Source organism: Lutra lutra, chromosome 1 (assembly GCF_902655055.1).
Source record: "Lutra lutra chromosome 1, mLutLut1.2, whole genome shotgun sequence".
NCBI classification, from domain to species: domain Eukaryota; kingdom Metazoa; phylum Chordata; class Mammalia; order Carnivora; family Mustelidae; genus Lutra; species Lutra lutra.
In genome coordinates this window covers 34,533,643-34,822,000 of record NC_062278.1, presented here as the reverse complement: position 1 = coordinate 34,822,000, position 288,358 = coordinate 34,533,643, and the positions used below count along the sequence as shown (strand labels likewise).

General features: G+C 36.2%; 2 pseudogenes; one reads left to right on the top strand and one right to left on the bottom strand.

Annotated features, from left to right (window-relative positions):
* The first annotated feature begins 55,009 nt into the window (after positions 1 to 55,009).
* LOC125093990 (ubiquitin carboxyl-terminal hydrolase 46-like) lies at positions 55,010 to 191,683 on the top strand (annotated as a pseudogene).
* A 71,256-nt stretch (positions 191,684 to 262,939) lies between these two features.
* Positions 262,940 to 264,120, bottom strand: LOC125108318 (dnaJ homolog subfamily A member 1-like; annotated as a pseudogene).
* Between the last annotated feature and the right edge of the window lie 24,238 nt (positions 264,121 to 288,358).

Below are 288,358 nucleotides of genomic sequence, written 5' to 3'. Positions count from 1 at the left end.
CTAGCCAATAGGATTCAACAGTACATTAAAAGAATTATTCACCACGACCAAGTGGGATTTATTCCAGGGCTGCAAGGTTGGTTCAACATCCACAAATCAATCAATGTGATACAACACATTAATAAAAGAAAGAACAAGAACCATAGGATACTCTCCATAGATGCTGAAAAAGCATTTGACAAAGTACAGCATCCCTTCCTGATCAAAACTCTTCAAAGTGTACGGAGAGAGGGCACATACCTCAATATTATCAAAGCCATCTATGAAAAACCCACCGCAAATATCATTCTCAATGGAGAGAAACTGAAAGCTTTTCCGCTAAGGTCAGGAACATGGCAGGGATGTCCGTTATCACCACTGCTATTCAACATAGTACTAGAAGTCCTAGCCTCAGCAATCAGACAACAAAAGGAAATTAAAGGCATCCAAATCGGCAAAGAAGAAGTCAAACTATGACTCTTTGCAGATGATATGATACTATATGTGGATAACCCAAAAGACTCCACTCCAAAACTGCTAGAACTTGTACAGGAATTCAGTAAAGTGTCAGGATATAAAATCAGTGCACAGAAATCAGTTGCATTTCTCTACACCAACAACAAGACAGAAGAAAGAGAAATTAAGGAGTCCATCCCATTTACAATTGCACCCAAAACTATAAGATACCTAGGAATAAACCTAACCAAAGAGGCTAAGAATCTATACACAGAAAACGATAAAGTACTCTTGAAAGAAATTGAGGAAGACACAAAGAAATGGAAAAGTGTTCCATGCTCCTGGATTGGAAGAATAAATATTGTGAAAATGTCTATGCTACCTAAAGCAATCTACACATTTAATGCAATTCCTATCAAAGTACCATCCATTTTTCTCAAAGAAATGGAACAAATAATCCTAAAATTTATATGGAACCAGAAAAGACGTCAAATAGCCAAAGGAATATTGAAAAAGAAAGCCAAAGTTGGTGGCATCACAATTCCGGACTTCAAGCTCTATTACAAAGCTGTCATCATCAAGACAGCATGGTACTGGCACAAAAACAGACACATAGATCAATGGAACAGAATAGAGAGCCCAGAAATAGACCCTCAACTCTATGGTCAACTCATCTTTGACAAAGCAGGAAAGAATGTCCAATGGAAAAAAGACAGCCTCTTCAATAAATGGTGTTGGGAAAATTGGACTGCCACATGCAGAAAAATGAAATCGGACCATTTGCTTACAGCACACACGAAAATAGACTCAAAATGGATGAAGGACCTCAATGTGAGAAACGAATCCATCAAAATCCTTGAGGAGAACACAGGCAGCAACCTCTTCCACCTCAGCCGCAGCAACATCTTCCTAGGAACATCGCCAAAGGCAAGGGAAGCAAAGGCAAAAATGAACTATTGGGATTTTATCAAGATCAAAAGCTTTTGCACAGCAAAGGGAACAGTTAACAAAACCAAAACACAACTGACAGAACGGGAGAAGATATTTGCAAATGACATATCAGATAAAGGGCTAGTGTCCAAAATCTATAAAGAACTTAGCAAACTCAACACCCAAAGAACAAATAATCCAATTAAGAAATGGGCAGAAGACATGAACAGACATTTCTGCAAAGAAGACATCCAGATGGCCAACAGACACGTGAAAAAGTGCTCCACATCACTCGGCATCAGGGAAATACAAATCAAAACCACAATGAGATATCACCTCACACCAGTCAGAATGGCTAAAATGAACAAGTCAGGAAATGACAGATGCTGGCGAGGATGCGGAGAAAGGGGAACCCTCCTACACTGTTGGTGGGAAAGCAAGCTGGTGCAACCACTCTGGAAAACACCATGGAGGTTCCTCAAAATGTTGAAAGTAGAACTACCCTATGACCCAGCAATTGCGCTACTGGGTATTTATCCTAAAAATACAAACGTAGTGATTCGAAGGGGCACGTGCACCCGAATGTTTATAGCAGCAATGTCTACAATAGCCAAACTATGGAAAGAACCTAGATGTCCATCAACAGATGAATGGATAAAGAAGATGTGGTATATATACACAATGGAATACTATGCAGCCACCAAAAGAAATGAAATCTTGCCATTCGCAACGACGTGGATGGAACTAGAGGGTATCAGCTTAGCGAAATGAGTCAATCGGAGAAAGACAACTATCATATGATCTCCCTGATATGAGGGAGAGAAGATGCAACATGGGGGGTTAAGGGGGTAGGAGAAGAGTAAATGAAACAAGATGGGATTGGGAGGGAGACAAACCATAAGTGACTCTTAATCTCACAAAACAAACTGAGGGTTGATGGGGGGAGGGGGGTTGGGAGAGGGTGGGTGGGGTTATGGACATTGGGGAGGGTATGTGCTATGGTGAGTGCTGTGAAGTGTGTAAACCTTTGATTCACAGACCTGTACCCTGGGGATAAAATATATTATATGTTTATAAAAAATAAAATTTAATATTAAAAAAGAAGATGTGCACCAGTTAAAATAGTTATGCTTTTCATAACATTAACACGGCAAATAATGTTTTATATGCTTACATTGCTTAAGATATGGATTATTTTAATGGATATATTAGTGACTTTGATTATGGAATCATTTGATTAGACACAATCTTTGGAGAATTTAGGGAATATATACATATCTTTAAAAAAGTGTTGCTTATGAAAAATCCTATTGGAACAATTACAGTGGGATTTATCAGTCATTCCTAACACAGTTTGGAAATCATATGTCTTAAAACTACTCATCTGGGGCACCTGGGTGGCTCAAGTTGATTAAGTGTCTGCCTTCAGCTTAGGTTGTAATACCATTGTCTTTAGATTGAGTCTCTTATCAGGCTCCCTCCTTAGTAGGGAGCCTGCTTCTCCCTCTCCCACTACCCCCTGCTTGTGTCGTCTTTCTCTCTCTGTCAAATAAATAAAATCTTAAAAAAAAAACCAAAAAACTACTCATCTGACATAATTGTAAAATAAAATTTTCTAGGTTTCTCAACAGATGTTGGCAAGGATATGGAGAAAGGGGAACTATTTTAGACTGTTGGTGGGAATGCAAACTGGTGCAACTACTCTGAAAAACTCTGGAAGTTCTCAAAGAGTGAAAAATAGAACTACCCTACAACCCCATATTTGCACTACTAGGTATTTATCCAGAGGATACAAAAATACTGATTTGAAGGGAAACATGAACCCCAATGTCTATAGCAGTACTATCAACAATAACCAAGTTATGGAAAGAGCCAAATGTCCATTGACTGATGAATGGATAAAGAAATTATATATATGCAATGGAATATTACTTAGCCATCAAGAGAATGAAATCTTGCCATTTGTGACAACGTGGATGGAACTAGACTGTATTATGTTGAGCGAAATAAGAGAAAGGCAATATCATATGATTTCACACATAGGTGGAAATTAAGAAATAGAACAGATGAGCATCGGGGAGGAGAAGGAATAAGAAGATAAAAACAGAAATGGAGGCAAACCATAGAGACTTTTTTTTTTAAAGAGAGAGAAAGCACATGAATGTAAACACGGGGCTCAAGAGGGGCAAGGCAGAGGGAGATGAGATCTGAGATCTGAGCAGAAATCAAGAGTCCTGAGATCATGACCTGAGCTGAAATTAAGAGTCCACATCAACTGAGTCACCACGGCCCCCCAAGAGACACTTAAATATAGAGAACAAACTGAGGGTTGCTGGAGGGGTGATAGGTGGGGGATGGGCTAAATGGGTGATGGGTGTTAATGAGGACACTTATGAAGAGCACTGGGTGTTGTATGTGAGTGATGCATCACAAATTCGACTCCTGAAACCAATATTACACTATACATTAACTAACATTAACTAACTTGAATTTAAATAAAATCTTGGAAGAAAATAAAAAAAGTTTCTAGGTTTTTTTTTTAATGTAACAATGTTTGATTAAAAGTAGTTTTATGTTTTCCTAAAAAAGACTGATTTCTGCTAAGACTTAAAATTTATTAAATAAAATCATTCTTTGATTTTTTTTTTTTTTTTTTTTTTACAGTCACTGGAAACTTTAGCTTGAATATATCTTCACATATTAGAATTTCTGGCCACACAATTTTACTTATTATGATCCATAAATCTCTGTTAACCTGCAGATAAAAAGAAGAGTAAGTGAAAGATTTTGGCCTTTTCCCCTTTTCCTTTGTAATTTCATCTTACTTACTGCACTTGCTTTTGTCTTTTTGATACACACTCTTTAAATATTGTTTTGAACTTACTGACTCAAATTAAGATACAGGGGAGTAACATCAAACTGAAACAACAGACTACCTGCATTTTACAAGGATAACTGCAAATTGCTCTTAGGTTAGAAAGTCTAATTGAATTAAAAAAAAATGGTAGAAGTTATAGCTAAGGCACATGCAAAAAAGACTCAGGATTTTCAATTTGACTGTAGCTCAATATGAATCAAGTGTGATGTGCCTGCCTTGAAAAGCTAATGCCTTTGAAGACTCTATTAGCTTTGAAATGTGACTGAGGTTGGATGGAGGTTGGGTGGGGAGGGGAAAGGGGAAGAGCCATATATTAAGAACAGTAAAAAGAAACTAAGGTTATTTAGCTTGGAGGAGAGAAAACTCTAGGGGCAGGTATGATAGCTGTCTTAAAATAGTTGAAGAACTTCAATATGGAAGGATAAAACTGCAGCAGGAGGTTTAAGCTATTTTACATCTGAGGAAATTCCAGTTATGAGATTATATGATTTTCTGATCAATGGTAATGTCTTCAGGAAACAATGAAGATATTCACTAATAAATTATAATTAATATTTAATGACCTGCTTTTCAAGCATTCCCTCATCGGTGACCCCAAATGTTATCTGTGTTCACCAGCAGTGATGAAAACATCTGAAAGATGATGCTGAAGCAAAGAAATATAATTGGGCCTTGGGGATTTGGAAAGCTCAGTAGGGTTAGTCCTTTTTAGAAACTGTGCTAAGCATAAGCTGAGAATCCCCCAAATCTTGGAATATATATATATATTCTCTTCATGACTGTACCTGAGATCTAAAGGATGGTATCTTGGGCTTATATCATTCAGTTGAAGCCTCTGAAGGATGGATGACAGGCCCATTCTTAAGCCTATTAAGTGAAAATTATGGCACTGCAGACTACAGACTCTAAAAAACCTCAGTCCTCAGTAATTGCCACAGTGATTTAGGATCATCTCCAAATGCAACATGTGACTCTCATTGCTGTTGAAGCCAGCAACAGTGTAGCCTATAAACACAGAAGATACTTATACATCTGTATTTTTCCATTCATAATTTATAAATTGCATCATTGATCAGAATTGCCAGATTATGCCTATTATAAATATTGGCAATGGCCTTGCAATTTTCTTATCCTAGGTGTATTGGGAATATGTTTCCTTGGTGATAATGAAGCTAACCAAAGCTCATTACTGGTGGTGTATAGCATTAAGGTTTAACTGCTAAGGACAAAGTCCAGTTAAGAGTGAACAGCTTCCATTGATTTAGAATAGGATTCACAGAAGCGTAAATACATAGAGCAAAATAGTAATTTGAATTAAAAGGAGAATTTCTGACATAACGCTAAGATTACATAGAAGCAACAAAATTGTCTTTAAATAAACCACCTAGGTAACATCATTGATTCCACAGTCAAAGAAATTATGATCCTTGGGGACTGGGAGCAATAGATATAAATGCTGGTTTTCAGAGCATCAAAACTGTTTGCTTCAAAGAGGATAGCTTAAGGAGATGAAACAATTCTGAGACCTGTCAAAAGACCTTTTGGCCTCTTAAGAAGTCGATGGAATTTGACATGCACTGCAGGATTTGTAAAGTAGCTCCCTCGAGATATATTCAACAAGAGTTTTTGACTGATGGTAGTTGTTCTAAGCCATCCATTTCCTTAAGTCTTTAAGAAGCTTTCTATTTATTAAAGGAAAAGAGAAAGGAAAAGAAAGGCAGGAAAGGAAATACATGCCCTGGAAAAGGGTATTTATTTGATGACATATGGTACCAGTAGCCCTGCTGTTCTAGAAATGACTCAGATGAACAAACAAATCAAAGAAACCAGAGACAACTCGGATGCCGCGGTGACCACTGATTTTATTTGTGTATCTGGGGTCTTCTGGAGAGAGCTCCCTAAGAGCTAGAAAAAAAGAAGAGTGTTTATAATAAAGAGAAGTGATAATTGAAGGTCGACCTGTGGCTACATTCTGTTTCTAACATTCCTACCAGCTTTCCTCCTGTTGTTAATCAAGGAAAACTTACACTTGCCATTTAAATGGTGATCCAAAAATGAAAATCAATACCATTTTCCATTATTTTTTCCATTTAAAAAAGTCAGTTGACCTTACCGAGTTACTCCTCTAGGTAGAAGTAAATGGCTTATGACAGAGAAGGGTGTGCTTTTGTGTGCTTTTCACGATGTGGACAGTGGGGGCAGTAGACCCCTTCCTGGTGATCATAACAAATCGTACTGTCCTACTCTGTGTGTGTTCAATCCAGATACACCTAACGAGTGTTTCACAGATGAATCGAGCCCCAGTGAGATAACTGTGTGTGTGTGTGGGGGGCCTCTCCAGGAAGAAGGTTTAGTCAGCTTAAAAGAAGGAACATGTTTCTTTCACTTCAGGAAGTGCAAGGAGGGCAGTTTTTATGAACCAGTTTCTTTTTTTTTTTTTTTTTAAGATTTTTTATTTATTTGTCAGAGAGAGAGGGAGAGAGAGCGAGCACAGGCAGACAGAATGGCAGGCAGAGGCAGAGGGAGAAGCAGGCTCCCCGCAGAGCAAGGAGCCCGATGTGGGACTCGATCCCAGGACGCTGGGATCATGACCTGAGCCAAAGGCAGCTGCCCAACCAACTGAGCCACCCAGGCATCCCTATGAACCAGTTTCTAAGTTGTATTCTTTTCTGCCCTAGGATTTGTTAAAGTAAATAAATATTTATAGTATCAACAGACTTTAGTTTTATGCCTACTCTGTATAAAGCCAGGTGTTGGAATTCGAGAAAAAAAGGAAACAAGACATTGCCTGTATTTCAAAGAGGCAAGAGTCAAAGCTTAAACACTTCCCACTCCTCTGTCAGATTAAGTAGGAGCTGGTAGAGACAGAGAGTACCTTAGACATTTCTTAGAGAGCTGATTACTGCATATGCTATGGTGACCTCTAACCACTTATGGCTACTTAAATTTAAATTAATGAAGATTAAATACCATTAATGATTCAATTTTTAATCCAGTCACACTAACCACATTTCAGGTGCTCAGCAGCCACATGTGGCCTGTGGATTTTGTATGGGGTAGTGCAAAGATAGAATACTACTGTCATTACAGAAAGTTTTATTAAGCAGCATTGCAAGATATCCTAGAAAAACAATAGTAGTAGTAGTAGTAGTAGTAGTAGTAGTAGTAGTGAAGCACTGGCCATGGATTGAGTCAGGCTCATACTACTTTGTGTGACTTGAAACTTCTCCTTTTTTTTTTTTTCTTTTTTGAGATTTTATTTATTTATTTGACAGAGATCACAAGTAGGCAGAGGGTCAGGCGGCAGGGGGTGGAGGGAAGCAGGCTCCCCACCCAGCAGAGAGCCTGATGTGGGGCTCAATCCTAGGACCCTGGGATCATGACCCAAGCTGAAGGCAGAGGCTTAACCCACTGAGCCACCCAGGTGCTCCGAAACTTCTCCTTTCTTGAATTCAGTTTCTTTTCCAAATGAGGATGTTGTTTGGGAACCCACTAGGTGTGTTCAGCAGTGATGCACAAATACTGTAAGGTTCTTTTATGGAACAGAGGTAAGAATCATCCTGAAAGCACACTTCTTGTTTTGAAAGTTTCTGAATGAATAATTGCCTCTCAAACTGATATTTGACTTTGGTTTCTTTCAGGGGTCAGGCCTGTTTGGCTTCTAATAAGCAAATAAACAAAACTCTAAAGTGTCACTGCTGATAAGAGAGTACTGTCCCATACATAAAAATACAGTGCTAAAGGATTTTTCATAATCCGTATTATCAGCCAATCTACTAGCATCATTTGAATTGTAAATATTAAGCTTGTTTTGGTAGCCATGGCTGAAATGAAAGTCTAAAAGTATACCGTAGTTAAATTTGTGATTTTATTGAGAATTGTTTTCACTAGGGAACTCTCAGCCTGTCGGATTAAAATGGTAAAGAGACCTTTTACTGCAAGAGCTCTGACAGTTATCCCCTTAGCAAAGTTTGCTTTTGTGATAATTACACCTACTCTTGTTTACCAAATGAATCACTTTTCAGTGCTGCTTTTAACCTTGACTGGTTTCCCCTTATGATTATTTTTTGCTATGAAGAGATATTTAGAAATACAGTGCTCATTTTCTGCTGCTCTTTTTCAAGTGATATTTACTCTTGGTTTTCTATATAGCAGATTTCAAGGTTCATTTTAGGGTGCAGTTAAAGTGGGGGAAAATGTCAGCAGTATGTCTTTCATCAGCAAGAGTATGGGTGTGCAGTGGTTAGTCAGGAATAATTCTGTCCAATTTCCATGTCTCCCTTGGGCATGCAGTAGGGCACACAAGAGCCATCAAGCCCATGAGGCATTTTGGGAGGAAGAGTTAAAAGGATTTAGAGACCTAGAGAGGAGAATGAGACAAATGATTCTAGTAAGTAACTTAGGTTGGGTTTGGTGGGGTAGGTTTCTCCATAAAGCAGAAAAAACCCTAAGGTAGAAGAATGTTGAGATGCTGAAATCATGTACTAGAATTCAGGTTCATGTTTCGTATGCACTGCTGATTTTTAAATGTAACACTTGGTAATAATCAAATGTCCCAAATTCTAAACAGAAGGTCCTATAATAAATTCGGAATCTGTCTCCATTTGCAGGGGCACTAAGAGATTTTTCTTTATGATAGTCATACAGCAATAGAGAAGGCAGAAAAGGTATCAGAAAGTATCAAGAATGTCTGGAGGGGTGCCTGGGTGGCTCAGTGGCCAACTCTTGGTTTGGGCTTGGAGGCTCAGATGGAGATCTTAGGGTTGTGGGACTGGGCTGAGTGGGAGTCCACACTCAGTGTAGTGTGCTTGTGGCTCTCCCTCCCCCTCTGCCCCTCCTCCCATGCATGCACTCACTTTCTCTCTCTCTCTCTCTCTCTCTCAAATAAACAGATACTTAAAAAAAAAAAGAATTTTAGGAATGTTTGGAGATATTAGGTGTAGCAAGCCCCCCCTGCCCCCCAAGCCAAGAGACAACCTAGGACAGAAGCACAGAAGGAGCAGCCTCTGGGCAAATCCAAGTAGCCCTAAAGCACAGAAAATGGTTTCAGAGGCTGTTGAAACCTGGGACCATGATTTGAGGTAAAAAGAACCTGGGAAAGGAGAGGTGAAGTCCCAATAATTTGATATTGCTCCTCCAAGATGAAATGCGCTGAGGCAGCAAGGCAGGTGTAGACACATACACACATGCAAACACAAACAGAACTGCATCTCCAAAACTTTCCCTGTATTCCGTGTCCCTCACCCACCCATTGTCTTGTCTATATCTCCTTTTTCACCATCACGCTTATAAGTCCACCCTGGTTGCAAATTTTGGCTTGCCGTTCAATCCTGAGCCACTACATTGTGGCTTCTACCACACCCCTGCACTGAAAGTGACCTCATTAAAATCACCCATGCCCTGTGGAGACAGTGAAACTACACACAGTGGATTCCTCAAGTTCATACCTTTCTTGACCTCAGTGACCACTTTGCCCTTTGGAAACACACTTCACTCAGCTTTCATGGCACCATGCTCTTTTGGTTTTCCTACCTCCCATCTTTGCAAACTCCTGTCCTTGCAGTTACATTCTAACTATTGGGATCTTTGATGTGGGAAACAAAGGCAGAAGAAAAATTATTAAATTTCCTTACTGTCTGCAGCCCACTAACAAGTCCTTGAAACAGGCAAAGTGACATTCCTGTGGGTACTCAGCTGCCTCAATGTTAATACTTTGCTAAGCGCAAAAGGCAGTCTTAGCCCAGCTTCCAGGACCCTGTACATGTACTTTAACATATAAAAATTCCTTTGGAAACTTCTTTATCTCTACCCCCACCGCTCCAAATATATGTTGGCAATCATCCCCCAAGCGTATGACTCACTGATATACATCTGAAGGGTCTTATGACTGAGTTTTTTATGAAACAGTAATAAATGACCTTTCCCAAGAACAGCCAAACCCCTCAGGATCCTGGAAACCTTGTTTCCAAAATACCTGGGAGACTTAACACTATCCCTAGACCCCCTCCCAACTTGAAGGTATATAATGGGCCACTCCTCATGACCCCAGTGCAGCTCTTTCTGCCCAGGGGTCCTGTCCCTGTGCCTTAGTAAATCCACCTTTACGCACCAAAGATATCTCAAGAATTCTTCCTTGGCCATTGGCTTTGAACCCTGACATCCTTCCTACATCAGTCTCCACCTGGGGTGTCATCTTTTCTCACTCCATACACTTACTTTGGGCAGTTGCATCCACTCTCAAGATTCAAATGCCTCAAATATACTAGTGATACCTAAATGCACACTATTTTCTATTGACCTTCATAAGGAGCATACCCATGACTTGAATTCATCTTTTCACCGTCTATTTATTTCCTTTCCATTATTTCCCATTTCATTAAATTGCTTCATTCCCAGCAATTACTCAGACAGAAATACCTAAGGGTACTTGATTCCACCTTAGCCTTAAATCCCTGCCTTCTAACGATAATCAATTAATTGCCAAGGCCTATTATTCTACCATCTAAAAGCCTATTGATTCTACCATCTAAAAGGCCACCTTTTTTTTTTTTTTTTCTATTCCCTTTTCTACTGCCCTTGATCAGGCTGTTGTCTCTCCTTCTCTCTCTCTCTCTTTCTCTCTCTCTTTTTTTAAATTTATGCAGTAGCTTCTTAACTGTCTCCCATACTATAGTATTTTATATCTCCAATTTCCTTAGTGTAAAGCCTTAGAATGATCTCTTAGAAACACAAATCTGATTCACAAAATCCCATCCTTAAAATCCTTCAATAATTCCTATTGTCACCAGGATAAAGTTCCTTTAGATGGCTGGTAAAATTACCCACGAATTTGCTCTGTGTCTTCTTACCTCATCCCTAGGAATATTTCCCCTCAAACTCAAGGCTTCAAACTTTGATTTCTTTCAGTTCTCTTTTTTTCACATTTTCTTTTACCTCACCACCTTCACACAGGTTGTTTGTCTTTCACTAACACCCTATTCTTCTGATTACCTTTAATAAATGCTAATTGGAAGAAAGGCAGGGAGGGACAAAGCGCCATCTCCCTCCCCCTACCCCACAAGAAGAAACCACTCTTACTCCCTCTTTGGGAGCCTTGTAGGATCACTTTGCTATCGCTCAATAAGCTGTCACAACTCTCCATCTGGTCTACCTCTTGACTCTTCCAAGGGGCATGACCAAGAACCCCAGGCACCACAGGAAGAGAAATCCTGTAAGACCTCCTCACCTTTAAGATCTTATGGCAGACACCACTCTCTTCAGGAAAATTTTCCTGACCATTTAGACCAGGTTAGGCCTCCTCAACGGCAGCTTTCCAAGAGAACCCAAACAAGAAATGTATTTGACTTTTCATTTTCTGTCTTTCCTATAAGTTATAAGTTCTGTGAAAGCCTGAATTTTGTCAGTTTCACTCTGTTGTTTCCATTAAATGAATCAAAGAGTCTCTCATACAGAAAACATTGAAACCAATACAGAAGCTATAAATATGCATAGTTGTATGTACTACACATAATATACATCTACATTCATTAATTGGGTTAGCACATTTCAATATTATGTACTAGAGACTCCGGTACAGAGATAATTTCATGTACAATTTATACAGCATAAACAGGCATTTCTGCCATGCACAACAACATATGTGTTCTTGGATAATTTTTGTTCTGCAAAATTGTACACTGAAAATAACGGCTTATTGGAAAAACCAGAGTTGAGCAGAGATTCAAAACCAATGTAACTTTTTGAGTAAAGCATTAACTAAAATATTAATTGGTATCTGAGAATACAGCACAAATAGCAGAGGCAGGCAGCTCAGTGTGGCTGGTGTTAGCCTCAGGGAATAATTTTTTTAAAAAACCGCCAGAACAATGGATTGGAAATGCTGGCTTGTGGGCACTGAGATGATGCAGACTAACTTGCGCTCTGAGCTGGGGGAGGGGGAGTAGCTGGGGTTCTGCCATTTAGGGCTCATGGGAGGAAGAGAGACTGGCCACGAGCTGAAAGCTGTTCAAAGCTGGTGGCTAGCCTCTCTGGGAAAAGAGCCCCTTGTGTAGGTACTCAGTTTTACTTAAAGTACAGCTATGAGTATAGCAGCTGAGGTGAGGGCTTTTTCCTTTCCTGATGAAAATTCTAATTCTACTGTGGCTATTCTGGCTCCCTTTCTCTTGAAAAACCTGCATGTAAACTTCCTTTATTTCCCAAGTCCGGATCATGTATAAGGTAATCAGTGTAAATACACATGGGATCAAAACAGACTGTTTTTGCACACTTGGCAAGTGGTTTTGGATTGTGTTCTCATGACTGTGGATTTCTATAATCACATTCATAAGAAAAAAAAAAGCTAAAAAAGTTAACCCTTGCTTAAGATGGTGAAATAGTATGTACTTAGTAGAGGTGAACATAGAAGTGCTTTGGGAGTAAATGTGTGTGTGTGTGTGTGTGAGAGAGAGAGAGAGAGAGAGAAGGAGGGAGAGGAAGAGACAGATAAAGTGGGTCCGGGTTCAATAAAGGAGGCAGGATCACTATGAGTTTTGTGGAATATGAATTTTGTGATAAGAATAAGACCTTACCCAACAAGAGACCCATGGGAAGTAAGGGTCTTTTGAAAAGAGGAGTTGTGGGGCGCCTGGGTGGCTCAGTGGGTTAAGCCGCTGCCTTCAGCTCAGGTCATGATCTCGGGGTCCTGGGATCGAGTCCCACATCGGGCTCTCTGCTCGGCAGGAAGCCTGCTTCCCTCCCTCTCTCTCTCTCTCTCTCTGCCTGCCTCTCGTCTACTTGTGATCTCTCTCTGTCAAATAAATAAATAAAATCTTTAAAAAAAAAAAAAAGAAAAAAAAAGAAAAGAAAAGAGGAGTTGTGGAGAATTATAGAAAAATTAGTCCCCAAGACGTCTGAAGCACTGATGTGGCTGGACAGATAGAAACTTGCAAAGGTGTCTGGGAAGGCTGGTCTACCCAGCTGATGGAACAGGACAGGGGAGGAGAGCTCCTAAATTCTGTTGCCTCTGCACACAGCAGGGGTCCTGGGTCCCATCAGCAGAACTGGTTGTTAGGAAGAACAGCTGTATGTGGAACAGGGAGACTGAGGACAGGCTGGAACTTACCAGAAGTTCTATGCTTGTCACTTCTCATATCCTACTGCAGTGACTTTTGGAGAGGAATGGTATCTTTACTGTGCCTTCCGAATCATGCACAGATTTCTCTTGTGGGAAACTTAAATTGGAAGCATTCAAAAGAAGGGATTTCTTGGAAATAGAGTCCCAGCTAAGGCAAGTTGACATAGTAAAACACACTTTGATAAGTTCGTCTGCAGAGGGAGGCAAGTGCCAAATTTTGGAGAGCTTATAGGCCAGAACTTAGGACTCACATTGTGTTCTCAAGAGAGAGTGTTTTGCCACCATCTTTGCTTTTTAAGATAATTGTGGCAACAGTGGGATGAGCTGGATCGAATAGGCACTAGGGGTTTTGGAGTCCAGTGAACCCCTGAAATGGTGCTGGGTACTGTTATGAAGAACTGAACTAGAGCATGACATGAGAAGTAAAGAAAGGAGAAAATATTAAAAAAAAAATTAAAGGAAATTTAGTTCAAACCAATTATTTGGATTCTAAGAGGCACATGGTCCTAAATGATTCAGAAATTAGAGGAATTTCTGATAACACTGCTCCCATGTGGCTCAGGTATCTCTGGGCCTTTGTTCTCTCTTCCTCTCTTCCTGGAACAATTTTCTAGATACTTGCATTCTCATTCCACTCAAACCTGGGATCAAATGTTACATCCCCATGGAGTAAGTTAAAATAGTATGCCCATGTTCTCTTTCCTTAATTTCATATTTCTTTACAACGTTCATTACCACCTGTTGTTATAATATACTTATTTTATTTTCTAAAATTTTATTTTATTTTCTTCCTTCTCCACATGTGAGAATTCCATGAAGGAAGAGATGTATTCTGCTTTGTTTATTGCTGTATCTCTGACTCTTCAGTAAAGAATGAGTGGTCCATGTGACCTTGGTCATGAGTAGTGCTGGAATTTCAGCAACAGGCTTTAAAAAAAAAAAAAGTCAGGAAGTGCTGTGAGTAGAGGCACTGACCTGTCAATGGAAGCAGAGTTGTATCCTTCCTAAAGAGATGAGTTTTTGATATGGATACACTATAGAGCAACTTTGTTGGGATTCTGAGATGTGGTGATATTCATATGGGTGTTTCCATCTGGGTCAATAGATGCCCTCATCTAAACCCTAATCATGAGAAGGACAAGGCTCAGGAAAGTTCTAATTCCAATTGAATGCTTAGAAGGTCAAGAAACTCATCTAGTTCATAACTCAAATTGTTGGAGTGCTGAAGTTCAAACTCTACCACTATTGTGCATGGACTTCTAATTCCTTGCCAGGAATCTAATAGATTAGCTGTGGCTGATGGTTTTAATGGAAAATCTTCCACACCCACAGTTGGGCAGGATTGGAGCTTTTGAGAAATGACAGAATAGCATGAGGTGATTTCATGAAAAACTATTATTCAGTAATCATGCTGTACCTCAGTGCTGCGCATGAGCCAATCAGCACAACCCCTGCAGATCTGAGACAATGATTGCATGCTTCTGTGTGTCCTACATAGTTAGGCAATAGAGTCTGGCTTGAGGACGGGGGAGTCAAATTCTACTAAGGCACTGAATGGTAGTGTGGGAACAGTTAGTAAGCAGAACAAGGACATGGGACACAGTGGAACAAGACACTGGGAGCATCTCACAGAAACCTCAGAATTTTTGTTTGTGGTTGAACCTCAAAACAATATGAAATAAGTGTTATCTGTGTTTGCTCCCAGAGTAGGGGCTTGGGATGGGTTTGGGATCCTCTGAGTGGGAGATTGCCCTGGCATTGAAAGCCAGATGGACAAAGCAAAAATGTCTTGGCTAGAATGCTAAAAATAGACCTAATCAAATGCTAGCTTCAGTGCCTCCCGTTAAGAGTCACAAATCAGTGTTGGGCAGGGTTGATCAGAATGAAAACTGATTAAGTATGGTTTAGGGTGCCAGGGTGATTGCTGTGAGCAAAACTGGAGTATTGGTGGATGTTTTCACGTGCCGACAGGTGTTGGGTGTTTTTGAGTGCTTGTATTTGGGTGAAAGTTGAATTGTTTTAACACCAAAGACAATCCTGTAACTCTCTCATCTACTATGAATTCAGCTATGTTGCAGACCATGGCATTTCGTCTGCTATTTATCTTTCAGAAAATACAGCCTAGTGCTGCAGAAATGGGCCATCTATATTAAGGTACAATTACTTGATTCATCTCAAAGAATTGCATATGCATAAATGTATGGATGTGAGTGTGTGTGCACACGTGTGTGTACATGTATATATTCATAAGTGATGTGAATCTCAGAGAAGTCCAGTCCAGGCTGTGGAGAAGTCTCTACTGGTTCTAATATTCTCTGCTTCTCCCCTCCTGGTGAGGGTGCTCCATGTCACCAAGATAACTTTGAGGTTATCATGATCAGCTGCATTGGCTTTGTATTGGGTCATTTGTAAATGTCAGAATCAGGGCCCCAGGAATTATAATAAGCCAAGTTTCCAGACCAGATAACTCTGCTGGTATGTTCATTAGTCTTTTAGTGAATGGGTAAATTTTTTATGATCAAGATGTGTATCAGTGCCGCTGTCCTGTTTAATTATAGGGACAAGAAATAGGCAGACACACTGATGTGGCATTCAAGTGAGGGGGAAAAAAAGTAGAGGAATTATTACAGACGTCTGGATGGTGTCCTTAATTCCCCCTCCAGCTATTGAATCTCAGCTGTCTGCAATCAAGAACTGAGTCACAAAATGGCTTGCATTGTGTTGCTATTTCAGTTTGACAGGCAGACTTTCAGCATGGAAATTGTGAACAATTCACCAGGTTTTTAAATTTCTATAAGAAAAACATTTAAATGCTGTTAGAACTTCAGCTATAATGGCTCTAAGTATAACTCTACAAAAATATTTTAATAATTGTGTGAATATTCAGTAAAACCTTACCTTATTAAATTGAAAAGTAAGGTACAAACTCCCCTACCACAAGCAGATTTTAAATTAACTGTATTCAGATAAACCAATAATTTTATCAAAGGAAAGTAGGGCAATTATTTTGCATAATACACAATTTGGGGAAAAAAAGATGCTCAATTAATTGGCATTTCTGAAAAGAGCAGATATTTTGAACCACTTATTCTGCTGAAAAAGTTTTACTGAGTTGTCATTTTCCTAGCTGAGACAAATATTCAAATCTGCAAATATTTGTTTGCCGTGTACATGCATGCCTATCGTTTAAACTAGATATTTGTATATTTCTTCCATCTGCCTACACAGGTATGCATACGCAGGAAGGATGCAACACCCTTTGGCTTGGTGTGTGGGAATATTTATCCGGGGTGATTATTTTTGACAGATTTTAGAATGTTGCTGCCTCCCTCTTGGAGGAGTCGTTTTGGAGAAATGGATGAGGGGGACCTCAAGTGCTTGCAGCATATAGGCTCCTTATCATATCATCCAAATGCACCATTGTATTTATAAAAGTTTTTTTAAAATGCTATGAATGCTTATTTAAAAGGACACTCAGGTGGCATGCTGATTCCTCAGAAAGGTGGTAAGCTCTTGAGGCTGCCTGACCAGAAAAGGCAGGGAGAAAGAGTAATTTAATATCCTTCTAATCTGTTCCTAATGGACTTTGCAGTGCTTTTCTTCCTATTTCTTCCCATTGTTTTTCAACCTAATCACTAATAGGTGCCTGAAATGGAGCCTCTTAATTGTTTTTCACTTTTTACAAATTCCAAATGCACAGTTTGGAAATTGCAGTTCGTGCACTGGGGGCTTTTCCTCCTCCTGCTCACCCTGACTCCTGTTTTTTTTTTTTTTTTTTTCAAATTTTGGTTAGCAGTCTCTTTCATGTACCAAAGGGCAGTTGGAAATAACTGAAAAGTTGTCTCATTTGGGAATTATCTGAAGTAAATAAATAAATAAATAAATAAGCAAGACTAATAATTAGGCAACTCATTGACTAGGCTCTTGAACCAGGTAAAGTGGGAAAGAAATTATTCAAGTTCCAAACCTTTCTACTTGCAAATTAGCCAAAATCAATTGCATTTTAAGCGTTGCATCACCTTGATTGATTTTAAAATGGATAGCACTTCGCTGTTCACACTTACGGTGAGCTCTGAAGGACTTTGCAATGGGCATCTTTTCTACCATGTTCTGCATTAAACTTTTCAATAGTGCCTACTTTTTAATGTCGAACAAACTTTACTGCAGAGTGCGGTCTGGCTTTTTTTGAAATATAGTCTTCAGATTATATTTATTTCTTTATTTTATACAGCATTCTCCTGTTTCCTTAAAATCCCTAGCAGGTTCTAATTAATTCCTTTAAGTTAGAAGAAATATTTTTGAAATTTTAGGTTTAAAATAGACATCAGTAAGACAAAATGCCTTATGGGGAAATGAGTTAAAGCCTAAAATGTCTATGGTTCAATGAGAGTCAAAAGAAGGGAGGGGAAAATTACTGGTTTTTAAACCAAAAGACAGATTTTGAACGCTGGCCTGGAGAACATCTTTGTGACCTTGGACAATCTTTAGACCCCTCTATTCCCACCTCACATCTTTTTTTTTCCCCTCCCCCTCATCATACATTGTTTGAAAAATTAAATTAGAAAATGAGAATTTGTTTGACAGTATTAGGCACAAAAAGAGCAACCAGTAAATTCCGTTTTTCTTTCCTAAATGCAAACCAGGACACGTGATGAATTAAGTGAATGATTAATTATATGCCCAATGTCTCCTCCATTTTTCCTTTTCCTCTACTCTTTCTTACTTCTTTAGTACACTTCATTTCACCAGAAAGTGTGGAATTATCTCTAACTGTACTACCACAGAATTTTTCTTCTGTTATATTGCCAAGCTCATGCATTGGAAATGGAAAGTTAGGGATTATACATTACACTGGTGGTAATAAGTGGTAATTACTATGGTCGCAATCGATGGAAATGTCATGGTGATATAGGCTAAATAGGAGAACCCACATTTTATGTTTTTGGCACATATAAAATGCTTAAATACATGTTCATTTATCAGAGTTAGGGATGTTCCTAGAGTTAAGGACACCTGTGGCTACTTTGCTAAATTGTTTCATGAAGCATATACATTTTGTACAATGGGACGAAAGTTAGATGGGCCACAGTTTGAGCATGCAATATCATTTCTAATGAGTAATCATTTATAAATATTGATAATCCAGTTTATTTTAAAAGACACTCTCTTGGCTGAGCAAGGATTTTAATTTGTAAAAATTGGCTGGAAATAAACATTGGTAATTAGTTTCTAGTTTGCATAAGCCTTGCTTCGCAAATATTTGCTCTTCTAAGGAGTTATCAACGGGTGTTTGCATATATACAGGGATTTGTGGGCAGTAACAGTGAAACTTCATTATGACTTTGGTAGCTGCCATCATGTATTTTACATGGGCTTCATATTTGATAAAACCCACCTGCTTCTACTCATCTCCTAGTAATCCAAATTTGACATTTCGAGGAGCCAGTTAATTTTCTCTAAGAAGCTGTGTTCTCACCTGCACATCCACATTCCCAAGGAAGCTCTTTTTTGTTGCTGTCGTTGCCATCATAGCTTATAAAAAAAAAAAAAAAAAGAGGTCAGGCTACATTTGGAACCTTGAATAAAGATTTTTTCCCCCTTCCCATCCCCTTTTATTTGTTTATTAATAAAAATCACAGTAATTAAAAATGCTTTTAGTTTAAAGGCAGGGGTAGAACATTCTTTCTGAAGTTCAGGGATGAGGGCTCCAGCAACTTTAAAAATAAGCACTTCTGGTGTTTCTGACCAACTCAGGGGATCTCACTCTGACACAAATGAATATAGAGCAAGGTTGTCCAGAATGAGGCACATTTGCCATAGAAGGTCTGAACCAGGAGAAAAGATTAGAACTTATGTTGGCATATAGTTTTATGTGGTTATATATATTTATAATTATATATGATTTTATATACTACCTATATCTATAGATCTGTCTATATCTATAATTCTATGCACCAGACCTTGAGAGTACTTTCTGGTATCCCAGTACCCTGATAGCCTTCATGAAGGCATTTTCTAAACCCCTCCCCTTCCCTTCTTCAAAAGAGGGCAACTGTAAAAATAGTACAAAAGCACAGGTGTGTTGCAGTGAGATAGTTATTACCAGTAGAATTTGCATCTGAACATCCTATGCACATTGGCCCTTTTCTATTGACCTTGGTGTGTTTTGTCAAGTTCTCTGAGATTATATTTTTGTCTCATTGGCATCTAGTTGCCCTGGAAATTAGGGTTCACAATGTCAGAGAAACATGATGGGAAGCAAAGTACTTAAGTTTTTGATCGTTCATGTTTCTTTGTTCTATTTTAGCTAGTTTTGCTGTTTTAACTCAATTGGAGCTTCTACTATATGAGCACATATTGCTTTTTCAGCTTGGAATGTCCATACTTGGCATAGCTAAAATAGGTTTCCCTGAACCCACAAGAATGGGTGCATGTCACCTTTATGCAGCCACGGAATACTCTAAACTTACTTACGTAATATGTAATTTTTCCTTTTAATCATTTGGCTTTAAATTTTCTTTTTCATTTTATGTTTAGTATTTGGATTTTTGATGCATTTGAAATTTTTTGACAGCTTTAGTGAGGTATAATAGGTATATAATAAAATGCACACATTTGAAAAGAATAATTTGAGAAGTTTGACATATATATATATATGTATATATATATATATATCCATGAATCCATCACCACAATGAAGATAATGAACATATCTACCACTTTCAAATGGCCTATCCCTTTGTAACCCCTCTATCCTGCACCTTTCCTCTACCCTAGGCAACTGATGGTCTGTTTTCTGCCACTTTCATTTTAACTTTATAGAATTTTTTAGTAATGAGATCATAAAATATGCATTGATTTTCTGGCTTTTTTCACTTAGTGTCATTATCTTGAGATTTATTCAGTATTGTTATATGAATCGGTTGTTTATTTCTTTATATTTCAAAATAATATTTTATTATATGAACTATAACAGTTTGTATAGCCATTCATTTGATGGTTATTTGCAGATATTGGCTACTAAAAATAAAGCAGCTAGTAAATTCATCTGTGGATTTGAAAAATTATTTTATTGTGGTAAGAATGATTAACATTATAGCTACTCTTTGAAAAAATTTTTAAGTGTCCGATACAGTACTGTTGAGTATAGTGACAATATTGTATAGCTGATCTCTAGAACTTATGCCTGTTGCTTAATTGAGACTTTATGATATATATTTTTATTTAATTTGGATGGGTACCTAAGATTTAAATAATTGGATCATAGGGTAGTATGTATTTAACTTAAAAAAAATAAAGTCTTTTTTTTTTTTAAAGATTTTATTTATTTATTTGACAGACAGAGATCACAAGTAGGCAGAGAGGCAGGCAGAGAGAGAGAGAGGAGGAAGCAGGCTCTCTGCAGAGCAGAGAGCCCAATGTGGGGCTCGATCCCAGGACCCTGGGATCATGACCTGAGCCGAAGGCAGAGGCTTAACCCACTGAGCCACCCAGGTGCCCCAAAGTTGGTTGTTTTTGAAAGTGGTTTTAACATTTTTCTGGAGAGTGGGGAAGGAAGAAGGTCCATTTCCCCTGGGGAGGGTTGTAGCTGTCCGCCCACCTCTCACTGCCTCTCAATTAAATGATCTTAGACCGACCACACACACACACACACACACACACAGAGAGAGAGAGAAAATGGCCTTACCATTCTTTATTCCCACCATCAGTGTATGAGAATCTCAGTTGTTCCACATTTTCTTCTGGTCTAGTTATGGTCAGTCTTCTTGCCTTTAGATATTTGAATTGGGTGTGTGGAGATATCTCATTGAGATTTTAATTTGCATTAAATGTCTAATGACTAGACATGTTGAGTTATTTTTAAATATGCTTATTTATCAGTCCTACATCTTCTTTGATAAAGTATCTGTTAAACATTTTGTCCAATTTTTGTTTTATTTTGTTTTGTTATTGTTGACTTTTGAGAGTCATTTATATGTTCTGGATACACATCCTTTATTGTGTATAAGATTTGTGAATACTTTTAATCAGACTTAGGTTGCGACTTGTATTTTATCCTCTTAACAGTATTTTTTGAAGAACAGAAGTACTTAATTTTGTTGAAGTGCAATTAATCATTTTTAATGGATGGTAATTTGAGTGTTATGTTTAAAACTCTTTGCCTAATAAAAAATCACAGAAATTTCCTTCTAAGTTTTCTTCTAGGAAGTTTCATAATTTTCGATTATACATTTAAATCTGTGATCCATTTTGAGTTAATTTTTGGTATCTATCAATTTTCTCTTTTTTTCCTTCTCAGATATTCAGTTGTTCCAATACCACTTATTTAAAAGATCATCGTTTTCCACTGAATTTTATTTTTCCCTTTGTCAAAAAATCAATTGACCAGGGATGTCTAGGTGGCTCAGTCGGTTAAGCACCTGTCCTTTGCTCAGGTCATGATCTCAGGACCCTGAGATGGAGTCCTCCATCAGCTCCTTGCTCAGCGGGGAGTCTGCATCTCTTTCTGCCTGTTGCTCCCTTTCTTGTGCTCTCTCTCTCTCTGACAAAAACAAAAACAAAAGCAAAACACCTTAAAAACAATTGACCATACATGTGTGAGATTATTTCTGAATTCTCTATTTTGATCTGTAATCTCCTGAGAACAGAAAATGTATCTTTTTATCACTGTTTACCCATTACTTAGCATAATACTTGGTACATAAAGAAGCTCTGTTCATTATTGAATAAAGTAAGTAATTATGTGATCACATAAATGTATGTAACTATAAAAAGAAACCAACTTTCTCATAGTGTGATCTTGTTCCTATCTACTTCTCTGACTTTTCAAATTTGCTCTCAGGAATCATTGAGACTTCAGAGCAGTGCCTCAGGGGCCATGTGGATTTGGGTTGCGAGGCAAGGACAGAAAGAAATATGGACATGTTTCTAATCTTATTTGTTCCATGTTATTTATATATTACATTTCTATGTATGATTTAATCCAAGGAGCAATTGCAATGACCTATACAAAAAAGTATGAAAAATAACTGCTTTAATATCCTGCCTTTCCTAGTGTTACTTACATTTAACAGATTGTATTAGAGACCTTCCAAGGACTTAAAATACAGAACAATTAGTTGTGAAGTAGCTCAGTGTTTTACTGGTTATTTGGAAGGTTTGGGGGACAAGAGGGATCACTGGTGTCCTTTGAATTATACCACATAGGTAAATGCTTTCACTAGTAATGAAAACTCAAGTGTAGTCTTAAGAAGGGGAATAATACATGGATTTTCTGTGACTGACTATCGTTTTGATGAAAAGACAAAACTTCAACTTTGCTGATTCCCTCTTTTAAAATAATGATAAATGCCTGAAGAATTTGACAGTCTGTGTTCAATATGAAATTGCAGTGCCTAAGATAAACAAAGAATTCAAAAAGAAATGAAAAACCCATTATTAAATAGCTCTAACATGTCTTCTGTAAAAAGCTGGAAAATAGGAGAGAAAAACCATTTCTGAGGAAACAGTTTACATACAAGAAGAAAGATTATTCAAATTGTGTGATAAACCAGAACTAACACAAAATCACAGTTATCTTCTTGGTCATGTAAGTTGTGCCTGATGTCAGACATTGACTAGGATCCTGGTGTCAGTTTATTTGCTTTGTTTAGTTTTAACTCCTTATTTTGTATATTCTGCAGTGAAATGTATTAGAAAATATGATACTTCTGTCATTACTATTTGATAATATTTTATTTGCTAAAATAAAAGAATCTTTGAATGTCAGTAACTTATTTCAGAATTTCTTCAGAAAGACACTCAACTTGTGATGTTTGTTTTGTCCTGCTCAACATCAATGACCTACATAGGCCACTGGCCTCGGCTTAAGGAAAAAAAAAATGTTTTATCACAAAAGCCAATGATAGCTTTTGACATCTGTGCTAGATCCATTTCCTACCTGCTGTGCTTAATTTCAGAATTCAGTTCTATCATTAAAATAAAAACCTTGTTGGCTCTTCCATCGATGTGCCACATTACATCAATTTTCTCCAAGCATCATGTACAATTTCTAGGTACCAGTGCCCCCTGGACTTATTTGGAATTTCAGATCTTGCTACCCTGCTGTATGTATTGATCTCGTACATTGTGGGATGACATGTGACCCATGGAAGTACATTGTTTCTTGATTCTTTTCACCAACTCAAGTCCTGAAATGACCTATTTTTCCACATCTTTGCTGGATTGACTTATGATTCTTCTCTCATCCCATAAAGATTATCTTTCCACTGGAAAGAACTGGACGACATGGGTTTGGCCTAAGTATACATCTTCAGTGTCATCCTCCATCCTATGGTAGGTCTCTTGAATTTCAGTTTTAAACAGCAACTGGGAATATAAACTCAGAGCCATTATTTAGCAGTTGAATAACTAAAAGACTCTGTCAGAACTTTAGGAGTCTGTGGCTGGTAGATTTACTAATGCTAGGGTTTTGAAATTAATGAGAGGCACAGGACAGATACCTTTGGTTTTGGAGAAGGGAAATTGATAGATTTTGAGTTCTTTACAGAAGAGATGTACATTTCCTTTAAAGAGACAGAAGCAGTATTCCATCTTGTTGAGCTTGCTTTGTAGTTGTTCCTAATAAGTGTATTTCTGAGTACCTATTTACCAGTTTACTAGTTACAAAGAAAGCAGGTGCAATATATACTTTTCCATCTCTAATTCCCTCTTGGACAATGGTAGCTCCATCCATTCCTGTCCCTCGAGCAAGAAACATAGGTGTTGTGTGTCCTGCATTCACCAGAGGATTAAACTCTTGTTCCTTTTTATTTTGATAACTCTATCTTATATCTGTTTTGTCTTTTTCTATATACATAGCTACAGCTTCCTTTCAGAGAATTATCTGGAATGTCTGCAGTAGACTTCTTGATTTATGTCATTTCTCTCTCCCTCTACAATCTCTCTAGACAGATTTTTGTAAAAGGCAAATATTGTGCTACTTCCCTGTTTAAAAAGCTTTGAGGCTCCCTATCACATAGTACATAGCTTGGAAGTGGGAGAAGATAGGTAGAATGTGTGCATAGCTTGCTATGTGACTCAGACATATGCCTCCCTTCCCAGATTGAGACTCAATGACCTACAAGATAGTAATAGCTAAGTTATACTAGACAGTATTTTAAATGCTTTATATGTATTTGCCCATTTAATGTTCACAAATATCTGGATTCATTTTATAGATGAAGGAAGCAAGTTATAACAAAGATTAAGTAATTTGTCCAAAAATGACAGAACTCATTAGGAGCAGGAGCAAGAGGCAGAGTGGAGATATTCTAGATCTCAAGACTATGTTGCTAAGCTGTATGCTGTGCTTGTTCCCTCAATGGAGCTCTAGTTTCTTGCTTCTATTCTTGTGAATATTAGTGATTTGCATGGAATATCTGCTATGTTTTTAATCTCTAACCTTCCAGCCTTTAAAAACTCCTCTTGTGTCTTTGAAATTCTTTCATGCAGGGCTAATTTAGTTGAGAGATAAGCTAAAAATTTTTCATCCTAGAATGATTTACCAAAGCAGGTAGTGAAAATCCTGGTAAAACAACATTAAAATAAGATACTTTCTCACTTACCTAGGTACCTTAGATGTAAACCTGATTGAGGGGATCATAAAGGAACATGACAGTGTGAAACAGGATTTGGCAAAAGATACAAAAATTGTGTAACACATTTTCTAGGGAGGCATGTTGACTCAGATTTCTCTCTCTAGTAAAAGATGATTGAAACAGAGATTAAAATTAAAATCTTCCTTAAAAATTTTAAGAAAAACTTCCTAAACTCATTGACTGAAATTCTCTAAGAGGTAAATTACTGTTAATGAAGTAAGTTTGGGTTGCATGCAATAAATCAGAGAAGCAAGTCAGTGGAATATCTGAAAAAGAAAGATGAAAAAAGACTCAGGACACTTCACATCCTTGAAACTGCATTTCTGTGGTTGGCAAATGCAAAAAGGACAACTTTCAATGCTATGATATGACATAAAGGAACTTGTCATTCAGAAGGGATTGATAGTACCCTTTTAATCATTTTATTGGGCATGTGTCTATCTATTCAATGTTATGGTGACTTTATTCAAGCATCTGTGTTCTTAAATTTCGAGAAGTACAAACCACTAACTAGCCACTTGAGCTAGAACATTTAGAGGAAGAACCACACACAGAAAGATGCCTTTTTATATGTATATTACCTGAAGCAACACAAAACACATTTACAGGCTTGATGTAGAAAGCAGGAGAAACAAAATCCTAGAGGACAACATAGGCAGTAACCTCTTCAACATGGGCCACAGCAACCTCTTTCAAGACATGTCTCCAAAGACAAAGGAAACAAAGTGAAAATGAACTTTTGGGACTTCCTCAAGATCAAAACCTTCTGCACAGCAAAGGAAGCAGTCAACAAAACAAAGAGGCAAACCACGGAATGTGAGAAGTTATTCGCAAATGACACTACCGACAAAGGGTTGATATCCAAGATCTATAAAGAACTCCTCAAACTCAACACACACAAAACAGATAATCATGTCAAAAAATGAGCAGAAGACATGAACAGAAAATTCTCCAAAGAAGACATACAAATGGCTAACAGACACATGAAAAAATATTCATCATCATTAGCCATCAGGGAGATTCAAATCAAAACCACATTGACATACCACTTGACATCAGTTAGAATGGCCAAAATTAACATGACAGTATACAACAGGTGTTAGAGAGGACGTGGAGAAAGGGGAACCCTCTTACACTGTTGGTGGGAATGCAAGTTGGTGCAATCACTTTGGAAAACAGTGTGGAGATTCCTTAAGAAATTAAAAATAGAGCTTCCCTATGACTCTGCAATTGCACTACTGGGTATTTGCCCCAAAGATACAGATGTAGTGAAAAGAAGGTCCATCTGTACCCCAGTGTTCATAGTAGCAATGGCCACAGTGGCCAAACTGTGGAAAGAGCCAAGATGCCCTTCAGTGGATGAATGGATAAAGAAGATATGGTCTATATATACAATGGAGTATTATGCCTCCATCAGAAAGGATGAATATCCAACTTTTGTATCAACATGGATGGGACTGGGAAGAGATTATGCTGAGTGAAATAAGTTAAGCAGAGGGAGTCAAGTATCATATGGTTTCACTTACTTGTGGAGCATAAGGAATAATATGGAGGACATTAGGAGAAGGAAAGGAAAAGTGAATTGTGGGAAATTGGAGGGGGAGACATTCCATGAGAGACTCTGGACTCAGAAAAAAACTGAGGGTTTTGGAAGGGAGGGGCGTCAGGGGTAATGGGTATTAAGGAGGGCATGTATTGCATGGAGCACTGGGTATGGTGTATAAACAATGACACTTGAACACTGAGAAAATAAAATTAAATTTTAAAAAAAGCCGGAGGAAGAAATTTCTAGGAACTAGAGAGTGGTAAATACAAATTAATGGTAAACTACCCATAATAACTGCTTTAAAGAGGTTGCATAAAATGGCATCGATATTTTCTTTTATGCACACATGCAGCACACCTTTTCTTTTTGGCATGTTTCCCAATTGTTTATTAATTTAGAGTCCAAAACAGTACTAAGGGAATGCTTGCATTACAGTCACATTTGTCCTCCCCACTCTCCTTACCTGAATTAGGTGTAAAATTGTTCCACTTTGATTTCATCTATGATGAGATTTTTCAACAACATTGCTTCATGATTGGGGAAGAACAACTGTGTTGCCTTCTGCTGTAGAGTGGTTGGAATAAAGTGTGTTTGTTTTTATTTTTTTAAATTTTATTGAGATATAACCTTGTATACCCTAAGATTTGCCCGTTTTAAGTGTGTAGTTCAATGAATGTTCATATATTCATCATCCTCATAATCTAATTTTAGGAACAGTCACTCCCCATTTCTATCCACAGCCCTGGGTGACAGCTCATCCCACTTTCTATCTCAATATATTTCTGTCTCTCTGTGTTTGCTTTTTATGGATTCATATAATATGTACTCTTTGTAAGGCAGAGAGGGGTTGAGAAAGATTTTAGAAACTTTCTCTATTCTCTATAGAGGAATAGTACTCTATATTGTAGGAAGTGTTAGAGTTGTATACCATTTGTACTTTCTACTTTGTGACCTTGGGCAGGTTGTCTAATTTTTTTTCAGATTCTTCATCTGTAAAGGAAATAATAATATTACTTGTGTTATAGGGGTTCATGGGGATGGAATGCATATTTGCATAATATACATACATTTTTAGACTGGGGCCTGGCTAGTAATATTACATACTGTGTGTGTGTGTATGTGTGTGTGTGTGTATGTATGTGTGTGTGTGTGTATATATATATATATATATATATATATATATATATATATATAAAAGATTTTATTTATTTATTTGACAGAGAGAGGCACAGTGAGAGAGGGAAAACAAGCAGGAGGAATAGGAGAGGGAGAAGCAGGCCTCCTCCAAGCAGGGAGCCTGATGCAGTGCTTGATTCCAGGACCCTGGGATGATGATCTGAGCTGAAGGCAGATACTCAACGACTGAGTCACCCAGGCACCCCTACATGGAATTTTTAAATGTTATTGCTAGTTTGGTTATCATCATTATACTTACAGAACAGAAATATAGGTGGGCAGATTTTTGTCTTGGTGAATTGGTACTGTTATCCTTGAGGTGATCAGTGAATTGTAAATCTACCCATAGGGCAGGAAATTATAAACTAACTCTTCTCCTACAGGAATAAAATTGCCACATTAGTGAATGGCAGCTTCCTAAATCATGAAGGAAAACTATAGTGAAGAGTGAAGAGTACATAATTTTTTTCTGGGGACCAGCTAGCTGACTTTTCTTTACTTGGTGTGAATCACTTGAGTTTGGTTCCCTTCTTGGGAAGTTCCCTCTTGATAATAGAGGAAAAGAATCAAGTGGTTATGGCAAGATTGCAAAATTTTCCTACATTCTAACAACAAAACAGAAGAATGTCCTTTTAAAAAAGTCCTGTAGCAAGGCCAATTTCTGCAGCATACTTCAAAATAATCTCTATTCATCAACTACTCTGTCACTTCCAATAGACTTTTTCTTTTTCAAAGCTAAGTAGAATGGCTTATTTACTCCAGACTTGCCCTGTGAAATCTAAGCTGGCTGACCAATCTGTCTGTTTTACAACCTTAGCAGGTGGGAAAAACTTTGGGGGCAGCAGGTGTTACATTTCTCAAGTGGCTGCAGAATAGGAGTACCCTTGAAAGATGAACATTCTTTTTGCTTGTCTTTTTCTTGGAACAACTCTGACAGTCTGGTGTCTAACCTTGGTAAAACATCCTAATATCTTTCCCACTACTGAAATGGATAATAAGAGACATACATCCTTTCTAATGATCAGGTGCCACTTATTATAGAGTTGTATTTTCTGGAGGATACAAAGTGTGATTGTATTCTCTGTCACATAGAGTGAACCCCTCAGGGAACTTTTTGCAGCCTGCTGTGTTCAAGTCACTTACTTTAATAGCTGCTTCTGTTATGAAAATTTATTTAAAAAAATAAAAGGATATATTGGGAGATCTATTTTAAGTGAATTTTTCTATTGTCCCTTTGATTTCAATTAAAATCTTACACTTTTAAAAACCTAAAACTTTTGAGTTCTGTAGTCAATTGATTTCTCAAGGTGAGTCTGATCACATTTGTCTAATTTCTTTTACTTAATGCTGCCAATAATATACCTGTTATTAGAGGTGGTAGTAGCATAGTGGCTTTAGTAAAACATTTTCATGTATTTCATATATCTCTTCAGAGGTAATTCCAAAGTATGTCTCCAGGATAATTTTTATATCATGTGATCACTCTGTGCACTTAAAAAAAAGTACTAACATTATGGTTATCCAAATGATAGGGCCAAATATCTCATCTATTTGGATTTCTTTTATTTTAGTCAAATATTTCTGAAAAATCTCAATATTAAAGTCATTCCTTTCAGATTCTACATGGTGGGACACCAGTAAATGAGTTTCTTATTTTTGATATTTCTCATTCCTTTAAAATGTCTAATCTTCAAGAACCTGTAACTTGTAACTCATTCAAAATATGAAGTTGGGTGACCAAGAAACTTTCTGATGAGAAGCTATTTGATGAGAAGCTATTCTTTTCTAGTAGTCAGTAAAAAAATCTGTGTGGATGATCAAAGGGGAAGATCAGAAAAATCAGAATCAGACCCTAAAATATATAATAGTTATATAATTCATGAAAGTAGCATCTCCGATTAGTGGGCAAACAGTTAATTCAATGAACAATGTTGGGTCAAGTGATTCATGATTTAAGGGTGAAAATAAAATATCTACTTCAGGGACACCTAGGTGGCTTAGTTGGTTAAGCATTTGACTCCTGAATTCAGCTCAGGTCATGATCTCAGGATTGTGAGACTGAGCCCCACCTTGGCTCCATGCTATGTGTGGAGCCTACTTAAGATTCTCTGTCTCCCTCCCCTTCTGCCCCTCCATCCCTTAAAAAATGTACTTCACTTTATAGAAAATAATTTTCACATGGATTAATATTTCTTTTAATTTTATTTATTTATTTGACAGAGAGATCACAAGTAGCCAGAGAGGCAGACAGAGAGGGGGAAGCAGGCTTCCCACTGAGCAGAGAGCCCAATGTGGGGCTCAATCCCAGGACTCTGAGACCATGACCTGAGTTGAAGGCAGAGGTTTAACCCTCTGAGCCACCCAGGCGCCCTGGATTAATATTTTAAACATAAAAATAAAAACATGAAACCTTAGGGAAGGGATGAATATTTATCTAATCACTTTGTAGCGATGGCTTCCAAGCATGAAAAATAAAGCTCTATAAGTTATAAAAAAAGGGGATTGAGATATTTGACCATAAAACATGAAAATTTACACATGGTAAAAACACCTCAACCAAAATTAAGTACAAATGATGAAATGGGAAAGATGTAATACACATGGAAAAGTAATGACATTATTAAATATGAGGAAATACTGCAAATGAATGAATACCTTAATAATGGACAAAGTGTTAGCAATCTGCTCACCAAAATATGAAAGACCAATAAACATGACAGAATGTTCTAAATTACTTATTGATGAAATAAAATTAAAATATTATTGGAAAGCTACTTTTATCAATCTGGCAGATTTTTTTGTTTTAAAATGACACTTGGTTAATGTGAGGGTAAATGAGTATTACTACATATGGCAGTGAGTGTAAATTGGTATAACTTTGTAAAGGGTAAAACTGTAGTTGCAGAAAATTCTAGTTGTAAAAAATGTTCAAAATATTGGGGAAATAATTAAGCACGAGTCTAAGAATGAGTCTAAAGATTTAGTGATAAAGATATTCAAAGAAGTGGGACGCCTGGGTGGCTCAGTTGGATAAGCCACTGCCTTTGGCTCAGGTCATGATCCCAGGGTCCTGGGATTGAGTCCCACATCAGGCTTCTTCCTCCGTGGGGAGCCTGCTTCTCTCTCTGCCTCTGCCTGCCACTCTGCCTGCTTGTGTGCGTACTCTCTCTCTGACAAATAAATAAATCTTAAAAAAAAAAGATATTCATAGAAGTGCTTTAATAGCAAATAAATAAAATTGGAAATACTTCTAATACGTGATTTATTGGGTAAAATATGACTCACAGAAGGCAAAAGTATGCATGTCATGAATTATGTCATAGAAGTATTATTTAAATAGAAAAGTGCTTATTAGAAAAGTTGGTTACAAACAACATATACATCATCTAACACATGGAAAATGTATTCTCCAAAATATAGCACTTATTTGTAGTGAAATTATGGGTGGTTCTAATCTTCTTCTTTGGATTTTTGATTTCCGGTCTTTATTTATTTATTTATTTTTTAGAGATTTTATTTATTTATTTGACAGACAGAGATCACAAGTAGGCAGAGAGGCAGGCAGAGAGAGAGGGGGAAGCAGGCTCCCTGCTGAGCAGAGCCCAATGCGGGCTCCATCCCAGAATTCTGGGATCGCGACCTGAGCCGAAGGCAGAGGCTTTAACCCACTGAGCCACCCAGGCGCCCCGATTCCAGTTTTTAAAAACAACATATCATTATTTAAGAATAAACCAAACAAATGCTATGATATGCTTTGTGTTAGTAGTTTATATCATGGTAAAGCCCTCTCTAATCTTATTGTCTGGATTACAGTCCTGTCTTCACCACTTACTCACTGTATGTGACGTTGGGCAAACTGCTTATTTCATTTTGAGTTTTCACATTGTAAAATGGAGAAAACAAATTTAACTACCTCACAAAGTTAGTTTGAAACTTAATTGAAATCAGGCAAAGCCGTAATACTATGTCTGGCATTTATTGATTTTGCTTTCATTTTCAGCTGTTGTTATATAAGTAAAGGTTACATCATAGTCATAAAGTTCCATGTTGCCTGGAACAGATGATGAGGCTGATTCTCTAGCCTACTTGTTTTCATATCCACTGTAAGAACATTTTCAGGTGTTCAGGCACTGTTGTAAATTTGTGCACTGCACGGAGCACCAGGGACAGGGGTGAATAGAGCTAAAAGCAGACCTTGTTGTATTTCAGCAGCCATGAGCATTCCCAGTGGAAGGGCAGCCAATAGCTGGCAAAAACACTAATGTTTTTGTTCTTATGTAAAATCCACTGTCATCCTACAACAATAATAACTAATAATCTTCATCTGTTAAGTTTCGTGTTTTATGAGGTTAATTGTATCCTCCTTTCCACAAAGAAAAATAAGTGCTTTCTTCTATCTGTAAATACCTCAGAACTCTGAGAACTCTGCCAGTTAGTGAAATTCCATCAGGTCACCTGCTTTAGTAATGTTACCTTAACCTTAAAAAAAGTTTTAACTTTGCCACTATTTTCAATGGCCTAAATCATCTTCAAAATGTTTCGGGGGAAATGCTGAATTTTGCACAGTAGCCATTTCAAATAACAGAATAATATATCAAGCTGTACTGTGTTCTCTCCCGTATTTTGTGCTATTGAAATCTACCTGCTGTTTAAATTCCATAGCCTGGCACTCTGATATTAACCTGGAGCCCTAAACTCCACAGGATTTACCAAACATACAGACAATGTCCTATTAACTTACTCTCTGCCTTCCTTTCACTGTATCTCTTAGATATGAGCTTGTAATTTTCTGTGGTGGGGCACTTGTGTGTAATAGCTTGTGCCATCTAATTGAATGAGGGGTTTAAAGCACATTAAGCACTTAGAGGAAATTGTGCCAGAATATAATGCCCTTTCCTGGCTGTCATCTAGCTCTGGGTCCTAATCAATAGGCTGATCAACAGCTGTAGGAGAGAGGCAAGGGTGACAGAAAAACAGTACTCTAATGAGTAGGGAAACAGAGAGAAAACCAGATCCTTTTCAAGGGGGAATGGAAAGAAAATTAAAGAACTGAGATAAGAATAATTGATTCAGTGTTGTACAAACATTTTTGCAGTGCCTACTGTGTGCGTGGTGCTGGGTTACGTGTTAAGGAGAATGCAAAAATACACGACCTTCTTTGATACTGGCACATCCTGGGAACTGACTACTTCGGAATAGGACCGTTTATATCTAAAAGTTTGATGTTTTTTTTTGTTTTTAACCAGAACAGTATAAAAGCTACATGTCCTTTAGGGCCACTAAATGCATTTTTCTGTTTTCTCCTGATGAGAGTGAAGGTGAGCCAGAGTAGTTATTAATTAAAATAAAACTAGAGGAAAAAGCTGCTTTGCAAGACTGGTGAGGGAGGAGGGTTGTATAAGGACAGAGCCATTTTTCTCTGAACTCCATGTTGTCTCCTAAGGAAATCCATACCAATCTCTAGGGTGCAAATTAATTAATGATATTGTGACTAGTTTATTTATAATCCCATAACACATGCAATCTTGAAGTCTAAACCCTGGTTACTCACCCAAGCCTGCGGGGTGATTGTTCTCCTAGTAATGAAAGGGAGAAGGGAAAGAATGACGGAAAATATAAAATACTGACAAAGAAGCAGAGGAAATTTCAGTCCTTTCCACAAATGGTGAGGAAAATAAAAATACTTTTCTTCTCCTTATATATATATTTTTTATAACAGCCAAGCCTGCAGCATGTGTCAGGGGCAGATCAAATATTAAAAGCAAATTTTAATAAGTGAGACTCAAAAAGGGATTTATAAAGCTCAGGGGATTTGGAGAGGAGTGCTCAGTTCAGGGAATTCCATAGCTCCAGGGCAGATCAGGTGAATGCTCTGTTGCCCAAGGATGAGGGACCTGACAAGGGGGTTGATGAATTTGAGATTTATTATTAGAAAGTAGGGACTGAGGGCACGTATAAATGGAGGCCAATTCTGATAGGAGTGAAAGGGAAGTTCCACAGAGGTAATGAAAAACTCTGAGCCAAATTTTAAAGTCAATGTACTGACTGATAGTGAGTGAGTATAAATCTGCCATCCTGATTGAATTTATGGCCAGGAGTAAATGCATGGGTTGTGGGAGGCTGAACAATGGTGTGCTTTGTGAGTGTAGACTTCGGAGAGTTTCCATATTAACATAATCTAGAAGCCGTAACAGGACGCATTATAGCAGCCGAAGCAGCACAAGGACTTTAAAATATAATCTTGGGTTAACTGCTTAACATCCTCAGACTAGCTCAATGAGAGGGTTTTCCTCTGATAAAAGCTTTTAGAATAGTTAATGGCAAATGATTTGGAAAAACAAAGAGTAATGTGGAAATAAAAGTTTATAAAACGATAGCAGGACCTTCATAAGTGCCATTGAATGGGAGATTGGCAAATGTGGCAAGTAACCAGAGACACACATTAACTGGTCACAGAAGAAGGGGAATATGTGATGTTGGCACTCTACGATGCTAGAGAGGTAATTGTTTCTTATAATAAAGGCATGTTCTCAGTTCTGAACAAGGGCTGTTCTTCCAAATGGAAAACTGTGAAACACAGCACTGGGGTATTAGAGCTACCAAAATCCCTTCAGTTTGATCCGCTCTTCTGCCCGTGTACTTTCTTGGGACTAAAGTATTTACTGCCAATGGATTTTAAAAAAGGCTCAGTTCGCAGCATCAGTATCCCAACTCACAGTCTAAAGGCTGAGTAGAAGCACATTTAACCTCTTCCTTGCCTTTATGCTTTCTTTATGTCTTCTTTAATAATATTTGAAGACTGAATCTGTTTTATCAGGAAGTTTAGAAATCTTTGAGGGCTGGAACAGGTCTTTTGTGGTCTTCAGGGTCTAACACAGTGTCTTATACAAAGATTAGTAGTTTTTAAAAAACGTTTCTATGTATTAAGTTGGTTCTAGCATTTATGTTGATTATTTAAAGATACTTTCCAGTACTATTAAAATCACCTCCTGGTTTTGTTCATTTGCCCTGCTGTAACAGAATACCATGGAGTAGGGCCTTATCAACAACAGGAATTTATTTCTCTCGGTTCTGGGCACTGGGAAGTCCAAGATCAGGGTGCCAGCAAAGTTATGTCTGGGGAGAGCCTGCTTTCTGGCTTATAGACTGAATACCTATTTTTTTGAAAGGTTGAGAGAGCTCTCTGGATTTCTTTTGTAAGGACACCAGTCCCATTCATGAAGGTGTCACCCTCTTGACCTAATCATTTCCCAAAGACCCCCTCCTCCTAAAACCATCACTTTGGGGGTTTGGATTTCAACCTATGAATTTTGTGGAGATACACCCATTCAGTCCATAACATCTGTGAACATTGTTTTCATTGTTATCATCCATGGACCTAGTTAAAGAATATATATTGGGCATAGTAAATAGTGAGGAAAAAGATTCATAAATTCAGTAATTTGTTTTATTCTTCCGATTTATTCTACAAATATCATTAACCGTTTATTTTGTGCCTGGCACTCTTTTAAGTGCTTGAGATATCTTAAAGAATTAAAATGCCCTGCCTCTGTGTAAGCTTACATTTGGGTGGGTGTGGGGTGGGGTGGCAGACAATGAACAACCCCACATAAGTATAGTATGTATTATATTATAAGGTGGTGAATGCTATAGAGGAAAAAGATCTGGAGAAGGTAGAGGAGGACTGGCAATGTGGTGGGAATGCAGGGAAAGTGAAAATTTAAAATAAGCTTCTGGGATAGGTGAAGATTGAGTAAAGCTTTGAAGGAAGTAAAAAAGTGAGCCATGGGGATTTTGGGCCGGGGAGGAACCAAAACAGGGGACTGGCAATGATGTAACTGGAGGATAGGGGCAGAATGAATGAAGGAAAAGCAATACCGGCTGGTGGCAGATTTTCTGTGACCTTGTAGATCACATTGTAGTCATATAACAATCGCGTTAGCATTTATTTTGAGCGAATTGGGACATATGTCAAGTTTCAAATACAGGAATGACATGATCTAACTTCCTTATCTTTAAAATATACCTGTGTCGTGTTGGTGATAGAGTTTAGGGTGCACGGCTGGAATAAATATTTTTTGAAGTCTTATGGTGCTCTATTTTGTGCCTATTCATGTAGATAGGAAAATGTGATGATTTGAGGCTGAACAAAACATATTGGGAAGTACAAAACTAATAGCTTTTATGCTTTAAAATTAAACTGTTTGGTATCTTTTCTTATAAGAAACTGTAAGCCATACAGAGAAAAACAGTGATATATAATGGAGGTATGATATTAAATGATTATATGTGGCCTTAACTCAGTGATTCGAAGTCATGGAGATTTTAAAGCTGGAGGAGACCTTAGAAATTATCTCATAATTTGACACTTTCTTGTACACATAGAAGATCTGAAGCCCAGAGAGGAGTCAGGTGGGGAATTCCACTGACCCTCGTGCTCGGCCTGGATTTCACTACAGATGTTCAGATCCAAGTTTAATGGTTTCTCTCCAGTAGGACATTTTCTCTCTGTTTGTAGCAGTGTTAATGTCTGCTAAAGTCTTTGGAACATGAGGAACAGACATTCTCTAGGTAGAAATATTGACACAGTTCTTTCTTAAAAGAAGAGAAAAAAAAAAAACCTTTTAGAGCAACTCATCAGAGACATGACCTAATGCCCCCTTAGAACAGATAGACATTGGGATTTATTGTCCCCGATGAAAACTATTTTAAAAGTCTAATGGGAAAAAAATATCTTCGTGGATTGTGGGGAAGAGATCCAGAGTTCGGTCTTTGAAATGCCAAAAGCCAATGAACTTCACTAAAGGAGGGTAACAATAATATGCATAATCAAAGTCATTTTTCTTCAGCTGCCAAATACCAAAATATAACTTCAGGGAGCTCCAGGTTATTTTTTTAGGTTATTTTTTAAATAAAATGTTAAAATTAGTTTACTGGCAGCAGCATGGATGACACTGAAATAATATGTAAAAATATTACTGGTAACTATAATGGTTACTTTTCGTATAAACAAGAGCCCCAAATAGCAACAACAAAAAAGAACAACAAAGGAACAAATACACAAACAGCAAACAGCAGCTAAATAGGGAGAGTTTTGTTTCCTTCCTGTGGAACAGTCTGGCCAGTCTTTTGTGGTGTCACAACTCTTTTCTGTAAGCTCACTCAGAACCTTGGGTCCGGTCATTTGCATGCTCTGGAGCAAAGGTCAATGTATGTATATTTGGTGAAAAGTTTGATAGAAAATACTTTGGCATTGTGGCCATACTGTCTCCATTTCAGCAATTCAACTGTGCTGTTGTAGTGTGGAAACAGAGCAGCCCTAGACTTTATATAATGCTATAACTGAATGGGTGTGGTTGTGTTCCAATAAGACTTTGTCTAGAAACAGGCAATGGATCCTGAGATTTCAGGCAATGATTTCATGGTGGGAACTTCTTCTCAGGTTGCTGTCTGAGTTTGCATGGTTGAAGGTGGGTCACTGCGACATCAGCATATTAGCTTAAAACAAAGAGAAAAAGAAGCTAAAGAAATGTATGAGCCATGTCACAAGTCCCAAGTGGCACCTTTCACTTATACTGCCATTTCACTAGTCCAAAAGTGATGATGTCATACTTAGTTGCGTAATGGTAGTGATACTTAGCGATAATGGTAAATGCGCCAAACATAAACAAAAGAATAAGGAGATAAAGGACATGGGGAACAAAATCAGCACAATGCTTGATTTGCTTTATACTGAAGTCTTGCCATTGATTACCCACCCAACATATAATCAGTATGCTGATAATAGCCCTATATTACTTCATTTTATATGAAAAATTTCAAATATATTAAACAATGGGAATACTTTTATAATAAACACCCAAATACCCATTACTTAGGTTCTGCAACATATATTTTGCTACATTTGTTTTATTACGTATTCATCGGTGTATGCTTCTGTCCAACAATAAATCCATCTTTTTATGTTTTCAAAGCAAGTTGCAGACATCAGTATTTCTCAGTTCTGAGCACACACGTCTTCATCAATGTTATTAATTAGAGTTCAGTGTTTGACTACAATTTTTTAAGATAGAATTACACACAATAAAATGTATGCATCTGAAATGTGTCATCCAGTGAATATTTTAAAAATATAAATCTTTGTAACCCTATTTTATTTCAAGATGTAGAAATTTCAATCACTCCAGGAAGTTCCCTCATGTTTTTCCAGATCAATCTCCCCACTCTTCTTGTTCTTTTTTTTTTTTTAAAGATTTTATTTATTTATCTGACAGACAGAGATCACAAGCAGACAGAGAGGCAGGCAGAGAGAGAGAGGGAAGCAGGCTCCCTGCTGAGCAGAGAGCCCGATGTGGGACTCGATCCCAGGACCCTGAGATCATGACCTGAGCCGAAGGCAGTGGCTTAACCCACTGAGCCACCCAGGCACCCCTCTTCTTATTCTTACCATAGGGTAGTTTTGGCTGTTCTAGAACTTTATGTAAATGACATCACATAATATGCATTTTTTTGGTGAAATATTTCTTTCACTCAGCATAATGTGTTTTCATCTTGTTTTGTTTTCTCACATTTCATCCATGCTGTTGCATATATATCAGTAGTTCATTTGTATGAATATTCCATAGGGTGTTTATCTGTGCTACTGTTGATAGACTTCAGAATTTTTTTTTTAATCAGATTGGTTCTATTAACAATAAAGCTGCTATGAGTGTTCTTAGATAAGTTCTTTTGTTGCTATATATACATACATAGATACATGGATCATATACATATATATATACTCACATATGTGTGTATATATATTTACATGTATCTATATATCTGTCTGTCTATATATCTATCTATATCTATGCATAAATCTGTCTATCTCTCTCTGTATGTATCTACACGGGCTCCATCTCACACCCTGAGATCATGACCTGAGCCGGAAACCAAGAGTTGGATGCTTAACAGGCTGTGCCACCCAGGTGCCCCTATATTTAGTTTTATAAGAAAATCCTAAAATCTTTTTTCCATGTGATTGAACCATTTTATACTTTTATGATCAGTATACAAAAACTAGGTGCTCTACATGCTCACCAACATACAGGGTTGTTAGTCTTTTTAATTTTAGCTCTTTTGGTGCTTGAATCACGGACCTACATTTTTTCTGTGGAGGATTCTAACAGAAAGCAATGTATTATCTTTAAAGAATTACAATTAATTTATGTTAGAGATAAAATAATTTTCTCTCTGAGCTATTGACATAGAGGTCGCACCTCTAGATTCAGGGATAGCAGAGCTCTGCTGCATTGCTAAACCCCAGGGAGCAAACCTCATGGAGCAAAGTGGTAGTTTATGTACATGGGTCTAGATTTCAGTGGGAGTGGGAAGGAAGGTCATTTACATAGGTCACAATGTAAATATTACCCCCGATGATCATTCTGAATGATTAAAACTATTTAAAGAGATCTATCAGAAGAGTATCAAGAGAGCACTCAAAAATAACTCCATTTTTTCTTTTCTAAAGTTTACTAGTTAAAATAATTCCAATCAAGACAAATATGTGAAGCTTACTTACCGAAACAAAACAAAAAAGTGAAGTCTTACAAAAGTAAACATTGAGCTGAGCTTTATCTTTCTTTCTATAACTTTAGTCTAAGAATTTTGATAAGTATAAAAATAAAAATATAAAATATAAAAATCATAAAGAGAGGCAGAGAAATATGCCTTTATAAAAGCAAAGTTACAGGGACAGCTAAGAATAAAGGAGATGGGGTAATATGCCATTTTATGGTATGCGTTTTTTTCTTCTCTTTCTGTCAGTCTGTTGTGTTTAGGATAGAAATATGGGCATCTTCTAGCATTTAAAAGGAGATAACGGAGGAGAAACGCCAATGAAAAGGAACAACAATTAGAATGGCAACACTGTTTTTAAATTGACTTTTTAGATTTCAATTTTTGAAAACATTAATAAAGAACAAACTTTCATTCTTTTCTTTCTTTCCCTGCCTACCTTCTTTCCTCTTTTCTCCCTCCCTCCCTCCCCTCTTCCCTTCTTTCCTTCTCCTTTCTGTGGGGATAATTATTTTTTAAAAAGGTAAAATCACTTGCATACAGATATAAGTGAACCTAAGGCAAAAATTTTGTTTAATTCATTATTAACGAGTGAGTCAGGCACATGTTACAGTTGGTTTAAAGAGAAATCTAAAGAACAGACACATTTATAAATCAGAAATATTGAAATGAATGAGCAAATGACACAAAACTGGCTTTTTCCACTATAAGGGAGGAAAATCAATTGAACCTTTGCCTAACAGAATTTATTTGCCTGTCTGTAGACAAGAATTATTTTGCATTGCTATCAGTTATTTACAACTTACAGAGTTGTAAAATAGCTAAAAAGCAATGAAAGGTACAGAGCTCCCATAGAATCAGTCAGCAACCCAGGAGGGTATGTTTTAAACAATGTATAGTTTTTCATTGAAGTACAATATTTTCCTTAATCTATCAGTCATATATCTATGCCTACTGACTTACTCTATTTTTAAGAAATCCCCATGATAAATAGAGAAATTTGGCTTTTGATAACCTTCTACATCAAATCTGTATTGAAAAATGGATTATCAAAATGCGTGGCTGATGTAGACGTTCTCAGTCCTCTCTCAAAAATTATCTAACATCCAAGGAGTTAAATTATAGGGTCAATAACATAAATAGAGAATTAAAAGGTGCAAGACGATTCCCAAGCAACAAAATATTTTTGTTATTGACCAAATAATCTAAATCTTGCTTATACCTTCAATTGGTTACTGCTTATTATTTCCTTAATATTTTAATTAGTTAAGTAAGAAGAGTTCTCTAAATTCTTGCTAATATTCATGCACTAACTTGTAAAACCATTTTTTAAAGTCTGTACACTTTTTTAAAAAAAATATTTATTTATTTGACAGAGAGAGATCACAAGTAGGCAGAGAGGCAGGCAGAGAGAGAGAAAGAGAGAGAGAGAGAAGCAGGCTCCCTGCTGAGCAGAGAGCCTGATTCGGGGATCCATCCCAGGACCCGGAGATTATGACCTGAGCTGAAGGCAGAGACTTAACCCACTGAGCCACCCAGGTGCCCTTGAAAAACCATTTTTTTTTTTTTTTTTACATGAGAGTTGTTTTTAGGTGCTTTATCACATAGTATTTAAGAAGAAAATGCAAAATAAAAATAATTAATCTTGCCACTTATTTTGAGTAAATAAGAAACTGCCTGCGAGCTAATATGTAAGAGGGAGAAAACTGAGTAATGCAGTTATGATACGTGCATGCAGGTTATTTTCAAGAGACTACAAAGTCTGGACAGAATTTCTTGCAAATCTCTATGGTAAAGTACAGCTGGCCCTTGAACAATGTGGGAGTTAAGGGCACTAACCTTCACAGTCAAAAAATCCTTGTATAACTTATAACTCCCCAAAAGTTTAACAAATAGCTTACTATTTACCAGAGACCTTACTGATAAAATAAACAGCCTATAAACACATATTATATATGTTATATATATCATATACCATATTCTTAACAATGAAGTAAGCCAGAGAAAAGAAAATGCTATAAAGAAAATTTTAAGAGAAAATACATTTATAGTACTGTGATCTATTTATTGAAAAATATTTGCATACATGTGGACCCACACAGTTTAAACCCATGTTGTTTAAGGATTGACTATGGATAAAAATAAATAAGTAAATAAATTTCTCTTATTTCCTCAAAAGGCAAATGGATGCAACTTGTGATACTCTTAACAATGTCTTGCAATGTAATATAATGACCTTACATTGTAAAATTAAAAGGTTGGACTTTTTTTCTTTTCTTTTTTTTTTTTCAGGTTTGTTATATTTTCAAGAAGATACTGTAAGGAGTGGGAAGAAGTGAGCAGCAACCTTCTACTTTCTTGACAAAATTTTATTATTTTACCCTTATGTAGGATGTCACAAGATCAGGTTTTAGTTTAAACCACTTTGTATAAAAATCATCAAGGAGGGCGCCTGGGTGGCTCAGTGGATTAAGCCGCTGCCTTCGGCTCAGGTCATGATCTCAGAGTCCTGGGATCGAGCCCCGCATCAGGCTCTCTGTTCGGCAGGGAGCCTGCTTCCTCCTCTCTATCTGCCTGCCTCTCTGCCTACTTGTGATCTCTCTGTCAAATAAATAAATAAAATCTTAAAAAAAAAAGATTTATTTATTTTATTTTAAAGAGTGAAAGAAAATGGGGTCTGGGGAGGGATAGAGGGAGAGAGAAACTTTAGCAGACTCCATGCTCAGTACGGAGCCGGACATAGGGCTTGGCCCTACACATCCCTGAGATCATGACCTGAGCTGAAATGAAGAGTTGGATGAAAAATCATACCATTTTTAAGCATTTGTACCTAATGTAATTATTTTGTAAATTGAATATCTATTTCTAATTGACATTATTTATTATCTTCGTAAAGACCATAAAAGCTTCATATTCCTGTTTCATAAAAATGATTTCTTAATCACTTTTATCCTTCTCAGTTAATCAGTGGATATTGAGGGTGAAAAGAAGGAACATTTAAATTTTATTCTGAATTTTTCTTTTTTTTTTTTTTGCCATCAAAGAATCTTAATTTTTGGACTAAAATTATCAAAATGGTCATTTTTAACCTTATTATTTGATTCTCAGATGTTTATAGTTGACAGTTTTCTTTAAAATAAAATTAGTTTCTTTTTCCCATCAAATCTGCTGTCAGAAGCCTAATCAAAACATGATTTTGTAATAAGTTTTTAACTATGAACATTGTACATTGCAATGAACAATGAATTTAGATAAGCAGAAGATGCTGTGCTGGGTGAACGATATGATCCCTGAGATATTTCCATTTAAATGGTCACTATAGGAGACAGCTTGTGAAGTTGCCATTTACAGTAGAACACTGTGTAGATGTGATCCAGCAGAACGTCAATTAGATTTTCTACTCATGTTACTGAAATGTGAACTATAATGATCCTGTCCAGTTTCAGTCAATGTGAAATGATACTCCTTATGCAATGGAGAGGAGAGAGTTCATCGTGGCATGAAACGTCAAAGACTCTGTCATGATAAAATCAAATCTAACATTTACAAATTTTCTTAAGTGACCGAATAATTATTATAATTGTTTTTTTATAACCTTAGTGCTGAAGAAAGGTCCCTTTTAAAAAACCAGTTGCTGCACACAAGTTTTCTTTTTTAATACCTTGATAATATAATACCTTGGTAAAAGTATGAATGAAACCTTATTGTATTGTTATTGACAAATTCATGAAACCCTTGTATTTCATGATTAAAGTTCAAAATTAGAGGAATTAAGTTTAATTCAGAAGCCCAAGGAAAAATTAGGTATTAAAATTGTATATGTTATAACTAGTTTCCCACATTTATTAAAAATATATCTCTGTAATTTCAGCAGATCATTATCATTTTCACCATAATATAAATGACAATGTAATGTGCATATCTGAAATGAAAAACTTCATGTTAAATGTTTCTTAGGTGGATTTGCCATCAAATAATTTTCCACTTCCCCATAAAGAGAAGTGTCTTATTGTTTTCTAATTGGTTTGGAAAAAACCTCAAAGTTAATTTTCCCCAAGTGAGACAAAGCAACAAGAGATGATTAGTAAATTGTTGTTGTTTGTATACCATGTTTCACTTAGCACATTGTTAACGCTTTCTCATAAAAGTAAAAGATTTTTGAAAACATCATTTAAATCTTCATACTTATATCACTAAAATTGGACAATTTTCTTCTTATATCATTTCCAAATTTTTTCATATTTTATCATTATAGCAAATAACTTCCAAAAGAGATCTATAAACAAATCTCTGATTTTTTCCATAGAATATATTTCTAAGAAGTAGAATTACTTAGGCTCAAATAATGAATGTTTTAAAGACTTTTAACATATGGAACATTAGTTTTTGGTAATATTTATAATCCTAATATTCTCAATATAGTATTAAGTATTATCTCTTTAGTCTTTGCTATTTTTAATTAAAAAAATTTGTTACATATCTATTTCTTATATCGATACTGAAATAGACTACTTTGATATATTGATCAGGCATTTCTAATACTCATTCTATGAAAATACAATCTGATGTTGGGTCTACATTTTTCCTTTGATTTGTAAGCATTAGTAACATAAAACACTTTTCCTTAATATGCATTGCAAAATTATTTCCCAGTTAATAGTTGGTCTGTGAATTTTCAAGTACATCTTGTTTTTGGAGGAGGTCATCAAGAGGATATGACCAACTGTTGACCCTTGAGTTGTACTCTAAATTGGAGGCTCCTTACTCCCTACACTGTCCTCCAAGTATATATTCCAACCTCCATTCCCATATTCGGAGCTGTTCCAAAGATATAGCCTTGAGAGAGTAAAGTGTTGTTGAGATCATGACTGAACCCAATTAAGAACTCTCTACGAACTGCTAATATTCTGGTGGGCATGTGCAGAGATCTAAAATCAACATTTGCCCACATCCAACAGGTCACATATGTATTTTTAGTATTTCCCCACATAGGTTGAAACATTTTCTTGCTGTGGATGATTTTATCTGTGTTCTGCCTTTGCCAGTCCCCTGTTCCTCCCTCATCTTTTCTGTTTAATCTCTCCTAACTTTTGGCTCTAACAGATCTGAAGATGGCTCTCTTGGTTCGGATATTTATTTTTCCACTTACACATACTTCAAAGTTCAAGGACTTCTCTGTCTCCTAGCTTTACTGTAGGTGTGGGTGATGGGGAGTTTTATTTATTCTCCTTTTAAATCTGCATGAAACTATGGTCAACTAATCTTTGACAAGGCAGGAAAGAATGTCCAATAGAAAAAAGACAGCCTCTTCAACAAATGGTGTTGGGAAAATTGGACAGCCACATGCAGAAAAATGAAATTGGACCATTTCCTTACACCACACATGAAAATAGACTCAAAATGAAGGACCTCAGTGTGAGAAAGGAATCCATCAAAATCCTTGAGGAGAACACAGGCTGCAACCTCTTCGACCTCAGCCGCAGCAACATCTTCCTAGGAACATCACCAAAGGCAAGGGAAGCAAGGGCAAAAATGAACTATTGGGATTTCATCAAGATCAAAGCTTTTGCACAGCAAAGGAAGCTGTTAACAAAACCAAAAGACAACTAACAGATGGGAGAAGATATTTGCAAATGACATATCAGATAAAGGGCTAGTATCCAAAATCTTTAAAGAGCTTAGCAAACTCAACACCCAAAGAACAAATAATCCAATCAAGAAATGGGCAGAGGACATGAACAGACATTTCTGCAAAGTAGACATCCAGATGGCCAAAGACATATGAAAAAATGCTCCACATCACTCGGCATCAGGGAAATACAAATCAAAACCACAATGAGATATCACCTCACACCAGTCAGAATGGCTAAAATTAACAAGTCAGGAAATGACAGATGCTGGTGAGGATGCGGAGAAAGGGGAACCCTCCTACACTGTTGGTGGGAAAGCAAGCTGGTGCAACCACTCTGGAAAACAGCATGGAGGTTCCTCCAAAAGTTGAAAATAGAGCTACCCTATGACCCAGCAATTGCACTACTGGGTATTTCCCAAACGATACAAATGTAGTGATCCGAAGGGGCACATGCACCCAAGTGTTTATAGCAGCCATGTCCACAATAGCCAAACTATGGAAAGAACCTAGATGTCCATCAACAGATGAATGGATAAAGAAGAGGTGGCATATATACACAATGGAATACTATGCAGCCATCAAAAGAAATGAAATCTTGCCATTTGCGATGACGTGGATGGAACTAGAGAGTATTATGCTTAGCCAAATAAGTCAATCAGAGAAAGACAACTATCATATGATCTCCCTGGTATGAGGAAGTGGAGAGGCAATGTGGGGGGTTTGGGTGGTAGGAAAAGAATAAATGAAACAAGATGGGATCGGGAGGGAAACAAACCATAAGAGATTCTTTTTTTTTTTTTTTTTAAAGATTTTATTTATTTATTTGACAGCAATCACAAGTAGGTAGAGAGGCAGGCAGAGAGAGAGGGGGAAGCAGGCTCCCTGCTGAGTGGAGAGCCTGATGAGGGGCTCGATCCCAGGACCCTGAGATCATGACCTGAGCCGAAGGCAGAGACTTTAACCCACTGAGCCACCCAGGCATCCCCCATAAGAGACTCTCAATCTCACAAAACAAACTGAGGGTTGCTGGGGGGAGAGGGGTAGGGAGAGGGTGGTGGGGATCTGAACATTGGGGAGGGTATGTGCTATGGTGAGTTCTGTGAAGTGTGTAAACCTGGTGATTCACAGACCTGTACCCCTGGGACTAATGCATTATATGTTTATAAAAAATTAAAAAATTTTAAAAAATCTGCATGAAAGTTGTCTACAGAGATTCAGTAGTAGGAGGTTGCCATTATGCAAGGAAAATCTCACACATTTTTGAAGCAAATGATAAAACACCAAAGACAATTTTTAAGTGTTCAAGAATTCACTTAAATACTGAATATATCCTGTACCTTGAATAGCTTCATCTATTTACTGTTTTTCCCCCATCTATTCACTTTTTAACTTTAAAACTACAGTGTTAGAATTTGTTGTAGGGAATCTTGATGTTGACCATTGACAGAAGCAGATTTTGATTAAGATTTTTATTCTTTCTCATCTCTTGACTATATTTACTACTCAGAAAAAGAAATTAATGGTATTTTGGCATATTTTTGAAGCAACTCTGTCTAGAGTCAAAGGTAGCCAAATAGTTGATACATAATTATTTGCCACTATCTCTCAAATTTGAAACATTTGAACTACTTATATTCATGTAGTATCATATTCATATATCATATATTCATATCATATTGTATTCATACCTTTGAATATGGTATGTATTTTTAGGTGGTTTCTAAATACTCCCAATAAGGGGTGCCTGGGTGACTCAGTCGTTAAGTGTCTGCCTTCAGCTCAGGTCGTGATCCCAGGGTCCTGGTGTCAGGCCCTGCATTTGGCTCTGCTCAGTGGGAAGCCTGTTTCTCCCTCACCCATTCCCCCTACTTGTGCTCCTTTTCTTGCTCTCTCTCTCTCTCTCTGTCAAATAAATAAATGAAATCTTTAAAAAAGAATACTCCCAACAATTCTTGTTTTAGTCTCCTTTTGTGCACTAAAAAGTAATGTCTTCATAAATGTGGTGTTCTAATATATGAAAGGGTTTGCCACAAAAGAAAACACTTGATATTTTTTTCTCAGCAGCTAACAATTGTAAGACTTTTCTAATGTAGTAGAAATAAAGAATAAGGAAATTAATTAATTAGATGTGGAATCTGATTTTTGACAACATATTCTGCTTTGATCCAAAAATAGATACCTCGGAATAAGCTTCTGATGTCAACCTTATTATTGATAGGAAAATATTATTAATTATAAACATTTTTATGATTAAAAATTATTGAAGTATTTTTTAGGGTTACTAAAATTTGGAGGTCAGATATATGCAAAAAACACTCACTAAAAATGTTCCATAAATGCCCAGAGTTTGAAAACTGCTTATATAAAATGAAGATTCTGTTGGATTTCTTTGGAATATTTATCTCATTTTCAAACACCACTTCATGGTCAATTCATTTCTTCTAAATGGGCTCATGGATCATCATCACTTTTGAGTTCTTTATGTATTTTGATCTCTTTGCCTCCTACTATTTTTTACATTTTCTTTTTAGAATTTTTGTATGTGTACTAGTGCTACACTATTTAACTTATTATGGCTTTATTATAAATTTTACTACAGAAAAAGAGAAGTTTACTTCTCTTTTCCCTTGATCACTGTTTTAACTCAGCAGTCTCCACTCTTTCCAGCTTTGTTCAGGGACTGTCTCCTGGAACCTGCATTTGCCCTTTAAAATACATTTTGAGATGAAATATATTTCATCATCAAAAGCTTCCTCATGTGGCCTCTTCTGACTTGGCCTCAAAGGTCTTCAGGGAAAGTACAATTATTCTCCGTACTCGTAGACACTTTCTGCAGCCTTGTCCCAGGGAAGTTTTACAAAAACTCTTTGGCTAGCACAGCATGCTAGAAGGATATGTTTACTTATAGTCACTTGCCTCAAAAAGTTGACTTTTGTTTGTCTTCTGTCCCTCTCTTCCTTCCCTTCTTCCCTCTTTCATCTCCAATTTTTTCCTCCTATTCTCTCTTGAACCCATTAATCAAATTTAACCTTCATTATACCAATAATCTCTTTCTGTTAAAGTCACAGTGACCTCCAGCCCATTTAATCCAATGTTGTTTCCCAGTTCTTGTCTTATTTGAGCTAGCTGTTGTCTTTCCTTGAAGCACTTTCTTCTTTTGGCTTATCTGATACCTCACTTGCCTGATACTTAATTTGTTGGCCACCGATTTTCCTGGTTCTTTCTCATTCTCTGATGTCTCAATGTAAGAATGCCCTGATCTCTGCTCTTGGCTCTCTGTTATTTTTCTGACTCCTTCTCCTAATATTCTCTCCCTTATTCCTTCACTCAAGCTATGCTGGTGGCACCTTGCTCTTTCTAGAAATGGCAGACATGCTGTTGCCTCAAGACCTTTGCACTATTTCTTCTACCTGTCTGTAATACTCTTCCTTCATATGTTCACACGTTACATTCTGTCACTTCCTCCTGGGTTTCATTCAAAGGTCACCTTCTCAATGCAGACTTCTCTGACCAGTCTACTCACAAACACATACACCTTTTCTACCAGCTTCAATCCACATCCTCTTTTTCAGTTTATTTTTCCTTTTTAAAATGTAATACTTTCTTAAATAACACACACACACTCACCTTTATTGTCTCTTCCACTAAAATATAAAAGTTCCATGAATTAATGGTTTTTTTTTTATTTGACTCAGTACAGTATATCCAGAACCTGAAAGGAAGTTCATGGTTCCAACTGAGTACTCATATATTTGTTGAATAAATTAATGAATAATTTTCGCATTTGCTACATTGTTTACTTAAAAGATTTTATTTAATATTTATTTGAGAGAGAGAGAGAGAGCACAAACAGGCAGAGGGAGAGGGAAAAGCAGACTCCTCCCTGAGCAGGTAGCCCAATGGGGGGGCTCGGTTCCAGGACCCTAGGATCATGACCTGTGCTGAAGGCAGACGCTTAACCATCTGAGCCACCCAGAAGCTCCTAATGTTTACTTTTTAATTTTTTTGCCTCATATTTAAATATATGCTAGCAACTGTAGCTTCTATGCTTTATCTATCTTTAGTTTGTCTTTTTCAGTTTTAGTCTTTTAAGACGCACATTTCTGTGGGATTCATTCTGTATATTTTCTGGATCATTAATATATGAAATCATTTTTTGGTTTATCTGGAAACAGAATTTTGAGATTCACAAAATTTCCTCTTAAAACATTAATCTTGTCTCTTTTCCACTTAATCTTGCAGAAGAGAAGCAGGAGCTGGTCAGGTTTTCCTATGTTTAGACAGCATTTTTTTTTTCTAACAAGTTATTTGCATAATTTTTTAACTTTATTATTTTAGTTCTTGAACTTTACATGGCGTACTTAGATTTGTGTGTCATTCTCCTTTCATCAATATTACCTGGGACAGTTTGATTCTACTATGCAAAAAGAGTTACAGCTATTTTAAAAAATGTGTATCTCACTGTATTTTTCTTTCCTTTTAATGTTCTATTTTTTCACTGTAAACATCTTCAATTTTTAGTTTTTATCTTAACTTTGTATTTCATACCTGTAAGGTTTTACAGGCGAGATACACACGACACTAGGCGAGATAGGCGCAAGGCGAGGTTTATTAAAGGTGCCCTCAGTTGAGGTTCCACGACTCAGGAGAGGAGAGTCGGGGAAGTTGCACGTGGGAAGGGGTGGAGTGAGCTTTTATTGGGCCGAGGCAGGGCGGGGGCTCATAACCATATTGTTAGGGTCCGTAATCAAAGGAACGAGACTGATATAAAGCGAAAATCAAACAACGCTTTATTTCACGCCAAGCATCAAAAATCAAACTGACCGGTCAGGGCTGTCTCTTACGAAAAGATGATGATGATGATTCCGACAAGGTCACTCCCAAGAAGGCCGCTCCGGACGAGGCTGTTCCGCAGATGAGGCCACTCCCCGGTTGGAGCCGCTCCCAAGAAGAGGCCACTCCCAAGAAGGCTGCTGCTGATGAGGTCGCTCTCCGGGCAGGGCCACTCCCAAGAAGAGGCAATGACGACAGCGATGATGACAGGGAGGACAACACCAATGACACAGATTCTGCTCCCCATGACGCCACTCTGACAAGGCTGCTCTGGCGAGGCTGCTCCCCAGACAAGGCTGCTCTGGCAAGGCCGCTCTGGAGGAAGCCTCTTCCCTGACGATGCTGCTTCCACAGGGCCGTTCACCGAGGAGGCCTCTTCCCAGACGAAGCCGCTCCCTGGAATGACACAGCTCCAGCGAGGCAGCGGCTCAGGGTTCCTGGCCAGGTTGCTACCGTCTAGGCCGTTCCCCACGGCACCGCTGCCGAGGGTCGCAGTGTGTGGGCGGGGCCGCTGGCATCGGGGCCACCGGCATTGGGGCCACTGGTGTCTCAGTGCCGCAGGCATCTTGGGGCTGCAGGCATCGGGGCGCTGGTGTTGCGGGACCACTGGTGGCGCGGGACTGCTGGCATCTCGACCACTGGTGGCTGGGGCCGCAGGCGTCTCAGCTGCTAGTGGCTCCGCTGCTCCCCATGGCACCACTGCCGAAGCCCGCGGTGTGGGTGGGGCTCGGGACCGCTGGTGGCTCTTCTAGCTCTGACAAGAGCTATTACAGCTCTCTTTCTTCTGCTCCTGCCGACTCTCCTCCTTCTGCTCCTTCTTCCTCTGACAAGGAGAGAAGAAGCTCTCCTTCTTCTCCCCTTCACCAGCCTGGCAGACCAACCTTTATTGGGGTGGTTGAGCCCCGCCCCTACACAGGTAGCCAATTGAATCCTAATTCACCCAGTGGATATACCCATGCCACACCGATTGGACATTTCCACCCGGCCTGCCCCGCCCCTACTTCCGGGGTCCACAAGCTAGTTCCTCTGGGAGGTGCAGGCCCTTACACATATTTGGTAAAGTTAGAGGTTGGGGGTTGGAAAGTCCCAAAGTGGCTGGTTTCTGTTTCTCGCGTAAGTTTCAGTTTGCTCAAGGTGTTGTGTCCTTCACAGATGTCCTTCTGGCGGGAAAGTCCTGGGTAGGGGAAGATGGCGGCCTGGCGGCCATTTTATTGTTCCTCCTGCATTCCCAGGGCCGCCGAGCTAACAATACCTACTAGATTTCTCTTGCATTTTTATCATTTTATCTTTCAGGCACATATTCTAAATTTTTTATTCATTGACCAGTAAGTCTATTTTAATACTCATTTTTGGTTTTCAAGTCCAAAAGTGGTGGACTTTAATTTTACTGTTTAACTTTTTGCTTCCTGGCAATTTTCCCTTCTGTCACTCAGGATATTTAGCTTTTTCCCTCCCATTTATCTCTGATTATATCCTACTGTCTTTTATTTCAGCTGATTTTCTTCTTGTGGATTTCTGCACATATTTCATAGAATCCTTTTCTAATTGTATTATTTTGAGTGCAAATAATAACCATATTCAGGTTTTTTTTTTTTTTTCCTTTCATTCTGGGAATAAATAATTTTTAGCTTTTTTCCCCCCCTTCTCTGAGCCTACAAAATAGTGTTCACTTTACCTAGTATTGAAGTAGGTTTTTTTTTTAAGATTTTATTTATTTATTTGACACAGAGAGAGAGATCACAAGTAGGCAGAGAGTCAGGCAGAGAGAGAGGGGGAAGCAGGCTCCCCACTGAGCAAAGAGCCTGATGTAGGCTCGATCCCAGGACCCTGAGATCATGACCTGAGCTGAAGGCAGCAGCCTAATCCACTGAGCCACCCAGGCGCCCCGTAGTATTGAAGTAGTTTTATTCAGGACTCCATACTCTCTTTCCTTTATATTCATACTTCAAGAATGAGCAATTTATCAAATCCAAATCAGCATTTGACAGCAGACTTGCTTTGACATCATATTGATTTGAATATTGTGGAATCTTTTTTCTCAAATACACAACTGGAGAGCACATTCATGGTACCCATGTAGCCAGCATTATTTAGTAGAATTCATTAATGGTGATGGAAACTTATCATAAGCAATTGTCTTATATTCTGGAACTCTAAACTAACTTTATATAAAAGTTTATATAAATGCAAGTAAACTGTGTCTGCCAAAGAACAGTTCTCTGCCTAATTCATTAGAGTCAGCATTTCCCTGGCTGTAGAATTTCTGTAGAATGAAAGTTAACTGATTTTTAGTGAAAGGTTATAGTAGGCTTTTATAGTAAAAGCAGTTCTCATAAGTAGGAGGACTATTCTGTATCTTGAAACAAGATTCCTCTTTTTCTTCTTACCTAACCTTTGAGGCTAGACATTTTTCTCTATTTTAGTGTCATGGTGCATTCATTGGATCTCTCACACAAGTCCCATTTATACTTATTTTTATAATGTGGGTATTCTAACTTCTCATGATTGGTTGATGTTAGTATAAGGTTTTAGTGCTATTATGTGTAACTAGTATTTTCGGTGCTTTCCCTTTAATTTTTGTGGTGAGCTATTTGACACTCAACTAGGAATCCGTTACTAGATACCACTTTAACCATAAATCTTTGGCATGAGAAACTGAGAAATGTTTTCTCTTGTGTTATGAATATTGAAGATAATATCCATGCAGAGAATAGATAGTGCAGGACACCTGTTCAAAATAGTGGTGGAGATCCTTGAATATGTAAAGTTTGTACTAAATCCACCACAGTCTTCTATAGGGAAAATATTGACATAGAATAGAAAACAAATAAAACATATTTGACTGAAAAATTTTAAGTGACTTATTGAACTACAATTCACATAAAATAAATTGCATATACTTATACTGTACAATTTGGTAAGTTTCAACATGTATAGATACATATGTATATACACATATGTAAAAATATGTATGTGACCTGTAAAGCCATCATCATGATCATGATCATGAACATATATATGACAACCCCAGAATTTCCTTGTTCTTTTCTGTAGTCTTGTAGTCTCCCTATCTTTACTGTATCCCTGATCAGCATCAGGCTACAACTGATCTGCTTTTTGTCACTGCTGAATATCCCTATACCATTATCCACTATCACTACTGACTTTAACATTACTAGATTAGTTTGCATTTTCTAGAAGTGGAATCATACAGCATTTACACTTTTTTTGTCTTCAACTCAGTATTAATTTATTTTTATTGCTCAGCTGTTTGGATATACCATATTTTATTTACTTATACACATATTGATGGACACTTGAGTGGCTTCTAATTTTTGGTTATTACAAAAAGAGTGGCTAAGGATATTCATGTATAAATCTTTTATGGGAATATGATTTCTGCACAGTAAAAGGAGAAGATACACATTTAACTTTTAAGAAATAAGACAATTTAGTGGTGTCTGGGTGGCTCAATCAGTTGAGAGTCTGATTCTTCATTTCGGCTCAGATGGTGATGTCAGGGTCATGAGATCAAGCCCTGTGTTGGGCTCTGCGTTCATTGAGGAGTCTGTTGTACCTCTCTGTCCTCCCTACCCCTCCCCCTGCCCATGTGCTCTCTCTCTCAAATAAATAAATAAGTAAAATTTTTAAAAAAAGTAATTTATATGGAAGCTCATAGGGCATTATACAGTGCAACCTAAATATGTTATTATGTTTAGAAATACAGTTATTTTGCCTGGTAGTCTGGTTAAATATATCCTATTCAGATTTAATTAGAAGTAATTATTAAATCAAAGTGAGCATATCATAGTATATGACTCTCAAAAACTTTGGACAAGACCTAAGAGACTTAGATTTAAAAAAACGGGTCAGCACAGACTTGCACCCCTGGGGCTGTTAATACATTATATGTTAAAAAAAAAAAGTTATATGTCCCACTAAGAAGAACATTTTTATATAGTAAATGTCAACAAATTGTAAGTATGTGGATATCCATACAGTGATTAAACATAACTAGATAGTGTCATACATAGGAAGGATCATTTTGTTTATCATAAGGGAACATGGACTTCATTATCCTAAACTATTTCTCAGTCTCCCCAAGACACTACCTAAGGTGTATTATCTCAGCTAATCCTGTTTGAACCAGGAGAGCTAGTTTTAGTCCATTTTCTAATAACAGATAGAATTAAAGAAAGAAATTGAACTTCTTAGAAAAAGCAGGATTAAATAAAACAGATTTAACTATAAACATAGAGACAAGGTGGAAAAGCTTACAGAATCATATTGGGGACTGAGAGTGGGCTTGAGTGTATGTATACAATTACTTTTTTGCTTAGTTACTTGTGTTCTCCTTAGATTAGGTCCCAGTGGATCAGAGATTAGAAATATGATTATATTATGGCCTCCAGAAAGGAAACCACAAGGTGCGAGTTGAGAGGGAAAGGGAAAGACAGTGGAGGAGTCATCGAATCACTTGCAGTGTAGGAGAATTTAGAATAGCAGCAATAGCCCTGGATTCTTAAGCATCTTGCCTTCTTTAAAAATGACTATTTGCAGTAATGATAAGACACATTCAGGAATTTGTTAATTTTTTTTTAAACAGGTAGAGTAATTTGGTCCATAAATTTAATAAATTGTATTATAAAATTTAAAAAATTCTGAAGGGATAAAAGGCTTACACTATCTAAAAATTGATTTTTGGTGCTTAATTTTTGGTGATACCAGGTAAAGGAGTGATTAGGCTAACGTTTCAAAGCATATAAAAAATTATAAATCCAAATGAGATGAATAAGAGAAAACAAAGAACAGCAATAAAAAATAAAAAACAAGAGGTTATCATGCCCAACCTTGCCTTTAAGAGATTAATAATGAAGACTGGTGTGCTAGGTTAACTGCCTTAAGGCCATCGGTGTGTTAATAGCACTGATGAATGTACTGACAGAATTCTGTGCCCATTTATTCACACTTTGGTACCATTATCACCTGTATATCATCACATCAAATTATCATGAAAACCCTGTAGTACTTTTTAGATGATGAACGCTTTTAGATTTACCACCTGTTTTTTAGTTATTCAAATGTAATACTTTGAACCATCAGAGTTTCCATTCAGAAAGTTTGAAAAGTTCACCTCCTCTAATAACTCATTGTCCTGCCATAGATAAGAAGCTCGTTAGCTAAGGAACATGGCCTGGCTGGGATCAACAGAGATGGTTTTCTTAGCTCAATCCAAAATCATTGACAGACAATTTAACTCCTATGAAGCTCGATGCCTATTCATGGTTCTGGCTGTGCAGACAGGGTCAGTCTTAGACGGTTCCGTATCCGCTCTTCTGAGTTCCTGAGTGATGCAAGAGGTAGAATGAGTGGTGGTAGAAAGGAAGGGCCCTCTGTAGGAGACAGATCTCAGCTTGACTGCTGATTATTATCCTTCCTTGACATCTGATTCTGCGTATTTTTTTTTTAAGTTTATCTGTAGTATAGATTTCTTGTATGTATAATAGGGCTTGTCATACCTGTTCCCAGTATTATTTTGATAATACTCTATGATCTTGTACATGGTCTAATAGAAGATGCACAATAGAATAAATTCTTCTAGTTATATAGTTCCTTTTCCTTTTTGCTTCAGCTTAACCTCTGCTCTCATATTGAATTTCTACACTGAGCCAAATCAATGAGTTCCCTCCCCGTGCTCTGACTATCCTGATTTGAAAGCCCTATGTTTCTTTGAATTAGCTGGGTCTTTAGTATCAGTGTGTTCTTACTTCTTTTCACTTTTTATAAAATATACAGTTGTTTGAAAAGACTACCATTCTTAACACTCAACATGATGACATCTTTAAATACTTCAGTTTTATCTTTAATATGTTATAATAGTGCATGACTTCCTGGCAACTAAGAATGTTTTCGTGGTCTAGGAGTGAAAGAGCCTACTTCTGAGTAAGTGTGATTAAGACCGACTCTTGTAAATAAGGCAGAGGATCATAGGGAAAGAGAGGCAAAAATGAAGCAAGATGAAACCAGAGAGGGAGACAAACCATAAAAGACTCTTAATCATAGGAAACAAACTGAGGGTTGCTGGAGGGGAGTTGGGTCGGGGGATGGGGTAACAGGGTGATAGACATTGTGTTGTAATGAGCCCTGGGTTTATGTAAGACTGATGAATCACAGATCTGTACCCCTGAAACAATACATTCTATGTTAATTAATTGAATTTAAATTAAAAAAAAAGATTGACTCTTGTACTTTAAATATGTTAACATCATAGCAAATTTTTCCCTTTTGAAGTGTTGGAAATTTTTTTTCAATATTTCAGTTCTTATTCTGATGACAATTAAAAAAAAACTTTGTAAGTTTACAAAGATAGTACCATTTGGTTACATTTTCATATTATTTTAATTAGTCTTAACAATATATTTCCTTATAGGTTATTCATAATACTTTGCATTATCATAGTATTACAAGAAATAGAAACAGTAGAATGTTACATTTCCACATTATCTTAATAATGTAGGACAAATTATTTGATAAAGATTGAATAATATGGGGCGCCTGGGTGGCTCAGTGGATTAAAGCCTCTGCCTTCGGCTCAGGTCATGATCCCAGGGTCCTGGGATGGAGCCCCGCATCGGGCTCTTTGCTCGGCAGGGAGCCTGCTTCCTCCTCTCTCTCTCTCTGCCTGCCTCTCTGCCTACTTGTGATCTCTATCTGTCAAAAAAAAAAAAAAAAGATTGAATAATATGCAGTGTCTTCCATTTATTGGTGTTCTATTTTATACAGCGTCATCAGAATTCCATATTATCTGATTATGAAAATTTTCTTCATAATGTATTTTTCCAATGGAAAAATATTTTTAAACCCATTAACATCAACATATTAATAAGAAATTGATAAAGTAGAAGTTTGTTGTCATTTAACTACACTAAGACAAATACACATTTTTTTTTTAACCACCTTTTGCAGCAATAGTGTTAAAATGCAACCAAATAAACCTGTGGTATAAAATTTTTCCAAGTTTTTGCTGATTCATTTACAGTGACAAAATACTGCACCTCTGACTTCATACTGTATATATATATATATATATATATATATATATATATACATACTTCAGTAGCAATTTACTTTGTTAATAACCTTGAACTGAGATTAACGTCACAAGTATAAGATTTGGAGTGGAAAACTCTGAAAGATACTGAAACTTCCTCTAGCCTTGAGCAAATAATGGACCTTCTCTTCAATTTTGATCCTATGTTGGAAGAAATAACTACCCAGGTTAGTTGCTATTACTGTGTTCAGCTACCAAGGTTATCCTGTGTTAACAGGGAAATAATACATATGAAATGCAGGAGAGAGAGCAAGAAAGAGGTGAGACGTGGAGGAGGTGAGAGAGAGGTTTATTGTAAGACGTTGGCTTAGGTGATAGATATGCTGGTAGTCTGGAGACCTAGAGAAGAGTTGACATTGCAGCTCTGAGTCTGAAGACAGCCTGGAGGCAAAATTCTCTTTTCCCTGGTGGAACTCATGCTGTTTATTCTCAAGGCTTTAAAGTAATTGGATGAGATGCAACCACCTTATGGAGGGTAATCTGCTTTACTCAAAGTCTACAGATTGAAATGTTAATATCATCTAAGAAATACCTCCACAGCAACATCTAACAATGGTTTCACCAAAAATGTGGGTACTCTGGCCTAGCCAAGTTGACACATAAAATTAATCATCACCGAGGCCAGTCAAGAGTGCAATATTGAATAAATTCCCAAGGAGAGTACCTTTGGCTCGATCCCATGTGGTAGCTTTGAACACAGCATAGGTCTCATTTTAAGGGCCATCTGGATCAGGAGATGTGGAGCTGGTAAATATATATAAATATATAAATAAATAAATGCATATCTCCTTCCTCCTGCAATTACTGATCAAGGGCTACTCCTGAGAGGACTTAATTCTCCTGTACTTATATGAGTAGACAAAACAGTTCCAGTCCCCTGAGAGCATTTCTCTGACAAATGGCTCCAGGTGCTGGCTGTGGGACTAAAAACAGTTGGAGCCAGTGTGTCTCGCCGCAAAAATAAAGAGATTCAGTGGAGTATGTGTCGATCACCAACAACATTTGCATGTGCCTGAGGGATTGCGGAGGCAGATGGAGTTTAAGATGTGGTCCGGGACTACATTGTGAAGATTTGGGGGACATTCGAAGCATGTGGATTTAGTATAAAGGTAGGTTAGTGGTAGGCTCATCAGTGTCAGTCTTGCTGAAGAATTATTACTTGAAATGATTAATTATCATCACTGGAGCTTCTAATTAATGAGGTCTGAGTTGAGGCTCTGTAACCTGCTTTAGAATTGATGTTTCAGGCTTGGGCACCTTTGAAACATTGCGTAGCGGAGAGTGTGATCATATTTAACACTTTACAAAGAGCACACTTGTCTGAGGTTGAAGGAAGGCAAACCTGAAAGGAAAGGTAATGTTTTACTACTTTAAAGCTACAAGTGTGCTTCTGTGGGAGGAAGTTCAGGATATATTTAGGTGGCAAATTTGACAAACTGTCTAAAGTGGGATGAGGGAAAAAAACCAAAACAAGTTAGTCAATGATAATTTCTAAGTCACTGGGATGGGAGATGGAAGTAACAGTGTTGCTAGACCCCGAAATATGGGACATGGAAGCAGGATATGATGCGGGAAGTAGTGAAAGAGGCTTGAAGGGACAGGGAAACATCAGGAAGAGAAGAAGGTTGTTAGTGTCTTAGTCTGTTTAGGATCTATAACCACGTATCACAGAGTAAGTGGTGCTTTTAAACAACAGAAACTTTTTCTCACAGTTCTAGAGATGGGAATCTGAGGCCAGGCTGCCAGCATGGTTAGGGGATGGCCCTCCTTTGGGTTGCAGACTTCTCGTTTTATCCTTACTTGCTGGAAGGGGCAAGGGAGCTCCCTGGGGCCTCTTTTAATAAAAGCACTAATCTCATTCATGAGGGCTCTGCTCTCAGGACCTAATCCCCTTTCAAAGATTGGTTTTAACCTATGGATTTGGGGTGGGGGGCACAAACATTCAGACTGTAGCAGTCAGGTAGAAAGAAAGTGAAGAGAAGTTTCTAGAATACAGATAAATGTTTTAGTATAGATCAGGTATTGACAAACTATGGCCTTCTGACCAAATCCTTGCTACCAAGGGTTTATAAATACAATTTTACTGGAACATAGCCATACTCATTGGTTACATATTATCAGTGGCAGCTTTCACTCTACACAGAAGAATTGAATGCAAATAGCTTTGTTGTGACAGAGACCATATGGTTGGTGCAGCTAGAAATATTTCCTTTCTGGCACTTTTCATAAAAAATTTGTAGACTTCCGGTGTAGACAGATATTGGTTAAATTTTTGGATGTGGATAAATTGCCTAGGAAATACGTGTGTAAGAAGAGAAATTGCTGAGCATTAAGGAAGAAAAAAAGGAACAAAAGAAGAGGACTAAAAACTAGAGTCTTAATGAGAAGAAAAAAAGAGCAATCATCTTAAAATCTGTATCTCTGCATTATCCAGTCTAGGTTTTCTCCAGTCATCAAGTAAGCCGAAGAGGAAGAGCTAGAATGTTTCTTCTCATTTTCTTTCCTCCTTGGTTTTTTTCTTTTCTCTCTTCTACACCATGCTTTCAAGAAAGAAGGTATTTGGTGGAAGGAAAAAAAGAGGATTCTGGAAATAGTTCTAACCCTCTAAGAAGTAGTAGAATGAAATGAAATCTTCTCTGGGGCCCATTCAGTGTCTCAGCTAATGGCAAGTCTTGCCTGTGTATATCAAGCACATATTACGTTTTGCTCCCACATTTCATTTAACCTCTACCATTTCCTTTTTGTTTATATGGGCTTTTCCCCTAGAATAAAAACAAAGATCACAGCATTTTGCCTAGGAAATCATATTCTGCTTCCTTTGTTAGAAGCTGTGTACTTGCAACGGTAATATAATTGTGCTGCCCAGACTAGATTCCCACCAAACTTGTCACTTGTTTGAAAGGGAGCCCTTTCTCTGACAAGAACAGACAAGGGCCAAATGAGCCTGATTCTTTCCTATGCCAGCCAGCAATGCAATTACAAGAATGGGGGCTAAGGAAGGACAAAGCAGTCACTCACCCCTGCACACAGGTGCTGTGTCCTTGAAATAGTTGATTGTACTTGGGGCCCTTTCCTGGCCTGTTAAACAGACACTGTGACATGGGATTTCATAAATGACTGTAATTCATTGGTGATTTGTTGAAGCTTCTAAATACAATTTTTGAAAGGGATGATCCTTTTTTTTTTTTTTTTGGGTGTCCTCTGATAAAGGCATATGGTTTCTATATAATCTTCAGAATTCATAATCTTTAGGTAATGTACTTTATAGAACCAGCAGGAAAGTGAGGATTTGCAAACCTCCTTTTCTTTTACTGATGAGTTTAAAAATGCTGTCGTTTACTTCAACTGTTGAAAATGGAAATTTCCCCATATTTAAGCAGTGGTGTTCTCTTTTCACACTGAAAAGCAATGAATTGTCACAAACGGACATCTTGCTATGAATAAAGATGGCAAATGAGTAAGTGACTCAGAAATATGCTTGACAAGTGGGAAATGGTGTGAATATAAAGTTTATATAGTCTTCTACCATCAACTTGGGAGACCGAACAAGTCTGGTTGCAATGGGTAACCAACATGTATGTGGGCAGTAGCCCTCGGAGTGTTCTCATCCTCTTCAAATTGCCACAATAACCTTCTCAGAGGGCTCCTGTTTGTGAGAGTGTGATTTTTCTTTTCTTTTCTTTTCTTTTTTTTTTTTTTAAGGTATTTATTTAGTTGAGAGAGAGTGAGTGAGAGAGGAGAGAGAGAGCATGAGCAGGGGCAGAAGGAGAAGACGCAGACTCCTTGTTGAGCAGGGAGCCCCATGCCGGACTCTATCCCAGCACTCTGGGATCATGATCTGAGCCAAAGGCAGATGCCTAACCAGCTGAGCCCCCCCAGGCATCCCATGTGATTCATTTCTGTTAGCACGGGCATGATTTGATCCTGCTTCAATTTGACAAGGTCTCTGTAGCCGTCTACCATGAGGACCCTGATCTTAGGACACGGTTGGAGAGCATTCCTAAACAATTCTCCTATTTAGTACAGAAGTTTAGTGTCTGGTGTGTCTCACTAATAGGCTGTTCCAGAGACCCTGGCACCTAAAAGCTGATTTTGAGATCCAGGAAATGAAAGAAGTTAAGAGAGGAAGCCTCACAGGTTCCCTGTGCTCAGAAAGATCCCATGTTCTCTGAGGGAAGGGTCCTTGTTGGTAAACATTCTAGCCCTCACTTTCCTTGTCACTGAAAGTTGCTGAATGAATTAAATAATATGATGTGGAATTTCTGACAGCGTAAAAACTCCACAGTGCCTGTTATTACTGTAAATCAGAGTGCTAATATTTATAGCACATACAAAGTGCCTATTTTTCTACATAGTTAATGTGGTTGTGATTGTTGCCCTATACTTGATTTGTCTCTGGATTTTGTCATCTGCATCATTATTAGATCAGTATTCAGAAAATAGTTTCTTGCCTCATTCTCACTCATGTGCAATGCAGACATATTGCACTCTTTTTTCTCCATCCATCCTTGCCTCTTTCCTTATTAAAAATTTATTTATGAGTAAATTTAGAGAGGAAATGGAAGTCACTATAAAATCACATGCCCAAACACAGTGGTAATTTGGAATTGCTACATCAGTTAAGTGCAGGTCAGGGTAGCACTAATAGTCACTAACGAAGGGCTTTCACACAGATTGTGGGTTCTGAGTTTTCCCCATATGTGGCCATAAATCTTCTTTTTCTTTCATTTGAGGTGCTTGGAGGGATGGCTGGGTGGCTCAGTCGGTTAAGCATCTCCCTTTGGCTTAGGTCATGATCCTAGGATCTTGGGATCAAGTCCCAAATCAGGCTCCTTGCTTAGCCAGGAGCCTGCTTTTCCCTCTACCTGCTGCTCCCCCTGCTTGTGCACACACACACTCTCTCTCTCCCTCTGACAAATAAATAAATAAAATATTTTTTTAATTTTTTACTTTTAAAGATCTTATTTATTTATTTGAGAGAGCATAAGCAGGCAGGAGAGGCAGAGGGAGAGGGAAAAGCAGACTCCCCACTGAATAGGGAGCCCAATGTGGGACTTGATCCCAGGACCCAGGGGTCATGACCTGAGCCAAAGGCAGATGCTTAACTGACTGAGCCACCCAGGCACCCTTAAAATCTTTTATTTTTTTTTTAAAGGGGGCTTAGAAATGCAAGAGTATAAGAATGATGTTATCAAAGACTAAAGTTAGAACCCCTCTGTTTTATGGAAAAAGCAATTATTTGCGAATTTCTGCTACATTTGGTAGCCAGTGGCACAGGAAGGCACAGCTGCCTGGAGACCTAGAGCCTAGATGAGACAAATGAAGAGGAGACACCTCAGTACAGTGATGGCAGAAGTGTGTGCTGATTTGGGTAACACTCTTTCTCATATACTCTCTGTTTTTCTTCTGTCTGGGAACTAGAGCAGAAAATCTAAAAGAGGAAAACAAACTGGTCTTTCCTACTTATTTTTAGTTAACTAGTGCTTACATAAGTGTTAGTTTTCGACTGTTACAGAAATAGTTGGTTGGCAAGTCCTGTTATTTTTTATTCATTCATTCATTTATTCATGTAATGATAAAAATTTTCTGAAGGTTTTATTGTTGGGGGAGCTACAGAATTAACAGCTGCAGAATTGTATTAGGAAAGTTCTTGTTCCCTAAGAGTTTACAATCTTAACAGGTTTTACAAAAATTTGTCCACCCGCCTTATTCTAAACCAGTGGTTCTCAGTGGTGGTGGAGAGGCGAGAAGTTGCCTGCAAGAGATGTCGTCTCCCATGTATGGAAACGTTTTTATTAACTGGGGGAATGGGTGCTTTTGGTATGCAGTGAGTAGACGGCAGGGACCCTGCTAAATATCCTACAATGCACAGGAGAGACCCCGCAGAAACTGTAATCTGGCTCCAAATGAGAAATCCGGTTCTAAACTCTTGCTTTGACCAGAATTTATTCTTTACTTAGCACAATTCTACATATAGTGGAGGTATCTGCTACTTTATTTAGCAACTTAGCAGAGGTCCCTAACACATAATATGGTGTTTAAAAGATATTTGTCAAAAGGATTAATATATATCTATCTGGATTAAATTTAATGACATAATATAAAGAACCATGGCTTTGGGAGTAGAACTGAGTTTGAATCCTAGCTCCCAAATTAAATGTCTGTGTAATCTTGCTCAAGTTACTAACATTTAAGAGTCTTAGTTTTATACTAATATGGGACAGTAATACTTGCTACTTAGAATTTAATGAAATATCATGTATGTATGAAATATCATATAATAGTTCCTTATAATAGACTTACTTTCTTTCTCTTCTATGTGTAGAGCAATTTCCCAAGGGTGAAGGAATTAACTTTTTTGATAGTCTTATCATAGTTATTCTACAAAATATTAGTTATTTGATTTTGTTTTCATTTCCTTTGGAATGTCATCTTTTGTGAAATCAAGGTGATTCTGGCTATTTTCTCTTTTTCCTTTTTTTTTTTTTTTTTAAAGATTTTATTTATTTATTTGACAGACAGAGATCACAAGTAGGCAGAGAGGCAGACAGATAGAGAGAGAGGGGGAAGCAGGCTCCCCGCAGAACACAGAGCCCGATGTGGGGCTTGATCCCAGGACACTGGGACCATGACCCGAGCAGAAGGCAGAGGCTTTAACCCACTGAGCCACCCAGGTGCCCCTCTCTTTTTCCTTTTTAATGCTGTTTTAGCCTTATAGTGGAAGGATTGAGTCTGTATGTGGGTCTGTAGGCTGTTACCTGTTCTTTGTGTGCAAAAATGTAAGCACTAACTGCTCCAGATGGTACTGCAGATGCAGAAAGGTTAAGAGATGTAATCAATTGTCATACCAGGGAGGCACTCAATGTGATTTGGAGTTTATTGTGAGTCCCTACTGACTGAATTAGAATGTCATGTTCTGTGATGGGATAGTAATAGATTTGATGCTTTGTTCCTCTCTCCTCTCCTGGAAAAAAAAGGGGAAGTTCAATCGTGAGCTGCCTTATTCAGGGGCCAGGCCTGCCGTGGTGGTCGGGTAGGTACGCTCTGGTTCTTTATCCCCAAGTATTTGTGCTCATGCCTTCATATCTGTCCTGTGACCTCAGAAGATGATTTCTAATAGTTTCAGAATTTGCTGGAAAACGACACATGGGGGAAATGAAGAGAGGAAGAAGTCTCCAGCTCTGAAGGAGCAAGGTTTTTCTTGGAGCAGGAAAGCAGTACCTGAGGATGTGGCCATTTAATAATAGGGTTGTTCTTCCTTACATAAATTTGGAAATCCATAATTTGGGAGAGGTTATTTTTTTTTAAAGTTCTCTTCCACAGATAAGAAAGAATAACATGTATGTATATGAAATCTAATAAATCTGAAAGATTTATACCACCCAAAGCCTTTTGAAAATTATTAATTTTTAGCAAGTCTAGGTCACATAATTCCCTTCTTAATGGTATGCTTGTGACAGTATAATTTGGTAGACCTATCTCAGTCAGGTGGCTCAGCAATTCGGTGGTATTAGAAAAGGTGAAAAAAAAAGATAAAAATTCGAAAAATTAAAAAAGGGAGAAAATGTGAAAAAGTTTTGGAAGAGAGAGTCTATGATAAATTATTGTACTCACAAATACAAACAAGGTAATTCCACTTTAAAACTGGTTTTATAAAGTGTTTCACTTGACATCACACTGTGATAACTGAAAGTAAAAATTCTGGATTAGAACTATTGCCAGTCTTCAGTACAGCTCTCATGTGCTTCCATAACAATTGCTCTCGGCTAGGATGCTCAAATTTGATGAGCTCCTGCTAGTTTGCAACCCAACCTAACATTGTGATGTTACAGTTAAAAAATAAATTGATTACATACCCATGCCCTAGCTGATATTGTTTATTGATAATCTGTTAAATTTTCCCAGATAATTAAAGTATAAAGTAGCTTGGAAGATTATTTGTAATTATTGCATTAAGAAGTAGGTACACATATTGTTGTCCCCCCATCCCCCACAATTCCCTTAGAATACCATTGTTATTAAAATTTTAAAGAGCCTTGAAGTGAAAAAGCATGAAGACTTAATTGCCTTCCTTGGTTTTCTTGAGCTTATAGAATGTATTTTCATCTTTTAGTCATAGTTCTGTTTTTAAATAACTCTGTTCTGCTCCATGAGAGACATTTCAGTTCTAAATGTATGCAACCAAATTATCTTTTAACCCTCATTTTCAAACTGCAGTTCAATCAGTATACTCCAGATGGCACACAATGATGATAAAATTATGCATATGTTACATTGAGGGATTGAATATGCAAACAGAAGGAGCTGGTTAACTAAGGTTTTCAAATTGCCTTCAGGACTTTACCGTTCTCCTACATAACGACAAAAAAAATGCAGATACCATTTTGCTTGGTTTTAGGATTTGACATTTTTTAATATGGCAAATGAAATGCAATTATAATCCATAATAGTCCACATGAAACTTTGCCAATGTCATTATAAAAGCAAATGTTTTCCTCCACAAGTCAGTATGTAAGAATACATTTTTACCTTAGTTTATTACCAATGTTTTGCGGTAAAACCATGCTCATGAGATAATATATGGGGAGGAAACAGAATCAAAATGGATACTCCATACATTAATAAGCGTGGTTTCTTTGTTTATTCTAAGCATAGGATTAGGGAAGCTGGTCATCCATTTTTTTCATCATTTTGGGAGACCATAATAATATTGGAGGGAATAAATGGAAAGCTAAACAAAATAAACATAAGTGAATCTGCTCTGATTACCAAAGAGTTATCAACTCTTCTACTACTGAGTACTTCCTTTATAGCTCTATAGTTCTATAATGTGAAAGTTACTTAGCAGGATCCTTGTTTTTGGATATAAGCACAATTAAAGAAGTGATATATTTGTCAACTTAGCATTACGCTATTATTCTCAGCAAATCTTCTCAATTCCAATGGCAACAATTCTTTAGTAAAAAGTATGTTCATCTGTTTTAATATTTTTATGCAATTTATTTAAAATAAGAATTAAAAAAAAAAACTATTCTCCCATTTCACCAGGTATTCCACATATTTTAGGTGGCTGTTAGTTTTTAAAGATTCAAAAAAAAAAATAAAATTGATGATGGCTCAGTAGTAAAGTTTTCTATATGAGGGTTAACACACTATTTTGTACATGATTTTAGCTGAAAGGCTGAGCAAGAAGCAACAGCACACTATTTTATTAGCATTACTTATAAGACTAAAAACAGAGATATGTATTATTATCATATTTACATATTTCTCTACCTCTCAATATCCACCTGAATGTTATTATTTGAAAATGTTTAGTCCTACTGCCTAAGGAGGATTTGTATATATTGATGACACATTTTTTTTTCCCCCCAGGGGTCTAAATTGGGGAAGTCCTTTATTCATACTGGAAACTAGGTGTTTTTTTGGTTTTGTTTTTGTTTTTTCCTATAGTTTCATGCATTGATTTTGATGAACATTTCATGCTAAAGGAGTTTCCAAAGTAGAACAATTCAGAATCCATGAATAATAATTGAGCCCTTTAGTTCTGCTCTGAACTTAAAACCATTATTCTCCATTTAAAGCAGACAAATCATGTTGCTCTACAGAACACTGCTCTGTCATTTTAGTTTTTTTTTTTCTTTTTTTTTTTTCCCCCCGTGGTGGTTGTTTCCAGTGAGCTGGGCTGGAATATTAAGCTTTCTTTGCTTCCTATGCTCTCTCTTGCTGTGCTGGGCACATTTAGGTTCTGTCTGAAATGGGCAAAAGCAATTCTCTTGTTCATAAAGAATAACTTGTAAGCTGGTGTGGATGCCTGTACATTTTTATTTTGTGAAGAGAATGTGCAATTTGCCAGGCTTTGAATCTCTGGCAACTGGCTTGCTGAAACTCAGCTTAAATGTATTGTCGTGCATAAACAATCAAATGTAGAACATAATACGTCTCCTCTTCTGACTGCACCTCTCATACCAAACACATTGGCTCAATCCATTATTCTATGTATATGGAGTTGTATCTGTCAGAAGCTAATTTAAGTGTCATGTGAAAACACAAAGTTAATAGAAGTTTAACATGGTAAAATATTGTTTTTAATATTAAAAATGCACTTGTAGCATTTGAGAAAATACAGCTATTACAGTGCTTGCAGAGTGATGTAGCCAAATACCCCTGTGCTGAGAGCCCACTGTAGGGCAGGGCAGGCGGGGGCAGTCATTTCCTACCATCTGCTCTCACACTACAAAAGTGAATACATGTTTGGATTTTCGTGGTCTGTTCTGTTTGCCTGGTAGAGGAAAAGTTTAAACAGTTCTTAACAACAAATATGCTTCTTTATTGAAAAGAATAATTTGTACTAGAAACAATGTAGTAGAATGATTTTTAGATTTACCGTGGTATAAAATTTATTCATCCAAATTTTGTACACTACATTTTTGTCCTTTTGTATTTAAAATACTTTATGTCAGAACCATAAGAGACTCTTAATCTCACAAAAGAAACTGAGGGTTGCCAGGGGGAGGGGGGTAGGGAGAGGGTAGTGGGGTTATGGACATTGGGGAGGGTATGTGCTATTGTGAGTGCTGTGAAGTGTGTAAGCCTGGCGATTCACAGACCTGTACCCCTGGGGCTAATAATACATTATATGCTTATTAAAAAATTAAAAAAAATTATAAAAAAATAAAATAAAATACTTTGTCAGTACACATTAAACAAATAATGCATATTTTGGTGATCTGTTTTTCATTTCAAGACATTCCTATATAAATTAACATTTTATATCATCAGTGTGTATTCATCATCTTTATTGAATACTATTTGGAAAATAATGATAGCTCTGAATACTAGAGTTCTGAAAGCTTGTTTTTCTTTCCTCCCTCTCTCTCTCCCCTTCTTTGTTCATTCCTCTCTCTTTCCTTCTTTTCTTTCTTTCTATAAATGCCTTTTCCTAGGAATATGATATAAAGTAAAGTGATGTTTTTGGCAACAAGTTAAGTCTATTATGTAAATTAAATAAAAAACAATTTTTGATGACCATCAGGAGCCAGAGGCTATGATCTGTTTCTCATGCAACATGGCTCCAACATCAATCCTTCTACTTCATTTAATGCTCAACAATAGCATAATAGCATTGTCCTTTAATGCAGCAAGAAAAACAGGCCATAATGGATTTGCTGAGAGACTGTGTAAGAGCTTCTAACTGTGACATTCTAATAAATCTTGAAGGGTATTTTGACTGTTAAAGAATTCTGCCATAGTTTGTGGATATAGACCCTAACAACTCTAGTCACATGTGACTCCACAGTAGAAATAAAAGCGTGACAGATTTATCTGGTGATTTACATTGATGGCATAATATGGAAGTATAAAAAGGAAGTAAAAACTACACTGGGGACTTCTGCCATTTTGCATGAGTGAGGAAGATAATGGGAAAGAGGTTAAAAGCAATTGTTTTCTTCATGCAACAGATTCTTTGAATGAATTTGGGCTACATGAGAGGGGTGTCAGATAAAATACGGGACATCCAGTTAAATTTGAATTTCATCTAAAAAACCAAAAATTTTATTATAGATATGTCACAAATATTTTATATAGTACACTTGTGCTACAAAATTATTCATTGTTTATCTGAAATTCAAATGTGATTGGATGTTGTGCATTTTCCTTTATTAAAGCTGGCAGCTATAGTGTATGGACATCCTTGGGGTGAAAGGGGAAGGACGAGTGGATAAGGTCTGGACTGGTCCTCAGCCTCACCTGCATAACTTCTGTTCCTTGTTCCACACTCTGACATGAGAGAAGTGGAGTTAGGGCCAGGAGCCAACAGATTTAAGGAGGACAGGCTGACAATCCTTATATCCAGGAGCAACTATATAGAAGACTTTGGGAGATAAAGGTCAATAAGATGCAACATCAGCATGTGACTTATTGAATTACCAAGGCTGTTGAAATAATATGCAGGTTCCACCCTCAAAGAATTGTCCTATGCTAATCAGATAAGCACTTACTAAGAGGCAATATGGGCTGGATTATGAATAAAAACTGAATAAAACCAGAAGAAGCAGAGACTGTAACTCAACCACCTTTTTGTAGTACTCCCTATTCTCCTCTAAGACTTTTTTTTTTTTGAATGGAGGAAGAAGGGGTAGAAATTTCCAATTTGGCACATTTCCATTCCTCTTGGAGACTACATTCCAGTAAAAGTTCCATTACCATCTTTGTGCTAAGTTACATTGTATTTAAATCAAGTTAATTCTGTACTTAAAAAGTAACTCTTTGGAGTGCCAAGAATAAAGTGAGGAGCCTTGTAAATCCTCTAAAGGAGTTACCTTCATTTTCACATGGACAGCAAGGCATAGAAAGGTTCAAATATGTCCAGGGTCATAAATCTAGAGAAAGGAAGGAGCTGAGATTAGAATCCTGCTGTAATAAGAAGACTTTTACTGCTGTGTAACTGCATGAGGAAAAAAAAAAAATCAAAATTACCCCACCATAACTTGAACTATATGTGGTTAAAGTGTTTTTTTGGTCACTTTTGGTTACTCTCTGAAGTTACCCAAATATGAATCTTAGACTTTAGGTACAATAATTCTAGGGTTTAACCTAAAACAAGAACCTGGGATAAAGTTCTGGAACGACATTCCTGTTTAGTTGCTAAGTTTGCACACGATTTGCTATCAAAATTCATATTCTACTTATCAGTTAGTCTATTTAAACAATGCGGGTGGTAATGCTGACTACCCCACTGAGATATTTTAGGAATAACAATGCAAGCAAGAAACATGCCCCCAAATAATGCAAAGCTCCTTTTGTATGTATGAACTATGAGGAGCTATATGAAGATGAAATGCCAACAATAGCTCTCTGATAGACATAAATGTAGACGTTTCTATCCATTCACCCACTCTGCAGATAATTACCAGGAAAAACGTGGCTTTTATCCTCAGTGAGAGGGCATATAAATTCAAAACAGGCAGATGTGACTTTTTTCTAAAGAAAATTACTGAATTCATACATTTTTTAGCAACCGAGAAGTTAGATGAAGTTACTTTAAAAATTAGTTAAAATGCAAACCCTGGCCTGCCATACAATCAGTTTTTCAGAAAAGTATGAACAGGACTTTAGAATTTAAAGATTGTAATTCGAATGAATATTAATGCTCAAGTGTGTGGAGCACAGAGGTAACTGACCTCAGACCTCACGCGGTGTACAAAGTAGCTGCTTAGCTGGGAAAACCAATTTTTCACCTTTTTTTGTCAGAAATAGGAGACACTCCACTATAGGCTGGATTTTGTTCCTTGTAGAGGTCAAATCAGTGTCTGCTTGAAAAATTCATGATCCCGAAAAGGTAATTTTTAATGAATATTTATGAGCGATGTCCTTTCTTATCAGAGCTGTGCAAGTTTTCTGAAGCTTGCCACTAAGACTGGCTTGTGATTTTTAGCAAAAAACCTCTGAATCAAAATGAGGAAAATGGGCTTGATATATTGTCGTCTGACTCATTTTGGCTTCTTCTGTTATGCATCATCATTGCATATAAAACAACATTGTTCAAGGCTGTTCATATCACCACTGTTGCAGTATTTTTTCCCTACCTTTTAGGATCCAAACACCAACATAAAAGAACATTTAAAGGACATTATACTCTTTCTATATTTTTTAACCTTAAAAATATTTTGCCCATAAAGTTGCTGAAGACTCAGACCAAGTAATAATAGGAGTACGGAGTTTTCCTCTGTGGGCTGGGGCTCTCATGTTCGGTATGTGAAAATAAGAACTTCAGAATACCAAAAAGGCTTTATAGCCAAATCTTGATTTTTCTTGCACTTTCTCTTAAAATCAGTACAAGTAAAGAGATAAATCTCGAACAAAGTATCTGTTGAAATTTTCCAGAATTAGTATGTATTAATATTTGTAATGATATAGCTACATATTATTGTGTTAACATAGTTAATACATGTATTGACCATGTATAGACAAATATATATACATTCATCAAGAAAAATGTTAGATATTAATTTATAAGTATAAAATAACATGCTACATTTTCATTTGTTCAAAGAGTAGTGAATATAGTCAAAATACTTATGTTATTCTTAATCTCATAGGTTGTAGAAATGCAACCACATCATGGAACAATTCAACCTGCCTAGAAACTGGTAAAGGTTTCAGTGTTCGGCCTCTGCCATTTTGTAATATGAACTGTCTTTAGAGCATGAGAGTACTACTTACGGATTTTCCCCTCAAGGTAGCATGTAATAGACACATTATCATAGCATTAGTCTTCATATGGTTCCATGAAATGTTGCTCTGATGAGTTAGGATGACAATCTATTTATCATTATAAACATTAGAGGAAGACATGATGAAATATCATATCGTACCATACAGAATCAAAACTCTGTCCATGAGGATTATATCATTTGCTTTGGTGAAGATAAAAGTGTCTATTATAAATGCCTGAATACCAAATATAAGTAAATCATGTTTATTATTTTCTTTATCTGTTGCTTTTTAGTTTTCTGAAGCATTGGAATTCGAGGCCGACAAAATACCAAAAAAACAAATACATGAAGGGAAGCACCAACCAAGGCTGCATCCCTAACACTCCCTTGACTCCAGGCCTTTGCATCAGTCATAATGCTTTGCCTGGGATGCTCTTTTCTGCCTGTGCGTGACTCAGTCACACTCCAGACATAAGCTCTTTTAACTCCTACTCATTTTCTAGGTCCTTGACTAGATGATATTGTCTTTGGAGAGCCTACTTTTGGGGCTCCAGGTCATTGGAGCTCCTTATACTTGCTCCAGTGATAGTGCATTTGCCTGGTGGTTTTTACTCTGTGATTGTCTGGTAACATCATCATCTTCCACACTAACGTGTTGTTCCATGAAACCCAGGACTGAGGTTTGTTCACCACTGTGCTCTATGCACTCATTCATTTGGTCAGTCTTTATTTAATGAAGGCCTGCCAAGTGTCAGGCAGTGTTTGGGGTGCTGGAAAGCAAAACATTTATCAGACAGGTAACATACAAGATGTATAAGATAGGTTAACAAAAAAAAAAAAAAAGGAAAAAAAAAACCCATAAGTTCAGATTCATATGTTTTTCAAAACATATTTTCTGAATAAAGAACATGGACGTAATACAAGATGACTGGATGCAGGTGTGATGGTATATTTAGATCGATGGTGGTATTCCGTCAATGGGTAGTGATGAAGTAGGAATCAGTAAGGCCAGTGAGTGAAATGGCCCTTCTTCTGCCTCTTGATCTCTCAGGCTCTCCCAGTCTGAAATAGCTCTTTAGTGCTCTCCCGATTATCATCTTTTTGTCACCTCTAGCAGATAATCCACTGAGTGTAAAATTTTAAACTTACATTTCTATATGAGTAAACCCTTTCAACAGGTCTCTTAAGAGTTATAGAATACAGAGTTAGAAATAATTCATAAGCCAGAGTTTCTGATTTAAATACTCACTTGTTTTAAAGTAGACTAGTTCATTGGTAGAATCAAACATTTCTATGATATCCCAAATACCATGGTACCTGATAGGAAATTCTTACTGGAAGACACAGTGTTACTCTACTGGTGAATACTAATGACCTCATACTCATTTTGTCATTAAAACTCCTTTATCTCACTATTACTTATTGGTCATTTTTCTTATTTATGGACTATATTAGAATTTTCATTCAAGGGAACATATATAATAAATGGAGTCCTGGCTCAAATGTGTTAATGGATCTCTCCAGCAGTCCTTTTCTCAATCCCAAGTGCATAATTGAAATGGACATATTTGGTGGTTGGCAAAACCCCAACGTCATTTTCTTTGCCTACAGTATTAGGGCTGACGCAGTAAGGGAAGTCAAGTGGAAGTCTTTCAAATCGAGCCCACAGCTAATATAGTAAATTAAAAACAGTAATATATTAGTGACACTTTTAGAGGACTAAAGGCAGATATGGTGATTCCCATTTTACTTTCATTTAATTTAGTAGTCCAGCCACTACCCAGAACTGGCAGATCCTGAAGTATGACAGTGTGGGCTGTTGTAAACTCGGGTCAGTATTTGTCCCCACTGCAGCTGCTGTGCTGCACGTGATATCTTGGTTAGAGCAGATTAACGTGGACTCAGGTACTTGGTATGTGGCTATTGGTTCAATAAATGAATGATTTTCTATCCTTATGAGTAAGGAGGACTAGAAGTGGCTTTTATTTACATGTAGAAGAGAAGACGGTGCCTCTGTAGTAGGATACTACTAGAGTAGGGGATACTCTCCCTCATCCTGTCATAATGTAGTTTGGACCACAAGGACATTCTGCAGAACATTATATTGTTCTACTCGATTGATTATGTCATGCAATCAGATCAGATGAGCAAGATTTGCAAGTGTATCAAAGACTTTTTTTTTTTTTAAGATTTTATCTATTTATTTGAGAGAGACAGAGATAGTGACAGAGAGCACAGTCAGGGAGGAGAGGGAGAAGCAGGCTCCCTGCCTGCCAAGGAGGGAGCCCTAGGTGGGGCTTGATCCTAGGGCCCTGGGATAACGACCAAGCAGAAGGCAGACGCTTAGCCTATTGAGCCACCCAGGCGCCCCTATTAAGGACATTTTAAACCTGTGTACACTCTATAAGGTGGGAGATAAATCTGCAAAGAGTTAGGGGGCCCATCACATGTGCTTTGGAATATGCTAGGGGATGCCTTCCAAAGTTAAGAACAATTTATTTCATTTCACACTTCCCGTCACTAAGAAGAAAGCAAGTACTTTGTAGGTCTCTTTGGGTTTGATAGTGGCAGTTTCTACATTTAGAAATGCTGATCTAGTCCATTTACTGAGTAACATAGAAAGCTGCCAGGTTTGAGAAAGATCCAGAGAGGAGTCTTGCAGCAGGCCGGGCCCATGGCGCAGATGGTACTTTTGCCTGGGCTACAAATGAAAAATTTTTGCACTAGCACTCCAGTCAGGGAGGGCATTGATGACTGACTATAATGATAGATTCTCTCAAGGTACCTGGTGGCTGAGTTGGTTAAGTGTCTGGCTCTTGATTTCTGCTCAGGTCATGATCTCAAGGTCCTGGGATCAAGCCCCACATCGGGCTCTCTGCTCGAGGGGAGCCTGCTTCCCCCCCACCTGCCTGCCTCCCTGCTTACTTGTGATCTCTCTCTCTCTGTCAAATAAATAAACAAAATCTTAAAAAAAAAAAAAAAGATTCTCTTTCTCTCACGTTCTCCCTGTGCCCCCACCCCTGTTCACCCTTACTCTGACTCTTAAAAAAAAAAAAAAAAAGACTTTCTCAATGAATAGAGAGCTTTAAACTGTGTAGCTGATGATATACTTTGAATGGAAAGATAAGTTGTTTGAGATAAATATATACTAAATAGTGGGTCATGGTGACAAGTTTGTTCAAAGTCCTGGAAGAAAAAAAGCAGGGAATATCAAGGTCAGAGGAAGAGGCATGGAGTTGGGAGTGTATTAAGATTTTTGTATGATGTGGGGCGCCTGGGTGGCTCAGTGGGTTAAAGCCTCTGCTTTCAGCTCAGGTCATGATCCTAGGGTCCTGGGATCAAGCCCCGCATCGGGGGGGTCTCTGCTCAGCAGGGAGCCTGCTTCCCCCTCTCCCTCTGCCTGCTTCTCTGCCTGCTTGTGATCTCTGTCTGTCAAATAAATAAATAAATAAAAATCTTAAAAAAAAAAAAAAGATTTTTGTATGATGTATTAACTCACACCAGAGATTACTCACCGGGAAAGACACACAAACCAACTAGACAAAAATGACTCAATCAGTTGATGTCCAACAGCCTCTAACATACATTGACCAACTTAATTCTGGCAGAATGGGTACATGATATCAAGGATGCAAGTATGCATGGGCCCAACCGTTTGGGCTTCACACACCAAGGCTAATCTGGCATTGCTAACATCCGTGTTCTAGCAAAAGAGACCAAGGCTGACCCACTTATGGCACTATCCTTTGAGGCCAACTAGCCACTTGGTAGCAAATTAATTACATTGAACTCCTTACTCGCTAGAAAGGGCAGTGATTTGTTTTGCTTATAATCAACATGTGCTTTGTTATGGATTTATCATTCCTGCCTGCAGTCTGTGACTAATTTCCTGGGCATGAGACCTGTGTAGTCACAACAGGGCCCAAGCTCAGAAGGGTCCCATGCTTGGTTTAATGTTATTCTGTTGCCACTTTGGAATTCTTAATTTTCAAGCAAGGGACACCACATTTTCATTTTACATGGGCCTAACCAATTCTGTAGCTAGTCCTGCTGCAGTCTGGCCAGTCTCTCCATCTGAAGCCTTACAAAGTATTACTACATTAACATAGAAGGGATCTAGTGACCTGCTTCACAGCAAAGAAAGTGGCATCCACTGGTCCTGTCATCTACCACACCACTCAGAGGCTGCTGGTTTAACAGAACAGTGCAAGACTAAGGTTAGTACAGGAAATCGGGCACCAACTTTCAGTGTCCCACTGAAAGCTCTTCACCAGTACATACACACACACAAATTTAAATATCTATATATAAATTTTCACTTTTAAAAAAATATTCTATTCATTTATTTGAGAGAGAGAGAGAGAGACAAAGAGAGTGAGCGAGAGCTTGAGCAGGAAGGAGAGGAAAGAAGAAGATTCCCTGCTCAGCAACACTGGGCTTGATCCCAGAACCCTGGCATCATGACCTGAGCCAAAGGGAACATGAAATAAATGAAGATAAGCAAAGACACAGGCAGAGAAGGTGAGATTCCAAGAAAGGAGAAACCAAGGAAGACAGAGAGAGAGTGATCAGAGACAGAAGGTAGAGTTCTTAAATGTTAGGGATTGAGTAAATTCCACAGGGATAAGGATCTTCCCTTGGTTCATTTATATACCCCAAGCATAGAGAGTAGTGCCTTACATGTAATAGGCACCCAATATGAATTTATTAAATGGATGAATTTTAGGTTAAAGGTAAAGGTTTGAGCAGCTAATGACACAGTGAGTACATGCATGTTACATTTAGAGAGGAACAACCTACAATTATACTGTACTTTGCACCTCTTATGTAACTGGTCCCTGCTCAGTGCTAGTGACACCAGCTGTAGTAAAACATAACTCCTGCCCCACAGGGGATGGTGGTGAGTGAGAAGTTCATGCTGATGCCACTCAGAGAGGCCAGTTGACTTCACAAACATGTGTTTGACTTAAAGGCTGTACTTTCACGGGGATTGTTTTTGCTTCCGTGTCTGTTTTAGAAGTTTTGAAGTTTCCCAAAACAATTTTCTGTGAATTCATTTAAAACTGATGCTGTACAGGCTGGGACTGACTCACATTAATACAATGTGAGTATGTATGAAGGACCAATGAATGAATCAGGCTTATCTCATGTTGACCTGAGGATCTTTCCAATTCCCGGAATATGTGCCTCTAATACACTTATGTGTGCCCTCTTTAGTATCAGGGTTCTTTGGAACTGTTAAATAGATAAATCTGGAATCAAAACAAAATGGAGGTGGTAAGTATTAGGGAGGAATTTCTTGTCCATATAGGATAAAGTCTAGTGAAATATCCATGATCATAAAAAAATGCCTTTCAAATCATCTAAATGTTCAACTCCCCCAGTCTAATGAGTTTCTCCTACTTCGTGGAGAAGATAAGCACAGATACTACCTTGCTTACCTATTTCTCTAAGCTTCATTTTGATGACCTACTTCCTTAATTATCAGTCATATGTGAGTCCTGCTGTTTGACTATTCATAGGCTTGATTTTTATGTAGAACTCCCTGGTCACCGTGGCTAGGCTTGGGTTTCTTCCTGTCTCCTCAGCCATACATTTAACAATATTGCATTCAGTTATTTCTTCAGATTTGTTCCTGTTATAAATTCCCTAAGACTTGTAAAATTATCATTATTGCCTCGCTGAAGAAAAACCTGCTGTGATGGCCCCAGTTACACATCATCTAATATGTGATTTGGAAATTTATGAATTGATATTTACATATCAAAATTATGAAGAAACACTATCTCATATAGGGCAGAGATCATGTGAGCATTCTGCATCGTGCGGACTTGATAAATATCAAATGGCTACATGCAAATTAAAATAGCATTTTCTCACATCCTGGGTTTATATAGATAGGTGTGTTTTGTTCTTGCAGATGAGAGGTTGACTCATGATCATGAACTTTGACATCTTTCTGGCTGATTGAAAATAAATTGTGCATGTCAAATGAGTCCTTATGTAGGTATGAAATTTAACAATTTTCTGTCCCAGGCTACGGGGAAGAGTTTTATTGCTGTTGTTTTGGGCAATGTTTATCTAGTAACCCCTGGTGTTACTAGCAACTACTTACTAGTAAACTAACAATCTCCCAGAAACTTTTGCAGCTGGGGAAGGGGAAACAGTGGGGTAAACAAAGAAGTATAATTCACTTATCATTAAAGATATATCACTACACTGTATATTTAAATTATGGTTTTCTTTATTAAGGAGTGGAAGTAAAAATATAAATAAATAAATGGTGTTTAGACCCCAGAGATAATTCAGATCTTGGTGGGGAGCTAATGTAGAGATTGGCTAATTATCTACTTAGGCCTCTGAGCACCACATGAATAGGCCGTTAGGCTTTTGCAGTGATTGAAAGATGTCAGAAGAAAATATTTTTAGCATATAGAAGAACTCTGTATTAGGCCTACAGTCAGGAAAACTACCACATTTAACTTTATAGATACTATTAAAAAATCTCCCAAACTTGACTCAGAACACCTCCCAGTCTACAGGAAGTAATCCCATAATCACTGTATTTTTCCAGTATGTGAGATATTTGATATTTCAAGTTTAGTTTTCACTTAATTTATTAAACTTTTTCTCTCATGAAACTTATCTGTCTGTAGTTACTTAAATCATTTATACCTTCGTTTAACAAGATAAAGGATTAAAAAGGAAGCCTTATTTCCAAAGTCAGTGGCCTTGCAGGAATAACTTATCCATATTTCCCTCATTTAATGAAGATGACTTTCACTTTACTCAGTGATGTGTTGAATATGTTAATTCAGTTCCAAATAGCAAGTGATGTATAGTCAATTTGTTTACTGAGGGACAACAGTCCACCTGTCTTCAGCATGGTATCTATCAGAAGAGAAATCAGGATAAACCTGAGAATTTCTGAAAGCTGTACTAATTCCAAGGTGACTACTCTGATATTGAAAAACAACAACGAAAAACCCACAACAACTTTATAGGTAAATATCAATTTCAACAGAAGAAGCTTTACAAATCTTTGAAACAATCATCATGTCTTTGTTTAATAAAACAAAACTAAAAAAAAAAGTCAATGGAATCTGATTTCAAATACGGAAATGAAAAGTATCAATCCCAACTCCGTATGTACTAAATGATAAATTGAGATATTTATACATACGTTGATAAAAATATAAAAATCTTCCCAACACTTTCATAGTTCCTTATTTTACTGATATTGTAAAATTGAACTAATCAAACAATCAAGAGATAATTAAGAGAATACAAATACTGTGTGTATTGTGATAAATGGCCTTCCAAAAGTTCAGATCTTTTCAAAAAAGGCAGATGGTTTTTTGAATTTTGTATTAGAAAAAAATAAGCATATGTAAATAGTTTGTAATTGTGAGGGAAAATATTTTTCTGGAAAATAGTTTTAAAAATATTCACTAAACATTTCATGTATTTCAAATTCCCCAGAATCATCATTTCTATAACCTAAACATTATGACACTCCTAAGTATGCTGTTTTTCTTTTGTGACAACATATGAATTCCAAGTACAGGTGTGTGTCTGTGTTTGTTTACACATATATGAGCCCATATTCTCATGTTCTATAAGAAAATTACTTGCCAATTCTTTTCAGATTTTCTGCTCTTCCAAGTATTTCTTTCCGTTCATTTTTCTTTCTTTTTTTTTTTAAGGATTTTATTTATTTATTTGACAGATAGAGATCACAAGTAGGCGGAGAGACAGGCAGAAACAGGGAGGAGGAAGCAGGTGATGAGAGCAGAGAGCCCGATGCTGCAAGGCTCTATCCCAGGACCCTGGTAATCATGACCTGAGCTGAAGGCAGAGTCTTTAATCCACTGAGCCACCCAGGTGCCCCCACTTTTCTTTTTTTTTATGACATTTAATTTCCTCTTCACTTTTTTCTTTCATTAAAACCACTAAAAATTAGAAATAGCAACTAAATCATTTCTAAACTGTTAATATTTAAGAAACCTTGGAAAATGTAAAGCAGATATTAAAAATGATGTTCTCTCTCTCTTTTTCTCTAATGGGAAAGGCCATGAAAAATTGAGGCAGAAGTGAAACATCAATTCCCAGAAGAGTTAGTTTTCTCAAAATGCTGAAAGTCAATTCAACAAGTATTTATTGAGCTTCTACCCCTGCCCTTGGGGACGCTGTGATATAAAATCAAGAATTTTCCCCACAGGTAACACTTGATTCATTTTGATTTAAAACTGACAACTGAGAAAGTCTACTCAAGGTTGCATTTGCTCTTTATATATAAATATTTTTCTACAGTTTGAGTTTTTCCCAAGATCAGTGCTTGAGTTTTAGAACCCTTTGTCATTTTTTTCCCTAGATTACTCTATAAAAACTGAAACTTTGAAAATGGTAGGGATTAAAAAGTGATCTCTGTGAGAATCTGCTGATTCTTTGTAATTTAGAAAGAAAGATTTAAGTTTGAGAAAGGGTAGATTCTGTATCTATAAATACTTATTTTTTTCTTTTTTTAGAAGCTTAAAAATGTATTACTCTTTTGTTAATTAAATGACAGTTTTTGTTTTTATTTTATTTTTTGCTATGAAACATTTTGCCATGTCAATATAGTAATAATAAAGATAAGATAATAAATAATTATTTATTCAGTAAAAATTTAGAGAACACCTATACTTTTCCAGGCATTGTGCTGAATGCTGAAAATTTGCCAAATAAGAGTGAGCCCTTAACTGTAACCACGTAAGTGAATCTTAGCTACCAGGAGTGAGGACAAAATAGGAGTGATGAAGTTATGTTTTTTTCCTTCTTTCCTCTTCAAGGAGACAGGAAAGACAAGAAATAAGAGGACAGGTGTGTCTTCTTGTCTTCTTCTAGTAAAATCAATAAAGAGAATCAGGGAAGAAGAATAAAAAGGAAAAGGACTAAATGTATTTGAATAAAGCCTCAGATTAAAAACTAATTATTATCAAAAACAGAAATAAAAATAACATTTGGTATCTTTGGGAAACATCACCTTTCCTGCAGTGGGTTTAAAAAAAGAAGCTAATGTGGAAGATCTGGAGTTGTGGGTGAAGCAATGCGTAAGCGTCCAAAAGTGGAAGAGGAGACATTGAAATACAGGCCTCCCACCCACACTGATGAGCACAGATTCTGTAGTTTTAAGGACAGTGAGAAATTTGGGACATTCAGGGGAAAATTCAGAGGAAAATAATCCCTTCTAACTCTTAAGGTCCTTCATGATGCTTATCTTTACTTGCATCCAATGGTTTTATCATAATCTCAGGAAGTTTTATCCAATTTGAAAGCAAATTTTAGGATAAGATTGAGGTAAAGAGGGATACTGTTCATGTGGGGAGTTGATAAGAGATAAGTAGTGGTTCAAGATTCCAAAGAATGGGGTGGTCTATGGAAAAGTGAAAGCATCTAGAGGAACTTTAGAAACCAGGCAGAATTTACAGCACAAGGACTGGCAAACCACAAATGGACTGCGGAGGGACTGCTGCTTGGTAGAAGGAGCACAGACCCAAGGATACCAAATTTGAGGTGACACTAATTTCAGATTTACCCCACCCCTGCCCCAGCCCACCCCCATCTCATCTCCTGTGTCAAGGCTTGGCTGGGTCTCCAGACTTGATTAAGAAGGAAGCATGCAGGGCTCCTGGGGCTTAGTCGGTAGGTTAAGTGTCTGCCTTCAGTTCAGGTCATGATCCCAGGGTCCTGGGATCAAGTCCCTTGTCGGGCTCTGTGCTCAACAGGGAGTCTGCTTCTCTTTCCACCCTACCCCTTTTGTGATCTCTCTCTCTCTCTCTCTGTCTCATGTTCTCTCTCTCAAATAAATAAGTAAATCCTTAAAAGAAAAGAAAAGAAAAGAAAAGGAATCAAGCACCATGAAGCTGAGATAGTGAAATGGAAGAATGCATAGCATGTTCTCTGGAATCAGACTGCTTGGGTTTGAGTCCCTACTCCACTTATGACTTATATAATCTAGGTCAAGTTTCTCAACTCTCTAAGACTCAGTTTTCCAATATAGGATGGGAATAATAATAGTACCTACCCTCTAGGAATTTTGTGAGAATTAAATATATTTCATTCATTAAGATGTGGCACTGTGTCTGGCCCGTAGGACTGGCACTTTATAAGTGATAACTTATTCATTTTGTGTAAGCAGAAAAAACGTGTCAGGAAGCAGGATTTGAGAACAAATGGGTTAACTTCTGTGTTATTTTTTTACTCTTCAAATCATAGTTGAGGTTTGACATAAGGAATAGTAGCTTAAGTTTTGCACAGTGCCAGACACAAGCAACACAAGATAGATCATCTGCTGTCCTCACTGACAGTCTTTTCTTGCACTTCATAGAATTAGGTCACGTCTAAATAGAGGAACCATTGACTCGGTATTGTTTATATCCTTAGTAAGAAGATGTGTAAATCTTAAGAATACCAATAGACGTTTTTAACTCTTTTCAAAATGTGCACCATTGAAGATGACTATGGTTGGCATCCATTCCAGGCTGTAAACATTTAGGTGATGCAACCTGGGCTATAAGGGTCTGGGGGAGTGTTAATTATTGAAAAGTGGCTAAATGTTCTGTTTCGAAGTAGATAAATAGAGTTTCTGAATACTAAGACATTGGCTTATTTCAATCCACAATATTGAAAATTTTCACCATCATATCCTTGAACTCTGCAAACAGAACTTTTTATTTAGAAGTATTTTACATTCACATGTGAGTAACATTAAAGGATACTTTTGGGTTCATAAGTGTATACGGAGAGGGTACTCATGTTTTATATTTAAGAGGTTTGGGAAGTAGCATGATAAGTAATAAAATCAACAGTGATAACTATTAATGTAATCAAATGCAGATATTGCTTTAAAATAAGTAGGACTAATGATTAGGAAGAAAATAGGCCTTGGGGTAAAAATAGAAGTAAACACAAGAGTAGTGGCAGAAAGAAGTAGAAAAGAAGCCAGTGTATTATCAACCAACATCTCAAATATATAAAATCATAATACGTCAAGCCAGAAAATAAAATCCTGCTTCAAGCGTAGTTTTTGTCATAGAAGCATATTATGTTTTATGTATATTTGGAAAAAAATGATTTTAGGACTATCTTTAAAAAAAGACTGCAATGTGGCAAGAGGGTAGTAAAGAATACCAAACAATGTCCGGTAGATGATGTGTAAGCCAAGTTGGAGCGTAGAAATGAGCAGTGCATTGGGACTTCCCCGTGGGAAGGTGTGATCAAGAGTTCTCTGAAGGAGGCACTGAACGTAAACCTGGGGGTATAGAAAATACACAAAGGAAAGAGAGGGTTATGACAGGTCTAACCCTTGTAAATCCAATCATGCAAGTTTAAGGACTGCTTGTGTAATGTAGGCTGTTAGTTTACTACCTGCCTGTTGGTCAGAGCAAGACAGTTCCAGTGGACTCCTAGTGCTGCCTTTCCAACTTACCAGTATTATTACAATAAATAGATACCCGGCATATGAGTTCACTTCCTCGGGTACGTATGAATTGAATTAGGATTGCAGTAACCCGCTGCCATATCCAAACTGGTTTCCTTTTCTACTAAATTAAATGTGAAACCTCTCAGGATAGAAGGTAGAGAGGAAATTATCAACAAAATCAACATGCGATTTCTGAGGCTTGTGACTTTAAGGAGATGCGCTTTCTCTGTGACCTTGCTTGAGATCTACCCAAGCCCATTGTGTGAAGCATCCAAAGGAAGAACAGATACAGACGCACCCAGAGAGAAACATGTCTGGGTATGCATTTGTAATGGGAGGTGGTGATTTGCTCCTATCAGTGGTCACACAGAGCCAATTTTTGTTGTTGTTATCCAGAGTTAGTAATAAGTAATTTCATGCATGTGAAGTCACAGTGAGAGAACAGGAGTGAGTTCTTCCTAATCATTATGTCAGGAAAGAGATGCTTGGGCTGTGGTGCCTAACTAAGCATATGGACACTGGGATATGACAGGATACATGTCACCTATGTAGAATTTCCTGGTGCATGTCACCTCCCCACACTGTTCTTAGGAAAGCAATAATATCTGGTTGCTACTGTTCAGTCAGTTTAAGCACAAGCTTGCAAAAGAGTAAGAACATCTGCTCACTTATTCCTGAAGCATCTCTTACAAAAATCTCATTGAATCATGAAAGAAACTCTCAGCCAGAGAGTGGGGCAGTTTGAGTCTCGACTGTTCTAAACTTCGAATCAGGGAGACAACTCCCTTTTTGACTACTTTCCTCTATCTTTCACTAAACTTGAAAGCACTCCCACTGGTTCTGCTGGCAATGTTATACCCGACTAATAAAAATGAGGTGCACTACTCAATTTATCCGGGCCCGATTATGTTGGAAGGCAGCTAAAGGCAAAAGTGAGTCCTGTATACTGAACAGCATTGGAGCCCCTGTAATCTAGAGGGGAAAACATTCAAAGGGCACTGTGAAGCTCAATTTACAGAAATAGACTGTAGATTGCTGCCAAGCGGCCCAGCAGACAATGCTTATGCACAGCCTTCGCAGACCAGGTTGTTGCTCAATTTGAGGAAAAAAAAGTTGTATAGCATCGGGCATTGATGGCTTCTGTGCCCCCTCCCTGAATACAGAGAACAGTGACCTGGTCACCAACACTTGTCTTGATTAACCTGGTGCCATTCTATGAGGTTTAAATATTTTCTCTCCCCTGATCATTTCTACCTGTATTAGAAAACACTATTTTAAAAATGCTCAGGTTAAGGGGAGCCTGGGTGGTGCAGGTGGTTGAGCATCCCACTTTTGGTTTGGGCTCAGATCATGGGCTCAGGGTCCTGATCTCAGAGTCATGAGATTGGGCCCCATGTTGGGTTCCATGTACTAAATCTGCTGAAGCCCCTCCCCCTTGCACCCACAACCTCTCTTTCTCTCTAAAGTAAATAAATACATCTTTAAAAAAATAAAATGCTCAGGCTGAAATAATCAGCTCTACTATCAGGTCATAATTGATCCCTGCTCATAAACATCTTGGTATGAAATTCCTTAGACGTTTTGCTCAGATATGTCAGCATTGTGCTATAATCTTGTCAAGCCCTTGGCTTCTGAACTAAGTTATTTTCATCAGCGGTATTGAGAGAGGTTATATGTCATATTATGCCAACACCTTCTGGCCATGCATTTTATCCCTTTACCCCTAATAAAAATGTCTGAGTCTTATGTCCCAAGGAACTGTTTCAAAGCTTTTGAAGATAACCTTTAGTCAAATAGGTCAACTATTATTTAAGCTTCCTCAATTAATGCCTTCCTGGGATGTCTTGTTTTGAAAATCACGTTTGACATTTTGACAGAACTTAGCTTTGATATTCAAGCCGATTTGCCCTCCTCTAGCTTTCTCAGCTACCAGGCACTTGAACTTTCACTCACATTTTTTCTGCTAAGCTTCTGCTGACGGGCCTCTCTAGATACCATTGAGTAGGCTGACTGAAATATAACCTCACTCCAGGTCAAATGCCTTTAAGCTGAAAACCATTTCCAAGAAGGATGAAAATCTTAGATATTTCAAGTCTGTCTATTTGGCAGTGTGGAGATAAGAACAATGAGTCTTGTTGTTGTTTTCTTTCATTTTTTGCCATTCTGGAGCAGCCAAGAAGAGCTCAAATGTTCAGTAATATCCATTGTTGCACATACAGGAGGCACAGAATAGAAAACAGAATGGGGCAAGCTGAGTGACCAGTATGGTAATGGGCAGGTAAAATATAATATTATCAGGTTGAAGGTAAAAGGCATTATGCCAGAGGTTTTTTTTTTTATTAATAAAAATGATACAATATTTTAAAAGATTTTATTTGTTTATTTGGCAGAAAGAGAGACAGCAAGAGCAGGAACACAAGCAGGGGGAGTTGGAGAGGGAAAGCAGGCTTCCCGCCGGGCAGGGAGCCCGATTCGGGGCTCGATCCCAGGACCCTGGATCATGACCTGAGCCAAAGACAGATGCTTAACCATCTGAGCCACCCAGGTGCCCCCCAAATAATATAATTTTGACTTGAATATTTGAGTCAGTTTCAGAAGCATGAACTCTGATTGATTTAGTAACCTTAAATATGTCATAGTTAAAAAAATATGCATTGATGGCTTAAAAATATTACATGAACTGGGAGCGCCTGGGTGGCTCAGTGGGTTAAAGCCTCTGCCTTCGGCTTAGGTCGTGATCCCAGGGTCCTGGGATCGAGCCCCACATCGGGCTCTCTGCTCAGCAGGGAGCCTGCTTCCTCTCTCTCTCTGCCTGTCTCGCTGCCTACCTGTGATCTCTATCTGTCAAATAAATAAATAAAATCTTTTAAAAAAAATATTACATGAACTTATGCCTAGTGAATTTCCAAAAGACTGCCCACTGAGTTGTTTGCCCTCTGTCATACTGTCTCAGAATCTTAACATGAGACTCTCTGCTCTATTCCAATCAGGCACTGTCATCAGAAAGTCTGCTTAAAATAAATCCATATTATTTCTATAGATGAAGGGAGAAAGGAGTGGCCATTTCATTTTCCTGATAGTTGATCTCTTTGGCTAAAGACTACCTTAAAAGCTAGAGATAGTTTTTTAGGAAAAAGTCTGGCATTTTTACTGCAGAGAGACAGTTACTGGGGACATAAGATTCAGGCATTTTTACTGCATAGAGATAATTTTTGGGGACATAAGACTCAGACACTTTTACTAGAGGTAAAGAGACAAGATGCATGGCCAGACAGAAGGTGTTGGTGTGATTTGACATATAAACTCTCCCAGCATCCCCGAGGAAAATAACTTAGTTCAGAAGCTGAGAATTTGACGAAGATTCCAGGAGAATCCTGGTATAACTGAGTGCTTGTTAAGCACCCGAGGCAGATCGGGGACTGGCTGGGGTGGTGTTGCTGAAAGGGCACAGCCCCAGCACAGGCAATTTGTGCAGTGAAGGAGGTGCAGAGAGTCAGTAAAGATCACGAACATAAATGCAGTCTCTTTTATAATTTTACCTTAGCTAGTTCTGTCTTCTTTACAAACTGAATCCCCTTTCTGGATATTTAACTCCTTTGTTTTACTTATTCTGTGTATTGACTTCTCAGAAAGAGGACAGATCTCATAAATGTTAAGAGGTGGTGGCTTGTTTCTCCTCTTTAATGAAAGTCATGGCTGTTCTGGTTTGTGGGAAGGGAAGAGGGGCATCACAAATCAGACCCTAACAGATCTAACCTGAAGGGTATATTCATTAACTGAAACTGACAGTATTATTATATGCAGTTTAAAATATGAGTTTAAGAAGTAATATTTCAGATATTGAAATTAGTGATTTTTTTAAAGAAAAAAAATCTTAAATCATTAAATGAGTTCAAATGGGAAGCTTTTTACTTTTGATCTTGTTCATACTCTACTTGCTCCCTACTTTTGTTAAGCAGTTACTTAAATAATTTGTATTTCTCACTTCTACGTACTTTCTAAGTATGACACTTATCTCCAGGCATGACAAGAACTAAGGTTTTTTTTTTTTTTTTTTCCACTTCAGAATATTAAATACTCTTACTTTCTCTTGAAACTAAAGCATACTCTCTCACCCCAAATGCTCTTCATCACTAGTCATAACATTCACATCAATTCTCTCCCAAGATTTTGTCTGTCTCCCTGCGCTTCCTTATTCTGGTATTCCCCCAGTGCACCAGTTAAACTTCCCCTGATTTCTCCTGGTCAGCACTAGGATCCGTCAACTCACGATGAAGAAAGCTTCATCGGAATTAATGCATTGAACGCAGTCATGACACTATTCATTGTGTGGCTGAGTTAGTTACTGGCTGAGACAGAGGGTTAAAAATATAGCACCTTCACTTTCTTCTTACCTGTCTAAAGTAGAAAGTAAGGTTTCTTCCATTTCATTATTGTGTCTTCTCAAGGGTGTTGCAGTACAATCACGATTGAGGCTGGGCTTACCACCACGCAAGCATTTTAACCTCCTACAAAAAGGAATGAGAAACTAAAGGGTTTTAAAAGATGTCCTTTTCTGGAAGTGATATATATTGTAACGTCATATTGGAGAGAACTCAGTCACATGGCCACACCTGGACACAGCACAATTTGAGGATTACTGTCTGTAGCTTGGGATGAAAATAGGGGGATGGGTTCTGCTCTTAAAAAGAAAAAAAAAAAAAGGAGGAGAAACTAGAAACTGAAAACTGTCATAGCTTAAAATTTTTAGGCCTGTGATCTTCTACTACATCCTGATGCTTTCCTTCTTCCTCATCTTTTCATTCCCTTTGGTTAAGGCTATTTATTTATGTATTCGTTGTGTCTCTTTCGGAGGACGTGGAGGGCACATGGCACTAGAGTGTAGTTGAATATTAAATGATACTACTTTAAGCACTAAATTGAAAGTCATTTAATTTGCAAAAATGTGCTTTACCTAAATGTTTGAAGACTGTATCTGTGGTCTTGGGGAAGTATGCGTGTGTGCTTCATTAATTAGCTTTCTGATTCACCAAATGATTACTCTGTGCCTTCTACATGAATAGAGCAGAGTGTGGTATTTTAGAGATGCAAAGAATTTGAACACAAAGAAACTTTCCTCAATTAATTTATAAACCACCTGAGGATACTCAATGAAAAATCACCAAACAGAGCAGTGATACAAGAACTGTCCTAGGAAGAAGAGATGAGGGTTTGTTTGTTGTTGCTTTGCTTTGTTTGGGGCTACATAGTGTGTATTTGATGGAACCTCATTGGAAAATGCCTTTTCAAAAAATTCCTTTCTTGAATTAGTGTTTCTATTCCCTGTAGTTTATGGAATATCCCATTGTAAACATATATAATTATTATATTAGGAAATAAAGGTAATTCTACCCTCTATTCAGGGCTGTTCATCTAAATTATATTATATAACCTTTGTTCTTTGATTCTGTTGATCATGTAAATGGCATAATTATAAAGTTTATAATGTCATAATATTTTTTCTCCTCTTTAATGAGATAGAAAGAATGACTCCCACAGTTTAATGTTTCTAATCAAGTGGCAAGTTTGCTGAACATATATATTTAAAGACTCTATGGAGAGATTCTGACTCCATAGGCCTTGTATAAAGGCCAGAAACTGTCATTTGCCACAAGCATCCTATTGATTATGTGGCTGCTCTTCTCCCCACTCCTAAGAATGCTTGGTTTAAAGAACACACTGTGGGAAGTTTATATGAATAGATGCCACTGCTAATAAACTTTCTTTGCAGAGTTTAAACATCTTTCTTATGAAATTGTTTCTGCCACTGTGATTGTCTCTTGCAAGAGAAGGCAGTTATTCCCATTGGCCATATCAAGACAAAAATCAATGTATTTAAAATACTTACATCTTAATGAAAATGCAATCTCACATAAGAGGTGTGATTGATGTGGTCTCTTTATATCTTTACTTATTTTTAGTGAGAAAAGACATTAAGATGAGACAAACTGATATTTTATACCTATTATTATGATATAGGTGGTATTAGTTATCTCATCTTTCCCGATTATGTGTTTTGCCTCATTCCTTCTGGATTAAATTTATGTCTGAGGTTAAGAAAAAAAAAACAAGAAAGCAAGAAAAAAAAAGGGACGAATGAATGAACAAAGGAACAAAGGAAGGGGAAAGAAAGGAAATAAAAAAAAAACAAAAAAGAATGACCTTGAAATACAATAGTACTTTATCTTGAGAACCATATGAAAGATTCCATAGTATAGCTAGGTCCCTACAGATGATAATAAGTAAAAACATCTCTGGTACTTTTAGCCTCCTCCCTCCCCTCCCAAATCTGACTGTTATCACTGGAAAACACCAGTGTGCCATTTTTTAATGATTGTTAACATGGTTTGGAAGAGATCCTATTAAAATTGAAATAGGAGTACCACCCTCATTTTCATTTAAAAAGTATGATTTTTCAAAAATTTGAAAAATTATATTTAGGAACACATTGTTCTTGACTCTCCAGACCTGCCTCTGCATTTTCCCAAAGCATAGTTGGTCTAATTTTAACCTTTAATTTCATTGAGTAGATAATCATCTTACAACCACAAATACCATGCCTATTTCTGGCCAGCTCTTCCCACCTTTAACACCACCATCATTGATGTTTATTGATTTGAGACTCCTGCGTCACACTACTTAATTAATTTCAAACACAACAGAATATTTTGGGATTTTTATAATAAGGATCCCATTGATTTCTTGTCTTGCCAGTTTTAATCAGATTTGGGAAAAGAGAAGATTATGTCAAGGCTGTTTACTCATCTATTGGTTAAAAGTGTTATAAGTGCAGTCACTAGAAGGCACGTCATTGGGATAATGTGCCTAAGTCTTGAAGTGATCAATTATACATGCCGGATATTAACATATTATTTACTTTAAACATCAGAAAGAATGTGTGCTTTCAAGGTACAACTTATATCTCACATGACTAAATACAAAGGGTATTTGTTTAAGTATATAATTATATCTTTATTTTACATCTTTGTTGGTCAGACTTCCACATCAAAATGTCGAATAAGAGTCTGAAACTCATGGGGCCTTGGTATGGGTTTCTGTGCTCTGCTTTGGTGATGAACCAAGTAGTCAAATACATCATTTCAAACTTTACTCTTTAAAGGCAGGCTTTGAAAGACTAGTACCTGCTCTGCTGTTTTGTGGTACAACAGTGACAACCAGTGGCTGCTGGATTTCATTGACAATTTATTTCGGCTGACATTTATAGCTGATACTGGGCCTGCATCTCGCTTTAATAACTAGCGCTCAGAAATAACTTGCTTCTTGCTGATCTTCATTTTATCTTTTACTAAAAATAGGCACATATCCACCAAGTGTCTATTTCAGAAATGCTTTACTAAGCATCTGAAATGTAGTTTAAAATGTTTTACTCAGAGGTCACCGCAAATGCAGATATAGGAGGTGACTGGAAGATTCTTAATGGGTTCATCCTATGTGATATGTAAACCAGATTCCTTATTATTACTATTATTTTCTCTTACCTGTAAAGGAAAGGAAGGAACTGCTAGGTAAATGTGAAAAACAGGTCAAAACACTCTGTGGGCAAACAGTTGGGGATTGTATAATTATTCACTACCTGAACATCCCAGATTGGTCTCATCTTCCCTTCCTAAAAGGTCCATTATTTCTTGCAAATGGAGAACTTAATGGAGTAAAGCTTTGCTAGATGTAATGAGCTGAGTAATGTGGAGTTCAACTTTGGATTATGGACTTTTGGAGACTCCAAGCAGTTAAAACTAATGATTTAATCCCTGTATTTATTTTAAATTTCTTTGAACAGATCTGTTTATATATTCCAGAAGCTATCTCTCTCAGACATGGCAATCTAGAAATACCCCCTTTTCCCCTTAGCATCTATGACATTATCACTCTGTCTCAGTCTTCTCTCTCTCTCTCTCTCTCACTCTCTTTTAGCATAGCTCCAAACCTTCATTTCCTCCTCACTGGCACAGCTCTAAGAGTGCTTATGGCAAATTTGCTTCTGTAATCATAACTTGAACCCATCTGGGGATGAGATTGGCTACAAGCTTAGTATTTCCACTTAACATATTCATGATTAGCATGCACAGAAGGAGTAGAATTAGGATGAATGTTTTTGGAACAGTACAGATAAATCCTCATAAATGTAGTACAACAGCTCTGGAAACGCACAGTGCGGAAATGTAATGAAGCTGAACTCTATAGAGAGTTTGGTATTCTCAGTACCATGCCTCTCCTAATGAACTCATTTAGATTAGAAAATGGATTTAATATTTTATTGGAATTAACCTGAGCCAGTAAAGAGGATTACAATTTCTTTCCATAAATATAGTGATATTACAGGGTGAGGTAGCATGTTACATGAATATTAAGCACTTTATGAACATTGTCATGAAGCCAAAAGGTGTAAGGTGATTATATTTTAATATAGTGGTACTGTTCTTACAATAATTAAATTTGAATAGCAGTAAAAGGATATTTTTAAAAGATTTAAATCAAAATTTTGTTGCATTTTCAGAGCTGAAATGCCATGTGATTAAAGTTAAACCCAGGATAGAACATTTATGTGATCAGCCTCAGCAGAAGCTGTATTTTCCCAAGTGGGAAATAAACAACAAAGGAACTTGGTGCTGGGAGTGGGTGGGGGGCGAGGGTAACACTCAGATTCTGAGTTTGGCAAAAGAGAAGGATTATTTACTCACCTGCGACTACTCTGGTAGAGAAGGTAAACAAAAATAGAACTCTATTGCATAACGGGCTAGGTTCTTTTTTTCCTTTTCTGTTACCTTTCCTTTCATTCCCAAACGCAGGTCCTTTGCGGATGTGTGTGTGTGTGTGTGTGTATAAAATTCATATAAGAGGCATATACAGTCTGTCAAGGAAGAATTTTATGAGAAATCAAAAGACATGTACTCTTTTGCCTCTCCTAACATCCCCTAGCCATAAGCTATGTCTACCATTAATTTTTGTAAATCTGGGTGATGTATTATAGGCAAGGGAACTAATATCACACTTTTGTAATCTTAAGGAAAGGAAAAAAAAGGAAACCTGTAACGTGAATCTGATCCAGCCTTAAACAAAGGGCAAGCTTTGGCCCTGGAGTGCCATTTCTACCCATTTTGTAAAGTCAGCTACTGTGCATATGTGCACCCGAGCGTTCACTGATTTTACAGGATAAGGCGCAGTGAGCACTGCGTGCTGGAGGCCGAGGTTAGGTCTTGAGGCTGTGCAGAAATCTTCTGATTAAAGCTGAACACACGCTGTAAAGTTGCTCAGGCATGTACATGGAGTAAGTTTAGGAAAAGCTTCCCACCTCCTCCTTCGTTCCCCCTTCACGAGTCGAACTTTTTTGCTTTAGCTGGGGAAAGTCATGTTAAGTGTGGGTTTCAGATTTCTCCAGCCCATATATGTGGAGAGTTCTACAGCTGATGCTCTTTTAAGCTTCAGTCACACTAGGGCTTTGAGATAATGCTATTAAACCGGAGTAAAGAAAATCAGCCACTTGCTGAGTATGCGGGGTAGGGAGAGAAAATCAGGCCCTAGACAAGAAATGTCAGCGGCAGTGCAGTGCCGAGCAGCTGGTGAAATTCTGTGGCTGGAAGGCTGGGGCGACCTCCTGGAGGGTGAGGGGAAGCCCTTCAGAGGGAATGCGCCCTGCTGGAGCACAGATGAAGAGACAGGAAACAAGCTGAGGGGGTGCCACCAGGAACCCAAGGAGGAGAAAAGGAGGGAGGAGAGGACTTGGGAAAGAGAAGGAGAAATTGCCAGGAGTTTGAAATTTTCTGGTCTCACAAAAATCAGGATGAGCCACTTTGCTCTACTTTATTATTTTACTATTTGATAGGGCAAAACATTGAGTTTAAGATTTTTACCATAATTAGCCCAGGTATGCATCTCCCTGGGGTGTTAGGGCTAGGGTAGATGGGGGTGGATAGGCAGTTATTAGTGATGCTACAGAAATAAACAGAGAGATACCCAGAAAATCTTTAACTTTTACATTCCCTAAAAGGATCTGGCAGCAAGACATAGTAGGCTTTTAAATCAGGCAAATTAGCTCCAAAAAGGATTTTCTAAATTTCCTTATCGACTTCTTTAATCTATCAACGATTAGTCTGGCTGACTTAGTTCAGAGAGCTCTCTTGGTGTGAAGAGAATATACTCTGGGTCTGCAACTTTCTATTTTCTGGTAAGAGGATAAGATACAGGAGAGATAGATAATCTCCCAGCAATTTTCATACCCCTGCAAATGAGTTAAGAAGCTGGAAGAGTATCCCCACTTTCCCCTCTTCAAGCTTATGTCCAAATAGCAGACATTATATTAAGTAAGGTGCAGCCTCTACCCAGGATGCCTTTTTGGATTCCAGAAGTTGATTTGTAGGCTATGTAGACCATGCGGTAGATGGTAGAGGGGTAAGTAGCTACTAGAAAACCTTAGGACATTGCCCTAGAACTAGAGGAAAGAGAGATGACAGTGTTTGAAGGCACTGTCCCTTCTTTTTATGCCAAGTTCATTTAAATCACTCACCATTCTTACTAAACCTATAGTGGGTTTAACGGCGACCCTCTCTCACAAAGAATAGGTTCAAGTTATAACCCTGGACACCAGAGAGTGTGACCTTATTTGGGAATAGAGTCTTTGCAGATGTAATTAAGACTTTTGAAATGAGATAATCCTGGTTTAGGGTGGGCCTTAAATCCAATCACTGTTTTTTATAAGAGAATGGAGAGGCAGGGATTTGAGAAACACAGATACTGAGACACTGGGAAGAAGACCATGTAAAGATGGTGGCAGAGATTGAAGTTAATCTAAATTTAAAGAAACCAAGGAATACCAGGAGAGTACTGTGAAATTGGTTTATCTATTTATTTCAGAAACGTCATATTTTAAACCTTTTATAGAGAGAATATTTAAACAAATTCTAAAGTACACAGAATAATAATAGAGTGAATGTCCATATATCCACAATCTACCATTCCAGACTTTAGAATTATCGGTTCCACCAATCTTGTTTCACATATAACCCTTGTAATATACAATCCTTGTATCATATAAGGTTGATTTCTCACTTCCTTATTTTTGTGCCTTTGCCTCTGCACTGTCATCTCCAAGATAATAGTGCCTGGGAATTTAGAATTTGCTGGATGGCTTTTGAACAATTATTGATAGATGTGAGGTATGTAAGTATAGATCCTATGTATTGGGTCTGAAAATCTCAAAGGTTTAATTTGTACTCCTGGCCTCCACTGCAGGATCATGTTAAAGCTACCTTCCGCAGAACATTCCATGAAATCCCCCCTGTACTCCTCACTCTAGTTCTGCTTTCTCTGGCTAGCAGTGCTTACTCAACGAAAAGGGACCATAAATTCTTGTAACTAGGTCTGCTTTTGGGAAGTTTGACCTAATACCCTCACCAACTAAGACTCTACTGTATTATCTTGAAATAACCCCCAACATTATGGCATTTCAACTACAGTTCAACACGTATCTCAAAAAATTAAGGACTCAAAAAATGCATCACCACTATCGCACCTAAATGTGATGATTAAAATTCCTTAATACCTGAGGTACCAGTCATTATTGTAACTTACAATTGCCTCATAAATATAATTGTTTGTTTGGGTCACTTGATATGCAAGCAAGTGTTTCACAGTGCATTTGACTTGAAATGTCTTCTTAATTTCTTAATATAGAGGTTTGTTCTCCATCTTTTCTTTCTTTGATGTTCATGAGTTTAAAACAATTGTCACTTTTCTTTAGCATTTCTCACAGTCTGGGTTTCGGTGATTGAATCTTCATGATGTCTTTTAGCATATTTGTCTAGCCCTCGTGTATTGTGTGCACTGGTAGTTGAATTTAAAAGTTTGATCAGGTTTAAGTGTGATATTTTTGCTACATCTCCTCCATTGGTAGTGATATGTCCTTTCATTAGGAAGTACATAATTTTGTTTCTCTGTTACTTAGTTGTCATTAATAATTAATATCTTTATTCATTAATATTTCAGGGACTAAAAACTAGTGATACTGTGATTCTTTTAATTCGTTTTTCATTTATTACCTGGGCTAATTCTAGAAAGACAAATACTTAGTTTGTCTATTTGGTTATTTTTTGGTAAAATTCACATAGAGAATGCAGGATAAATGCTTATTCTTTTCTTTTTACCAGTTTTTAGAATAGTAGGTTAATTAGTTGACCTTTTTTTTTTGTTTTTTAGTATAATTATGAATTCATCAGTTTAAATATATTTGATATGCTTCCTCCATTATAGTGATTATCCTTCTTGTCCATTCTTTGGCTGGGAGCCTTGTCAAGTTGTCTTGTTACTCCTTTTGATATGACTAGAGTAGTCTTTGTCTTTGAGAGTTATGAACTTCCATGATCATCTTGTAAGTACTTATCTCCAAAGCTGGAATGGATATTTTTTCCAAGAAACCCTTTAATTTACATGCAACTATAGGTCATTAATTTTAGGACTTATCAGTGAGTGCAGGTAGGATTACTTTTTTTTTTTTTTTAAAGATTTTATTTATTTATTTGAGAGAGATACAGTGAGAGAGAGCATGAGCTAGGAGAAGGTCAGAGGGAGAAGCAAACTCCCCATGGAGCTGGGAGCCTGATGTGGGACTCGATCCCGGGATTCCGGGATCATGACCTGAGCCGAAGGCAGTCGTCCAACCAACTGAGCCACCCAGGCGTCCCTAGGATTACTTTTTTAAGGTGAAATAGAGCATGCATTCAATTGATTCTTTCCATTGCAATTCAAAACTACTGAATTTTTATTTAACCAATTCTAATATTATTTTAGATCCCCTTTCTGCCATATAGAGAATGCCAATCCCTACCAGTGCTAGCAGTGATAGAATAGTATCTGCTTTATCCCACAAAACATACTGAAATTTCCAGCAATAATCATATTTTCACCAACAGTATGACTATAGAAATCAGTATGTTTTGTTTTTGTTTTAGTTACATTACTTTATGAAAGACTCATGAAATATCTATTCTCTGGGTGGTTATGCCACCAAGAATTTGCACAATTTATGTCACATATGTGTGTGTGTGTGTGTGTGTATACATATAATTTTTCAGGATTAAATGTGTGTGTGTGTATGTGTGTTATGTGTTCAAAGATACATAGCTCCGTTCCTTTGCCCATGATCCTGAACCCATGTTCTGCCTATTGGTAGACACTTTCTTATAAAATCTTGGTTTTTTGTTTCATTGCTTGTTTGTCAAATATAAACATGTATCTTCATATCCTTTCTTAGGTAAACTGTGATATACTCAATTATTCCTACTTTGCTTTTTTCCCCCAACTAATGATAAATGTAAGAAAATATCCTAGAATAATATACAGAAATTTCTTCATGTATTTTTAGAGTAGTAAAGTGTTCTACCTTGTGGTCCATATTTTAATTTATTAAACAAGCCCTATGTTGATGGATATTTAGGCAAATATCACTGTTTTTGCTAATATAAAAGAGTTCTTCAATAAATAACCTTGTCCATATTCCTTTTCATATCATTGCTAGTATACCTTTGGGATACATTCCTAAAGATGGGATTGTTGGGTCGAAGACCAAATGAATCTGTAATTTCAGTAGATAATTTTAAATTTTTCTTTGTAGCAATTATACTGCTTTAGGCAGGTATGTTTTTGTCTACTTAAAAAAAATCTCTTCAAATGTCTTTATTTTAGGTGAAACAAGAGGTTTTATTTTGCTTTACTCTAAATAAATGAGATATGCCTATTTGATATATATTGATAAGACCAATATAATTAGTCTTACCTCTGTCTTACTATGTTATATGAATATGAATGAAACAGGACATTCAATGCCTTTAGAACTTAATAAAAAATTCCAACAAATATTTTGTCAGTTTTAATCATATTTTGAGAGTACACTTTTAAAGAATTTTTTGAAAAACAAGAGAATTTAACCAAATATTCTGTATATTAAAGCTAGTATAAATCTATAAACCTGCTTGCTACTATATTGCATAAAAGAGAGAAGGATGCTGTTGGGTGATTCATGTTTCACGAGAAGAAATTAGTGAACTGCCCTTAAATACCATCAACCTACTGTAGGTTAGGACTCTTCTCCCATCTGTTTCTCATATTTTCTGTTTCAAATTCTGCATGTCGCTGTGTCAAAAGCAGCAGTGGGAGTTTTCACCTAGTTGCTGTATTTCATTGTGAGGCTGATTTTATGATTCATATTTCAGTCCAAAAGGATCCATATTGGATGAATCTCTAGGCTCAGATTATCTTTTGTCATCAAATACATTTACTACCTCATATGTGTGACTTACCCCTTGCTGAATGTAATATTTGTTACAACTGGAGCTCTTACTTTGACTTGGTATTTGGAGCATGAGATTAGTTCTGTTCTGCAGTTCTACTTTGTGCTATCAAAAAATTTATTTGAATTCAATGTTTTAAAACAGTTGTTATTTTCATTGTATTATACAAAATTTGAAAAGAAAAACAGATTCTGTGTGTTGTTTCTAGTATTTTCAGCAAATTTGATAATAGTACATGCATGCAGGTATAGAGCTTATATGAATTGGATATTTTCAATCCACTTTTCTCTCCATTTCATTGTGTTATCTCACCTTTTAGGGAAACCAATATATGGACATTAAGTAAAGCAAACAAACACAAAACAAAAACAGTAAAAAATAGCTTTTAGTGTAGGAAACGAATATAAGTTAGATTTAGCTGCCATTTACTAATTTTTGAAATTGTCTCTGCAACAGGGTAATAATTAAAAGTGACAGAGAATAAACATGTTTTCTTTGGAAATCTTCTGCATAAGGTAACTTCAATATTACTATTGGGTAAAGAAGGATTCTTTAATGAATGTGTTGATATGATGCCTTTTCTGTTGACAAAATGACCTCATGAATATACTAACAGATTGTGGAGTTTGATGTTAAGAATGACTAGAGAGTGGGAGAGTAAAGCAAAGGAGTACTGGGTGGGTCATTTAGCAGCCCACCTCAATGGTTGATAAAATAACTTGACTATGCCAGAAGAGAGAAAGAGAGAGAGAGAGAGAGGGAGATCAGTGAGGGCAGCTGTGTATATATTTGTAGTTTCTGATGTTTAGGTGAGAAGAGGGCGAAAGGTACTCATTGGTTTGCATGAACTAATCCATGAACATTCTGCTGAATCAATGGACAAAGACACTAAGTTCCTTTTTTTTTTTTCCTACTTATTATTACTACCTCATAGAATTAGAATTAGAATCGTAGGGTAGCATAGAATCTTGGCCAAGAAAGGGATCTTTAAAGTTATAAATGATCCCTGATAAAGTGGATGATTCTTCAGAGACCAGTCACTATCCTTTGGATCTTTGTGAATGTTAACAGGAGGGGAGAGCACAATGGTTTAAACATAGCCCATTTTGGTTTTTGATAGCTTTAAGTGTTAGTTACTTTTTCTTATATTTTCTTACATTCCCTGCACCTTCCCTATCTAAACTCTAGTCCTCTCTTCTAGAGAAATTAAGTGTAAGGTCCTTTTGGAAGACAGGCAAGTCCTTCAAATATCTGCAGATGAGTATCAAATAAGTCTTAGATTTTTTTCCCCCCTCATTTTCCCTGGAAGTCAAGCATTCCTAAGGACAAACTCTACCTATATCAATACAAGCTTTAAAGATAATGGCATCCCAAACTGACATGATACTTAAGATGTAGAATAACACATGCAGAATTTGGTTAATATACTATATCTTTAAGTTTGGGCACCTCATTTTCTTTAACCATTTGCTCTTTTAGCACTAAGTCATATTGCTAATTCCTTTTATAATATTAGTCAACAAAAACTTTTAGGCATTTTTAATATAAACTACTTTTTGTTAAGCTTTTCTAAGAATATAATTATAAAATTGATTCTTAGAGCCCACTTGCAGGGTATTTATCTTGGTTAAATTGATTTGTGTTAGTTTGGGCCCATCATTTACCCTGCCATTTTTATTTTTAAACCTTGATAATATCAATTGCATTAGCTAATCCTCTCATATTTGGACCATCTAAAAATTTAATCAGCATACTTCTTTCTATACCTAAGGCATTAATAAAAATGTTAACTGGCTCAGAGTCAAGGACAGAGAACAAAACTATGCCATTAAAAGCATCTGCCTAGTTACATGTTGATCCATGGTTCAGTGCTTTTGTGTATTTATTTAACAAGTATCTATTGAGGTTTTTATTATACATCAGAGACTAATCAAGGTGCTAAGGATATACAATAAAAGCATACCAAGTATTTGTCCTCATAGACAAGGCTGTTGATGGTCTATATTGCACCTTCGTGCAAATTATAAAACAACAACAACAACAACAAGAAAGCACCTTGTCAGGTGAAGTCAAGCTTTTTTAAAATTATTAAATAAAAAGCACCTCTTTTATTGGAAAACAGTCAAGTGTCAGTTGAATGATTTGTTAAGAGCTGGCTGGACATCAGCTTCCAAGAGATCTGCAGCTGTTAACTTTATTCAGTGTACAAACTGCACAACTTCCCATGATGAGCCCTGCACAGTCTGGTATATTCACATTATTCACATTCAACTCTTTTATGCCCTTATTAATTTTTACAATTAAATGTTCATATTTGGGGCGCCTGGGTGGCTCAGTGGGTTGGGCCGCTGCCTTCGGCTCAGGTCATGATCTCAGGGTCCTGGGATCGAGCCCTGCATTGGGCTCTCTGCTCAGCGGGGAGCCTGCTTCCTCCTCTCTCTCTACCTGCCTCTCTGCCTGCTTGTGATCTCTCTCTGTCAAATGAATAAATAAAATCTTAAAAAAATAAATAAATAAATAAATGTTCATATTTGTTGGACTTGCTTACAGTGTTCTTGGGAGAGGACTACTATATTAATGAATGAAGAATGACTAATCTGCCTAAGAAGAAGTACAAGAACAAGGAATGGAGGAAACTTGAAGGTGGTTTAAAATGATGATGTAAGAAGATCATGAACTCACATTCTTTCAGGGACACAACAAATGTCTATATAGAAAAAAAATCCTTCTGAAAAAAACAGAGAACTAGCTGAAATTTGCTACAAAACAAAGGATTAAAGAACCACACTTTGAGATGGGTAGGAAAGGCAGAAACATGTTCTCACCAAAAATTCCACCACCCCGTGCAACAACCTGAAGTTGAAAGGAACATCAAGGAAAAAAATAAAATAAAACAGAGATACGTATATGTCTTCTCCCTAAGGACAAAGGAAAAAGTTGGTACTCCACCTTAGGCAACTCAACACTCAGGTTCTGCACTGGTGAGATAAGCCCCAAACATCTGGGTTTGAAAATCAACAGGGATTACATGCGGGAGAAACATACAGGGTTTTATGGAACAAAGATTCTGCTCCTTTAAAGGGCTTACCTGCAGACCCACTCACCCTGGAACCCTCACAAAAAGCAACAATTTGAAAAGAGCCCAGAACATAGGTAAAGGAGGTTTACTTGCTAAACTTCAAGTGTCTGCCAGAGGGGCAGAAGACTGTTGGGACTCTCCCCAGGACCAAAAACACTGGTGGACACCATCTTTACAATCTCTTTCTACCTTGCTGGAACTGGCATTGATAGGTGCCAGTTTTGCACCCTCATTCTAACCACCTTACAATGGCAAGTAAACAATATCAAAGGGTTATTGACGATATCAAAGGGAAAATTTAAAAAAAATTGAGACAAATGAAAAATAGAAACATGACATTCTAAAATTTATGGATTGTAGCAAAGGTGGTTCTAAGAACGAAGTTCATAGCAATATAGACTTACCTCATGACGCAAGAAACTTTTCAAATAATTTAATTTTATGCATAAAAGAACCAGAAAAAGAAGAAGTGAGGTTCAAATTTAGTGGAAGGAGGGAATAATAAAGATCATAACAGAAATAAATGAAATAGGTAAAAAAATATTAAAAGAAATAAGTGAAATTAAGGACTAATTCTTTGAAAAGATAAACAAAATTGACAGATCTTTAGCAAGACTCATGGAGAGAAAAAAGGAAGAGGACCCAAATAAAATTAGAAATAAAAGATAAGTTACAATGGATACCACAGAAATATAAAAGATCATAATGGAATAAAATGAACAATTAATATGCCAACTAGTTGAACAACCTAGAAGAAATAGATACATTCTTAGAAACATCAGTCTTCTAAAACTGGTCATCAAGCAATAGAAAATCAAATAGACTGATTAATAATAATGAAGTTGAATCAATAATCAAAAAACTTCCAAAAAACAAGTCTAGGACCAGACAGTGTCACTGGTGAATTTCATCAAACATTCAAAGAAGATTTAACTTTTTTAATCTTTCGTTATCAAAGTTTGAGGGAAAAGGAAGAAATCACTGAAGAGGGAAGAGGAAGGAATTTTTAACTATTTTATGAGGTCAGCAATATTCTCTGATATCAAAACGAGAGAAAAATACCACACACAAAGGAAAATTATTGGCCAATATACCTCATGAATAGAGAGCAAAAATCTTCAACAAGATATTATCATAGTGAATTCAATAATACAGTGAAATAATCATTATTCTATGACCAAGTGGGATTTATTCCACGGATAAAAGGATGAGTTCAACATCCAAATATTGGTCAACTTGATACACCATGTCAGCAAAATGAAGGATAAAAATCATATCATCTCAACAGATGAAGGAAAAAGACTTGACAAAATCAATACCTATTTATGATAATAACAAAGTAGGAATAGAGGGAATAATAATAATAAAGGCCATAAATTAAAAACACAGCTAGTATCATACATAATGGTGAAAAGTTGAAAGCTTTTCTTCTAAGATCAGGAAAAAGACAAGAATGTCACTCTCACCACTTTTATTAAACATAGTATTAGAAGTTCTACATAATAATCCAGCAGAAAAATAAGTAGAAGACATCTAAATTAGAAAGGAAAAAGTACAACACTAGCTGCAGATGAAGTGATACAGAAAACACTGAAGTCTCCACCAAAAAAACTATTAGAACTAATAAATTCAACAAAGTTGCAAGATACAAAATTAATACACAGAATTCTGTTGTGTTTCTACATACTAATAGTGAACTCTCAGAGAAATTAAGAAAACAATCCCACTCATAATTTTATCAGAAAGAATAAAATACCTTGGAATTAATTTAATCAAGGAAGTGAAAGACCTGTATGCTGAAGCCAAGGAGATAAAAGACACTGATGAAAGAAATTTAAGAAGACACAGGTAAATGGAAAGATATGCTCATGGATTAGAAGAATTAATGTTATTAAAATGTTTATACAACCCAAAGCAATCTACAGATTGAATTCAATCTCTATCAAAATACCAAATCATTTTTCAGAGAACTGGAACAAAAAGACCCTAAAATTTGTGTGAAACCACAAAAGATTCTAAATAGCCAAAGAAATTTTGAGGGAAAAAAAAGAACAGAGTTATCACAATCCCTGATTTCAAACTATACCACATAATTATAGTAATCAAAACAGTATGGTCCTGGCACAAAAACATACCTAAATCAATGGAACAGAATATAAAGCCCAGAAAAAAGTCTACGCATATATGGTCAATTAATTTACAACAAATAAGTCAAGAATACACGATGGAGAAAGGACAGTCTCTTCAATAAATGATGTTGAGAGAATTAGACCACTATCTAATACCATGTACAAAAGGTAGCTCAACATGTATTGAAGACTTAAATGTAACACCTGAAACCATAAAACTTCTTGAAGAAAATATTGGCAGTAAATTCCTTGACATTGGCTTTTAGTGATATTTTTCTGATCTGACTCCACAGACAAGGGCAACAAAAACAAAAACAAACAAATGAGACTATACAAAACTAAAAAGTGTTTTTGCAGAGAAGGAGATTTTTAATAAAAAGGCAATGTACTGAATGGGTAGAAAATATTCGCAAATCATGTATCTGATAAGGGACTAATATCCAATATATATTAAGAATTTGTACAACTCAATAGTAAAAAAACCCAAAAAACAATAAACCCAGATAATCCATTGGGAAGCTCTGAATAGACATTTATCCAAAGAAATAAAAATGGCCAACAGGCACTTGAGAAGATGCTCAATTTCACTAATCATCAGGGAAATGCAAATCTAAGCCATAATGAGATATCACTTCACACCTGTCAGATGGCTTTTAGCAGAAACAAAAGAAAGCAAAACAAAACAACAAAAATAAGAACATGACAACAACAAGAAATGACAAGTGTTGGCAAGGATGTGGAGTAAAGAAAACTCTCCTGTACTGTTGGTAGAAATATAAATTGGTGCTACCAGTATGGAAAGCAATATGATGGTTCTTCAAAAAAAATTGAAAACAGAACTACTGTATGATCTAACAATTTTGCATCTGGGTATTTATCTGAATGAAATGAAAACACTAAGTCAAAAAGATACATGAACCCCTATGTTCATTGCAGAATTATTTACGGTAGCTAAGATATGGAAGCAAACTAAGTGTTCACCAGCAGTTGAAGGATAAAGATGATATGGTATATGTATTTACAATGGAATATTACTCAGGCATAAAAATAATGAGACCTAGTATTTGCAACAACATGGGTGAATCTTGAGAGTATTACAATAACTGAAATAAGTCAGACAGGAAAAGATAAATACCATATGATATAATTTATATATGAAATCTAAAAATGAAAACAAAAACAAAAACAAAAAACCAGAACAAACAAAGAGAGCAAAACCACTCATAGCTATGGAAAACAGACAGATATTTGCTGGAGATGAGGGATTTGGGGGTTTGGCAAAATGGATAAAGGAGATCGAGAAATACATATTTCCAGTTAAAAAATAACCAAGTTATGAGGTTATAATGTACAGCATAGGGAATATAGGCAATATTTTATTAACTTTGTATAGATGACAGATGGTAAGTGGACTTACTATGATCATTTTGTAATGTATATTACTATGTTGTACACCTGAAACTAATATAATATTGTATGTTGATGATACTTAAATTTGGGAGAAAAGGAAATAAAAAGGAATGGAAGAAACTCAACTAAGGCGTGTTCTTTCCTAGAAATATCTTTCTAAGAGAATAATTACTATTACTATTAGAAATTGTGGAAGGTGGAGTGCCTGGGTAACTCAGTGGGTTAAAGCCTCTACCTTCAGCTCAGGTCATGATCTCAGGGTCGTGGGATCGAGCCCCCGCATGGAGCTCTCTGCTCAGCAGGGAGCCTGCTTCCTCCTCTCTCTCTGCCTGCCTCTCTGCCTACTTGTGATCTCTGTTTGTCAAATAAATAAATAAAATCTTTAAAAAAAAAAAGAAATTGTGGAAGGGACAGTTATCTGTCTACTAAAGATTTGTGTTCTTTTTTCCATAGAATAGAATTGTAGCTCAAAGGTGGCTAATAGACAGGGGCTACATTTCCCAGAGCCTTTGTTCCTTTTCTTCAAGGGTCATGTGGTAGGACTCAACAATGGATAGCAACAGAATTGTTGTATTCCACTTTTGGGTCACAGGATTTGAGATATGGCTATAATTTCCTCACTCTTTTTCCCCAGCTACACATGAAAGGAAAATATATGATGCCCTCCTATAATAGTTCTCAACACTTTTGGTCTCAAGGTCCCTCCCATTACACCCTTAAACAATATTGAAGTTCTCAAGAGCATTCATATTTTTAAATTATAGCCATCAATATTTATTGTACTAGAAATGAAAATTAAGAAAAATTTTGGAATTATTTATTTTAATATATTTACTATAAAAGTAAAAACCCATTAGAGAAACAATCAATTTTTAGGACAAATAATTATATTTTCCAAAACTATAGTGAGAGGAGTGGCATTGTTTACATTTTGAAAGTCTTTCATAATTCCTTATTCAAGTGCCTATGCAATCATGCATTATATAGTTCTCAAAAATGCAGTTATTCACTTCTGAGGTAAGAATTAAAGAAGGACATTTTATTACTATGATAAAGCTAGCTTTCCTTCATGGATCCACTGAAAGGGTCTTGGGATCTTCAGGGGTTTTGGATCTCTACTGTCCTATGGGAATCCTTGGGAGCTATCAAATAGAAGGTTCTGGGGTTCTGAAGGAGCTAGGGTTTCTGGAGTATAGAAATCCATATTGTACAAAGAACACAAGTTCCTTACATGAGTAATATACTGTACAGTACCTGAGTAACATGACTGTTACATGAGAGAGAAATAAAATGCTATTATGTTAAGCCACTAAGATTTGCGAGTTTGTATGTTATGGAAGCTAGAATTACCCTGTCTAGAACAGAAATCCACAGAATATAACTAATTCTGATATAGGAAATTTTACTTTTTTTGATGCCTATCCAGGAATGGCTCTTTTTTATTCCTAGCATACATGCCCAGCAAGATCCAGCAAATGAAAACTGACATACAATATCCACAGGAGGCCCAAGAAATAATGGGATTTATTTGGTTGGGAAAAGAATTTTAACAGGGAAACTAAAGGCATTGATCTATTCTAGAAATGAGATGGCCATGGGAGCTTACTAAGTTTATGAAAGCTTATCTAGATGGTAGCTAACAATGCTGTGTTTTGTGTGTGTGTGCGCGCGCGCTCGCACGCGTGTGTGCGTGCACACACAGAATTTGGTAGAAATACAGGGAAGAGGCTGCAATTGAAGTACTTTGAATTTGGGTCAATCAGTAGAAATGATGACATGATCATTATTGTTTTGAGACAAGAAATTGAGCTATTCAGAGCTCTAGAGAATATTACTCTTTAGAAAGATGAATAAAGATGTGCTATGAAGAAGTCTTCTTGAGAATGGTTAATACTTAGAGAAAAAAACATTGAGTATGTGTACATGATCACATATAATGATACATTCACAATAACAATGATTATTAGGTGGAAATTACTGTTACAATCAATCCCTGGGAGAGGAGAAGGAGGGAAATGGAGGCCGATTTATATATCTTTGAAATTTATGCATTGTGAAGGGGAAGCATTTGTCATTTGAAGTCCTTTCTAGAACTGTTTCAGTGATTTCTTTTTAAAATTGTTTTCAAAAGCTTTTATTTAAATTCCAGATAGTTAACATATAGTGTAATATTAGTTTCAGTTGTACAGTGTAGTGATTCAATGCTTTCTTAAACTCATTTGACGTAAGAATTGTATGAATACCTGTAAAGCATTGCGTCAGCTTGACTGGCACCTATTGTTAAGAAAAAAAGAAAGTTCTGTTTCTAATAACTAGTCTTTATACTATGAAAATTTTATTTTTCTCCCATATCTTAGTTAAGAAATAAAGAATCAGTAATTGCGTTTATTGAGCAACACATTATAGTGCTATGATAAAAAATACTATTGGTGGCTACAACTCTTGACACTAAGAAATTTAAAAAGAGAACTGTGTAGCATTTGACAATTCAAAAGAGTGATATGTAATTTATTTTTGGTTATTTATTATGTGATAAATTACTGAATAAGCACTGGAAAAATTACTGTGTAAATACTGATTTAAGGATATATATAGTTGTCGTTAGACATTATGAAATTTCTCTTTAGGATTTGGCTTATGGCTTACAAAACTTGGAAAAACAGAATTATTGATTTAAAAAAGAGTATATTGGGCGCCTGGGTGGCTCAGTAGGTTAAGCCGCTGCCTTCGGCTCAGGTCATGATCCCAGAGTCCTGGGATCGAGTCCCACATCGGGCTCGCTGCTCAGCAGGAAGCCTGCTTCCCTTCCTCTCTCTCTGCCTGCCTCTCTGCCTACTTGTGATCTCTCTCTGTCAAATAAATAAATAAAATCTTAAAAAAAATAAAAAATAAAAAAGGGTATAGTCTCACTTTCCTTCCTTTAAGCCACTTTTCTCCCTGTATTCAGCACATGCACTATTATTTATAAGAGTTAAGACGCATACTTACATACTCCACTGAACACAAAATTAACTACAGAGAACAGAAAATGGCTTATTTATCCTCAAGCAAGTGCAGATTGAAATAGAACATGAAGATGGGACAAGAGAGTCTATTTTGATTTATTGATCCTTGGTCTTTCTTGTTATTCTGTTCCTCAAATACTTCCTCTGTCCTGTCCTTTGAGCACCAAGGACTTTGGATGTATCTTTTGGCTTTCTACGTGCTTAGTTTTAAGAGATACTCCTCTCTTGTTGTCTTTTTTACTGTGCCTCTGTGTCTTTGTCTCTGTCTCTCTTTTCTTCCTCCAATTTAATATTTTACTTTCCTCAGTGCTTCTAATACTTGGGATAGGATACTTGGTGTGAGGTGTTGCATGGGAATTGCGTGCTTCTTGTGGTAAATGACAAACAAGGACAAAAGGACAAAAATGAGAATTGGCCCCAGTGGTCTAATGCAAATATTGGTGGTGAGACAGAGTTGAGGGGCATACAAACAGAAATATTTAATAGAAGCACACAAATATGCTTTAAGGAGATGTGAGTCCTATTTCTACTTTCCTGGTTCATGCATTTGAGTTGCTGATCCAGTGGCAGTAAGGAAAGTAGACTGAGTCCTCCTTTTATTTGCAATTAGGTGACACTTTAGGTGCCTTAACCTGGACAGCTCACAGATGTACAAGCTAAATGTATATAGTAAATGCAAATTTTTATGAATTCTTGATAAATCTTGATAAATGCAAATTTTTATAGATTCTGCCCATAAATTGACCAAAGCTTATGGTGTATGCTATTGTCAGTTTTATTGTTTGTGTCCACATTGCTGTAATACACTTTAGTGGTACGTTGGGGGATATTTTTGTTATAAGCTGGGTGACGGATGCCATTTTCCAAGAGAAATTTTCGCCTCCATTTGCCTTGAATTGTAGATATGCAGGTTTCTGCTGCTAGTAACTCTTCGATTTAGGCCTAGTAATCTCTTTTAAAATTGTTTCTTACTACAGGAAACCTTTCAAATCATCAGTGGTGAAAGAGATGATAAGAATGTTTGGCTTCTGGCTTAAGAAATGCTTGAGATTAATACTATGATGATTTGAAAATAGCGTGTTTTTTCTTTTAGAATAGAAGTATAATTTGATTTTAGAAATAATAATACTAATCATGTCTTTTGTTGGACACTCAGTAAAACTTTCTTTGACCAAAAAGTTGTTTAATTCAGATGCACAAATAAGACATATAATTATGAGACCAAGTCCAGCAATTACTCTTGAGTTTATTCCTCTATTTTGGCAGCTCCAGGGAAAAAGAAGAAATTCAACTTCAGCTACTCAAGGGGAATCCAGTACTTTTTCAATCACTAGAGTTTTCCTGGGGATGAATCTGAACCTAGTTTTAAGGACCAAAAGGTTCAACACTATTCATTATTCCACTGTTCTGCTTCTGAAATCAGATGTACTGGTTCACTTTCAACTGTGAAGTTTTTCTAGTGTCTGAGCTTATTACCATACATCGGTTTAAACAGATTCTCATTTTCTTATATCCTGCCCCTCTTCCTTCCTTTTGGTTCTTCTGCATGATTTCCCTATCCTCACTGTGTCTGCTTTGTGTTTCTTTGTGTTTCCTTGCTCATCTTACAGCAAGCTTGCCTACTTGCAGCATATCTATTCTCTTCGGGAGGCATTTAAATGGCTTGTTGTTTGCAGCCCACTGCACTCTAGAGCTGCGAATGGAAATAAGAGGAGGGCTTGTGGACATTTCCCATTGTCCTTAAATATCCAGGGAGCTACACTGTGATGAATTAACTGAAGATTGTAAGAAACATAGGAAGAACAGATACGGTCTTCTTTTCCAATCCGTGTTATACAATTTTTGTGATGGATTTTTTTCTGCGATTCATCTAGTTCCCTTTTTGCTCAGTTTTGTGAAACAGGCTGAAACACATTTTATTTTCCTGCTGTGAAGCAGCTTGCACAAAAACGAAGCCCATATCATTTGGTGTCATACTAAAACACTGCAATCAAACATATATAATAATTTAATTAAGATTCATTTAAATCTGCTCCTCTTCTATTTATTCTATTTTCAGGGAAGGATCTTTAAAATGCCCAGAAATGTCAGTTCTTGTTGCTTTCTGGTTTTTCTCCTAAAGATACAATAGAGGATTAATTGCTGCATTGTCTTGACTACTCTGAATACTATCAACAATAATCACTTGTAATCTTAGAGAGTTTTCATAGAGAGCATGCCTCTTATAAATCCTCATTTCTCTTTTAATCCTACCAGTTAACTAATTGAACTGAGTTGCGTTTCTTTTCAGCCTACCTGCCTTTGCCTGCCTTGTAAGAGTACCCACCCTGTAAAAGAATACAAGAGTCCCTTTTTCCTCCCACTCCCACTCATACAGTTTTTCAGATGGCTATCATCAAAATTCTGCAGCTTCCTCTCTGATGTTATGTTCTTTACATGACATCTAGAGGCCAAAATTGATGTGAGCTGTAATTAATCTTTCCACGTGGCTATGCAGACCCTTGGTATATCAGGGATAAGAATCACACTGTCTGCATACTTAAATTTACAGAACATCCCAGCACCAATCTATATTCTGAGCAATGCACAGTTTGATCCCATTATCCTACAGATATAAAAGATATAGGAAAAGAAAGCAGTCTTATGAGGAAGGAAAAGGCTTAAAAGAACAAAACTCCTTTCTTCTGAGTTTGCGTTTTATATGCAATAATGTCTGCTGTTAATTTCCACACAAATTGTGAAATAATCTAATTAGTGTTCCTGACATTTACCCATGACAGTCAAAATCCTGCTGGTAATCAATAATGTAAATGTAAAGTGGCTGATTAAATTTCCTCTTTTTTTTTTCCATCAAAAATTTTAAGGGCAAAATTCATTTTACTGTCCCTTATGTGTTCTCAGAGCACTCTTCTGACTCTAGCTTTAATCTGCAAATTCACAGAAGGCACAGAGAAGAATTTAACTCATGTGAAGGATAATTGATACTGTCACCACTTGGCTATGAAGCAGTTCTCTGCATTTTTTAGTAGTCCTCCCCAAATAAGTATCAGAGCCACAGAATTACTTTAGTTGTAATTAAGGAAATATTCCAAGCTTCCTTTTCTAAATATCTGAATATCAGCAAATTTAAATCCTACCATTTTATAATTGAATCATGAGGATAGATAAAAATGTTTAAAATCCTTATATATTGCAATGATGCAGTGGAATGAATGTTTACATCCTCCCCCAAATTCCTATGTTGAAATCCTCAGCCCCAAAGTGATGGTATTAGGAGGTGGAGCCTTTGGGAGGAAATTAAATCTGAGGGTTGAGCCCTCATGAATGGGAATAGTACCTTCATAAAAAGGAACCCAGAAAATCCCTTCATTCTTTTTCCACCAAATAAGAATACGAAGAGAAATTGACAGTTTATAATCTGAAAGGGGGTTCTCACCAGAACCCGGCTATACTAGCACCCTGACCTTGGACTTCTAGCCTTCAGAACTATGAGAAATAAATTTCTGCTGTTTATAAGGCTCCCAATCTGTACTACTTTGTTATGGCAGCCTGAACTAAGACAGAGGATAACCTTAACTATGCCTTTTAAAAGTACATGTTTGATACACACACACACACACACCCACACCCATGTATACACACACAGTTGTGAAGTCTTCCATAGATGTGATATTTATTTTTTAACAGTCATATCTGGTCTAAAATCATATTCCTACTCATTCAGACATGTGTACATATGCATATGGTGACTTTGATCAGTTTCCTGCCTTGCGCCCTGCTGTGTTTCCCAGCCATCTTTGTTGCTCCATGAACACGTGGCTCACTGCATCTTAATGCTGCTTTATGGTCCGTGTCCACTACATTTTACTGACCGAGTGAGCCCCTGGTAATGGATACTCTAAGATGCCCATGTTTTCTATTACCATAAAAAAATGCTAAGATGAGTCTCTCTATAAATATCACCACACTGATTTGTGCACGTGTTTTCTGGAATATATACTAAGACTGAGATTTCTGTGTCATAGGAAACACGCATACGCAATTTTGCTAAATATTGCCAGATGGCTTTCCAGAATGGCTGTTGCAGTGTACACTGCCAGCAGGGCGTGAAAGTTCCTGTCTACCCACATCCTGCCAATAATTGGAATTAACCCATATTCTGAATTCAACATTCTGATGAATATGAAATCCTATCTCATTGTTATAATTTGCAATTATTTCATTAATAGTAAGTTAGAACCATTTTACACATGCTTGTCTGTTTGGGTTCTTCTGTGAATTGCCTCTTCAGATCTTTTCTTCATTTTTCTATCAAATTTTCTTTCTTTTTCTTGGGGATTTGCAAGTCCTTGTATATTCTCTTTTAAATCATTTATCAGTTTTAGATGTTGCAAATATACTCTTCCAACTGCCCTCTCTTAAATGGTCTTTAATTTTGATGTGGTCAGTCCCTTGTTTCCAGTTTACTTTTTAATCTGTTTCCAGTTTTTACTTTGAAGACATTAAGTATTTATTTCCATACATCTAGATCATGAATATCTTTCTCAGTAGCTAAATTAGCTTTATATTTACTTTTCTGTAATTGGTTCCTTAATCTGGAGGATGTGTTTATTTTTTGTGTAAAGTAGGGACCTAGAATTAACTTTCATATGAAGTTACTTCCCTGCAGTATCATGAAAAAAAAAATCTATCCTCTTCCTATGACTTTGTGATGCCAGCTTCTCTCACCTTAGCTTTTTTGAGATATAATTGACATTATAACATTATGTAAGTATAAGGTATGCAAAATGATTTGATATACATACATATTGCAAAATAATTATCACAGTAAGGTTAGTGAACACTTCCATCTCTTCACATAATTATAGTGTTTAATTTTTTTCTTGATGAGAACATTTAAAATTTACTTGCCTAGCAACTTTCAATTATATAAAATAGATATAACAGTATTGTTAACTCTAGTCACCATGCTGTATATTAGGTCCCCCAAAATTATTTATTTTAAAACAGAAGTTTATAGTTTATGCCCTTTAACCAACACCCAGCTCCTAGCAACTACCATTCTATGCTCTGTTTCTATGAATTTGGTGTTTTTTGTCTCTGTTTTTGTTTTGATTCCACAAATAAATAAGATAATATGATATTTGTCTTCCTCTGTCTCATTTCCCTTAGCATAATGCCTTCAAGTTTTATCCATGTTATTGCAAATAACAGGGGTTTCTTCTTTTTTAATGGCCAAATAATATTCCATTGTTACATATGCTACATTTTCTTTCTCCATTGGTCTTTGGTAGACACTTAAGTTGCTTCCATATCTTAGCTATTATGAATAAGGCTGCACTGAAAATGGGAGCGCAGACAACTATTCAAATGATTATTTCATTTCCTCCAGATAAATACCCAGAAGTGGGATTATATTGTAATATATTATAGTTGGATCATATTATAGTTCTCTTTTCATTTTTAATTATTTTGAGGACACTATATTATTTTCCATAGAGGCTGTACCAGTTTATACGCCTACTAACAGTACGTAAGTGTCCTTTTTCACTGAAATCCACTTCAACCCTTGTTATTACTTTTTTTTGGATAATAGCCATTCTAATGGGTATGAAGTGATATCTCCTTATGGTTTTCATTTGATTCAGTGTTGAACACCTTTTCATGTTTGCCATTGTATGTCCTTGAAAAATGTCTATTCAGATCCTCTGGCCCATTTTTAATCAAATTAGTGTTATATTATTATTATTATTTGGCATTAAGTTATTTGAATTCTTTATATATTTTTGGATACTAACCCCTTATGCAATACAGGGCTCACAAATATTCCTCCCAATTTTTTAGGTTGCCTCTTCATTCTGTTGATTGCTTGTTCTGCTGTGCAGCGTGTTTTTATATTGAAGTAGTTAGTCCATCTTGTTGATTTCTGCTTTTGTAGTTCGTGCTTTTTGTCATATGCAAATTTTTGCCACGACCAATGTCAAGTAGCATTTTCCCTGTATTATTTATGGTTTCAGACCTTACATTTAAGTCTGTAATCCTTTTGAGTTAATTTTTGTGACTGGTATAATATAGGAGTTCAATTTTATTCTTTTGTATGTGAATATTCAGTTTTCCCCTTATAATTTATTGAAAAGACTGTGCTTTCCACATTGGGTATTCTTGGCTCCCTTGTCAAATGTAAATTGACCATGTATGTGTGAGTTTTATTTCTGCATTCTCTATGCTATTCTATTGGTCTCTGTATCTGTTTTTATGCCAGTACCATACTGTTTTGATTACTATAGCTTTGTAACATTGTTTGAACTTTAGAAGTGTAATGCTTCTGGCTTTGCTCTTCTTTCTTAGTATTGCTTTGGCTCTTTGGGTTCTGTTACGGTTCCATACAAATTTTAGGAATTTTTTTTCTATTTCTGTAAATAATGTCATTGAAATTCTCATAGGGGTTGCACTGAATCTATAAATGGCTTTGGGTTGTATAGGTATTTTAATAATATTAATTCTTCTGATTATGGTGCCATCTAATTGTGTATCAAGTACTCATATATACATCCTACTTATTTATTTATTTAATTTACTTACTTATCTGTTCCACACTGGTACTATACCCATGTTTTGTGCTAAACTTTCTAACTATGCATTTTAACTGTGTAGATGAGTCATGTATCTTTGTTCTTTATCAAAACTACTCTATGTATATGCAAACTTATATATTCAATGTGAATGTTAGAATTTGTTAAGTCTTAAAAATATTTTTCTCTTTGGAGCACCTGGGTGGTGCAATTAATTAAGCAACCAAATCTTGTTTTTGGCTCAGGTCATGATCTTGGGGTCCTGGAATCAGGCCCTGGAATCATGTCAGGCTCCATGCTCAATGGGAGGTCTGCTTGAGGATTCTCTCTTCTCTCTCCCTCTTCCCGCACTCTCTCTCTTTCTAAAATAAAGAAATCCTTAAAAAATTAAAAAAAAATCTTCCTTGAATATCATTGAATTTATAGATTTGAGAGAAATTTAAGTGGTGCCATATTCATATGAATGTGGAATATTTTTCCATATATTTAAACTTTATTTTGTGTCTTTTAATAGAAGTTATAAATTTTCTCCAGAAAGTTCTTAGGCATTTTTAACTGAATTGGTAGTGGGAATGATGCCTCATCTTCTATTAGTTCTAGTTGGCGCTTGCTGGTAAGAAAATATCATTGACTTCAAGTTGATTATGTGTCCAGAAAGCTTACTGGACTCTTATAATAGTTCTAATACTTGATTTTTTTCTGCTGGATTTTCTAATAGTTTACTTTATCATCTGGGGCTAGATTCATTGTCCTGAGATCTGTTGGATATTCATTATCTGTCCCTTTAGATTAACTTTTCATCATTCTTCACCTTCCTATGTGCCCTGTGAGGCTATATAACAGAATCCACTAGCTGCCTTCCTTGCCCTCTGGCTTTTGATTGGATTCAGTTAATTAGAGTTGCTAGCAGGAGATCAGAGAGTATCTGTCAAATGAGTCTGGGATATTTATTCCATTGGTTCCTTCTCAGCTTTGCCACTATCTAGTCATGGTTGAATTTCTCTACCGGTGATCACAGCTTATGCTAACAGCTCTTTTTCCCATAGTTATAATTCCTCCTCTGACTTTGGTAAATATTTATTTTACTGTTCAGGCTTACATGTGGTAACAGCTTCCATTATTGCCAGCCCTGAGGTATTGTCCCGTTATTTGTTAGTTTTCATTAACTCTGTTCAGAAAATGAGAGGAAAAGAATCAGCACTGGGCAATGTGCCATCCTCAGTGGGAACTAGTGCCAATTCCATACATGCCAGATAGGACTTACTTTTCTTGCTGCAGTCTGAGTAGAAGACTAAGATACGGGAGAAAGGAGGACTCAGCCTTTCTACTCTGCCTTGTCCAGACTTCTGTGTTGAAAAGTAAAAAGCTGGGTGAGAGAGAAGCCATATTAGCTGGATGTTTTATTATTTAATTGAGACTGTCGTTGTGAATGAAAGTCACTGTATTTTATTTATAATATCTGAGTGTATCCAGGAAAAGTTGGTCTTGTCTAAAATTTTATATGTAGGCAGAGAAGAACAATCATGCAGATTGTAATAAAAAGGACAGCTGAAAGAATATATTTTGTTTTCTCTGTATCCCATGGAGTTTAATTCATTCACTAAAAAGGTAACTTACATTTTACAAAATAAGTTGCATGGATATTTCTCACATATATGTCTGTTCATAGAATTAGTATTAGAATATGAAAAGATAACTTTTTGGAATCAAGGTGGAAAAATTTGCTAAAAACATGCTATAGGCAATATTGTAATTTATAGAAGATGCAGTAAAATTATGATATAAAAGTCAAAGATGTACATTGAAAAGAAAAAAAAGAGAAAGAAAGAAAGAGAGAGGAAGGAAGAGAGAACGGGAGGGTGGAAGGAAGGATGGAAGGAAAGAAGGGGGAGGAAGGGAAGGAGGGAGGAAGGGGAAATTTCAACAACAAAGAGTACAATTTCAGAAGCTGACTAAAGATCCAGTAGAACTCCCCTCTGACCTTTCAGTGTCCCTCAGTCAAAAATGACCAGGACTACCCCAGTAGCTGAACAAGTTTGATGTATTGCTTGTTGCAATGAAAGACAAAACACTCCAGGGAGAATGATGGGGGCATTTCAGTAAGAGGGTGTTAGAAAGTATTTATTAGAAGATTTAAACTTGTGTTAAGTAATTTTGGAGATGTTAGGAAAGCAAAAGTTTCTGAATTAAGTAACAATTGGGTATGTTAATAAATCTTACCTAGAAGACAGGACTAGAGCGAGGCTAATGCTGTAACTGGTCAGGAGGCAACAGCTATTATTATTATTCAGTTATAGGGGGATGGCTGGTCACTTTCACATCTTGGACAGTGGTCATGACTTGTTTCTTTGTCATCATTCCTCATAGTCACAGAATATTCTTGTCTGATGTTGATGTTCCCTTAAATTGTTGATATCTAGCAGGAGAACACTAAAAATGTTTTTTTTTTTTCTTAAATGAAAAAGCATTTTACTGACTATTAATCTTAAAAGCTTTGAAAAAAGGGTGGTTTTTTTTTTTGGATTTTATTTATTCATTTGACAGACAGGTATCACAAGTAAGTGGAGAGGCAGGCAGAGAGAGAGGGGGAAGCAGGCTCCCTGCCGCGCAGAGAGCCTAATGCGGGGTTCGATCCCAGGACCCTGGAATCATGACCTGCGCCGAAGGCAGAGGCTTTAACCCACTGAGCCATCCAGGTGCCCCTGAAAAAAGTTTTTATTTTAATTTCAGTTGGTTAACATACAGACCTACATTAGTTTTAGGTGTATAAGATCATGATTCAGCAATGCCATACATCACCCAGTGCTCATTGTGGCAAGTATACTCTTCAATCCCTGTCTCCTATTTCACTCCTCTCTGACCCAGCCATCAGCTTATTCACTACAGTTAAGAGTCTGTTTCTTGGTTTGTCTCTCTCTTTTTTTCCCTTTGTTCATTTGTTTTGTTTCTTAAATTCCACATGAGTGAAATCATAGGGTATTTGTCTTTCTCTTATTTTGCTTATCATTATACTGTCTAGCTCTATTCATCATACCATTGCAAATAGTAAGATTTTAATCTTTTTTATGGTTGAATAATATGTATATATATATGTGTGTGTATGTGTGTGTGTTATATATATATATATATATAACACACACACACACACTTCTTTATGCATTTATCAATTGATGAACATTTGCACTGCTTCTATATTTTGGCTATTATAAATAATGCTGCTATAGAGATAGGGTGCATGTATCCCCTTGAATTGGTATTTTTGTATTCTTTGGGTAAACACCTAGAAATGCAATTGCTGGATCACAGTATAGTTCTATTTTTAACTTTTTGAGGCAACTCCATACTGTTTTCCACAGTGACTACACTGATTTGCATTCCCATCAGTGGAAGAATATTCATTTTTCTGCACATCCACACCACCAACACCTGTTGTTTCTTGTTTTCGATTTTAGGCATTCTGAGAGGTGTGAGGTGATACCTCACTGTAGTTTTGACTTGCGTTTCCCTAATGGCGAGTGATGGCGAGTGACTGTCTTCTTTGTAGAAATGTCTATTCATGTCTTCTGTCCATTTTTAATTGGATTATTTGGGATTTTTTGTTGTTGTTGTTGTTAAGTTTTATAAGTTCTCTCTCTCTCTCTCTTTCTATATAGGACTTTCACTACTTTGGTTAAGTTTATTTTTAGGTATCTTATTATTTTATTATTTTTGGTGCACTTATAAAAGGGATTGTTTTCTTAATTTCTCTCTCTGCTGCTTCGTCGTTGGTATATAGAAATGCAACAGATTCCTGTACACTGATTTTGTGTCCTGCAACCTTACTGAACTTATGAGTTCTAGAAGCTTTTTGATGGAGCCTTTTGGGTTTTCTATATATAGTATTATGTCACCTGCAAGTAGTGAAAGTTTTACTTCTTACTTGCCCATTTGTGTGCCTTTTATTTCTTTTTCCTCTGGCTAGGACTTCCAGTACTATGTTGAATAAAAGTGGTGAGTGTAGACATCCTTGTCTTGTTCCTGACCTTAGGGGAAGTGTTCTCAGTTTTTCCCCATTACGGATGATGTTAGCGGTGGGTTTTTCATGTAGGACCTTTATTATATTGAGGTATATTCCCGCTAAACCTACTTTGTTGAGGGTTTTTATCATGGATAGATGTTGTTCTTGGTCAAATGCTTTTTCTGTGTCTATTGAAAACATCATATGGTTCTGATCTTTTCTCTTGTTGATGTGATGTATCATATTGATTGATTTGCAAATAGTGAGCCACCCTTGCAAACCCAGGAATAAATCCCACTGGATCATGGTGAATGATTTCTTTTTTTTAATGTATTGTTGGATTTAGTTTGGTGGTATTTTGTTGAGGATTTTTGCATCTATGTTCACCAGAGATAATTGGCCTGTAGTTCTCTGGGTTTTTTTGTAATGTCTTTATCTGGTTCGGGTATCAGGGTAGTGCTGGCCTCACAGAATAAATTTGGAAGTTTTCCTTCTTTTTTCTGGTTTCATTTCTTTTCTTTTTCTTTCTTTTTTTTTTCTTGAGCAGTTTGAGAAGAATAGTTCTTTTTTTTTTTTTTTAAATGGGGATGTTGCTAAGATGATCATAGGTAATGTTTTCTGCCCTCTCTGAGTTTTTTTTTTTTTTAAGATTTTATTTATTTATTTGACAGAGAGATCACAAGCAGGCAGAGAGGCAGGCAGAGAGAGAGGAGGAAGCAGGCTCCCTGCTGAGCAGAGAGCCCAATGCGGGGCTCCATCCCAGGATTCTGAGATCATGACCTGAGCCCAAGGCAGCGGCTTAGCCCACTGAGCCACCCAGGTGCCCCAGAAGAATAGTTCTTAAGTCTTCTTTAAATGTTTGGTAGAATTCCTCTGGGAAGCCATCTGGCCCTGGACTTTTGCTTGTTAGGAGTTTTTTGATTAATGATTCAATTTCTTTGTTGGTAATTGTCTGTTTAAATTTTCTATTTCTTCCTGCTTCAGTTTTGGTAGTTTATATGTTTCTAGGAATTTATCCATTTCTTCTAGGTTATCCAACTTGTTGGCCTATATTTTTTCATAGTATTCTCATTATTGTTTATATTTCTATGGTGTTGGTTATTAATTTCCTCTCTCAATTGTGATCTTATTTATTTGAGTCCTTTATCTTTTTTTCTTGGTAAGTCTGGCTAGAGGTTTATCAATTTTATTGACTTTTTCCAGAGAACCAGCTCCTGGTTTCATTGCTCTGTTCTATTTTTTTGTTTGTTTGTTTGTTTTGTTTTTAGTTTCTAGATCTTTTATTTCTGCTCTAATCTTCACTAATGCCTAGTTTTGAGTATCAGGCCAACTCATACCAAGTTCTAACTGATATATCAAGCAACTAATGAATGTCAGGGGATGCTTTTCAAGTTTTCATACCCCATATATTTAATAAGCCCGTTTCAAGTGGGGGCACTTCCAAGTGAATGATAATAGAGAGGTAATAGGATTCTTAAGAGTTTTCAAGTGTATGCAGAGAAACTTTGTATGAAAGTAGACAGTGTTTTCTTCTAGAGTTTTGTCATTGAAGGAACAGTTGAATAGGAAGAACATCTCACTGAAACGCCCAATGGATGAACAATGACATTGATATGTCACATGTCATAAATATCCAAAATATATATTCTCCCATAACAACCAAATAATGGCAACTCTTCATATGTCATATCTAAATATACAGACTCTATTTCTCACCTACCTCCCACCATTTACATAGGCCTAGGACTCAGGATCTTCACAGATTTTAACAAGATTGCAAACTCATAAATCCAGTTTCTGAATTTTTGAACTCTATACAGAAGGAAAGGATAATATATTAAGTAGGATGCAGTATCCAGGGCATATAACAAATTGTTGTTCTCTGAAGTTCCTCATTTATCATGCTTCCATTTTATCTCTTTGATGCTTTCCCTTATAAGAATTACTCTAGATCTTTTATTGCCTTCACATATTTTAGATTTTGATTAGGACTTCCAAATTTATTATTTCTGTATTCTTAAAAAATCAAATAATATAAGCCACTATTTAAGAAGAAAAGTCATATAATCATAGATCTGGCCTTTTACAGAGAAAAATTTCACCTTTAGTTACAGGAAAACAATAATTTGGTCATATGGATTTTGTTTTTGTTTTTCTTAGTATAGAAAATTCTATTGTTTTGGAATATTTATGATTATATTTTGTGTTATGCAAACTTGCTAACTATTGGACCAAAAGAAAGCTCACTTCCCCCCCCCCCCATCTTCTTTGGTTTTAGCAATTTTATGGTATACTCAAAAATACCACTTAGGTTTGTGCAGACTGTGAGCTAACCTCTAATAAATAGCACTTTTAGGTTTGTACAGTGTTCAACCTATATAATCATATATGGGTGTCCTGGGTTTCCTGATACCCCAAATCTATGGATATAATACCTCTCTATGGTTATTACAGGGCTTGTCATAATAAAATAAAAAATAAAATAAAAAATAATTATTTATTCTGTTTCTATGAACATCAAAATCTGTAAAATATGCTCTACATAATAGCTAACAGAGGAGATAGTGATATTTCATAATTATATCTGCATTTAGTCACTTCAGGTGTATGTAAATAAAGTCATAAGCAGTTCATTGAGATATTAAATATATGTAGAATTTAGATAAAAGATGACTAGATAGAATTTAAAGTGAAGGTCTGGGTATTTGAAAAATTAAAGTGAGAGAGGATATATATGATGATTTATATGTGATAGAAAATATAATGCTGGGAATTTAAAATATTTTGTTTTTTCTTGTATATAACTGAGAATATGAGTGGCTATATATGAAAAAAAAAATGAGAATTTGAGTGATTAGTCAGTGGCCAGGGGCTAGATTATAACAGAGTTTCAAACATACTAGAATTTTTAGAACTAATCTCATGGTGAATTCTATTTATTTGCTTTCTTTTGTTATGTTATAGTTTTATTTTTCAGTGGAATAACTTTAGAAAATACTCAAACCATAGGTTTGAAGATTTTTACATGTGTGTATACCAACCAACTGGATTAAATTATTACACATATTCAGTATTTCTGAAAGCCTCTTTTCTGATATTTATATTTGTTATTTATTTTCCTTTAATATTTCACTCTATGTTAACTGGCTGGAATTTAAATAAAAACTAGTAAAAGAAAAGACGTGAGTGTTTTGGCTATAAGAAAAAATCTGAGTTCATTGTTGATGTTTGGATGTGGCAGCTTTTAAGCTCCACACTCCTTCTGTCCCACTCTGGGAGAGCTGAAAAGAAAGCCTAGTTATTCTTCTTGTGCTGATGGAAACATCATACTATACATATAGCAGCATGGGAGAGGAAATTGCATGTTTAATTTCTTAAATAAAGGATTACTAAGATTTTGTTTCAGACTTTTTTGAGAATACTTTGTTTAATAAAGTTTCAGCAATTACAAAAAAAAAAATTCTGTCACAATGTCTGTGGTTTGAATGTTTCTTCGTTGTAATGCCCACAGAGATAGAAGAGTTTCGTATAGATTATATCACATAGTAGCAAAAGGCAGCCATTTTTTTCATAGATTACATATGTACAAAAATGTAACAAGCAGACATTGTAATGAGAAGATGAGGTGGCTCCTGGGCTATGTCATGGGCCATTGTGCATGAATACTCTCAGCTCTGGAAAGGGCAGCAACCAGCACTCTGTCACCATTTCTGATTCATTTTTTCCTCTTATGGGCTCTTTATTGTGATAGTCAAGCTTTTTTTTTTTTAACTTTATTTTCATAAAAATTTGTCATATTTAAGTTATTAAACCTGTTGATCTCTAGTTGTTCATAATATTTTGTTATTATCTTTTTATGGTGTATAAAGTCAGTAATGTACTCATGATATTGGTAGTTTCTAGTCTCCCCAGGAACTTTTTAGTTTCATTAGTCCTTTTAAAATCAAAATGCTCTTCCTTGTTTATTTAATTGATATCTACTTATATTACCATTAATTTATTTTCTCCTATTTATTTTTATTTTAATTTGCTCATCTTTTCCTTTCTTCTTAAGCTTAAAATAGATCATTAATCATCTTAAACTATGTTTCTTTCTGAGCATTGTCTGCATGTTCAATGATCTTTCTGAAGGGCCAACTCAAAATATTTGATGTTTCAGAATTTTGTTGTTCTAGAATTTATTTTTTTATTTTCCTCACTTTATTTATTTTCCTCCATTTCTCTTTTCTCTAATTCTTAACCCACTATTCATGCATTTTTTTGAACATATATATAATGATTGTATTAAAGTCTTCCTATGACCAATAGATGGCTCATAAAATTCTATTAGAATTTTTTAAAATTGTGAATACAATTTCTTGCTTCCTTGTACACCTCATTTCTTTTTTTTTTTTTAATTGTATTCTGGAAATTTTTATAAAAAACCAACTCCTGAAGCAGATTTTTACCATGATCCTCAATCCCAAATGTGTTAGCCATTTCTTCTCTGCAGCAATTAAGAGACTGATTTTTCAGATTCTTCTAAGAATGAATTTCAGCTCTGGCTGGACCACACCTTGAATTAGATTGAGTTCATTTGTCAATACCCAGAACCTGGTCTCTGGTGTTGCTACCACTGTGGTTATGATTGTTCTGATGTTCTCAGTATTTGAGCTGGCACTATAGTAGGACCATAGTTTTAGATGGTTTTGGTTTACCAAAACCTGGTAACCTGGTTACCATGGGATATATAGAGTTGTATGAATTTTCTCTGCTTTCCAGACTTTCTCAAGTGCCTCAGCAAATTTCTGGAAATGGAAGAGTGATTGGAAGAAACAATGACTTTAATAATAATTGCTATTGCATTTGGGACTTCTCTAGCTTATAATGAATTGCACCTGACAATAGTGTTGTTGAAATTAATGATTTCTCTTAGTCCACATTGGTGCCCAGACCAACTGCTTTTCTTTGGAATGAAGGTCACCATCATTCTTTGTTCCTCGAGGAAGTTCTCATTCATTTCTGAATTTAATTCTTCAGGAGCGTCGTGCATTTACTACTCTCTGATATTCCATATTGAAGTTTATATTTTTAATCCATCAGTTTTTTCCCTTTGTTGTTTTCACAGGCACAGAGACCTACTCTCTCCTTGTTCAGCCAGAAATGGAATTCTCATTACATTGAAGAATTTTATGCAGGTGAGCAATATGTTTAGTTTTATTTAAAAAAAACAACTTGATATGTGGAGAGTGAGTGAAAGGAAGGAAGACAGCTAGCTGAAAGAAAAGAGAGATTGCAATGGTTGTGGAGAAAAAATATTCTAGCTTATACTTGGATAATGTCAAATGCAGAATATTGGGTAGATCTGAGAGCATTGTTTCAATGGTAGCATAGAAATAACTTGGTTATTGATTGCGTGCTAGGGTGAGAGAATAGCAGAATCACAATTGATATTCAGATGTTTGAGGCAGTAGTTAGGTCTCTAGAATGTAAATTCAATGAAGGCGGGTATTTTCAGCCGTTCATGATGTATCATAAATATCTAGAACAATGCTTAGCAAAGAGTCTGTGGACATAAATATTGATGAATATGATGGATGAAGAAGAGGTTAGAGCTGTAGGGAACATGTTGGGTTCATTTCTCTTGACTGATATCCAGTAGTGTTTAAATTGAAGTATATGGTAGGTATATCAATCTGTAATCTAGAAGAGAAGCCCCAGCTGAAGACAGTTATGTTGTGGAATCATCACTCAAGACTCTTTAGATTTTTAACGATGGCTTACAATTAGATATTAGAAAGTAGCAAATGTTTTACATTTACATGTTTATTACAGCTAAACAAAGCCTGTTATATGAATGAAACTTTGGCATAAGTATCCAATTACTATTAGTGGCTTATTTTGTTATGCATGAGATCTACATAGTTTTATTCACAGAATTTTATGTTATAATAGTTTCAAATGTCTTTTTAAAAAAATCAGTATTATTCTATACCTTTTTGTTATCAGTGCCTGTAGAGTTTCAGGTAAATGCCTTGAAATGTAAATTTTAAAGTTTTGACGAGTCCTACATATTCATGAAATCAAATATCTAGAATCATAGAAGTTGCAGCAGTAACTCCTATTTTGTGAGGAGGCATGTTTTATCAATGTATTAGTTTTGATTAGAAAGTCTAAAAATAGGCTGATGGCTTTAGTGAATCTGGGAATATAAATCTACATTTCCTTTATAATAAAAGATAAAAATGAAGTTGGATTTTAACATGATAATGTGGAGTTTACCAAGAATTCATTTGTACTTATCATTCTTTAAAAGTAGTAGGGGATATTGTACTACTTGTTCAGCTGTCCTATATTTAAAACTATAAAGCCAGAAATGTATTAAAAAAAACAAAAATCTTTCAAGTGACCTTAATAACAATTGGAATGGTTTGTGTATGTGTCACATACGTCTCACACTTACTCCTGCCTTAATAAAATTTCAGAAATTTCTAGAGTTAGCAATGGGTGAGATAGTTAGAAAATTTTGCCCTTTTTTTGGGGGGGTATTGTAACAAATTGCTTATCATATAATTTATTTGTGCTGCATGTTGCTTATAAAACTACTTCCTGAATGTAATACTTGGTATGTACTTAATTATTTTGCCTATAGAGGTATTTTATAAATTAGTGTTTTTACTATTATTTACCTTCAGATGAATGTTAGTGTGTATGCATGTGTGTGGTGATAGAAATTTCCTTTTGAATCTCCATATTTTATTGATCATTTTGAATATGATCTTAAACATTGTACTTCCTTCTGGAGGTAGTAACAAATTATAGAGTAATTTTTCTACTTTTTAATTGGCTCCCTTATATGAGTAATGCAAAATTATAAAATGTATATGATAGTCTTATTTGTAGCTGTTGGTATTATTATCTAATAGATATCCATTGCTGTTATATCCAATTATCCTGTTATTTTCATACCTAAAAAAAGTTATTCTTATTTTATTTCCATTGTCAAATAAATGGAATTTATCTGATTAAATAGTAAAATATTTGGGAACACCTGGGTGGCTCAGCCTGTTAAGCATCTGACTCTTGATTTCAGCTCAGGTCATGATCTCAGGGTCATGAGATCAAGCCCCGACTCAGGCTCTCTACTCAGCAGAGTCTGCTTGAGATTCTCTCCCTCTGCCCCATCCCTGCTGGCACACTCACTCCTTCTCTCAAATAAATAAAAAAATATATTTTACATTGTATTTGTAGTACTCAGTGTAGTGTTCATAAATTACACTAGAGTTCTTATACAACTGCTTAAAATTTAAATATGTCAAGCATTCTTCTGTTTTCATTTTATATCACTAATATTTTATATTGTTTAATTGAATGGCTTACAGAAATAGAATATATTTCTATTATCAATCAATAAAATTCCTTTAAACCTGCAATGTCTTTATTGGTGCAAGATATACTTGCTGGTATATTTTGTGTTTTCTTACCTCATTTAATGGATTTTTTTTTTGGTAGATCATTCGTAGTTGAAAGCCACAAGAGCTTATGTCTCTTTCATTACATGAAATATCAAATTTGACAGTGGTACGTTGACTAACTTAAACATTCTAAGTACTCTGCTTTCCAATATAACTATCCATTTCCCTCACCAAGTCAACAGTCTTCCTTATAGTTTTATTTGTTCTCACTAATATTAATTACATTATTTTAAGGATGGACTCTTGATGGAATTAAGGACTAATAATGAAATTATGGCATGCCACATCAGAACAAACCAAATGAAATAGTTACCTTTTTATTATTTGGGAAGTATAATAATATCTTTTGGAATGTTTGGTTTTGTTATTATTTGACTAAAGAATTTCCTTAAGGTAAGTGCTTACTTTTAACTTCATTACTTTTTAGCTGGAGAGAGAGAAGATGAACAAGATAAACAAGTCAAACACATGGTATTTTAGAATGTGGTTAATGCTGTGAAGAAACAGTACAGGAAAGTGGCGGGGTGTGTGTGTGTGTGTGTGTGTGTGTGTGCGTGCACGCGCACGTGCGTGGGCACACAGGAGTAGGGGCTTGAAAGTTGTAACTTTCAACAGTATATCAGTTTCTTGTGGCTACTGTAACAGATTATCATCAACAACAGAAACGTATTCTCTCACATCAAGACGTCTCTCCCTGCAGAAGCTCTTTCAGCTGCTGGTTGCTGTGGATTCCTAGTGGCTACATCATTCTCATATTGTCTCTGTTTCACGTTGCCTTACGTCTGTATCTCCTCGTCTTCTGTCTTACAACTTCCTCTGTCTTTCTCTTGTAAATACTCTTACTATTGGATTTAGGGCAATCTTCAATAATTAAGGATTACCCATCTCAGGATTCTTGGCTTAACCATTACCTGCAAAGATGCTTCTTCAAATAAAGTAATGTTTACAGATTCCAGGGATTTGATGTGACTATCTTTTGGGGCCGGCAATTTTTCAGACTACCGCAGTGATTAAACGCAAGAAAGATTAGGTCGATTCTGAAATGGAGAAAAACAGTGCTTGCAATGAGGAAGAGAAAAGACTCAATCTTGAGATATACTATTTTGCAGGACTCTGCAGAAATAAAAGTTTATGCCTTTGCTATTTAATTAATTGGGTAATTAGAAATAATTATGGAAATGTGTATGCCAATGTGTATATTGGGAATCAGGCTCTCCAGGCACCATTATTAATTATTATATTTTCCTAGGGGAGCAGCTAGCCAGGAATCATTAGCACTATAGAATAGCAGACAGCTTTAGGTCCCACACTGCATAGCACCATTATTATAAACATGAGGGTCTGGGCTGAATGTACCAGAAAGTTTTTAAATAAAGAGGTAGGCAAAAGGCATTTTGAGATATTCTTCTACAACAAGGGTTCTTTCATGTAACAAGTGAGGCCGAAGTACTTTCTAGAGAAGCAGACTGCAGAAGGAAACCATACCTCAGGGAGGAGATAAAATGAAAAAAAAAAAAACTATTTAATTAAATTACAGTATGGTTAGTGCTACATTTAAGCTAACTATCGGATATGGGTGAACATCAGGGGATTTTTAAGCAAAGGAAACACAATACAAGTCAAGTAGCAACAAAGAGCACATCATGCAGTGGTGGTTAGTGCTACATTTAAGCTAACTATCGGATGTGGGTGAACATCAGGGGATTTTTAAGCAAAGGAAACACAATACAAGTCAAGTAGCAACAAAGAGCACATCATGCAGTGGTGGTGAGATTGGTGTGAAATGGATTGACTAGAGTGAATTTTGTTGAAGAAGGAAAGGTGGTAAATGCTGAAGATTTGGGGTATTCTTCTAGAAAGTAGATATCTGTGTTAAAGGTTTGACATTTCAGGGAAACAGCCCCAAAGAAGCATAAGTGATAAAGCTGTGTTTAATATGCAAATGAAACTTGGGAAGAGATATGGTAGCTCCATTCTCACCCTCCTTTCCAAGCTGAGAAGAATAGTGGTTAGCTCCCTGCTGATGATCAAAATCTTTGTTTCTGACCATCTTTCCTGTAAATATATGGCAGCTCTGTGTTAGTGAATTGGACCCTAGAACTGTGAAGCTACAGATAATAGGCTGGCCCAGGACTTTTTTCAGTGCCAAAACAGTGACAGGACAAATTAGACATACAAACCATGTTGGAGCTTTTGAATGTCACTTCCCAAAACTAACCTGTGTCTACCAGTGAAACAACCTATGATGAGGCCAAGTATCCATATATGGATACTCTAGGTCTCCATCTCCCTTACCTTAACACAAACTTTTTGTTTTGTTTTATTTTTTTTATTTAATTTCTTTTCAGTGTAACAGAATTCATTGTTTATGCACCACACCCAGTGCTCTATGCAATACGTGCCCTCCATAAGACCCACCACCAGGCTCCCCCAACCTCCCACCCCCAGCTCCTTCAAAACTCTCAGATTGTTTTTCAGAGTCCATAGTGTCTCATGGTTCATCTCCCCCTCCAGTTTCCCTCAACTCCCTTCTCCTTTCTATCTCCCCATGTCCTCCGTATTTAACCCAAACTTTTAAGTGTGGTTTTTTTCCTTTCATTTTCTGACCAAAGAAGAGGTGAAAATGAGAAAATAAGAAAATCTAAGTCATCTACAGAATGAAGTGATTGGATGACCACAAAGCTGATTTAGAGTAGAGGAAGAAGAAGGAGGATGGGAGGAGAAGCCAGACAGATGCAAGCTGCTAAGAGTGAGATCTGTAGCTTGAGGACTGAAGAGTTTTGAGAAATTTTCTTACGCTATCTACAGTCTATTTCCACATCAGTCTCCCATACAGATAAACATACTGCATCAACCTGAAATTTCAGTAGAGATCTGCACAATTATTTGGTGCTTTTGGAGTCAGATTATCCTTTTCAATATGCAAACATTTTAAATTTACCCTTTTCCTTCATTCCTCCTTCCCTTCCTTCCTTTTTCTTTCTTTTCTATTCTGTCTGTCTTCATACATTTCTATGAACATTTATTGTGTTCTCTGTTCTGAGAGTATGTAAATCCTGAGATCTTGTTATTTTTACATTTTAATTTCAAATTTTCTTTTCCTCTCTTCCTTCCTTCCTCCCTCCCTCCCTTCCCTTCCCTTCCTTTATTATAAAATTATGTCAATAGTGAATGCAAGTTTTTACTTTTTACCTGACAAAATAACGTTAGAAATGTATGTTTGTTCGTCAGTTAATTTGTGTGTTTATATATAAAGTAATATAATTTGGTCTGTGAGATCCAATACTGGTTCAGATGATTAAAAAAAATCAGTGAAAATTTAAAAAAAATTACCAAGTTTTGATCAGATTAATCTTTCACAGAGAGAGCTTTGCAATGTGGACAGTGGATAAGAGAAGGCATAAGAGGTGATGGGGAAAATCCTGTGGGCCAGCAAATAAAGTAGGAATTTATGAGTATTGTTCAGGAGAATGATAATACAGATATAAACTATAAGGGGATAAAAGTGAAGAGGAAAATGTGTACTGAAGGTGAGGTTGCTGTTGATGTTTTTAGCAAATAAGCAATGTTTGCTGATAAACTAGACATAAATGATAGGAAAAAAGTAAAGGTTAGAAGACTCCATCTTCAAGCTTGCATGGATGAGTGAAGAGAATCACTGTAATGTAAATAGGGAGAACTGTAGGAAACACACATTTGGAAAAAGAAAGAAAGTAGTGATTATTTTTGAAAGATTACAGCAGTTCTGTAGAACCACTCAACAAACATTTAAAGACTGGGCAAAATCTGTCAATTGCAGAAGATACTAAAACAGCAAAACAAAACCCAGAAAAAATTCCCAAACTTAAAATTATTTGAAAAAGGTCTTTATCTAATTTTCATGCTAAATGATGTTGGCACAGCCTATACATATATCTCTGCTTTGATAAATGTGGAGTTTCACTCTTGAATATAAGCCTTTGTTTTCCAACTACATGCAGTTAATATGTCTGTGTATATGTATATATACTATACACACATATTATGGGTACCTTTGTATCTTACAGGCTCGATGAAGTATGATTTGCTGGAGTATGGGGAAAAAATGTAATTCTCTAGTCTCCTAATGTTTTCAGTTTTACTGTTAAATACTTTAGTGATTTCATATATGCTTGTCTTCTGAATACAGAAGCCAGTTTGAACTTTATTGACTTTTTAATTTAATTTTTTCCTCCAAATAGAGTGCATTTGTACATATAAGTTGTATTAGTTTTCTATGGCTGCTGCAACAAATTATCACACATTTAGGTGCTTAAAACAACACAAATTTGGTATCTGGTAGTTCTGCGGGTTAACAGTCAACATAGGTTTCGCTCGCTAAAATCTAAATGCTGGTAGGGTTGCATTCTTTTTTGGAGGGAAACTATAAGGGAAAATCCACTTCCTTGCTTTTTTCCAATCTAGAAAATCTATCCACATTTCTTGTCTAGTGGTCCCTTTGCTCCTTCTTTAATACAGTGCCTCTTGGACCCTGATTGCATTGTCCTATCTCCCTCCGACTTTCTCCTCTATTACCTCTGTTTTGCATTTTTAGGATTCAGCCCTTGTGATTACATTGAGCCTTCCCAGATAAACCAATATAATCACCCTATTTTAAGGTTAGTTGATTGCCAAATAATTTAGTCTGAAACCTTAATTCTCCTTTTTCATAGAGCGTATATAATATCAGGTTCTATGGATTAAGATTGGGCATCCTTGAGAGATCATTATTATTCCTAATACACAAATCTGCTGGGACTTTAAGTATTTGTCTGGATTCTATGATTTTCTAGAAAATAGGATTAAACCAACTCCAGATCTCCATTCATGTCTATTGGAAGCTGCCTTTAAAATGGCCTCAAAGATGACCACATTCAGTATTCCCCCTCTCAAGTGTGAGCAGAAATTACTAAGTTACTTTTAATCGATAGAGTATGGCAATACGATGCGATGCCACTTCTGAGACTGTATTAGATAGACTGTGACTTTTATCTTATTGCTCTGACTTGATCTGTTGCTTCCTTCTTCACTTGCTTGGAGATCAGCTAGCTGTCATGTGAACTGCCCTCTGGAGAAGACTGTGATGAGGCAAGGAACTCCAGTTTTTGGCTAAACACTGTAAATGTCTAAAGTCACCATTGGCAGCATAAGCAGGTCTGGAAGTTGAACCATCCTTGGTTGAGACTTGAAACTATCACCAGTAATACCTTGATTGTAGCTTTGGAAGAAACTATTTTAATTTCATAAGAAAGTCACTCAACTAGGCTATGCTTAGATTTCTCACCCATGGAAACAGTGAGATTAAAACAACGACAATTTAAGCCATTAAGTTTTGGTGTACTGTTATAGAGCAATAGATAAATAATGCATATTTTTGTATCTGAATGTAGGACGTTCCCTTAACAAATACATATTATGCACATATATGCATGACTTGGATCTAGGCAATAAGCAAAAGTTGTAAGGATTTGAGGAGGGTATTAGAGAAAGCCGAAATTTCAATGGACAGAGTATTCATAGAGATAAGGACTTCAAGAATGTCGCTGAAGAGCAACACATCACTCAAAAGGAAGTGAATAACATCTTATTAGAAACTTTAGGAGGGAGGACCCTTGTTCTACAGTGCAGAAGGCTCCACACCATTGTTGTCTATAGTAATATGGAAAATAGGAAGTGTGCCTAATGAATCTGTTAATGTAGCTAAGGATACTTAGGAGCAAAGTGTTGAAGGTGTGGCCATTTCTCTTTCAGAGAGATGAATTGAGGAGGGAAGTGTTGTGGAAATAAAAGAAAATAAAAGGACTTTATGGCTTTGAAAATTCTCAGTTTCTAGGTGGCAAAATTGCTATAATTAAGAAATGACTTCTGAGCAGTTTTCAAGTACAGGGCATTGCCAGAAAATCTGGCCTAGAGATGAAGATGAGTCTTTGTCTCACGATTTTCTCACTCAAACAATATAGCCTAATCAGGGAAATACAAATCAAAACCACAATGAGATACCACCTCACACCAGTCAGAATGGCTAAAATTAACAAGTCAGGAAATAACAGATGCTAGCGAGGATATCGGAGAAAGGGGAACCCTCCTACACTGTTGGTGGGAATGCAAGCTGGTGCAACCACTCTGGAAAACAGCATGGAGCTTCCTCCAAAAGTTGAAAATAGAGCTACCCTCTGACCAGCAATTGCACTACTGGGTATTTACCCTAAAGACACAAACGTAGTGATCTGAAGGGGCACGTGCACATGAATGTTTATAGCAGCAGTGTCCACAATAACCAAACTATGGAAAGAACCTAGATGTCCATCAACAGATGAATGGATAAAGAAGATGTGGGATATGTATACAATGGAATACTATGTGGCCATCAAAAGAAATGAAATCTTGCTATTTGTGATGACATGGATGGAACTAGAGGGTATCATGCTTAGCGAAATAAGTCAATCAGAGAAAGACAGCTATCATATGATCTCCCCGATATGAGTGGAGATGCAACGTGGGGGGGTTTGGGGGGTAGGAAAAGAATAAATGAAACAAGATGGGATCAGGAGGGAGACAAACCATAAGAGACTCTTAATGTCACAAAACAAACTGAGGATGGCTGCGGGGAGGGGGGTAGGCAGAGGGTGGTGGGGTTATGGACATTGGGGAGGGTATGTGCTATGGTGAGTGCTGTGAAGTGTGTAAACCTGGCGATTCACAGACCTGTATCCCTGGGGCTAATAATACATTATATGTTTATTAAAAAATTCAAAAAAATTATATTAAAAAACCAATATAGCCTCTAAGAAACTAAATGCTTACAGGAAGAGATTTGTGGGTGTGTCTTTTGCTTAATGGGAATGATATGATAGTCACTTTAATATCTGCATAGAAAGTTCATTACATTAAATGCTGGCAGCTTGAATTGAAAGGAGTAGAATTTCACTACAAAATGAAAAGAGGCAGAAATGAGGCAAAATGAAAAGAGGTAGTCTCAAATTTCTGTTGGCAGGAAATAGGCTGAGAAAACTATTCATTTGCAAACTTGTGCTACCCTTCTTGAATATGGGATTCCCCACAGGGTGAAACTAAGAGTGAAGACAGTTGCCAGTTTAAGAGCCATTGCCAAACTTATATTCTCTGCTGATACTGGAATGGTTCTAATTTTTTGAAATACTTATTGCAATATTTTAAAATTATTTTTCCCTATTTTAGATTCTATTACATACTGGGCTGTGAGTTATTGAATATGTGAATTTGTTTTCCATCTCTGTGACCTTACCACCTATCAATATCTGGCACTAGATATAGTGCTTGATAAATATATATTGAATGAATGAGAGAGCAAATTAATAAATATATGACCTGCTACTAGAAACAAGTGAAAAACAACTCCATCTTTGATGTTAATGAAATTTTCTTTACATATGTCTCCTAAAGCATAAACATATTATATCTTTTATTAATATTAAAGATTTTTACTTTAAGGAGAGTTGCTTTTTATTTTATTTTAGCAGCAATAGGGGCTTCTATTTTGTTGTTTTATTTTTTCTTATTTCCTTTTATTTCTTTACTAAGCCCTTTCTAAACTTTTATTAGAAAATATCTAAGGATTTTTCCTCTTTGCACTACTTTTATTTTTAAGACATACTTTTAGCAAGATTGTCCTTATTATATCTTATAGATGAGAACTCAGTTCAACTTTAATTCATTGTTAGAAATCATTTTGGCTTATTGGATTATCTTTAACCTATTTTCAAGTTGTGATTTGCCTTTAAATTTTAAATTTAGTAATTCTACTGGATGTCTTATAAACCTGTCATTTTAAAAATTATGCTTTTCTATCTTTCAGTTTTACATCCTGGATGCCCAGAGAGGTAAGAGAGGGCAAGGAGACATTATCACTTTGGTAGCTTTTTATTCATCATCTTCTGTGTACCTACATGTTTCTGTTTCGAGCCCCAGGGGATGTTCTTATAAAATCTGCTCTATTATTTAGAATGTATTTTTATTAATAAAAACCTAGAATTTAAACATTGTCCCAGTAAATCTTATTTATTTTCATAAAAATAGCTTAAGACATCTTTTTGGTAAAATCATTAATTTAGGTCCTATATTGTCATGAGGATGTCAGTTATAGTCTTTTAATACATGTTTATTCTCCATAGCTTATAATATAGTGCACCAGAAGAATTTATATGTAGAAATCTGCTATTTCTGAAAAACTGACCACTTGTTTTCTTGATTGCTTTTTCTTTTCTTTTCTTTTTTTTTTCTTTCAAGATTTTATTTATTTATTCGAGAGATGGAGAGAGTGAGCACTGGCAGGTGAAAGGCACAGGGAGAAGCAGACTCTCTGCTGAGCAGGGAGCCCAGTGCGGGGCTTGATCCCAGGATTCTGGGATCATGACCTGAGCTAAAGGTAGACGCTCAATGAACTGAGCCACCCAGGTGCCCCCACTTGTTTTCTTGAAATTGGTTTATGATTTTTACGGTGTTGGTGCTTCTCTTCCATGTCTTATATATCTTATCTATTAAGGATATGACTACTATTCTTAATGAATTATATATTCTATATTAAAGATAAGATAGCATCTTTCTTCTCCCTAAATACTAAAATCTTTGTAACCTTTTAAAATGAGAACATAGTCTACATACAATTACATCACCAGTAATTGCTCTTAAATTTAACAAATATGGGATGATGGGGCACCTGGGTGGCTTAGTCAGTTAGGTATCCCACTACTGTTTTTGGCTCAGGTCTTGATCTCAGGGTCATGATCTCAGAGTCCTGGGATTGAGCCCTGCATAAGGTTACATGCTGAGAGCATGCAACCTGCTTGACATCTCTCTTTCTTAGAATCTGTCTCCCTTTTCTCCTCCTTGCCTCAAAAAAAAAAAAAAAAAAAAAAAAAAAAAAAAGGAATGATTTAATTACAGCGTTTTCCATCTATATTTCCCTCACATGCTCATTTTTTTTTAAGCCAGCATTTATCAAATTAGGAGGTTATATAAAGAGTAGGTGCCTTTTCTTATTACTTTTATAGTGATTAAATTGTTCAGTAATCATAAGAATAGGATGGAAATACTATGTATAGAAAATTTAATGTCTACAGTATCATTTAGTATTATTTTAGTCACAGGTTTCCAAATAACAACTAATATTTAATTAAAATTGCATATATCTGTGCTCTATAGATAATCTACATTTATTATATATTTGCATGCTAATAGCAAGTAATTTTATTTATTGATATAACAAGCTTTTAAGGCTTATTCTTGTCTGTCTCCATGAAATTGCTTATCCAGTTATTCCTCATCATGATTCAGGGCCAGTGTTTCTTTCTGAGGAGAATGCTGGGGACTCTTTTTCTGTACACAAAGGCAGTTACTCAGATAAACAAAGACTAACAGCTCTAGTTTCAGGTTTTAGTTTCAGTAACAGCTTCAGCTATAGGCTAATGAAATACTTGTAGAACTGCAATAAAGTCCATATACTTAGTATATGGGAAGGGAATGGGGTTGTGCATTTAGAGAGGTAGGTAGAGACCAGTTATAAAATACTTTTAAGTCTAATAGGCATTTAAAATAAATCTCATACTAAGGAAAATGGAGAACGATCAGGCAATTTTAAGCAAGGGAGTGTATCCGTGCAGAAAATGATTTGGCAGAAAGTAATAGTGGAAGTAAGAATGATAGATAGGAAGCTATTTTATTTGTACTTGAAAGAGATAATGACTAGAATTGTGGTACTGGAGATGGAGAGAATGAAAAGACTCAAAAAAAATTTTGGATTAGAATCAAGAGGCTTTATTAACAGATCGGATGAGGGAAATGAAAGGAGGAGGAAATGTCAAAGAAGACTACCAGTTTTCTGGCTGGAGAACTTGAGTAGATGGAGATGCTAGTAAATGAGATGGGGAACATTGGAGGTGGAAAAGGTGTGAACAGTGCACAGGGATTAAGAGTTGAATTTTGAAAATTTACTTAAAAATGTATGAGAGAGTGAGGTGAAACTGTCAGGTTAGTTTAGAAGAGAGGTATGGGCAGAATATTTACATTGAGAGATTGCCAGACTGATAATATTACAATATTATGTCTGATGACATAAGCTCATCTAATAAGGTGTACAGAGATGATGAAAAGAAGAGAGTCCAGGACTTGTTTTCAAGGAACTCCATTTATAGGTTAAACAGTCATAAAAGAATAAGTGAAGTATACTGAAAAGCTCCTGGAAATGAAATCTATCAATAAGCTGAGAGGAAGTTGTGCAGTATAGTTTTTGTTAGTGCTCTAGAATTAAACTACCTGAGTACAAACCCTGGGTTTCACATTAATGGGATCCAGGTTTGATGTAACTTGGTCACTTAACCTCTTTATTCTAGTTCCCATTGGTAAACAGTGACACCTTAGTGCCCATCTTTCAAGGTCATTGACAGGACAAAGAAATATATTTTGTCCATTGTTATATTTTCAGTAACCTTAATGTATAGAATAAATTGGACATATAAGACCTATAGTTGACATACAATGTTACATTATCTTCAGTGTACAACATAGTGATTTAAGAAGTCTATATGTTATGCTGTGCTCACCACAACTGTAGCTACCATCTGTCACCATATGATGCTATAACAATACCAGTGATTATATTCTCTGACCTTTTATCCCATGACTTATTCTTTCCATAACTGGAAGCCTATGTCTTCCTTTATCCTTCACCATTTTACCTATCTTCCCATCTCCCTCCTCTCTTGCAACCGTCAATTCTCTGTATTTATGGGTCTGTTTCTGCTCTTTGTTTGTTTCACTTTTTTAGATTCCACATATGAGTACAATCATACAGTATTTGTCTTTCTCTGTCTGACTTATCTTACTTAGCATAACACCCTCTAGGTCCATCCATTTGTTGCAAATGGCAAGATCTAATTCCTTCTTATGGCTGAATAATATGGCATTCTGTATGTCTACTATACACCACATCTTTCTCCATTCATCTGTTGATGGACACTTGGGTTGCAGGTTAGTTGAGCCAGGTCGCATACCAAAGATCTGATTTAATTGGTCTGAGATGGGGCTCAAGGCAAGTAATTCTAATGTATAGATAACAGGAGTGGTCCTATTTGCTTTATGCTGCCATGCACTGCTCCATTTTCTGCTTAAGACAATGTGTGTTCATAACAATGAAAATATAGAAAGGGAAATGAGAGAATTGATTGCATTTACTACAGCACCAAGAACCATAAGATACCTGGGAATAAACCTAACCAAAGAGGTAAGGGATCTGTACTCGAGGAACTACAGAACACTCATGAAAGAAATTGAAGAAGACACAAAGAGATGGAAGAGCATCCCATACTCATGGATCAGAAGAATAAACATTGTTAAAATGTCTATACTGCCTAGAGCACTCTATACTTTCAATGCCATCCCGATCAAAATTCCACTGGCATTTTTCAAAGAACCAGACCAAACAATCCTAAAATTTGTATGGAACCAGAGGAGACCCCAGATTGCTAAGGAAATGTTGAAAAAGAAAAAACTGAGGGCATCACGTTGCCTGATTTCAAGCTTTACTACAAAGCTCTGATCACCAAGACAGTATGGTACTGGCACAAAAACAGACACATAAACCAGTGGAACCAAGTAGAGAGCCGAGATATGGACCCTCAACTCTATGGTGAAATAATCTTTGACAAAGCAGGAAAAAATATCCAGTGGAAAAAAGACAGTCTCTTCAATAAATGGTGCTAGGAAAATTGGACAGCTATGTATAGAGGAATGAAGCTTGACCATTCTCTTACACCATACACAAAGATAAACTCAAAATGGATAAAAGATTTCAACATGAGGCAGGAATCAAAATCCTGGAGGAGAACATAGGCAGTAATCTCTTTGACATTGGTCACAGCAACTTCTTTCAAGACATGTCCCCAAAGGCAAAGGAAACAAAAGCAAAAGTGAACTTTTGGGACTTCATCAAGATCAAAAGCTTCTGCACAGCAAAGGAAACAGTCAACAAAACAAAGAGGCAACCCACAGAATGCAAGAAGTTATTTGCAAATGACAACACAGACAAAGGGCTGATATCCAAGATCTATAAAGAACTCCTCAAACTCAGCACACATGAAACAGATAATCATGTAAAAAAAAAAAAAAATGAGCAGAAGACATGAACAGACACTTCTCCAAAGAAGACATACAAATGGCTAACAGACACATGAAAAAATGTTCATCACTAGCCATCATGGAGATTCAAATCAAAACCACATTGAGATACTACGTTATACCAGTTAGAATGGCCAAAATCAGCAAGACAAGAAGCAAGTGTTGGAGAGGATGTGGAGAAAAGGGAACCCTCTTATACTGTCAGTGGGAATGCAAGTTGGTGCAGCCACTTGGAAAACAGGGTGGAGATTCCTTCAGAATTTAAAAATAGAGCTACCCTATGACCCAGCAATTGCACTACTGGGTATTTACCCCAAAGATACAGATGTAGTGAAAAGAAGGGCCATCTGTACTCCAAGGTTCACAGCAGCAATGGCCTCAGTTGCCAAACTGTGGACAGAACCAAGATGCCTTTCAACAGTTGGATGGATAAAGAAGATATGGTCCATGTATACAATGGAGTATTATGCCTCCATCAGAAAGGATGAATACCCAACTTTTGTATCAACATGGACAGATTGGAGGAGATTATGCTGAGTGAAATAAGTCAAGCAGAGAGAGTCAATTATCATATCTTTCTCACTTACTTGTGGAGCATAGGGAATAACATGAAGGACATTGGGAGGTGGAAAGGAGAAGTGAGTTGGGGGAAATTGGAGGGGGAGACAAACCATGAGAGACTATGGACTCTGAGAAACAAACTGAGTGTTTTGGAGGAGAGGGAGGTAGGGGGTTGGGTGAGCCTGGCGATGGGTACTAAGGAAGGCATGTACTGCATGGAGCACTGGGTGTGGTGCATAGACAATGAATTTCGGAACACTGAAAAAAATAAAATTAAATTAAAAAAAAGAAAGCTAAAAAAAAAGATAATCTGTGTTTTTATGGTTAAAATGTCAGCTGAGGGCCATAATATCTTGGGTTAGAGGTCAGTTAGGATTTACTCAGGCTGTTTTTTCCTCCTGGATTGCCTTTTCCATCATTTCTCATGTCTGACCTCTAAAACTATTTCCTGGAAGTTCTCTCTCTCTTTCTCCCCAGGGATTTCCAAACTGCTTTACTGACACCACTGCAAAATGTCACATTTGTGGTATTCTACTTTGTATTTCCTTTTTCATGTTCACATAAATAGACATAATGAAAATATATACTGAGGATATTAAATTCAGTTTGATTCTCCTAAAACTCCTAGTACAGTATTTTTACTTAGAAAGTACTTACTAAATATTTGCTGAATAAGTAAATATGTAGGAGAATATAGTAAGTTGCATTTGACTGTTGTAAGTAGTTGGCTTTTTGGAGGAAATTTTATGTATTACTAAATTGCATTAAAATCTACCTATCTAGTTGATTTTCAGCTATCTGGAACAAATAGCTGAATTATCTATTTTATAATTGCTATACATTTTAGAGATCCTCATTAGATGGGTTTGACTAAAAAATATATTTTAACTGACTAATATATATATATATATATATATATATATATATATATATATATATATATACATCAAGTTCCATAAAAACTGATGGGCCTAAAAACTGTCCTACCTGTGAAATTAAACATTTGAATTTTAGTTCAATGGTCAAATGTAGTTCACCTCCAGTTTTCTAACTTAAAAATTCTTAGACAAAAGTAAAATATTGGGATGTCAGAAGTTCTGTCTTCTATGTGCTAAGCTACCATTTGTTCAGGCTCCTACAATAATACCAACAATAGAAAACTGATATTTTGCTTCTTTAATAACAACTCTTTTGTCAGTATCTAATGAAATTTAAAGGGATTTAAAATGACTTAATTCTGATTGGAGTTCGTTATATTTAGTTTTACCTTTGAGCCCAAATATCACTACCTTCTTTGTATGTAGACAAGGCCACTATGAGGATGGCACTGTCATGAAAGTTTCACTTTCATGAAAGATGAAACTAAATTTACTAGCTTTTCCTTTTTAATTTTGTTTTTAAAACTGCTTAAAGGCCCTTCAGAAACACTGCTGTTTACAAGATTACCAAATTGGTGGAAAACATTGAAACATTAAAATGTTGAACTGCTATTGTGACTCATAAACACATTCATAAAGAAAGGCAGAGCCAATTAAAAAAATAAATTCCTCATGTACTGTAAGATAAATTGCTGCAAGCCAACCAGTAAAAATAATAGAGCTGTCAAAACAATATAATTTCTGTGCACAAACCAAAGCATATCCAATATAATAATAGAATGAAGATTTCCTGAATAAATACCTAGTCAGGAATGAACTGCCAGGGAAAATACATTTATTTAGCCCTCACTTAGTTCATCGAAACAAATGTCTGCTTATAAGTTTGTAATATTTGACAGGAGGAAGATTATAGCTCAGTCATGGCCTCCAATAACTTAAAATATTGGAAGCTTTAGACCTTGCTCAGTTAAATGAGTTACCCAAATGTTCACCTTTTACAGATTGATAATCTGGATATAGACTGGGACACTTCACTATCTGTGAACTGATGAATGATCAAGGCATTTAAGTTGATAGATCAGGGTCTTTTGCTAAATAAATTAAAGTAAATAGGAGTAACTGATCAGGCTGTTGGATGGCCTAATGGGTATTTGTCAAATTAATCTCAGTCAGTGGTTGTGAAAAGATAGGTTCTAATTCCATCTTGTTCATTAGGGGACAAAGTGTATTCTTGAATTCTGAATGGTCACAGAGCATTTACTTAGATGAGTGAATTATATACGATCACACAAAAGCAGAATTCTATGTAATGCTGCCTTTTACCCACACAGAGCTATAAATATGGGCTCAAATAATAAATACCAATATCCATAATAGGAAATCAGTTGTGGTGGCACAATAACAAAATCATTCATGCAGATCCTTTGATTTGTGAGGAGAGGGACACAGGCACACCTCATTGAGGTAGATTCCAGATTTTGGGGAAATCACTTTTTTGAAACTTATAGAGACTGCTCAGAAGAGGTAACACCTTAATTTCAAATCAGCAGAAATACGTAAGAGAATTACAATTATTTAGAAGAGAAATTATGAGAATCAGTTGTGTCAAGGATTATTTCTGGAACACAGGAATTCTGTGTTCCAGAATTCAGAGTATTCAGAAATACTCAGTGATTTGAAAGTGAAAAAAGAATATTCATCAAAACAATAGGGTTTCTTCTGGAAACCCAAATGTAAAAAAGAAAAAAAGATAAGTAGAAGTCATTATTTGGGACAATTATTATGAAAAAGGTGATTCAAAGTAGTTACCTTATTAAAATGTGCTGAATTGTTTATCCATTACAACTAAACCTCACTTATCTTCTATGTAAGATCTTTTTTTTTAATTTTAATTTTTTTAGAGATTTTATTTATTTATTTGACAGAGATCACAAGTAGGCAGAGAGGCAAGTAGAGAGAGAGAGGGGGAAGCAGGCTTCCCGCTGAGCAGAGAGCCCGAGGGGAGGCCCCATCCCAGGACCCCGGGATCATGACCTGAGCTGAAGGCAGAGGCTTTAACCCACTGAGCCACCCAGGCGCCCCCTATGTAAGATCTTTAACTCACTGTTATATCTCACTAATATGATGTATCATATGACCTTATACGATCAAGTAACTCTGGTTCCAATGTTTTCTCCATCTTATTTACAACCAAAACTAATTCCTGAAACTCACGCAATCCTAAATGTCATGACTCTGCTTTCTGTTATAAATGATCTTTATTAGTGTTAAAAGATAAATTGAGGCATATTAAACATTTTAAGAGTTTACTGAGAAAAAAATTATTCAAATTGGGCAGTATCCAATCTAGCAGATAATAAGGAACTCTGAGAAACTATACAAAATGAAAGACTTTTATAGATTGAAGATAAATGGCAGGAGCTATCATACAGATTACCAAACCAGGACTGATCAGGGGGTTCCTGACTGACTGGTTTAAGATTCCACTTCTGGGAGAGCTGAAACTATAAGTTAAGTGTTAGGTTGGTGATGTGGGACTTAGGATAAGCAACTCCATTTTTGGCTGTTGTCCTTTTGTTTGTTTGTTTGTTTTTGTTTGTTTTAAATATTTCCCCCATTTTGATAAGCCTCTCAGCCTAACTGAGACACTTAATCAGAAATTTAAGGCATTCATGCTACTCTCAGCTACTATTTGGGAGTTCTTGAAGTTTTTGCTAAATCTCTGTGTGGTATTCATAGGGCACTACGTTGGGGTCACATTCTTTAAGTTTGTCATTTTCTTTTTTCTTTTTTCTATGTTTTATTTTTAGGAAGATCATTTGCTTGGTGGCTAGTGGCTGTGAACACTGACGGACCTAAAGCTTTTGAGAGATTACAGTGTATCAGAAAGACTACTATAACTGTTATAAGTAGGATAAATCCCAATGTCTGGAGTATACTTTGAAGCCATGGTCACCAAGACCCAAACCAATCAGCATCAAATTAGTCTCTGTTGAAGGAGTCACTTTCTTAAGCTAACTGGCTTGTTCATTGATCTAGTGTAGCTGAGTTTCAGCTTTCCTAGAAGTATCAGTTCAAGGGCAGCAAGTGGCTCTAGCAAAACATCTCTTTGCTCAGCTAAAAGATAATTGAGAACTATCCTATTATCAAGAAAAACTTTGGCCAGAGAGTCTAGGGATTCCCCCCCCCCCAGCTGTTTGTTTAATCACAGAATCTGCAATAGCTTCAAGAGTTAAGAAAGGTTCCTGATCAGAACCTCCTTTGCATTTACTCCTAACCAGGGGAGTAGGGAACCAAGGAAGAAAATTTTGAATCATGAATACCTCCTGGTAATTCCCACTTGAGTGCATGGCTTGGGAGTAAAAAGGTGACAGCCATAGAGACCAGTAAAATTTAAGTTTGCAAACCACATAGGTAATTTTATTTTAATTATCCTAACCTTGTATCCCTTTCTTTGTCCAGAACCTGGATGCAAGATTCCCTGGGTTTGGTTTGCTAAACAGAGATAGAGAAATGGGCTCTCAAGTTTGAGACCCTGACACAATAGAGAGTGGACTGAGTTTATTATAGAGGAAATGAAGCATTGGAAATCTAGGAGGAGTTTTTCATGGGCAGGGCTATAGGATTACTCACATAGCAAATATAACAGTTATTTGGTGGCTGGACTAGCCCACTGTGCAATGGCCTGAGATATGTGAACTTTCTATGGCAGAACCTAAGGAAAAAAGGTGAACAAAAGAATCATAAAGACTTTCATGATATAAGAATTAGGAAAAAGAGAGGGAAGGAGGAATGGAAACAAATGTTCTTCAGCTGACATCTTGGGAGGAAGCTGTCTACCTCAATATTGGCTACATCTCTTCCTAATAAATTTGATTTTGAGGTCTCCAGCATTTATCAGATGTCAGTTGGAGCCTTCTTCAGTTGTAAAATATGCACCCGAGTTTCAGCACTCTGCAGTTTGGAAGCAGTGTCATTGGTCAAAAGTACTTGTTTGTGTCCTTTTCCTAATTTCACTTTTTCAAAGCATTAGAGTTAAAAAGAGCCTGTAGATGACAAATGACTTTAAAATGCCCATACTTAAAGATTTGATGATAGTTAATTATGATGGAATTGACAAAGAAATTTGGTTATTTTTGTGACATACAACATTTTAAGATAATAACTGGAATGATGAATGATAACATTATACCAGGACTTATTAGATTGTTAGAGATTTCTACATCTAGACACTTATATTAATAACATATATTTATAAAATATAGTCTAAGAAGGCTTATCTCTTGATGATGCTTCCCATGTAATTTAACATATCAAACAAACCTAGTTAGCTTAATATGTCTCTTTTACAAGGTGAAAGACAAATATTTGAGATTTTCTCGGAGCCCTCTGAGAAATCTCAGAGTTACTCTGAGATCAAAAAGATACCTTTTAGAATTCAATTTTGGGAGGCTGCCAAAATGTCAAAAGGTCTGGACATTTGACTAAATAAGATCACATATCATTATGAAATAATACTTAATTATCTATTTAACTAAACTGCAATAGAATAAAGGTAATACAGAAGGTTACAAAGCTGTGAACAAAAGTTAACTATTTTAACACTGAAAAGATTAGGTTTTCTTAAATAATCAAAGATCTGACAATGGGAGGCACAGAAATTATTTTGCTAAGAAAAAAATCTTTGCTTTCCAAGTAGATTACCTAAGATGTTAAGCACACACACATACACACACACACACACACACACACACCCCTTTCATGGTGTGCCATCAAAAGCAGACTGATAGTCCAAGAACTGTCCTTTTAACTGAGAGAAAACCAATTCTAATTTGACATTAAAATTCATTCCTTAAAAACTTAAGTAAATTAGTTCCAATCTCAGCTTGACCATACATAAAATGTATTTCCCAAGATTCCTTTCGCACAAAACTTCTACAACTATTTTATGTCCATTAAGATTTTTGTGCTATTTTGAAACAACCAGTCATAATTCTTTCCTGCCTACTTTTCATATAGAGTTGTTTCCTTTCACTCTTAATATTCTTAATAGTTTTGTATATGTTGATTAGTATTTTTAACCTTTAGAATTTTTTATTCCTAATGAAAAAAAATAAAAGTAGTAATCAATTGACGAATGTCTGTTATATCAGAATACTCTAGATTGGCAAATTTATAAAAACATTTTTTAATTTCTAGAAGTACATTCTTTCTCATGGTAAAATTTTCAGTGTGGCATAAGACACGTTTCCTAATAGACAAAGATAATTTTAGTTCATTTGTAATAAGACAAAAGTAGATAAACTTGTTTTCATTAATTAATATTTCAGTCTTTTGTTTTATTTGGAAATGATCTAGATAGTCAATGAATATCCATGCTTTAGCTTCTTTCAGTATAACTTTTAAGCTTTCAAGTTACCAAGGGTCTATAGATTGCACAGGTGGTTTTATTCCAGTTATCTTTGCCCTGTGTTGCCTTGTACAGAGCTTGGATACAAAATTCCATGGGTTTGGGGTTGTTAGCCTGAGTAGGAGAATGGACCCTCAGACTTAGGGAGTCTGACACAATAGCAAAGGGATTGAGTTTATTCCAAAAAAAGATTTTGGAAAATATTTTAAAGTAGAAACATAGGTATTGTTATTGTTGAGAAGTTTATTTGTAAACTTTTAACTTACTGATATCTATTTAATTTATTCTTAAACAATTATGTTAGATTACTTATGAAAATGTCATGAGACATTAAACAGCCAACCATCATTATAAATTATCTTTTTTGCCGACAAATTCCATAACAGAGATAATATGAATTTATTTGACTTTTAGTAAACCTAGGTAGAATAAAAATATATTTAATGCTGATAACACTTCTTCTTTTTCCCCTTCCCCATCCCCTTCTTTGTCCTCTTTCTCCCCCTACCTCCTCCTCTTCTTCCCCCTCCTCCTCCTCCATCTTCTTCTCCTCCTCCTTCAGAATTCTCTTGTTTCCTAGAAAGTTATCATACTTACATCTCAAAAGACACAGAGAAAGATGTGAGTTCCACCAAGAAGAACTTTTGTTCTCTAATTCTATATATTTTATAATATCTTCCAAGCCTTTTGAGACAAACAAAGGAGGTTCTGTGATTGATTAAAAAAAGGTGGAGGTGGGCTTTGAATTGGTTTTAGAGTTGCATTTCTATTCTCAGAAGACTTCATTTGTAAATCAAGTACAGTTATTTTTAATTCCTTGGAGAATGGGGTTGCAACCTGAATTATATCAAGACTGACCCACCCATCTAAGTACACTTTCTTCAGTTTACTTCTTTATATCAAGGAGATGTTCTTCAACTAAGATGGAAATCAAACAATTTCTATGTTCTAGATTTAGACCTGTGTGTCTTTGGAATGTTTTAGTAAATCCTTCAGTAAAGGCTTCAGAATGCCCACCACCCTGCCATATATATTGTTTCATTTATCTTAGAAAGAAGACGTTAAAAAAGTTTCTCTAAGGCTCTGAATATCAGCTTCCAATTGGGCCAACTCCTTATCACAGAGTTACTTAAAACAAACAATAAGTCCTTTTGGATATCTTACCAGGTTTCAACCAGGACAAACAGTAAATAATCCTTGTAATATTGAGCAACCCCATGGGCACAAGAGGCATCCTTAAAGAGGATGCAAAAGATACTACTCTTCTGAGATCCAGAGTCATTCCCAAAGATAACCAAAAGAAAGACTTAGACAGTTCCCTTGAGAGCTGGCAATAGTGAGTAGAACCCTAGCTGTAAGTGGAGTGCAGTTCATATATCTGTCCAACTTTATGTTTAAACCCCATCCTGAGAGTTGCCAGTGCAAGCGGTCAGGACACAAAATGAGATAAGACGGTAATAGCTAACCTTGGGTAAGAAAGGATCTACTCTGATGGGTACTTGAAGGCAAATTCATGAGTAACAATTTGAAGATCTGATTATCACTTTTTGTTGTTGCCTGTCAATCTGAATTTGGAAAGGAATGTACAACATTAAATTTTACATTCCTCTCTTGACCAGGCATCACAGATAGAAATCTGGGAGAGCTTTGGTAAGCATTCTCATTTGCTGGCTTTTCTAGTTTGCCCAGTATCCTGCTTGCAGGCTGTGGAATAAATGGGATGTCTCAACCAGTCTCATCCTGGTCACTGGATATTTTTGAGGAGGAAAAATAATGTTCCCTCTACCCTTTGTGATGAGTACTTGACCGAGACCCCTTTTTCTCTAACTAAGATAAATGTATAAGCTTGTTTGGGTTAAAAATTCTCTACTGTGGCCACTATAATTCAATATTTGATAAGGTTAACTGTGTTCAGGCTTAAACAAAATTTTAGTCACCTGAGGCTTCACATGGGACTCAGTTTGGTTTTTAAGTCAGACTCAGTTTGACCCTGGACCCAAAATGGTTTCTAAGTAAGAACCAGTTTGACCCTGGACCCAGGACTAGTTTGACCCTAGACCCATATTATTATACTTAATGAAGTTGGACCTAGTCTGACTCCAGCTGGTTTCCAGATCCAGTATGGAAAATGAAATGCTCAAATAAAGTTATAACACATAGCATATAACACAAAAGCTACATAGCTATGATCTCTGAGGGACTCATCCACTACCTCCAGAGGCAGTGAGAAAACAGTGAGCTCAAGGGACTTAACAGGTATCTATACCTATTTGATTGTTGCTCCTGGGGGCTCTCAGGGATCTCCAGTTACCTCTTTTGACACTAGAAGTGTTAAAAGGTAAACTGAGGCATATAAAAGGTTTCAGTTTATTTGAGAAAAAAATCAATCTTAATTGGGCAGCATCCAATCTAGCAGAGAGAAAGATCTCAGAGTTGTAGTAAACCTGAAACTTTATAGGCAGAAGGGAGAGGGAACAAGGAAGTTATACCAGATGATAAAGTGGGTTGGTTTTTACAAGATTACTTTAGGGGAAAATAATAAAAATTTGCTGATTAGGCAATTCCTGATTGACTGGTTTAAGATTCCATTTCTGGGAGAGCCAAAACTGTGAAGTCTCAGTTTGGTGACATGTGGTTTTGCCTAAGTGATTCCATATGGGGTCTATTGTCTTTGTCTTTATTGTTGTTTGCTTGTTTTCTAACATTAGATAAACTAATCTGTGGTAGCTAAGTATCTTCTTAATTACCTAGGCAATATGCTTTTTGAAAGTAGCTTAAGTGTATCTTTCTGGAATAATACTTAATCAATGACTCTATGCTAGAAATTTCAGATTCACTGGTGATTTAACAGGGAAGATATCGGGGTGAGGAAAGAGTCTTAGTATTACATAAATTTGATCTGCTATCAACTATGTCTATTTTATGCCCTTTTAACATTAATTTGAACTATGTAATTAAGTCAGAGGTGGAACTACTGATTCAGAAGAGAGCTGGAATGCTGCTCACTTCACTGATTTTCCACTGCTCAGCATCTCTTTCTAATCAGCTCCATGCTGGGAGAGACATTATTATCTCTGAAACTGATAAAAGATAGCCCCACCTCCTGTTGTCTGTTTCCTGTTAAGCTTCTTGTTCATATTCAGAGAGCCCACAAAGAAGATACTGAACGACCTACAGGTGTCTGCAGACCAAGCTGATCACTAGAGCGAAACATCCTAATGGCTGTTTCTATTCCATTCTATGTTTCTAATTGGCTCCAACATGCCTGTGACAGTCTTTTTGCCTATTTTTTTCTTCTAACCTTTTGTGACTTAATTTGGTTTTGTGGTACTTATAAAGAAAGATTGGAGATAGCATGTTTCAAGTCTAAAGATCACCAAGCATATTAGAGCTCTGCTTCTTTGACTTTTCTAAGAGGGCATCTGGAATAATACTTGTTTTCTGGAAAGGCTGATGTTTGCTTGGCGATCTTACCACTCTGTGAAGATTATTCTTCAGTAATATCCTCTGGCTAATGACAACACATATTCTATCTCTGTGCTTGTGCTGATGGTTCTTTACATTTAATTGCTTAATTTTCTTTCACAGCTCATTAGAAACTGTTTTTCTCCTATAGTAAGTTTTGGTACCCTATTATGCATTCAGCAAATATGTACTGACCACTTTCTAACTGCTAAGAATCATCCTAGACCCTGGGCTTACAATGATAATAAGAAAATGTAGATTCTGTTCCTCTTGTCATGAAGTTTTCATTAGCTGAATTGTTATTTAAAAATGTAAAATTAGGGGCCCCTGGGTGGCTCAGTGGGTTAAGCCTCTGCCTTTGGCTCAGGTCATGATCTCAGGGTCCTGGGATTGAGCCCCGCATCAGGCTCTCTGCTCAGCGGTGAGCCTGCTTCCTCCTCTCTCTGCCTGCTTCTCTGCCTACTTGTGATCTCTCTCTCTGTCAAATAAATAAAATCTTAAAAAAAATGTAAAATTAAAAAAATAAAAGTGTAAAATTACCATAGTTTTATGTGGATAGGGAATGTGTGTATCGACAAGTGTGCACAAATTAGTAGATTTTACCACACCAGAACAGGCAAGGCTTCAGTAAGAAAATGATTTTTGTGCCAAATTCTGGAAGCAAAGTAAAAATTAAATTCTAGGAATGGAGGAAGAAAGGCTATGCATAAATGCTCTGTTGTAGAATGAAGCATGTGTTATTTGAAGAATTTATGGAAAGCAGGTGACAAGCTAAAGGTAGAGAGATTGGTAGGAATGAGATCATGAAGAAATCAGCTATTGAGGGATTTGTAAGCCATATTAAGAATTTTTGGCCTTTCCTGGAATCATAATAAATCAGTAAAGACTTTGTGCTCAGTTTGGGGAACACAATCAGAAGATTGTTCTGCCTGCAGCATAGAGACTAGGAGAAAGTTTAGATGCAGGGTGCCCAATTAAGAAGCTATTACCATAGCAGAAAGCAGACATAAAAGTAAATGAAAATAGGCTAGTGTGGTAGAACTTATTGGAAAGAAAGAGATAAATTCAAGGAAAATGTAAAATGTAGCATCATTACATGTGGGGATGGATTGGATATGGGTGTGAAGGTTGTGGAGAGGGAAATGATGGTATTAAGGATATTGCCTAGTTTTCTGAGCTGAGAGAACACAAGGCTTTGGGGAATAGATCATGGGTTCTGTTTTGGACAATATTGAGTTTGAGATAACTTTGAGAAACCTAAGTTAATATTAAAAAGAAAAAAATGGAGTGTGTGTGGGTTTCTAATAGAGAATGTCTAGGACACTGCAAAGTAGGAACCATCTGCTTACATGTGGTAATTAAACCTATGTTCTTTTGTATTAGTGATTTACAAATATAGACTCATTTAATCTTTGTGACAACTCAATGAAATACATACCATTATAATCCCTGTCTTAAAATAAATAGTAACACTGAGATAAAATGAGGTGAAGCTCTAGCCATGATGACAAAGCTCATAAGTGTCAGAGCTGAGATTTAACCCAAGCAGGTTGGAAAAAACATTCATTTTCTTAATCATCTGTTATGCCACCTGTCATGAATGAAATTGTTTAAGGAGTAACTATGGTTTGATTAAAGGGCCTATGACTGAGCTTTGAGGAATTCAAACATGCAAAGACTAAGAGATGAGTCCAAAAAGGAGACCAAGAAGAAGCCAGAAATGTAAGAAGAGAACCAGGAGGGTATGGTGCCTTGAAAATTAGAGTGTTTTAAGATGTAGAAAATATCAAATACTCCCAAGAATTCAAGTCCAATCAGATCTAGAGGAAACCCAAACTTTGGATTTAGGGCACTGTAGTTTATTGGTGACTTTAATGAGAGTCTCCCTCAGAGTACTAGGGGGGGAACCCAGTTTGGAGGGAATTGAGGAGTGATTGAAAAAGTGTTGAAGAAGAGAGGAAAAAACAACTCTTTCTAAAACTTTGACTTCAGCAACAAGATAACTAGGTTTATAACTGGAGTAGATTGGGGGCGGGGCAGATGTTTGCTTTGTTTTGTTTTAAAGAAGGGTTTAGAATGTGTTTCAGAGTATAAGAACAAGGAGATGTTGAACATAGCTTCCAGGACATCCCACTTTGCTGGATTTTATACTTCCTCACTCAACACTCCATCTCAGTTTTTCCTTCTGGCTTCTTCTCAGCTTCCTGGCTTTTTATTGTGAGGGTATCTCAGGGATCAGATCATGAACAGTTCTCTTCTCAATCTACATGCAATCCCTTAGTGGTTTCATACAATTTTTCTAGTGCATCTAGAACTGAATGCCTGATTTTTTCTCCAACATGCTTTGTCCATACTCTTCCCTATATCAGTAATGGTTATTTCACCCTTCTATGTATTCAGGCCAAAATAGTTGGAGTCATTCTTTGCTCTTTTGTCTTCCACCCATTTCCCAGCTCTTCTGTAAATCTGATAGTTCTGTCTTCTAAATCCTACCACATCCTCTGATATCACAATGGTCCAGGTTATTACAATTATTACAATAGGCTTATTACAATAGGCTCCTCAGTCAACTTATTACAATAGGCTCCTATCTCTTCTTCTTACCTCCATGTGTCCTACTTGTTTAAATTTGAACAAAGCAACCACAGTGATCCTGTTAAAAGGTGACCAGTCATAGGCACCTGGGTGGCACAGTAGGTTAAGCCTCTGCCTTCAGCTTGGGTCATGATCTCAGGGTCCTGGGGTCAAGACTCACGTTAGGCTCTCTGCTCAGTGGGGAGTCTGCTTCAGACTCTCTCTGCCTGCCTCTCTGCCTCCTTGTGATTTCTCTTTCTGTCAAATTGGAAAAAAAAAGAAAAATCTTAAAAAAAAAAAGTTGAGCCAGTCCTGTCACCAGTTTCTAGAAAATTGAGGTATATTTTACAAACAGTGAAATGCACCAACCTTAAGTGTAGGAGTTGATGAGTTGTAAGAAATATAGTTGTGTAATCCATATCCCTGGGAAGAAATCAACTATTTCTATCCTTCATGACTTTTTTCATATGCAGGTTAGTATTTTGGTAATGATGCAAGGACCCCTTAATGCAGAATTCTAGAGTGCCTCTTCTGTACCAATCCCTCTTACCTGTCTTCTCAACTCAGTGAAACCACCTTTCTCTCTTTGGGATTCCCTCTCCTGTACCATGGTATATAAAGTGCTTATCCTATATAACATGGTACTATAAAGTACTGTAAAGGCAGAAGAATGGAAGGATAGTGGAATTTACCTTCCTAGTTTTCCTTCACTCAGCTCTGTGTTGTCTGTTGTATAATATCTGAAAACATAGTTTCATATATTTTTTTTAAATTTGTGTTTAAATCTCCCCTAGAGAGGGGAGAGGGAAGGCTAGACTTGTATCAGTTACTCCATCATAACCAGAAATGGAAAATACTTCACTGTTGACGTATCAGGCTACCTCACCACCTTTTAGGTCACAAAAGGTCTCTATATATTTATATTACTCAATTACTTTTTAAAATTCTCCTGACTTAACTTTGGTACTTACTCTGACATGTGGACTTCACATAAGTAGTATCATTGCCTGTATTTTGAGCCATAGTTCTTCATTCATGCTTGTCTCATGGCATTTAGCTCATTTGGGTAGCTAGTTATATGTGCTTGCATTATCCTTCATACAAGACTGTAAACTTTTCAACAGTAGAAAGCAGCATGCTATAAATATTTATAGGATTGAATTGAATATATCAGAGAACCAAGTGAATAAGAATGAATTTTGATGATTATGATTTTATGGTGAACTAACTGTAGGCCCAGGAGATGAAGAAATCTGTTAAATTTTTAATTACTTTTGGGATGTTGTGGGTAGCTAATACATATTTATTGGCTGACAGGCAGGACAGGCTCCACAATAAGGAACCCATGACAGTTGAGTTAAATATCCAGAAGTTCTGAGTATTTGCTGACATTCTATTCCCATTTTCACAACTAAATCCTATCCAAATACTCTCCCTTCAACAGTGTGGGTTGGGATGAAAATGACCCCACTAATTAGCCAGTGTGTCCATGGCCTCTGTCAGGCTAATTTAATGGAAAACAATTATAAAGGAAACCATTTGTTATGTTTTTATTGTTACTTTACTTTTGTGTGGAAGCGGAATCCTGTTTGTCATGGAGGAGCTTGATTGGAAGTTGATAGAATATGCAAGATTAGTCTATTTAAATTGCTTTCTCAAAAGAGTTAGGCAATCCCAAACAAAATGAAAACAAAACAAAACGCATACCCTAATGAGAAACAGAATAGAAGGAAATTGATTTTCTGACTGTTGATCCTAACCAGCTACTCATAAATTTAACAAACTGGTCTGCGGGGCTACCTATACAACTGATTGTGTAACTCTGATATCGGTAATGTAATACATGAAAGAAATCAAATCAATGCGAAGCACCAATGTGAAGCACCACAAAATGAAATTATCTGGTCTGCTCTGTTGTGGCCTTTATCCCATGGAAAATTTTGTGGTATTCATGGTTAAACTATTAGCCAATCCCTTTAAAGTTTATGCCACTTCGTTTCAAATAGTAAATGCTTATTATTATTACTATTTTACAATGTTGGACAGGCAGATAGTAATGTCATAATAAATGTTTCTGCTTCCCAGTTTTAAAGTTACTAAGAGTATCTTAGGAATAGATAATGAAGCCTGCCAGATTTATAAATGAAAGCTTTCTAGAAAATAGCATTGTTTGGGACATTTTGGAAGCAATAATATGAGAAACATATATGTTGCTATGGGCTATACACATAAGTTTTTTTTTTCCGTTCTGGTGTGGAAATAAATGAATAAATATTGAAATTACACTGCTCTAGAAGTGCATTTTATTTATCATGCACACTATACCTCAGGCCATTGTCATTTAAGAGACAGAATTATACACAATTCTTCTCTGTTTGAGGTTGTAGAGTTATTCTAGGCCTCTGACCCTACTAAAGTACTCATAATTCTCGAAAGATAAGCAGTAGTCTGATCTCTAGAGGAGTAATCTGACATCTAAAGAGATATTTAAGCAAAAAGAAGGGTCGTACTTTAGGAAAAATTGGTGTAATTATGGCTGGATATCCCACGTTGCTGCTGATGAGCACATATACTTGAATATTTCTTAAAGCTAATGTGTTTTGGTTGCATTTCAGTTATTACCAGTGCAAAATTCTAAAGGACATTAACTGTATTTGTGTTGTTTCCTAGACAATTACATGGAAATAAGATCCTTAATAGACACTTTTGTTATTAATGCCATCATAGAATTAACCTAATGTGGTTATACCTTAGAAAGGTCAAGAAGTTAATACCTACACAGCCAAATGTTGGAAATCCCAAAGGAAAGGGAAAATGAAGAAGCAAAAGTGCTTTCTCAACAAAAAAACCTCATTAACACTGAGTAATGATTTCTACAAATTGGGGAAATGACAAGTAACAGATGGGAAGATGAACAAAATGAGCACCTAAAAATCACATTCTAGCCATGTAAGTCGGTGGTTCACAACCCTACAGATGGGAATATTTTAGGAAGATTTTGAAAAATACCTATGCAGAAATCCCATTCCCCACCCACTCAGTTATGATTTCATTGGTCTAGGTCCAGCTTAGGCATCCGAGGCCTTAAAATCACCCCTAGTGTTGCTAATGAGCCAACAAATTTGAGAAGCACTGGTTTATGTCTCTTTTATGAAAATGTTATGATAACTAAGATAGAAAACTAGAGAAAGAGTTTAATTTATTTTAAATATATACATAAATATATGAGTATCATTATAGAAAGCCAGATTAAAAAATAAAACATCAGTGTTTCCTTTTCCTAGTTAAATATGGGGGCTAATTATGGCTTCCTTTTTTCTCATTCCCTCCCAGATACATTATGAAAATGAAGGTCTGAAATATGTGGCTGCTGTCAATGGATTAAAAGGCACCATGCCAAGCTAACCCCAAATTACACAGAACTAGGATTTACCATTTTTATTACAGCTCCTTGTTAATTCTGTCTACATGGCAAAACTCTTATAGAAAGGGGGTTATTTATAATATTTAAATTTATTGTCTGGTGAGATAGATCTATGGGATTACACATTAGTGGAGACATCATTGTTTCTTTCATGCATCTATAATTTGAGGAGGAAAAAACAAATCTAGCCCACATAATGCAGATTAAGGTGATGGTCCAGTAGAATTTTTCACCTTAAATCTTTTCAAAATAACATCACTGCTTAATTGTGCTGATGGCTGGGGGTTCATTACACTTACTTCTGTGATAGTTAAAAATGAATAAGGAGACTTTTGACTGACATATGGTAAAGGAAATAATCTTCAAGTAGCACATCTATTTTGTTCTACAGCCTAGATTTGTCTATTAATTCTGCTTAATTTGTGAGAATTGCTGGTCTATAATGTTCACTTTAGGCAGCCTTCCTCTCTGATTATACCTCTTAAATGAGCTAATCTTACCTCTGTATAGGCAAGGAAAAATTGTCCTGCTTTGTTATCAAGTTTACCTTAAAGGCAGCTGGCGGAGGAGAAAGTGAATGTCACCTAACACTGTGTATTACTTGATGGTTATTCATTTGACATGTTTATATTTCTCCCTAGGCATACCAATTAAGAGAGTTCACCTGCTTCTGTTAGAAAATTGAGAATGGGCTGCTAAAACCAACCACAATGCCCAAGGTCATTGTCTATTAGAGTAAATTGCCCAATTACAGAGTCGGTTGCAGAAACAATAGGGAAAACATGATAAAAATACTTTAATTAGTGATGTCTCACTAATAGACTGGCTCCTTCCTACACTGTCTGGACAATAAGATTTAGCTAATCTTTTCATTTCTTCAGGCTGAAGTCTTGGCAGGATCATTGTGTAGGAGAGGCTAACAAATATTTCAAGGCTACCCATCTCACACCTACGAAATGCTAATGGTAGCCAGGAGCTGTTCTAAACAATAGACATCTTCTAACGAAGTCTTCGCAACAATCTGAGAGGGTAGAAATTAGTATTGTCCCCATTTTAGAGATGAGGGAACTAAGTTATTGAGAGCAGACTAGAAAAAAATGATAGTTCAATTATTTTAGAGCTGAACTGAATTTGATTTAAGATTTAAGAGCAGTTTCTTTCTTTGATAAACAATTATTGCTCTAGTGGATTTAATTACTTCCCCCAAAAGATCTGTTTAATCCTAAACCCTGGGACCTGTGAATATAACCTTATTTAGAAGTAGGATCATTGTATATGTAATCAAGCTAAAAGGCTATATTGGGGGGCGCCTGGGTGGCTCAGTGGGTTAGGGCCTCTGCCTTTGGCTCAGGGCATGATCTCGGGGTCCTGGTATTGAGCCCCGCATCCGGCTCTCTGCTCAGCGGGGAGCCTGCTTCCCTTCCTCTCTCTCTGCCTGCTTCTCTGCCTGCCTGTGATCTCTGTCTGTTAAATAAATAAATAAAATGTTAAAAAAAAAAAAGGCTATATTGGATGAGGGTGGGCACAACATCCAATGACTGGTGTCTTTACATTTAGAGATAGACACAGACACAGAAAGGGAAGATGGCCCTGTGAAGACAGAGGCAGAAACTGGAGTGATGTAACTATAAACCAAGGAATACCAAGGATTGCAGACAACCACAAGCTGAAAGAGGCTACAAAGGATTCTTTCCTTAGAGTCTTCAGACAGATCATGGCCCTGTCGACACCTGGATTTTGAGCTTCTAGCCTCTAAATCTTTGAGAAAATAAATTTCCACCTTGCTTCTTATGGCAGCCCTAGGAAATGAAAACACTTGCTATTGTTGTATAGTGGTGGTTTTTGTTTTTTTTTTTCAGCATAACAGTATTCATTATTTTTGCACCACACCCAGTGCTCCATGCAATCCGTGCCCTCTACAATACCCACCACCTGGTGCCCCCAACCTCCCACCCCCCACCCCTTCAAAATTCTCAGATCGTTTTTCAGAGTCCATAGTCTCTCATGGTTCACCTCCCCTTCCAATTTCCCTCAACTCCCTTCTCCTCTCCATCTCCCCTTGTCCTCCATGCTATTTGTTATGCTCCACAAATAAGTGAAACCATATGATAATTGACTCTCTGCTTGACTTATTTCACTCAGCATAATCTCTTCCAGTCCCGTCCATGTTGCTACAAAACTTGGGTATTCATCCTTTCTTTTTTCTTTTTCTTTTTTTTTTTTTTTTACAGCTTTATAAACATATATTTTTATCCCCAGGGGTACAGGTCTGCGAATCACCAGGTTTACACACTTCACAGCACTCACCATAGCACATACCCTCCCCAATATCCATAACCCCACCTCCCTCTCCCAACCCCCTCCCCCCATCAACCCTCAGTTTGTTTTGTGAGATTAAGAGTCACTTATGGTTTGTCTCCCTCCCAATCCCATCTTGTTTCATTTACTCTTCTCCTACCCCCTCAACCCCCCATGTTGCATCTCCTCTCCCTCATATCAGGGAGATCATATGGATAAAGAAGATGTGGTATATATACACAATCGAATACTATGCAGCCATCAAAAGAAATGAAACCTTGCCATTTGCGACGACGTGGATGGAACTAGAGGGTATCATGCTTAGCGAAATAAGTCAATCGGAGAAAGACAATTATAGTGGTGTTTTTTACTTTATCTGTTTACCAAGATGAGGAATTGCTTAGTTTATACATACTCATTCCTTTACTCTCTCCTTATCATCCTTCCTCTCTCTGGGTTTTCCTTCTTTTCTCCCCACACTCCCATCTCTTTTTTGATTTTAGAATCAGAAAAATTTCCCCTAGAAATCTAAATATACATGCAATTTACTTATTGATTTATTTTCATAACGTTCAAGAGCCTCCCTGAGATAAGTGACCGAAGGATACTCAGGGAATATTCAGGACATATGTACAGAAGAATAAATTGTTGAGTTATATCTCCCTGGGCTGACAATCAAAACCCGGTAAGGGAAGGACTCCCAGCTCAGGAAATCTTAACTTTCATTTACCTTTGTGGCTCTGCTATTCTGACAATGGCAATACAGTACATTTCTTTAGCACAGAAACTCAAAACTGATACAGTGGGCCAAAAATGTGGTGCTAGAAGTAGAAGCATCACAACTTCATATCCAGATATTAGATGGAAGACTATGGTCCAATTTTTCCCTATATCCTTTCTATTTATCTTCTGACTCCAAGTGATCTAATGTTATTATTACAACTAAATTATGATCATTGTGCCTCTTGCCAAGACAATTTCTTAAATTCTTTTACTTTGTTTTGACCTTTGTATATATATACAGTTTTTTTTTTTAAGATTTTATTTATTTATTTACTGGGGAGAGAGAGAGTGAGAGAGGGGTAAGGTCAGCTCGGAGTCTGATGTGGGCCTTGATCCTAGGACTCTGGTATTATGACCTGAGCTGAAGGCAGTCGCTTAATCAACTGAGACACCCAGGCACCCCCCACTTTACTTTTCTTTCCTTTTACTTTCTTTTTTTTTTTCTTTTTACATAATGGGTGTGTTATGTTCTAAACACTGCTGCTAAGTGCTGGGGATCAAACATGAATGGAGAAATTAGTTGGGAGGATATAACTGAGCAGAGACTTTATGAACATTCTGAAAATTTATGAAAGAGAAACAACAGAGAGTTCAATCCATGTTTTCCTCCAGGTGCATGGGGGGAGGCCCTCTCCACACCCCCAGCCCCCCACCACGTTCTCAAGGTTTTGTTCCTGCAGCATTGGTACCCATGTCACCTCTCAATTCAAGGCTTTTATTTCCCTCTAATCTTCCTATCAAGGGGCTATTTGGAGCTGTCCAAATCCTGATGTTCCGCTGCCTTACTCAGGTCACTGTTTTGCTCCCTCCTATTCCACTCTTGTACTCATACTCCTCCTGGCTTTCAGAAGAGTCTCTCCTTCAGCATACAAATAAGCTCAAGTTTCTTAAACCTTAGAAATCATCCTTGTTCAGATTGTCTTTTCTTTTTATAACACCTTTCTCACTTTTCAGAAATCTTCCACATGATGTTCCTTACCTCTAATTCACCTCTCCATTCACTTTGTTCTCACCTCCCTTCCCCACCTCATACAAAGTCTGTTTACCAGTACCAGCTCCCCTGTTGTGCTTCATCTCTTACTCTCCTGGTTAGATTCCTTTTTTCCCCCCTTTGTATCCCTTTCACTCTGAATCAAACATCTGTCCTTACATACAGTGAAATTAAGTTAACAAAATGAGGTATTATGAGAAGAAAAGAGCATAAAGGAATCTTAATTTGGAGACCACAAGAGGATAGAGAATGGGTGAAACCAGAGTATGTTTTTCCCTACTGACCTCGGGAGATTTACTTCAGTGGCCCTAAGAGTATGGGTCAATCCAGCCATGGCTCTCAAGGAGCTGACAATGCCAAGTTAGATAGAACAGGTACATCAGATATCCTACCTGTCTACTCCACACATGTTTCCAGAAATGACCCCCTTATTTAAAGATTTTGTACCTTCTTCTGGGGTGTGTGTGTTTGTGTGTATGTGTGAATGATGGGATAATAAGAGGGTTTTTAATAATGGACTATACGGCTACACTTTGCTAGTATTATACTCTCTATTTTTAATTCTTAGAGAACTCTTGTAACTTTATGCTTTAAACCACCACTGGCAATCTGATAATACTAAAATATATGTCCCTAGCCCACACCTCCCTTCTGATTTACCAATAGTTAGTGGCTTTTTTGATGTGGCAACTTGACTAGCTTCTGTACTCAATCAAACATTAATCTAGTTGTTGTTGTGAGGGGATTTTGTAGATTAATTAAAGTCCCAAATCAGCTGACTATAAATAAAAGATAATATTCTGGATAATCTGGGTAGGCCTAACTTAATCACTACATAGGAGGTTGAGGCAGAGTTGAGGCTTCTGAGAGAGGGGGAGAGAGAAGGGAGAGGGAGATAAAGGGAGTTCTGTGGATTTTGGCTGTTCTTTGCCACCCCAGTCCTTATAATCATGTAAACCAATTTCTTATAATGAATCTTTCTCTCTTTCTCTTTCTCTTTATATATATATCTTTCTCCCTATCCATATATGTATCATGATATCTATAAACAGACACAGATACAGATAGATACAAATATCTATCTATATAAATATATATCTATAAATATATTTGATATCCTGTAGGATATATTTATATCTCCTACTGGTTCTGCTTCTCTGGTTGAACTATGACTGATTCACTTACTAAAATCTCCACTTGAGTGTTCCATAGATAAGTCGAGCTCAGTATATCAGCATTTAGCTTTGCTCCTGGAAAAGAGTATATGCTTATGAATCTTTGCTGAGTTAGATGTATTAACAAAAGTCCAGTGCTACATTGTCATCCTCCCCAGTTCAGTTTTCTCTAGTCCCTATCTCATTATTGGTACCATCAGCCAAAGACCCATGCTTAATATTAGAGCATTTCTTCTCTTTTCCAAACCTGATCATTCAGGTTCCAAGTCCTAAAGTACTCATATTTTTCATCTGTTTTCCATCTCTCTTGCCTTAGATCAGTTTAGGCAATAATGCCTTAACTACTTCCTGCCTCCAGGAGGACATTTTCTTCCTTGAATCTGAGTGTTCTTTCTCAAGTGCAAGTCTAATGAGCCTACCTTTACATTTTCAGTGGTAAAATAGTTCCCCATACCTTATTTGAAAATACAACTTAAACTGCAAATGTGCTTTGCAGTTTGGCTCCTGAGTGCCTCTAATCTCACTTATAAATTCTTCACTCAAGTTCTGAGCTTTAACCTTATAAACAGATTCCATTTTTTGAATTTATTATGCTGTTTTCTAACTTTGCCTTCAGAGTCTCGCTGCTTTCTCTATCAGGAACACACTTTCCAATTCCTTAATTGCCTACTTTAAGGCTACTCACCCTTGAGATTCACCTTCAGCTTGAAAGCTTTCCTCAGGAAGAATTCCTTCCTTCTCTCCTCTGCATGCATTCTATTAGCTGTTCCCTCTCTAAGAAGCATCCTGTTCCCACCTCCACTACAGCACTTCTCACACAGTTTCCCAATCAGTGGTTTCCTGATTTGTCTTCCCTATTGAAATGTAAGCACTTTGAGGTTAGGAAACATGTTGAATTCAATTTTGTGTTGTCAGTGCCTATCTTAGTGTTTTGGAACTTAGTTTTCACAGTGTATTTTTTGAATAAATGAATAAATAAAATCTGCACCTTGAAAATCACTCTCTTCACCTGCTACATTAAACCATGTTCATTATTCACTGAGAAGCAGAGTCATAATTTGCTCATCTGCCCTTTCATCCTCCATGGAGCATCTCTGACTTCCTCTTGTCTTACTGAAAGCAGTATTTCAACTCCTTTTCAAGCAGATGATTTTCATTTTGTCTTTTTCTTCCCCCTCTCCCCCACAGTAATATAAATCTCTTTCCTGCTGATGTTCTTGATCTTAATTTTCATACATAAGGAGGTATTCTCTGTCCTCAAACTTAAAATCTCGGACCTGTTTTCTTGTTCCCTTATGTTTCTTGTGTCCTTCTTTCCTTCTACCTACAAGAATGTTGTTGAATGAGTTTTCTGCAGCTAGCCTTCCATTTCCTCTCATCACTCTCCTTTCTTAACCCACTGCATTCCAGACCTCTAGTTGATTTGGTCATGGAACAAACTAACATTTCTAAAATATCTAGCCAAACTAAAAATTAATGCTTAAAAGGCCCCTGAGAATTTTGTGGACTGTCCCTGACCACCCCCTTCCACACACACGTTCTTTTCACTCTCATTCTGCATATCACAACTTGCTCCCAGCCCCCCAATCACATTCCAGGCTTGCCTTTTCACATTCCTTTCTTTGCCTTTTCTGACCACCTTTTTCACCAGTAATTCACATTTATGTTCATTATTATGAAATTTTTAACCATGAGTTGCTTCTGCTTTCCAAACAATTTTTAAATACCAACAAGGCATTTTCAGTGTAATTCATATTGGACATTCAAACTTACACATGTAATACTTAAATTACTACTTTCTCTATTAAGCCTACTTTTTCTCATGTGTTCTCTGTCTGGGTAATAGTATACCTCCAATAGGTGAAGAATCCCCAAAATACCTTTGAAGATTTCTTTATTTCCCCAACTTTAAATTAAGTACTGTTTGCTAATTCACCTCTAAAATGTTATTTAAATATGGGTTTCTTTTTTTTTTTAATATATATTTTTTAAGTAGGCTCCCTGCTCAGTGTAGAGCCCAGTGTGAGGCTTGAATTCACAACCCTAAGATCAAGACCTGAGCTGAGATCAAGAGTTGGATGCTTAACCAGCTGAGCTACCCAGGTGCCCTTCAATTATATTTTTTTCTTTTTCTTTTTCTTTTTTTCAGCCACACTTCAAGTTTCAGTCCCTGTCCTTTCTCACCTGCACTAGCACAATAATCTTCCTCCTTGATGTCCCCTGATATATTTCACCATAACTACATTTGCCTTCTGAATTGACTACCATAATTGGACTCATTCAAAAATATTACTATTATTTAATGTTAATCTGACAAAACTAATTTTCTTTATGTTCTTAAAGCACACTACAAGGTCAACTCTTTGTAGGTACTTAGTAACCATTTATTAAGTTGTAGTTGCCCAGATATTAAGTGGGAAAGTAGAGGTTTAGTCTCCAATTAGTGCAACTCCAAAGTTTTTTCTCTTTTCATTATATCAAAATAAGAAAGTTGTATCAGAGTGTTAGAAAGGAAATTTTTCAGTCGATCTCTGGGTAAGAGTAAATATTTAACCAATTTACAATCTGTTTCACAACCTTAAAGCTCTATAATGAGAAACGAAGTTCAGAATGGTAACACTGACATTAATAATAATAGCAAATATTTTGTTAGCCCCCACATGGTGAATACTGAACTGTACATTATTCCATTTAATCTGCAATACAGCTCTGTGTGGTAGGTAGCATTATGTAACCTTGTGGCAGAGTCTTCTACATAGTCAATAAATCCACTTTCTCTTCTTCCTAGACATTTAGCCAAATAGCATCTCAGCCTCCCTTATAGTTAGATGTGGTCACTTAATAAAATTTTAATCAATGGAAGATGAGCAGAAGTAATATGTGATTGACACAACTTCCACACTTGATTCTGCGTTCTCTTCTCTTCTCTCATGAGCAGGATCCAGGCAATATAAGTAATTACAAATTGGAGGTGGCAGAACATTTATTTTTCTGTCAGTACTCTACCAATTCATGCCTATTTCTCCCTACTACACACTGCTGGCTCACCAAAAGCATTTACTTTAGACCTTTTCTGAGTAAGAAATAGAAACATAGTATGTAAGTTCAAAAAGAGTAAAGGGTGAAGTCTTAATTTGAACCCGAATCTACCCAACTCTTGAGTTCACAGTTTATCACTATTGCCATGAGACTCAAGAAAAAGATCACCTAATATATATTAGAAATCTTTCTCAACATCAGATTTTCAAGCACATGAATTTTATGTTTAACCTTGTGCCAACCAATTCCTTGGAAGAAAACAGTCAAACAAAAAGGTTTCCAGTTTGTCAGTATTTTTTCTGTGATCTTTACATCCTCCTAAATTATCAGTCCTATACAGGAATTACAGATTCTTTTTTGAACACAATTTTTTCCTTGTAATCTTGCTAAGTTGCTACATTAATATTTATTAAAATCCCTTTATAAGGAGAAGGTGAACCAAAATTTATTTTATTCTGTAAATAAGCCTGCATTGCTTTTTCATTCAAATTAATATTTTCCTTGATTGATCTTTTTTGGCTGTGTTTGTATATTGACACAAGTTTTCAAAAAAAATTTTTTTTTTTTAAGATTTTACTTATTTATTTGAGAGTGAGAGAGAGTGTGAGAGAGAGAGAGCATGAGAAGGGGGAGGGTCAGAGGGAGAAGCAGACTCCCTGCCAAGCAAGAAGCCCAATGTGGGGCTCGATTCCAGGACTCCGGGATCATGACCTGAGCCGAAGGCAGTCGCCCAACCAACTGAGCCACCCAGGTGCCCAAATTTTGTTTCTTAATGGGGAAAATTTTTAGAGAAAATGTTTTAAAAACATCATGAAGATACTTATCTTGATAACCAACTAGCAAATTTACTAGCTCATTTGAACCAAGTTTGTAGTTTGATCAGGGTCAGAACCAAATATTTTACTTAAGAGATAATAACTGGGGATATCAGATAGAAATTTTTTATCTATCTAAATCATAGAAAAAAATTATATTTCAGTTGAGCTAGGCCTTCCTTTTGTTTCCAGATGTTGTCACTCTTATTTGATACTCATTCTTCAGAGGAGTTACTCAGAAATGAGGTACATAGTAGAGAGCATTTTCATTCATGAATAAAGAATGGAAGTACTTGCTTTGGGGAGTGTTCAGAAAAATGTTTATGTCATTTTCTACAAACTAGAAATAAATTTCATCCTAATTCTACTATCCTTCTCCCAGCAGAAGAGGTCTTAGATTTATTCTCTTTGCAAATTGAAGCATCCTTCTTGAGGTAAGTCCAGACTTACCTGAGAGTCTTAATCAAAGTCAAGATGACTTGAATAAACTATCTTTATTTTTTATTTTTATTTTTTAAAAGATTTTGTGTTTATTTTTCAGAAAGAGAGAGAGAGAACACAAGCGGGGGAGCAGCAGACAAAGGGAGAAGCAGGCTCTTTGCTGAGCAAGGAGCCCAGTGTGGAACTCGATCCCAGGACCCTGGGATCATGATCTGAGCCTAAGGAAGATACTTACTCAGTTGAGCCATTCAGATGTCCCTTGAATAAATTATTTTTATTTTCTGTAAGATCAACCCGTATCTAAAGTTATTGAAGTATAGGTTTTACCTTCAGGTAGAAATAAGGTTTGCTTCCCAAAAACTTGATCCAAATTGATCTGGGCTTTTATACAGATTGATTATATTTTGTCAACAATTTAAATTAAAAGAAAATGTTTCTTTTAAAAAAATTATTTCTTTTAGGGAGAGAAAGAGCTAGAGCATGTGTGGGAGTGCAGGGGTCAGTCAGAAGGAGAGGGAGAGAGAATCTTAAGCAGAGCATGAGGCTCCCATGGGGCTTGAACTCATGACCCTGTTATCATGACCTAAACCTAAACCAAGAGTTGTATGCTTAATCAAATGTGCCACCAAGGTGCTCCTAAAAAATATTTCAATCATGTTGAATTTCATAGGATATTGGATTTGGTACTTTTCATGGAAAATAGAAATGTTGAGGATGTAGGACTCTGTTATTACATGTTTTATTTTTTCCATTAAAATACTGGACTAACATAACTAGTATATTTTAAACTATTCCTCTCATGACACACACTCAGCTAAAGTTATTTGTATTTTTTAGAAATATAAATACCGCCTAAATACTATATTTTAAAGACCAGATGAATAATGACAAAGTTTTGTCCTTCAAAAAGATTCAGAACAGTTTATATTTTTTGTGATTTTCTTCAGTTGTCAGAGTTCATGTAGGCCTTGGTAAGATAAATTAAATATAAAACCATTCTTCTAACTTAAAATAAAATGGGATAATTGATAGATGTGGGTACACAATAACATATAACACTGAAAATAGAGCAAATATTAGTATTTATTGCCTAAGTCATATTAGGAGTACAGTTTCCTAATATGCTTTATAGGCCAGTAAAGTTTGATTGATATAATTTTGGATGTCCAACTTTTTTTTCAGATATTCCTTTTCTTAAGAAAATATTTTTCATAAAGTTATTAAGGCTATAGATTGTTTAATACATGAAGGAGAAAGAAGTTGCTTACATTTTGCTCAAAGCATCTAACCTCAGAATTAATGAGGTTTTATCAATAGAAGAAAAAAATGATTCATTAGTATTTTATCCCAGAATTATTGGCCCGAGTTATTAAAAAAACTTTAACCAACATCAAATGTTAAATAGTAGTAGAATTTATATCCTTGCAATTTGATTAGTTAGATGAAAGACCTCTAAGGAAGGAGGTAAGAAACCACTATATTTTGCATAACAAATATTCTTAAGTAAAAAGTGACTATAAAGTATGTTTTAAAGAAGTTGTACCTATATATACATAAAATTATATATGTATTTTAAATATTTTTGTATAATTCTGTGTGGTGTTTATACAGTCTATAGGCATTTTTGTGTGTGTGTACTTTATGGGTCTGTAATTCCTTTCGAAAATTCAGCTTCTCCTCTTCAAGCTTTGGTCCAAATGTTAAAGATATTGGTTTGGAAAGGCTACCATGCAAATAACACTATAATTGGTTTATAGTGAAAATAGACTTTGTGCTTTCTTTTAGGAATAATTTTGGAAACCCAAGGAGGAGAAACAAAGAGAAAGTCTCAAGTAGATACAAGATAGCATGTACAAAGACTTGGTGCCCATCTCATTGCTGGTGTGACTGGAGAACCCTAAGATGATCACTGTTACTACAGTGGAGAATTTGAGTCAGAGAGAATTTGTATTATAAAATGGTTGATTAGTTTAGATAAATCTTACTTATCCCACGGAGTCATTCTGTCCTTTTCCGTTGGACACTGATTAGGAGATAAATGTCATGGTCATGATTGGAGCAAAGGAAGGGACAAGTGAGAGTATGTTGAGTTGCGTAGCAGTTGAGGTCAGAGATAATGAGGATGTCAATGAAATAGAGATTATGAGAAGAAATGAAATAATATAATACATTGTTTGAAAAAAAATAATTTAGTTGGTGGCCGACAAAGAGGGTGGAGTGAGGAAAAGTGCCATAGACTAATGTTTCAATTTATAAACAAAAGCCAGTTGTAGCCTGTTGATATTTTCTAGTGGAATCCAGCTTGTGGGCATATCATTAAGGGCTTGAGGTTCCACATACAGTTAAAAGAATGATACTTGTGTCAGAATCCCCTACTGCTAAAGCTATTAATTTAATTTCTCTACTGGAATTTTTTCCTTTGTCTGTTTGTACATATTACCATTGTTACTGTCACTTGGTGCTTGACTACTTGCGTTTTTTACCATTACTGAGATTTTCCTTGAACTTGTCCTCATTTTTAGTCTTTTTCTAGACCTCTGCCTGGTCTTGGACACATTCCAGACCACTCCATAGCTGCTGGCTTTCGTCTCCACTCTAGCCATGACAACAGGTGTTGTAGCTACCATCCAGATCCCATCTATTTCTGTACCCTCTCTTACTCCTTTTCTCAACTTCAGACCTCCTTACTTTTACTTATTCTGGGGGGTTCCATATCTCACATATATAAACATGTTAATAAATAATTACCTATAACTTTAAAAATTGAAAACATTAAAAAAAAAAAAAGAAAACATTCAGTATGTGCCTTACCATGACAACCACATTAAAAAGAAAGACTCCCTCCACAAAAACAAAAACAAAACAAAACACCTCACATGATTAATGTGTTTAGAAAGACAGCTATAAATAAGGTAAGTATATTTTTTTTCTAACACTCCTTTGATTAACAAAATTATGTGTTAAATTCACGTTATATTGAGGACATGTATATGAGAGACTTCAACTCCTTCAGACATTTTGAACATGATAGTAGGTTGATGGAATGGGTGATTCAGAGTCATTAAAGGGTCTCAAAACTAAAGGGTCAGATTTATTTTTCTTCTCAGCCTAAAAGGTCAGAGTTTATTTGCTAATTGAGTGGCTAATTATTAGAAATTCATGAAAATGTACTCCCAAAAGCATTGGCATATTAGTTTGTAGAGTGTTGGGGTACTTGATATAGAGTGTTTAATCAGCAGTTTTGATTTTGAGTTGAAGAAATATTGAGTTATTATATTTGTGTTTGTCCATAGAACCATTCATCCCTGAAACTGAACCTTTGTGATTCCTGGTCCATATTATTCTTAGCAAAAGACATCAGTTAGAGGACTTTTGTTTCTTTGTGAATGTATCCCTCCATTTCAAATTCATGAGAAACATGGATTAGTGTTACCAGTTGGTACTGTGATTCTCAGTCTTCTAATATAAATGACTAATTCTTTACTTTGCCAAATTTAATCACTGATATTTAGGGCTAGCATTTGTTTCCTGTCCTCTGGCTTTCTGAATAGGATTCACATCCAAGCTGAGTAACTTGTAATTGTTTTCACCCTTAACAGGTCATAATTATTATTTAATTTCATCTCATCTGGTGTATAAACATTCATAGAAAGTATAAAAACAAATAGAATTTTACTTGAAAATTATAGATATATAGCAGTTGTGATTTGATGCTGCCTAAAGAATATTCTGCAATGATGAAGATGTTATTTATGTGCACTGCCCATTACTGTAGACTGTAACAGTGTGGCTGTTTATTACTTGAAATGTTGGTAGTATAACTGAGGGACTGAATCTTTAATTTAAATTAATTTTAATTATTTTAATTTTTATTTCAAGAGTTGAAATATTGGACATATTGTGGTAGTGACTGCCATATTGGACAGTACAGATGGAGAATATTCAATCAACTTTTGACCTTCCTGTCTTTCTTAGCATTTTACTAAAACTATGCAGATATTTTTTCTAATTAACATATCAAACATTGTTGAGGAATCTACAACTGTCACTGTGATGGTTTTAAAAAAATGATCAGACTTTGAATTACAAGCCATGCAAACTTTCTAATCCTTTTTCTTTAATATTCGTGCAACAAAGTTCTGTTTTCAAATAAGTGACTCAAATGATGATGAGCATAGAAGGACATATAATTACGTTACCCAAATAATTTTCTTCCATAATTGTTTCTTTTATATGATGACTACTTTCAACTTTTAATGGCATTTCTTTTGTAAATAAATGACTTTTCATAAAGCCATCCATTACACTTTCTAGGACCAATTGACTTCTTGCTGAATGCCTGCTTTTTAAAAATACATTTTTCAAGTATTTATTTCAAGGCTTTTAATGATGAAATCTTCACTTGATTAAAATACATGTTTCATTTGTTGGTATTTTGAGAGTGACAGACACAGTTTTATATAGCCAAAATAATTTATAAAACCTGTCACAAAATTGAGACATTTATTATCGTGTATCTAAGGAAATTCCCATCATAGGAATTGTCCCAAAGTGCTTCTGAACTGTGGGTAGAGCAACTGACATGCTGTTATTTTGAGCATATTCCCCATAATAGTGATGGATGGCATATCTTAGATCTAATAAAAAGAATTTAAATTTCATTCTTAGAATTTTTAGAATATATTTCTTCTCCCTTGTCGTTTATTATAGTCATGTTATAATGCACTATTGCTACCTATTTTGCTCCACTGGTAAATTTTAAGGCTTCTATTTCAGAAGGGTGGAAACACAAGGGAAAAAGAATAAACTTGTTTCAATGGTGGAAAAATATAAAGAATCACTGGTTTTAGTCATGTTAAAGATACTTAGTAGATAAGGAATTGCTGTATTTAGTCACATTATATATATTTATCCTATGATAAAAGAAATATATAAAATGGAATCTAACATTAGAAGAGTTTATATTTGTTGTTTTAAATAATATACATTTTCTATTAGAGTAAAATTTTTCTTTTTCTACTTTATTATTTAAATAAAATTGTGTACATATAAAAGTTATACAATATTATGATTTTAAATATATATATATAAAATCATAATATTTTATAATATTAAATCACTATATATATATATATATATATTTAAATGATTACTGCAGTCAAGCTGTATACTTTCAGGGCAAACCCACAAGTATATGAACTGTTTTATATATGTGTCGTTTAGGATATGGGTTAGCTGAGAAATATTGAGACGGCTTGGAAATAAATTTTCATAAATGTATATATGAAGCATTAGAAAAACTACATTCCATACTGTATTACCTCATGCTGTTAGTATATTTTTAGGTGGGTTAGTAGATTTCTTTTAGCATTCAGGGCTAACTCTTCCATGTTTAATTTTAAAATGACAAATACAAGAATTGCTCACTGCTATAAAATGTCATATTTTTACAAAGTTTGATATATTAGCATTAATGAATAGAAAGTAGTCATTGATCCAGAAAAGTAAGCCATATTAAGTTGGACACACACTGATATTTTAAAATAATTATCTGTATTCATAGGTTTATATTAATTTTTTTTCTAATTAAAAACATACAATATGCAATCATAGGGAAAGGTCAGTCGTATTTCTAATTATTTTCCCCATGTAATTAGACATTTATTCTCTGCAGATTGGAGTTTACAGGATTAAAATACTTATTATTTAAAGGTCATGATTAAATATAAGCAAAGGGGATTATATATTAGATTATATTCCTAATATAGGCCATATATATATTTATGTTGTATATAAAAGATGAAAATGAAAATAAATACACTAGTTCTGCTGCCAAAAAATAGATTTTTTTTTCAAAAAATAGATTTTTAATGCTTGTTTTTTCTCTTCTACTTTTATCAAAAAAAGAGCATTAAATAAAAGCAGGCAGAGTGGAAATAATTAGACATCAAGACTGGTATGGTGAAAGACATATTAATATATACATAAACATAAAATACATACACACAGTAATATTTATATTATTTATATAATTTTAATTGTATAATATTATTTATATTATTTCAGTATATATTTTACTCAGGTGAGGTGATTTTTTAGCCAGCCCATCTATGCTGTTTACCTGTAGAACCTGAAGTTACATACTTATATTTTTACTTTGTACATCTGAAAGATTTATCACAATGTGAAATATGTGTTCAAATAGGCAGAATTGACAGTACGATGCCTTATGTTTCTGCAGGGAAGTTTGATTAATCTTATCCTGAATCTTGGGGCGCCTGGGTGGCTCAGTGGGTTAAAGCCTCTGCCTTCGGCTCAGGTCATGATCCCAGGGTCCTGGGATCGAGCCCCGCATCAGGCTCTCTGCTCCTCAGGGAGCCTGCTTCCTCCTCTCTCTCTGCCTGCCTCTCTGCCTACTTCTGATCTCTCTCTGTGTCAAATAAATAAAATCTTTAAAAAAAAGAATCTTATCCTGAATCTAGGATGCTGGATATAGTATATTGTGGAGAATTTTGATTGTAATGTAGCTTTACTAAGCATAACTTTATCTTTTGTGTTAAAAGCTAAAACCATTTTACAGATGGTACTCATAGGAAGCAAGGGGTTTAAAAGCCTGGTTATCACCCAGCCATGGGAAAAGTGAGTAAAGAGTGGAGGTAGATTAACAAAAGAAGAATCCAAAATCTAAATGGTAGAGTAGAAAATTTACCTCATTAGGAGTGCGCATGGGAATAAAAGGGGAAAAAAAGGAAGGTCAACACCTTGGGAGGATAAGATTGGATTGTTGACTTTGATAAATTGGGGAAGTTATGAAAAACAAATGGAACTGACATTCAGTAGGAACAAGTGTAGCATAATGCAATTAAGACAGAGAAAGGAGTTGCATGAGAACAATGAGCAGTAACACAGATTGCTGTGTGTAACATTCGAAGCATTCTCAAGTAGGAAGGCAATGTGAAGGTCATTTTACAGTGGAATAAAGAGACGTAGGGAGCCTTCACAACTTATCAAAGGGAAGGAACTAGGAATATTATAACTGTGTCTAGTTTTTCAGCCCAGTGATTTCCCCTCAACACCATATTGTCCCTGAATCTAACAGGAAGTGGTTCAAGGTGTCATACTCGATTAAGGGAACTGACTCCCCACTCAGCAATATCTCATCCATCAGAAAATCTTTCAGTACTACTAAAAATGTATTCTGAATTTCATTACTTCTTTCATTTCTAGTATTTCTGTACTAGTGCAAGGCATCATCCCCCAACCCTGCCCTAGCATCCATTTTCTAATGGCAGACCGTGTGACTTCTTCCCCTTATGAATCATATCATGCTACTTTGTTTATAAAATCTACAGTGGGTTAATGGCATTCTCGTTGCTAATAGTTATTTATATGATTTTACCCCCTCCTCCACCTCTTTACATTTGCACCAGCTTTCCTTCTTTCTATTCCTAGAACAAGCTAGATTCCTATCTATCTTATGATGATATATTTCCTGTTCACTAATGTAGAAGACTCTCAAATAGTGTGAGAAATATACAGTAAGGCCTAAGAGTCTGACACTATCTTTAAAGTTTTGCATATTTTGATGAAATTTTCAGGTTGGATGTGAGAAATAATATTTTTTGGAGAATTCCACATTTCCACAAATAATATTTTCCACATTTTTTTAATACTGAAAATTTAAAATAAATTTGCAAGAAGCCACATGCCCCTATGTAAGTTAGCTAATATCTGTGTGACTGACAAGAAAGAGCAGTTTCTTTGCCCAATATGAATACATCTGTATTCAAGGTCACATTTTGTTTGAGCTTTGTCACTTTTCACATGAAATTAATTTTTCTTTGCTGACTATTGTCATAATAATTGGATATCCAGTCCATGGAAAGCAATTCTCTGATGTTCCAGTCAGATCTCTGCATTTAAATAAAAACCTAACAGAGCAGAAAACAGAAAGGAAACATGTACACTGATGAGGTGCTGTGTGTTGCCCCTGACTCTGGGTGAGCATACGTTCTGCAGAGTTGAGTCAGCTCAGTGATGCCTACCATCCCTTTTGTTTGGTGCCAACAGTGGCAATGATCAAGAACCATTTACCTTTTTTTGCCTCCTACTATTTCTTTGCTCAAGCTCTCAAAGCCTTAGAAGTTGTTCAAGATAGCACAGGTCTGGGGGAGCTGAGTGATCCTCATTATAGAACCAAAATAATTCATTAAATGCAAAGTGACTGCAGGACTGTGGCTACAGGCAGCTGTCTGGTCATGCTTTGCCACAGCCAGGTTATTTTAAAGTTGGTGTAAATTAAGTATGTTCCTTTTATGGTAGTATCTACTGGGCTCAGGCATCTTTCAAGAAGGCAGGAAAATAATTAATTTTGGATTCGTACATACTCAGTGTACCTGTGAGAACTACTTTGGAAGATTTTGTAGGAAAAAAAAAATTATAATTTTCAGTTGGATGGGTGGAAACCAGCACTTGATTTAAACAGAATTTATATACATTTGGAAAAAGTGCATGAAATCACTACTTAATGGAATATAATAAATATTTTTGGCAATCATACTTATGTGTTATCCTGAGATATGTGTTTCTGTACTAAAAGTAAATGATAAGTAAAATTGGTGAGCAGATGAGTAAGAAAAGAATTGCAGAGAGAAAACTGTTCTTTTGTTGTTGTTGTTATTGTTTTTTTTTTTTTAAAGATTTTATTTATTTATTTATTTGACAGACAGAGATCACAAGCAGGCAGAGAGGCAGGAAGAGAGAGAGGAGGAAGCAGGCTCCCTGCTGAGCAGAGAGCTCGATGTGGGCCTCGATCCCAGGACCCTGAGATCATGACCTGAGCCGAAGGCAGCGGCTTAACCCACTGAGCCACCCAGGCGCCCCATGTTGTTGTTATTGTTTATGTTACAAGGAAGAAAGTGTTCTTGTTGCTTAGTCTAGGTTACGTCAGAACACAGCTAAATGTAAAAAAATTGTGCCAACTTTGTGATGCAAAAACACAGGTGATATAACTTTTCTACTTCGAATGATTTATTTAATAAATTATACATTTTTATACCTAGAAGGGACGTCAAATATCACTTAGCACATCATTTCCCAAATTGTATTGCGTGAAGTTTCAAAAACTGAGCAAACAAATAAAAACAAAACTGTCTGAAGTTAAACAGTTTTGGGTATCTGGAAGGAATTCAGCCATTTACACTGGTTTATCTAATGCATGATTTAATGCACTGGATTATCTAATGCATGGTACAATGTTTTGTACCATGACGTTCATTGGATCAGCAGCATTTCCTAAATTGATTGCTTTGGTACTGACATTAACATCCTTAGGGACCCAACTTTTCTTATAAGCAAAGGTCAGTGAGTAAATTGCAAAACAGTTCTAACAGTAAAGGAAATAAGGTCCAAGGAGGCTAACTGGCTATGCCAAAGCCACAGGGGCTTACTAGTCTTGCCAGGTCCTTGGTTTCTAGAGCTCTACTCTTTCTGCTCCATACTTTACTTTTCATTAGGTGAGATGACCAGCATTTTGCCTCAATATAGACGCAGCCTCTTTCCCACTATACATAAATATCATGCTAACAGGTAGTGAGATGCATTACCAATGCGAGCCAGTCCCTACAAGGATTTTGGTTCGGGCAGAAGAGTGGTTAGCTTGTCACTTGCCCTTAGGTGTCAGATCAGATATCTCCCTAGTGAGATGCTTTTTATGGGAGTTCAAAAATAACTTTCAGCTGTCACATAAGATACTTCTCCAAAAATACAAAGAAAAATTTTATTTACAGGAAAGAATTTAACTTCTCTGGCAATTTCAAAACACCTCTCCCTATATGGTCTATATCTATATGTGTACAACAAATGCATGCACATAAATCTTTTGCAAGAAACTGGAACATATAGGTCCCTCAACAAGTGGGACAAGGGCAATAAGAAGATTCTACAGGGATGTTCCAGAAATGTCTTTTATTCTTCTGAAATACTGATTGTTAGAACCATATACAAGATTGTTAGAACCATATACATATACATATACATATTTTCCTGAAAAGGAATATATCAGAGTCAGATTCACTAGCTTGGATGTTTGCTGGCATTTGGAGTTAAGAAAAGTAAGCGTTGTTTTCTTATATCAACAAAATCATATATGTTGTCCCAGATGTATACACAGCTTGTTTGCCAGTAATATTAGATGCATTTGTTTATTATGGGGGACTTCTATTTTTATATCTGGGGGACTTTTAGAAACATTTATTTATTGTGAGGGACTTTTAAAAGAAGCTCGTGGTTAAATGATGGCTTCCTAAACTATAAGGCAGTATTTAAAAGAGCCATTCTTGACTATTTAAATGTTTGTAGTTCTGTCAAGATAATTTTGAAAGTGGTGATATATCGGTCAAAGCATCTCAAAGGCTATAGATTTTTATTGCATATATTCTTATTTTTAAAGATTTTATTTATTTGACACAAAGAGAGACAGTGAGAGAGGGAATACAAACAGGGAAAGCAGGAGAGGGAGAAGCAGGCTTCCTGCGGAGCAGGGAGCCCCATGTGGGGCTCCATCCCAGGACGCTGGGATCATGACCTGAGTGGAAGGCAGACACTTAATGACTGAGCCACCCAGGCGCCCCTATTGCATATGTTGTGATACATACTCATTTATTTGCTTTAAGGGTGTTTTATTTTAAAATTGCAAAAGCAACACATATGAAAGAGAGTTAAATGGTATAAAAACAACAAAACAAAACAACAAAAAAGTTGTAACAAAAAGTTCTCTCCTGTCCTCTCCAACCCTCAATGCCTTTTTCTAAATCTTATGTATATTCTTCTGCTTTCCCAATGAGGATAGAAAGTCTTGATGTTTAACAGGATGGACTTTACAATTTTCTTTCTGCATATTCACACGCACATCATTTTACAAGAGTGGGATTGTATCATATGACCAATGAGTTTTGAAGAAGTTTGTTTTCCATTACATGCTTGCCCTTTCTCTTCTCTTCAATCACTCCTGATCACCCAAGAATAATGCACATTGATAGATTCTTCCATTTTTCTCTCTATGCTTTGTGTGGTTTTTCCTTCCATCCTTCTTGACTATTAATGACAGATATTCATGCACATATATGTATGTTTATATTATGTTTTATTAATATTTCTTTTTTTGATTTTTCAATTGTTTCCATTTTCATTTGTATTGTATGTATTTGTTTGTATTCCTTAAATGTATTTCACCAGACTGATAAAGTGAAGTGCCCCAGTGAATGTGCTCAATATTTAGTGAAGCTATAATCCTTGTCTTAAAAATTATCTTAATCCACAAAAAACATATCATATATGTATAGATAACTGAGACTACTTTCATACAAGCATCTCTTTAATACTGATTATTTTACAATTAGTAGAATGTCCATACCCTCAAATTTGCATATTTTTGTCAATTGATGTTAAATTCCGTATGCCTGGTATCACTGTTATTTACTATTTATTTCAATTCAGTTAATTAACATAGAATATATTATTGGTTTCAGAGGTATATAGGTCTGTGATTCATCAGTCTTATATAATACCTAGTGCTCCTATCATCACATGCCCTCCTTAATGTCTATCTCCCAGTTACCCCATCTGGTATCGGTGTTTTAATACTTGCTTTGTATTATGTTTACTTAATATCCCTTTGTCTAATCCATTCATTTTTAGACTTTAAAAAAAATTTGATTTTTTTCAATTTTTAGTGGAGAATTCAGCCTAATAACTTACATACTTGGTACTTTTTCCAACTTAAATTTATATTTATGTTTCATTTGACTTTGTTGTTGTCTTTTTCTTCTCCTTATTTTATAAGGTCTAATAATGTTGTAACTCTTCCTTTTATGCCCCCTGTGTTAATTTGGGAATTTTCCTCTATTTTTTTCCCATTGTTAGTAGATGTTTTCCAATGTTCATAATGAAACCTAGTATTCCTTACTCTTATATGAAAATGAAGTTCCAACCATTGGTTCCAGCAGTATACTTTCTTTCTCAACTCTTTCCCATCTGCTTTCCTTCCTCTCACCTTATAAGATAAGACCTTCACAATATTTGCATGTATTATTTTTCTGTGTTATCTCTTCTCCACCAGTTAAGAATGCTGGATTATTTTCTTTTTCTTTTCCCTAAGCTTTGCTGTCCTAGATTTAGTACCTTTTTTTTTTTCTAAATTAGCAGAAGCATTTTTATTGTCACATCTTTCATCCATTGAAAAGGTCTTTCAGTACTTCTGTTAAATATACAGAGATCTGATTTTATCCTTTTAAAATTAACTCTAAGTTATAAAGAGGAGTACATTTTCCCCCATTCTTTTATTTCTTCTTTATCTTTGTCTCTTAAGATTTCTGTGCTTATTCATTTTGATATTTTATCAGGGTTTTTTCTTTATTGTTTTCTCAGATAGAGTGTGTGGGTGGAATTTTTTTTCTTTGTCCATAGCAGATTTTTTTTATTTGTAATGCATTCTCGGTTAGCCTACAGTTCTAGAATTTTGTCAAGGTTTATCTTTTTTTTTCTTTTTTCTTTAAGTCAATTACAACTAGAACTCTGTGATTTTGCAATCTATAGGACCAGGTCTCTATATCTCTTTCCTCCATATTTTTCTTTGTATTCTTTAGAACCTCTTATTTACCTATGCTTTATCTCCTCTAGCTATCCTCCGAGTTACAGTTTATGATTTCTACTTGGTTATTTTGATTTTCTTTCTTTTTTGAATTTTAAACGATACATCTTTTTAAGTAGTATTAAATATAATCGAACTCCAGTGTAATAGGAAAATCATAACATGGGGTCTACTGAAATTGGGTTTAATCTGGACTTGGATACTGTTTTGTTATCATATTGAGGAATAATTTGTAGACAGTGAGGCTTATCATTCTACATTTTGACTCCATTTTCATAGACTTTCTGTCTTTTTGGTTCTATTAATATATTTCTCTTCTTTTATATGAAATTGAATTTTACTCAAAATAAGAGAAAAATAAATAAAACTACAGTGAGATACTTTTTCTCTTTTCTTGGGTTGGCAAACAATTTAAAAGTTTGACACATTCTACTGGCAAGACTGAGTGGCATCTTCCTTAATCACTGGTGGAAATGCAGATGATAAAACCCATTACAGTGAGCAATTCAGCAGTCCCTAACAAAATTACATATGCATTTCCTTTTTAAAAATTTATTTATTTACTTATTTATTTTTATTCCTATATAATTAACATACAGTGTTATATTAGTTTCAAGTATACAATATAGTGATTTAACAACTCTGTACATTACTCAGTGCTCATCATAATAAGTGTACTCTTTAATCGCCATCACCTGTATCACCCATTCCCCCATCCACCTCCTCTCTGGTAACCATCAGTTTGTTCTCTCTATATAAAAGTCTGTTTTATTGTCTCTTTTTTCTTTGTTCATTTGTTTTGTTTCTTAAGTCCCACATATGAGTGAAATCATATGGTTTTTATCTTTCTCTGACTCTTATTTCATTTAGGGTCTAGATCGATCCATGTGTGATTGCAAATGGCAGGATTCACCCCCCCTTTTTTGAGGTGTCACATTGTTATTTCTTTTCTTTCATTTCTGAGTTTATTTGGATCCTCTCTCCCTCTCTCTCTCTCTCTTTTTGATGAGTTTGTCTGAAGTATTGCTTTAATATATTTCTTAAACTTAGTGTTCCAGATTTTTAATTTGTATTTCAATCTCCACCAATTTGTCAACTGATTTTTTCCATTTAATAAACTCTTAATTTTGGTAATTTCCATAAAGTTTAATTTGAATGCTATCTAGTCCCTTAAGTGATTTAATTATTGGTACAAGTTTCCTGTTATTTTCTGGTCTTTTTTTCCAAAACTTATTAGCAATGTCTTTTGCATGTTACATTTCTTGCAAATTTCATAGCCCATGGCCTGACCCAGCTCTGGGCTACTTAAATCATGACACAAATAGTAGAATTTTCTTCCTATTGAGACTAGCAGATATTAACAAGTCTATTGTCAGTATCATATAAAGATGGCAGAAAGTCCTTATCTTGTTCCCTACTGCCACTTTCCTACTTTTAGTATTAGTGATAATGTAGTTTTACTTTTAAGGTCTCTTCAGTAATGTGAGACTAGACAAAAATGATACATTCATTCCAGCTTTGATTAACTTTTCTCTAGGGTGTCATTTTAGATTGGGGATCTACCCACTCCTCAGGATCCATTTACAATGGATTTACAATGTTCTTCAGCATCTCCTCCTGGTCAGAAAGGAATTCAGGAACATTTCTTTCCTTCAGAACTCAGAAACTTGAAGCTTCATTCGTACAGTCTTGCACCACCTGCCTTCCAAAGGCAGCCTTAGCTTGGCTCAGAAGAGGTAATGGTTTTGATTTAGCAGAAGGACGCTAATTTAAAGTGCCATTTTTCCAGAATCTTCTTCAAATTCCTTTAAAATTTATCCATTTACATCTCTTTATCTATTTGCCTATTTATCTACATATCTGTAATTTTATCTATATCTGTAAATTTATTATTCATCTATCACTTATATATATCATTCAAAATGGAGAACTTATCATTGATTTTTTCTTTATTTAGAATCCTAACATTTATTGCTTCCCATGCTATTATATTTTTTGTGTTTGTTTTGTGATTCCTAAATAAAATTTGTCTTTTCTATTAGCAATATTATTATTATAATGCAAGATCAAAAAGAGATCATTTGTATGAAGAGAATATATAAAACTGTTACTCTCATTTGAACCCATTTGAACCAGTTTTCCTTTTACTTATTCATTTTTTTTATGGTACAATATTTTCTCGTCTGTGATGAGAAAAAATGCTTTCTTGCCCCTCACCTTTTGATAGTAACAAATGCTTGAGAAAGTTTTTGAGGGTTCAGATTTATTTATACAATAATTTATTTATTTTATTTTTTATTTTTTTTAAAGATTTTATTCATTTATTTGACAGAGAGATCACAAGCAGGCAGAGAGGCAGGCAGAGAGAGGAGGAAGCAGGCTCCCTGCTGAGCAGAGAGCCCGATGCGGGGCTTGATCCCAGGACTCTGAGATCATGACCTGAGCCGAAGGCAGCGGCTTAACCCACTGAGCCACCCAGGCGCCCCTACAATAAATAATTTAAAATTAACCTGGAAAAATAGTATTTTTATAGTAAACATTTTAAAGATTTGTGTGGGTTAATCTATCTTCATAGATAATATCTTACTGAAATAGTACTTGTTCTGTTAAATATAGACAAGTTATCCAAGTAAAACTTAAGATTTCTATCTTGTCTTGCAAACTGAAGAATTGCCCAACTGTTATAATCTAAATGTTTACCCTTTAACATGTAAATGACCTTCTCTGAGAATTTATAGGCCATGCACTACTTTTTTGAAGGTTAAGAGGTAAAAATAAAGCCAGTTATTTATTTAAAGCCAATAAATGAGTTGAGCATTTTCCGACTCTAGTTGCCTCTGAGAAATCATTGGTTAGAACCATGCATTAGGAGAAGTTTTTCTTCTTTTAAAAGTTCAAATGTATTCTGTTGAGAATGAGTATTTTTATAACTGATAGTATTTTCCTTTCTCTTTGGTCAACAAGGAGCTAAGCTTCAAATACAGGTTAATTCTAGCCACCTTGTTGGCCTTTAGTTCTTGAACATTTGTTTACTCTCATCCCATAACACTTCCTTTCCCCTATACCAGTTTTCACTTAGGCTTTGTAGTTGCCTTTATACTTTTCTTGTTGTTGGTTTCCATATGTTGTGAAATTAGGGAGTGTAAAGCTAACTAGATAGGTAAGTGAAGTAGTCATTGAGAAGCTAAATAAGTAAACAACTAAATAAAGAAGCTAAATAAATAAACAACAACTGTGGCTTAGAAAGCATTTTTACCTATGTTATACTTTACTCTTACACTCATTAAATGAAACTTCAAGGACGTATTGAGACTTGAAAGCTTTTAGAATAATTAGGGGACATTTCATCAATCATTAGCCTGGTCTTTGCTGGCAGATTGGTGCTGGTTAGACTTCTGTCAGGGACTTGCCGGATGGTGTACTATAGATAAGGTCTAAGGTCCGGGTGTTAGATTTACTGGGAAATTACTACCAAACAAACAAATGAATAAAAAATGATTTTGCTATGGATAATAGTTCCTATTGAAACACATACAATCATATATCCACTTACTTCTATCTAACAGGTACACCATAAGAAGACAAAGGAAATAAATCATATTCTTCTAGGTTTTGTTAATCTCAATGCTAGGTAATTCTATTTTCATAGATTCTGAACTACTCTTGACTACTCATCCTTACAGTTGAGAAAGGATGATCTTTCTGAATTCAAATTTAAATCATGTAAGTTTTCTGCTTAAAGTTATTTATTGTATGTTTTCATATATAACTTAAAATCCAGACTTTGTATAGTATAAAGTCCTCTATTAGCGGGTACTTGCTACCTGTCTGGGTTAATTTCTGAAACTCTCTTCAACAAACCTTGTAATCCAACAATAATAAATTATGTGCCATTCACAATACACAACACATTCTGTCTTACTTTACAAAAAAAGAGTCATATTATCTTCTGGAACTGTCTTTTCTTTGCTGTACAATCTGGTATACTCATCCTTAGCTAATAGGACAAATTTTTTTAATTTCATAGAAAATATTAGTTTTCTGTGCTTTTCTGCTATCATAACTCTATGTGCATGTTGTCAAATGGTTGGTGACCCAATCATATGTCACCCTACCCTTACATTATTATAATAGAACTTTGATGTCCTTGCCTTCCCTAACTTCTTTGTTTACAGTAGACATTACTGTATTGTATAAATTTTTAGCTGCCTTGAATATGGACACACATAAGGCAAATATTATCAGAAAAGAGAAGATAGCCTTGGTTAGAAGAGAATGTGGGGCAGGAGGAGGACTGTGACAGCAAGAGGATGAGTGCGAACATACCTTCCACACCGAAAATATTATATAACAAATTAAGGTGTGTGGAAAATTACCACTATTGCTGTGCCCCCAAGAAGAGACAGAACATGAACAGGAAACCTGTATAAATCAGTGGAATCATAATTAGAGGGAGTAGGGATGGAGATGTGTATTTTGACTCTTGTTTTTGTAATAGGGACCACTCATCCTTAAACACAGTTTTGATGCAATGATTTGGAAACAACAATAACAAATGTCATAGACTCTAACAAATTTGAATCTAGAACTGATTTTTTCTACATGTAGAGATGGTCCTATACCTGGGGAAACGCAATAGGAGAGAGATTCAGCTTACTTCTATGATAGGGCTTACATTTTGCATTAAAATTAATAGTTTTGTCTCCCTTTACAGAATTCCTTTAGGGAGAGTGCCTTGACTATTTACTTTTATATCCTTAGAATTTTGTGTAATATTGAAATGTTGAGTAAATGTATGTATGACTGAGTGAAAAATAATAATTGAATAAATACATTGTGTTGGTAATTGTTTCTGCCAGCAGAGGGAAAAATATTAATGTTTGCTAAGAATTGAAGTACTTGGAGTATTTGATTGCTAGATTGCACTGCAGATGGGATATGGATCCCACTCAGAAAAGCAGAATTTAGCATAGCATAGAATAATCACTAAGATGATATGAGAATAGATATTTTGTATTACCAAGACACTGATACTTCTTCATCAATTGAAATGGTATTTAGGACTTCTGCAGAGCTTGAAACATAGCTACTAAGGCACTATTAAAAATCCATCGTGTTATCTAGAAAGGAAAATTCAAATGTATAAGATGCTGGGTTGATAATTTAGCTTCATCATACTGCGTAATGTACATGAATAAGATTCCTTTCTCTGTCATATGTATAAGCAGCTAATGCTAAAAGCACATGAAGAATAAATGTGTTTTTAATTATTGGCTGCATTTATGTTGCTGTAGAATCTCAGAGAATTTTATCCTTTTTAAACTAGATTACTATTTTTTAGTGATCTCTATCGTGTGTATGAAGTCAGACCTTAGTGAAAGTGTTAATTTGGAGGACTAAAGTGATGATAAATATGGCACACACTTAAATCTTTGTTTTTTGTTTTGTTTTGTTTTGTTTTGTTTTTTAAAGAATTTATTTATTTATTTGACAGAGAGAGAGAGATCACAAGTAGGAAGAGAGAGAGGGGAAAGCAGGCTTCCTGCTGAGCAGAGAGCCCAATTCAGGGCTTGATCCCAGGAGCCTGAGATCATGCCTGAGCTGAAGGCAGAGGCTTAACCCACTGATCCACCCAGGTGCCCCTTAAATCTCTCTATGTAAAGTCATTCTTTGTAACCACAGTATTAGCTTTTGGCAAAAATGGCATCCTTCTCTTGGGGTTCAGTGGGTTAAAGCCTCTGCTTTCGGCTCAGGTCATGATCCCAGTGTCCTGGGATCGAGCCCTGCATCGGGCTCTCTGCTCAACAGGGAACCTGCTTCCCCCCGTCTCTCTGCCTACTTGAGATCTCTGTCTGTCAAATGAATAAACAAATAAATCTTTCAAAAAAAATGGCATCCTTCTCAGTTAGTGCCTTTTTTTTTTTTAAGTATCTAGATGACTAGAGTAATTCTCTCACTGTTCAACATATTATAAACTTTAGAGGTAGTCTACCTTAATCTCATGATCTAATTACTTTTGAAGTTACTACTACTGAAGTAGAGTTGACATATAATGCTGTATTAGTTTCAGGTATACAACAAAGTGATTTGGAAATTCTACACATTATGCAGTGCTTTGCCATGATAGGTGTAGACACGATCTGTGTTCATATGCTAAGTAGGGTAATGTTGAGACTAGAGAGATAACCACAGAAAATGAGAGATGTAGTATGTAGTTGGGAGTTTTAGGACCTGCCAATCCATTCACCACTCACATACCAGTAATACTATTTGTTTCTTAAAGATTCTTTAACTAAAGCAAAATTAGCATTTTGAAATTAAATTTCACAACAAATATTCCTTTATATAAAAAATTGTAGAAATGGATCCTTTGGCATCTGAGTGATGCATATTAAAAGTACATCTCACTGTAGTGTGGCTTTCTTTCTGTCTTTCTCTCTCTCTCTTTCCTTCTTTTTTTTTGATCACGTGTGCTTGTGGGCAGTGGAGAGGAGCAGAGGGAGAAGAAGAGAGAGAATCTTAAGTAGGCCCAATGCTCAGCACAGAGCCCCATGCAGGCTCAATCTCACAACCCCGAGATCATTGAAATCAAGAGTCATTTGCTTAATGGACTTGAGCCACACTGGTGCTCCATGTGTGATTCTGAAAGTAGTTACAATAAAGTGAATTTCTGTTAGAAAATTAAAAAAAAAAAGTTTTCATCTATAGATGAAATAAAATTTATTTATTTATATCTTTATTCCTAATTCACCATGAATGTAGAATAATGACATTTTAAAAATAGATTTTATTTATTTATTTGGCAGAGAGAGCAAGAGAGAGAGAAAGAGAGAGAGTGCAAAAGCAGAGGGAGCAGCAGGCAGAGAGAGAAGTAGGCTTCCTACGGAACTTAATCCCAGGACCCTGGGATCGTGACCTGAGCCACAGGCAGCCATTTAAGCAACTGAGCAACCCAGGCATCCTGAGTAATAACATTTTGTTTCATTAGTTATTATAACTCTTCTTTTGCTTAGAATTTGTTTTGTTCTGTTTTAGAGACAGAGGGCCCATGGGCATGCATGGGGGAGGTGGGGCAGAGTAAGAAGAGAGAGAATCCCAAGCAGGCTCTGTGCTGAGCACAGAGCCCCACCTGGGGGCTCCATCTCAGGACCCAGAGATCATGACCTGAGCCAAAACTGAGAGTCAGATACTCAGACAACTGAGTCACCCAGGTACCCCTAGAATATGTTTGAAAAGAAAGACACTGACTCATATTTTTCCTTAAAGTCTTAACTATGAAATATCCAAACTCACATTACAATTAAATATTTAAATATTAATAATTATTTTAATAATTAATCATAATTAATTAACTATAATATTAATATATAAACAAAATTTATTTATTTATTTAAAAGATTTTATTTATTTATAGAGAGAGAGAGATCACAAGTAGGCAGAGAGGCAGGCAGAGAGAGAGGAGGAAGCAGGCTCCCTGCAGAGCAGAGAGCCTAATGTGTGGCTCAATCCCAGGACCCTGGGTCATGATCTGAGCCAAAGGCAGAGGCTTAACCCACTGAGCCACCCAGGTGCCTCATACTTAAACCTATTTAATTCCTATTAACATTTGGACATTTTTGCTACTTTATTTTGTTGTTGTTATGAATGTATTTATAAGTAAAGATATCATGGTGTTTTATCTTTAATCTTTAATTAAAGATAAAGATAAAAGATAAAGATAAGGGGGGAGGAGTCAAGATGGCAGAGAAGTAGCAGGCTGAGACTACTTCAGGTAGTGGGAGATCAGCTAGATAGCTCATCTAAAGATTGCAAACACCTACAAATCCAATGGGAGATCGAAGAGAAGAAGAACAGCAATTCTAGAAACAGAAAATCAAACGCTATCTGAAAGGTAGGACTGGCGGAGAAGTGAATCCAAAGCGACGGGAAGATAGACCGCAGGGGGAGGGGCCGGCTCCCGGCAAGCGGCTGAGCAACGGAGCACAAAATCAGGACTTTTAAAAGTCTGTTCCGCTGAGGGACATCACTCTAGAGGCTTAACCGGGGTGAAGCCCACGCAGGGTCAGCGTGGCCTCAGGTCCCGCAGGATCACAGAAGGATTGGGGGTGTCTGAGTGTTGCAGAGATTACAGGTATTAGAAAGGGGAAGCTGGCTACAGAGACAGAGCCGAGGAGTAAGTTCTAAGCTCAGGGTTACCTTGAACCGGTAGCAGGCTCGGTCAGCTCGGAGCGCGGCCAGAGGCCAGGGTGACGGGAGTAACTGGGCGCTGTTCTCTGAGGGTGCACTGAGGAGTGGGGCCCCGGGCTCTCTGCTCCTCCAGGCCGGAGACCGGGAGGCCGCCATCTTCATTCCCGTCCACCAGAACTCTACGGAAAGCGCTCAGGGAACAAAAGCTCCCGAAAGCAAACCCGAGCAGATTACTCAGACCGCCCGGGTAAGGGCGGTGCAACTCCGCCTGGGGCAAAGACGCTTGAGAATCACTACAACAGGCCCCTCCCCCAGAAGATCAACAAGAAACCCAGCCAGGACCAAGTTCACCTACCAAGGAGTACAGTTTCAATACCAAGGAGAGCATCAGAATTCCAGAGAAGGGGAAAGCAAAGCACGGAACTCATGGCTTTCTCCCCATGATTCTTTAGCCTTGCAGTTAATTTTTTTTTCTTTTGTTTTCAATTTTTTTTTCTTCTTCTGCTAAATTTTTTTTAACTTTTACCATTTCTTTTTGAACGTTTTCTAACTAGTTTATCTAATATATACATATTTTTCCTTTTTATATTTTTTCTTTATTGGTTTTCTTTTTTTAATTGTTTCTTTTTTTTCTTTTTTTTTTTCTTTCTGAGCCTCTTTTTATCCCCTTTCTCCCCCCTCACGATTTGGGATCTCTTCTGATTTGGCTAAAGCATATTTTCCTGGGGTTGTTGCCACCCTTTTAGTATTTTACTTGCTCCTTCATTTATCTTATCTGGACAAAATGACAAGGCGGAAAAATTCACCACAAAAAAAAGAACAAGAGGCAGTACCAAAGGCTAGGGACCTAAGCAATACAGACATTGGTAATATGTCAGATCTAGAGTTCAGAATGACGATTCTCAAGGTTCTAGCCGGGCTCGAAAAAGGCATGGAAGATATTAGAGAAACCCTCTCAGGAGATATAAAAGCCCTTTCTGGAGAAATAAAAGAACTAAAATCTAACCAAGTTGAAATCAAAAAAGCTATTAATGAGGTGCAATCAAAAATGGAGGCGCTCACTGCTAGGAGAAATGAGGCAGAAGAAAGAATTAGCGATATAGAAGACCAAATGACAGAGAATAAAGAAGCTGAGCAAAAGAGGGACAAACAGCTACTGGACCACGAGGGGAGAATTCGAGAGATAAGTGACACCATAAGACGAAACAACATTAAAATAATTGGGATTCCAGAAGAAGAGGAAACAGAGAGGGGAGCATAAGGTATGTTGGAGAGAATTATTGGAGAGAATTTCCCCAATATGGCAAAGGGAACAAGCATCAAAATCCAGGAGGTTCAGAGAAGCCCCCTCAAGATCAATAAGAATAGGTCCAAACCCCGTCACCTAATAGTAAAATTTACAAGGCTTAGTGACAAAGAGAAGATCCTGAAAGCAGCCCGGGAAAAGAAGTCTGTAACATACAATGGTAAAAATATTTGATTGGCAGCAGACTTATCCACAGAGACCTGGCAGGCCAGAAAGAGCTGGCATGATATATTCAGAGTACTAAACGAGAAAAACATGCAGCCAAGAATACTATATCCAGCTAGGCTATCATTGAAAATAGAAGGAGAGATTAAAAGCTTCCAGGACAAACAAAAACTGAAAGAATTTGCAAATACCAAACCAGCTCTACAGGAAATATTGAAAGGGGTCCTCTAAGCAAAGAGAGACCCTAAAAGTAGTAGATCAGAAAGAAACAGAGACAATATACAATAACAGTCACCTTACAGGCAATACAATGGCACTAAATTCATATCTCTCAATACTTACCCTGAATGTTAATGGGCTAAATGCCCCAATCAAAAGACAGAGGGTATCAGAATGGATAAAAAAACATAACCCATCTATATGTTGCCTACAAGACGCTCATCTTAAACCCGAAGACACCTCCAGGTTTAAAGTGAGGGGGTGGAAAAGAATTTACCATGCTAATGGACATCAGAAGAAAGCAGGAGTGGCAATCCTTATATCAGATCAATTAGATTTTAAGCCAAAGACTATAATAAGAGATGAGGAAGGACACTATATCATACTCAAAGGAACTGTCCAACAAGAAGATCTAACAATTTTAAATATCTATACCCCTAACGTGGAAGCAGCCAACTATATAAACCAATTAATAACAAAATCAAAGAAACACATCGACAATAATACAATAATAGTAGGGGACTTTAACATTCCCCTCACTGAAATGGACAGATCATCCAAGCAAAAGATCAACAAGGAAATAAAGGCCTTAAATGACACACTGGACCAGATGGACATCACAGATCTATTCAGAACATTTCATCCCAAAGCAACAGAATACACATTCTTCTCTAGTGCACATGGAACATTCTCCAGAATAGATCACATTCTCGGTCCTAAATCAGGTCTCAACCATTATCAAAAGATTGGAATCATTCCCCGCATATTTTCAGACCACAATGCTCTGAAGCTAGAACTCAATCACAAGAGGAAATTTGGAAAGAACCCAAATACATGGAGACTAAACAGCATCCTTCTAAAGAATGAATGGGTCAACCAGAAAATTAAAAAAGAATTGAAAAAATTCATGGAAACAAATGATAATGAAAACACAACAGTTCAGAATCTGTGGGACACAACAAAGGCAGTCCTGAGAAGAAAATATATAGCAGTACAAGCCTTTCTCAAGAAACAAGAAAGGTCTCAGGTACACAACCTAACCCTACACCTAAAGGAGCTGGAGAAAGAACAAGAAAGAAACCCTAAACCCAGCAGGAGAAGAGAAATCATAAAGATTAGAGCAGAAATCAATGAAATAGAAACCAAAAAAACAATAGACCAAATCAATGAAACTAGGAGCTGGTTCTTTGAAAGAATTAATAAGATCGACAAACCCCTGGCCAGACTTATCAAAAAGAAAAGAGAAGGGACCCAAATAAATAAAATCATGAATGAAAGAGGAGAGATCACAACTAACACCAAAGAAATACAGACAATTATGAGAACATACTATGAGCAACTCTATGCCAACAAATGTGACAATCTGGAAGAAATGGATGCATTCCTAGAGACATATAAACTACCACAACTGAACCAGGAAGAAATAGAAAGCCTGAAGAGACCCATAAGCAGTAAGGAGATTGAAACAGTCATCAAAAATCTCCAAACAAACAAAAGCCCGGGGCCAGATGGCTTCCCAGGGGAATTCTACCAAACATTTAAAGAAGAACTAATTCCTATTCTCCTGAAACTGTTCCAAAAAATAGAAATGGAAGGAAAACTTCCACACTCATTTTATGAGGCCAGCATCACCTTGATCCCAAAACCAGACAAGGATTCCATCAAAAAAGAGAACTACAGACCAATATCCTTGATGAACACAGATGCAAAAATTCTCGCCAAAATACTAGCCAATAGGATTCAACAGTACATTAAAAGGATTATTCACCACGATCAAGTGGGATTTATTCCAGGGCTGCAAGGTTGGTTCAACATATGCAAATCAATCAATGTGATACAACACATTAATAAAAGAAAGAACAAGAACCATATGATACTCTCCATAGATGCTGAAAAAGCATTTGACAAAGTACAGCATCCCTTCCTGATCAAAACTCTTCAAAGTGTAGGGATAGAGGGCACATACCTCAATATTATCAAAGCCATCTATGAAAAACCCACAGCAAATATCATTCTCAATGGAGAAAAACTGAAAGCTTTTCCGCTAAGGTCAGGAACACGACAGGGATGTCCGTTATCACCACTGCTATTCAACATAGTACTAGAAGTCCTAGCCTCAGCAATCAGACAACAAAAGGAAATTAAAGGCATCCAAATCAGCAAAGAAGAAATCAAACTATCACTCTTTGCAGATGATATGATACTATATGTGGAAATCCCAAAAGACTCCACTCCAAAACTGCTAGAACTTGTACAGGAATTCAGTAAAGTGTCAGGATATAAAATCAATGCACAGAAATCAGTTGCATTTCTCTACACCAACACCAAGACAGAAGAAAGAGAAATTAAGGAGTCAATCCCTTTTGCAATTGCACCCAAAACTATAAGATACCTAGGAATAAACCTAACCAAAGAGACTAAGAATCTATACACAGAAAACGATAAAGTACTCAAGAAAGAAATTGAGGAAAACACAAAGAAATGGAAAAATGTTCCCTGCTCCTGGATTGGAAGAATAAATATTGTGAAAATGTCTATGCTACCTAAAGCAATCTACACATCTAATGCAATTCCTATCAAAGTACCATCCATTTTTTTCAAAGAAATGGAACAAATAATCCTAAAATTTATATGGAACCAGAAAAGACCTCGAATAGCCAAAGCAACATTGAAAAAGAAAGCCAAAGTTGGTGGCATCACAATTCTGGACTTCAAGCTCTATTCCAAAGCTGTCATCATCAAGACAGCATGGTACTGGCACAAAAACAGACACATAGATCAATGGAACAGAATAGAGAGCCCAGAAATAGACCCTCAACTCTATGGTCAACTCATCTTCGACAAAGCAGGAATGAATGTCCAATGGAAAAAAGACAGCCTCTTCAATAAATGGCGTTGGGAAAATTGGACAGCCACATGCAGAAAAATGAAATTGGATCATTTCCTTACACCACACACAAAAATAGACTCAAAATGGATGAAGGATCTCAATGTGAGAAAGGAATCCATCAAAATCCTTGAGGAGAACACAGGCAGCAACCTCTTCGACGTCAGCCGCAGCAACATCTTCCTAGGAACTTCGCCAAATGCAAGGGAAGCAAGGGCAAAAATGAACTATTGGGATTTTATCAAGATCAAAATCTTTTGCACAGCAAAGGAAACAGTTAAGAAAACCTAAAGACAACTTACAGAATGGGAGAAGATATTTGCAAATGACATATCAGATAAAGGGCTAGTGTCCAAAATCTATAAAGAACTTAACAAACTCAACACCCAAAGAACAAATAATCCAATCAAGAAATGGGCAGAGGACATGAACAGACATTTCTGCAAAGACGACATCCAGATGGCCAACAGACACATGAAAAAGTGCTCCACATCACTCGGCATCAGGGAAATACAAATCAAAACCACAATGAGATATCACCTCACACCAGTCAGAATGGCTAAAATTAACAAGTCAGGAAATGACAGATGTTGGCGAGGATGAGGAGAAAGGGGAACCCTCCTACACTGTTGGTGGGAATGCAAGCTGGTGCAACCACTCTGGAAAACAGCATGGAGGTTCCTCAAAATGTTGAAAATAGAACTACCCTATGACCCAGCAATTGCACTGCTGGGTATTTACCCTAAAGATACAAACGTGGTGATTCGAAGGGGCACGTGCACCCGAATGTTTATAGCAGCAATGTCTACAATAGCCAAACTATGGAAAGAACCTAGATGTCCATCAACAGACGAATGGATAAAGAAGTGGTATATATACACAATGGAATACTATGCAGCCATCAAAAAAATGAAATCTTGCCATTTGCGATGACGTGGATGGAACTAGAGGGTATCATGCTTAGCGAAATAAGTCAATCGGAGAAAGACAACTATCATATGATCTCCCTGATATGAGGGAGAGGAGATGCAACATGGGGGGTTAAGGGAGTAGGAGAAGAGTAAATGAAACAAGATGGGATTGGGAGGGAGACAAAGCATAAGTGACTCTCACAAAACAAACTGAGGGTTGATGTGGGGAGGCAGGGTGGGAAGGGGGGTGGGATTATGGACATTGGGGAGGTTGTGTGCTATGGTGAGTGCTGTGAAGTGTGTAAATCTGGCGATTCACAGACCTGTACCCCTGGGGATAAAAATATATTATATGTTTATAAAAAATAAATTAAAAAAAAAAGATAAAGATAAAATGTTTTATCTTTTATCTTTAAATATCACATATACATCTATAATAAATTTGAAAATCTCCTATATAACCACAATACTGTTAGCTCATCTGAAAGTTTAAAATATTTTCCAAAAATGGTTTACTATCCAGTCCATATTCAGATGTTACCAACTGTCCCCAAAATATATTTTATAGCTGTTTTATATTATACTTTAAAAAAAATTATACTCTCTTTTATTTTATATTTTTTATTATTTAAAAAAAATTTTTTTAAAGATTTTTACTTATTTGACAGAGAGAGACACAGTGAGAGAGGGAACACAAGCAGGGGGACTAGAAGAGGGAGAAGCAGGATTCCTGCAAGGAGCAGGGAGCCTGATGCGGGGCTCGATCGCAGGACCCTGGGATCATGACCTGAGCTGAAGGCAGACACTTAATGACTGAGCCACCCAGGTGCCCCTAGTTTAAATATTTTATTTATATACTCTTGTTTATTTTATATTTTTAAAAATTTTATACTGTTTTAAGACCAGCATCTGTACATTTTATTATATCTCTTTAGTCCTTTAATCTAGAACAGTTCTAACATGATATTTTATAATGATAGTCACTGAAAAATTATAAGGGGGAATACTTTATGATGATAGTTGTACCCTTCATCTTGTTAGGATGGTTGGTTGTTGTAGCAGCTGCCACAGGACATTTGCTCAGACCTCCTTGACACAGAAACCCTATGGTGGAGAGTGTGGTCAGCTGACAGCCTTTAGTTGCTGTACATTCAGGTTTCACCTCAGCTTTCACTCAGAGGTCTTACTCTCTCTTCCCTGGTTTCTTCTAGCCGATTTCTTACACATCTACTTCTGTCCTGGCGACTTTTGGAGGTCCTGAAATGATTAAAAAAAAAAAAAAAAAAGTGGTGCAAGAAATGTGGAAAATTCTCTTTGCACTCATTATGATTTCTCTCTTTCTTATGCACACACAGACATACGTGTATATACACATATGCATATATATATCGGTAATATATGGAAATGAATGGAAAGCAATAGCATTCTATTGTATTTACTGTATTTAACATTTTCCATTTTATTGTCATGCAGCACTAAAGTAATGCATAATGGTTTAATAAATTATTCTGAAATGTGGGGATTATGGCTGCTCCTTGCCAAGGGGTTCTCTGTGTATTTTCACTCCACAATTACAAACCACTAATAAACAGTAAATAGTTCAGAATAAAATACTGAACGGTAGCACTTACTCTCATCAGGGTAATGCCATTTTTAATCGTCGAACTAGGGCTCTGTTTATTTTAAAATATGTTGATGAGAACAAAATTATATGAAGTTATTCATTAAGCTTCAATTTTTGTTATCGAAATACAAAATGTGGGAGATTCAAATGTGCTTTTATTTCCTCATGGGATTCAATTGAACAATTGAATTTACTTTCATTTACTCATTTACCCATTTACTCATTTACTCAAACAATTCATTTTCTCATTTAAAACTACGAGTTTGTACTGAATTCCTGGACAGGGAAAGATTTGCCATCATTGAATACTTGTCTCAATCCTCAGGTTGTTTCATGGAATGAGTAAGTTTGGAAGAGGAAAGAAGAAGTTTTGGAAGCTCAGAGGAAGGGTGTAGGAACTACAACCAGAGAGGCCAGAGAAAGCATCCAGCTTTGCTGCTGTACTATTTTGCTCTTTCGGTACCACCTCAACACCCAAGGGCCCAGTAAATATGTGCATCCTGGATTATACAAAAAAACAAACCTGCCCCAGGCCTTCCCTTCAGGCCAAACTGGAAGCGGGATCCCAGGCCACTTCCCCACCAGTGCTCCGCCATGGACAGTCCTGTTTCCACTTTATAAAGATGGTGGGGTGGGATTGCTGCAACCTTTGGACTAACGACTATCTAAAACATTGCCTAAAAGAAGATTTCTGTCGACGTGGAGCAGAATACATCTATTACCCACTGTCTGAGACACTTCAGCAACGCAGAAACACTGTGTAGCGAACAGACCTGTTATTGTCAAATGTGCTGGAGGAAATAAGAGGCCCAGAAAAGGATGAGAGTGAAAAAGCTGCCCATGATTTTGGCCCTGCACCTAAAGCGGTTCAAGTACATGGAGCAGCTCCACAGGTACACCAAGCTGTCTCACCAGGTGGTCTTCATCCTGGAACTCTCCCTCTTCAGCCCTTCTGGTGATGCCGTGAACATGGACCGCATGTACGACTTGGTGGATGAGGTGGTTCACTGTGGCAGTGGTCCTAATCACGGGCATTGTATTACTATTGTGAAGAGTCATGGCTTTGGGCTTTGGTTTGATGATGACGTTGTAGAGAAAAGAGATGTCCAAGCTATTGAGGAACTCTATGGCCTGGCATCAGATATATCAAAAAATTCAGAATCTGCATATATTTTATTCTAGGAGTCAAGAGAATAACTTAAAGAACTGTGGGACTAAATCAAATGGGGGGAACATTCAAAGCACTCTTACATGGTTCCCCTACAGACTTTCCTCCCCAGCAGCCCTCCAGGGGTAGGACCCCAAGTTGGATGGCCTGGCTGTGTTAGACTTTCTCTCCCTTTGGTTTTTTTACATGTGACACTACTTGTGGTTTTATTTTAGTCTGAGGTAGAGTTATCTGCAATCAGATTGTAGTAAGATTTATATGAGTAACAGTTGCTAATTTTAGGATTTGGTAAATGCTCCACCACTGGCTGTGTTGGCTGAATCAGAGTGACATTTCCTGCAAATGTCTACAGTCTGTTTTGTGTCTCTGCAGAATGAACACCCTAAATACCTTCCCGGATGGCATTTCAATGCATTCCTTTAACTTGTCCCTGGAAGCACTCACTCCTACCCAATTTTAGCTGTTCTGCCTCTTTTCTGAGAAAAGGACAGAAGAATTGGGTAAATGTTCACCTTTTAGGGCTGCAACTACAGCTTTAAGTTTGTGCAAGTGAAAACGTTTAAAAATGAGTAACTTCAATACTAAAACCATCCTTCATGTGGAACAGGGTGAAGAGAAGCTGTTTCTGGTGGTTAGCGCCTGCCCTGCCTGTCCTCACCTCACCTTCAGAAACCCTGGGACTAAGAAGGTAGGAAGCTCAGGGCAGGCAAAGCCAAGAGGAGGAAGTTTTAGTGGACAGTGTAAAGTTACTTTTCTTATCTTTCTACCAAAACCATGGGTCAGGAAAATAACCCTATGCTCTTTGTTTTCAGTGACCGTCTACTTCGGTGAGGTCCTGTGAGTTGTATCTATCATGTATTAGGCACTGCTAAGTTTTCCTGGGTGTCATTCCAAACCTGCTGGGGTTTTGCAGTCTGTGGTCACAGGGCTGAGACACTGTGGTGACTGTTCCTGGCCCAGCCTTCCTTAGCGGGTCAGCACCCACATCCTTCTCTACCAGGAAGGACAGAGCACTGCACCTTCACCACCATCGACCATGTTGTACAGCTGTTGGCTTTTTCACACTTCCGACTGTTTACTGAGGATCTGGTGAGCCCTGGGGCTAATATGGAACCTTCCCTAAAGGGATTAATAAAGTTAGCTAGGTATGAAGGTGGGTCAGAGGAAGTGTGAGTGGGTGGGCAGAGGAATGAACAAAATGGTGGTGTTTCTTTGGCTCAGACTCTAGCATGCTTGATAAGACAGTTTTTTGGAAGAACTTCATCTCACTATAGTTACTTTTATCTTTTTCACTTTTGTTATATATGTATTTTTTCGATCATTTGAGAATTGGTACCTTTTATTAAAGCATGAATTTGGAAACAAAACAAAACAAAACAAAACAATAAAACCCAAAACAAAACAAAACCAAAAATATAAACCCACCAAAAATCTAAGGTTGAATTAAGGTAGACAGATCACTGAATAGGATAGAGAATGCACACAGGAGTCTGTACCAAAGAGGAACTTAAGTTTTTCACCATAACTCTGGATTACATATTGGCTGAAGTTTCCAAAATAAAAGCAATACTTCAAGAACAGAGGGTTCTATTTTTGGAAAGGGTCGCATCTTTATAGAAAAAGTGGAATGTGGGTCACCTATTGAATGCCCCAAACTCAATTAACTGTCTTGAAGTTAACACTGAAGTTTGGCCTGGACTGCCAAAGCACAAGTGATGGTTGTTACCCGGTATTAGCTGCTACCAGAACCTTAAGCACTTTTTCTGGCAAACAGTAGCCTTCATAGGTTTGGCCTTGCACTTATAAAGCCATTAATCAAGGGAGAACACATTACTCCAGGCAATTAGTTTTGACAATGGAATAGTAAATAGACCCTAATTAATGACTTTTTGTAATTATTCTTCCCTATGTGGACATTAACTGGTGTTCAGGCATTAATTGTGACATCAACATGATTGCCTATCAGTAAAAAGACCATTTTGCAACTTAATTATGTATTTCAGGGACTCATATATCTTGTGGCTTTCAGAATAATTTTACCCAGACTTTCAGTCTTGAAAAGGACTAAGAAGTCTGAAAGAAGGAGTCTCATTCATTTTCATTTTCTTATGCCATGTCCACCCAGCCTGCCTTGATTCATACCCCCCACTGACAAAGACCCATACAAACACTGTAGGATCATGCTGTGCAGTACAGAAGCTACTAGACACAGGTGGCAGTTTAAATTTCTTAAAATTAAATAAAAGTAGAAATTTAAGATTTAGTCAGACTAGCCACATTTTACATGCTCAATAGCCATGTGTGGCTAGTGGCTAACTCCTGTATTGAAAGTACAGACAGAAAGCATTTTCATTATCATAGAAAGTTCTAGAGGCCTGCATAGCATATAGAGAAAGCTTCATGAGGGCTAAGTTTTGTCTGTTTTGTTCACTGAGGCATTCCTCAAGTCTAGAATATTACCAGCCACAGAGTAGGAGTTCAGGAACTATTTGATTAATTGAATGACTGCCTTCTTTCTCTTATTTTCTCCTCATTTGTTTTGGGATTACCTAGAGACACAAACTTCAGAAATACCAGGAGACAGCTAAGGAGTACTGTCTGACAGGGATAAGAATGAACAATGGAGGTACTTACTCATTTGAGCTCTCCTCTCTATCTAAAGTACCAGAGAGAGTGCACTAATTAGGTTTGATAAAATGAGTGCTTCCAGAAGAGGATAGTATGCATTATTTTACCAATTATGACAGATTCATGAGAGTAAAAGGGCAAAATATAGACTACAAAAAAAAAAAAGTCAGCAGGAATTTTGTTCAATTATATCAGATTACAATAATTTTCCGCTTTTTTGGGAAATATATTTGACATATAATACTGCCTAAAGTTAAGGTGCACAATGTATTAATTTAAACATTTATGTATTGTAAGATGGTTGCCATTGTAGTGATAATTAGCATCTCTACCACATTATATCAGAGAACAATTATTTTATCACACCATGGAAACATTCTTGAAAAAACAAACTACTTAAAAAAGGATAAGTTGATAATTAGACAGTGAGGGGAATAAAATTGACCAGAATAAGACAGGACCTGCCAGAAATGAAGTCCTAGACTGGTATATTTCATACACCACACACGGTGTGCGCACGCATGCGTACGCGTGCGCACACACACACACACACACGCACACAAAGATTTTATTGGAAAAAGTTTTAATAAGTTGTTTGATCCCTTATACTTAAATGTCAGTTGAGAATTATAATAGTAATAGTAACCATACGTATAATAACAGGAATAGTGGAGGAAGCCGAACATATCTGTAATGGCATTTTGCAGATATTAATTGTCAAAATCTAATACATACATACAACAATGAAGTGAAATGGAAGTTTAAGTGAATTGCAAAAAATGAAGGTGAGATTTATAAAATGATAAAATAAGTGAGTTACCAGTTCTCCTATTCCAATTAGTGTTCAAGAGTAGGATTAACAATTTTTTAATAATGTCCTTAGGAGTAAAATTATTTAGAAATATTATGATCTCTATCAATCAATCAATACTATGTTTTTACTTCAGAGAAAGTTCAAGTCAGATTTATTTTTTCTATACCACATAAAATTTGGGTAATATTAGTAGGTGACAGACTAACATACAAAACAATGTCTAAATATTAACCAGACAAAATTCAAATGGATAACATTCAAGAAAGGGATTCTCCCAGTTGTGGCTTAAGGAAATGTTTAGCTCTGACTTAATACCAAAGTACAATAGTCCAAAGCTTAGAAGCAGGAGTTAATCAGCACAAATGATCTTAGCTTAGAAGCGGACTGCACTAGAAACATACATTTTCTCTTAATCCTCTGGTTGGGCTGCTTCCATTTCTCTGTTTACTTAATTAATCAAAGAGTTATTAAATGCCTATTTGGTTCCAGAGGCTGCACTATGTACTGGAGACCCAACATTGTACAAGTTGAATATATGATCTCTCTCCTCAAGGAGCTTGAACTCTATTGAGGAAGATAGATAATTCAGCATATTATTAAGGTAATTGTACTGCTATTTCAAAGGTGGATTGGTATGGTCTGAGTGGATGAGTGGGATGGTTGGAGTTATGATTAAGATGATGAGAACTTATTGCTTATGTAAAATGTTTACCTGTGCATCAGAATTTGCTTAATGGTTTCTAAGCACTAATTATTTACATTACACAATCTAATTTATAATGGAGGCCAAGGTGCCATCTATTAAATGTGACATTGAAAAATAAAAATTGGTTCTCAAATGTTTATATTTGAGTATTTTGAGAAGATAATAAAAATATTCCCTTAAATCCTAAAAATAAAAATGGAGTTACATCTTTCAATCATATGTTAGATATATAATGAAAAATTAACTTGCATTCCATAAGTCTGCTAATTTTTAATATTTAAGAAAAAATCCTGAGAATTTTTGCCCCAAACAGAAAACATTAGAAGTTAAACTTATTTTTATTGCATATTAACTTAATTTAAAGTTTCTCATGCTACAATTGACTTAAGTTAATCTTCAATTTTTATAGTGTTTGGTCAGTATAGCATAACTGCAGAATTCACTTATATTCTAAAAATGTCCCAGTGGACTTTCAGGTGAGCAGAAACCTGGAAAGCTCACCTTGCCCTCCACAGCATTGCCTCTTAAAGCTCTTCCCAATTAATAAACCCAACATTTAACTGTAGGAGCATACTAATGTTGTAACACATTAGGCAAGAACTACCCACTCTGTTTAAATTAAGAACTGACCTACACCCTTTCCCAGGGTTGAGCCTAACCACTGGGAAAAAGTAATTTCACTGTTAAACCTTTGCAGACCTAATTAGCTCCTTATTCTAGCCAATGCCAGTGTCTCCCTACCCAGAGACAAACAGTTTTAGAATCATAAGAGTTGGTACTTCATAGCAAAAGAAGAAAAAAAAAAAAAAAACAACTCTGTGAAATTCTTTGTGAATAATCCTAGGAGAAATTTAACTTTATCGGAACTGTATTAATAATTATACGTGATACCTCAGTAGGCCAATAAAACAAATCCTTCAGGGTATTTTTGTTGTTGTTTTGTTTTTGCCCTAAATATTTAGAGAATTTAGGAAAAATTTATTTTCTGTAGTTAAATTACTCAACACGCGGAACAAGTTTTGACCTCTGTTATTTTGACTAATTCAAAATATCTGTGACTTCAACAACTCAGTGTACGTGAGGGGACAAAATATCCTGATTTCTGAATCATCTAGTAGACATTTGATTTGCATTTAAAAAATTTTGCCTTGTATCCCATTAATTACTTTAATTTTCCCACCCACTTTATACATGAGTTATCTGAAAATTCTAGTTCTTATGAATTTAATATTTCAGGGAAAAGTAGATATCTGTTTATGTTGCTTCCCACAGAGCTCACTTTCTCCAGGCTATTTCATGAAACCTGCTTTTGAGTACTGTGAAAATTCTGTGAAGTAATTTATCCTAAACTCTGGTATCCTTACAGTACAGGCATACCTCAGAGATATTGTGGGTTTAGTTCCAGACCATTGCAATAAAGCAATTATCATAATAAAGCAAAATCACAATAAAGCAAGTCAAATGAATTCCTTGGTTTTCCAGTGCCAATAAAAAGTACGTTTACATTATAATGCAGTTTCTTCTGTGTGTACTGGCATTATGTCTAAAAAGAAAATGTACATTCCTTAATTAAAAATTACTTTTTATAAAAATGTGAATCAGCATCTGAGCTTTCGGTGAGTCATCATCACTGATCACAGATCAGTATAATAAACATCATGAAAAAGTTTGAAATATTGTGAGAATTACCAGAGTGTGACACAGACATGAAATGAGCAAATTCAGTTGGAAAAATGGCACCAATAGACTTGCTCAACACAAGGTTGCCACAAACCTTCAATTTATAAAAACAAATGCAATATCTACGAAGTGCAATAAAGTGAAACACAATAAAATGAAGTATGGCTGTATATACTATTACATTGCCTAAATCAAGTCAGGTCACAGGATGCATTTCAGGCTGGTGACTATAGGTAGAAAATTGAATATTAGATGGTTGGGGATTGAGGTGGTATCATTCAAATTTATTTTCTCTCTCAAATTTCACTTGCTCTAAAGACTAGCAAAGGCTCTCCTGGAACCATGCCTCTGTCATCTCCTTGATAATTATTTGCTTTTGCAACTAAATATTTACTGATTTTTTTAGTTCTTCTGCCAGAGAACTTCAACATATATTTAGTGTGATATTTAATTTTTGTCAGTTCCCTACTACCCAATACATTGTAAGCTCTATTAATAAGAAGATTTTAATGAAATTGATTCATCTCACTTCAGATCAGTTCAAGAGATCACTGAAGTGCCTACTGTATACGAGGTATTAAGATACCGTATCCTTATAGCTCCAGCAATGTGTTATTATAGAAATTCAGAAGTCATCACTGAATGAGTAAATTGAATTGAGGTCATTAATATAGCAAAGATTTTTACATAATACATTCAGTGTTTATAATAGCTAAAATTAATATCATTATTTTTAATTGTTGGAGTTTTTAGTGTAGCAACAAAAGTAAATTAAAATGATCAAAATTGTTCTACACACAAGGCCAGATTATCTTCCCTTTCCCTACCTAAATTAGCACCTTTTATTCTGCTATGGGATGAGAAGAGTTAGATATGGTTTCCAGCAGAGCCATTAAAGTTTGAATTCCTCCTCTTCTCAAAGTTTCCAAGAATACATGAATGGTTGTGTATGGCCTATAGTCCTTCTTGGGGATAGACAGACCTCAACTGTGATTATCTTCCCCTTTAAAGCAGCTAAATCGAAGCAGAGCCACAGGGAGGAATCAGAAGATACTTAGGGAGAGAACAGCTCTGCCCTCATAAGCAAGCCTCTGAATTCATTTTGTTTTGGTGGTTGAACAAGGAGCATTTTGTTTTTGTGGCTGAGCAAGGAGCCCAATGCAGGACTTGATGCAGGACTCAATCCCAGGACCCTGGGATCATGACCTGAGCTAAAGGCAGATGTTTAACCAACTGAGCCACCCAGGTGTCTCCCAAGACACCCTGTCAAGCCTGCTTCTTATAACTCAGTTTCTGAACTTTAGGATTAGGACAGTGAGAGATATACACCTCAATCTCCTTACCCTCAACTTAGACCAGAGCATTCGTAGCCAGATCACAGAGAGTCTTCTTGGACACCTGCAGCTGCCACTGGGGCCCTTTTATTTCCTTATCCAGTAAACCATGTCTGCTAGCATTTTGTCCTTACTGCAAAATTGTGAAGAACTAAGAAAGCTCTGAGATTTTAACCTACTAACAAGCTAATAAGTTAGCCTGTTCCAATTTTATCAGTGCCGACGGAAGACAAAATCTTAGGTCAGGGATAAAGGACTTTATATCTCAAGTCAGGCAAGCAACATGTGCATCGGCACATTTCTGTCATTTTCTCTTGCCTCCAAGTTCTTTGAAGGTGATGTAAATGGCTCAGCTAGATACTTGTACATGCAGTGGGTTTGTGTTACAGGATGGGACTATTGAACTTCAGGAGCCCTGTGATTCGGAAACCCAAATCTTTTATGATGGCATAAACATGACCCTTCTTTCCTCTAAAGGAGACACCATGTCTAACTTCTAAGAGTGTTCACTATAGAAATGTCATTGAAAATATAGTCTGGGACAAAGGATAGAGAGAGGTAGGATCCAAATTTTAAAAAATTTCTTGAAATTTGTATTATATAAATGTATTATGGGGGTGCCTGGGAGGATCAGTCGGTTAAGCGACTGCCTTCAGCTCAGGTCATGATCCTGGAGTCCTGGGATCGAGTACTACATTGGGCTCTCTGCTTAGCAGGGAGTCTGCTGCTTCCCCCTCTGACCCTCCCCTTCTCATGCTATCTCTCTCACCCTCTGTCTCTCAAATAAATAAATAAAATCTTTAAATAAATAAATATATTATGTACTTAAAAAATAAAAGTTGAAAACCTCATGTGAAATCAATATTAATTTAAAGCAGTTCCTCATTTTGGTTTTGAAGATTCTTCTGCAAAAGTTTATGTTTCAGAAATATGGTCCCTAATTGAACAGAATAATGTTCCTCAATTCACATTCCAGAAAGATATATTTACTTTGCCACTTTTCTTATATCTTAACATATCAGGAAAGAACCTACTGTATTCTAAAACTACTGTGATAAAAATACACTTGCATAATGAGATTTAAAGGTAAACCTACCTGTAAATATTTTGCATATATATATATATATATTATCTATGCTTTAATTTTGTAGTGAACTGTATTCATTTTTATGTTTAATGTAGGTTTACCCATCACATATTAGTGTTTTAACTGTCTCTACATGTCCTAGAAAATTTTCCTTACTGATATTGTTGTAGAGAGGTGGTTTAATCTCATGTGCCCTAACTCAGAATGAAAGTAATATTTTAGCATGCAGAATTGGGCCACTAAAGAAAATACATCTTTTATAGAATATTTCATTAGTCAAGCTTAGTCCTGTCTAGGCTTGTTGCTCATTATATTGTATTTTCTCATATATTTTATTTAGGAAGCAGTGAAAATTTTGCTTCAGGTACAAAAAAAGAAAATGTACATAAGGAAAAGTAGTATTGTTAGAATATGAAATATTTACAGTGGCACCTAAAAGTTACGTGACTTCCTATCACGAATAGGATCTATACACCTACCTCAATGCTAATATGTATTAGAATGATGAAAGTTGCATGAATCATAGTATAATTGGATAATCTGTCTTTTTGTCCCTATTCTATTGTATTAAAAGAGGGGCTTTTTGCTAATGCTTTAACAATTCTCCTACAGAGCCTAGGACAATGCTTGATTAGATTTGTCAAATAATCATACCTGAGGCATAGTCACTACTAAGATTAAGGTAAATAGTTATATATGCAGTTAATCTAATAGGCTGTAGGACTGAAAATCAAATATAGCAAAGATTCTATATAAAATCATATTAACTTAAGAAATAGTGAAAGTGGAATTATTGAAGTAGCAGTTACATTTCTATATTCTTTTTTTTAAAAGATTTTATTTATTATTTATTTGACAGAAATCACCAGTAGACAGAGAGACAGGCAGAGAGAGAGAGAGAGGGAAGCAGGCTCCCTGCTCAGCAGAGAGCCCGATGTGGGGCTCCATCTCAGGACCCTGAGATCATGACCTGAGCTGAAGGCAGAGGTTTAACCCACTGACCCATCCAGGTGCCCCACATTTCTATATTCTTATATAATTTTCATGACTAAATTATTTTGAGAAAAAATTAGAAGATTTGTAGGAAAATATGTTTTTATTTTTTAATTATCCTGTTTATACAAAACTTTTTTTCTTTGTCAAGGATATATGTGTTTATTCAATAATATAAAACACAAAATAACTTCCTTTAAGGATATTGTCTCAGTTTTTACCTAAAATTGTGATATTTATTGTAATTATGAAGAACACTAAGGAATGATACTTTTTTTTTTTAAGATTTTTATTTATTTATTTGACAGAGAGAGATCACAAGTAGGCAGAGAGGCAGGCAGAGAGAGAGAGAGGAAAGCAGGCTCCCTGCTGATTAGAAAGCCTGATGCGGGACTTGATCCCAGGACCCTGAGATCATGACCTGAGCCGAAGGCAGCGGCTTAACCCACTGAGCCACCCAGGCGCCCAGGAATGATACTTCTTGAAGAAAATAAAATCATCCCCGAATTAATTTTGAGTTAAATACCACTTTTCATAGTAAAAAGTTAGCATATGTTATGCCCTTTTGTTTAGATGAATGTAACTTTATAACTAAAAATTAGAACCACGAGATAAAAGGAGAATAAAATCTATCAATGTCTACTTCTTTCACAAATAAACCATGCCAGTGAACTATTATGCATTTATGTTTTAAAGCAATCTCTAAAAGAGAGTATATCTTAAAACTGCAATCCTGATTTTATAAAGATAAAATATGTATCATACTTAATGTAATATAAATGTGTAAGTCTGTGCATGATTCAGGAATTATCCCTTCTAAACATTTGGTTTAGGGCAAAGAGATGTGGGATGTGATGGTTTCCTGGATTGAAAAAATGCAGGGGGAATTATTTAATTAAGCAAAGAAATTGCTTCAAGCAAGGCTAGCTTTTAGGGCTCTCACCATGTCTTGAAAACCCAAGTTTTCTTTTCTTTTTTTTTTTTTTAAAGATTTTATTTATTTATTTGACAGAGAGAGAGATCACAAGTAAGCAGAGCAGCAGGCAGAGAGAGAGGGGCAAGCAGGCTCCCCGCTGAGAAGAGAGCCTGATGCGGTGGTCAATCCCAGGACCCTGAGATCATGACCTGAGCTGAAGGCAGAGGCTTAACCCACTGAGCCACCCAGGCGCCCCAACCCAAGTTTTCTTTTCCTCATCTTTTCTCACTCTCTTTTCTCTGCGTGCCTCCTTGCTGTCATTGGACTGGACAGGTGTGCATATTTTGCCACCTGAAGCTATACTTCTTTGGCAAATTGATCATTTTATGCTGATTATATTTAAGAAAGTACAGACACAAGACAGCTCTGTAAATCAAGTGGGAGTTATCCTTCTGTAAAAGATACATACATGTATAAGGGGGATCTCCATTTAGAAGGGTGTCTCCTCAGAGATGTATAGGGGGCAGGGGTGGGAAGGACTTTAAATTTCTAAAAACTTATCAATGGAAAAGATATAGACTTACATCTACATAAAAACCTTACTCTTATTTCCTATGCTTTTCCTGGTAACCTGCCGTAACTGACTCCTCGCTCCTTACTCTTCCTCTCCTTCTTGCCAATATCTTCTTTTGTCTTTATCTGAAGATGGTATTTAAAGTGATGGCTTCAGCCATTTTGAGGAGTTAATAAGTTTTCCTGGGTCTCTCCCATGTATGTGGGAGACATGCATGTATTAAAGTTTTGTTTGATTTTCTTCTGTTGATCTGTCTCCTGTCAGTTTGGGTCTTAGACCACTCAGAAGAACCTTGGTGGATAGAGAAAAATGTTTGCCATCCAACAGAATTAACCAAGCTTTTTCCATATTTTATCCCTTACAACTTCAGGCATAAATTCACAGAACTCCCAAGCACAGGAGAAAAAGAAATCCTTTCCTCCAGATTACCCAACTACAATCCAACAGATATGTCTGATTAGACTGACTTGAGTCATGTGACCGTCACTGACCTGTTGTCAGAAGAGTGGAACATAGGGTCTGCAAAGGAGGCCTTTCTCAGTTAAGATGGGGGGAGGAAGGGTGTGTGTAACATTTAAATCAAGGTGAAGGGAGAGTTGGGAATATATAATTCCCTGAGGAAAATATAGGTTCATCCACAAGGTGAACGGGAAATGGTACTTGAATTACAAAAACTCAAATGTCTACTCTAATTTGTTTCTAAAATAGGAAGTTTAATGTGTAAGAAATTGGAGAAAGCCATCATTGATGGGAGAAAGTGATGAGAAAATATGATACAAAAAATCCTGTGGTGCTTTTAGGTGACAGGGAGTATCAAATCAAACTGGATCTGAGAATTTCTTTTCTGAGAACAAGGATCAGAGTGGCAGAAAATTGGATCAAAGCTAGTTTAAGGAAGGACTGGAAAGCTTTCACTCATCATTATAGAGACGATTTGAGCACTTCTGTGTGTAAAAGTAAAAATAGGGATACTATTATTAATTGTGCAAAGGAGGGCAAGACTTTCCTTCTACCCTAGGTTCTGTAGCTGAGTCTATGAAATAAACTGACAGCAGGCATTAATATTAATAAGAAAAAAAGTATATAATTTTTTTAATATTACATGCATGAGGCATCACAAGGGGAAAAAAAACCAATATAGCAAAATCACAAGAAAGGCTGTGAGATTTAAGGCTTATATATTGCCTTAATAGAGGATGGGGTAACTTAGGGGAGTGTAAATTATTTTTAGGAATGATGAATGGGCCCTTAGAAGAATAGATGGAGAGTAGATAATTTGTGACAATTTGTGTGAGTATGGTGTTGACTTCTTTGTCTCTTCTCCTGTAATAAGAGTCAAACTTCCTGGTTGATGAAACACTTTGGGAGGGGGTTTATGACAATTAATTTCCATTTGGAGGATCCTTCTTTAAGCAGATAAAGGGAGTTTAGAGAAAGCCTCTCCTTGCATTTGTTGTTTTTCAAGTGCCTTCAGATCAAAATAATCAGTATATCAAAGCATCAGAGTTTGAGGTGGCATGTCCTGAATTTCGTCAATTGGCAGTAGAAAATTTTGTAAAGTATATAAGAAGAAACCTTTGATTTCATTAAATGGATATATGAATGTGTATGTGATGGCAGGCTGGGTAAAGTGATTTATCCATACCTGAGATATTAATAACTCTAAGTGTCTTCATTTCTGGTGTTACTCTGTATAACACATTGAGATAGTCTCAAGGCACTATAACTAATATTGCCTGCCTTTTCCCCTCCCATTGTAATCTTCTTTAGGGGACTATGCCTTTCTTAGTTTAAAAGTAAGATGGAGTTCCAAAAAATGCTTATGTAATTATTTTAAGATTATTCTTCCTCAGGACTACAAACAGTGAAATTGCTTCGGTTGACTAATGGCTATAATTTTGGTAGTGTCTGAATGAGGAAGTAAGTGGAGGATAGTAACACTGTATCCATCTACAAACCTTTGTAGATGTTGTAGAATATTTTTTAAGTTATTAAAGTTGTGAGGATGCTAACTGGGTACCACCATGAAGACGATATTTTTTTAATATATATATATATATGATACACACAACACATCACATACACATAAATCTAATGGCATTTGGAGTTCTAAATGTGAGCTTATGAGTCGAGTGTTTAGGGCAATAATCAATGGAGAAAACTTGCATTGAAACAGCTATATCAAAATATAGTGAAGCAGACCATACACCATGCCCCTGTTCATGTTTTGATTTTGTAGGTACCTAAATATAATGTAAATTTTAAGCTACAAATAAAATATGTTAGCAACGAAAAGTGCTATTGTCTTGCATGCATTCCTGAGTATGCCCTGGGTCAAAAACTTATTTCTAATTAATTACCATATAGAAAATAATAAGTGCTTCAACACTTCTTGCCCCAGACCTTAGCTCTATTAGCATGATGAAACCCAGATGGATTTGGCTCAGGTCATGATCCCAGGGTCCTGGGATGGAGTTCTGCATCAGGCTCCCTGCTCAGTGGGATGCCTGCTTCTCCCTCTGCCTCTGCCTCTCTCTCGCTCATGAATAAATAAATAAAATCTTAAAAAAAAAAGACAGAAACTCATATGGAAAAATCTTCTACACAAGTGGCCAGTACTTCATTGATAAGGGATAAAAATAGATGTTTTTTCCCAATTTGCATGCATACGCATGCATATAAATATATACATGTATGTACACATAGGTACATATGTATGCACATTTATATATATATATGTAGTACGTGTGTGTATACATATTTTTTTTTCCCAAAAATATATACAGAGAGATTCCTGAAAGAAGGGGAACACCTTTATTCCTTTGATGGAAAGGTCCTTTGATCTCATACTAACTTTTTGGAATGTAAATACATATTTCCAAGGACTAAACAAATGCCTACTTTCTCTGGCTTTTATGATCTAGAGATCTCTCTCAGCTCTGTACTTCATTCTTTGGGAATATAACTGTCTAGGATGACAGCATTCCAGTCTCCTGGCACTTGGGGGAGTTAATGTAAAAACCTAGTCTGGCTTACAATCACTTGACTCTCTTCGGGAGATAAAAGAACACTTATTATCCTTCTAGATCAGAGCAATTGACCCTATAAATGATGGCATTGTCACAGAGAGAAGAAAAGTTTTAGGGGGAAAAAAAAAAACAACAAAATGTTATATTGGTCTGCTTATACTTTTCTTTGTGACTTTATCTGAAATACATATGACCTACGTCAGTGAATTTGTTTGTATTATTAGCTTTCAGAGAAAAGTTAACAGGTTTTTTTTTAAATATTTTCTGGGTAATTGATATTAAAATGAGTTTGACAGTGTTATCTACTGACTTCCTTGCCATACAACTAATATCTGGATACTTAATTCAAGAATTAAAAGAAAGAAGGGAAGACTTGATAATAAATTAAATACAGTATAATATTATAAAGTAGTACATAAAATTTCATTGAAAGGAGCAAGTATGTCAATAAATTTATTACAGTAATATTATAATCAAATTATAAATAACACAAACTCATTATTTTTCAAGGGATAATTTTTCATAACTATTGGATTTTTGGGAGGCCTTTCCTAGCTGTCCCATGAAATAATCTGAAATACAAACTCAGGGCCAAGATTTTGCTCTCCACTGCTCTAATGCTGTTCTTCACTAAAAGAACCAGGATTCTTAGTGGAATAACTGATTCAGTATTTCAGATACAGTATTTCAGATAAAACTCAAGATGAGCCTTGCCAGAAGGAAAATATTTTTTCATGGGTACTGAAGATTGTATTAAGTAGGATCAGATAGAAATTTCAACTTGTAGGGAAGGAAACTAGAGGCCAAGAGGGACAAATTGAACATTAAAACAAAACCAGACTCTTGCTTTTGAGTTAGGTGTAGTTGGTCTTGGCAGGGCAGTGCTTTCTCTGAGAACTACTAAAGAAGCCTGGACATGTTCCAAAAACTGTATTTTTAAAGCCAAGAGCAGTGGAAGCTGTAGGAGGACTAAAGTGAACGAAAGCCCTGGAGAAGGGAGAATTGTTCACATGTGAACTGACAATTGGCTGCTCTTATTTTTCTGTTTAAGCAGTTTGCTGGTGCTGGGCATGGACTGTAGATAGGAGCATGGTGCAAGCCAAAGGCCTCTCCTGGACCAAGATCCAAATCACCAAATATTATAATGGTGATATGAATTGCTAAAATGATAAATTTGGAGACTGGAGGGCTTTTTTTTGTTGTTGTTGTTCTCTTTTTTGTTTGTTTGTCTTATTTTTCCAGCTGAGAATGGAGGGCTTTGAATATATGGTTAATTTTTCATACCAGACATTTTCTGAATCTCAAAGAGTGAGGAAATGACCCAGTATCTCCCAGTGCTTAGGAATAAAGGCCCACCCACCTCAGGGGAAGGAGCCTGAGAACAAGAGAGACTAGATATGATAGAAGGTAAGGTTGAATTGACATTAAGATTTAAAGTTTGTTTTTGCTGGTACACATTTATTTGGGGCCTATTTAGAGTCTGAGAACCCAGGAATAGTCCTGGTCAAAAAACACAGCTGAGGAATAGAGATCCAGGATGTTCTTTGGCCTTCACATGGGGCTGAAAAGACACGTGAGAGACCTCAAACACATACCTTTTTTTTTTTTTTTAATCTCAAGACCTTAACTGAACTTTGAAACTGTGTGAGGTAAAATGTTTAAGAGCTGAACTAAAATCTTCTGAAGGGCAAAACTCAGTATCCTGCAGTCATGCAGTGATGAGATAAAGATCCATAAGATGTCAATTAGAAGCCCAAGAAGAAAAGTAGTGCTTTAGAACAACTGAGCACCAGAAGTTGATGGAGCCTAACTCATAACTAAATCTAAAGAAGGGCATGACATAATGATAAAGAGGAAGATATCAGAATGCTAAATCTATATGTTGTGTGACTATTTTGCCAACTGCAAAGATTTAGAAAATCATAAAAATATGGAACGGTACTCAGGGGAGTATTCTAGGGCTTAAAACATTTGAGCAGAATGAGTATTCAGTTAGAATTAAATGTCATATATTTTTCTAATACCTCACAGTATTCTGAATTTTCAGCCAGTTTTTGTTTTGGCATCCAGAACAACAACGAAAACAACAAAGTAGATGGTAGTGGTAATCTAAAAAAAAAAAAAAAAAAAAAATCTATTTAGAGAATGATAGTAAGAAAACAACATAGGTGACCATGTCTTTTGTAAAATCACATGTAAGCACTACGTAAGTGGCTGGGAAAGTTGGGAAGTAAATATTTATTGATACCACAGAAGAACTAATAAGTTCAGCAATAGAGGGATAGAGAGAGTTTGAAGGGAAAAAGTGGGCATTTTAGGTGAGTTGCTATGGGATACACTCTTGTTGGTGATGTTTATTTGGACTGAAACTATGAACAGAAGAACATCGTGGTGTCACTGAGAGGCCATGGTTGGGGAGCTTAAACCAGGTTTGGGAACAAAATATAGGGGAGGGTTGAGGGATTAGAAGCCTGAAATATACACAAGCTGATAATTAAGAAGGAAATGGAATGAGAAGTAAGAAGTGGTAGCCATGGTTTTGGATTTCAGGGAAACAGAAGTTGAAGCACATTTTCATCAAACCTGAATAAGCAGGGGCACCTGGATGGCTCAGTTGGTTAAGAGACTGCCTTCAGCTCAGGTCATGATCCTGGAGTCCTGCATCGGGCTCCCTGCTGGGTGGGGAGTCTGCTTCTCCCTCTGACCCTCCCCCTTCTCAGGCTCTCTCTCTCTCTCTCAAATAAAAAAAAAAGGAAAGAAAGAAAAAGAAAGCCTAAATAAGCAGTTACTTCAGATAAAAGTAAGGAACTAGTTCATAACATGGTGAGTGTAGCAGCCATGGAAGAGGGTTGCTCCGGGGACTGTTCACTAAGAAAAGGGAAATGCTTAGGTATTCCCAGGATCATTGCACACAGGGTTTGAATTGACATCAAGACCTGAAGTATCATTATGGCCCTCCTCTTAGAATGCAGCTGTGTGGAGGACAGGTGACAAATGGGCAAATCCAGTTCACAATAATAGCTAAAGTCCAGTGGTGCAGTAGCTCTGTGGACCTATCTGGTAGATGTTTACCAATTTTTGAATACATAACTGGGATTGACTTTTCAGCACATGTATACATACATATAAATGTATATTATGAATATGTCTTAGCATATATATATTTATATAGAGATACACATATATATTATTCTAACTTTTCAGAAAAAGAATGAGGCACAGGGAAGCTACCTAATTTTACAGGGCTGGTAAGTGACGGAGCTGGGGATCGAATCCAGGCCTTGTGAGGCTCAGATGTCTGAACAGTCCACCCTTATGATGCTACCTATTCTGAAAGTATAATAGAGTATCTGCTTTTGGGTTCACCAAATTGTGGAGTAAGCACTGAACTTAAACCAGAAACACCCATTTCGTCTCAATTCTAACATGTATTATATAGTAAAATAAATAAATAATATAACAAAGCGAGTCATTCTGCTTTATAAAATTGCAGCGATTTTTTTTCCATCATTCAACACATAGTCTGATTCTGGCAAGTTTATTGTGTTGCTGATATGAGTGCCAACGGCCTCTTGAAGAAAATTGGCTTTTGCAAAATAGTAAGTTTTAAAGCAGTCACATTGCAAACCCCTCCAGCAGAAAGGAGTAAAAATGCTATTACATTTCTTTTGTAATTTCTCTTTGGATCTGTTCTTCTGGAAAAGATGAAATTGAGCCAAATAGTTTTCACTACATTGGAGGTCACAGAAAAGAATCCTTTTTTTAGGGGAAATGCTCCACCGAGACAGCACCCAATGGCATCCAATTAAATTGCTGGAAAGGTTGAGCTGAGTCTGCACGACCACCCCTGTATTGCCACATTGCACCCCCGATGAAGGGAAACAATTTTATGACTCTTCCGACATTATGCTGAGAAGTGAAATAAGTGATGTTTGCTTCATCCATTTAGTTTCTCTAAGGTGAAACGTTCTCTAAGGAGAGGAATTAGAGATTAGAAAAAGAACTCTGAATAGTACCAGCCCTAATGAACATCCTGGCTGGCAGGGGAGACAGAGCCATAAACAAATACATTAAAATAATGTATACAGAGTGCTTTAATAAGATTGTGTACAAGGATGAGAAGCAGTACCGAGGAGGAAATGATTAACTGTCTCTCTTTATATTCTTCCTATTACCTGCAGATTCTCGCAACTCCATCAATAGAAAGACAAAACACATAAAAAGAATGAAAATTTAAGTGGAAAGTTTATTAGCAGCTTCAAAAAAATGTGTACAAATTAACTGGTAATATCTAAATTTGAATGTAGCTTGGTCATTCATTACACTTTATTTCTTCAACCACTGTCTCAAGGATCACTTTTTAAAACTTTCAGTTGTGCAAGAGATACATTCCAACTTACACATTATTATGTAATAATTTTTCATACATTTTTAGGAATATACTTTTATTTCCCAGTGTAAAATGATTTCTCAGGATTACTGCTTAATAAATTTTATTACTTTCTTAATGAGAGGCTTGGAAACTTAAGGGTTGTTGTGTAAACTACGAAAGGATGGAATGGTGCTAAGCAGCATCTTCTATGGTGCCATCTGTAGCTAGGGTGGCCAGGAGGCCATCTGTAATGTGACGGTGGGATTTTATCATGTCTGGTCTGAAGCTTAAAATTACTGAGGCTTGTGAAAAAAAACAGAAGAAGAGGATGAAATGGACATCTTTGCTTTGTTTACTCAGCATCCTGTCTGTGGGGATAACAAAATGGGAGATAATTACCCCTTTCCTTTGAGGGAACTGTGGCTTCTTCACCTCAATTTTATGTTTCTGATCCACTTTCTTTCAGAAAACCCTAACTAAACTGACCCAGTATGGTGCTGCCATTCTTCTGGCAATCTAAATGTACCCTCTTTGTGTCACACACTATTCTGTATTAAGCTCTTCATTGAATTTTCACTTAACTAAATTTTATTTTTTTTTCTTAATGGTTCCCTGATTCCCTCATTGTAATTCAACACACACACACAGAGAAAGAGAGAGAGACACAGACACACAGTCTTCTTCACTCTTTTGTACATAGGCTGAGAACATGACCTGGAGTTTAATAGGTTTTCAAGTATTTACTGAATTAATGGAATGACACATGAAAAAGAATGTTATACAACACACAATCTAATTTCTTCACCTGGAGTTTTCCAAGAATTATTAGTTGGCAGGGAAATCCACCCCCCCAACTTTTTTTTTTTTTTTCCAGGTCCTAGAGTTCTGAGAATGTAGTTTCAGAGCCATCAGCTTTCATGTTTCCATGGAAAAGGCTAAGTGAATGAAAGTGACCCACATAAGAAGCAGAGATGAGATAGGAAAAGGTGATAAAATCCTTCTTGGATTAAATATGTGTTTTATAGTTAATGTGGCCCCTAGACAAGCTCTGGTTTCTGCAGATTTTTCTTCAACTCAGTGTTACCCCAACATTGTTCCAACAAAGTAGCTTCTTTTAGCAAAACCTAGATTTGAAAATCCAATTTCATGCCAAACAATCCTGATTAAACAGGTTAGAAGAGGAAAGTAGTTGATTCATTGAGTCACTGTAGATAGAAGTGAAAACCAGTCAAGTGTTACTCATAGTATTTTCCACTTAAGTAGCATCTTAGAGTATAAATAGAACTTTCACATAGAGTAGATATCTGAGATTCATGATGCCTTTGTGAGGAACTCAGTGAATCAATAGACCCATTCTCTAGATGAAAGTAGTGATACTCATGTAATACTTAATCATATTATAATGATAATGAGATATAACATTTATTGACTACTTAGGATATGTACCCAAATTTGCACTATGCATATATATTTAATCCTCCTGACAAACCTGTAGATAAATTCTATTATGACCCCCATTTAAGAATCAAGAAAGCTGTGACACAGAAGGGTTGAGACCTTTCCAGAAGCACACAACTAGTAGTTAGATGACCAGTCAAATTCAGCTAGTTGCTGAGACGTCCAGGACCTGAACTTGTCTATTCTAAAAGCAATAATTAAATAATATCTGCTATAAATACTGTAAATACCACAATTTATTTAGATGTGTTTTGTGGGTAACTTTTTTGGAGGAGTAATTTTATGTAACATAACTTGTTTCTGTCTCAAGTGGTTTACTTCTATATCTGAATCTCTATTCCTAATCTTTTTTCTGATTTATAGATAAACTACTTGAACACTGAGTAATTCAGTTAGACTAGAGTGTAGAAGGGGTATCTGACATAAGACAGGGAAGGGTGGCTATTAAATAAACAAAAAGGGGTCAGTTTGTGAAGGACCTTAACCATCAGGCCAAGGGTCATGGCATTTATCTCCAAGTAAAGGGGCCAGTAGGATCTCTGGTTGGAACTCTGCACCTTTTCTTATATTTCAGAAGAACTGGTTCTAGAATAAATGTTCTTAAGGTCTCTGGGACTTTGTAACTTACTTCCTAACTTAATTTTGTGCATTGAATTTTTCATCTTCCAATATTAAACCACTGTTCTGATCATGTTGTTCTCACAAAACATCCGTGTCTCTGCATGGCCTACAGAATAAAGTCCAGATACCTTCCCCTGGAATTCACTGACCTCAACCTAAAATTTCAGAAGCAGTTGCTTTATACTGCTGAGATTTTACTTCTCCTGGAAGAGCTTCCCACATGTATTTATACTTCCATTAGGCTGCCTCATGATAAAACCTAAATTTTTAAAATCTTGGTATTTCGTATATTGACTGTGGCCTTTACCCACATTCCTTTACAGCAAAATGTTCTCCATTATATAGTATCTCCTTCAAATTTCACTTTCTCTATTATACTTGTTTATATCTTTCAGTGGAAATTAAATTCTCTAATACATCTTTCCTGATTTGATAGCTCAACAAATTTAAATTTTGTGAAAGAATTGTGCTCTGTACAAATTAGTTTGTAAAATGTTGGGGTAAGCAAACTCTAATAGATGTTTCTTCTGACAAACCTCCCAGAGTGGGCAAGTGAGTCAAACTGAAACAATATTTACCAAAGTTAGATAACTATGGAACTTACCTTTTTTTGTGGACATTTCTTAATATTTCTTAGTATTACTAGATTACTATTTGGAAAAAATAGCATTCTGTGACACTACTTGGTTAACATTTATTATTTGTAACTGTGTTGTAATTATTCATGAACTTGTATTCCTTTCCTTACTTGATTGTCATTTCATAGGGGGAAAAAGTTTATCTTGCTTATTCAATTGACCCTTGAACAACACAGATTTGAACTATGTAGGTCTATTTCTATGCAGATTTTTTGAAAAATGGAATACAATATTGTTAATGTATTTTCTTTTCCTTATGACTTTCCTAATAATATTTTCTTTCTCCCAGCCTACTTTATTGTAAGAATACAGTGTATAATACATATAACATAAGAAATATGTGTTAATAACTGTTTTTGTTATCAGTAAGGCTACTAGCCAACTAGGCTATTAGTGGCTAAGTTTTTGGGGAGTCATAAGTTATAGGTGGATTTTGACTACAATGGGGATGGGTACCCTTAACCCTGTGTTGTTCAGAGATCAACCTACTTGTTGAACCTGGCAAAGTTTTATAGCATATAGTCGCTGTTTGTTAAGTGGTAGTTGAATTTAATGGAATTTTTATTATACAATTATGGTTTTCAAGAACAAAACACTATTCTTGGGTGCCTGGGTTGCTCAGTGGGTTAAGCCTCTGCCTTCGGCTCAGGTCATGATCTCAGGGTCCTGGGATCAAGCCCTGCATCGGGCTCTCTGCTCAGCAGGGCGCCTGCTTCCCCCACTCTCTCTGCCTACTTGTGATCTCTCTCTCTCTCTCTGTCAAATAAATAAACAAAATCTTAAAAAAGAAAAGAATAAAACATTCTTCTTTATTAGTGTGTATTTTAGGTTAAGCAGTTTTTATACATGTATCATAGATCATAAATACTTCTTATATATAAAAAGTTTTCATTGTATATTACATATTTCATTGTATATTGTACCAGAGAGAAACTGAATATTATCCTAAACCCACCATTTTTACAGAAACATTTTAAATAACTAATAGAATATTTGGATTCTATCCCAGTATTGTTTAAAAATAGGAGATGTTCTTACTTTTCTGGAATGTCGAACAATGTGGGATAACTAAATAGCTCCTTAAAGTGTCTTTGTAACTTTATAATCTTCAATTATAACTTCAATTCCAGTTTATGGTTTAGTCATTAAGACTTTTGCTCCTTCACACAATGTGTAAGTAATATCCTAGTGTGAATATTAAAAATTGAATAAAAGGACTGTTTTACTCATGCGGTAGCACAGAGGTAGCTTTAAGATATGTGGGCAAGTGAGCCAAACTGAAACAAACCCCCGATATATTTTATTCGTCAAAGCTCTAGTTTGCAACTTTTCCTGTCCTCTAATTCAGAGGTTCTCAACTGGTGATTTGGCCCTGGGGACATTTTGGCAATGTCTAGAGACATATTGTTTGTTTCAACTGGGGGAGACAGGCTATTGTATTCAGTAGTGAAGGCCAGGGATGCTACTAAACATCCTAAAATTCATAGGATGCTCCTCCAACAAAGAACTATTCAGCTCAAAATATCAATAGTGTCATGGTTGAGAAATTAGACAAATATAGTTTATCAATTATCACAAATATTTGCATGTATTGAAATATTAAAATTTTTGTGTTTTTTTTAAAGTAGGCTCTACACCCAGCATGAAGCCCAACACAGCACTTGCACTTAACAATCCTGAGACCAAGACCTGAACTGAGATAAAGAGTAGAACACTTAACCAACTGAGTCACCCAGGTGCCCATGTATTTCTTTTTCTCACTCAAAAATACTTTGACAGGTGGTGCCTAACTTGATTTCTGAGTTGCACATATGAGGGTATAAGAAAAACTCAGTAATAGCAGCCATTGTTAATTTACTGAGAAATTACTTAAACCCAATTTCAGGGGCCCTCACTTAATGCTGATTGCTTTTGAGAGATTGGGAAAGATCCTAGCAGTGTGTTCATACATTTACTACTACTGTTGTTGTTGTTGTTGTTATTATTATTATTATACCAGGGCAACTATAAAATGGCTTAGCAGCATTCAGTTAAGATTGTTATCACACCCCATTTTGGCCTCCCCTATGTCATACTTACCTTCACTGTGGATAACACTGAATGACCATAGTTGTCACATTTTTAAATTTGTGATCGGATGTGATTTATTATTTAATTAAATATGTGCTTTCATACTTCATATAGAAGGAGCTTTCAGTACCCTTCCTGTATTCCCTACCCCAAGCTTACGCCAGAAGTCAACTAGGGCTTTGCTGGACAGCACCTGTCCACTTCTATAGTTGTTACCTCAAGGCTTTCCCTTCCTATGGAGTTTCTCTGGTTGTGTGGTATGCACAACCCATGAACATACTCAAGCATAAAGAAGGTCCAAAATGCCAGGGAGTTACATACCTCTCAGTTATAATTTTCAATCAATGAGGAATAGAAGAGGTATAGACCTCAATTTCTTTGTCCTTTGATTTGGCATTTTGAGGTGTGACCTCAGAGTGGGGCGTCTGGGTGACTCAATCAGTTGAGCATCTGACTCTTGATTTTGGCTTAGGTCATAATTTCAGGGTCGTGAGATTGAGCCTGGCATCAGGCTCTGCACTCAGCAGGGAGTCTGCTTGAGATTCCCACTTTTCTTCTTCCTCTGCCCACTCCCTGCTTCTCTACAGTAAATAAATACACACGCACACACACACACACACACACACACACACATATATATATATATATTTTTTTTTTTTAAATTATCTTCCAGAGGACCAACAACAAGTGTGAGCCCCAACTGCTCAAAGTGATGACTTTATTATTGGTGCTCTTACTGGCTTTCTCCCATCTCCATGTCATTACCTCACTTCCTCATTGTGCTTATTGGGTCACTTCCCACATAAGCTAATTTTATCTACATTCTCCTTTTGAAGTTTGCATTTGGGACACCCAAACTAAGAGATCTGGTTTCGTATTTTCAAATTATATTACTTTAATTTAAAAGGGCCCCCTATGTTGTGTAAACTTTAAGCTCTACACAACCAGGATTTTTCTCTAAGGTGGCGTACTTATTTTGGAAAAAGAAAATCCTTAGCTAATTCTGAAATCCCCCTAGCTGCCCCAGGCCAATGGGGCAGGCAGTGTGTGTATCACTGTTATAGATTCACATAACTTTTTTTTCTTTTTTTCCCTTTTTCTTTCCTTCCTTTTTTTTTTTAATCTCATGAGATAATCTGTCTGAAGAAAACCCTTTAGTTTTATATTAAGAAAAATATTTTAAAACTCTGCCTTCATCATTCCTCAATAATAGGACTTAGGGATTGAAGCAGTGAACTTTGATACCATTTTGACCTGATTCAGTCAATGGCCATGCCCCTAAAGGTACTGTTAAATTGGAGAAGTTAAACCTACAGACCAAACAAAAACAGTAAGTAAATGTCAATTTGGCTTGCATTCCCATAAACAAAAGCAAGACTTCTATAAATAAAAGCAAGTCAGAATAGGATAGGGATGTCTTCAATGGCTCACTGGACTGGTAATGGGATATGTGAAGCCTTTTCTTTCTGGGTCAGCAGTCTGAATCCAGTCCAGGTCAGTTGAATCCAAAAAAGTCATTATTATTTCATAGCTGATTTATATACTCTGTGGAATGAGTCTGGTTTCACTCAAGGTTTTGGAAGACAGGTGTCCGCAGCCTAGCGCTACCCCTCACGCAGCTCGATAATTGGCCCCCTTGTTAGCTGCCTCGACAGAAAGGCCAGGGATGGAATGAATGTGGAAACTGAGTGGCGCTGGCTGTGGCCAACTGAGGATCTTCTGTCCACTGGCCAGACAGGGTTGATAGCAAAGTAGCATTTTCCTTTTCCTGCCTTGCCCTGTGTGGATTGAAAGGGAAATTCAGAATAACAGACGTCAGCTTGCTATTTATCCAGGGCACTTAAAACATTTTGAAAAGAAAAGGATTTCAAAGGAGCTTATCAAAAATTGCTTTTGGTGTGGGACTCGACTTGACATGCTTCAACGTAAGAGTAAAATGCCACAGCCGAGTTCTAACCCCTGAATACATAAGTTCATCATCTCAACACTTGCGAAACCCACACTGAAATAGTTCTCCTCCAGGCACTTGGATGAAAAGTGGGGCTACGTTTGATTTCCTTCTGGTTGCATGCCAGGTAATAGAGTGGTCATTTTCGAACAGTTCATAAATTAAGAAGTAAAAAATGGATTTTCAATTTCCATAATTCTGCTTAGGGTATCTTTTGAAGTGTGTATTATTAGTTTATCCTAATGCAAAACTACCAGCTGAAACTAATCTCCCTAATGAGGTTCATTTGTCCTTTGACAACACAATAAAGTTTTCCTCAAGAAAAACTTAACTAATTGTGTGGCCAGTACCTTATAATTAATTTTCTTCCCCAATCCTTGAAAGCATGAAAACAAACAGTAAATTTTTCATTTGTTCATCTCTTTAGAACAACTGTTTAGCCGAGATATGCTTGATTAATGGATTTAATTTGTTCCTTTCTTCTATAGTCAGTTTTCATATTACATTGGTTATCAGAGGATAGGACAATAATGTGGGGATCCTCATTGCAGTCCACTCCATCAGTGTCAACACTGGCTTCTAGCTCGGGGTCTGCATCTTTAACCTTTGTCGTCCTGCAGAATCTTTCATCAATCTGTGTTATAGTCACCTTGGGAAGGAAAGGCAGAACCACTCGGTCAGCACTTACAGGTAGTAAAGTGTGTCATTATTTCTAACAAAATGCTGGCAGTAGTGCACCTTTCATTTCCAACCGAAATATGATTTGTGAGATCAGCAACCCAGCTGTTAAAAGAGAAAAATGGAAGGTATCTCTCTGTTCACTACAAGACCCTCTATAAAAACCAACACAAAATATCTAACGCTTCTCTGCATACTGAGCCCTTTAAGATGACTGGGGCTAGTTTGGCAAATTGAATATTATTGTCAGATAATAAATGTTTGTATGTAGAGGTCAAATAGCGTCATGAACGTATAATAGCAGACTTCATAATATTGACCATTTAGTAATAGGAGAGAAGTCTCCATGATTCAAATCATGAGTCAAAAGTTCACTTGACTTTTCAGTATGGCATAGATTGCTATAAACTCTAGCTTGAAGGCTTTTAATTATGTTTTAAAGCTGTGTGTAATAAAGACTTTGTGGGAAAAAAATGAAAGGTTTAAGAAACTTTAAGGGATGCCTTTTTGCTAATTTTTCACTTCATAAAACATAAAACTAAAACATATGTTTAGATATGTTTTGTGAATAAAATGTACTTCTGTTGTACTTAACAAATTGTATAATTTTACCAAGGTTGTTTAATTTTTGCACATTAAAAGATAAAGCTCTAAATTGTATGTTTAAAATTCAGGAAATATATTCTAAATACATGCTGGTAGTTTGAAGAAACTTGCACAAATTATTTTGGATACTGAGGTCCATGCTTTTAAAAAAGATGACCTTTCTCAAAAGGTACAAACTTCCCGAAACTTAAGGAAACTTTCACAATTTTAGATTTGAACTGATACAGAGTGAAGATTTGGGTTCTACTATTAGTTTTGTTATATACTATTTTTAAATTATTAATCTAAATATTAATTTTTTAGAATAATATAATTGTTACAAAGCTCTGAAGTATGCACACGTGAATCTTTGTTATATTCCTTCACAATGGAACAATATGTTAGTGGCTCCTCACCCGGCCCTAATGTCATCAGTATTTCTTATTTTGCATGCAGTGTACTGTACTCCTGGATCTCAATTTCTAGCCATGTATTACACTGTACACCACATCTCTCCTTTATTCTGTATGTATACAATCCTCCAGTTGTCAACTTCTTACTTTTTCTACTATTCTCCATGTATTATGGCTCTGTCTCTGTATTGTCTCTGCCTGGCTAGTGAGTACTCATCCATCTTCCCCTACATCTCTGCTCTGTAAACTCCTACCGATCTTCACAGCTCAAATAAAATACTACTTACCCCTTGAAATCTTTATACATTATCCCACTTGGAATTAGTTCCTTCTTATAGTACTTACAGCTTTATAAGTTGTATAGTGCTCTGTTTACCACTCTTCTAATGTGTCAGCCAGTTTGATTTGAAAAATAGCTGTGAGCATATGTATCTGCCTTTACTATGTCAGGAAGGAAGACCTTCCTCCGCTTTTAAAGTTCCTTCTGGCTGAACTAAGAATCAAATTGACATGAGACAGATTAACAGGAGAAACTTAAATTTCATAGCGTGCATACAGGGATTCCACACAGATGTGGAAATTCCAGACAATAGGGCAACAGGATGCTTGTAGGAGCTAAGGGTAAGGGCAGGGCCTGATGATGCAAAGGGGACAAAGACCATTAACAGGAAGGTGAGAGGAGATATGTAGAAAAACAAGGTTTGTTACCCAGGGTGCCTGGCTGGTTTAGTCGGTGAAGCATCTGCCTCCAGCTCAGGTCGTGATCTCAGGATTTTAGAACTAAGCCCTTCCTCAGGCTTCCTGCTGAGCTGGGAGTCTGCTTCTCCCTCTTCCCCCACCCCCTACTTGTGCTTTCTCTCTCTCTCTCTCTAATAAATAAAGAAAGAAAAAGAAAAACAGGGTTGTCCTATTATGCAGATAAGTTGCTTAGGTAAAGGGGAGTGTTTGTTAATAGCTCTCTTATTGTTACAGGCTCTCCCTTCCGATTTAAATTTAGGGATTGAGGAGGAGGTGGAAAGCCTTTCCTGCATCTGCTGAGTTTTGCTTACCTTTAACTAGAAATAATCTTTATGCCAAAGTGGCCCACCTTGGGGCAGCCTGGCCTGGACCCTACAGCCACTAATTTGCAAGGTCTTGAGGTTTAGACTACATGCTTTTCTGATTTCCTCCTTGCCTTTGCCTTGCACCATAGGCAGAGCTCAATAAAAATGTACTGATGGATACATAATTAATTTGATCCTATTACAAACTTTGTTCTTGTTTTCAAATCATAAATGCATTTTTCCAGATTTCAAAATAATGCTAATATCACAGGAATTCCACATAAAGTATGAGGGAGCTCAATTAAGAATTTAGTTAAAAATATCATACCCATTATTTACAACTTAATATATTTAATTTTGGGGACTAAGGTTAATTCCTTATTATCTAAATTTAAATCTAAGAATTATCCCAGGAAGGAGACAAGAAATAATTTTTCAAAGGAAAATAATATAGATATAACTAACAGCTTCTTGCTATTTTATATTTCAACAGATAACAGTTTTTTTTTTCTAAAGTAGATTCATGTAGCAAAATTTTGCATAAATATTTCATAAATGTACCTGTATGCTTGAATTTCTTGAAATTTTTTCATGGCCATGATCTTCTGTCCCTCAGGTTAAGTATTACCGGACCCTGTTTGTAAGTATTTTAAAAATTATAAAAGTTTGTCATGGGGCATCTGGGTGGCTCAGTGGGTTAAAGCCTCTGCCTTCAGCTCAGGTCATGATCTCAGGGTCCTGGGATAGAGCCCCACATCGGGCTCTCTGTTTGGTGGGGAGACTGCTTCCCCCCACTCTCTGCCTGTCTCTCTGCCTACTTGTGATCTCTGTCTGTCAAATAAATAAATAAAATCTTAAAAAAAAAAAGTTTGTCATGCAGGTCAAATATAAGAGAAAGCAAAAATCTCCACAAAACAACTTACATATTAATTTTAACTTCATCTGCTACTAGTAATATGAACTTTGATAGTGGGTAAGAAAAACAGCTTTTGGGAAAAATTATTAGTAGTTGAAGAAAGTTTTCAACAAAAGCTATTTGATTTAAGTCAAGAAAGTCTATGAAATTCCTTCCACTACAGGTCAGTGCACATTTAATAAGTGGTATCTCCAGGCTTTTGTCATAATCTCAAGGATTGTCCTTCAGGTCTCAGAAGTTTATGGAAACAAAAGAGGTCACAAGAATAAAGTCCATATTTGCCTGGCTCAAGTAAACAGACTATTCTTTGAGATTCCTTCCGGGTCTGTCATGTCTGGAGAGACCCCAGAGTTGTTTCAGTGATTTTTAAAAAGTTAACTTTTATTTTTATGCAAATGTCAAATGAACATATGTCAAATATTTTTAACTTATAGTTAGTGAGAGAACTAGTAAGAGTTTAAAATGAATAAAATAAAAATTTGAATCACAGAGATTTATATCCTTTACCAGTAATTAAATGAGAACCATTTAATTACTATGAACAAGAAAAATCTGTATTGCTTTCAGTTTTCTACAAGTTAACTTCTACAGAATTGTAAAATAGTTTAGTCAAAGATGTTCAGAGGTATATATTCTGCAGTATCAGAAGACCCCAGAGAGTCCACTAGAAAATGCCCAGCATTCCACTGAAAGAAAACTCAGTAATCTCCTTTATCCTCATTTCTAAGACTTCCATAGCTTTTACCATTTGTATATTAAAAAACTTCTAAATTATCCATTAGTATTAAATTAATCACACTTTTGTTTTCATTTATAAATTTAAATTTTTATTTTTGGGGAAAATGTTTTCTTTTGCTTGTTTTCAAAGGGCACTTTATCCTTTAGAGTTCATTCATTTCCTTTCCTAGTTAATTCCATACTAAAAGAGTTTAAATATCTAAGATATGTCACATAGTCCCTTAAGTTAAAAGCAAACAAGCAAACAAACAAGCAGAACACTAATGAAAATCACTTAAACTCGTTACCATAGGTGACCCTTCCATGAAGGAGAGTAACTTTGAAAGTGGTGACATTGACGTGTTCTCAAACTCGAGAGAGAATGAAGTATATTTGCAAGGACAAAAATAAGGGCCTGCTCTGAGGGAACAAAAATAATTCAGATCTCTTTGAGTTCTCAAAGGATTTTAACTCCACTTTGAGAATCAGAGCTATACTAGATAATAAACTCTTAGTTAGAAGACACATTAATGTACAGGTTAAGTTATGGAAACTAAGTATTTCTTTGGTGTTTAAGGCCTAATGGATGAGAGAAAGAAGAAGAAGAAAAAAGAAAAAAGTCTAATTCTGTATTTCTTGGATACTGTCCCTCAGTGCAATAGACATTTAATTATCAAGCTGGATATAAGAAAGGGAGCCACCTTTTAGGACAAAAGGAAGTTTTTGTTTTGAGGTGGTTAGTTTATTTAATTTCAGATACGACCTTGAGGCCATATAAGCATGTGAATGTGTTCGTCAAGTTACTGGTTGTCTTGATATATATGGATGGGGAAAATCAGAATAGTAATAGGGCTTTGCAAAATAGTAGTGTATATATAGCTAAGCTCCTTTACAAAGACATTCAAATCCAGGACAGAAGGGGAAATTGCTGTGAGATAAGCCCTGGGCTGTTAAGGTTTCAGTTTCAACTAGTTAGAACTACAGAGAGTACTGTTGAGGATAAAATGCATTTAAATGATGCCTATACGTAAAGTGGGGTGGATATAATGAGCTACAGAGGCCAGTTCCTTTACCAGGTTTACTAGAAGTTCATAATGTATAAACATTAGCAAATACCAAGAATAAAAATAAATTTAACTCTAAATAAATTTAAAATTGAGTATTTTGAGCCCATTATTGTAAATAATTTATATTCTGACACCTGGTGTATTAGGGAGTAGTCATCTGTTTTAATCAGTTCTACCAATTGTGGTATATATTTAAGAATTTGATCTTGCCACCTTTTTACATCTAGTAGCTGAAGGAAATAATAAGTGAAGAAAGAAAGACATGACAAGTAGTCCAGGGATACTCTCCAAATCTTGTTCATTCAAAATCGTATCCAAGTTGAAATTTTCATTGTCTTAGGATGTGTCTAGATTTAGGAGTTATAGTACTCATTATCATAATGCTTGAATAGTTGATGGGTATTTCTATATGATATAAATTATTAACATCTTCTTTAAGATTAGTTAGGGTAAACCAGATATCTGTTTAGTTGAACTAGAGTATATTCTGATTAACTTAAGGTCATTTTTATAAATATAAATTCAAGTAAATAAGTATATTATTTGAGCATGCATTATGGAGCTGTTCACTACTGTGTTAGAATGTTGGACCTAATACATAACCCTCAATGAGCTAACAAAGAGATAGTTTGAAACTACCTTGAAAAGAAAGTAATTAAACAGTCCACAAAGGGTTACTCAGATGACACTAGCTCTATATGTAAAAGATTATTCAAGTATCAGTAAAACCTCTAAATAAAGTAGATGATTACTCTTGGAAGCATGAAAAATGTCCCTTTTTGGGGATACAGGCATTGCCCCTAATTTTCTCTGTCAGTAACATTAGAAGACAAAAAAAAAGTATGCCCACGTAAAAGGAAAGGATTAACTTGTAAAACTTGAGAATTGCTTTCCATTTTAATTCTTGTATATATAAATATAAATATATATATATATATATTTTCATTTTATGGGGATAATATCTCAATTACTTTGTTTTTCTTAATGAAGTTGTATTGGTAATACACATTAGCTTACAATGTCTTTAATTAATGCTAATTTTGAATGCTTAAAAAAAAAGCCTGATAACATTTCTGCAAAAACTAAGAACAGCAAAAAGTTCCATATAGAGCTATTCATTCCTATGGCTCTGACTTCACAAATTTAACCATGCGTTGCTGCAAATATTCTGTAGCTTACTTATGGTAATAAAGTAAGTGGTTAAGTTTTGAAGATCACAAATAAAGAGTGAGGACTGTCTGCTTGAGGAAAAAAAGAACATACAAACAAGGATTCAGAATGCCTGAGTTGAAAACAAATTAGGAGTTAAGGTGAATGATTTAGACAAATATATTTCACAACCCACAAAATGTCTTAATGATCACAAAGATAGTGATTATATGTCACTTTAGGTAAAAATAAATAAAATAAGTGGTAGCTGCTGGTGCTTTGGAAATTGAATCTAAAATTTAAAAAAAAAAGGTTATCTAGAATTGTTTTTATTTTATTAGAACTACATGAATTTTCTAATGATGGTTTTCATGTATGCCCTTAGAACAAGGAAAAAAATAGGTTAAAAGAACTTAAAAGTAGATCTGCTGGACAGGATTCACAAAATAACAAGTTCAATATGAAATATGTAAAATGTACAAAGAAGTATGGAAAGAATATTGGCTTCTAGTTTGAAGTCTCATATATAAGTAATGTAATCTTTGCAAAGTAATTTCAGATTCTTGAAGTGCATCTATAAAATGAAGTGATTAGACAGAATTATCTTCTAAGGAACTTTCTAGGAATCAAATACTTTGATTAGATCAAGAAGTGGAAATATGTTTTCGAGTTTATGATTGAATTAATTTCCAGATGAAATATCTGTAGTACCTTAGCAGAAGACCAAACTTAGAATAATATTGAGCCACACTATTCCTAAAATTTGGGAGACACTTCCAGTAATTGTAAGACTAAAATATATTCAAATGTATGGACTATGCTGCTCTTCTGGATGGATCACAATTTAACTGGCTGGCCTTCTCCTGTAGACAGGAGATCTATCCTGTGAATGTAAATTCAGGTACCTGTTAGAGGCAGGCAACATAAACATGTCAATTAGACTCTGTTCTCATCTATAGGGAAAATTGGGCTTTTATATAAAATGAATAAATAGCCTATCTAAAAGCATTCAAATTAAAAAAAAAAAAATCTCAAAGAACTATGTATACCAAACTAAATACACCATAAAAGGAGAAAACTCCTGGTCTACATCAACCAGAATAGTGCTGCTTTACTATTGGGAGCTACTATTGATGACCCACTGTTTGTTTTTCCTCATGTCTACACAACCATAACATTATTTTTTCCCATCCTATCTTACATAATGATTCCCAGAAATACTACAGATCCGGAGAATTAGTGAACAGACCTTGCGATTTTCCATCAGACATACACTGAGTAGGGCAAAGAATGTATGTGGGGGTAATTTGTAGGAAAGTTGCTTGCTGAGAGCTCTTGATTATCACTCACACTTTCTCTGTCTCCCTCTTTCTCACTTTAATAGAAATAATTCAGACTGTTCAAGATAGCCAGAAAGTCCAAACAAACCACTATTCTTTAATCCAACAGCTATACAATATTAAATAATTCTTGCTACCTGGAATCTAGGTCTCTAGTCTACCAGTCTCTGGTAGACCAGGTATAAGGTCTACCAGTCTCCCAGGCTATTATGTTAGGGAGTACTTCCTAGTATCAAAATACACAGTTAGGAAGGAGACACAAGGAAAACATTCCACCTTAGTTATGGACAAAACTCTGAGTAGGAGAGATCTTTGTGGTTGAAATATCGGGGCACTGAAAATAAGTAAGGGTGCGATCTCTGAAGTCAGCAAAGGAGAAAATAATATTCAAATTGAAGAGTGACAATAGCAAAATATTTAGAAATCATCTACTTTATGTTGTCAATTAGATTCACAGAATGAAGAGAAGGAGGCCAACAAAATTGGAGAAAGTGCTGTCATGACAAAAACAAAATTGAAGATAGATGAGATAAGGAAGGGTAAGAAAATTATAAACAAATAGCATAAGGAATATTTACACAAGAAGAAGTAAAACACAGAAGTGTCATTAAAAATCAAAGATGGGGAAAAGATATGAATTAAAAATGATGATGGAAGATATGATAAAGATACCTAAAAGAAAACAGAAATCCCAAGTTCAGAATATTACTATTCATGCCTAAAGAAAAGAGAAGTTGAATAAACCAGTAATTAAGTATGTAGTAAAAGGCAATATTTCTGTACTTAGTAAGTGCCAGATTCTGAATATAGCAAAGGATTGCCCAGGATAAGATAATATTGAGATTCAGATACAAAATATGAATTTTAAACATAAATAAAATACAATTCAACTAGAAAAAAACTTTTTTTTTTTAAATCTGCAAAGGAGGATGGATCAGGCTGGCCTCAAATATAAACACACAACGTTAGAAGCCAGAAAGAGAACAGAGGCCAGAAGTTTGGAGGGTGTAACAGTATAGTTGCAACGTATTATACTCATCTGATTCATTATGTATGATAAAAAAAATAAACCTACATATTCATGAACATATTCCTTGTCAGTCAGAGCCTCAGCAGAATGGCATGTTTGGGAAGCCACACCTCTTATCTCTAAAGGACAACTTCTCTGTGCAAGGTTTCTTTATTATGGGAAATATGTATTTCTCTAATACTGAGTTGTTCTAGATAGACTAGAACTTACACGTGTGCACTTCAAATAGCACAGAATATTCTGGTATTAGAAGAGTCTTAGCATTTATGTAAAATACTCTGTGTCCTTTTTTAACACATTTTCAACATTTTCCTGTCATCTGGCCAATAGTGGCAGAAATCCCTATTCTAGACAAAGACAATTAAAATAAAAAGTAAAATCTAAAACAATGAAAATGAGGGAAATTATATTCTAATTACTCTGTAAGTTGTTACCTCCAAATGTGATGGGGTTAGTGATTGATGTTTTTATGAGAAAAAAATATCTCTTTTCCTTCTCTTGCATGCTGTACTTTCTAGGGTACAAAGGCATGACTACTACATAGAAAAATTTTCATCATGATTTATATTAATAAAAGGGAGAGATGTAGAGGCCACAAGTGTAAATAAAATAAGGTTTTTAAATGTATAAAGAGTCAGAAGGAAGTCAGCATGGTCAGGAGACAGAGCAGCATGACCAGAAACACTCTCCAAAGGAGGTGTCAATTTCTGGTTCCCAGGACGCATGACCATGAGATACAAGCTTGTGGATCACAGTCTAAGACATTAGGATTATTTCAGGCCATCTGGATGCTCCACTGCTACCATCCAGGCTCAACCTGGCATGCATTAGGTTGATGAAATTCAGCACAGGGATGGATCTGGTTTTGCTCCAGGAACTACCTCTCCTGGTCCAGGTACACCTCATAAATCTTGGTATTATGAGATATACATTAGGACTACAGACCACCATGGAGTACGGTGCACACAGACGTGAAGTCAGCCTGCATTTATCACTCTCAGCTCCCACTGACTAACAAAAGATCCAAGGACTTTCCTGAACTTCACCCAGGAGCTACATAGACAAAAAGATCTGTTATTCTGACATTTTTGGAATTACACTAACGGGCCCTCAGAGCAGCCACAAGTCTTGTTTTACAGGCCCCTTGGGTTTACATAGAAATAACATATTTTTAAAAAGTCCAAAAAACTCTAATGACTGATTACTAAAACATAAAATGTTCTACTCTATTAGTTATAAATAATTCATGCCTTTGGGTGTCCCTTCCAGATTTTCTAAAATTAGCATATTTAAATTCTACCATCAGAAAACATATAAAATATATGTTGATGAACATTTAGCTCTCAGAATATGATATAACATGATATTTGGGGTCTACAAAGGTATTAACCTATTTGATTTATTTAATGAAATAAATGGAACTACGTGGTTTAGTTATGAATGAAAAGGCAATCCACTAGTCATTTGTATGATTACTGTACTTTAACTATAACTATTTCAGTCAACTTAGGTTAAATTGTTTTCGTAAAATACTCTGCTAAGGACCTTCAAAATAATAGTGCTAAATAGTTTATGATTAACAAAATATGCAGAGAAGCAAACTGTAGATAGATCGCTTAGTTCTCTACATCATCAAATTAGTAAAGTTCAATGTTTACAGCAATTTGTGTGTAAATGATATGTGGGTTTTAGTTGGCCACAGCTTAACAGTGTTCAAAAACGTCCTAAAATATAACACAGAGTGACTGCACCAATAATTACGTAGTATCGTAGTCATGATTAGGAATGTTTTCATTATATGCTAAGCCAGCCAGAAAAGCATTTTGCAAATTGATTTTGATTCAAGGTAACATATTTTATGGGGAAAATGACCTAATCAAAACAGAGAGCATCCATAGGAATAAAGGAAAATAGTAGGTAGTCTTGATTTTATTTAGGAGAAATAGTTGAAGAAATAAGTTTAACTCAGAAGAAAACACAAGAAAAAAGAAAATAGCTGTATCTGATTATGTGAGGAGTTATCAAATATAAGAAAGATGATGCTTACTCAGTATCTTTCTGAAGTCAGAAATTACAAGAATGCAGATATGGAATCAATATATGCAGAAATTCCTATGCCATCCTTATCATTCCCATAGTCTAGAGTGTGAAGTTGGGAGCTCCTAGTTGATGATGAAGACTTAAGCTAGCGATCATCTCCCCAAGGTATGGGTGAAATTGTTGAATTTGTTCCAAGAGTAGACTGGAAGACATTAAGGTTCCTTTAACTGTAGGTTCTATTGAATTTTGTGGTTAATAAATAATGTTTAGTCTGTCTGTAGTGAAGCCCAAGTTATGGATTAAAAAAAATCTTTAATGCTAATAACTCTGTTCTAGAATATGAAAAATATCAATTATGTTATCTGTTCTAGGAGAACAGTGCTAATGAAAAGAAACAAGAAGTATGATGAAAACTCACAGCAGAAGCAAGAACAAACTCAAACTAGCTTAACCCCAAAAGAAATTTATAAAGTCACTTAGCAATGTAGTCTCGGAGTGGAATAGTAGATTCAGGCATTACTATATCCAAGTGATCAAATAATATTAGAAATCTTCCTTCCCCTTTTTCTCCATTTTTTATACTGGGTCTTTGTCGGTTGTGCTACATTTTCTTGCAAGTTCTCTTTGTGTGCCAAAAATATGACCATAAACATATCCAGATATACTTTGTTCTTAAATTTCTTGATCTCAGAAAGCATAAAGGTCTACTTTCTCTAGCCTTTAGAGGGATTGTACAATAACTGTTTGCATTGTCCCTTTTATGTACTTTTTGTTTATTCTTAGAATAATCACTGTGGTTCATTGAGTAAACCTAGACCAAATCCAAGATTTTGTGTCTTAGGATTCAAAGAATTGGGTGAAAAAAATCACATGAAATAAGTAATAGTCTGAAAAAGAAGGAAAGAATGTAACAAAATATCTAGTATATTTAAAATTTAATAGTCAATATAGAGTACATTTCCAGTAGACATGCCCACATAAACCATTGCTTTTCCTATTTATTTCTTAATTCTTTCCCCCCTGATCAGATTGCTAGACCCAGATCCTAGCTTTGAAATGGTAGCAACAACTCTGTGTAAATAGAAAATAACCTAAAGAAAACATGAACTGTTAACCATGGAAAACTTAAGCATGGAAAACTTTATATACTACTTGTTGTGTAGAGTTTACAATATACATACTTTGTCAATATACTCAGCTAATGGTCATAAAACAACTTAATTTTTAGTTACTTGCTCATTAATCTATCATTTTTGAATGCCAGCTACATAAATAAACTACACTAGCAGCACACAGTCATAATGAAAATAGCCATATATGTAATTAGAATCAATATTATATGTATATTTACATATACAATTTATATATATTTACATATACAATTACATATATAAATATATATCTATATTTATATATTTATTTTTATTTATTTAAGATTTATTTACTTTATTTGAGAGAAAATAAGAGAGTGAGCAGGGGTAAAGGAGGAGAGGGAATAAATTTCAAGCAGACCTGAGTGGGGAGCTGGATGCAGGGCTCAATCTCTCAACCCTGACTGAGATCACGACCTGAGCTGAAATCAAGAGTTGGCCACTTAACCAGCTGAGCCACCCAGGTGCCTCAATATTATATTTTATATTTTAATGTCATATCAGTATTATATATATCATATTGTCATATAGTGACTAATAATAAGAAATATATATTTGGTCCTCATCCACTGTTCCCAATGTACAGCTCCTAAAACACCAGGAATTTCCTAGATGATGAAAGACATAAAAATGTCCTTTGTTATATTAATGAGGTAAATTTATGAAAGCACCTGATGATGGGGTTGGTACCAGTGAAGCCAACCATGTGATTAGAAGGTTGGAACTTTCAGTCTTATCCCCAACTCTGGGGAGGGGAGAAGGGTAGAAGTTTAGTTCAGTCAGCAATGGCCAGTGATTGAAATCAGTCATGATTGTAATGAAGCCTCCCTAAAACCCCAAAACGATGTGGTTTGGAGAATATCTGGTTTGGTGAACAAATGAAAGAGCTGGGAGAATGGCCTAAGAGGGCACAGAAGCTATATAACCCCTTCCAGCATTCCTTACCCTATGCATTTCTTCTGTCTAGTTGTTCCCAAGTTACCTTTTATAATAAACCAGTAATCCATTGAGTAAAATGTTTCTCTGAGTTTTGTGAGCTTCTCTAGCAAATGAATCATACCCTAGGAATTCATTGAAACCTCTGATCTATAGCTGGTTTGGTCAAAAGCACAGGTGACAACCTGAGCTTGTGACTGGCATCTGAAGTAGGCTTGAGGAAATAGTTTTGTAAGGTGCACACATGAGCTTTTAATATCCAGGTACATAGTGTCAGAATTGAGCTAAATTGTAGGACATCCATCTGATGTTGGACAACTGCTTGGTGTTGTAGGGGAGAACACACATGTCAGAACTGGTGTTGGAACTGGATGGATATAGATCTATCTGTTAATCTATCGATCTATTGATCTATCTATCTATCTATCTATATCTGTGTAGCCTGTGGGAGTCCAGCAAAGGAAGTTGTCAACACTGACAGGCAGGTTGGGGACACTTCTCTGAGATGGTGACATTTGATCCTGGCTTTATCTGGTCCTTACCAGGTGTGTAAGACTTGGACTGGTGGAAAAATTAAGAAGAGTGCTCCATATAAATTAAATAGCATGAAACAGATTACAAAAGATATGAGAAATCTAAAAGATTTTGGCAATATGGCTAAAGCAATATGGCAAGAGTATGAATAGGTACATGGGGAAAGCAGGAGGTAGAAATGTTTGTGAGATTTTATTTCTTGTTTACAGATTTTTAAATCCTCATATTTTAAAAATAATCTTCATCTATATTTGGCTAATCTATATTTAGTATAATTTTATTATTTATAAGTTATGTTATATAGGCTCTGCCCAACAAAAAAAGAAGTGGAAAAAATTAGTAACTTATTTGCATGCCTTATAAGGATAATCAGTGCCATAGGTAATCAATCATAAGCACCCTGAAAAGAGAACGCCAAGGATTGCTTTTTTTTTTTTTGCATTTTCTCTCATCTTGACATTATTTATTGTTCTTTCTCATCCCAGCTTCTTATAAACCCACATTTCCTACTTGACGTTTGCCTTAAATAAAAGTATAAGGAAGCTAGAAATTTGGAAGTGTAGCTCTATGCAGCTGCAGCTCAGACTTCCAAGGAAATTAGCTTGTGGTATCTTTTCGCAGGCTATATAATGAGGCTGATTTTAGTAGCATGGGCAGTATGATGATTTATTTTATTTGCCTAAATGACTGGGCTAAGAGATGCCTGGAATGCTGGTAAAATTACTTCTGGGTGTGTCTGCAAGTAGGTTTTTGGAAGAGATTTGCATTTGTATCAGTAGACTGAGTAAAGAAGACCTACAATTTACCAGTTGAGGGCCTGAATAGAACAAAAAGTCAAAAGAAAAGTAAATTCTTTCTCCATCTTTTCCTGCCCTTGGATATCAAAGTTCTGGGGCCTTTGAAATCTGAGAAAACTGGTAGCGCTCCAATTCTTAGGCCTTCAGTCTGAGAATGGGACTTACACCATTGGCTCCCAGACCTTAGGTTCCCAGACCTTAAGACTTTGACTAAATTTTACCACCAGTTTTCCTGGTTCTCCAGCTCACAGAGGGTCGATCATGAGACTTCTTGAGAAATTTTAGTCAATATATAGGAGATGACCTTTCCAAGACTATACATATAAGTTAAACGATAGGTAATACCAGATTTTTCACTAATTCTATGTTCTGTAGACTCTCCTATATCCATTTATCCCTTTACTCATTATTCTTTATAGTAGCATTCATCTAGATTTAGTTCTTTGTAGTAGAAAAACTAGTGAACTATAAGACTGACTAATATTGTATTAGTCATCAAAATTTCTAAAGTTATGCATAATGTAAAAACACATATTTATATATAAAATATATCGATCCAGAGATACAATAATTAAATATAAAGTTTCATGAATGGCATATAGTCTAGAATTATAGTAAAAACAATAGATCCCTTAGACTCAGTTTTCACTATTTCTTTTTTTTTTTAAATTTTATTTTTTATAAACATATAATATATTTTTATCCCCAGGGGTACAGGTCTGTGAATCACCAGGTTTACACACTTGACAGCACTCACCATAGCACATACCGTCCCAATGTCCATAAACCCACCCCCCATTCCCAACCCCCTCCCCCCATCAACCCTCAGTTTGTTTTGTGAGATTAAGAGTCACTTATGGTTTGTCTCCCTCCCAATCCCATCTTGTTTCATTTACTCTTCTCCTACCCCCTTAACCCCCCATGTTGCATCTCCTCTCCCTCATATCAGGGAGATCATATGATAGTTGTCTTTCTCCGATTGACTTATTTCGCTAAGCATGATACCCTCTAGTTCCATCCATGTCGTCGCAAATGGCAAGATTTCATTTCTTTTGATGGCTGCATAGTATTCCATTGTATATATATACCACTTCTTCTTTATCCATTCGTCTGTAGATGGACATCTAGGTTCTTTCCATAGTTTGGCTATTGTAGACATTGCTGCTATAAACATTCGGGTGCATGTGCCCCTTCGAATCACTACGTTTGTATCTTTAGGGTAAATACCCAGCAGTGCAATTGCTGGGTCATAGGGTAGTTCTATTTTCAACATTTTGAGGAACCTCCATGCTGTTTTCCAGAGTGGTTGCACCAGCTTGCATTCCCACCAACAGTGTAGGAGGGTTCCCCTTTCTCCGCATCCTCGCCAGCATCTGTCATTTCCTGACTTGTTAATTTTAGCCATTCTGACTGGTGTGAGGTGATATCTTAATGTGATTTGTATTTCCCTGATGCCGAGTGATATGGAGCACTTTTTCATGTGTCTGTTGGCCATCTGGATGTCTTCTTTGCAGAAATGTCTGTTCATGTCTTCTGCCCATTTCTTGATTGGATTATTTGTTCTTTGGGTGTTGAGTTTGCTAAGTTCTTTATAGATTTTGGACACTAGCCCTTTATCTGATATGTCATTTGCAAATATCTTCTCCCACTCTTTCAGTTGTCTTTTGGTTTTGTTAACTGTTTCCTTTGCTGTGCAAAAGCTTTTGATCTTGATAAAATCCCAATAGTTCATTTTTGCCCTTGCTTCCCTTGCCTTTGGTGATGTTCCTAGGAAGATGTTGCTGCGGCTGAGGTCGAAGAGGTTGCTGCCGGTGTTCTCCTCAAGGATTTTGATGGATTCATTTCTCACATTGAGGTCCTTCATCCATTTTGAGTCTATTTTCATGTGTGGTATAAGGAAATGATCCAATTTCATTTTTCTGCATGTGGCTGTCCAATTTTCCCAAACCATTTATTGAAGAGGCTGTCTTTTTTCCATTGAACATTCTTTCCCGCTTTGTCGAAGATTAGTTGACCATAGAGTTGGTCAACTCTATTCTGTTCCATTGATCTATGTGTCTGTTTTTGTGCCAGTACCATTCTGTCTTGATGATGACAGCTTTGTAATAGAGCTTGAAGTCCGGAATTGTGATGCCACCAACTTTGGCTTTCTTTTTCAATATTCCTCTGGCTATTCGAGGTCTTTTCTGGTTCCATATAAATTTTAGGATTATTTGTTCCATTTCGTTGAAAAAAATGGATGGTACTTTGATAGGAATTGCATTAAATGTGTAGATTGCTTTAGGTAGCATAGACATTTTCACAACATTTATTCTTCCAATCCAGGAGCATGGAACATTTTTCCATTTCTTTGTGTCTTCCTCAATTTCTTTCATGAGTACTTTATAGTTTTCTGTGTATAGATTCTTAGCCTCTTTTGTTAGGTTTATTCCTAGGTATCTTATAGTTTTGGGTGCAATTGAAAATGGGATGGACTCCTTAATTTCTCTTTCTTCTGTCTTGTTGTTGGTGTAGAGAAATGCAACTGATTTCTGTGCATTGATTTTATATCCTGACACTTTACTGAATTCCTGTACAAGTTCTAGCAGTTTTGGAGTGGAGTCTTTTGGGTTTTCCACATATAGTATCATATCATCTGCGAAGAGTGAGAGTTTGACTTCTTCATCAAAGTCTGCCTTTAATTTCCTTTTGTTGTCTGATTGCTGAGGCTAGGACTTCCTGTACTATGTTGAATAGCAGTGGTGATAACGGACATCCCTGTCGTGTTCCTGACCTTAGTGGAAAAGCTTTCAGTTTTTCTCCATTGAGAATGATATTTGCCGTGGGTTTTTCATAGATGGCTTTGATAATATTGAGGTATGTGCCCTCTATCCCTACACTTTGAAGAGTTTTGATCAGGAAGGGATGCTGTACTTTGTCAAATGCTTTTTCAGCATCTATGGACAGTATCATATGGTTCTTGTTCTTTCTTTTATTAATGTGTTGTATCACATTGATTGATTTGCGGATGTTGAACCAACCTTGCAGCCCTGGAATAAATCCCACTTGATCGTGGTGAATAATCCTTTTAATGTACTGTTGAATCCTATTGGCTAGTATTTTGGCGAGAATTTTTGCATCTGTGTTCATCAAGGATATTGGTCTGTAGTTCTCTTTTTTGATGGGATCCTTGTCTGGTTTTGGGATCAAGGTGATGCTGGCCTCATAAAATGAGTGTGGAAGTTTTCCTTCCATTTCTATTTTTTGGAACAGTTTCAGGAGAATAGGAATTAGTTCTTTTTTAAATGTTTGGTAGAATTCCCCCGGGAAGCCGTCTGGCCCTGGGCTTTTGTTTGTTTGGAGATTTTTGATGACTGTTTCAATCTCCTTACTGCTTATGGGTCTCTTCAGGCTTTCTATTTCTTCCTGGTTCAGTTGTGGTAGTTTATATGTCTCTAGGAATGCATCCATTTCTTCCAGATTGTCACATTTGTTGGCGTAGAGTTGCTCATAGTATGTTCTCATAATTGTCTGTATTTCTTTGGTGTTAGTTGTGATCTCTCCTCTTTCATTCATGATTTTATTTATTTGGGTCCTTTCTCTTTTCTTTTTGATAAGTCTGGCCAGGGGTTTATCAATCTTATTAAGTCTTTCAAAGAACCAGCTCCTAGTTTCATTGATTTGGTCTATTGTTTTTTTGGTTTCTATTTCATTGATTTCTGCTCTGATCTTTATGATTTCTCTTCTCCAGCTGGGTTTAGGGTTTCTTTCTTGTTCTTTCTCCAGCTCCTTTAGGTGTAGGGTTAGGTTGTGTACCTGAGACCTTTCTTGTTTCTTGAGAAAGGCTTGTACTGCTATATATTTTCTTCTCAGGACTGCCTTTGTTGTGTCCCACAGATTCTGAACTGTTGTGTTTTCATTATCATTTGTTTCCATGAATTTTTTCAATTCTTCTTTAATTTCCTGGTTGACCCATTCATTCTTTAGAAGGATGCTGTTTAGTCTCCATGTATTTGGGTTCTTTCCAAATTTCTTCTTGTGATTGAGTTCTAGCTTCAGAGCATTGTGGTCTGAAAATATGCAGGGAATGATCCCAATCTTTTGATATTGGTTGAGACCTGATTTAGGACCGAGGATGTGATCTATTCTGGAGAATGTTCCATGTGCACTAGAGAAGAATGTGTATTCTGTTGCTTTGGGATGAAATGTTCTGAATATATCTGTGATGTCCATCTGGTCCAGTGTGTCATTTAAGGCCTTTATTTCCTTGTTGATCTTTTGCTTGGATGATCTGTCCATTTCAGTGAGGGGAGTGTTAAAGTCCCCAACTGTTATTGTATTATTGTTGATGTGTTTCTTTGATTTTGTTATTAATTGGTTTATATAGTTGGCTGCTCCCACGTTAGGGGTATAGATATTTAAAAGTGTTAGATCTTCTTGTTGGACAGATCCTTTGAGTATGATATAGTGTCCTTCCTCATCTCTTATTATAGACTTTGGCTTAAAATCTAATTGATCTGATATAAGGATTGCCACTCCTGCTTTCTTCTGATGTCCATTAGCATGGTAAATTCTTTCTACCCCCTCACTTTAAACCTGGAGGTGTCTTCGGGTTTAAGATGAGTTTCTTGTAGGCAACATATAGATGGGTTTCGTTTTTTTATCCATTCTGATACCCTGTCTCTTTTGATTGGGGCATTTAGCCCATTAACATTCAGGGTAACTATTGAGAGATATGAATTTAGTGCCATTGTATTGCCTGTAAGGTGACTGTTATTGTATATTGTCTCTGTTCCTTTCTCATCTACTACTTTTAGGGTCTCTCTTTGCTTAGAGGACCCCTTTCAATATTTCCTGTAGAGCTGGTTTGGTATTTGCAAATTCTTTCAGTTTTTTTGTCCTGGAAGCTTTTAATCTCTCCTTCTATTTTCAATGATAGCCTAGCTGGATATAGTATTCTTGGCTGCATGTTTTTCTCGTTTAGTGCTCTGAATATATCATGCCAGCTCTTTCTGGCCTGCCAGGTCTCTGTGGATAAGTCTGCTGCCATTCTAATATTTTTACCATTTTATGTTACAGACTTCTTTTCCCAGGCTGCTTTCAGGATTTTCTCTTTGTCACTAAGACTTGTAAATTTTACTATTAGGTGACGGGGTGTGGACCTAATCTTATTGATTTTGAGGGGGGGATTCTCTGAACCTCCTGGATTTTGAAGCTTGTTCCTTTGCCATATTGGGGAAATCCTCTCCAATAATTCTCTCCAATATACCTTCTGCTCCCCTCTCTCTTTCTTCTTCTTCTCGAATCCCAATTATTTTAATGTTGTTTCGTCTTATGGTGTCACTTATCTCTCGAATTCTCCCCTCGTGGTCCAGTAGCTGTTTCTCCCTCTTTTGCTCAGCTTCTTTATTCTCTGTCATTTGGTCTCCTATATCACTAATTCTTTCTTCTGCCTCATTTATCCTAGCAGTGAGCGCCTCCATTTTTGATTGCACCTCATTAATAGCTTTTTTGATTTCAACTTGGTTAGATTTTAGTTCTTTTATTTCTCCAGAAAGGGCTTTTATATCTCCCGAGAGGGTTTCTCTAATATCTTCCATGCCTTTTTCGAGCCCGGCTAGAATCTTGAGAATCATCGTTCTGAACTCTAGATCTGACATATTACCAATGTCTGTATTGATTAGGTCCCTAGCCTTTGGTACTGCCTCTTGTTCTTTTTTTTTTTTTTTTTGTGGTGAATTTTTCTGCCTTGTCATTTTGTCCAGATAAGAGTATATGAAGGAGCAAGTAAAATACTAAAAGGGTGGCAACAACTTCAGGAAAATATGCTTTAGCCAAATCAGAAGAGATCCCAAATCGTGAGGGGGGAGAAAGGGGATAAAAAGGTTCAGAAAGAAAAAAAAAAAAAAGAAACAATTAAAAAAAGAAAACCAATAAAGAAAAAATATAAAAAGGAAAAAAAAATATATATATTAGATAAACTAGTTAAAAAACGTTAAAAAAGAAAAGGGTAAAAGTTAAAAAAATTTAGCAGAAGAAGAGAAAAAAAAATTGAAAAAGAAATAAAAATTAAATTAACTGCAAGGCTAAAGAGTCATGGGGAGAAAGCCATGAGTTCCGTGCTCTGCTTTCTCCTCCTCTGGAATTCTGCTGCTCTCCTTGGTACTGTAACTGCACTCCTTGGTAGGTGAACTTGGTCCTGGCTGGGTTTCTTGTTGATCTTCTGGGGGAAGAGGCCTGTTGTAGTAATTCTCAAGTGTCTTTGCCCCAGGCGGAGTTGCACTGTACTTACCAGGGGCTGGGCTGAGTATCCGCTCGGGTTTGCTTTCGGGAGCTTTTGTTCCCTGAGTACTTTCCGTAGAGTTCCGGAGGATGGAAATAAAGATGGCAGCCTCCCAGTCTCCGGCCCAGAGGAGCTGAGAGCCAGGGGCCGCACTCCTCAGTGCGCCCTCAGAGAACAGCACCCAATTACTCCCATCACCCTGGCCTCCAGCTGCGCCCTGAGCTGACAGAGCCTGCGACTGGTTCAAGGTAACCCCGAGCTGAGAGCTCAGTCCTCGGCTCTGTCTCTGTACCCGGCTTCCCCGTTCTAATACCTGTAAGCTCTGCGACACTCAGACACCCCCAATCCTTCTGTGACCCTGCGGGACCTGAGGCCACGCTGACCCCGCGTGGGCTTCACCCCAGTTAAGCCTCTGGAGCGATGTCCCTCAGCAGAACAGACTTTTAAAAGTCCTGATTTTGTGCTCTGTTGCTCAGCCGCTTGCCGGGAGCTGGCCCCTCCCCCTGCGGTCTATCTTCCCGTCGCTTTGGATTCACTTCTCTGCCAGTCCTACCTTTCAGAAAGTGGTTGATTTTCTGTTTCTAGAATTGCTGTTCTTCTTTTCTTCGATCTCCCGTTGGATTTGTAGGTGTTTGCAATCTTTAGATAAGCTATCTAGCTGATCTCTCGCTACCTGAAGTAGTCTCAGCCTGCTACTTCTCCACCATCTTGACTCCTCAGTTTTCATTATTTCTATATGCAGTACTAATCCTGCTTTATTTTCTCCTTACTCTTGTAATCGTGACCCTTTTATGGCTCTCATAGATAAGAGTAGTATCTGATATTATTTTGTCCCTTCTTCTATTTTCTTTGTTATTGATCATGTGACTTGCTTTGGTCAGTAGGATGACAAGCAGCCATGACCCATGGCTTATGCATCCTAATCAGAAGATTTTAGAGACCTTGTGAGTTGTTGTCATGAGCATGCTAGGAAGGTGCACACATGAGTTGTATCTTTCCACAATGTCAGCTTATTCAGTCATAAAGCAAGGTTAATATAATTATAAAGCAGGTTCAGGATTCCAAAGTCAATGACATTTCACTACATGGTTAAGATGGCTTTTTACACTGCACAAAAAGCTGAACACAAGACAAATCACATAATAGACAAGATAGCACAGGGTGTAGAAAGTTAATGAACCAAACACAAAGTCCATTTGTGGGCGTACAGTTGAGATAAAGCCTTGGTCAGATCTGGGTCAGTTCTTGGCATTACTGCTTATGATGTTCAAGGAGTGAAGGATCTCATTTCTCTTGGGAGATGGATTGGGCAGAACAGCTGCCCTTTGAAGTGGTGGACAGGTCAATATCTGAGGAGTCTGATAGTTTGCTGCAAAAATCCTCCCTAATTAAAGGGACTTAATCGGTTGTGGAATCCTGCAGACCTACTCTGTTAATCACTTCTGAGATGTTATCAGCTGGTGCTGGTCTTAATGGTATCTGGTAGGTGAGATGCCCTTAACTTCTTGTGTCATTGCTTGACACAGGCCTCTGCTTGACATGAGGGAGTCCGTCTTGCTCTCTACACGTGGTAAAATAAATATCTACAGTTTACCTCGGTTTTTGTCCATTAAAGTCTCCCCAATACCCTGTATTTTTAGGGTCTAAAAAATGTAGCCCTACTACTGCTTTCAGTTCATGGTAGTTGCTAGTTCTTGGGAGCAGAAAAGGATCTGCAGATGGTGCCTATGGGTAAAATATGAAAAATACAGTAAAGGGTAACAGAATATGCCACCCAAAAAATATGCCTCTTTGGCAGAAGGGTTATTTTGAGTAAGAGCAGACACAGGAGAAACTCTAAAAACAAAGTAGAAGTAATCTGTTTGTAGGGAAATTTACATTTACAAAGGAGATCTCCATTTGTAAGGATGTCTCTCAGTACTGGGAAGAGAAGACAACTCTAAATCACAAGAAAATCTTAACAATGGACAAGACCTTGCTTAAGCATAAGAAATCCTACTCTTAATTTACCAGTAAAATCTGACCTTTCCTGGTAACCTTACCATAACTGGCCTCCGCACAACTTTCTTTTGTCTTTTGCAGGAGATGGTATTTAAGCTAGTATCTTAGGCTGCCTTAGGGAGTTACTCATTTTTCCCAAGGTCTCTTCCATATATACCTGAAGTTTACATGTTAATAAAATTCTTTTTGTTTTTTTTTTTCCTTCTCTTGTTAATCTTTTATTACAAAGTTCTCAGCCAAGAACTTAGAAGAGTAGAGGGAAAGTTATTTTTCCTCTCCTACAACAACAGGGTAATATAACAGGTAGAAGCCTCTTCTCAGAAAAAATGAAGGTAGAACTTAGGAAAAGCTATCTTATGTTTTTTTTTTTTTTTAAAGACTCCATTTATCCATTTGACAGAGATCACAAGTAGGCAGAGAGGCAGACAGAGAGAGAGGAGGAAGCAGGCTCCCTGCTGAGCAGAGAGCCCGACATGGGACTCGATCCCAGGACCCCGAGACCACGACCTGAGCCGAAGGCAGAGGCTTAACCCACTGAGCCACCCAGGTGCCCCTATCTTATGTTTTATAAACATAAGAAGGGGGCACTAACATTGGTAGGAAAGTCTCAGAAAAGCCAGTGCTAGGAATGTGTTTTATATTGCAAAAAAGAGTCAACAAGGAGACACTAAATAGAGGTTTTGAAGGTCAAATTATGAAAGAAAAGGGAGGCATGACCCACTGGCTTGATAAATTGTGTAATATTGATATGACAGAGAACTTAAAGCAATATATTCAGTATTTGGCTATATCATTCCTATCATGTAAATAAAATGTTCAGATAGAAGAAGAGTAGACCAAAATTAAGAGTTAAGAGAATCATTACAGATTTCTAGCCATTTTAAGTAATTTCAGCTCTTCAAGATCAAGTTTAATATAACTCAACATATTGAGATTACTGATATAATTAAAGAGGTAAACATTTGCTTAACTATAAGATTCAAAAAATATAAATGTCAAATGGCCTTAATCTTATTTGTTTTAAACTCTCTTTTTTATAAATGAGAGAACTAAAGCATTGAAAATTTAGGTCCGTGATGATGGATCAGCCTGCTGGGCAAATGGCAAACTTGAACAAGAATCCATATCTCCTAAACATCAGCTCACTGTTTTTAAGTGACAACATAACCCCTGAATGATAAATCAAGTGACTACCCTTGCCTGGGGCCTGTCTTCCAAATTGGCTTACTTTCCAATATCATAAGAAACTCTAGATTTAGCATCTGTAATACCTCAGACCTGTACTAGGTGCTTTATTCACATTAGAACTAACTCTTCTGAAAACTCCAAAATGTAAGTATTATTAACTTTCCTTTATAAGAAAATGAAACTCATTATGATTGAATTACTAACCTAATGTCACATGGTCAATAAGTAGAACAGTTGGTATGCTTCATGTATAAAAATGGTATTCTGTTCATGCTTCCTAATATTATGCCATTACTGTACTATATTTAGGAAATATAATTCCTCTGTTAACATATCAACCAGAATATGCATAAATTTTTCTATCAGCTTGTTTCCTTTTTAAGGTATACTGTAGATCACTAATTCTCAAAATTTATTATACATATGAATCCCCTGGGGATCTTATTTAAATTCAGATTCTGACTCAGATGTGGCCTGAGATTCTGCAATTCTCACACACTCCTATGTGATGCTGATGTTGCTGGTCTGCAGACCATGGCTTATTTACCTATTTTTAAAAGATGTATTTATTTATATTTAGAGAGAGACAGAGACAGAGAGAGCATGCACAGGAACAAGGGGAAGGACAGAGGGAATAGAAGGGGGAAAGCAGATTCTGAGCTGAGTGAGGAACCCAGTGCAGGGCAGATCTTTCCACTGGAAGATCATGACCTGAGCCCAAACCAAGAGTCCAGCTCTCAACTGACTGACCCACCCCAGCGCCGCTAGACCATATTTTTAGTAGATAAACATTAGTAATACTGTGACAATGGAGGCCAGGTCTGTGGACCTGTTGCAGTCTGGAAACTATTTTTCTTCTGCAATGATAAGAAAGTTGTAAAAGGTTATAAATAAATGCCCATCTTCTTTCATTGGCAGTTGTTAAAAGAATGACAGGTGAACTAAATGGTGTTCTTAATGACCCAGTAGATTTATATTCTGACCCAAGCTTCTTACCTCAGTTGACTAACACCAGTTCACAGACAAGATGCTTTCAAAGCAGATATGTTGGGCATTAAGAGGGCAAGAGAATTTTAAATGTGGAGGAGGAAGAATAAAATAATTATTGATGAAAAAAAAATTACCCATAGGAATAAAAAAAAAAAAAAGCCATGCTGTGGAAGAGGCATAAAGACTGGTTACCTAGAGATAGTACTACCAAGGGAAGAGGGAAAAAAAAAAAAAGTTTGGAGAAAGGGTAGTTGAAAGTTAAAGATAGATGTTTCCTATTGAGTCAATTTAACTTAGGCTGTGGAAAAATGTTTTTCCCATAGTTCTAGTATTAGAATCTAAGAAATGGCATCAGAATTCTCAACTGAGACTCTACATTAAAACCAGTTTTGAGAGCTTTAAAAATTATCTCTGTAGAGGCTATGACTCAATTGTTTGCATTCAATTGCTTAATCATTAGAATGTCTTAAGGTACTCAGGGGATCTTAATTTATCTAGCAAAGGTAAAGGTAAGCAAAGGTGGAAATATCAGCATTTCAGAAAATTAGGTCTCTGGAGGCTAACTTGTGAACTTCAGTATTATTTATAACATTGTTTCTAAAGAAACATTATTATCATCCAATATTTAGTATCATAAGTTTGCTAAAGAATTCAGAGAATTAAACAGACTGTGGAAGGAGATAGCCCTGGGTTGAAAGGGAGTGATTACTGGGATACCCCATGAATTCAAAGAATACTAGTTGGGTCAAACTAGCCTTATTTATCTTTATGGCAGTTCTTTCAAGACAAATGGAATTTTCATGATAATACCACTTATCTTTCTTTTAGCTCTAATGCTCTGTGATATTCACCACAGTTCTGATTATTAGGCAAATGATACATTAATAATCTTATTAAGACTGAATTCCTGATCAGCACAGGGATTTTGATCTGTTCCTGTTTCCCACCTGGGCCAATTCACCCCTCCTTAGGCAACCTGGTGGTCCCTGACTCCTGGGAGGTCACCATATTGAGGCCTGACCTAGTGTATTCACTGCATCTGTATAGCACATTACAGTCCAGAACTCCTGGACTTCTAGTGATCCTCCTGCTTCAGCCTCTTAGGCAGCTGGGACAACAGGTACGCACCACCAGGTTGGGCTGAGTCTGTAGCAGTCTGCCTTTGACTCAGGTCATAATCCCCAGGGTCCTGGGATGGAGCCCCAGGGCTTCCTGCTCAGTGGGGAGTCTCCTTCTCCCTCTCCCTCTGTTTCCTTCAGCCCCCCACTCCCCTCTGCCTTGTCTTTCTCCTCTCAAATAAATATATAATATCTTAAAAAAAAAAAAAAGACTGAATTCCCAAGATGCTAAGGGATTGCCTGTATTGACATGGTTTTCTGACATTACATTAGTTTTCTTATGAATCTTGGGTGCAGAAAAGCCCTGATAAAGTCTTTCATTACAGGTTTTGGACAAGATGAAAAAATGTGGGCTAGAATATAAAGGAAATAGGTGGCCTTTTAGATTATTAAATATACTTATCCAACGTGAATTGATTGATGTTTAGCTTGATAAAGTTCTATAGTGAGAAGATGAGAGTCTGTCTTGGTTCCACACTTTTAAATATTTATTATTAGTGAATGTGATAAAGATAAATGAAGTTAGGGTTATTAAGTACATAAAGTTGAGACTCACAGGTTGTATTGTGCATACCAGAATCCATAGTTAAAATCCAGACATTGCAATAAGAGGTCAACTATAGCAAGATCAAATTTTAATTTTTTAAATTTATTTATTTTAGAGAGAGGAGAGCACATATGAGCCGGGAGGGGCAGAGGGAGAGGGAGAGAATCTCAAGCACACTCCGCTGTGAACTCGAGTGTGATACATGGCTGGATCCTGTGACCCTGAGATCATGACCTGAGCCAGACCCAATAGTCAGAGGCTTAACCAAATGAGGCACTGAGACACCTCAACAAGATAAAATTTTTTGCCTTAGTATAAATGGCATAGAGTTATGGGAAGCCTGAGTTACTAATAAGGTGTATATGACTGACTCTGTGAGTGTATGTGTATGAAATCAGAATTTTAATTTTAGTTCCCCGTACTACTCTATAAAATTAAACTTCCTATTAAAGAAATAACTTCAATTGAAAGGGCTTTTAATTAGAACATTTAAAGCTATATTTCCAACGTTTTACACTGGGGCCTCAACATTAACCTTGCAGTTAATGTATTTAATTAGTTACTTTATATAAAGCTTATTAAAAATTTAAGCTTTTAATATAGCTTCTATTCCATTTTACTCTCAGTACCTTATACCGTATTCAGAATGGTCAATTAAAGGATGATGAAATAGTTTGCATTGTGCTTATAACCATTAATGTTTTAGTAACGGTTTCTAAACAGAGCCATGTATCAGAGTAGTCAATTAATTGATAAGAAGGCACTCTGATGGTTTTTTATTCAATAATCTTATAACCATCACTCTTCAATATATTTCTAGAGTCACATTTGAGATACACATATTATGCCAATATATTTATACTTTCTTACCATCTGTTTTCTAAAAACAAATGTCATTGTATCAGTTTGGCTGTTGATGTTTTATATACATAGTAAAAATGAGTTTTAACTGGATATTACATTATATTATGAAATATAGACATTATCTTTTTTTTTAGACATTATCTTAATTTTTAATAAAAGGTGGTATTTCACTCATATTTAGAATGTAAGAAACTAAACAGATGAACATATGGGAAGGGAAGGAAAAATAAGATAAAAACAGAGAGGGAGGCAAACCATAAGAGACACTGAAATCTACAAAACAAACAGTGTTGTTGGAAGGGAGGTGGTTGGGGGAAGGGATAATTGGGTGATGGGTGTTAAGGAGGACACTTGAGGTAATGAGCACTGGGGGTTATATGCAACTGATGAATTGCTACATTTTATCACTGAAACTAATATATAATATTATATATTATTATTAACTAAATTGCACTTAAATAAAAAAATTTTTAAAATAATCTTGGAGAGGTTTCTCCATGATAAACCAGGGCTTCTAGAAAAAGCAGTAATGATAGCAATTCTTTCTTCCTTATCTAGTTACAGTATAGAAGTTATAGAGAGTATCTCTGTAGTTCCACTGCCTCATTGTGATACCAAAATATGTGTTTTGATAGTGATTAATTCTGTGGCTTGCTATTTGGACATCACCATTTGGCGTTGTAGTCAGTAGCATAACAATCCTTATGAATCAGCTAATCCTATAACAGGGAAACATTTGTTTCATAATAATATTGCCAAAATATGTTAACAGCCATGGGTTACTTCATATAAATATTAAATTATATTGCCTCTGATAAATGTATTTGAGAAGAGATTAAGATGAAAAAAAGTATGTCATGAAAAATTTAAGAAATAGCACAAAGATTTTCCTGCATGCCAAGAAAAAGTAGGGAAATTAATCTTGTGGTTGTCTTTCATTTGCCTGAAAAATGTGAAAGAAATTACTTCCTAATAGCAAAAGTTGAGATGTGTTTTTATTATTCCTTACTTTTGGTAAAGTTATTGTACATCATTTTGAGAAATGAACCAAAATGACAATCATAGATGTCTGAAATATGTTTCTAAATGTGAATGTATGTATATATAAATAAAATTATTAATCACAGATTACTATTTTAAAAGGTTTTCTGAAAACATGTTATCATCAGCAACTCTGGCTTTTCTTTTGGTGAGGTAACAACTCTTTCATAGTGGTTATGCTCTTTCCTAGTTCTTTAGCTTTTGATAGCGCTGGGCACATAAGGGGGAGAACTGACACGTTATTAAGCAAAATAAAATCTGAACTAATCTGATTTTCTCTTTTTAGAATAAGAATCTCAATTTAAAAACCTGAAAATAAGTACTTCTCTTTATAAAACTCAAAATTGTGTACTTTTGGATATCTGATTGTATTAAATTTCCTTATGATTCTGTGAGCTATCCAATGACATTGAATGTAGTTTTTTGAATCTCTCTGTTTTTTCTACTTCTCTATTGATGCCTAAGTAAGTGTGAATCTATTATCAACAATTTTTAATTGATAAAAAAATTTAAAAGTGTATTTCAAGTATTGAAGACAACAAAATTAGTGGTATTTTAATTGTGGGTTTGCTATAAAATGATTGTGTTCCTCTAAAATTCATATGCTGAAACATAATACCCAATGTGATAGTATTCAGAGGTAAAGCTTTTGGGAGGTGATTAGGCCAGAAGGGTGGAGCCCTCATGAATGGGATTAGTGCTTTTATAAAAGAGAAACAGAAAACTATCTGCTCTTCACAAGGCAGTATGCAGCCTAGAAGAGGGCTCTCACCAGAACCTGACCATGCCAGCATCCTGATCATGGATTTTCAGTCCCTAGAACTGTGAGAATTAAATTCTTGTTGTGTATAAACCATCCAGTTTATGGTATTCTATTATAGAGGTCTGAGCTGATGAGGACAAGGATACATCTATTTCTCAATATTTTAATATAATGCATAGACTTATGAGTGAAGATTTTAGAATTAGATTTTCCTTTCAGTATTTAAAAAATATATAGCATTTTTCACAGAGCTAGAACAAATAATCTAAAATTTAAAAATTTAAATTCAGGGTCAAAAGACCCTGAATAGCCAAAGCAATCTTGAAAAAGAAAAGCAAAGCAGAGGCATCACAATTCCAGACTTCAAGTTATATTACAAAGCTATAGTAATCAAAACAGTATTGTACTGGCACAAAAACAGACACATAGATCAATGGAACAAAATAGAAACCCAGAAATAAGCCTGTAATTACATGGTCAATTAATCTTCCACAAAGCAGGAAAGAATATCCAATGGAAAAAAAGACAATGTCTTCAACAAATGGTGTTGAGAAAACTGGACAGACACATGCAAAAGAATGAACCTGGACCACTTTCTTACACCAAACACAAAAATAAATTCAAAATGGGTGAAAGATCTAAATGTGAGATTGGAAACCATAAAAAACATAGAAGAGAGCATGGGCAGTAACTTCTTTGATATTGGCTCTAGGAGATTTTTTCTACATAGATCCCTTGAGGCAAGGGGAATAAAAACAAAAATAAACCATTGGTACTGCATCAAAAACAAAAATGAAAACAAAACCTACAAAAAACCTACAAAACTTCTCCACAGGGGCATCTGGGTGGCTCAGTGGGTTAAAGCCTCTGCCTTCGGCTCAGGTTCTGGGATTGAGCCCGCATTGGGGTCTCTGCTCAGTTGGGAGCCTGCTTCCTCCTCTCTCTGTCTGCCTCTTTGCCTGCTTGTGATCCCTATCAAATAAATAAATGGAATCTTTAAAAAAAAAAAAATTCTTCACAGAAAAGGAAACAACTAACAGAACTAAAAGGAAACCTACAGAATAGCAGAAGATAATTGCAAATGACATGTCCAATAAATAAAGTGTTAGTATACAAAACATATAAAGATCTTATAAGACTCAATATGAAAAAAACCCAAACAATGTAATTAAAAGTGAGCAAAGCACATGAACAAACAGTTCTCTAAAGAAGATATTCAGATGGCCAACAGGCACATGAAAAGATGCTTATCATTATTTATCAGGGAAATGCAAATCAAAACTACCATGAAATATTGTGTCACACCTGTCTGAATGGCTAAAATCAATAAGCCAAGGAAGAGTAAGGCAAAGATGCAAAAAAGAGGAAACTGTTTGAACTATTGGTGGGATTGAAAGCTGGAGCAACCACTGTGGAAGACAATATGGAGTTCCCTCAAAAAGTTAAAAATAGAACTACCTTATGATCCAGCAATTGCACTACTAGATATTTACCCAAAGATGCAAAAACACTAATTCAGAGGGATAAATGCCCCCCTATAACAACATTATGTACAATAGCCAAGATATAGAAGCAGCTGAAGTGTCCATCAGTTGATGAGTGGATAAAGAAGATGGGATATGTATACATACATTCTTTATACATAGATACAGATACACATATTTATATAATGTATACATATATCATTTATATATATAAACATACACATATATAAATATTTATGTAAATATATCTATGTGTAAATATATATACAAATATAAATATACATAAATACCCATCTATATGTGTGTGTGTATGTGTGCGTGTGTGTGTGTAGAGAGAAAGAAGTAGGGGAGGGAGGGAAAGAAAGAAGAGATATATGTGTATGTATATATACACAAGCACACACATTCAATGGAATAGTATTCAACCATAAAAAGAATTAAATCTTGCCATTTGCAATGATATGAATGGAACTAGAGAGTACAACGCTAAGCAAAAAAAGTCAGAGAAAAGACAGATCCCAAATGATTTCACTCCTGTGGAATTTAAGAAACAAAACAAACGAACAAAGGGAAAAAGAAAAAAACAAGAAAGAGACTCTTAACTGTAGAGAACAAACTGATCAGCACTACAGGAGAGGGGGGTGGTAGATTAAGTAGGAGATAGGGATTAAGGTGTGCACTTGTCATGATGAGCACCAGCTGATATATAGAATTGTTTAATCATTGTATCATGTACCTGAAACTAATATAATACTGTATATTAACTAACTGGAATTAAAAACTTAAAAATATTTTTAAAATTCAATGAATTTTCAGAAGGCTTTTTGAGAATTTTCTGGTGGTATGAAAGATGTAAGATGAAGTTGCAGCATGGAGGTTATTTCTTTACATACCCTCTACACAGGGACTTGGAAAAATGCTTTATTTTTAATTACAATAATATTGTGTTTTGAAAATCTCCAAGTGGAGAATATGTATATTTTTAGATTTTAATTTCACTTTATTTCTTTTCTTTAGCTTTATATAGTTATAATTGGCATATAATACTGTATTACTTTTGGGTGAATAACATGATGACTTTATATATGTGTATATGTGAGTATGTATATATATTGAAATGATGACCACGAAGTTTAGTTAACATTCCATCGCCTCACGTAGTTACAATTGTTTTCTTATGATGAAAAGTTTTAAGATTTACTCTCCTAGCAACTTTCAAATATAGAATCGATATTGTCAAATAGGAGTCACCAACCTGTGCATCACATCCTCAGGACTTCTAACCAGAAGTTTGTACCTCTTGACCATCTTCACATATTTCTCCCATTCCTCCACTCTCTACAAATCTGGGAAATCTAATTTCAGTTTTTGTGAGTTTTGTTTTTGTTTTTGTTTCTTAGAATCCACATAAAAAGTGATATCATGACGACATTTTGTCTTTCTCTAACTTACTTCACTTAATGACCTCACGTTCCATCCATGTTGTCACAAATGGCAGGATTTCTTTCTCTTTCCTATATTGTTAATTTTAGCCATTCTGACAGGTGTGAGGTGATATCTTACTGTAGTTTTGATTTCTATTTCCCTGATGATGAATAATGTTGAGCATCTTTTCAGGTGTCTGTTAGTCTACCATCTGTATGTCTTTCAAAAATGTCTATTCACGTCTTCTGTCCATTTTTATTTTTTTTATTTTTATTTATTTTTTTTTAAGATTTTATTTATTTGTCAGAGAGAGAGAGGGAGAGAGAGCAAGCACAGGCAGACAGAATGGCAGGCAGAGGCAGAGGGAGAAGCAGGCTCCCTGATGAGCAAGGAGCCCGATGTGGGACTCGATCCCAGGACGCTGGGATCATGACCTGAGCCAAAGGCAGCTGCTTAACCAACTGAGCCACCCAGGCGTCCCTCTTCTGTCCATTTTTAAACTGGATTATTTGTTTTTTGGGTGTTGACTTTGATAAATTATTTACATATATTGGATAATAACCCTTTATCAGATGTGTCACTCGCAAATATCTTCTGAGGGCTGCAGGGGGGGTAGGTAGGCGGGAAGATGGGTTAAGTGGGTGATGGGTGTTAAGGAGGGCACTTGTGATGAACACTGAGTGTTGTATATAAGTGATGAATCACTCAATTCTAAACCTGAAACTATAAAGAAATAATAAAATAACATAACTCTTGTTTGATAAATCTTCCATTATTCAAAAGACCACAAAAAATTTTTAAAGGATTTTCTTCTCTTTATGAATGAATAACATTGTATTTCCTTTATCCATTCATCCACTGATGGACATTTAATTTGTTTCCATGTCTTGGCTATTGTACATAATGCTGCAATGAATATAGGAGTGCAAATAGCTTTGGGGATAACAATTTTGTTTCCTTTAGACATATGTCAAGAACTGGGATTGCTGGATTATATGGTATTTCTCTTTTTAATTTTTAAAGGGACAACCATATTGTTTTCCATAGTGGCTACACCAATTACATTTTCAGCCACAGTGCACAAAATTCCCTGTTCTCCACATCCTCTACAGCATTTGTTATCTCTTGTCTTTTTGGTAATAGCCATTCAGACAGGTGTGAGGTGATATCTCATTACGGTTTTGATTTGCATTTCCCTGATGATGAGTGATATTGAGTATCCTGTCATGTACTTGTTGGTATCTGTATGTCTTTGGAAAAATGTCTGTTCAGGTCCTTTCCCCATTTTTTTAATTTGGATTATTATTATTACTATTACTATTAGTTTCTATTGAGTTGTATGTGTTCCTTATATATTTTGGATATTAACCCCTTATCACATGTGTGGTTCACAGATATTTTCTCCTATTTCATAGGTTGCCTTTCATTTTGTTGATCATTTCTTTTGCTATGCAGTAGCTTTCTAGTTTGATGTAGTCTCACTTGTTTCTTTTTCTATTTTGTTGCTTATGCTTTAGATGTTATGTATTTTTAAAAAAAACACTGCCAGGACCTATATTAGGAAGATTTTTCCCTATGTTTTCTTCTATGAATTTTATTGTTTCTAGTCTTACATTTCAGTCTTTAATCCATTTTGAATTAATTTTTGTGATTAATACAAGATAGGTGTCCAATTTCATGCTTTTGCATGTGACCTTCCAGTCTTCACAGCGCTATGTATTAAAGAAACTGTCTTTTCTCCTTTGGGTACTCTTGACTTGCTTATTAAATGTTAGTTGACCATATATGCATGAGTTTATTTCTGGCTCTGAACCTGTTCTGTTGATCTGTGTTCTGTTTCTATGCCAGCATCATAGTATTTTTACTCCTAACTTTGTAATATACTTTGAAATCAGGATGTGTGATGCCTCCAACTTCATTTTTCTTTCTCAGGTTTGCTTTGGCTACTTGAGATCTTTTTTGCTTCTATACAAATGTTAGAATTTTTTTTTTTTCTGTAAAATATCCCATTGGAATCTTGATAGGGATTGCATTGAATCTAAAGATGACTTCGTCTAGCATGGGATTTTAACAATATTAATTCTTTCTTCAAGTATATGAACACAGGAAATATTTCCATTTATTTTTATCTTTTTCAGTATCTTTCATCAGTGTCTTAACAGTTTTCACTGTAGAGATCTCTCACCTTCTTGGTTAAATTTATTTTTAAGTATCTATTACTTTTTATGCCATTATAAAATGGATTGTTTTCTTTACCTTTCTCTGATAATTCACTGTTAGTGTATAGAAACCTTATTTCTTTTTGCATGTTAATTCTCTATCCTGAAATTTCACTGAATCTGTTGATTAGATCAAATAAGTTTTTAATGGCATTTTTAGGAGTTCCTGTATATAAATTCATGTTGTCAACAGAGATAATTTTTCCTGTCAAATTTTGTTTTTCTTGCCTGATGCTCTGCCTAGGCGTTCCAAAGCTATGCTGAATAAGAGTGGTATGAATGGGAGTTCTTATCTAAGAGGAAAAGGTTTAAGCCTTTTTTTTTTTTTTAAGATTTTGTTTATTGATTTGACAGAGAGAGAGAGAAGGAGAGAGATAAAATACAAGTAGGTGGAGCAGCAGACAGGGGGAGAGGGAGAAGCATGCTTCTCACGGAGCAGGAAGCCCGATGCAGGGCTTGATCCTAGGACCCTGGGATCATGACCTGAGCCAGAGGCAGATGTTTAACTGACTGAGCTACCCAGGCTCCCCAAGGTTTAAACCTGTAATGATTGAATGTGATGTTAGCTATGGACTTGTCACATATGGCCTTTATTATGTTTAGGTACATTCCTTCTGTACCTAATTTGATGAGACTATCATAAATTGATGTTTAATTTTATCAAATACTTTTTTCTCATTTATTGAGATGATCATGTGACTTTTTTCTTTTATTCTATTAATGTGACATATCACATTTATTGCTTTGGGTATGTAGAACCATCTTTGCATTGCAAAGATGAATTCTTCTTGAGCATAGTACATAATCCTTTTAATGTGCTGCTGAATTGGGTTTGCTAGTATCCTGTTGAGAATTTTTGTATCTATATCCATCAGGGATATTGACCTATAGTTTTGTTTTCTTACATTGTTCTTAATCTGGATTTAATATCAAAGTAACTCTTGCCTCACAAAATAAGTTTGAGAGTGTTTTGTCTTCATCAAGTTTTGGAAAAATTTGTGAAGATCTGACATTAATTCTTCTTCAAATGTTTAGTAAAATTTATCAGTGAAGTCATCTGGTCCTGGCTTTTCTTCCCTGGTTTTGAATACTAATTCAATCTCTTTACTTAGCATTTGTCATTCAGATGTTCTATTTCTTTCTGATCCAGTTTTGCTAGGTTGCATGTTTCTAGGAATTTATCCATTTCTTCTATGTTGGCCTATGAGAAACCCAGGTTCGTAGGTTGTCTAGGTTGACCAGGATGTCTGATTGCACTCTTAGGAAATAATATATTGAAGATTCCCTTTGGAGTAATTTTTAAACATTAAATGATATTTAATATGCTACTGTCTATCAGGAAGGGACCATTTAAATTATGGATCATCATAGAGTAGAATTTCTGTACCTGTATAAAAGTATGAAGAAGGTGTGTATTAATATGCATACAGTATGCATACACCTTTTATTTTATTTTATTTTTTTTTAAAGATTTATTTATTTATTTATTTGACAGAGAGAGATCACAAGCAGATGGAGAGGCAGGCAGAGAGAGAGAGAGAGAGGGAAGCAGGATCTCTGCCGAGCAGAGAACCCGATGCGGGACTCGATCCCAGGACCCTGAGATCATGACCTGAGCCGAAGGCAGCGGCTTAACCCACTGAGCCACCCAGGCGCCCTGCATACACCTTTTAAATGAAGGTGCAAAAGAGTGTTATGGTACATTACTTTTTATGTAATAGAGTATTAGGTCATATGTTCTTTGTCACTTATATAAATGTAGTTAACATCAAGAACATAAAAGCTCAAAACAGTAATAATCCTTATTTTTTGTTTGTATAGGTTAGATGAAGGTGGAACAGAGATAGATTGTCCACTGTAAAAATATGATAATCATATATAAATATGTTATGTATAATATGCATATGTACACAAGTGCAAATGTGCGTATACATGATGTGTACATATAAGTGTGTATATGTTTATATGCAAATGTATGCATATATATGCTCATATATATATAATGATACAAACATAAAAATTGCACATTTCACCACATATGTGTTGATGTTTACATATACAAACTCCTGAAAATTAAATTTTAAAAATTTGCTTGGATTATATGAAAATGAGTCATTCACTCTGTTTAAACAATTTTCTCTACACAAAAGTAATATCTGTGTAGCCAGTCCAGCATTCTTTGTCTGGGTGGTTAAAATGTAGCTTTGTTGTCTACATTTTACTGATCTGATGCCAGTGTTTTGACACTGGTTCTTGACAATGAAAAGATTGTCCTGGGCTGGAGCCCTAGATATGTGTATAAGACAGAATACTATGGATTCATTCCAGAAGCACTAGGAAAACAATCCATCTGCACAATAGGAAGTGTAGACTGATACATCTATATTTGCACATTGTGACTAGCCCCAGATTTTTCCCAGTGTTCAGTATGTTTTTGCCATAGTTCATCAGCCATTAAGAAATATAGCTGAACTGGGCTTTTAATAAAGGCTTGTTGAAACAAGGGCACACAGCCCTTGATAAGAATTTATTTCTACAATAAATTATAATCCTTTTCAATCATAAGAACCCACATTCTCTATTTTTGCTTCAAAAAAGAAAATTATATATATTCATTAAATGTGAAATTTGTGAAAGATGTCCCAAATAATGATGCTCTGTAATGCAGCCACAATGATGCATTTGACACTGAGAGAATAGCAATGCCAAGTTCTCATAGAAATGTCCCTTGAGCAATATACAATACTTGATAGCATGCTCAGCAGATTATATAATTTTTTTCTTTTATGACATACTTGATATAAAGAAAATTTTCTATTATAGTAGGTGCTTTTCAGTGATTGCTGTCATAACAATAATACCTAATATAATGGGCTATTTTATAATCCACAAAACACTTTCCTTCATATTATCTCATTTGTTCCTCTAGAGGTTAATAGCATTTTAAAGAAGGCAAAACTAAGTTAAGGAATGTCTGTTTCTTGTTCAAAGCCAAATACTAGTAAATATAGATGTAGAGACAAACTGGATTTTGTGGCATCTTATTTTGTACTTTCTTTATTGTATTTTCTTATATCCTTAAAAAACGATGTGTTCCAAAATATCCTAAATCTCCTACAAAGATACTAGATCTCTCACTAGGGTGTCATATACTGTAAATGTAACCACTGATGTTACTGTGTAAGGGAATTTTTGAAATCTATTACGTTTATGAATGAGAGTATTAATATTTTATTATTATTGTTATTTCCTTTGTGAAGGAAACTCCATTCTCAACCTATAGTAGTCTGTGCCTGTAAGTACCTCAAAATAATTTCAAGGCCCCCGAGCATACACCATCACAGAGTCAGCTGTTAAAACTATATATCCCTTAGGAATTCTGGATATCCTTCCCATTGTCCACCTTTGGCCCAGTGAAATTGATAAGGAAATACCTTCCAGAGAGCAGAGCCAGAGCCTGCCTCCGGATAGGAGTTTATGTTATGTTTGCACAATTGTATTTGGTAGAACTATACACTAGTAATTTCTTCATATGCTTTCTAAAGGGAAATTTTTTTTTACAGATAATATGATTCTTTCCCCATCATTATACATTCATTACTATTGAGGACAGAGGACGTGCCTACTAACTTCAAGTTAGTGGACTATGATGTATCATCTACTGTCTTGATACAGTCATACACAGGAAGCAAACATCCTGGGCTTTGGGGTTGTTTGGTAACTGGGTGAAATTTGGGGTCTGTCCCTTGTGAAGAGATTGCATCTTTCAATATATGGGAATCAGTAAACCACTTGATAGTTAGCTTGCCAAAAGGATAGACTATAAAAGGATTAGTTACTTACATAGAAACAGAAACCCAAATTATTGAGGTGTGGTGTCCTCAAACACACACACACACACACACACACACACACACACACACACACTTTTCCCAGACTCTTTGCAAATAATTACAGCATTGTGACTGTGATCTAGTCAGAGACTTAGGGGAGAATTGGTAGTAGAAGCTCCTAGAATATCACCTTTTACTTTTCTTCACTTATGACCTATAGAATTTGAGCATGATAGTCACAAGTCAATAAGTAGAAGTAAGTTGCCTTTCTCTAACCACTAGAAAAGGTGATTAGAAATAGCAGTGACATCAACAAGATATGCTTGTCCAAAGGTAGCAGGACTGCTGTGTTAACCCTGTTATCAGAGATGTCCACTCCTTCTCAACCTCCTGCCACCTTTAGTGCTGACATGTATGCAAAGCAGCTTCAGTGCCTAAGAAGACATCTAATAGAAGATATTCCATCTATGGGGAAAAAAAGTAATATAAAAGGAACGTTTTTTAAAAGTACAAAATTTTATACACTTAAAAAAAACAACAATACTCAAAGAAAGGCTAGAAGATAAAAGTTGGGAAACATCTTCCAGAAAATAGAACTAGAAAATAAATAAATGGAAAATGAAAGAAAATAATAGATATCAATTCAGTAAAGCATATATCCAATGAGTAGAAGCTTCTGAAAGTCACACAGAAATGCTATTGGGAGATTCTCAAAGAAAAATGTATGAGGAAATTTAATAAAATTGAAAAGCATTAGTTTGCATATCGCAAGGTCCACTTAGTCCACTTAGTTCCTAGTTCAAGGAATTAAAATAAATAATCCCCCCCCAAATACCTACAGGGAAGTTTATACTTATGAAATTTTAAAAAATTTGGAGGTTGGAAAATCATATGGAAGAGAAAGTGAGAGCAAGCAAGAGATAAAGAGAGACTAAAAGATTGAGAGAGAAGGGGTGGGAGATTTCCAACATAAACCAATCCTTAGCCATTTAAAAAAAATCTTTTGTAATGTAAAAAAAAAATTAGAGTCATGTGAAGTCTCAAAAATGTCAAATCTCTTACTGGGTTGTTCCTCCACTTCCACACTCTCCTTTGCCTCTCAAGGGATGAAACTGATCTGTTCTACCAGGCTCTCTTGCTGGCAGAAATCTGGGCTAGATGTTACCATTGAGAAGCCATTACACACTTTTGGAAAGAGAATGACAGGCAGGTCCAAGGACAGAGAACAGGAGGTTTGCAGTGGATTCTGTGGGAACTGTTTCTTAATCCTGCAGGCAACAAACCCCTGCACTGCATATCTCTCGAAAGCCAAGAGCAGTTTCTATTTTGAACTCTCTGCTCTCCTAGTTTCTCCAGGCTTGGAAAATAGTCTAGATTGCTTTCAGGTTCCTGATGGAGCTCTAATGGGCCTCCCATGCACAGTCGTAGGATGATTAAAGGAAGAAGAGAAAAGAGAGAGTAAGGAAAGAAGGAAGGAAAGAGGGAAGAAGGGAAGGAGGGAAGGAAGGAGATTAGGGAGAGAGAGAAGAGGGAGCTTGAGGGAGTGAGCTGGTTAGGGAGGGGAGAAGTTAAGGGTCGAGGAAAAAAAAGCAAGTGGGGAAAATAGTAAGTTACTAGACAGCGTGTAATTTGTGTTAAAATAAACATGGAAAGCTCAAAAATCTCTATGTGTACACATGAACAGTGTAAGGAAAGGTGTGGCAGAGTGGACACTTAACAGTTAATACTGATTCCTCCAGAGAAATGGAATTAGAATGGGATAAAGATAATAAAAAAAAAATGGGATGAAGCTGATAAAATACTTTTTTCTTTCTGCATGTTTGTACTGCTTGATTTATGGCAGGGATCTTGAATCATTCTTTTAAGTACATACTTCAAAATTCAAATGTGGTTTTAAGAATATTTCCGTTACGATCCCTAAAAGGATGATAATAACTCTTGTCCCTTTAGGTCTCTCATCTTCAATTCACTCCGTAGTTCTTCCTGATTTCAGAATTGAGTGGAGAATATAGTTAATTAGCACGATAACAATGTTTCTTTCTCTTTCTTTCTTTCTTTCTTTCTTTCTTTCTTTCTTTCTTTCTAGACTTTATTTATTAGAGAGAGAGAGAAAAAACGAGCAGGGGAAGGCATAGAGGGAGAAGCAGAGTCCCCGTGGAGCAGGGAGCCAGGCTTGGGCTCCATTCCAGGATCCTGGGATAATGACCTAAAGGGGTGGGCAGACCCTTAACTGACTGAGCCACCCAGGCTCCCCCATAACAATGTTTCTAATGGTCTTTATATAAAAGAGTGATAAGCTCTGGATTAAAATAATATCTAAGTGTATATATTTGGGAGGGAGCTGTGGTAGAAGCAGCAGGAAGCAAGTTTAAGTTACATAATACAGGTAAGCTATCTAATGCAACTACTAAGGAGGCTTGAAGCAGCGATTAGGCTAATTTCCAAACCATAACATCAAGACAGCACTGCACGGTTTTCTTTGCTGCACACCTGCAATGTCACAGAAACAAAGACAAGAACAGAGCTCACTGTCTCCTTGCTGTATGTTGAAAAATGTTGCCATGAAGTGTACCTCCCTGCTATTCAGATGAGCCTTTTTCGATTCTTGAGTATTTGGAATGTTACACACAAATAGGAAATGTTAGTGGTTCTGATAAGGTTTAATCAAATTATTTCCTTGAAGGTGTATTTTTTTTTTATTATTATGAATGAACACATTGACAGAAGGTGTGATAGGAGCAGGAGCGGTGGTGTCTGCTTGTGCTGGTAGCACATTATGTTCACATCATGTTTTTGAATTTCCTTTACAGATAAGCACTGTGAGTAATTGTAACATGAAGTGGTAATCTACCACTGATATATGAAAATAGAGAAACTGAAATTAAAAGCATCATTCAACTGAAATTTTAGACTGTACTGTGGAAGGCTGGGCTTCCAGATGCACAAAGAATACCCACTTGAAAAGAATTTTGCACTCTAGTCATGGGAAATTTTGTCTCAAATAAATAGCAAGCATTTCTACAAATAATTGATTAACATGTCATTGTAGATAATATGTGTACATTTTTAAGTTTCGATACAAAAGATTTCATTATCCTACTAAGCAGATGGATTATGTTTCTCATTTACATTATGCATTAGAATGTTACAGTTTAGGTGATATTTGGCTAAAAACCAATTGCAATATATTTTGATAGTCTTCCTGACTACATGGCATAGATGAAAAGAAATCATAATAAATTTAATTGAATGTAAGCAGTTTTGTAAATGAGTTTTAATGTTAGCATTAAGTAAGTAGAGAGGTTTTTTTTTTTTAAATAATTTTATAACTAAGCTAATCTAGTTTAGTGATTCCCAAACCAAATCTATCCTAATGCACTTTTAGAAAATTCCCTGTCCTCACTCTAATTTAATTAAATTGATTCTCTGCATCTGGGCCAGGAAACCTGATTTTTTTTTTTTTTCCAGACTTCTCAGGTGACTGATGACCCTCTCTTTTTTCACATTTCTGATAGAATCCAATTCCGCTTGTGCATACATGAGAAACTGGAGACCTAGAGAATTAAGGCAAATGTTCAATGGGAAATTAGAACCTTGTTTGACAGGATGCTGCCATGTGTAGCATCTTGGTCACTGTGTTCCTACTGCAGAGAGTACTCACAGATTTTGAGCGGCTATAATTTGAAAAATAAAAATTAACTTTTAGATCACAGGACAGTGGCCTGAAAAGATGACCCAATTTGTTTATTTTAACAACCATGAGAATCAGAGAAAAGAAGGCTTCACAGTATCTGATTCTTCCTTTATCTAATGTTGTCCATATTGCTTTGGTATAAAAGGGCATGAAAATCAATGGAAAAGTGAATTTTAACCTCTCTGAGTTTTTTTTTATTTTTTTCCCCTAGAATTTTAATTTACTATTGCAGGCAGCTTCTAATATTTCTTTCCATTTTTAACCTTCTCAATCCCTTATTGCTTAGTGCAATTTCTACTGAGGAATTTAAAAGCAGATCACATGGAAATTGAATGTTCTGTTAATATTCTAAATATTAACACCTACAGTGTAGAATTGTCTTCTGAATTTATCATAAATTATTTAGCTAACAAAAGATATATGTAGCTTATGGAATTTTGTCAGAGAACGTATGAAATAATCACAACAAATGAGGACATTTGTGTAGCTTGATTGGACATTGAGATGTGACCTTAGGGACTTGAATTAAGCTCTATTTCTCTGTTTTCTCATAATTAAAATGGAGTGATATGTAACTCAGAGGGTTGTTGTGAGGAGCGAGAGGCATGGAGTTGCAGTGCTCAGATATCCTTCATTAAAACCAGCTGCAAGGAAATGCAAAGCTGACCATTGTCCTAGGATGCCACCTTCTGCATCCATGTTAGCATTTGCACCGAAGCCAGCCTTCTCCCAGGATACTCCCAATCACTGACTGATCATGGCAAGAGTCCTGGTACCGCCCACTTCTGTAGGATTCGGGGCTTCACTCACCTGCTGCTTTGGTTCAGGGACTTCCATTGACTGGGCAGAATCTTTCTGCAAACCGTGCTATAGTCAGAGACTCTTCCTCTGATCATCCTTCCTTCTCCCTCTCCTTTCCCCAGATGCCTTGCCTGCTTTGGAGTCTGAAGCTGCTTCTTTTCTACTCCTCATTCTTCACCTTTATCCTACATAGGTATTTCTGCTAATAAATGGCTTTCACATGTCATCCTACCACGGTGCCTGCTTCTTGGAGGACCCAAAATAAGATGTGGGGATACATAATTTAATATTAGTAAAAAGATTTAGAATATTGTCTGCACAAAGTAAGCGCTGTTTAAGCATTATCATATAAAAACAAATAGGGTAAAGGGGTCACGGGTACAAACTTCTGCTTACAAGGTAAGTAAATCCTGGGGTTGTAATATGCATCATGGTGACCAAAGTTAATAATACCATATTGCATATTTGCATAAAGCTGCTAAGAGAGTACATCTTAAAAGTTCTCATCATAAGACAAAAAAATTATAACTATGTGAGGTTATAAATGTTTACTAGACTTACTGTGAGGATCATTTCAGAATGTATACAAATATCCAATCACTATGTCATACAACTGAAACAAATATAATGTTTTGTTTTGTTTTGTTTTTAAGATTTTATTTATTTATTTGACAGACAGAGATCACAAGTAGGCAGAGAGGCAGGCAGAGAGAGAGGAGGAAGCAGGCTCCCCACTGAGCAGAGAGCCCGATGTGGGGCTCGATCCCAGGACCCTGGGATCATGACCTGAGCCGAAGGCAGAGGCTTTAACCCACTGAGCCACCCAGGCGCCCCACAAATATAATGTTTTATGTCACTTATAGCTCAATTAAAACTGTAAGTAAGGCTTTTGAGTAATACCATGAATAATTAATTACATATGCATACAAGAAATAAACTGAACAGAGATATAGGAAGGATTATTCTTGAACAAGATAAAAAATGTCATTACTGCTCATTTTGCTACCAGTAGTATTATTTTGGCAGTTGTTTTTAAGCTCTTGGCATAAAGAGCAAATTGTGACCTTCTTTACTGAAACAGGCAATTATGTTACAGTTACTTTAATTTCCCTTAAAACCCTTTACCTAGAGTTGAGGGAAAAAAAAACCAGAAGAGTTGGAAGAGTAAATGCAACATTATAATCTCATCACTTTCCATGTACTGTATTTAGTGGCTCTCATGTATTTAGCTTGGTAGAGCATTAATTGAAAATTTAGCAGCGTATGCTGAATTCACCCTAGGGTCTGTGGTGTGGTATGCAAAAATTAGTAAGACAAAAGATGGGTTGCTTTGAAGAATTGTCTTTCATTTTGAATGGAGAAAGGAAAGAAGGATGCAGAGTTTAACAGTTATGTTTACAGAAGACTATGTGATAATTAAAACATACAACTGCTGTAGTCAAAGTAGCCAAACATGGAATTATTCATGAATGATAATTTACTGATTAAAGATACTTTGTCCATAAAGTATTAAATATTACAAACTATCTCCTCAAAGTTATTTTCAGCAGTTTATATAATTCTTACTAAGTTAACCAAATTTGGTCTACAAATTCTATAAAACACTTATTGAATTTTCTTGTGGAAAACTTGCATGGAAAAGGAAAGGAGCTGCTAATTCACCCCAGAGCATTTCCTATTTCTTTTTTAAAATTTGATTAGTGAGCAAAGACACTTAATTCTCTAGACTAAAGTAAAATGGAAGAATTGGGTTTGAGTATGGCACCACCACCTAATAAACTCTGTGATCCCATGATTTTTCCAAGGCTGAGCTTATCTACTCATATGATGATATTCCATATTTTATATTAGTAATTAGGGATATTTTTATTTGTGTTTTATATTACCTGGAAATCTGTGTAAGTTTCCTTCTCTGTGCATTACTTTCCATTTGCTCCCCACTCCTCTGTGCCACCTATTATGAAATTGGTGGTTAATCCATCTAAAGCTGCTTCCAGACTAAAACTCACTTGCCTTGGAGTAATTAATCTTGAGTTGGTTTTTAGCCTCATTACTCAAACTGATGGAGCCTTCAACGGAGTGGCAAACAGGGAATTGTGCTGAACAGCAAGAAAAAGAAGAATTTGGGCCAATTTCTTGTTTCATAGGTCTTTACAGTCTCATTGGTGCTCATTGCTCTCGGAGGCCGTCTGTGCCCTCAGGTAGTGTGAATCTGATCAGGTATCTCCTGCTGCAGTCTCCTCCTGCCCCTTCAAGATCCCGTGGGAGCTGACAGCAACTAGATATGGAGGAAGCCAGTGAAAATAGTGTGCTTCTACTAATTATCCCAACACCCAGACACTTCACTGATGTCCTAAAAGGAGCACATTCATACAGAATATTCAGCAAAGGAAAGAGAAAAGGGAAAAACAAATAACCAGTGGGAGGAAATCTGTGCTGAGAAAGAAGCTAAGAGGAGCACTTTCCCTATGCTCGCTTCCACTTCAAGTATGTGAGAAGCCCACACTAGCACAACCATATCACTTCTGTTGTTAGGTCTGCAGACTTCCAGATTTGTGCAGTGCACTACCTTATTTTTGAGCTCAGACTGGTAAGAATAGTTTCATGAGCACCGATGACTCTGTTTGTTCAAAACTACTCATGGGGTTCTGAATTTCATAAAGGAACATGGAATTTTAGAATATACATTTTGAGGTGTCATTGTGTTTTATAGATGGAAAAGTTGGGGCTAATAATGGTGATACAAGTTATTCAAATTCATGCATTTAGTAATAGAGTTTTGATTTGAATCCTAATATCTCTCTATTTTATTACTTGTCAGATATTTTTAACAGTTTATCCTAATTAGTTCAGGAAAGAAAATGCTTATTTTAGAGCTCTATAAGTTCAGTCTGAAGGTAAAAATAATCTCTCACCTTCTGTCTTCTTAAACCTCCTATCTTGCCTTCCCTAACATCCTTCTTTACATTTGTATTTTAGAATACAGAAATAAACATATAGTGTTTTCCTTAACTTCCTACCCCCAAAACTTCCACTATGAACATTTATTCTCATACTCCTTTAGCTTTCCATCTACATTAATAAAAAATATCACTACTTCTGTTAAAAGCTCGTCTTGCTTTCTCATGAATTTTATGCCGGTGACACAGATGACAAGACATCTGATGTCATCAGATGTCTTGCTTTCTTCTGGAACTTGCATTCCAGGTTATAATCATGCTGTGGCACCTCTCAGCTTACAAAACAAGCAAAACAATTAACCAACAAGCCAAAAAATAAACATAAGCTCAAACACTGCATAATTGGTTCATCTCTCTGTAGTGCAATTTCTATGTTCTTTTCAGAACAAAACTTTAGAATATATATATATTTTTTTCAGCATTTCATCTTCATTTTTAAAAAAGATTTTATTTATTTATTTGACAGAGGGAGAGAGAACACAAGTAGGCAGAGCAGCAGGCAGAGAGAGAGAGGGAGAAGCAGGCTTCCTTCTGTGCAGAGAGCCCAATGCAGGGCTTGATTCCAGGACTCTGGGATCATGACCTGAGCTGAAGGCAGAAGCTTTAACCCACTGAACCACCCAGGCACCCTCATTTTCTTTTCTCTCTCTCTCTCTCTCTCTTTTTTTTTTTTTTTTTGAGTTTTTATATTTGAGTCTATTCTTCATCTAACTTTTGAAACACTACTATAGTTGAATATTAAAAACAATAGCAAGTAGTGAGCTATGATTCAAGTCCTTCACTCATTCACTACTGCACATAAAATGCCAACAGTGTTATTCGCTGGCCCCATTAAGAGGTCTGACACTGGACACCACCCCTGGGATGATGTTCATCATCCTCACATTCTTCCCCATTGTAATGGTGCCGTCTTTCCTGATTTGGATCAAAGTCCACCAGTTCTACCTGGTCCATTTCATCAGTCTCTTCTACTTCCTTCCTCTCAGGTAGGAGTTTTTCCAACAAAGAGAGTTTTTCAGGAGAGAGAAAGCCATTCTCAGGAAAGTTTACCTTAAATTCAATGATGAGGTGACCCTTCTCATATGGTCTACGATAAATTGGCATTTAGCACACACTTGATATCTCCATGCTTGACAATTTGACCTGGATGAGAGGTGATGACAATGGTTTGGTTGTCAAGAGTAGATATTGGCTTTTGAAGACCGCACAGTGCCTCAACCAGCTGTATGTCCATACACATGAAAAGGTCTTCTCCTCGAGGAGTAAAAACAGCATTGTCCTTCTGATCTAAACAATGATAATATCTCCTGGTTCCAGTTCTGGTTCCTGGTCTCCCTCACCATGGGATGTTATCTTCTGACCATCTTTCATGCCTTTGTCAATATGAACTTCTAGAATCTTCTCTTGAACCATCTTCCTTCCATTGCAGCTTTGACATCTATCTTTAGGACTGATCCGTTCCCCATGGCCCTGGCACTCCATGCACACAGAATGAATTTGCTGAACCATTCCAGGTCCTATCTGATGAATTTTTATTTGCATTCCAGTACCTCGGCAATTGGGACAACATTCAACTGCTCCTTTCTTACAACCTCGACCTTCACATTTATTGCAAATCACATTCTTTTGCAGAACTAGTTTTCTCGTTGCACCATTATATAAATCTTCTAAGGTTGCTGAGAGCTGATACACAACATTTTTACCTCTCCTTTCTCTCTGCATTCTTCCTCCTCCTACAAAAAACATATCAAAGATGTCCATGGGGGAGCCAAAACCACAACTGGCTCCTCCTTCTTTAATTGCCTGTTCGCCTCATTTGTCATTTAATTCCCTTTTCTTTGCATCAGAGAGTACTTTGTAAGCTTGAGAAATCTGTTTAAACTTCTCTCCTTCATTTGGATTCTTATCAGGGTGGTACTTCAAGGCCAGTTTCCTGTGGGCCTTTTTCAATTCTTCTTGGGTGGCATTGGGTTTGACCCCAAAACATCATAGTAAGCGGTTTCTTTCACCATTTTCTATAGCCAGTGAGAGGGCGGAAGCTGGTGTGGGGGAGCGCAAAGCTGGGCAGAGCTCGGGCAGCACCGCGTTTCACCGAGCATTTTGGAAAGTTCCCAAAATGTTCATTTTCTTGATAGTGGTGAGAGTTTCTTGGATATATTCTAAATACATCAAATTATTCACCTTAACTATTTTATCTCAATTGGGTCTCAATAAAACTATAAAAAACTAATGCAGATTTTGTGTTCTGTCCTATGTTAAACCTCTGTTCTGATATATAATGTTTTAAATTATGTAGTTAAATTATTTACTTATACTCCAAACAGATATTCTTCGTATTAATTCAGGGAAGAAAATTGTATTCCCTTTATACCTCTGGGTTTATTATAAACACATTTCATGTTCAAGGAACTAAATATCAGATGGCACAAAAATGAGCAAAATAAAGAATATTTTATATCTTAACCCCCTTCCCATTCTTACTGCTCACAAGTAAATGATTTTAGAATTTCTCTTTTTAATTATTAGGATGGATTTTCCCATTACTTTTAGTAATATTATATTATTCTATATTCCATGTTATAAATGATATGATTATAGTATATAGTTATAATAGTATATTCTATTTTGTTATTTTGTATTTATTATACATTATATATAACCATATAGTTGCATAACATTTAATTATATAATATATATTAAATAACATTATAATACCTCTAATTTTATATTGAACTTCCTTAAGCCTCCTTATTTTCTCCTCCCCTGGTATGTTGAGAAATTTCTTCACCTGTGTAACAAACCACCCCAATGGTGCTTTGTTACCAATATCTATAATGATATGTGTGTATAACAAAATCATTAAAAGTCTTATTTATAATTGGAATCATTGAATAAAAAAAGAAAAACAAATAAGCTTAAAAAAGGAACTAAACCATTGTCTAGAATGTCCTCAGAACATTCCATACCTTAGTAGCTATGCTTCCTTTGCACCTGGCTGACATGACAACAGTGGGTCAGTATACACAACAGTTGCAGTAGCAGCAGTCCAAATTTTCCCCTAAAGCTTGCCCAGGATAAAGCAAGAGAACAAGAGGAGAGCATATACTCTGCCAAAGTAAGTGTATAATACTGCATGGAATTATTAACAGCCTGAACCTTTTCCCTCACTTTTGATAGTTGCAGATTGATGTGGTAACTGCTATTGAGCAAATGCAGAATGCATGTTGAATGCTATAGGACTTTGCTATCAATATTTGTAATGGTTAGTTTTTCCTATGTAGCCAATTATCCCCCAAACTCAGTTGGCTTAAAACAACAATCATTTATTCAGCTCATGCTTTTGTAGAGCACAGATTTTCTGGGATGGACTGGGCTTAGCTGACACTAGGCTTGGATGGCTGCACTCTAGAGCCTTGCAGTCAGGGTGCTTGTCAGCTGAGTCAGTGGCAAGGACTGGGAGCACCTGTCCCTCATCAAACACCAGGCTATCCTAGTTCCTTCACATGGCAGCAGGTTTTCAAGAGCAATTAAAAAGAAATAAGCTAAATATGCAAGCATTTTCATGTGTCTCTTTTGCATTTGCAACTGTGCTTTTGACCAAAATGCATTACGAAGTTAAGACCAGAGTCAGTGTGAGAGATTATGGTTCATGTATGTAGACATAGGGAGATGTGAACAAGTTGCAGGCCTTTCATTCAACAATACAGATGCATAGTCATACAAAAGCATCTCCCCTTTCCCATTACACCTTGAATGTAATGTTTTTGTTTTTGTTAGTGATGTCATTATTTTTCATTCATTTTAAATTACATTTATGACTATTATAATGTACCTACTAAACCTCTGATTCTTGTTTGATGAACATTAGACATTACTGTTTGCCTTTGGTTATGTATATATGAGTAAGTGTAGGCCGGGTTCCTGCAGTAATCATGAACATAAAAATCTGGTAATTAAAAAAAAAGTTTGTCTTTTATTTATTTATAGCATGAGTTGGCACATGGGGAGTGTATGAGAAGGGCACACATAGGGCTCTTCTCATGATAGTGTGGGGACAAGAGAATGCAATTTTACCATGCGCCCAGAAGGGGTACAAATACTGAAAGGTTAGTTCTCCAAGGTTTGTTTTCCTTGACTCAAACTGTTATAATTAGTTAATTATTTTATATTAAGTATTTTGCAGTATATTATCATTAAGCTGTTTATAAATTTATTTGCTCCTTCAATGAGTGGCAAGCTTTTTATCATATTATCTTATTTGTTTCAACCTTTCACTTGGACCCATTGCTTCACTGACAAAAATCATCTATTTATCTAGTCAATCTTTATAGCTAATAAACATTCCCATGTACCCAATCTTCAAATGTTCACTTAGTTAACAATTATGCGTGTATATGTACAGAGACTATCAGATAATCTTGCCCTGCCAGGGAGATCTAGTCACCTATAAAATATCTTTGAGTGGACAAACGCTTTTTTTAAAAAAATATTTTATTTGAGAGAGAACAGAGCAGGAGAGAGAGCATACAACTTGGGGGAGGAGGGCAGAGGCAGAGGGCAAGGGAGGAGCAGACTCCTGAGCTGGGAGACCAACAAGGGGGCTCAATCTCAGGACTCAGACATTGCGACCTGAGCCTAAGGCAGATGCTCAACCCACTGAACCACCCAGGGGCCCCCAGAGGGGACAAATTCTTGATTTGGGGAATTTTCTTCCTCCAAGTGAACTGATAAGAGAAATTTAGAACGTCTGATAATCTAAGCCAGCTGTCTTCTAACTTTCCATAGTTTCCTCTGAAATTCTTCTTACTATACATTCCATGGCTTCTTCCTTACCTCCTTTAGATATCTGTCATGTTAAGGAAAGATTGGACTAGATAATTTGGGATAATTTAATTCATTTTTAATAATGCCACTTGTGTAGTTAATAAAGAAAGAAACTTCTGATATTCAAACAGCATTCCAAGATTGAAAGCAGTCTTTCTTAGTCAAGGTAAAAGCATTTTGGGTTTATGTCTTTCAGTTTCTCATGTTACTGAAGACTTACATCTAAATTTTTTTTAATAAAGATCTTATTTATTTATTTGACAGACAGAGATCACAAGTAGACAGAGAGGCAGGCAGAGAGAGAGGAAGAGAAGCAGGTTCCACGCTGAGCAGAGAGCCCGATGCGGGGCTCGATCCAGGACTCTGGGATTATGACCTGAGCCAAAGGCAGAAGCTTAACCCACTGAGCCACCCAGGTGCCTCTAAATTTTTTTTTTTTTTTTTTTAATGAAACGTGCTACCAACGAACCCTGATCACAGCAGGGATGTTCCATAGCCAACCTAGATGTACATGTTAGTATCGTACTTTTACCTTTATTTTTAAGAATATGTGAGCATTTGGGCCACCTGGGTGGCTCAGTCAGTTAAGTGTCTGCCTTTGGCTTAGATTATGATCTCGGGGTACTGGGATTGAGCCCTGCACAGGGCTCCTCGCTCTGTGGGGAGCCTGCTCTTCCCCCTGCCTGCAGCAACCCTGCTTGTGCTCTCTCTCTCTGACAAATAAATAAATGAAATCTTAAAAAAAAAAAAAAAAGTATATGAGCATTTAGGGGACATGTAAAAGTTTTGTATTTGCCCCATCATAACTGAGTAGAAATCTAGCTGCTAGTGTGTACCTACTGCATCTAGAGTACCTAAAAACAGTTTATTTTTGAGAAGTAAAATTTATAGTTGTAAATAATCTTTCTTACCTGTGTTTACTTATTTAGTTGGAGATAATTAAGATGTTGTACCTTGATAATTTATTTAAAAGTGCAATTTAGAAGTGTTTTAATAGTTCCGCCTTCCTCAGAAAACTTGTTTCTTGCCAAATTCTATTATATTTTATTCAACCAATGTCCTGGGTATTACTGAATTTTATTAAATAGGCCATCTTTTCTTGGTAAATTTTAGTGAAGTGTAACATCTTCCGACAAAAGGTAAACAAATCCTAAGTTTGGAGCCTTGTGAATTTTCACACTATGAAACACAGCTCCATAATTAGGACAAACTCCCAAAATACTACTCCCTGTACCCAGAAGTCCCCCTTGCCCTCTTCTAGTTAATACCTCTCAAGGAACACCATATTGGCATCTACCATCATATTAATAAAACAGTAAAATATTAAATTTGGCAGATAAATTCAGGAATATCTTGGAAAGAGGTTCATTTAATATAAACAAATGATGGTATGGATAACTGGATAAAAAAGGATGTGAAAAGGAAGCTGACATAAAGGGCAAGTTGAACTTGAAGAGAACAAAAAACATTATTTCTATTTATTCTCACTGGGAGGTATATGATGTCAAATGACCAAATTACTTTTGAAAAAGTGGTCCATAGGTTAGGTTATAATAAATGCCGTCTCATTTTTACAATGCCATCTATTTCCTCAGGGTAGTGAAAAACAAGGACAATTTTTAGTAAAAATAATAACGCTTTAGGAACAAATCCTTCCTATTCAAGCTGTTAGGGGATACAGATGGCATGGTGCGGATAAACACAATTTTAACCTCGCACTTTTCAAGGTTTTATCAGCTATTATACTCAGCTGTGCTTTGGGGGAGTTCATTCTCTGGGAGCATAATAGCAAAGATTTGCCTCCCTAATATTCTGGTCCGCCTAATAGAGAAATTAGAGCCACCATTAGTCTGGAAAGAGCTTTGCAGAGTGAGTCATTTAATGTCTAAAAGCTGTAAAGCCTTTTGCCCAGATGGATGATGGGTATACATGTTGGCTAGCTTTCCAAAGTATGGCTGATTAAACTGAAACCTTTACTGAGTGCTTTTCTTTCTATTTTAAATCTCAGCAGGAAGGTCATGCTCATGGATGAGAGTGTCTAAGCTTAGTGATTCAGGCTACGTATGGAGAATGAGCAGGCACAGGGCAAGATTCTCTGCGATGCTCATTCCGTGTCTAAATGGATCTGTGCAGTATTGGGCTTCTTTTGTGAAAATACCTCCAATTATTTGAAGATATTTTAGCAAAATGTGTTCATTGTAATGCTCAGATATGCACCTCTGCTACTGCTTCTGCTGCTGGGTACCATTTGGGCATCCCTTCTTGGGTTGGGACTGTGTCTGCTGCTTCTGGACCGAGTAAGACTCTCTAACTTTGGAAATTACAGAGACAGGACTCTCAAAGTGACCTGCCCGTGCTGGAATACCAGCTGTTCAGTTTGAAAACTTGGGACGGGCTGCTGCCTTATTCCTTTTACACTCAGCATTTATCTTCTCACCCTTGAATTCCCTATGCTAATGCCTTTTTTATTATTTTGTACTTTTGTGCTCTTCTACTATTAAGATTTTCCTTGACACCTGGGGCTTTTTCTCAAGGTTTTTGGTTGAACATAAAAGACAATGTGTAAAATGACTTATTGTGGGTGTTAAAAATTATTTTTTCTTCATTGTATTTCCTTTCCAATACTCAGGTATTTATTGGTTATCCTCTGGATCTATAGGATGCATTTTTTTTTTTCATCTGTAAAGGCAGAGATTCTAAGTACTCAGCAATTACTGACATGAATAAACACTGGCAAATCTCCCTGGGGCAGACAGGAAGCATTCACATGATAACATAGGTTGGTGCTGCCTGTCTAAGAATAAAACAAAAAGGTAAGACAATTCAGAAATTCTTGTGTCAACACAGGATTTAACATGAAACCTCGTGATCTGTTTATTTCTAATATTTTGTTTCTAGAATTAGTCCTGTGACTCATCAAGTCAGGGATACTATTCAAAATCAGCGTAATTATATCCCAACATTTTATGTGTAAAGCTTTGATCAAATGTGTATCTGGACACATTTTTCTCCAGTAACCTTGTTCTCCAAAAGATGTTCTCCCTTGATTTTCCAATTACAGACACATGATTATCCATGTCTCAATGCCCTATTGCATCATAGGAAGCCTTATAGGATGGTGGCTAGGAGTAGATAATGCCAAGTTGCATTGTCTGAATTTGAATCCCAATGCTAATATTTACTAGGTTATGCCTCAGATATTAATAGCCTTATTGATTTAAGGTCCTTATCTTTATCTATAAATCAATAGTAATGGCAATAATATTAAGTGATAGGAATATTATGGAAATTAAGTAAAATAATTATTGCATCTATTTTGTTTAGAAAGCTGCTTGACATGTATTAAGCAAGGTATTTTTTAGGTATGCTTCCAAACATTGTGCAGGGCTTCATGGTTTTATTGGTCTCTTTCTGATCTGGGACTGGATCCTGATTTTTTTTTTTTTCATTCTTATTCATCAAATACAGTGATCCTGTTCTCTGTTAGGTAAAAATTGTTAAATTACTCATAACTTATATCTCCACACCAAAAAATAATGCCAGTAAACATACACATGTATTTAAAAAAGTATTTTGTAAGTAGATCTATTCATGAGAATTCACACAACATAACAAGTCAATTTAAGATTGACTCTAAGTTACACGGGCATTCTGATAACACTAACACTCACTATGTGTTTCTGTTAGTAATGCACAGGGAAGACCCTGAACAAAGTATTTGGATATAAACTCTTAACCAAGTTTTAAATTCCAGTAGCCTTTAAATGATCCAGTTGGATTCAGTTAATGATTCAAAAATCATAAAATTAAATGAAAATGTGCATGTGTATCATGAATTTGAAAACTAAAATATTTACGTGCCTCACTACAAAAAATTCCCATAGAAGGAATACTTGATGGCCATCCCTGCTTCCAAACCACTGCCATTTTCAGCTAAATAAGGAAGAGAAAAGCAAGCAAGGGCAAGGAGCTCTGTCAGTAAGATGACGAGGAGTCAGACACAACATTACCAGCTACACTCTATTGAAGCCAACTGAGTCACGAAATTGCCGTTTGCTGCTATGCAGTCTGGGACATGTAGTTGACAGCTGCATGCGTGTATCTTCACCTTAAACTGAGGTGAGGTGGTGATGAGTGGAACCTATTATTTAAAGTAAGGAAGGAAGGGTGGGGGAGAAGAAATGAAGGAAAAAAGAAAAGAATAAGAAGATAGGTACATGGAGATAATGTTCTCCATCACAAATACTTAGATTTACTTATTATGGGGTTAAACCTTATGTTTACTGTTGTTTGTTACTCAGGGCACTATATCCTGTTCTCAGTTTTACACGCATGACAACTCTTTTTTCCAGTGAGGTTTACATGGTTAGAGAAAAGCAACTTAGTGCTACCTCTTGACTTATCAGTCAGATGAGTGGGGTTATGAGCCCAGTTTGTTGTCCGTGAAACCATATGTGTGCCATCTAATATCACTGCACTTAAGTTTTCACCTCCGTAAAATGAAGGCTGGATTTGATCATTGCCCTAGCATGTTTTAAGTTTAAGGTTACATGATTCTAAACATCATCTCTTTGTAAATATACAGTTGAAGATAGTATGACACTAATTAAAATTCAGTTAAAGCTTTCGATATACTTATTGTCGTATATTGCAGATAACCATAACTATTTTATTTTTCTGTGCTATCTGGTAAACTGTGACAGTCTGTATTCCTCTCAACTCTATTTGGAAACTTTTCTGTTGGTTGTTTCATTACAAATGGAGATCAACTGGGGCACCTGAGTGATTCAGGTGGTTAAGTGAATGACTTTATTTCAGCTCAGGTCGTGATCTCAGGGTCCTGGGATCAAGCTCTGAGTCGGCTCCCCACTCAGCGCAGAGTGTGCTGGAGATTCTTTTCTTCTCCCTCTGTTCCTCCCCTCACTCACACACACCTCTCTCTAAATAAATAAAACCTTTTTTAAAAATGGAGATGAACTGTTAGAACAAAAATGTGTGTTCATTCAGAGCAGAATTGCAAATTTTATTAATATTTCCCACTTTTTCTGCCTCCTGGTGTCTTCATATTGTTTATCATCTTAGTTAGGAAAGCACATATAAGGGTACCTCCACATTCTGTCGTCTTTGTTTTCTCTTCCTTTACATTTCTCTTATAGCCCTTTTGGGTCAGTCTTATACTGACTTAGTATATTTCCATTCAGATAGTTGAAATGTACTTATGAACTATGGCTTATGTTTCTATTTTCAATGCCTTTTAATTTCAAATGGAATTTTAACATACAGATAATCGTCTAAGGTGATTTTACATATACAATCAAATAAGGTCTAAAATTACATAGATTTTTAATATTTACCCAGAAAATAAAAACTGAATAATCAAAAATTAAGAAAAACCCTAAGTCCATCCATTTTGATGACCTCAAGTGATATTTGTCATTTTAACAGAAACACAACTCTTATTCTGGGTTGCTCTTTAGTATTTTCGTGGAATGGGTCAGGTTCTTTGAAAATATATAGTGTTTGAAATATTAATAAAATGTGTTCCATTTTTCAAAAGCACCTTGATGTGCGTGTTGTCATTTTTTTTCTATGTGAGGCATCAAATCATCAAGTGGGATTTTATTTATCATCTAATCATAATATTCATCTTAGTGAAAATGGATAGTCAATGCTCAATTTAACATGGCTTTGCAGCTGATCTCCCATAAGAGTATTATGGTATATTTATAATTCTTTCTAAACCTAATATTTATTTTTAGAGATTATTCATTAATAACTCTAGCGAATGTAGCCTTCCTTTGGCCAAGTGTCATAACTGAAAGAATACCACAAAAGAGAAGTCTATTGAATGTGTATTGTTTTCCCTTTCTGCCATCTACCCCATTCTTCAGCACATGAAATCATTAAAACATCATTTACTTTTCCCAATTCAAATGCAAATTGTATGTTGGACATATGGTATGATAGCAAATTTGGCCGTTAGCACAGAGATGGACTGCTACGGATTTCAGCTTAAGTGCCCTGAAATTTGCGTGGAAGGTCAAATGGTATTATATTAGGTTTTCTCAAAATAAGTGGATAGTACTGATTAGCAAAATCTAACCAGGGATGCTTCTAGAAAAGAAAAACAAATAAAGGTTATAAAAATGTTTTCTTCCTTCTTCACAAAGCTGGAAAATGTTTCTTCATATATAAAATGTGAATAGTTTTACTTTTTTAACTGCTATTTTGTGTTGTAAAACTGCTTTTAGCAAGCTAAATTTTTTTGTTAGAAAAATATTTCCTGTATTAACAAATTGTTGGTGGGTAGATATTTAAAGTAATTCTGAATGAATTAACTTTAAAATAAACAATGACCTAAGTAATCTTCATTATATACTGAGTAATGTTAACTTTTTTTAATACAGAAAGTTAGTAAATCAGAGTTGAACTGAGTATTTTGCAAATAACAACTTAGTATAATCTTTCCCATTTCATATAATATAATAAGGGATAGCCACTTAAATTATTTTAAAACTCTCTAGAAATCTAATATAACCACCATGAAATGTAATTTAAAAATTTAAAAGCTAAATGAATATTTTAATGGCTTCAAAATTTATTAATTTAAAATAGCAACTATAGTAATAAGAGCAAGACAGTTATATAGGCACACTTTCTCATGATCTAGAATAAGATAAGATAATAATAAAGAATCTATTCTTTATTTCTGACAATTTTTCCAATATTAAAATGTGTTATGAGGGGCACCTGGGTGGCTCAGTGGGTTAAAGCCTCTGCCTTCGGCTCAGGTCATGATCCCAGGGTCCTGGGATCGAGCCCCACATCAGGCGCTCTGCTCAGCAGGGAGCCTGCTTCCCCCACTCTCTCTGCATGCCTCTCTGCTTACTTGTGATTTCTGTCAAATAAATAAAATCTTAAAAAAGAAAAAAAGAATTCCCTATGGCCCATACCTCGCATGGTCTGGTATGACATACAGATTTCAGACAAACAGGTTTGTATTTGGAAAAAGCTCTACTTCTACTTGTTTTCAGTTCCATTAAATTTGCTAGCTAAATAATGCTTCATAAACTTACAACTTAAGTTCAAGATAGTTAAAAAATAAGTGCACAGGTATTCATATCTTTATCTGACAAGGGGGGTTTGTTGTAATTCAGCTCCCAAACTATCTTTTTTTTTTTTTTTTTTTTTTTAAAGATTTTATTTATTTATTTGACAGAGAGAGATCACAAGTAGAGAGAGAGGCAGGCGGAGAGAGAGGAGGGAGCAGGCTCCCTGCTGAGCAGAGAGCCCGATGCGGGACTCGATCCCAGGACCCTGAGATCATGACCTGAGCTGAAGGCAGCGGCTTAACCCACTGAGCCACCCAGGCGCCCCCTATCTTTTTCTTAGTACATCACTACCCCACTTCTTCCTCACAGGTCACATACTGAATTGCTACCTGTTAGGGGTAGAATTTTATGCCCCCCAAATTCATATGTTTAAGTTCTAATAGGGTCATTGCAGATGCAGTTAGTTAAGATGAGGTCACTAGGATGGACCCTAATTTAATATAACTAATGTCCTTTAAAAGGGGAAATTAACACAGAGACATACACACATGGAGAGAAGGTGATGTGAAAAACACAGAGTAAAGATAGCCATCTAAAAACCAAGAGGAGAGTCCAGTAAAACATCTTTCCATCATAACTGTCTTAAGACCCAAACCTGCTGATACCCTTATCTCGGACTTGTAGCCTCCTGAATTGTGAGTTGGTAAGTTTCTATCTTTTAAGGCCCCTGTCTATGGTACTTTGTTATGGAAGCCCTAGTGGATGAATGCGCCACGTTTTTGTAACTTCCAAACCATCCAGTCTCAATGAGCTATTTAAGTTGTCTCAACCATTGAATATATTCATTTTCTTCGATGGAATATAATCAGCTTTTATTCCATCCCCCCCCCCACCTCCACTCACCATGCTTGGTTTTCTCTATTTTTCTAAGGCATAATTTCTTGATGTTTGAAACACATTCTAAATAACTCAGGGTTTGATGTCAGTTACTTTGTGATTATTTCATTGTGCACTTAGCCTCACCTCAGTGCCAGGATTTAAAAGCCAAATAAGATGTATTCATTGTTATTAGCCAAATATTGACTTCCTCGAAGGTGACTGAAACTGACGAATTTCCCAGGATGTGAGATTTTCAGTGCTAATTCCAGAGAAGTCTACAGTGAACCAGGGTGAGTTGGCACCCTGCATTTGGCAAGATAAAAAAGATGGAGGAGGGACTTGAAAAAAGTGTTTCTGAGATTATGGTGGTCTCATGAAAATGGCAAAACAAAATCAGACCTTGAATGGCAAATATAACTGAGAGAATCCTGTGCGGGATGTATGTGAGAACTGAGCTTTATGGAAGGCTAATCTTCCTCTCAAAGCAGTTACTGAATTGAAAAGTTGTATAGAGTAGGAAAAAAAACCTCAAAAGTAGTGAAGAGTAGAATGGGAACTTTGCCAGTGTCATGATGAGGAGACAATTAGAATTCAGGTTCTTTTATGGGGATAGACCCAAGAAAATACATTAGTTTGTCAGTTCAAAAACCTAGAGTACTGCATCTTGTGGGCAGAATGAAGTAAACATGGCCTTACCCAAACTTCCGATGATCATACCTTTAGCTCAACCCCCTACTGGAATATGGTAATCAGACCCCACTCTTTATATGGCAAAAAGGTGATAGCTCTCAGGAAAATATGACATTGAGTACAAATGTTCTGAACACAATATATGGCATTTGACTTAGAGTCAGTAGCATACCAAGAGATAGAAGTCAAAATAAATAACTTGATTAATCTTCAAGAAGACAAAATAGGTGGGGCACCTGGGTGGCTCAGTGGGTTAAAGCCTCCCCTTCGGCTCAGGTCATGATCCCAGGACCCTGGGATCCAGCCCTGCATCAGGCTCTCTGCTCAGCAGGGAGCCTGCTTCCTCCTCTCTCTCTGCCTGCCTCTCTGCCTACTTGTGATCTCTATCTGTCAAATAAATAAATAAAATCTTAAAAAAAAAAAGACAAAATAGAGAAAAGGTAGAAGAAAGGAAACATAATACAGATAGAGTTAATGGGAAACATATAGTTAAGATGGAGGATTAAGTTTTAATATAGTTAATACAAATTGACTAATTGCTTAAATTAAAAGACAATTTTCTGATTGCACACACACAAATCATGCTTATTCTGTGTAGGAGAAACACAGTTTAGAAATAAGGACAAAGAAATGGTGAATGGGTAGAAATAGTTTTAACATGAAAGGAAATTCAAAGAAAATTGATCAGTTAGATGTTTGCTAAGCGTAATTTAAGGCAAAGAGAATTGGTAAATATGCAAACAAAATAAAAATTTAATAATGAGTTTATTTTGAATTAATGAGTGTTTTCTCTCTGGGCTATAGAGATACTCACTTTCATCATTTCTATTGAACATGATACTGGAAGTCCTGACCAATAAAGTAAGTCAAAAAATTGAAAAATATATAGGGGTGCCTGGATGGCTCAGTTGGTTGAGCATCCAACTTTTGATTTTGGCTCAGGTCATGATTTCAGGGTCTTGAGATCAAGCCCTGACTGGGGCTCCATGCTGGATGTAAACCTGCTTAAGATGCTCTCTCTCCATCTCCCTCTACCCCTCCCCACTCTCTCCCTCTCTCAAAAAAAAAAAAAAAAAAAATCCATATATGTATATGGATTGGAAAAGAAGGAATATAATTGTCATAATTAGAAGACAATGTTTAAGTCACTCTTATTAGAAGGAGGCTGAAGATTTTTTTTTCTTTTCTTGGTTGTAGAGTCACACGATCTTCATTTCTTTCTTTTTCAGCTTTATTGAGATATAATTGAGAAATAAGGTTGTAGGATGTTTTAAAATCTACAGCATGATGATTTCCTATACATACACCTTGTGAAAGGATTGTATCAGGTTAATTAACATCCATCACCTCACAAATTTCCTTTTTTTTTCTTTTTGATGAGAACATCTAAGTTCTACTCTCTTAGCAAATTTCAATTATACAATATAGTGTTAGCAACTATTGTTACCATGTTTTACATTAGATCCTCATACCTTATTCATCTTACAACTGAAAGTTTATAGCCTTTATCACCCTCTCCCTAATTCCCATCCTCCCCTCTTAGTTCCTGGCAATTGCTTTTGTGTTATCTGTTTCTGTGACTTTGGCTTTATTTTGTTGTTGTTGTTCATTTGCTTGTTTCTCTTTTGTTTTGTTTTTAGATTCCACATATAATTTGCAGTAATTTGTCTTTCTGTCTATCTTCATTCACTTAGTATAATTCCTTCTAGGTTCATCCATATTGTCCCAAATGACAGGATGTCCTACTGTTTTTTTAGCTGAATATTACTCCATTGTGCGTAGGTATGTGTATCACGTTTTCTTGAGTCATTTGTCAGTTGACAGACACTTAGGTTGTTTCCGTACCCTGGCAATTGGGAATAACCTACAAAGATTCTATGTCAAGTAAATTCCCATTAAATTACTTTGGTTAAGTATCAGAAGAAAGCTTGTGAGCATATAGGTAACACATCAGAAATGTCTAATCAAGACCAGTGTAATTTGAGTATTTATATCCGTAATCCATCAAGCCTTTAGAAGAGGCTGCCCTGATAGATGTAATTTACACACTTGTGCTTTATTTGTACCTGTGTGAGGTTTGATAGCTTGAGGGCAATCCTCTGACAGAGAGTTTGAGAAAGTGTCTTTATATTGGGAGTTGGTGTGCATTAAAAAATAAAGAGAATCAATTTTATGTAAAGGGAAGAAATGACTTTTTTTCAATTTAATTAGATATTACCAAATTACTTTCAATAATTTTTTTTCTATATAGGGTTTATACACTTTTCTGGTTTTGGGAAGTTAGATTTATTCTTTGTGTTTGAAATTTTCTGGTATATTAAAAATAATTAACTATTTTAAATTGTATTGTCTATTTATTGATAGATAATATAGCCATATTTACTTTCCCTCTATCAAATTTGGTAAATTTAATTATTAAGCCACACAGATCATTTATGTATTATTTTAGATTCTTAAGATAATGAATGTCCCAGAATGAAGTTACAATAGGGAAAAAAAGCGAAACAAAATACTAGGCAGCTGCGATAGCAAAAATACTATGCTAAGTTGCTATGATTTTAGAAATAAGTCCCTATCTTTCTCCCTCAGTCTATTATTCTATACTACCTCTTAGGTAATGTATACACAGTCTTGCCTGCTCTTCCCACTTAACATCTAACGTTTGTTTCATGTCTCTAATTTGCTGTCCCCCAATCTTATAGCATTAAAATATATCTGTGTAAGTATATATTATCTGAGATAATAGCCCATGAAGATTCATGGATTATTCTTTCAGTAATTTCCTGTGAAGTTACTATCTTAATCCTAGTAAATGATTCAAATAGTAGGAATGGCTTTTTCTGGGTAGGATGGTAGGAGAAATTTGGTTGAGAGGACTTGAGTTTTCTCTGATTGTACCTCTTTAACCACCAGTTGTTCATACTTTGCTTCCAACTAGATATTTTAAAAACCTTATCTTTTAATTTGTATGCTATACCAAAGAGAACATCTCCTGAAATTTGGCATGGAAGTTGCTGTCAGTCAGTCGTATCAGGGAGTTTTGAACATCTTCCACTGATGCCAGTAATTTAGAGCAACATAGAAACCTAAAACCACTAGAGCTTATGTGTACAGAATTTGAAAAATAGCTCTTTCCAGTTAGTGTAAATGAGTGAGCATTATGCAGTACATAACTATAAAGGCCTTCACTCAAATCCTCAGAATGGAGACAAAAGGCAAAATAGTGAACACTCATAAGGCCTGTCTGCTGTTGTTAACAATTACCTGGTCTTCTCATGAATCTTTATACTTTTTCAGTCTGTCTTCAGTGTCTTAACTGTGGCTTGACATTTCCTGATAAGAAAACGTATAGGATACAAACAGTTTACTAAATTTCATTGGTCCTTAGCTGAGCTTTTGCAATAAAATGAAAGAATGACTTTTTCATAAATTATTTTAACCATCGTCACTTATGGGTGATGTCTTACTATAGTATTATAAGCCTAATTTTAAGAAGTCAAGAACAAAAATTTAAAATAAATATTACATATATTAAGCAATTATGTTTTTCATTGACATCCAAAAGAAAAGAATGAATCAAGTATTTTAAAGGAGTGTGCTATTTCATTGTGTGCAGTTAGGGCTGCAGATTAGTTTTTATAACTGTTCCTAAAGGTAAAATATAAATTAATTTCTTCTGGAACATCTAAGGAAAAAATATTGTCTTGTTTAGGAAGATAACGTGATAGTCCATGAATGTATAAAAAAAACAGAGTCTGGGAAAAGAGGGTACAAAAGAAAAAAGTCTAAATTTCTTTGGAATCAAAAGGAGGAGAAAGAAAAATTAAAAGGGACTCAAAAAGATGAGGAGAATATGAGGTCATCGTTGGTGTGATAAAAACAGGGAAGTAAAAAATACATAGTGGTAGGATGATAGAATTAACTTCAATAGATGGGGAGGCTTATAATTACATTGCTATATTTTCTGTGCTGTAATTATCTTGCTCAATCTTCAGTGAAGTCTGATAAACATAGAGACTTTGTGTGAGAGTGTATAAATGAATGTTGGTATGTGTGATCTCATGTATGCATATGGGACTGTCTGTGCATGTATTAAATAAATAGGTTAGGTGACTCCTTTGCTTATATTCCTCTAGAAAAAAAAAAAAAACTAGAAAAAGCTGACTAATACATTCAAGTATATTAACAGAAACATGAACTTTAAGGTTGTCAATGAGCTTGGAGGTCACCAAGTGGCATAAGACCCTGAGATTTTGCTGAAATCTTAGGATGCTATATGACTATTTACAAGCAAGAAAATGGAAATCTCAGCCAGTTCTATCAATGGACTTAGTGACTTCAGTTGACATACAAGTGTTTGACTAACCACCTCAACAATTTACTTGTTTTGTTTTTCTGTTCATAGTTTATTGATGTTGAATCTCTTAAAACTATTAAAGGAAATTTGACATGCATATAAATGAGAAAATCTTTCATATACGAAAACAAATTTGTCTGTTAAAAGCAATTTTCTCGAATATCCTTGAGGTGGTAGACCCCTGTAGGTGCAGGGTATCTCTAGATGCTATAACAAATAAGCCTTAAGACCTGTTATTAATGCAATAGAGCTTTGCTTCTTCCTTACATAAGGTCCAAACACTGCGTGTGGTAAGTATGGCAGTGATGATCATGGTGGTGTATTGTTTTGCACAGTTGTTCAGAACCCCAGGCTGTGAGGCTTTGCTGTCTTCAGTGTTTGACTCCAGAGTTAACCAATGTCCATCTAGCAGAGGGAATCATTAGTGAAAGTTTCTTATAGGAAAGGTCTGACCCTATGTCCGCTCATCTTATATCGGTTAGAACTCAGTCATGGGCTGCATCTAACTTTGAAGAGGCTAACATGTTTAGTTTAGTGTTCAGGAGAAGAGAAGACAGATGTGGTGTAAAGATAGTGTTCCTCAGCAGCTGTAGTCTACTCTGTGGTCTCCAAATAACTGCTTCACTTCTTTCAAACTTAAGAATACAGCCCCTCCCTAAAAGCGATTGTCTGGCGTTCCAACAGCTCATTCTTATTTGTGGAGGGATAAGCAAGGATAATTTTCATATACTATTTACATTATAGAGCTTTTAAAAAAATGTACACAATCAAGGCAACTCACCACAGAAGATACGCAAATGGCAAATAAACATTGGAAAAGTGTTTAACATCATAGTTATTGGGGAACTATAGATTAAAACAACAATGAAGTACAATTACACACATTCAAATGGCTAAAATCTAAGACAATGACATACCAAATGCTGAGGAGGATATGCAGGAATAAAACTCTTATTCATTGCTGGTAAGAATACAAAATGCTAGTTGCTTTGGAAGGCAGTTGAGCAGTTCCTTACAAAGGTAAACATAGGCATACCCTAAGATCCAGTGATGGTAATCCTATTTACCCACATGTGTTGAAGGCTTATGTTTAAATGAAATCCTGCATGCTGTTTATGACAGCTTTAAAAAAAATTTTGCCGAAGGTTGAAAGCAAAAAAGTTCTTCTTCAGCAGGTGAATAGATAAATAAACTGTGGTGCATCCATGCCATCAATGGAATGTTCTTCAGGAAAAAAAAAAAAACAAAAAAAAACTATGAAACCACGAAATGATCTGAAGGAATCTTAAATGCATATTGCTAAGTTAAAGAAGTCAATATGAAAAGATGATAAACTATGTTTCTAAACATATGACAGTCTGGAAAAGCAAAAATATAGCGATAGTAGAAAGATTAGTGGTTGCCAGAGGTTCAGAGAGGAGCAGAGAGAGATGGATAGGTGGAGTCTATTCAAAATCTATATGAATGAAAACAGATGACTTGTTAGAATTTTGGCTAGTTAACATATGATATGAAGAAGCAGGGCATGTAAGGTTTGCTAAGGATGAATGGGGATAGTTGGACCATTTTACCATTAAGCCTTTCTTATATTCTATCATATGCATATTACATTGGTTTGAAGATGACTATAAAAGATCTCAGAAATTTTTTAGTGAATCCCTGCTCTTAGAAGGGAACTTTGGCCATCTCGGGGAGCTGTATCTAAGGCAAACACCCCCAGGAAACTACAGATGAGAACTTGACTAGTGTTTAAATCTTACTGTCTCAGATTGTGTTTACAACGCTGATGAAGGTGACCCATTGAAAAATTAAAAAAATCAACATGTAGAAATCTAAATAAATTATAACTGGCAGCCTCACTGCCTTGGAAAACTTATCTAGCCCTTATACTTTAGCTAATTGAAAAATTAGAGATGATCTAGAAATAGGGCATCTATTGTCCCAAATTAAGGTGGACTCAAAGAATATATTTGCTTTATGAGTCAAGTCTGAGTTAGGCAAAGAGTGTAAATCCCATTGCCATAAGTGGAAAGCAGTATTTCTGTAGCTGTTGAATCAAGGGCTATCCAAAGGTGAAGTAAACATTGTCGGCCATGAGAATCTTACAGTCAATTACTAGCTTTTGGTAGACTATAAACTTTACAATTTAGGTTACTGAGCAACCACTGAGACATTTGTAACTGAAAATAAGTGTTCTTTGATGTTAGTGAAGTGCCATTTTCTCCTTTTGTACCTTCTGATCCTTTACTTACTTTCTACTGTGATACCAGTTGTTTAATTGGAAAGATGATTATGAGTGTGGCTAATGACTCTGTCACCAGAGGAGCCCAGGCATATATACATAAATATGAGTATGCTGGGAAACTTTAGGGAGAAGAGGAACTCAAAAGTTTTCATGGATAAATTGGATATACTCTCTAAGTCACATTGTGAACTCCACCTCATTTGATGGGATGTGAACTCCACCTCAATTGATGGGGTTTGGCTGACATTTGCAGAAGAGTGGGAAGTTAATGTGACCTATTGGATAGGGGCACTGTAGTCCACATCAACGTATTGTTACTTCCTATCTGAATTTATAGCAGAAGTAGATGTGTTACATGCTTGTATTTCTCCATTTCTTAAGTTTTGAGTGGATTATCATGATTGGGAAGAGCTGCCTATAAAACATGCTAGTTCCTTTGGAGTCCCATTACTTCAAAGCCTCCTCGGACTTACAGATCTCTGTACTGAGATGCCATGGGTGCTCAATATTGGTGTCAGCTACGAGAGGGCAAAAGTGGACATTACTGCTCCATTCATTTGACTCAAGCCTTTTATCATAGCTCAGCCTATGATATCCCTCGATGAACGTTAGTATGTTTTTACTGATTCTTGGGCTTTTGCCAGTGGCTAGCTGATTGCTTTGCTGCTTGGAAAACTATAGACTGGCAGATTAAATATGTTTCTCTTTGGGACAGTAAATTCTGCGAAACAAATTGAATAAATTTAGTCTCTTCTTATGTTGGTCTAGTTTGTCAAAGTGGCCAAGAAAGTGGCATACTATTGAGGGAATTTGCTACAAGCCAGAATGTGCGGCTGGCTTAGAATTGTGAGATGAATATTCAGAACCACTCTGAAGTTACTGTTTGTTCCCCCCCAAACTAATACTTTTGAAAAAGACAAAATAGTCTGTATTATTTTCCTCATAAACTAGTTTCAGATATCAAGGTTTCTAGGAGATTCCATCACTTGCTTGTCTCAACAAGACATTGCCAAATATTCCTCAGGTAGCAAGTTTAGTTAATCTGGCAATGAGAGCAAGAAGCTGGGTTTCAGTGTCATAACATTAATGAATGTAGACAACATCTTACTGATTGTGACTCCTTTTTAAATGCTTATGAATGATACCATTAAAATCTTTTATACAGTCTCTGCTCTAGTGAAAATGTCATAAGCGGACTTGAACCTAAATCTCCCACTGAGTACATTAAAAATCTTCAGACTGAATGCGTGGAGCAGCTACCTGAGACTCTGAAAAATAAATGGTGGCAAATGGATTGTGAAAGGAAAGCATCAACCCCACGTACCACAGAATTAGTGGTAAATTTCCTTCAATAGCTCCTAGCTTGGATTACAAAAGAACTTAAAACCTGGAGCTTCACACTGAATGCATGCAGGAAGTACTCCTCGAGAACTCTATTCCTTAAGCAAGTGGGAACAGTGGCCCTAAAATGAGGGAGAAATCCGAAATCCTTGGTTTTCTGTTCTCTCTTCTCCAGCTGCTAGAGAATCCCATGGCTATGGTGGTAGAGAGAACACTGCTATCTGAGTGGAGGGTGTCTCTCTGGCCGGAAGGAAGAGCATAGGGAAAGTTGTACAGTTTTTTTGTTTGTTTTGTTTTTCTCTTCTCATCTTCTTTTGGTTACAAAACAGAGAAGTCATGGGAGGGGGCAAAGTGGGGAGGCCAAAGCCTTGAATTTCTGTCCAACATACCAGGAGGGATGGCATCTGGGAAAGTGTTGGGAAGATCGTGGAGAAAAGGAAACTCAAAAAAAAAAAAAAAAAAAAAAAGAAAAAAGAAAAAGAAAAAGAAAAAGTAACTTCCTAAGAGTTGTGTATGAACTCCTGGGCTCCCATCTGAGTTTCATTTATGTGCATATGAGTAAAGGATTTGAAAACACAGTTAATGATCACCTTCAAAGCTACAGACTAACCATTGTGTGGTATACACACTGGACAGATAATAAATAGCTTTGAAAGAGTTTGAAAAGAACTGACTTTGGAACCATAGCCCACAAAGGGTGGTAGAAGCCATGGCCTCAACCTAACTGGGTCAATTGCATGCTGAAACAAAACAAAGACTCCTCATACAATTCATACAAGACTCAGAGACATAACACAATATTTAAAATGTCAAGATGTAATCCAATAATAGTCAATATATGAAAAATATAAAACAATTGCAATTTTCGAGGGAAAAATAATCAAGTACTCTCATGGAGGTGACACAGATTTTGGAATCATCAGACAAAGACTTTAAAGTAGTCATTATGACTACATGCCAAGAAATGAGTGAATATACTTGAAACCAATAAAGATAGAACTTCTCACAGATAAATGTGATGCATAAAAGAGAATCAAATGTAAACTTCAGAACCAAAATGATATAAAATAATTTTAAAAATTCATGAGAAGAGCTCAAGAACATAATGGATAGAACAGAAGAAAACCAAGGTGTTTGAAGATAGATCAATACAGATTATCAAATATGAGCAAGAAAAAAAACAGTAGCAGATCATCAGGAAGCTGTGGAAAACAGCAGTGAGTCTAACCTCAGTGTCACTGGAGTCCTAGAAGGAGAGAAAAAAAAATGTAAAGAATAAATATTTGATGAAACAGGCTGAAAACATCTCAAATTTGACATGGGACATAAGTTTAAATGCTAAAGGAGATCAGCAACTTCAAAACAGGATATAGTAGAAGAAATCCATATTCAGATATTTCATATTCAAACTTCTAAAAACTAAATGTGTGCCACAGTTTTCTTTTAATGCCCACTGTTTCCTTAACAGAGTCATAAGAAATGTGCCTATTATTTCCTGGATTTATTATATTGAGGTACATCGGCAGTAATAATAAATTAAAATTAATATTCAAAGAATACACATAATCTTTCATAACAGAACAGTTGTATCTAACAGAATAATAGTCAACTAGGAAATTTTTGATACTACACTGGGTTTAACATGTAAACCCAATAAAGTGAAGATAAAGAGATGTGAATTAATAAAAGAATGTGTTTTTATTTATTTATTTATTTTTAAAGATTTTATTTATTTATTTGATAGACAGAGATCACAAGTAGGCAGAGGCAGGCAGAGGGAGAAGGGGGGAAGCAGGCTCTCTGCTGAGCAGAGAGCTCATTGTGGGGCTCAATCCCAGGACCCTGAGATCATGACCTGAGGCAAAGACAGAGGCGTAACCCACTGAGCCACCCAGGTGTCCCAAGAATGTGTTTTTAAAAAGGTGGGGAGGGGGATGCCTGGGTGGCTCAGTTGGTTGGACTACTGCCTTTGGCTCAGGTCATGATCTTGGAGTCCTGGGATCGAGTCCCACATCGGGCTCCCAGCTCCATGGGGAGTCTGCTTCTCCCTCTGACCTTCTCCTCGCTCATGCTCTCTCTCACTGTCTCTCTCTCAAATAAATAATAAAGAAAAAAAAAAGGTGGGGAGGGATAGGGATTTTTAGTAGACAGGAAAATCAATAATTTTTTAAAAAATGATGATTCATCTATGTTGCTTTATTGCTTCAGATAAGAAATGGTAGAACCTCAGAAGAGTTACCTGTGAGGGAAGGAAGAAAGATCAGGTATAGTAGATTTGGATGAGAGTGATTCACCCACAGGATGATTTGCAAAGAAAAACTCCTGACTAAAAAGTTATTCAGTCGATGTAACAGCCAATGGCATAGCAAAATTGGTGTGATCAGGTATTCCTCACAGTTTGGGAGGTACCATCAGGAATGATAGTGGACAGTTGCAGTCATGGCAGACTCAGGGTGAGTAGATAGGCAAATCATTAATTTAGTTTGAGATTAGATATTAAGGCACAAACTAGAGTATAGAGATAAGATTATAAACTTTAAGGAAGTTTGTTGATAAAAATAGGATATAAAGTATGATACTGGGACTGTGGCCAAGTCTGGACCAGAAATCTACATCTAGTGGGATACTGTGGTAGCAGGCAAGGTAATTAGTCAAAAACATGATGGTAGAAAATAATGCAGAATTCCAGTTCTGTGGTTTTGACCAAAATAGAGAATATTGATATTTACTAATAAGGATATGAAATGTCATTTTCCCTTTAATGTCATTAATTCAAAACCTCTTTCACACTGTAAAACACACCATTTTTATTAACATAGTTTTGTATTTGTTTCCTCAACTGTTTTGATGCCTCCTTAATAATTAAGAAACAGAGAAGATAGAAAGAGAGACAGAGAGAGAAAAGAAAGTAAAATTCTTAATGTCAGTTGTTTAATACCACTTCCTGGCACACAACATTTGATATTATCTTCTCATCAAATATGGGCTGGACCGAGTGATTAGCTTCTAACAAACAGATTATAGCATAAGTCATCACTTATCTCTTCTGAGATTAGGTTAAAAGAGGACTAGCTCTCATCTTCCTCACCCTATTGCTCTCTGGCTGCTTCATTTGCTCAAAAGGAAGGGAGTGTCTATGTTGTTAAGTGCCTATTTAGTGAACGGTGGAAGTCTTTAGTCAACATTTAGGGAAAAGCAGAGGAGGTCCTTAGTCCAACATCTCATGAGGAACTGAATGCTGCCCCATGAATAAGCTGGGAAGTGAATCCTTCCCCAGAGGAGCCTTTGGATGAAATTGCAGCCCTGGGGCTTCTTCACTGTAGCCCTTTCAAAGAACTTGATAAAGGGGCACCCAACTAAGCTATATGTAAGTTCCTGACCCATGAAAATGTGAGATAATAAATGTTTATTGTTTTAAACTTCTATGTTTTGGGGGCAACTTGTATAATGCAATAAATATATGTCAAAGATATGGTACATAAAGGGAATTATGTGTTCATGAAGTCAATACATAAACAGCTGTTTACAGTTACATAAATAGTTGTTTATGTAAGACATTAGAGTGTACTTTTGTTCAACACAGATAACTGTACTTCATCTGAAAGCCAGCACTGTTGAATTTATCATGTCACATCTATTCTGTTCCTTTCTCCTATGACTTAGAATGTGTATGTTAAGGAAGCTTAAAGCCTAATAAAACATAAGAATTGTGACATCAACAATATAAAATGTTCATCCATTCACATTTTCTACCTAAACTTTATTTTTCTCAAGAAATCTGGATGATTTCCCTTTCAGATAGATAAGTACTAAGGAAATTTATACATACATTCATATATGAATAAATCATAAAAATACAGCCTTAAGAAAAAAAGAATAAGAAAATATGGATTTATATATTTTGTCATGTTTATAAATGTAATCAGTATCCATATAAAGTGATATACTTGTCTTTAAAATATTGTTTCAATTGGAATGGGTGTACTTAAACATATTGTCTTGTTTTATTTGTGATGAGTACTTCTAAGATTTGCTTTCTTAACTTTCAAATATACATTACAATATTATTATTATTATTTTTTAAAGATTTTATTTATTTATTTGACAGAGAGAGATCACAAGTAGACAAAGAGGCAGGCAGAGAGGGAGAGAGGGAAGCAGGCTCCCTGCCGAGCAAAGAGCCCAATGCGGGATTCGATCCCAGGACCCTGAGATCATGACCTGAGCTGAAGGCAGTGGCTTAACCCACTGAGCCACCCAGGCACCCACATTACAACATTATTAACTGTAGTCACCATATTACATCCCCAAGATTTATTTGTTTTATAAATGAAAGTTTATACTTTTTGACTGCCTTCTTCCATTTGCCCACGCCCCACCATCTGCCTCTGGCAACCACCCATCTATTCTCCATGTCTATGAGTTCAGAGTTTTTTGTTTGGTTGGTTTTGTTTTTTAGATTTCACATGCAATTAATATCATATGGTATTTGTCTTTGTCTTATTTGAGCATATTGCCCTCAAGTTTCATCCATGCTGTTGCAAATGGCCAGATTTCCTTTTCCCTTTTCTTAATGGCTGAATAATACTTGTGTGTGTGTGTGTGTGTGTGTGTGTGTGTGTGTGTGTGTGTGTGTGTGATGTGTATATTACATTTTCTTTAGGCATTCGTCCATTGATGGATACTTAGGTTGCTTCCATATTTTGGCTATTGCAACTAATGCTCCAATGAACATGGGAGTGCAGATATATTTTCAACTTAGTGTTTTAGCTTTCTTTGGTTAAATACCCAGAAGCACACTGGGGCTGCTTCCATAGTTTGGTTATTATAAATAATGCAGCAGTAAACATGGGGGTGCAATA